Below are 288,358 nucleotides of genomic sequence, written 5' to 3'. Positions count from 1 at the left end.
CATTATTGAAAAAATGCAACAAATCTATGTTTTACCTCTCTTATAAGAAGTTTCAGTATTGAAAATATGGAACAAATGCCAGGCGCCACCCCCCTTAGGGGAGTGGCGGCGTTAGAGGCATCCAAAGGGCCGACCACGGCAGGGAATCACTTCCGGGTCACCGGACCCGGAAGTGAAAATAGGCAAGGGTGGACAAAAAGGCCAATGGGAGAGGGGCTTGTTAGCGCCCCGGAAGTAGACTAAGGGCGCCAGGCTTAAAAGCCTGCGTCCATCTTGGGGACCCCCTCTTTGTCTACCGACCACCAAGGAGCTCGGACGTCTCGTGAAAGAAGATCCGTGGGACCGGACATCGCGGGACAGTCGCGTCGAGAGGCGCCGGCGAGGTCAAGTCGGCGCTTTATTGGAGGTCGGTGGGCCATTGCAGTGTGTGCGGAGCGTGGTTATCGGCGGTTATCGAGAGTGAATGTGAGGAGGGGGCGCGGAAAGTGTGAATGGTGGGCGCCCCTCCCCCTTCGTTAGACGCGGCTCCGTGTGCGTGTAAGGTCGGGTGATCGGGGAAGTAGTGTGTGGCTGCTCCGATCGGAGAACGCTCCCCCCCGTAGCCCGCTAGCATGAAGGGCGGCCCCAGATGGCAGCGGGCCGCCCCACCGCAGTATGGAGCATGGAGGGCGGCCCCAGATGGCAGCGGGCCACCCCACCGCAGTATGGAGCATGGAGGGCGGCCCCAGATGGCAGCGGGCCGCCCCACTGCAGTATGGTTGGTGCGGAGCCCTGGGAGAGGCTCGTAGGGGCATTTTTGGTATGTGTGGAGCCCGAGGGGCCCTCAGCGCATTTAATTTGATCGATTCCCCGCGTGGGATGCCATCATCCTTGCCCCACTTAGTAGCCAATCACATCTGGGCATTTTTTAGTCTGTTTGGAGCCAGAGGGGCTCCCTGCCACATTTCTTTAGCTCGAGTCCCCGTGAGGGACTTCAACGACCCCGCAGTTCGAGAGAGCCTATGTGGCTCAGAAGGGCCTTATTTTTGTTGAGAGCCTGAGAGCTCCACCGTTTGGGGACATGTGGTCTCCGGAGCCTGTGTGGCTCCAGCGTGGGCCAGTATGTATGGATATATCTATGTCTCCATGAAAGTGACGGAGGTGTGCTGTGAACATGCTGTTTAATGTGCTATTTTGCGGGCCGTTTTTTAATCAATAAGGGGGTCCTTCAGACCACTTGGTGTGTGCACTCGACCATTCAGAACAGTAAGGTGTAGCATGTCATTGGAGACGGCTGACAGCCGGGGTTCTTTGTTATAGCACCTGGGCACAACCCGGTTCAATTTGGGCAATACATGTACTGTCATTTAAAGATTACTAACGCTTGTTTCCTTCAAGTGCAGGATGCCGCCAAAAAGGGCTCGGAAAGGCAAAGAGCCCCCAGCCTCAAACGATGAGCAGCTCGCTTTTTCGGAGCTTCTGGAGCTCACGAAAGAAAAAGGCGCGGACTGGGCTCTAAAGATGATGCGAGAAGGGACGAGAGCACACGCGAAGTCACAGGAAGAAAGAGGGAGAGGCAAGAGAACGAGACGTACACCGGAAAGGTTCAAAGAGGCGGCTAAAGACAAGAGGCCCAGGGCGGCTAAGCCACGGTCAACAGCGCAAGGTGAGGAGGAGGTTCTAGAGACAATTGATGTGAGTTCAGTGGCTGATAAAGACAAGGACACTGTGGAGGGGCAGCACGGTAATGCCAAGGCTACACACATAGGAGGGTACCCTGTCGCTCATGCGGGGGTGCCTTGTTCGCAGGTAGCGTTACCGCCAGTAGTGGCGCAACCGGGTAGCGGGGTGTCACAAGTTTGGGTTCAACCCGGGGGGGTGGTACAGCTACCAGGCATGCAGTTATATGGTTCACATGGGCAAACGATTGGTAATGGTCCTATAGGTCCGATGATCCCCACCACGACTTACCCGGCAAATGGGGGGCCTGTAATGATTAATGCTTACCCAAATTTGGGGTGTCCACCACAGGCTCCAATAGCTAACACCGCGGTGGACTTGGCGGTGGCTAGTAATAGCCAGACACAATGGGGGTATGGGGGGCAGGCGGCCGGTCAACCGATGTTGGCGTTCAGCCCGTTAATGTTTGGATCACCCTCAATGACCCTATCACCATCTACGGGGATCACCTGGCACGTTCCAGCAGATATAAAGGAAAAGATACTTAGGGGTGAATACATCGAGGTGTTTGACCTCATTAATGCAGGTGTGGCCTCAGGGAAGTCCAAGGGAGTGAAGGAGGGCGAACACAATCAAAAGAGGAATTGGGTGGATTGGTCCATGAAGAACTGGATCACGGGTTTTGCCATTTATGCAGCAGTTATGCTGGAAAAATATCCCGTGTTGGGTCCTCAAATGATGAGTTACATATCCCTAATACATGGCGCGGCAGCTGAGTTCCCAGGCTTGAATTGGTTAAAATATGATAGACTGTTCAGGCAGATGAAAGCAGTCCACCCGGGGATAGCATGGGATCAACGGGAGATCAATCTTTGGCACACTGTGTTTTATTCTTCACCTTCAACGTCCAGGGCTAGTTCCCCGGCTCAGAGTCAGTCCTTTCGGAGTGACAAAGGAAGCGGTGATAAAAAACAGGCCTGCTGGCAGTTCAACAGAAATGAGTGTGCTAGGGGGATCTCGTGCAGGTTCAAACACTGCTGTTCGTTCTGTGGAGGGACATCCCACCCAGAAGTCAAATGTTTCAAGAAAGCAGGAAATCCCAAAGATCAGTCCACCCATACCACCCCAAAAGGAAAGCCACCTAAAACATCCGACAAAGCTACCAACTCCCATTAAACGTCATGTGGTGACACACCTCCTTAGTAAATATGACAAACTTGAGGAGGCGCAGTTTCTGCTTCACGGCTTTACATTTGGTTTCCGTATCCCGTCTTCCGCCTCCCCCACTAATGTCCCTCCTCGCAATCAGAGTTCGGTGCTTCGGAATATGGAAGCAGCACGAAACAAGATATTGAAAGAAGTTTCCTTGGGCCGGGTCGCGGGTCCTTTCAAAAATCTGCCTACCCCAGATCTGATCTGCTCACCGCTGGGTTTAGTTCCAAAGAAAGAAGAGGGCAAATTCCGGCTTATACATAATCTATCAAGCCCACCAGGGTTTTCTGTTAACGAGAAGTTAGACCCGGAACTGTGTACGGTTCGCTATACGACATTTGACACAGCAATTGAGAAATTGCAGGCTCTGGGCGAGGGAGCCTTAATGGCCAAGGCCGATATTGAGTCGGCGTTTAGGTTACTTCCTGTTCACCCAGAGGATACCAGGTTATTGGGTTTCACATTTGATGACAATTATTTCATAGACTTGTGTATGCCCATGGGATGCTCCATTGCGTGTGCAGTTTTTGAGACTTTTGCTAGGTTCCTAGAGTGGGCGGTGGAGCAATTCCTGACCTCAGACAAATCCCATGCAGTAGTACACTACTTGGATGATTTTTTATCATGGGCCCGAAGTGTTCCCAGTCATGCAGGAAGGCCCTGCTGGGCTTCCAGCACCTGGCTGAAGCACTGGGGGTACCATTGGCAGCGGAAAAGACCGAAGGCCCAACTACATGTCTGACATTTTTGGGCATTGAAATTGATACCAGATTAGAGGTGTGTAGGTTGCCAAGGGTCAAAGTGGATGCTTTCAAGGCCGCTATTGATAAGTGCTTAGGAGCAAAGAAAGTAACTTTACACCAGTTGCAAGTCCTCTTAGGGCAATTGAACTTTGCCCTGCGGGTCATACCAATGGGTAGGGCATTCTCCAGGGGTATAGCACGGGCGATGTCTGGACTGCGTGCAAAACATCACAGAGTGAGACTCTCAGCTGAGGTGAGAAAGGACTTATTAATTTGGAAGCATTTCCTGCAGGAATTCAATGGCACGGTGTTGTGGCGGTCAGCCAGCACCCCAAATGCCGACCTCGAGCTGTTCACCGATGCTGCAGGAAGTATTGGTTTTGGAGCAATTTTGGGTCCTAAATGGTGTATGCAGCATTGGCCAGATGAATGGTTACAACGAGGTCTGACCCGTAACGTTACTTTTCTAGAATTGTTCCCCATAGTGGTGGCGTTGCACTTGTGGGGGGATACGCTGGCAAACAGGCACATCGTTTTTTGGTCAGACAGCATGTCAGTAGTGATGGTGATTAATAACCAGAGAGCAACCTGCACATGGGTGCTTCGTCTTTTAAAAGAGTTAATATTGCAATGTTTGCGCCACAATGTTCATTTCACTGCTAGGCATGTTCCGGGGGTGGAGAACCAAGCAGCTGATGCTTTGTCTCGTTTTAAGTTGACAGACTTCCGTGCACGTTGGCCGCAAGCAGAGAAGACAATGACAGCTTTCCCAGCGGATCTATGGAAGTTTGGTGCCCCACGGCCTCCGAGTTGATAGCGGCATCCTTGGCCCCCAAGACTAAGTGTATGTATCAGAAGTCTTGGGAATGTTATGAGGCATATTTAAGGGGAATGGGCCTAGTGGATGCGTTTGTCCCGCAGAGCGTTTTGGGATTCATAGTACAGCAGAAAGAGAAGGGGAAGTCAGTGGCATTTATGAAGAGGCAATTATCAGCGTTGGCATTCTATGCGGGGTTAAAGGGAGTCACTGATCCGACGAAGGACCAGAGGGTGAGAAGAGCTGTGAGGGGTTGGGAGCGCTTGACGCCCGGGGTGAAGGACTCCAGAAGGCCAATAGATGTAGGAAAATTGGTTAAGATCTTGGAAACATTGCCGCTCGTTTGTTTTTCCCCATACGAGACACAATTATTTAGGGTAGCGTACGTGTTAGCCTTCTGCGGAGCTCTGCGGGTCTCTGAATTACTCCCGGCATCAAAAACAGATAGGGAAGGAGGCTTAAGGTGTTCAGATATAATAGAGTCGGACGATGTACTCAGGCTCAGAGTTCGAAGGTCAAAAACGGACCCGTTAGGAAAAGGGGTTTGGTTACAATTGGGTAGGGTAGAAGGGGAATCTTACTGTCCAGTTACCTTGATGAGAGGGTTCATGCAAATCAGGCCCCATGGGGCTGATGATAGAGTACTAGTGAACATGGATGGTTTACCCCTTACCAGGTTCCAGTTTACAAGGGTGGTAAAAATGACCTTGGCAAAGATAGGGGTTGACCCGGCCGACTTTACATCCCATTCTTTTCGCATCGGTGCAGCAACGACAGCGGCTGGCCTAGGGCTGCCCGAACAAGCGATTGAGAGATTAGGTCGTTGGAAATCAGCTTGCTATGAACGTTATGTACGCCCGCAATTAGTCTAACAGTCTGTATCATTACTTTCCCCGTCTTTCTGCCTAGGTCTGTTCTTACCGTGTTTTCTTAACGTTTACTACAGGTACTTCTCCTCAGAGAATCCAAATATGTTGGTGCGGCCACTCCTTCATTCGCAGGGCGGGGGTGCTCTTCAAAGAGACACTTGACACAAGGTTGCACATCGCGCATAGATGGGACCATCATTGGGTGGGGATAGGCGGGCAGCGCCTAGCTGACGTCCCGAACGATTTAAAGGCGGCTTTGGCCAGAGGCATGCCTTTGCCAGATGTATTCGTGTTGCACGGTGGGGGCAATGACATGATCCCGGCCGGGAGGAGAGGTGTGAAGGAGTTCTTGTTCACTACACTAGCGTCTATCAAAAATATTTTGCCTAAGGCCCTATTACTATGGTCTGAAGTCATCCCGAGGCAAGTATGGCCGCAGGGCGCACCCGCTAAGGCAGTAAATAAATCGGTAAAAAGGTTAAACCAGTCAGTGGCGGAGATCCTACAGAAATCCAGCATTAAAACTATTCGGCACAAATTAATACAAACATCCAGATTAGAATTATATGCGAAGGATGGAGTGCACCTTTCTGAGGCGGGCACCGAGATATTTCTTCAGACAGTCTTAGGGGCCATCTCCGAAGCCCTCGAGTGCGGGGGGGGGAGGTCGAGTCCGCCAGTAAGCGCCTCGCCCTGTGGCGGGGTTCCGGACAAGAATACCACGGGAACTTCTTGTCCAGTGACAGTTTTATCTCGGAACACGTTTTCGAAATCATCATGGACTCCGGGCTGGCGGGAGAGTTGGGGCTGACCTGCTGGTGGCCTCGGCTTCTCCAGCCCTACCCCGGAAGCCGTTGGTCGCCACAAGTGGTGGCACATTATTCACCTGTGGCTCTGTTGACCGGAAAGGGGGTTAACTTAAAGAGAGCCGGCTATCTTGGTTGTGGCCTGCTGGCGCAACCCAAAGGTAAACCAAATGCCCGTTGGAGAAGGGGCGGTAAAAGAGTATATATGGATATAAGTGTAATTTTGTCCTAATACTGTGGTGTAAATAATTTGGATTTAATAAAGAACTTGAGGTCAATGAAGTAATTGACCTGAGAACTTGTTTTTAATAAACATACACACTGCAGAAAATCAAGGCAAGACTCCTGAGTTTTGATTGGTGGAGGGGGCCCTTGTTAATGCATGCATTGGGGGGAGAGTGCGCTTTGTATGCCATCTATGCCAGGCGCCACCCCCCTTAGGGGAGTGGCGGCGTTAGAGGCATCCAAAGGGCCGACCACGGCAGGGAATCACTTCCGGGTCACCGGACCCGGAAGTGAAAATAGGCAAGGGTGGACAAAAAGGCCAATGGGAGAGGGGCTTGTTAGCGCCCCGGAAGTAGACTAAGGGCGCCAGGCTTAAAAGCCTGCGTCCATCTTGGGGACCCCCTCTTTGTCTACCGACCACCAAGGAGCTCGGACGTCTCGTGAAAGAAGATACCCACCCTCCCATCCCTAGAATGTTAGGGCTTCAGGCAAGCTTTAGCGGGGTTCCGGACAAGAATACCACGGGAACTTCTTGTCCAGTGACAGTTTTATCTCGGAACACGTTTTCGAAATCATCATGGACTCCGGGCTGGCGGGAGAGTTGGGGCTGACCTGCTGGTGGCCTCGGCTTCTCCAGCCCTACCCCGGAAGCCGTTGGTCGCCACAAGTGGTGGCACATTATTCACCTGTGGCTCTGTTGACCGGAAAGGGGGTTAACTTAAAGAGAGCCGGCTATCTTGGTTGTGGCCTGCTGGCGCAACCCAAAGGTAAACCAAATGCCCGTTGGAGAAGGGGCGGTAAAAGAGTATATATGGATATAAGTGTAATTTTGTCCTAATACTGTGGTGTAAATAATTTGGATTTAATAAAGAACTGGAGGTCAATGAAGTAATTGACCTGAGAACTTGTTTTTAATAAACATACACACTGCAGAAAATCAAGGCAAGACTCCTGAGTTTTGATTGGTGGAGGGGGCCCTTGTTAATGCATGCATTGGGGGGAGAGTGCGCTTTGTATGCCATCTATACGTTTGGTGGAGCAAAGAAATAACAGCCAGAGCAACATGACTGACTTCACTGTGAGACAAAACAGCATCTGATGGGGAACACAATGAGTGGATCATAGCTACATCTAAAACATGTAGCAACAATGAAAACAACAGACACCGCCTTAAAAAAAGTTCTATAGTAAAACTACACATTCCTTAAAGCCATCACTGACAAAGCTTAATAAGCATTAGCACAGCCAAAAGGCCTGTCGTTGGCTGACATCCTTTTGGCTTTGACATTGGTTATTTTGATTTGTTATAATTTTTGCAAATATTTATTGTTGAGGAATCTGCAAAAAACGATGGATTTAGGCCCAGATCTCTGTACTGTGGTGAATGTATGACATTGTTCTGCATTCTGTCCATCAATTGTTCTTTTTGCATTTGTCACTGCAAGTGGGACGGGTATGCCCAGACGTGTGTCCCGTGCTCTCCACGCTACTGGAGTCAAGCTATCCTGGCTGATGAGGGGTGAAACCCCGAAACCGGTCCTAGGGTGCTTGTTTTCAGTCCAGGGAGGACCTGGCCTGCCAGTTCGGGCTTTACTGTTCCCATTGGGCACAGTGTCAAGGCTGGTTTGCATATGGCTGGGTTCAAACTGGAATATCATGGGGAGCAAAAAAACAATGGCTTTATGCCCAGATTTCTGTACTCGGTGAAAGTATGACATTGTTCCGCATTCTGTTAATCAATTTGTTTTTTTTGCATTTGTCACTGTCATATTAGAGGAGGTAATTTGTGGCATAAGGGAAGGCACCCATCCCAAAATGCAGGCACTGACGTTCTGGGAGTAACTCTTGGCCTATGGGGGCAGCAATGGCAAAATGCTGGTGCTGACATATCAGTGGTAACTTTTGGGGAACCATATTATATAAGGGTGTTAAGTGAGGTTGAGAGATGCAAACCATGGAAAAAGCTGTCTATGGGCCATATGTATCAAAGCAAAATGGGTTCGCAAACGCCGAAATTCGCAGAATTCCGGTGTTTGCAAAACCATTTCCGCTAAATGGTATGTATGAAACATTTTTGGTGCAAAATAGGGAATCGCTAAATTTGCCATTCCTTATTTTGCGATTGCATTTAAGGAATTGCAAATTTAGCAATTCCTTAAATGCAATGTATCAAGGAAAAAAACATTCCAAAATGCCATTAAGGAATCGCAAATTACCACCAACTTCTAGTTGGTTGTAAGTTGCGAATTCTTTTAAAAAAGCATTTTTTTAAACATCAAAAGGTGCCATGTGCCGCTCATACATGCCCTTAGGGCATGTATGTGCGCCATATGCGCACACATGTCATTTTCAGGGGTGCAGCAGGGTGTTCTTGAGACACCCCTGCACCCTTGAAAATATTCACAATTTGCGATTCGCAAATTGCGAATCGCAAATTTCCCCTTCATTCCTATGGGCCTGGCCCCTAGAAATGAATGGGAAATTATTCCTTAATTGCGATTAGCAATTTGCTAATCGCAATTAAGGAATTTTAAGGAATCGCTAAAAAGAAGCGATTTCCTACATACATACCATTTTGTAATTTCTAAATAGCGATTCCTTAAAAATCGCTATTTAGGAATCGCAAAACGGAATGTTGATACATATGGCCCTATGTCACACTGGAGGTAAATATTGACATGTGTGTAATCCACAGTATGTGTGCAGTATCAACAACAACATTCTGGTTCTGACATATTGTTTGTGATTCTTGGCATAAGGGAGTACCCCAGGCAACACGTTGCCGTAGGTGATAGCTCTTAACACATATGAAGCACAGGGCAATTTGAAAAAATATAGTGAGCCTGTGACTACTAATATGACCTCCACTTTCTGAGATCATCAGTCGTTACTGCCATGCATATTTCTCAGAATTAGGGGTGATATGAACCGATTTATTATTCCCCTTGGACTCACAGTCACCCTCTAAACAAGTGAAATGCCTCACATACACTTCAAAGGGATCACCAGTCCTAAAGATGTGTCTTCTCCATTGATTAGAAAGTGATCACCCTCCAGTAGCTCTCAATTTCAATCTTCCTGGTGGCTTGAAAAGTTCAGATGGCTGGTAAGGGGCCTTGGAGGAAAACCACCATTAATAATTGTGGGAAAGAGTGTGGTCATTGGAAGTATGGAGTACACTGACAAGTAGTTGTAGTTGAGTAGCCAGGATAATGGAGGAGATTGAAAGAAATAATAGGGACACATGAGGTCATTTTCAGGGCCCAATCGCCTCTTGAATGGTCCATCCGGGTAATGAGGTCACAGTAGGCCTCAAAGCCCAAGAAGATGTCCTCAAACAAAGCCACGTTCTAGAATGCTTATTGCTGGTGATTGTTAGTGATGCAGGAGTGGGTAAAGAGAATTTGTTTTTTTAAACTTTTCCCAGGATGGCCCTTTAAAAACTGCTAATGTAACGAAGTAATGTGACTCTGCCCAGTGTTCTCATTGTTCACCCACACTGTTCTCTTTCTTCTCTGCATGCAGTTTGGCACTGGTCCTCCATGAATGAGCCACTGGAAACAGTGGCCCGACCCAGGAAACAAAGATCAACAAACAACTTGTGTGTGGAGCTGCAAACAAGCAGATATGTAGAACATTGTCGTAGGTTACGAACAAAAAGCTCAGCACAAAAGGCCGGACCAGAGATTCAAAAGGCAGCTCTGTTTTGCAGGCATCAGATTTTGGCTGCTCTCACTGACTTGAAGTTTGTTGTGTCAGAGCAGACCTCCCACATCTGGCCTTATTGCACTGCAGATCTTGCCACTCAGCCCGAGCCCCTGCATTCCGTTCGCTGTCCTCCTCGCCCTGTCGTTATTATGTTGGCGTGTTTTTCCTCTGTTGCAGGTCGTTTGTTGTTGGGAAGCACCAGGCAACGCATCCGACGTCTTAGACACTGTAATGTGTTTGTGTTTCGTGTTGCATTTGCAGTTAGTATCCTACAAAGGAAAGGGGAGGCTACTGCCCCCTGTGAGGGAGACAGGGGTCCTGAGATGTCTCCCTTGTACGTAACCCACTCGACAGAATGACGTTTGACGGGCAGCAGCTTGCTTAGCTTCTGGAGAATGTACCTGCTGAAAGGCAGGTAGGATTTAACAAATGTCGTTCACGTCCGTCATTCATGTTTACACTTGTCACAGCCGTCTCGCACAGCACATCCACATAGCACACTGTAATGCTGTTTTCTTAAATAAAATGGACAAATATGGATTTGTGACCCGAGGCGTTTGTTTCCTATCCTCAAACCACCTGAATATGAGGGCTGCTTTCTATCAATCTCATAGTGTCAGCCAAATGCAATAATGGCCAAATATTAGTGCACCCACAACGTATATGTAGCTGCCCCCCAATGAAATGTCTCCCAAGGAGAGGGACAACTGCGATGATAGTGGTTCAACCAAGACGTAGCCTTTTATTTACATAGGCCCAGATTCATCAAACAAAAATCCGCTCGCAAAGGGGGAGATTCTCAGAATCTCAATTTGAGATTCCTTAAATGCAATGCATGAAAGTTTTTAAAATAGCGAAATCGCTAATAGGGCACGCAAATTACCATGAAGTACAACTTCATGGTAATTTGCAAAAACTCTGAAAAATGCACTAAAGTGCATTTTTCGAAGTTTCATGTTGCGCACACACATGCCCTAAGGGCATGTGTGTGCACAACCTATGTGCACATATCAATTTCAGGGGTGCAACAGGGTGTCCTTTGGACACCCCTGCACCCTTGAAATCGCAATCTCAATTTGCGAATCGCTAATTGTGATTCGCAAATTGAGATTGTCTTCCCATTCATTCCTATGGGCCTCTAGGCCCATAGGAATGAATGGGGAGGCATTCCTTAATTGCGACTCGCAATCTGCGAGTCGCAATTAAGGAATTCTAAGAAATCGCTATTTTTTAAGTGATTTCTGGATGCATTCCATTTTGCAATTCCTTAATAGTGAATCGGCATTTTTCGCTATTAAGGAATCGCAAATTGGGTTGTTGATGCATCTGGGGATAGTCACATAGTGAGAAATGATAACCTTAGTTAAGCAGACATTATTATAAAAATTCAGGAGGTAAGATCAGCAAAACAGCTCAAAGAGTGTACAAGCAATAAAACAGGTGTCTCCACTTTTCATTACAGCGCAACACTCCAGAATGCAAAAGTACCAGAAGGCCCCTTTTCCTTATCCTTCGCCCATGCCCTCAAACAAGGGCATCTAAGAGATTATTAGCCAGCATATCTTAGTGGCAACTTCCTCTCCATCCCACAGAGGGATAGGCAATACCTGCAGTTCCATACCAACACCTACACCAGAGCACTGCATAGCGCTTCGCCCCTACCAGGGTACCTGCCGAGAGGCAAATCCCCCAAAATGATCATCTCTAGGCATCCTGAGGTAGGACAGAAAGGTCCAGGGCCACCAGCAGGTGAATCCCACACTCCTGCCTGCCCAGTGCCCATACAAATCAACATCCCTCCAAGGGGTCAATTCAGTAAACCTGTCCAAAATTGTGGGTAGCCCCCTTTTTTTGCTACTAGAAATGCTGCCACAGGGCGAAGAGGTCACTGCCGATCTCACCCTCAACCCTGCCACCGCTGGAGGGTTTCAATAATGGTCCCTAAGACTGTGCGACTGCCGAATGAAGAGCTTGCAGCACCCAGATGATGAATACACCCCATCGCTATGGGACAACTCACTATCCCCAAGACACCACTCTATGGGTGTTTGAAGGTATACCTCTGTCCCAGCTTTCCCCATTGGGTACATGTTCACTGGCTGACTACACCAGCACCTTAAAAGTGTAGGCATACCCCAACCTTAATGTGTACCAATGGATGACCCTAGATGCACGGATCAATTCAATCTGGCACTGTAGGTATTCCGCCAAATCTCAGTTTCCTCCCAACTAGGAGGTTAACCTGCCCTTGCTTGATCACCTTCGCCCATTGATGGATATTCTCTTCCGTGCCCCTTTGGCATCTTCATAGCATAACTAGGACTCCATATACAACGGATGGATCCTGTCACTGGCAGATTGCTCTGCCTTCTTGAACCCAGAGTCAATTCTCTGCCTGATGGTACCAATAGCTGAGCCCACAAGTAGACAAATAGTATGAAGAAATGGTCTCTGGATCGCAGAATTCACCTTTTTTCTGAGTGATGCTGCACCTTGTGGCATGAACCACTTGGCCAAACTGACCCAGGTATGATCTCCAACCGATCTGAGTTTTCATTCCAAGAGCTGGCTCACCACTTTCCTGTAGTGCCTGAGAAAATGTCTATCCCCACCCCCATATATAAGCTGACAGCCATAAATGTTTGTGCCTCATCCGTTAATGGCTTCCAGTGCTAAACCAGATGCTCCAATTAATAGATAACAGACTGCAGTTTTGTTGCTGTACATCCCTTGACCTCCATACATGAGGATCACTACTGAGTCCCCGTAAGGTCATTCAATGGACGTTTGGACCCCAAAGCAAAGCAACTGATCCTAGATGGAAAACTTGATTCTACCCATTATCCCAGAGACACTCTGTTGGGAAATGCCTACCTTGAAGTTGCTGCTGCATACTCACTCCCTTCCCCTTAACTAGGTCCACTTCCTTCTAGTGGACAGTTGTGGGCTAGTATGCTTAAAGGATGATGAAACATCCAACTCCTTGTTCCTAGGCCAACGTGGCTCTGGCTTAATATTACCGTAACATCATTAGGTGGAGTTAATGCATGAGAGCATGGCAGCCTCATGAAGTGCTGCACAAAAATGCTATATTGCAACAGAGCTTATTAAAGTGCCCAATAGGAATAATTGTACGCCTGTACAAAGTGAGTAATCTGGAGCCCGGATACCCATTGCTACCCTCTGGTATTGCTTGGCAGCCCCTGCTCCAACCTTTCTGTCCAGCAGGCACCAACCTTAGCTGCTGTGAGATGTAATCCCTGTTGTATCACCTAACTGGACCCATTATGTGAACTGAGTGACCTGCCCTGTGTTACAGGCTACCCCCTGAGAAGACATTGGATGCATGAGACACCGATGTATTATAAGGTCAAAAAGATGCCAGTCTCTTTAATATGAAACATATGTAGTACCAGTGGTGGCCTCGGGTCGTAAGTGACCTAATAAGGTACCCATAAGAAAGGTCTCTCGATCATTCACATGAACAGTTTCTCTGCTAGGTGTACCTCACTATGAAATCAATCCAGTTCTAGCAAAGGCCAAGGATCTGCTAAACAAAGAAATTAACTCCAGGACACATCAATACAATATTGAAAATAAGCAGAACATGAATTAGAGGCAAGGAGGTGAACCGAGTTGACCCAGAATGAGACCGACCTGACCATCCAGAGGTGCCATGCATGTGAACCTCAACAATTAACTCCTATGGCCATCAAAGGTATATACCTCCTGTGTTGGTAATTAATGCACTCAGTGACTGTGCCGCCTCCCCCGCTATGTCCTCCTAAAATACTGGCCAATTCCAAAGCAGGTGAAAGCCAAAGGGGGCGGGTTCAAACTGGCCTAAACTTTAGGCTGCAGGACCGACCAGCACATACACCAATGTATAACTACAGCAGGTGTACCGTGAAATTACTCTGCACGGCACCAGGAGAGACCATAATTGTGGCGGCGCACCACCTTTGACGACTGTGTGACTACAGGGGGTCGCCCTCTTCTCTCGTGCCAGTTTTGGAGAAGGATACAGTAAACTCGATCTCAAATAAGAGTATGTGTTACTGGACCACACCACATAATACAGGTGGAGTAACCTTAAGTATATTGATATACTAGGGACTATCTGTTCTACAAGGTAATAGATAGCATTGTGTCAGGCTCCCCCTTGGACCCACTGCCTTGTAAAATCTGGAAGGAGTTCGGGGAAGAACTCTTCCCACTATTGTGTAAGATCTGTTATCAGTTTCTTGCAGAAGGGGTGGTTCCAAGCCAATGGAAGCAGGCGTTGGTAACGCCATTGCTTAAAAAATCCTCCCTTGATCCAGAATGTCTAAAGAACTTCAGACCAATATCCCTTCTCCATTTCCCGGCCAAGGTAGTGGAACGGGTAGTGAGTGGCACACTGTCCGCGCATTTAGAACAGGGTAAACACCTGGAGGAGGAGCAGTTCGGGTTTCAACCGGCTCATGGTACTGAGACGGCACTGGTGACCGTAATGGATGAGCTTCGGGGGCCGGCAGACAGGGGCCAGGCAGCAGTGTTGATTCTGCTGGACCTGTCTGCCGCCTTCGATACGGTCAACCACAACATCCTTCTGAACCGGTTGAGTGAGGTGGGAGTCACGGGAGTGGCCCTTAGATGGTTTCACTCCTTTCTCTCAGGGAGGCAGCAAGCGGTGTCTCTTCCTCCTTACCAATCAGCCTCTACTCATGTCTCACATGGGGTGCCTCAGGGCTCGGCCATCAGCCCTATTCTTTTTAATGTCTATTTGAGACCCTTGTTGACGATCATCAAGCGTTATAACATCAAGGTCATCAACTACGCTGATGATACGCAACTCATTCTCTCCCTGGAGGGAGAGCAGTCCATCTCAGTAAAGGGGTTTCATAGATGTTTAGAAGATATGTCACAGTGGCTGAAGGAGAATTCTTTACAGTTTAATATAGCTAAAACTGAGCTGCTGCAATTTGAGACGCGTAGGAACACGGTATGGCCACCCATGAATCTGTGGCCCCCAGAGTTTCCCAACCCTGGCCAGCCGGTCAAAACAGTTCGTAACTTGGGGGTAACATTTGATTGTAACCTCTCCCTGGAGGCGCACGTGGGGAAGGTGGTGAGCTGCTGCCTGGCGATTATTCGCTCTTTGAGGAAGATTTTTCCTCTTTTACCCCATCAAGCCCGCGTCCTGATAGCATGGAGTACGATACTTAGTCGGGCGGATTATTGTAATGTCCTGCTCCTTGAATCCCCTAAATTCCTACTAGACAGGCTACAGCGGATGCAATCTGCCGCTGCTAAACTGGTACTAGGATGGTCAAGGAGGTCCTCCGCCTCTGGAGCATTGGCGGAGTTGCACTGGCTCCCTGTGACACAAAGAATCAAAATCAAATCCTTGTGTCTAGTATTTAAAGCCCCACATGGAAAAGGACCCGTCTCTTTCCAGCAAAATTTTTAATGGTACGTTCCGGGCAGAACGCTCCGCTCCTCTGGAGGCAAGTTAATAAAAGTCCCACGTTTAAAAAAGTTAGAGCTGGTGATAGATCATTTGGGGTGGCTGCGGCCAGGCTGTGGAACACTCTACCTACTGAACTGAGACAACACAAGGATCTTCTTGCGTTCAGAAAGAACCTTAACACTTGGTTATTCCCTAAGAACTAGGCCTGTGCTTTAGCCCCCTTCTGTTTTGACATGGTCTTTGAGTTACTAGCGCCAAGATGCCTGTCAGGTGATAGTTCGCTTTAGAAATTGTATAAATAAATAATAAATAATAATAAATTGGGGCAGGAAGGGAATTTAGCATAGGGATCCGACAGTCCCGATGAAAGCCGGTAGAGACAGCAGAAACATGTTGACCGTCATGCAGAACGGAAGGGTGTAGGGTGCATAAAACACTCATTTCACCACCATCCTAGGCTATGAATGACCTTTTTAACCTTGACAAGGGAATCCAGGAATAAAATTGTTATTAGGATATCCCTTAGTTTTAAGATTTACTATTGGCTCTTTTTTGTTGGATCCTTTTTCTACCTTACTTAACTTGTTTGCATTTTCTCCCCCACCGCATTGCTCCACCTCAAGCATTGGTTTGCTCTAAGGCATCGCAGCAGCCCTTTGATGAAGCATGCCACAATACATTTTGGGTGAGGGCAGTTTTTACAAAGTAAATGTGCTTTTGGTACACTTTATTGTAAACTGACACTAATACTTGAAAAAAATGCGATTTCATAAAACCTTACTTCTTTGCTGTGTGTTGGTACCGTGAAATTACCTTTGAGAGTGGCCAGAAAAAAATGCATATGCATGCTGATAAGGCTGTGGTACAATGTACTAGGACTTGGGACCCCCCCCCACCAAAACTACTGTCCCATAAAAGATACAAAGAACAGCTTACTCTGTGGGACCGCATGGGTAAATAGGAAAACTCCTATAATTGACACAAATAACCATTGAATTAACTTTCAATGCTGCTGATGTGGGGGCAACATTAACTGGAGAACCAAAGACACAGGTACTATGAAAGGGAATTAGAATGCCTTACTGTGGTAACGGGCTGCGGCAACAAATGATGGACGGAATGCTGAATGAATCAAACATTCACTCCCAGTCAAGAGATGTGGGTTAAATCAATTGTTCTTTTGCTCACTGCGCCACCCCAGTTTGGACCCAGCCATATGCAAATCAGCCTTCACCCTGTTCCTCATGGGACTGCCAATCCGGGTATTCCCTGGACCGGAAACAAGCCTCCTGGGACCTGTTTCAGGCTATTACCCCTCACCAGCCAGATCAGCTTGAATCCAGTGGCACAGTATGCAAGGGACCTACATCTTGGCATACCCATTCCACTTAGGGCGAAAAGAGCTGCAGCAACAAATGATTGACGGAATGCTGACTGAATCAAACATTTACTCCCACTTACTGTAATGAGCAGAAAGAAACCTTAACCTGCAATGAGAACAGCCAGCTGAAGTTGTGAATAAAATGAATGTGAAATTACACAGCAAAGAATGCAGAAAGAATAATAGTTTCATATAGGAACGTAGAACGGACATTACATTGATAGCCTGTATAAATAGAATAGCAGGAGATTGCCTGACATGTCCTGACCACAGTACTCAAGTTCAAAATATAGGGGGTCATTACGATGTCGGTCTGACAAGTGTTTGACCAACACCATAGAGGTAATGGAACCACCAACTATTATTCGGCGGTTCCACCTGCAGTATTTGGATGCTGCCGGCCTATGATCCATTGGAAACATTAATTTTTCTATTCCAGTTTGTGCGGCGGTCAGAAAAGGGCCGCAGCACAAGCTGCAATAAAAATGTTCTGTTTTCAAACATCCCTGCATGCCTGCTACACATTGCAGGGATAATTAGGGGGCACCATAGGTGCCTCCCATGCCCCATAGCAGAGGGCCGAGGGCATGGGGGCCCTGCTAGGGGCCCTCAAAGTCACTTTCCGCTTGCTTTTTCATGGCGGATGGACCGCCGTGAAAAAACAGGTGGGAAAGTTGATCGTAATCCTTGTGGCATTGTGGGGAATGTGATCTGACCGACTGCCCGATGGGTTCTTGAGCCCGTCGGAAGATGTCGGTCAGTCCCTGCACCTATGCGGTCCAACTGACTGCAATGTAATGCAGCGATCTGACCGCGATTTCAGATTATTAAAATATTATTAAATTAGTTTTGTAATATGCGCAGCTACCCAAAAGGGTTTTCCGGTGCCTAGCACACAAATTGCTAGAAAAGGAGCAGTCAAGAACCATTTGCTACTAAAAGAGCCAAGTTTTAAAATGTCAGTGGGACCAACACTGACGTGCCATCGGTGTCTGTCCCACCGACATCATAATGACCCCCATGATGTCAAAGTATGTGAATTGAACCAATCGCAAAATAAATAAATTGAAAATTAAATTATTGTTTTAAACCCTGAAGCCATGTGGCGTCATATGGAAGCCGAACTAGCATCGAATTTACACCAGTCAAATACAACAAGGTCGCTTTCAGGTGATATTCCGATGATCCTTATGAAGGAAATGCATTAATGAACTATTTTTGTATCAGCGAGAACATGAAAAAGTAATGTTCGGAGAAGAAGGGAAAGAAGGCATACACATAAAGGTGGATAGGATTTGTGTATGAGAAATCTAGTGCACATTTTTGGTGATTTGAACAGTACTTGGGGAATATAAATGGTATGCCATATACATTTCTGTATCCTCGGGTGGATCTCTATGAAAACAAAAATTAAACCCATATTCTTGATATAAAAGAGAAGTTATTAGAATTGAACATTTTCCTGAGTTGGACAACACAAACCAGACATCCACCTGAGAAGTAGAATAAAAGTGATTGCAGGATTCACACAGGCTTGTAAAACAATACATTTCCTGGACATCACGGCAGGAAAATAGATAATATCCCCCAACATGATGCCAAGACCTGCAAACAAAATAAAGACTGAGAGCCCAGGAGTACCAGAAAGGACATGTTACAACAGTTAACACAACAAGGCACCCTGTTAGCAGTTTAAGAGTACCCGCAAAGGACACTGTGAGGTACTCGGCAGCCGCAGCCCCTTGGCGACAGTCAGTGCATCTGAGAATAAACGCTAGGATGAACCGGTGATAGGAAAATCTAGAACTTCCTATGCATCAGCCTTGAACCGGAAGTCACCCTGTTGGAATTACCCAGGAAAATATGTCTGTGATGGACGAAAGTCCAAACTTCTGAAATGAGAAAACAAGGCCAAAAGCACCAATACTCCAACCTCCATGAAGAAATGGACAAGGATAAAAGATAATATAATATTTATCAGCTTAATCATAATCAGGGAATATGCTGTGAAGTCATCAACGTTCCGACCAGACCGGAAGTTTATCAACGTGACTAATAATGATATGGACAGGCTGCCTAACACCGCAATCCCGTATTACTTTTACCATTTGAATGACAATGATAAAGCAAGAACTACAAGAAGGTGCCATTCAAAGAGTACTTCAGAGCTGCTTAAAGTACTGCAAAGTATGCACTTAAGCTAGAACAGCTCGAATTAGCATGTTAAATTCGAATATTAGGGACTTTTTAACCAATTTTTATTCAAGTATGGTGCGCTTCCTTGACCAGAAAATGAGCAAAAACAATCAAAAAAATTGTCTTATGAAGAAGGCAAAATGCAACCTCATGACATTCCACTATGAAACCAAGATAAAAGGCCAACTTCCTGTTTGGTAAGCGGGAATGAGGTGAATTCAAGGGGCCGGTCCATCCCAGGTGAACGGTATCAAGCTAAAGGGCGCTGCTGCGATGGACAAAGCATGTATGATCCCTTCCGATCATTGCTTGGCTTAAAAGGCGCTCATGAGTACATGAAGTAATACTTCTGTGGTACTACTCCTGCAGTACTACACCTGCGGTACTACTGCGGTACTACCCATGAGGCCATAACACTTCTTATACAAGATTAAAAAGGCCAAAGGATTTAAACCAGTGTGCTTTCCGTCTAGAGATCATACAGGGATTTTTCAAATGGATCCATATATTAATTAATAAAGCCAGGTTTAGATGCCAGATAAAATATCATATAGCGTTCCTGGTGACAGTTGTGGGGAAACGAAAAGGTTTACTCACAGTAGCGTGAAGAGATAGGAGTGGGATTCGAACCTGCGAAATGCTACACTACCAGCTTGAGCATAAATAAGGTGGGCCTACATACTCAACAAGGCCACCCGCAGGTACTGCGTTTCACAAAGTTGTTAAGTTAAAGCTATCAATCCTCGCTGCTTGGGAGAGGTGTGGCGCCGTGGCCAGGGCGACTAACGCTGGAATCTGGGGATCATGGTTCAATCCCCTGCGCTGGTGGCAGATTAGTCCAGCACCATGTGACTCTGGGCAATAACTTGCTTAATCTTCCCGACAGCGCCTGGAGACACTTACGGGTGATTGTTCACGCTTTACAAATGTGGATTATTATTCTTATTGGAGAAATACACTAATGGAATGATGGTGTTGAGCCCACTCCACTCGGATCAAAGGTGACCCCCTAACAAACAGAGGGCCTGATTTACAGCTGCCCAGAAGCAATCCACCGTGACTCTGCTTAACAGACATTAAGAGACTGCATAGAATATGCTGCCATGTGGCCGGAGAGCAAAGATAAGCCCAACTGCTGTGGAGGTGGGTGGATCACAAAATAGATTATTTTAAATAATCTCAGAAACTGTTCAGCTACCAATTACATGTATGTAAATGTATTGCGACTTATATAGCGCACGTATCACCCAAAGGTATCAAGGCGCTTGCTTAGGGAACCCGTCCTGGTATTCCCCTGTGAGATACCCCGGCAGGGTATCCACATGGTGAAAGCCAGGCATCCCGCCACGAGGGGCCGTAGTGGAGATTAAGCAAGCTATTGCCCAGAGCCGCAGAGTGTGACCCCGTGAGTCGAGTAGGCACCGGAGCGAGAATTGTCGAGTCCGTGGAATTTTTGAGCCCGAGACCCGCCGAGACGGGGAATCGAACACTGGTCCACGGCCGATCTCAGCTTCCGGGTCTGCCGCCTCTAACCACTGAGCCACGCTTCTCCACTACACTACTACACACATTAAATGCTCCTGTCCCGGACACCACCTGATGAAGTCACGGCCCCCCTTCGTAGAAAAACAGGCAAGGGACGCCCCACCATGGCTCCTGCCAATGGAATGACTAATGGTGCCACTCTGCTATTACACATATGCTCAGTAGGCATAGTTCCAACATTGCACACATATCAAGAGATTAAGAAGCAAATGTTTTATTAGTGTGCGCTTAGTACCGACTTTCATTTAGCTCTGCTATTTTTGACATTTTGACTTTTTTGAATGTTGCCCTGCCCGCCATTTTGATGCTGGCTACCATTGATTCCCAGTACCCGGACCCACCATCTTGTTTACCTCTGTCCTTTCCCCCTTTCGTCTGTTCTTCCCCTGACTATCCTCGAACGCTTTTCTCCCTCTTTCTGGTCTGCCTTAACTCCATCCACCAGCGGCTCCCCCCTCTCCCCGCACCCTTTCTCAGTACACTACTCTTGTCCCCCTCTACCACCCACCCCCTTTGATTTATCCACCCTCCCTGTTAAATCAGTGCAACTCTGTCTTTAAACTGCTGTCCCTTGACCTTATGTTAATACCTTGACTCTTGAGTCGAACGTTTTCTCTTTTCACCTGACAGACTTTACTCCCTCCCCTCTCTGATTCCCTCCCCCAACTATTCTGTTACTCATATACTTGTCCCCCCTTTCCTCATCTGCCTCTTATGATTTGTCATTTACGTTGAAATATCTGTGAAAAATGTTTAAATTATTACTCTTGTAACTCGCTAGTGTTCCTTATGTAAAGCGCTCTGATACCTCCGGGTCTAGCCAGTGCTATATAAAACTCAATAAATACAAATAAATACCTGGCCAATATTTTAACAGTCTCTTGTTGACATGAATTTTAGAACAATTCCAAATTTATCCCTGGTAACCACGACTTCTGAGTCCTCTTGCCTCGTATCTTTAGGTAGCTTTCTCCAGTGAAGTCTCTGAAAGTGAATTTTAGATTGGGCACAAAATGGGCTATTTCTCCGCCATACAGCAGATGTAAGTTCCCATTCCCTGCTAGTTAACAACAGTACCATGTTTTCCACCGACACTAATTTCTGGGTGATAAGGGAACTCTCAAAGCTTATCAGCCCTTCAATTAATGTATGTACCCTTACAGCTCATGTAACTGAGACTGACAAGGTATTATCTGTGAGTTTGGCAGTTCATGCCACTTTCACCTAGCACTGATTGGTTCACATTTTGGAAGTTTGCTTCTTGGGGGATAAAACTATTTACCAAGATTACACAACAAACATGGCACATGCTTGTTAAATGTCAATGCAATCTTCTGGACTCTCCACACTAGCAAAGGCTGATGGCACAGAGATGCCCATCTGCCAGGTGGGGATCATTAAATATGATGGACGGTCCACCATCAGGGAAGTGGGGGTCCATGGCCTCCACTGCCCTGATGGGCTGCTGCGTTACCCTCCCAGTTTTAACTCACCTTTCTGATCTTTATGAGGTACATACAGTGTGAGTGGCCTTTCCAAAGCATACGGTAATGAGAGCAGCATTTGATTTGATATTTGACGCAGCCAAAAAGGAGCTATACTGCCTTCCGGTAGGCTCCAATAAAAAAAAAAACACTTGAAAAATTGTGGTTTCATTAAAATTTAGTGCTTAACCGCATTAAGCCTAAAACACAAAAATATATAGCCCCAGTCACGATCATCTCTAAATTGACTCCAAAAAACACTTTGGAGAAGGATTCATTATCACCCTGTAACACCTTAAAAAGAAAGTCACAAACCCATGCAGAATATTCAACAGGTGCATTATCCATAAGAGAATAAAATTTAAGTTTATCTTAATCACATTTGCTTTCTTCAAAGCTCAGCAGAAACTCCTTGTTAGCTTCTTGTACTTGAGTGTAATACAATCAGATTGCAATGGAATGTATTAGGTTGTGGCTTCAGTAGTAAAAATATTCACCACACATCTGCACTAAGCCTACTGCATGCGAAACATGTCTTAACTCTGTTTTCACAATTTTTAATAGCAAGTTTAGCCATGATGAAGTACAGATTTTAATTGGTGCTGAGATTAAAGTTAAAATGAGGAGTTATTGTCCTTGTTACATAAGGCTTCATGACAATGGTGATCGGACATCCCAGCGGGAATGGAATCGCCTGACATGTAGGTGGAGAAGTGTGGCTCACTGGTTAGAGGAGGCAGACCTGGAAGCAGAGGTCAGCCCGGGACCAGCGTTCAATTCCCGGCTCGGTGGGGACTTGAGTCCTAAAATGTCCATGGACTCGACAATTCTCGCTCCGGTGCCTACTCGATTCACGGGTTCACACTCTGCAACTCTGGGCAATAGCTTGCGTAATCTCCACAACGGCCCCTCGCGGCGGGATGCCTGGCTTTCACCTTGCGGATACCCTGCCGGGGTTATCTCACAGGGGAATACCAGGACGGGTTCCGTAAGCAAGCGCTTAGAAACCGCTTGGTGATTTGCGCTATATAAATTCCTGTACATTTACATATGTAGTCGGCCGGTCCACCTGCCAAATCACGATGCAACCACTGTGTCTTGGTCCCAGTACTTGGTGAACTACGGAGTAACAGCGGTGAGTGCGTCCGTCATTACGTAGATTTTTCCAATTAAAAGGCTCTTTCTGAGGCACAATCTCCATATAGACCCAGTATTTTTAATTACAGCATTGCGCTTTCTTTTCTACCGGTTAACTCGGTAAAAAATTACGGTCTAATGTCCGTAATGATACATTAAGGGATAACCACAATGTCCCCTCCCCTTGATTTATGTCTTATGCATTTCAAGGGATGCGCGTTCCCCATCATACCACGATGTCTATTCCTTGTGCATTTTTGTCGAACAATCCTAAAGTCCTCACTTCTATGCAGACATGGTCCTGTCCTCAGCATTGATTTTGTTCTTTTACTCCCTCATTTAGACTAACAGATTCAACCGTTTGAAGTAACCAGGGATCAGTTTTATACATTAATGATGGTTTTATGACCACTGACTCTTCCAACAGTACAGTTAATTAACACTGCAATGGATCAGATGTATGGGATTCATCTCATTTTTTGAGTACATTTTTGACATTATTGGGCTAATAATCTTTCAACTCTAAATTCATTTTAGGTTTACTGACAGGCACCTTATTTTTGCAGGTGTTCTTCACTCTCTCCTACGTTCATTCTCTTAGAGCCTTTGAGCCCACTCGGCCTTTACAACATTTGTTCTTGTGAGGCCTCTCCTTTTCCAGCTACGGTAAATATAGTGACCAATACATATATACGTCTTTGTTTCAATTAACAATGGACATGACAATCCACCCTTTTATTTTACTCCCAGGTGCCCCTTTTCCCTTTCACTACAGTCCTCAGGAAGACCCCCTTAGTAAGGCTTTGAAGAACCTACACATTCAGGGGTCGAAACGTCCACACGTTATTGCTGCCAGTATCGTCAACAGTACTTGCCTTTCTGTGATTATCTGTCTTACATGGCTTTGTAATTCATGGGAATTATTTGTTATATATTATGTCAGGAGTGTGTGGCATTGAATAACATGCGTAACAATTTGATTGTGATAATCACTACTATTTAACTTCACCTACCTCACTACCTCACTTGAGTCACCATCCTTCCCCTACCACTTATCCATTCGGGCACACCAATGATGGGTTTTAAATGTTTTCCTTAAAATTTCATTTTCCAAAATTGCAACATGTGTTTAGTGTGATTAAACAACACTGCAGCACCAGTACAGTTTTCTTTTGATTTACTGTTTTTATTTACACTGTGTTGATGTAACAATACTGAGACCACCATATTCTATACTACAACCACCCTGTTGGCGGTCGGAAAAAAGCCTTTTTCCATTGTGGCTTGGGCTGTGGCCCGGAAAAGGGCCGCAGTTCAAGCTGCAATGTAAAAAGGTATTTTACAAACATCCATCCACCATGTGCCAGGTACCATGTGGTGCCTGGCACACGGTCCATGGATGTTTTGGGCACAACCCATGTACCCCATTGTGGAGGCCCACGGGGTACGGGAGCCCTACTAGGGGCCCCCAAAGTCCCTTTCTACCTGCCTTTACATGGCGATCGGACCGCCATCTAAAGGCAGAAGGGAAAGGGACATCATAATCCTATGGTGGTGCCTCCACAGGCACCTCACCCATTGTAGGGATTACCGTCTGACTTATGCCCCAACGGGCTCCTTGAACCTGCCAGAAGTGTTGATCAGTCCCTCTGCCCACTGCTCTCCGACCAACTGCATCATAATGGGTTGGTCAGACCTCTACCCTGGCTGTCGGGGGGACCGACAGTCTGTCCTTGGTGGTCCACCCGACATCATAATCGGGCCCATAGTATTTTGAGGATTTCAGAAACCTTGAACATTCAGAAAGACAACTTAACCCAAGAAATCAGGGGTAGGAAGCTCTATATAAATGCAATTACAATTACATGCTACTGAAGTAATAAATATTAGATTCAAAATGAATACCATATATTGATAAAGAAGTACTGCCAGAACAACAAAAGGTAACAATTATTGTTAATCTTTATTCATTATTATAAAGAACATAATTGTGCTGCCAAAGTACTACATTTATTTTTGAAAAACAAGGGAAACCCAGCGGGTAGCCAAGAACCATGGGTATAAATGCGTTATGGAAACAAGGGTTCCTAGCTTATTTGGAATAGTCACAATACAGTATAGAACACAATGGACTACTATACGTTAAATTCTCCCTGCCCAGCCGGACAAGGAATTTATTTACCAACAAATGTCAAATTTAATCACAATATTTTTTCAGACAGGTAGTATGACACAAGCCTGTGCCGTACTTTGAAAAAGAGAAGATAGAGAAAAGTGAAAAGGGGTGTTTTCAGGCAAGAAAAAAGAGCAAGTCAGGGCACTTATAAATGAAAAGAAATAGTGACAGTGTCGCCTGGAGTGAAACAAACAATATCAAATTTAAAATGCTACATGTATGTACACTCATAGGTGTCGACGTTTCGATCCCTTCGCTCAATTAGTTAATTGGGATCATCATCAGGACTTTAAAATTAGAGTTGCCTGAATGTAACAAAGCCTCTGGATGCGAGGTATTGGGTAAAGGCGTCAAGCCTTCTTCGGGCACCCGAGGGTAACGTGGATGCCAGGAGTACAGCACTAGTCCTGCTTGTATGGTTTACATATATCCCATAGCCGCTTTCCGCCGAGCCATTCTGAGCTCGGTTTGACTCTTGTAAGATTCCAAATGGATATTTGGGGGAAATGGTTCTTGTACTTACGCGCCAACTGGTTTAGTGGGCTTAATTAGTGGTGAGTGGGTCACTGGGGGCTCGATGGCCGGGATAACTGGTGAACAGTTGTCCACTCTGTGTTCGATCAATGTCGCAATGTTGCGCGAGTCAGATAGGAGCTCGCGTCTGGCCGGGATACTCCGTCTCGATGCGGAACCGGCATCGAGACGGAGTATCCCGGCCAGACGCGAGCTCCTATCTGACTCGCGCAACATTGCGACATTGATCGAACACAGAGTGGACAACTGTTCACCAGTTATCCCGGCCATCGAGCCCCCAGTGAACCACTCACCACTAATTAAGCCCACTAAACCAGTCGGCGCTGTAAGTACAAGAACCATTTCCCCCAAATATCCATTTGGAATCTTACAAGAGTCAAACCGAGCTCAGAATGGCTCGGCGGAAAGCGGCTATGGGATATATGTAAACCATACAAGCAGGACTAGTGCTGTACTCCTGGCATCCACGTTACCCTCGGGTGCCCGAAGAAGGCTTGACGCCTTTACCCAATACCTCGCATCCAGAGGCTTTGTTACATTCAGGCAACTCTAATTTTAAAGTCCTGATGATGATCCCAATTAACTAATTGAGCGAAGGGATCGAAACGTCGACACCTATGAGTGTACATACATGTAGCATTTTAAATTTGATATTGTTTGTTTCACTCCAGGCGACACTGTCACTATTTCTTTTTATTTATAAGTGCCCTGACTTGCTCTTTTTTCTTGCCTGAAAACACCCCTTTTCACTTTTCTCTATCTTCTCTTTTTCAAAGTACGGCACAGGCTTGTGTCATACTACCTGTCTGAAAAAATATTGTGATTAAATTTGACATTTGTTGGTAAATAAATTCCTTGTCCGGCTGGGCAGGGAGAATTTAACGTATAGTAGTCCATTGTGTTCTATACTGTATTGTGACTATTCCAAATAAGCTAGGAACCCTTGTTTCCATAACGCCAAAGTACTACATAACTTAATTGGTTACACTAGCTCCATTGTAGCAGTGACAGGAATATGAAGCTTATCATCTAAGCTATTGCCTTGTCACCAATCTTTCTGTTTGTATTCTTGTGTGTTATCTCTAAATAATTGCACTCAAGATGTATAGTCGTGATGGAATGAGCTACTACTGTGAGACACATGCTGGCAGGTTGGAAAGCTCAAGAATTTTGGTTCCACTCAAGTACTATTGACTTATGAGAGATCTCATTGACTGATCTTGCCAGGTCCACTCAAATAAATATCTGATCTCGGCTCTTCAAGGGCTGATAATGCATTCTTAAGAAAAGGTGATGCTTCCAAGATCACTAAAGTTCATAGGTTGGACAGGCTGCAAACAATTCACTTCCAAGAAGAAATGCATCTCTTCCACCAGCAATGTCAATGACAAGGCCATGACTCCCACTGGGTTTTCTGCTTTACTCTGATCTCAGCATCAATATTTCCACTACCTGATGTTCAAGCAGTGCCCATTGCTATATAAAAGTATATTTTGTGGTGATCATAGGAGAGCTCAGACTTTCTAGGCATATAGAGGCATATTAGCAAGAACCTCGTTAAAATTATCGCTGTTTAAGCTGCAGGAAACTGCCGCTAAAATGGAGTTAATGGGCTTGCTAACATGCGTTATAGAATTCCAATAGAAGCCCAGGTTAGATGTGCAGGACATCTAACTTGGGCTTCTATTGGAATTCTATAACACATATTAGCAAGCCCATTATCGCCATTTTAGTGACAGTTTCCTGTCGCTAAAACAGCGATAATTTTAACGAGGTTCTTGCTAATATGCCCCATAGTCTTCTTGCATATGTCCTAGGCCGCAGGACGTTAAGTCTATACCCTTAGAGTTAACATTCTCAGGGACTATTTGATGCCTCTGTTTTACCTTAATTCGCAGTATAGTTACCCTTTCCTTTTGAGGCTTTTAGAACAAACAACCGGCTGTGTGCCTCTGCGACTGGGCTTCTACACTAAGGGCCAGATGTTTCAACATTGTATTGTGCGAGTCCTTAATAGCGAATTTCACCGATTCGCTATTATGGACTTACAAAATGCAATGTATGCAGGTTTCGCAAATAAAATTTGATTCCTCTGCATTCCTTAATTGCGAGTCACAAATAAGGAATGGCTTCCCATTCATTCCTATGGGCCTAGAGGCCCATAGGAATCAATGGGAATTACATGCGCAATTTGTGAGTACCAAATAGGTGTGCAACATATAGCTTTGATAAATACACATTTGTGCATTTTTCTAAGTTTTTGCAAATTACCAGCATTTTGAGTTGATGGTAATTTGAGTTTCCTGGATGCAAAATCAATTTTATTTTCTTGCAATGCATTTAAAGAATGGCAATTTGCGATTCCCTAAATGCAATCACAATTGAAGTAATCGCAAATTTTGCAATTACTTAAATTGCGATTTTTGCATTTGGGATGATAAATCCCAAATGCAAAAATTGCGGTCAAAAAGGGGCCCCGTTTGCGACCGCAGAAATCAATGATGCATGTGCCCCCTACTTCTTTACGAATGTTGATTTTCAGCTATTGTTTGGCTGAAACTTTGATTATGCCCCATCTACAGCTCTTCCGAATTAATACCCTTTAGAATCTTGCACCTAGGCATTTTTCCTTAGCATGTAGAACCAATGAAATGTTCATGACAGCTTATATTTTCTCTTGTTTGTGATCATGTCTAGGTAGATATATGACACGTTAGGGCTTGCCTTCTATTCGTGGTGCCAAGCTGAGGTGCCCCTCCCGACGGAGCTCGTATTTGAGGTTTTTGTTCTCCTTTCTTTCAACTTTGGTTGTTTGTCCAATGTGTAAGTCTGTAAAGGGGCCCTGGATTTGAACATGAATTCTATTTGTGACTGTCACCAAAATATTCATTAATTTCGACACTTGTCGAAATTTGGTACTGTTGAAGTGTGTTAGCGTTTTTATCTGAACTGCTTTTAACTATGTGTATCATTTTAAACTTTCCCTAACATTATTGTATTGCAATGTATTTTACTTCACTTTTATAGTTTATTTTTAATTAGACGGAGTAGGTTTTTAATTGAATTGAATTGACATACAGTCTCCTTGAACATGCTCTAGACTTCAGGGGCCTTATTTATGAAGGCCTTGTGCCGCCGATGCGCCACTTTTAAAATGGGAAAAAGTGACGCACCGGCGGCGCAAGGCCTTCATAAATAAGGCCCTAGGACGTTAAGCCAACCTCTTAGGGTTAACATTCTCAGGGCCATGAAATATCTCTATGGCCCACAGTTGGTGGGTATTCTGAGTGGAACACTGGTCTCTCAATGAGAAAAAGGGAACTACCAGGGGAATCATTAATTATGGGTCTGTTTCATCTGCTACTACTTTATTCCTTCCAGTAGTGTCACATAGAGATGTTTACTGCTTTGAAATCTTTAGGAAATAAGACAGGTCAGTGATGTTTCTTTGGACTTCATAATTCTGATGCGCTACCGGGATTAAAGGGCCAGTCACAACTAGGTCCTTAGTGATATCACTTGTCCAGAGTTCCATTACGTCACAATGACTGGCAGACTAGCATTTCTGAAGAAGGTACAACAGGAAATGAAATAGAGAAATTGACTGGAGGATCTTCAGTTGACTGTGTATATTGTATTTGTACTATAATCCAGGAAGGGGTAGGACTTTAATCGTGCTATCTGAGGTTCAAATTTCCTTGGAAAAAGTATTTTTGCCTTTACTAACACTGAGATTAACAAAGGTGCCAATTGCCCTTGTGTTATGTTTGGTGCCTTTCTGCAGGCATGCATCTTTAGCCAACAGCACCATAAACTCTGGAACTTTATACCATAATCGTGGTTTTGTATCATTCAAAAATGCCGGTAACTAAAAAGCTTTGACACTGCAAATGGTTCACAAATGTCTTTGGGCCATTTTTCCCCACGATGCCTTTCAGATACACAGGGTCACCATTGAACTCGCCCTGTTGCAACATTGCAAGCCATGGGACTCTTCTACATGCGTCACCTGGAAACTTTCATGATTAACCTTCTCCCCTCATATGTTAACCTGCACTTTCATAACATTGTTGGAAGCTGAACACCTATGCATTGTCCTGATCTGTTTATTTTCACGCCTGTTCATTTATCAACACCATTTGTGATGATTATCCGTGACCTATGCTCTTTATTTAATATAACCGTTCATGCTTTATGTTGTAATGCATTGTTTTTAACTTCTTTAACAGCATTTTTGGTTGGAAATATCATGTCTTTTACTATATGTCAAATATTAATACAATCAAATAAATGAATGCATTAAAATACTAATGTTGGCCGCTCCAGAATGATAAATTGATACATCATGTAAGCAAAACATCTGGCTAATACTGTCCAGTTCTAAAAATGTAAAGCGCTGTCATAAACTTTTGAGGTGAACCATTGATGAATTCCATGTGATGGGTGATGAGACAATCTGAGACAGCTATATCATCAATTTCAGCTGAGCAAGGGTGTCTTGCTTGATTCTTTTAAACTTGATTTTCTTCCCAGTTGGTGTTCTCGTCCCTGCACTTAGTTTTCAGAACCGTAGGCCTCCTACTTGGCTTTTAGTACTCAATTTGTTTGTTTACAATTCCATTGTCCATGTCTACTGTTGATCTTGGGCACCATATGGTCTTGCACTGGTGGTGGGTCACCATGATCAACGGGAAAAACAGGTCAACAGTCCTGTTTCAGGTGGCCATGTGCCAACCAGCCGACTGCTTTCAATTGAAATTTGCAGTGCACCAAAAGCAAACCCTTCTACTCTCAGTGAAGCTAAGAGAGTGTCAGAGGCCAAGCTAGTTACCTCATCAGTGCCATAGCAAGGGATGGGGGAGCGATCTGCCCCGGGCGGTGCATTTTGGGCTACATCTTAGCACCTCACTCATGGGGTACCCACCCCAGCATCTCCTGCAGCCGCCTAATTCATCATATTAATTAGATTCAGAAACATGCATGATACTTCAGTCACCAGCTAATGAAAGGTGATATACTAAGGCAGTTTCAGAAAACAGGCACTCCTCGTCCTAACCTCAATCATTGGTGTCTTATATCTCCTTTCATTAGGTCAGGAGTAGAAAGGAAATTTAGATATTCACACTCATTTCCTAAACATCAGTAGGAAATCTTTCAGCTAGCCCACGACCATGAGTAGAATTTATTATGACTCACAGAAACATAACAACATAATTCTGGGCATTTACCATGGAATCTCAAAGAGGAGGCAGGATTGCAATCATTTGTGAAGAAAATTAAGTATTTGCCACACTGAGCAAGTTAGGGCAACAGCTAAATAGTTATAAAAGAGCTATGGATGCTGCTAAGGCTGACGTTTTCAGTGGCTGCATCAGTGAAGTCCATATTCCAGCTCAAGCAGCTTGTTTGCAGTTATAAATATTGTCTTTAATTCTCAATGTCTTCCCAGGGCTAGTCACACCACCTGGGCCATCTGTGATGACTTAGCTAGTGTTTGCATTATGTTCCACATTGTTAAACTTGTACGTCCAACTCCTGTCCAGTCTAATCAGTTTTGTTTGGTTCTCAGGCACCATTGCCTGGGATGATACCCAAGTCCTCATCCAGCTCACAGTTCAGAAGTCAACTTGATAAATTGTTTGCTGACCAGCCAACACAGGATGGGCCACATCTTTCTTGAACTGAGCATTCATAAATCTGAGTTGTTAGACTACAATAAGATTTGCTGAAATAGTATTTAATGGCCACTGAGCATGCATGGCCTTCCAGCTCCTACAGCCAAAGATAAATCATTGGGTGTGATTCCAGGTCAGGGCATGTGTTTCATAAGCAAATAAAAGTAAGTTCATGCTCCTGCTTTGTGTTTGTTGTACTAGAGAAGGAAGAGCTTTCTTTTTACATATGGCAAAAGCCAAGACCTTTCATTGTTACGCAAACTATGTATACAGGGCCGCATTTATGAGGTTTTGACATAGGGCAGGGCCGCAACGAATCTTGCTGCGCTGCCCTACGTCAAAACAAAAGGGCAGGAATGCGCAGCATCTATGTGATACAGCACATTCCTGTCCCTTTCCCCAGCTCCGGTGCATAATGGGCTGCAGTGCACATACGCAGGCACCCTTGCACCATGGTGCAAGGCTGCCTGCGTTGCAGGGCTGATTGATTTTGTGCAGGAAGGGATACCTTCCTGCACCACATCAATCAATTTTGGCGATTTCCATTTTCTATGTGTGCTGCAGATTGTAGCGTACATAGAAAAGGGAAAGCACGAGGAGAAATTAAAACATTTCTCCTCATTGTGCCTCCCTAACGCCATCCTTGGGGTGGAATTAGGTTCTGACTCATTCCCAGGTTTACGATTTCTCCTAAATCTTGGAATGTGCCAGGTTCCATGGGCGTTGTTTGGGAACACCCACAGCAACACCCATGGAATGCCCCTTTCACACAGTTTTCTGCATGAAAGGGGCACATATTTATAAGGCCAAGAAACGCCACGTATAGTGGCTTTATGTGGCCTTATAAATATGCTGTGGCACATTGTGCCACTGGAACATAAAAAAAGTGACGTTCCGGCGGCTCTGTTTATCCATTGGTCCGTTCTCAATCAATCAATCAAGGACATTTATAGAGCGCACTACTTACCCGGAGGGTCTCAAGGCGCTTGGGGGGGGGGGGGGGGGTGCTGCTACTGCTCGAACAGCCAGGTCTTGAGCTTCTTCCTGAAGGAGAGGTGGTCTTGGGTCAGGCGCAGGTCGGTCGGGAGGGAGTTCCAGGTCTTGGCGGCCAGGTGGGAGAAGGACCTTCCTCCTGTTGTCGTTCTTCCGATGCGGGGGACGGCGGCGAGGGCGTGACTGGCTGATCGGAGGTGGCGTTTGGGAGCGTAGAAGTTGATGCGGTTGTTGAGGTAGCTCGGGCCTTGATCGTGTAGGGCTTTGTGTGCGTGGGTGAGGAGACGGAAGGTGATTCTCTTGTTGATGGGGAGCCAGTGCAGGTCTCTCAGATGTCCGGAGATGTGGCTGCGTCGGGGGATGTCGAGGATGAGTCTGGCTGAGGCATTCTGGATCCGCTGGAGTCTCTTCTGGAGCTTGGCGGTGGTTCCGGCGTAGAGGGCGTTGCCGTAGTCCAGTCGGCTGGTGACGAGGGCCTGGGTGACCGTCTTCCTGGTCTCGGTGGGGATCCACCGGAAGATCTTCCGTAGCATGCGCAGGATGTTGAAGCATGACGAGGAGACGGCGTTGACTTGTCTGGTCATGGAGAGGGAGGAGTCCAGGATGAAGCCCAGGTTGCGTGCGTGGTCTGTCGGTGTGGGTGCGGTGCCCAGGGCGGGGGGCCACCAGGAGTCGTCCCAGGCGGAGGGCGAGGAGCCCAGGATGAGGACTTCCGTCTTGTCTGAGTTCAGTTTCAGGCGGCTGGTCGTCATCCACTCGGCTACATCTTTCATCCCTTCGTGAAGGTTGGCTCTGGAAGCGGCGGGGTCGTTGGTCAGTGAGAGGATCAGCTGGGTGTCATCGGCGTAGGAGATGATGTTCAGGTTGTGTTGGCGTGCGATGGGCGCGAGGGGGCTCATGTAGACGTTGAAGAGGGTGGGGCTCAGCGAGGATCCTTGAGGGACGCCGCAGATGACTTCGGTGGCCTCTGACTTGTACGGTGGTAGACGGACTCTCTGTGTTCTTCCGTCGAGGAAGGAGACGATCCATTCCAGTGCCTTCTCCTGAATTCCGACGTTGCTGAGGCGCTGCACTAGGGTGCGGTGGCAGACAGTGTCGAATGCCGCGGAGAGGTCTAGGAGGATGAGGGCCGCTGTTTCTCCGTTGTCCATCAGCGCTCGGATGTCATCGGTGGCAGCGATGAGGGCGGTCTCGGTGCTGTGGTTGGCTCGGAAGCCAGACTGTGAGGGGTCGAGGGATCCATTTGTCTCGAGGAAGGCGGCCAGCTGTTTGTTGACGGTCTTCTCGATGACTTTGGCTGGAAACGGGAGGAGCGAGATGGGGCGGTAGTTCTTGAGTTCGGTGGGGTCCGCTGTTGGTTTCTTTAGTAGAGCGCTGAGTTCGGCGTGCTTCCAGCTCTCCGGGAAGGTGGCGGTGTCGAAGGAGGTGTTGACGATGTCCCGCAGGTGGGGTGCGATGACAGCGTCGGCCTTGTTGAAGACGTGGTGAGGGCAGGGGTCGGTCGGAGATCCGGAGTGGATGGAGTTCATCATGCGGACGGTGTCATCGGTGCTGATCGGAGTCCAGGCGCGGAGGGTGGTGGTGGGCGGCGTTGCTGCGGTCGTTGTGTGCGATGGTTGAATGCTGAAGCTGTTGTGTATGTCCGCGATCTTGTTGTGGAAGTAGGAGGCGAGGGAGTTGCATTCCCTTTTGTCTTCCAGAAGACTTGGGGCAATGGTCAGCCCACTTGAGCCATTGGATAACCTTAATGTGAGTGACAACATTCTGCAGCATCAGGAGTGAAATAGGACCCAAGGGTAAACAGCCTAATGAAAATATTAAGGGCCATATGTACCAACATTCCGTTTTGCGATTCCTAAATAGCGATTTTTAAGGAATCGCTATTTAGAAATCGCAAAATGGTATGTATGTAGAAATCAGCTTCTCTTTAGCGATTTCTTAATATCCCTTAATTGCGATTAGCAAATTGCTAATCGCAATTAAAGAATAATTTCCCATTCATTTCTATGGGCCAGGAGGCCCATAGGAATGAAGGGGAAATGTGCGATTAGCAACTAGCTAATCGCAAATTGAGAATATTTTCAAGGATGCAGGGGTGTCCAAAGGACACCCTGCTGCACCCCTGAAAATGACATGTGTGCGCATATGGCGCACATACATGCCCTAAGGGCATGTATGAGCGTCACATGGCACCTTTTGTTTTTAATAAAAATGTTTTTTTAAAGGAATTCGCAACTTACCACCAACTTGAAGTTAGTGGTAATTTACGAATCCTTAGGGACAATTAGTAATATTTTTTTGCATCATACATTGCATTTAAGGAATCGCAAATTTTGCAATTCCTTAAATGCAATCGCAAAATAAGGAATCGCAAATTGTGCGTTTCCTTATTTTGAACCACATTTGCTTAATACATACCATATTGGGCATTCGCAATTTGGGCCTTTGCGAATGCGAATTTCAATTATACATATGGCCCTAAATGTTAAACAGTTACAAATAGATCTCGGGAGTTATGCATTAACTGACTGAGATATCATAAAGCACATTGCTTGTAGTTAATAGATTTTATATTATGGATGTGCAGTGGGAATAATAATACACATTTCTATCATAATATTTTTTTAGTGCAGATTGTTACCTGTCTAAAGCTCGTATTTCTTAATGGTAAGAACTGCCCAAATAATTTTATAAACTGTCTTTTCTGGATAACATTCACTGATGCATCACATTCTTAACTCATGGACATCCCTCCCCTACCACCCTAGTTTACTCCACCCTTCATTTCCTCCTCACAGCTATCTATTGTTGTAGGCAATGCATGATCTGTAAAAGAATAAACGCCGGGCGCTATTGAATTTCGGTGTGCAGAATACCGAGGCTGCATAGTCTTGATTCCACTTCATGCCTCTTTCATCCACCAACAGACACTCCCTGCTCCTTCACCTCACTCTTGCAGGTTGTTTCTTACCCTTGCTTTCTCTTTGTCATTGTTTTTCTATCTTTCTCGTCCTCCTCTCTTCCCCCTTTTGTGTTTTTCTCTCCCTTGCTCTGGGTCAAAGTCTGATGAGGAAAAGTAAGAACCTGTCCCCAAAAATAAGTACCTATGGGCCCAAACTGCAACCACCGCCTCCAATTAAGCAATGGCTGAGGGCTTTCCCTTCCCACTTTTGGATTTAGTCACTTAAGAATAAGATTTATGTGCAGTGTACATATCTCATAAAGTGCATTTAACTAAAATTAAAACCAGCTCCTGAGAACAAACTTGCAGCCGCGGCCTGTGCAAGTAAGAGTGGTGGGGCCGGCTTGGGGTAGGGGGGATTCGACAGACGACCACGAGGGGAAATTAAATAAATAATACATTTTCCCTCGTGATCGTCTGTCGAAATCCCCCCCGCCCCCAGCCACCACTGGGCTCCACCACCCCACCGCTTTTACCTGCACGGGCCGCGGTTGCAAACTTGTAATAAGATTGTAGGTTCAAGAAATGTTATGGTCAAACTGTCAGGCATTTTGCGTAGCGTGAAATCTACACTATAAGGTTATTATTTCCTTTTGTTTTCTACCAATAAATCCCTAAATAAACATTAAAAAAGAAGAGGATTGAAGCTGACGTCAGCAGGACAACATTTGCAAATACCACAGCCACTGTTTACATGTTCACCCAAGACTAGTCACAAACCTCTGCAGAAGTACACAAACCAAGGTAAAATTATGCTACATTTGTTATTAAGCTTGATTTGCACAGCGTTTATATGGTTTTTTACGTGATCGTCTGCAAGTGACCTTTATTTCACATGTTGATCCTACAGATTATTTTTTTATTAGACTGCTGTTTGCAAAGTTCTTTCATATCCTCATATTTTCCAATTTGGCACATTCCGCTGCGTCTTCACCACAGCTGAACACTGAATGAATGAAGCCTGGTGGTTTCCATGGATCACAACCTCACAAGTGCTGCCTTGTTAAGTAAAACACCTCCTCACACCACTTACAGACTCCCTCTTTGCCTTTGTTATCTCTTGCCAAAAGATGCATTAGTGCATTCCATTTTTCTAATTGAGAAATGTCCTCATTTGGTAGAAAAATGCAATTTCGAGCAATACTCCTCTACCACTCACTATAGCATTGTGAGAATTAACATTCAGATCCTATTATTGTAGTCTTGAGTGAGAATAACTTTTAGGCTGAGTGAAACACACACATGCACACACACCTACACACACTACTACTGTCCCCTGTGACGCTTGCCCTTAGCCCCATTCAAGGAGACTGGATCAGATCTTTTCTGTTACATAGGACCTTCCAAATTACCTCGTCCATTGCTTGCTCGGACACCTTCAGTGCACCACACGGTGTCCCACAGGGTTCTATCCTGAGCCCCCTGTTCTTCAACATTTATCTTCGACCTCTGGCTGATCTAGCAGAAAGTTCTGGTCTCACCCTAATGACATATGCTGATGATTCCCAAATCATCTTTTCCCTGACAAAACCAAAATCCCCAGATCCCTCTCTCCTTAGACAGGGACTTCTGAACATTTTCAGTTGGATGTCTATCAACCAACTGAAACTAAATGGCGATAAAACGGAGGTCATACTCTTAGGTAAAGACAAACATCTGTGGAACCCCTCTCATTGGCCATCTGAACTAGGGACCATTCCAACGCCTGTTGACCATGCAAGAAATCTGGGCATCTGCCTCGATGACACTCTATCCATGAGGCCTCAGGCAAACAAAGTGGTCAGTCTTTGTTTCACCATAATGAAATGGCTGAGAAAGATCCTCTGGATGTTGCCCCTTGCAACTCAAAAGACCGTAGTCAATGCATTGATAACATCACGTCTTGACTACGGGAATATCCTGTACTTAGGAACAAATCAAGCAGTGATCAAAAGGCTGCAGCTCGCCCAGAATTCAGCAGCAAGATTGCTCTGTAACATCCCCAAATTCACCAGTGTATCGAAACATTTGAGGGACTTACACTGGCTCAGGATTGATCAACGCATTAAGTTCAAAGCCCTCACCTACATGTTCAGAATTAAAAATTCAACAGCCCCCAAATACCTGCAAACACTGGTCACCCCTTACATCCCTAGGAGGATGCTGCGCTCTCATTCTGGAGCATTCTTTGTGATTCCCAGATATAAACTGGCAAGAATTGGTGGTAGATCTTTCTCTGTCCTGGGACCCACTCTTTGGAACTCCCTCCCAGTTAACATTAGGACTGAGGTAAACTATGCCAGTTTCAGAAAGAGCATCAAGACCTGGCTCTTTAACAAATAACTCTCTGTAACCCTCAAGCGAAATTTTTTGTGATCAGCAAACTTTGTTGTCGGCGCCGGGAAACCCTTTTTGGGTAGCTGTGCGCCATACAAATGGAAAAAATAAATAAATAAATAAATAAGGAGACACTAGGGGGCATATTACCAAGCTATAGCGATAATTATCGCTAAGCTTGGTTAGCGGGTATTAAAATATCGCCGCCGCGCTCCGACGATTTTTACCGCTGAGATACCTTGATATTATCGAGGTTTATCTCAAAAGCGGTAAAAATCGTGGGAAATGCATGAATATCGCTGTAAAATCAGCGATATTCATGCATTATCGTGACAAAGCTCTTAGCCATGTTATCCACCTTTCATTGGATAACATGGCTAAGAACTGCTCTGGGCAGGCGTTAGCTTTTGGAGATAATCGCGCTTAGCGCGATTATTTCCAAAAGTTGGTAATAGGTGATAGCGATGTTAGCGACTGTTTCCAGTCGCTAACATTTTGGCACGCCCACTTTGCATGTCATTAGCGATAATTATCGCTGACATGCATAATGGGCCCCTAAATGCCCGCTATCGCCTATTAGCTGTCGCTAACTGGTGTTAGCGACAGCTAGGTAATAGGGCAATAAAATTATCGCCGCTTTAGCAGGAACAATTCCCGCTAAAGCGGCGATAAGGCCCTTGGTAATATGCCCCTAGGATTGGGAGGCTAAAACTGCTCTGCTCAATTACTCAGTACTTCTGGTGGTAAAGTTACTTCATTTGGTAAGTGTATTATCACTGAGTTGACCATTACCAGAAGTACATAAGATAATACCGCACGGGAATACGGTTATTTCCAGAATTGTCTTAAATAGTGTTAGAATAATGTGGCATGGGGATGGCTATTGCCACCGTGGTCCTTTCTCTGGTCTATCAATTTACACATTTTTGCAGTATAGTGGTAATTTTTAGCTGTGGGATAAAAATGTACCCAAGTGGTAACCAAGTGGTAAAAAATAATGTTGTGTTAGCTGCTGAGAAGGAGACTATTTCCTTCTACTGGTGGTGTTTTAACTACAGCAACTATTTAAGTGGTTAGCAATGGCAAAAATACCAAAGCACCTCGAATAATATAGGATATCAATTAAAATCTGGTAGCATACTAAGTTTACCAACTGCATTATCAATCAATCGGTAATCTTATAAAGCACAACTACTCACCTGTGAGGGTCTCAAGCTGCTGAGTGGGGGGCATCAGTGGTTCAGTCGAACAGCCAGGCCTTGAGGTCTTTCATGAATTGCAGCTGTGATGGTGATTGCCTGAGGTGCAGAGGCAGGGAGTTCCAGGTCTTCACAGCGAGGTAGGGAAGGATCTTCCTCCCGCCGTGGTCTTGTGTATCGTGGGATGGTGGACATGGCCATTTGGGCAGATCAGAGATTTCTGATGGGAGTGTAGAAGTAGAGGCGGTGGTTGAGATATGCAGGTCCGGCATTGTGGAGGGCTTTGTTGGCATGCCTGAGAAGCTTGAAGGTGATTCTTTTGTTGACAAGTAGCCAGTGAAAGTCTCTCAAGTGGCCAGTGATGTGGCTGCAGTATGGGATGTCCATGATGAGTTTGGCAGAGGGGTTCTGGACGGTATATAGTTTTTGGGGGATTTTCTGGGTGGTGCCGGTGTAGAGTGCATTTCCGTAGTTGAGCATTATGTCCTCTGGAATGACGCTCCAGTGACCTAAGAGAGAGGATTGGTTGGAGTTTGAAGGGACAATAAGCCACAATTTAAAAGCTATTGGAGGCAAGTGTGCTTTTTTCAAAACTCCTAGTCCCAGATTTACTTACACTTTTTGCAGGGTCTGTGTTACCATTCTAATACACTCTGCATACAGTGGTGTTGTGGTATTTACTTTCCAATGCAAATCAGGGTTTGAATTGAAACGTTGGTCAAAGTAACTCAAAGTAGCATATTTGCTACTTTGCACTACTATGCGTTAAGAGGGTGTTCCATGGGTGGCAAGTGGGTGTACCCATGCAACCAGTAATGCATTTTGACACAAATCCCTATCTACTAACAAATGTAGACAGGGATATGAGCAAAACCCTTATATCTACTCGAGGCACGCATAATGGAGAAGAAATGCTTCAATTTCACCATCATTTTCCAACTTGGCATGTCTGCGGTGTTGTCCAGCACACATACAAAGTGGGAAAAGTATTCAAACGTAGCTTTGCACTGGAAGACTCCCCTTCCAGTTCAAAACCTATGCTTTTAGTACATATAGTGCTGTTTTTCACTCTCCCTTTCACGCAATGCAGTACAATTGCTGTACTGCGTTGTGTCACATTTTAGCAAACTTCCCCCCAGGTGTCTTTGATGTTATCCACAAATGTTAAATCCATGTCACGCCTCTTCCAAGCTGCTCCTCCCCAATTGTTCATGTCATGTTTTCCTTCCTTTTCCTTCTGCTGCACTACACCACAATCTCCTATGGAATGTTAGTTTTTTTTTTCCGTCCTCCCTGCTACACCCCAACTCTTTCTTTTATTCACCTACCTTGCACTGCTTTCCAATTATCTGAGGCACTAGCATGGAGCAGGTCTCACCAGAGAATTAAGTGGCAGCATGCACCTGATATTCCTGAGGGATGGATTGGAATGCACTGGCAGCAGTAGTGTGCATGTACAGAGCACCCATGCAACCCTTTGCAGCGGCAGCAGGGTTGTGCACATACACAGCAACCATGCCACCTTATGCAAAGACAGCAAGAGTGTGCACATACACAGCAACCATGCATCCTTATGCACTGACAGCAGGAGTGTGCACATACACAGCTCTTGGGCAGTCTTAGGCAACGCTAGATGGAGTGTGCATACACAAAGAGCCCCTGCATCCTTACTTTTTGAAGAAGTGTGCATGTACACGGCACACAGGATTAATTTTGATCTGACAGCAGGAACATGCATATATACAGCACTCATACATCTGCATGCACTGGCAGCAGGAGTGTGCACATTCACAGCACCCATGCATCCTTATGCATTGACAGCAGGAGTGTGCACATATACAGCACTCTAGCGCTCTTTGGCTATGGTAAATGGAGTGTGCATACCCACAGAACTCCTGTATCCTTATGCCCTTTTAGAAGTGTGCATGTACACAGCACACCGGATTCATTTTGACCTGACAGCAGGAACATGCATATATACAGCACTCAGACATCTGCATGCACTGGTAGCAGGAGTGTGCACATACACAGCACCCATGCACCGTTATGCACTGGAAGCAGGAGTGGGCACATATACAGCTCTTGGGCACTCTTGAACTACAGTAGAGGGAGTGAGCATACACACAGAACCCCCGGATCCTTAAGCACTTTTTGAAGAAGGGTGCATGTACACAGCATACTGAATTCTTTTTGACCTGACAGCACGAATATGCATATACACAGCACTCAGACATCGGCATGCACTGGCAGCAGGAGTGTGCACATACACAGCCCTCGGGCACCCTTATGCACTAGAAGCGCCATACAACCAATCACCACAATCCCTACAGTTCTTAAGTGGCCCGGTATTTCAGTATAGTCATCTACATTGGGGTCACTTTGGGTTTAGAGCAGGTCATAGTGCCACTGGCAACGTATTTGCTCTGACCATGCTTGCATTATGGGATAGTCGGAAAAAATAGCTCCTGTTTAGAAGAGGTGTGGCGCAGCGGCCAGGGCAACTGACACCGGAACCCAGGGGCTCATCGTTCGATCCCCGGTGCCGGCGGCAGATCAGCACAGCACCATGTGACTCTGAGCCATAGCTCGCTTAATCTTCCCGAGGGATCCCAGCGCCTTGACACCTTTGGGTAATTGTTTGCGCTTTACAAATACTGGACATTTACATTTTACATTTAGTGCAGGGCATGCATTACAGATCCACATTTGATAAGGTAGACAGAAGTAGATAGATTATGGATTTTTTTTTTTAAATGGGGATTCGGCCAAACCTGGTACGAACATTTATAAATGTTCACAAACATGGGTCAAAGAATATCCACCGACAATACCAATACCTATAAATATGGCTGTCCATTGGCTCCCCGTCTTTTGAAGTTACTTTTGTCTGATTCGCTAGCGCATCTGAAACTGTCCAATTGATTGTCTCCAAAGAGAGGTGGAGAAGATGGCTCTCTACTTGTGTATGTAGATGACTTAGAGCCTTGTTTAAAGTTTGGAGTAGGGATTCTCCAAATGTGGCTGCTATCCCATTCATTATGTTACAAGTGCATTTTTTCCGATAGCATCATTAATATGGAGGACGGGAGACCAGCCTCATTTTGACGGAGTATCCTGTCCATCAAACTCTAAATAAGCCCTTAGTGTTAGTGAGCCATCCCCCAGCTAGATTACAAGGGAAACAACCATTACAAAGCAGTCATTACAACGCACTACCTTTACAATGCAGTCATAACAGCGCAACATCCTTTACATCGCATGCCATTACAACGCAGCCATTACAACACATGTCACTACAACACATGCAATTACAACGCATGCCACTACAATGCATGCCATTACAATGCATTATAAGGTAAGTAATGGGAAATAGTAATTTTTACCCCTACACTATCCAACACTTACCCTACTGTTGCACTCACTGGAGTGGGAATAGTAATTTTTACCCCTACACTATCCAACACTTACCCTACTGTTGCACTCACTGGAGTGGGAATATTACCCCTATACTATCCAACACTTACACTACTGTTGCCCTAAAAGTATTATGCGCTGTAATGGTGTGTGTTGTAATGGTATGCATTGTAATGGAATGCGTTGTAAGTGTAGTTTCTAAAAATGCGTGCTGATGGCATGCATTGTAAAATCATGCGTTGTAATGGAAGTTGCGATATAAAAAACGCGTTGTAAAGGCATGCGCTGTAAACGTTTGCGTTGTAACGTGTCCTATTCGATTACAATGAGGTTTAAGTATCAGCAAAAACAGAAATTGCTCAGTGATGAATTTGGAAAAGACATGGTCACTTGTAAAGGCCATAAAAATATTCACTTACAGTAAATGGGACAAGAATTGACAAGTTCACTAAAGACTACCACCATTTTAAGTTTAATTCAAAATTGTCAGGGGAACTAGATTATTCAGTTTTTTAAACCTCTCAAGCCCCCTCAGCTCTCAAGAAGCTTTCCAGGACTTCTCACCAACTGCTAACCTGAGAGTTTTCTGTGCACAACTAGATGTCATCCTTCCTTACAGATGGAGAAAGAGCTACAGAATGTGAGAAAGAGATTGAGTTAATTCATAATTTCCTGCTGATCTAGATGTGTTGTTGAAAAAGGTACAATGTGTTGTCAATCTAGGTAAATGTTACATTTCAAAAAATATTTAAAAAGCAGGTCAATTAACTCAGTAAAGTCCTTAGTCATAATGCTAAATTTGTAGGTGCTCATAATGATAAAGATAATTCCAGATTTGTAAAGCACGACCTATCACCCCTAAGGGTATCTAGGCACTGGGGACCGTCAGGGAGATTAAGTGACCTATTCCACAGAGGCACATGATGCTGTGCTGAGCTGCCTCTTGCGATCGAACCATGAGCCCTGCACTCCGGAGTCAGCCGCTCTGGCCGCTGCACCATACCTCTTCCTAAAGTTCAATGTAAATGTTTATATTTGTGAGCCCTGCCCCATAATTGCACTTTAAGTGTCTTTGATACACAACATGTAAGTAAACATTTGTTAGACAAAGTCTGAGTGATATTTTGGGAAATGTCTAAGAGTAGTACCCCGAGTAGGTTGTGTGGCCTTGACAATGGAATTTGCAGTTTTATGATTGTATCTGTAATACCTTAGATCGTGTAAGGATTACACATTTCAAAAAGTACAAACTGTTAACACTGCAATGAAGTTGTGTTTGGGAGGCACTACACATGAAAATTGAACTCAAATGGTAATGATTAGATTGAGACTACTCTACTCTCTCTATGTGTTGTTTCAGTTGATTAAATGTATAAACATAGATTTTAGTAATGTGACAGTTAACTTGCTATTAGATTCTATAATTGCAAGCATGCAGTCTTGTATTTTAATTTCTTTTAATTTAAATCCTCAATTAAATATCCTTTATCAGAATGTTGAAACAAACTTCGTAAATGCACTTTATCTCAAAAATAAATTCTTCAAAGTGGTTATTACACCAAGATTACACTACTTCTATTTCCCATCCTTGTTACTGATACCCCTCTTAGTAAAGTTTCTCTAGAGCAATGGTAGGTGGAGATTCCCAAACTCCTCCTCCAATTCTCTCAAATTCTTATGCATTTACCAGCCCTCCATATTTCTTGACTGTTACTGCTGAACCTCTTCTTCCACCCTCCGTACTCATCCCTTTGTCTCGCAATGTTATGTCAGACGCCTCTTTGGTTTAATCAGCACCCATATGCTCCTCAGAACACAATTTCCTCTCTTATGATTATTTTAAATCATCAAGAGGAGAGATCCCTAAATCCCTTCTCTTCTTCCCCTAGATAACATCACCTCGGCCCCTTTTCCATACCCTATTGCGTCTCTCTCTATCGTCTCATCCTCCTCTTGCACCTCTTTGTTCCTCCCATCCTCTTTCCTCATGATGTATTTTTAGATCTGGTTGGACAGTGGAGCTGCCTTTAAGACCTAATGGTATCTCTTACCTCATGCTATTAGCTCTTTGGTGGATCGTTACAGCTCCTATTGATTGCTCAGACTGAGGGAATATTTTACATCTGAAAAGTACACTGAATCATCACACATTACATTGTTTATATAAAAGTTACATTTACACGTAATTTCTTTTGGCTGAGTATTTTCATTGGAGTAGGCTTTTTAGTGTTTTAGTCTGGACTCAAAGTGCATACCAGAGCTAATGGCTTTGACAATGCTTGTTTACAAGAGCCTTGGGGAGTTGTCTCACTTTTCTATCTGTCCCACCGTTTTGTGTCAAAGTTAAAATAGACAAAGTATTGCCGGGACGCTAAACTATTTAAAAAACTTTTTTATGTTTCCTTTTTTTAATCCCAGGTTTTTCACAAATTTCCATTTCGTTCTATATAGGTCTCGTATGCAGACTGCTCTTAGCTGTCTACTTCTGAAAGAAGCCTTGTAGACCATACCAAAAACTTACAATAGGGTTTGTGCCAGATCAGTGCTTACTGTTGCTTGGCTTACTATCCCTCTTATTTACAACCTTCCCAATCAGCAGCTTTCCTTTCTCATTTTCTGTTTGTCCCAGACATTGAGCATAGCTCCGTTAACATTCTTTTGATTTGATGACATTCATCCCTTAATTGCTCATATTCAGGTAAGCACTTTTTAGGTCGAGCATTGAAGACCTCTTGTAAATGCTTTAGTATATACTTATACGTGTATGTACTTTGTGGGCTCTGGAGATCAACACTAGGATTTGTCAGCTTCTGTTTAGGAACTTTTTTCGGTTTAACTGGCTCTATTTAACTGTCTTGAAAGAAAACGGCCAGTAGAGGGCAGTAAAATATAGTAATTGTCTTCCACGAGCACCCGTAGACAATTACATTTTTTCAAATCTTGTATTTTCAGTGATATGACCACGGAAGGCCCGGATTTTATGTTTAAAAACAGAGCTTTGGACTATACCATTTCCAGCTGAAAGGCAATATTTCTCTCCATGTGTTTCCATACCTGGTGTGTCACGGAGTTTGGTGCTTACTTTTCCTCCATGTTAAAGAACAGTATATAAAATCCCAAAGGCGAGACCGATTGCATTGCAAATGCTTGTTTCTTTTGCTATATGTGAGTGCATGTGCTTTGTCCCCCTCTGCACTGTGAATTGTTGTGTGCATTTCATAGCTCCTGTCAAATACCCATTACTTCCCTAGCCAGCTTTTATTTTTTTATTTGTTCTCAATTTAGCATCAAGCACACTCCCTATCGCTTTCCCAGCCTGCTGCCCTCACCTTCTCCTTAATTGCTACAACGCCCCCTAGCTGTCTATAAAAAAAATATGTACAGGGTCTGGCAGAGCCTATTACTAGGGCGCTGCATTTTCTTAATAAAAGTGCTTTTGCAAAGATATAACATATTTTTGTACTTATTGCTCCACATAGCATCTTCCATCTTGGAAACCTAAATGAAAATGAAAAACAAAAATGTCAACCCTGTAATTCCATATGCACTTGAATGCAACGGTCGAAGTGCATTAAAAAAAAGTAAGGGAACTGTGATGCTGTGCAAAATGGGGGCGGGCAAGTTACCGTGATTACCAGCTCAGCTGATAACTCTTTCCCAACCCACTCAAAAATAATAAATACAAGCATTCAAGCTCCCTTTACATGTGCAGATTGACTCGTTACAAATTTACATTTATTTCAGGTAAGAAGGCACCATGGCAAGAAGGCTTGTTTAGCTGTCTGCCCACCTTCGGTTTCACAGCAAAGAAGACTCCCAGTATTACACTGCAGCAGAACCATTTCAGCTCTCAGAATTAACCTTCCCGGGACAGTTATCTTTTCATAGAAAGTAGGGGAACTGTTATCCTCAAATTAAAACAGTATGGCCACGTTGTGTCAATCCGATCCCGCCCACTGTGACCACTGCTTATATGTGTGGTGACGCCCATAAAGACAAAACCATTAGCAATCCTGTGATGCATATGTGCACAACTGCTCATTTAGCCCATCGCGTCTTTTCTCCTTTCTCTCTGCTTATTCTTTGCGGATTTTACACAGCAGTGGCAAAAAACTTTGGCAAAACTTCTATGGACTCTGCAAATGCATGTGTAGCAATTGTGTTAAACTCCAGAATGGCAATTTCAAATCCACTCAGTGATGATGTGATCGCCATTTTCCATATTTATGGCAGTCTACCAAAAATTTCACATCACATCCAAAGCTTCTTTTACTGGATTCATCAATCTGGTATTCACAAAATAGTTATATTTAGAAGTACACATTGTACACACCTGAAAGACCATGATCAGCCCCTCCTTTGGGGGGACAGCAAAACCCATATATACTATGTAACTATATCCCTGTAAAGACACAGCCATGGCGAGCTGTCATCCTATTACTCAGGAAAAGTGTCATGTTTTTTGTATGTATGTATGCATAAAATATAAAAAATTAAAAATATTGGAAATAAAAAATAAAAAAATCTTTGAATATTATTACAGAATGAAGACTTATTGAATGCGCACTCACAGATTTGGCGAAAGGTTGCATGACTCACCCCATTCAGAGCACCTTCATTTGGAACTACCCATTGACCGTCTGGTCACACTAATACGGGTTCCACAAATAGCCACAAGATCCAACAAAGCATCAGTCGTGTCAGTAGCCAAAGGCCCCGCAACCCCCACGGTGCAGACGGCCCCCAAGCTCCAGGTGTCCCCCTCAGCACAGTACCCTGAAGAGAGCTCCTGATTGAGTCTGGAGGGGGGCCCTCGATGTACCTTACAGGGTCCCCCCCTGACATTTTGTTGCACTGAGTCGTGTACCGTAAAATGATGGAGCCTCCTGCAGAATGTAATGAGGGGCCCCTGAGCTTCCCATATCCCACAGATAACCTTTGACCTTGGCCTGAATTGGGCCCTTCTGAAGGGTGTGGGGGCCTCTGAGGGGTGTGGGGGCCCAACTGCCCAGCAGGGGCTCCAGGGGCTTGTCTTATGTCCTTGCAAAGCATAGGAATCACCTTCCTTCAGGAACTCTTACCATTATCCAACAAGAGCCTGCATCCAATGAGCTCTAGCAACGCCAAAAGGCCAAGGAATTGACAAGTCCTGTGCTGTACAAAACAGTGTAACATGAGATCACATTGCACAGTGGGTCTCCAATAGCTTCATTTTAAGTTAATATTGTCTTTTGTCTTAACTGCAACATTTTCGAGTTTCCTTCTTGCTATCACCTTACAAGTATGTCATTTTGGACGAGCTCACTGTTGCTCTTGGTTCATGTCTTGCTCTGTCTAGTAAAGAGAACATAATGCCCCACACCCACCATAAAAACTGCAAAGCAGCTGTAGAACCATGGCCTTGCTTGAACTATGTGCATGTTAATAAATGCTATTTCCTTCTGTGCTGAATGACAGCAGAGGAGTTTGAAATGGATGGCTTATGTTCAGTGGACTTTGCTGCTGGAGACACCCCCATAAGTTTAAATCTGGTCTAAGTGCACGAATTACAGATTCCACTACCTCACCCTCTACTTAGCCTTTATTTAGCATCCTTTTTCATCTGTCTCTTCAGGTTGCCATAAATTAGCAGTGTTTTCCTGATGAAAGTTCTTTCTCTGAACCATAATCTTTTAATCCCCTTTCAAACAAAAAAGGAATTTCGGAATTTCAGTACTTTGTGCTAACATTGGCATCTGCCCTTGGCTTTCAAGCTGATGTGCCCTGCATTTGTTACTCTGCCTGGCACATGGGTCCTTCACTGTGTTTTACATGCATAAAGGAGACAAAGCAGGTGGCTCAGCTGCCAGAAAGCAAGTGCTAACCATCTCTCAAAGCAGAATTGTGCATGGCTTCTGGGCATTGGCAACGTTTTTGGTACACCAGCAGTCTTGCATAATTTTGTGAATTTCGTGTTATGCTTGTAGCACAAAATGTTATCACGGGAACAATGCGAGCAACAAGAATGCAAGCAGCTGTTGTGGACAGCACTTGTGCTTTTTGCGCTATATTTTAGCAAGAAAGGTGTTCATACATCATAAATGAGCACGAGAGCATATTTTGAGCTACAATATTGCGCTAAATGCTGGATTTGCATTATGCATAATTTTGCGTAAATTCACATAATTGCATAAGTTTGCATAATTTTTGCATAATTTCACCTGTTTATGCAATAGCAAATTACGCACTTTGCACACACACCTAAGCTATATGATTGCTGTATGGCAATATTACAGCTTTTGCTTTATATGTATGTATGCATGTAAATGTATGTTTGTATGTCTGTGATAAGTATATAGCTTAAACCCAGTCGAAGCCAGTGGAAGCGGGTTCAAAGCGGAGATACTATGGGAGTATGGCACTATGCGTAGAGAACTGGGTTCAAAGAAAGGAAGTGGACTATTTTCTGCAACACACTGCAGTGTTTTTGGAAGAGGAGAGTCTCTGACTGCCTATATAACCCTGAGGTCTACACTCGCCTATGCAGACAGGTAGCTATTTTGTACTGACGTATGTTTCCATGCCAAGCCTTCAAGCAAACACCTTAGTTTGCCATTAGCAGCCAACTTTGAAATGAGACTGTAATGGGACATAAGCATAACATGGACACCAACGTAACTAATTACGTGGAAGATTAACTTAAGCTGTCGTAGTAGTTTATCCAGTTAAGAGAAAAAGGGAGAAAGCCCCCATTCATCATTTCTGTGTGTCATAATTTCTAATTCTAAAATAAATACAGTGAATATGATTGCACGTTCCTATATTTCTCTGTGAGCTGGGGCATATGTCACACACTGTGTGGTTTCTCTACTTTTCAGTTCAGTTCTCTAAGTGTAAAAACAGTGGCATGTTTTCCTCTTCGTGTAAGAAGTGGATAACGAGTCAACGTGGAAAGGTGTCTGTAAGCGTTTTTCCCCTCCAAGATGGAGGTGGAAAAACAGTAAGTTTTGGTGTGAAATTGATTTTCCATTACATTTCATAGGCAATTGGAGTAAATGGACCGTAGACTGTAATGGAAGCTGTCTGTTCTCAGGTGCTCATTTATTTAACCGAAGATGACGAGAGAAGGTATTTATTTATGGCAGTGAAAATAAATGTGGCCCAATAACATGTTAATTAGTTCAGCTGTACCTATAAACACACATGAATTACTACAATGAAAAGGTTTAATTCAAGTTTATTAGGACACTACGGCAAGATTAACTCGAGAAAACCACTGCTCCCCTGCTCCCTCACAGATACCGTAGACCAATTACTTTATACAGGAAAACAACTCTCCTAAAAAGTCACAAGCCCACTTCTATGCGATTTTAACTTACTGAACAAAATGTAAACATTTGCATCCTGGTTTTTGTTTCTGGAGTACAAATATACATGAAAAAATGCAACATAAACCATGTACTTACTACCAGTATTGAGGCAGGGGAGGGACGTCATGACCCACTTGAGGCTTCACCATTTGTGAATCGAGGCACCTTCCCACATTCAACACTGGCAAAAATAGCTTATCATACTTTCTCTCTCTCTCTCTCTCTCTCTTTCCTCTCTCTATATATATAGTAATATATATACACCAGTGCTTGAAATTGAAAAATTGAAGTGCAGGTACTCTGTACCAGAGTACCTGCTTGTTTCTGAGAAGTGCTGGTACTCTACAATTAAAAGTATTAAGTCACAGACACACACACACACACGTGATTTTCACACATACACACACATAAATTATTTAGAATAATACACATGCCAGGTTTCATCTCTTCCACAGCTACTGTAACTCTTGCTGCTTATATGCTTATTAATACTGCTATGTGATAAATAACCCAGTCAGATAAAAAGACAATAAGATGTAAGTACACATGTGTGACTCACCTGTGCTTGTGTTCATTTAAAAAATAAAGGTTAGTGTCATGGGCTGCCTACCCTCTAATATGGGTTGAATAGCTAATTTGGGAGCAGTGAAACGCTCATTCAAGCAAATTACTTTACTCTTGTAGTTTTGGCTATAAGCTGCTATAGTGGTCTTGCAGGGCTTTTATGATCCATACATAGAAAGCAAGACAGCAGGTCAGTCCCACTCTGTCACTGAATGTTGTACATGTCATTCACATAATGGCCAGCCCACACTGAGCCACTGGTTGATTGTGACTGTCTTTTTGACTCATGGCGTTTTGTAGCCATTGGCACGGTATATGCCTTTGTGGTGGATGTCTCTTCCAGGTTGCCGCATCGGACTAGGTTCCTTGGTGTAGACATCTTCAGCTCTAGCACTCCTCTGGTGGTTTGGCCAATTGATAATAATTGTAAGGCTTCCCCAACTTACAACCCAACACCCCGTCAATAATGTTGCGGCGGCAGGGTCTTTCATACAGCAACTGTTACTCAAGGTCCATGGGTCTAATCCGACTGATAGGTGGGTGTTAACGCGGGATTTCTGGTCTATCGTTATCTTACCAGATCCCAGTTCAGGTCGACTGAATCGTTGGTACCTGTCATTGAGTAAAAGGCAATCCACTTCTAGGTTAATCAAGAAAGAACTTACACCACTCTAAAGAACCACTTACCACTAAAAAGGTTTAAAGGTTTATTATAAAGCCAAAGCTATTTGGAGATACAAGCATCTCAGAATGAGATTCAAAAGATATACAGGAATCAATACAAACAAGAATTCCCTAAATGCTCTTAGTCGGCAAAAGGATATAACTAAAACAAATTCAAAAAGCATTAAAGTTGCCAATATGGACACAAGCTGTAACTTATGCGTCATTTACAGAAAGGAAAAGTTCAGGTTATACTGTCCCTACACTAGACTAAATGACATCCCTACTTGACAATATCTTTACCTAAAAAGGTGTCAGCAGTGGTGACTTCCAAAGAAGATCACGCACTTCTCTTAGTCTTCTTGGTGAATCGTTCTCTTAAGTGCAGTCTATCTGCCTACCCATCCGCTTTCTTAGGCTCCCCAGATCATCTGCTCTAACTCCACCCCGGGGTGCTGTCCCTAATACAAAATCACATTTCCAATAGGAACGCCCCTGAAGACGCCTCTCACGTGGTGCAGTTTTGAGCGGCAAATTCCGTGCTGGTGCTCCTCGGGACTCTTCATTAAAGTTGACCTTGCTTCCAAGGCTTCTCTCCGTCCAGGCGGTACCCCCTAAAATTCCTGAAGACTCCTACAGGCCTGTGCCTGGCGCCTCTGAACAAAAGTCTATTCATTAATTCTGATCTAAGTCCCCCTCGCACCTGCAAACAGACACTTTCTCGGTAGGCCCCAAATTCCTGCCTCCACCATATCTAGGAGTCATAAAACATCTTGAACAGACCTTTCGTTCGTGCTCTGTGCGACCTCTCCTTAACGAGCCCATACAGATCAAAGAAGCGACTTTATCTATTCAGGCCTACCAGAATTACATGAAACGGGCCTCTGCAATATGCACATTAAATTTCTTTGTTTAAACAGTATTCTAACTAACACACATCACTATAATATAACACATCTATTTAAAACATATTTCAATTCTATGGTTAATAATACTTTGCAGTAAAATGACATTAGAATCTAAGTTACTTAAGTGTAGCAGCATCTTTCGTTTCTTGTGAAATGCCATGTGGCCTACACATTTTCATGGTTTGCAGAATTACATTTTTTCTTTCACTTAGCCATCTAATGTGTGACTCCAACATCATTTTAACATTACTACAACCTCTACATTAGTTTTTCACACTTATATATGCATCTCTATTCTAATTAAACACTCATGTATATTTTTCTCTATATAAGTTGACACTCTTGTATGTTCCACACTAAACTAATACTACGTGCTTGTAAATATGGTGCACTTCTACATTTTTCAGATTTGTGCTCTCTCAATCCCCCCTTTGATGACTTACAGTAGTCATCATCATCACAACACCCTCTCTAAGGTACAAAGTATCAAACCGAAGTCGTTGCAATCTTCCCTCGTTTCATCTCCTCTAGAGCCCTCAGACTCCGGTACTGATTCTCCTGCATCGCAGCTAATCTCCTTCCCTGCTCTTGCATAGATCTCTGCAACCTGTTTGCTCTATACCATTTGTACAGTTTCACCAATCCCCACAAAGTGATTATACAAATCACTATTATGATAATCGGTTTCAATATGTACCAAATGATATTCTTTCCCAGGTTGGCAAACCAACCTCCAACTTTACCCATTCCTTGACCTACTTTTTCCCACACTGTTACCTTTGTCAAATCCTCTATCTCATGGTGTATTTCAGTAATGTTTCGAATGTACTTTTCTAGAGGTTTTGAATTGTCTGGAATGTAAGTGCAACATTCCTGGACCTTCAAAGCCTTACAGACTCCGCCCTCTTTGGCCAACAGAACGTCTAGAGCAAGTCGGTTCTGAAGAACCATTGCCCTTATCGATTGCATCTCTCCCTCCACCAACATTAAAGATCTAGCAGTACTGGCAGACAACCTATCTACGACTGTTGCCAATCTTCTTATTTTAACATCATTTAGTGCTATCCCTAAAATAGGAAACATAGCACCAAACACATCTCCAACTACCTCCTCAGCGCTTACATCCCTTCTTCCTCTAGCTGATGTTCCTCTCTTTTTGGTTTCTAAATCCTCAGCATGGTATATTTTGGGGAAGACAATTGCTAAGTAACATGATCCATACCAATTATCTGGTAGTTTCACATATGCATTTCTCCCACAGACAAAATATACATTTGGGATCACCTGCATTCCCTTTAGAAAGTCTTTGGAGTAATACTCCAATTGGAAAGCATGTTCACAACTGACTGCTCCCACAAACACATTCTCATAATATGTTTGACTTCTGTGTATACACAGCTTTCCCTTTTTCTCTCGGTCTAAAGCTATTGGACCACTGCTACCCTTTCTTTGGTGTTCCCTTTCTTCCTGGGTCCAATCTGTTTTCCATTGTCCTGAAGCTTTTAGGATCTTTTGTCTTCTATATCGATCATCCACCTGCCCTATAAACTTTTTCTCAATTTCTGACACTTTACAAGTCAAATTATTTCTTCGGGCATGTGAAGTATCTAAGGTTCTCCATGGAAGGAAAAATTTCTGTAACCTGTCTTCACTCTTGTAATAGTCCCACTTATTAAGATGTTTATAATTTGGCACCTCTGGCAATACCGAATCAAAGTTCGAGAAGTAATATTCAAACCCCTCACGTTCATAAAATATGCTCAACAATAAACTACATGAGATTCCATAGGTCAATGGAAGATGGTGATATCTGATGCCTTCATCTACAGAAGCTGGCAACTGCATACAGACGTAGCAGTTCTTCGCCTCCATGACATCAATATATTCATAAAGCAATTTGGCATAAGCATTCGTTTTAAAATTCCCCTGTGACTCATCTGCATGTAATCTTTTTATTTCAGCATCTAATAAAGCTTTCTCTTTCGCTGCATTTTCCCCCTGTTTACCAATCGTAAGAGGCTTCTGTGTTGGTACACTTTTTATTTCTTTTTCTACTTTCACATCATTTTCATGTCCCACTATATAAGATACAGTAACTACTAAAACTATAAGAGAAATCACTACCCCTAAAAGTGTGCCTATTATGCATTTTGCCCTGCGGTTCGGGTTGCCAGCCTCCATGATCTCAAGACAGTGTAGTTCTAATTTTTTTTTTTTCACAGCACAAAGTCTCTCTTCTTTGCTTTTCAGTACAAGTCTCCTTTCTTTGCTTCTCCAATCTTTGAACCACACCTGGAAGCTGAAAAATCCCCTCCGCAAAACAGTCTCTGAGTTCTGTAGCAATAGGCAGCCCTAGCCCTTCTCAGCCACTAAAATGAAAGTCCCTAGTTCTTCTTCTTCCACTCGGCGCTAGGTTATCTTCCAATCTGTATTTACAAAGTTCTTTGCAAAGTCTTTAATAGTCCGAGACTATGCGTGTTCCCAGAACTTCCACCACTTGCTCGAATATCTCCATACGGAGAAGGATTCCCTCAAGTATTGGACACCTTGAACAGCAACACGGAAATTCAACTGTCTCAAAGATCAATTTTCTTATTCTGCTCAGGAGAGGAGGATAGACGATGTTGAGTGTCAGCAGTCTTTCGACCTCCAATCCTGGTAACAGGAACCTTACTTCCACTGTGATGATTGGGTCAGTTCTGGTCAGGGTCACTTCCCTCACCCTCCCAGTTCTGCGTCCCGCTGAGGACATCTGTAGCAAGGTAGGTCCACTCAGGAGTAGCGTATCTTCTGCAAGGCACTCGCACCCTCCTTGATCTTCTCAGACCTTCCAGCTCTTGTCCTTGTGCACTTTCTTCTTGATCTATAGAGACTTCGGATATAGGAGCAAGAGTTTCCTCTCGAGCTGGTTTCAAGCTTTGCCTCCTTTTTCTTTCAGGCCAGGTAGCCGCTCCACGCCTTGTTCTCCTATTTCTCGTCCGTTCACTCAGTTCTCGATCACTCTGGATTTGTTCTGTCTCTGAGTTGGTTTCATAACAGCTTTCTCCTTCTGTAGCAACTTCAGTTTCACTGCCGTCCTGTCTTCCTTCTTCCTCTGGATCTGTTACGCTCCCGACTTCTTCAGACACCCCCACAGCTTGACTGATCCCCTCTTGTGATTCTTCTTCCACAACTGGGTTTTCGTTTGGGAGAGGAGCTGTTTCTTCCAGGGGTGCTGGAACTCTTCGAGTATGGGAAGCGTGGATCCAATTTGGCCAAGCAGTTCTTCCGGACGTGCTTCTTCACCAGCACCCAGTCTCCTGGGCACAGGTTGTGGCACTGATTTCTTGAAGCTGGAACTTCTGCGGCCTGTACCTGAAGGGACACAGAATGAATGGCGTCAGATAACCCCTTGCAGTAATCCAGGATCAGGTCATCTGTAATATTCAGTAATGCAGTTGTGGGGACAGTTGGAAGTCTCATTGCCCTCCCCATCAGCACCTCATGTGGAGAGAGACCTGTCCTCCTGTCGGGTGTGCTACGCATGCTCATAAGGACCAAAGGAAGAGCATCAGGCCAACTTAGGGAAGTTGATGAACACACTTTATCAATTCAACATTTCAATGTCCCATTTATCTGCTCCACGATACCTGAAGCCTCTGGTCGATAGCTACAATGCAATTTCTGATCAATGTTCAATGCAGAGCAAAGCATCTTCACAACTTCGCTGTTAAAATGTGTCCCTCCATCCGATTCCAGAGAGGCAGGCACCCCGAAGCGCGGTATCAATTCTCTAAGCAACAACTTTGCTACTGTGAGTGTATCGCACCTGCGTGTAGGGTACGCTTCAACCCATCTGGAAAATATGCATACTACCACCAGAACATACCTAAGGCGGTTGACCCTTGGCATTTCAATAAAATCCAATTGCATTCTGTTGAAAGGCCCCCCATACCTCCCAATGTGACTCAGTGTAACTGGTGTTCTTTTCCCTATGTTCAATTGTTGACAAGTAACACATCGCTTACACACTGCTTCTGCTGCAATCCTAAACTTTGGGCAATACCAAGTCTGCCTGAACACCCTCAGCATGGCATCCCTTCCCAAATGCACTGGACCATGTATCTGTCGTGCCATTGGGCTCGCTAACTCCTCAGGTAACACTGCCCTTCCATCTGCTGAAACCCAAAAGTCCATTTCGCTTCTCACACACCCTGCTATTTCCCATGCCTGCTTCTCAGATTCAGGTGCATTGTCTTGCATTTGTTTCAAATCTTCCCAAGTATCGACTGTTTCTAACATCATGCTCAATTCTGTCCTTTCCTGAGCCCCACTTACTTCCACCTCCGTGAAAGAGTAGCCATGCTCCGCACAATAGCGGGCAACTTCATCTGCATATCGGTTTCCCTGTGACACAAAATCTGTATTTTTCGTGTGAGCTACACATTTTACAACTGCGATTTCAGCTGGACCCTGTAATGCTTCTAACAAAAGCCGCACAAATTCTCCATTTCTGATTGGCGAACCAGAGGAGGTCATGTAACCCCTTTGAGACCACAATTGCCCGAAATCATGAACTACACCGAAACCATATTGGCTATCAGTATATATGGTGACTCTAATTTTGCTACCTGCTATACAGGCACGTGTCAATGCAATGATTTCTGCTACCTGAGCGGAGTGTACTCCTTCCAGGCAAGCGGCTTCCACAACTCCAGTAATGGTGCAAACAGCATAAGCTGCTCTCAACCGACCAGTATCGTCCCTTAAACATGAGCCATCAACAAAAAAATCTGATCAGGGTCAATCAATGGCTCATCCACAATATCTGGTCTGGGCTTCGTGCATAGTTCAGTCACATCAAGGCAATCGTGATCTTCACAGTCTTCGCCTTCTATGTCATTAGGAAGTGGCATTAGTGTAGCAGGATTCAAGACAGAGCACCTCTTGAGGGTCACGTCCTCGGCAGCAAGAATAACTTGCTCATAGCGCGTGAGCCTACTGTTAGTCAAGTGCTGGGTCTTGGTCCTGGTCATTAACAGTTCCACAGAATGAGGTACATACACCACTAACTGGTGTCCCATCACTATGCTTTCACAACGCTCAATGCTGACACCTGTTGCAGCAATGGATTTGAGACATTCGGGCAACGCTGCGGCTACTGGATCTAAGGTAGCCGAGAAGTATGCAACTGGTCTACGGGCATTCCCATGTACTTGCACTACGACTGACAAAGCACAACCCTCCCTTTCGCAGCAATAGAGGGAAAATGGTTTTTCATAATCCGGCATCCCCAGAGCCGGAGCACGACACAAGTCATCTCTCAGCTGTAGGAACGCCATCAAGCACTCGTTGTCCCATGGTACCGGATCACTCACCTCCTTGTGTGTCAGTTTCTGTAAGGGTTTTGCTTTCAGTGAAAAGTTAGCTATCCACTGTCGGCAATAACCAACCATTCCTAGAAACATCCTGACTTCTCTCTGTGTTGTAGGCGAGTTCATCTTCATTATTGCCTCTATTCTATCTGGTGACACTTTGCGCTTTTTCTTTTCTATCCGATGACCCAAGTATTGTACTTCGGTCAGACAGTACTGCAATTTACTCGGGGATACCTTGTGTCCATTTTCAGCTAAATGGTTCAGCAAGGCGATGGTGTCTTCCTTACAAGCCTCTTCTGTTTCTGACGCAACAAGTAGGTCGTCTATGTACTGGACCAGAACCGAGTTCTGGGGCAGTACCAGACTTTCAAGGTTCTTTTTCAACAGCTGGTTAAAGATTGATGGGCTATCTGTGAACCCCTGTGGGATTCTACACCATGTTAAGACGCGATCTTCCATTTTAAAAGCGAAGAGATACTGGCTCTCTTCGTCTAATGGGATTGAAAAGAAAGCCTGACACAGATCTATCACTGTGAACCACTCAGCTTGGAATGGTATCTGAAACAGTATCACTGATGGATTCGGTACCACTGGACAACATGAAACAACAATGTTGTTAATTTTTCGAAGATCCTGTACTATTCTAAATTTCCCACTAGGTTTCTGCAAACCCATAATCGGGGAGTTGCATGGACTTCCCACGATTTCCTTCAGAATTCCCTGTTTAATCATAGAGTCGATCACGGGTTTTATTCCTGCAATCGTCTCTTGGGACAGTTTATATTGAGGCATTCTGGGATAATCGACATTTGGTTTCACCATGATCTTCACTGGCTCCACCCCTTTGACCAATCCTATCTCTTCTCCTGTAAAATCCCATACTTCTGATGATACTGCCTCCCGTAAGTCCCAAGGAAGATCTTCCACAGTTAGAGTAGGATACAGTTCTATGCATGTTCTCGAATTTACAATTTTGAAAGTAGCGTCATCATCTGTCGTCTCTACCTCTACTCCCTGTGGTGTGCAGTATATGGTACAGTTCAGCTTGCACAATAAGTCCCTTCCTAACAGACACACAGGACTTGAATCCCATACTACAAACTGATGTTCATTCATGTAGTTTCCGATTTTCACTGACACTGGTTCCGTCAAAGGGCTAGTCATTCTCTTGTTTGCGACTCCTACCACCTGAATTGTTTCCCCCGACATTGGTAGATCCGGAACCACTGCTGACCTCAAAGTTGATCGAGTAGCTCCAGTATCCACCAAGAATGTCGTAGGACACCCTGCCACTTCAGCCTCAACAAATGGTCCTCTTTGATCCACTTCCAGAACTGCCCCGAGGGTACAGTCCTCTTCTTTGCTTACACGTTGGCCAGTCAATGGATCAATGTAATAACCTTTTTCTTCATCTATGAAAAGAGGCATTTGTCTAAAGACCTTTCCTCCAGTCGAAATCTTGGGTGGCTGCGGAAACTGAGCTCGTGGAGCCGAAGTCCCCCCTTTGGCCACCCTGATTCTCGGCACTGGTACCCCTTGAATTGGAACCTCTGGAACCTCCTCCTCTACCTCAAATTCTCCGTTCTCAGGGTTATAGGGACACTCGCGTCTCCAATGTCCCACCTGGTGACACTGGTGGCACTTTGTCGTTTTCTTTAACGTAGCAATGTCAATTCTAGGTCCCACTTTTTCCTCACTGTCCTTATTCTGATTGCTTGATTTCTGTCTCATTGTCCCTGTACCCTGCTGCTGCTGTCCACCCTTTCCAGCTGATTGCATCTGTACTACCATCAGCTTCTCTTTCAGCTTCTATGCTTTGGAATCTATTTCATCACTGCAGTACCTGGCATACCTCAAAATCTCATCTAATGGTCTGTTTTGCCAACAAATCAAATGTTGCTGAATCATCAAACAAATATCAGGTCTCAACCCCAAAACGAACTTTGACACAAACTGTCCTATATCCTTGGGGTCCATTACATCGAGTCCACTGTATTGTTTGAATGTTTTCAGCAACCTCTCATAAAACTCATGAACGGTCTCCTTGGGTTCCTGTCTTGTTCGGTCTATTTTTACCCAATCTATATCTTGCGGTGGCACCTTATCCTTCAGCCAAGTTATTACCCTGTCATATTTCAGCATTACCGTTTCAGACGGTCCATTTGTGGCAGCATCCCTTTCTGGTTCTACCGTTGGCCACTCGACACTAGTCTTGCATGCTGTCCACAAATCCCCTGGGACCACAATGTCAAACAGGGTATTTAAATCAATCCACAATACCTTCGATATTTTCACAAACCTTTCTACCTGCTTATACCACTCAACTGGATTGTCCCTTAACTTAGGAAATGAGTTGGTAAATGCAGCCAAATCTCCTCTACTCCAGGGCACATGTACATAGTTCCCATTCGATATTTCCCTCAAAGGAAATGCCTCCATCTGCATTACCCTTCCTTCCGGAGACATCACACTCGTGCTTCTCCTGACAGTACCCCTTTTGGACCACCTCTCTTCCCACTCGTCCAGATCTCTCCACACTCTTATTCCTGTTATCAACTCCCTTATGTGCGTTTTTAATCCTGTAGTTCTCTTCTCATCTAAGTCTTGGTCTGAATACTGCAACCTATGGTTACTCTGTAATGTCCTCGTTCTGGACAAGTCTACCATATATTTGTCTGCCAGTCCAGACAGTTTCTCATGAATTGCTCTTGCCTTTCGGGTAATATCCTTTGCTATAAACAGTAACTCATCTTGTTCATACAGATCAATCCTTCCCAAGGGCAACGTCCCATCTATTATCTCATCCAGATCAGATTTTAAGCTAGTTACATCGAGTCTTTTGGCCTTTACTGCAGCTCTCAGTATGCTAGTTCTAGGGGGTCCATTCACATCTCTCCCATCCCAGCTCCGAGTCCTACGTCTAGGCTCAGGCGAGTTATGGGGAGTCCTCCCTTGTTCCCATCTCTCCAGGTCCCATGCAGTTCCATCCTCTCTGGGTGTATGGTGAAACACTTTCCCATTTCTCCTAATCCCACCATTCCCATCTTGCATGATTTCCCTAGATGCATGGTAAGACATTCCGTTGTTCCCCCTTTCCTCGTCATTTGCCGGGGGTCCCTGATCTCTCGACCTATGGCAAGATCCTTCACTGTTCCCCATGCTCCCACGACTCCAGTGCTGTACATTCTCATTAGGGGCATGGTGAGTACATCTAAACCTCTCTCTGTATTCTTGGGTCCGCTGATCTCCCTCGCTTTGAATGAGACGAGACGTCTCCCCACATCCTGTACTTCTCTCACATCTCTCCTGCTGATCCCTACCATCCATAGGACGTATAACTCCCCTATTCTCATGACTTTGCCCTTCACGTTCCTGACTGCTTTCGCTAGCCCCACAGTGAGATACTGTCCCGTTGCCTCGACTTCCCCACTCAGCGCTTGCTCTTGACCTGTTGGTTGGTGCTTCTGTGGACCCATCCCATTCTCTCAAGTCAGCTCTCAGCTCCCTAAAGTATTTTGGCCGTGGTCCCCTCAGGTCCATCGGTCCTCTCTGACCCCCCTGTTCTGCTGCAGGACCCACTGCTGGATCAAATGGGGTGCTCCACGTCACTGGTCCTGGCAATTGCCTCCAGGCATTTGTCGTGTTATTTCTCCTTTCCATTTCAGCTCTCTCTCTGTCTAACCGTATCTGTTCTTCCTCTCTGTCTCTCTCGGGGTTGTAAATCGATACTATAGGACCTATGGTAACAGGTTCTTGTAGAGCGTCTGGCAACCCATAGGACTCAACCCTCTCTGTTTCCGGTACCTTCTGCACCACAAACCTTCCGACTACTCTCGGTACTGTACTAGGTTGAGGTGCCTCCTCACCTTTGACAGGTGTCCACTCTGATATAGGGAGTGGTACATACCCCTCTATGGTAGCCCCATCATCCCTTGCGAGTCCCCTATCTTCCATTCTCCCAACGTTCGGAGGCGGTCTATCTATCAACAATCTGTTTATCAAGTTGTCTTCCGACTCGCTCTCCTCATCCTCTTCCATGAGCCTCTGTTCTCCTGTCACCTCTCTCACTGGGTACAACTTATCCACCTCAATAGCCTGTACTCTCCATCTCTTGGCGTCCGCATCCCATTGGGCATCTCGCACTGCCCTTACTGATCGCTTCAACCTTTCCTGGCGCCTGTTCAGATTTCTGTCGTGTGCCGCCCTAATCCACGCATTAAGGGCCTCAAACTGTGTTGGTCTAGGCGGAGGATTTAATGAGGACATAATTGATTTCAGCCGATGTAACGCCTCTAACCTGAACGTTCCATACTTAGGAAACGTCAGTTCCTCATTCCCTTCCGAGATCTTACTCCATTCACCAATCCATAGTATCGTATGCAAGCCAACATTCGTTGCCATATAGTAAGCTGGTGTACCCTCTGGCGGTGCCTCTTGCCCATAATAAGAGTCCCTTCTTTTTCTCTTAAAAATCCCTCTCAAACATTTGAAACACTTCATGTTCAAAACCTACAGAATTTCTATTTTTCCTCCGCGTTTGTTTACTTCCCGATGACAATCCACCAATCTCAGCTCGGTTCTCGCTAACTGGCCTATCAGAACGCGACTTCTCACTGACGTCACACCAGCCGCCCAATCTCAGCGCGGCTCTTGCCGACGTCACACCAACCGCCCTATCACGTCGCGGCTCCTCACTAACCGCCCTATCTCAGCGCGGCTCTTGCCGACGTCACTCGTCCCCCTTCGCAGCAGTTCCCCTCCTTTCTCAACTCGTCTCCGCGTTTATGCATGCGTCCCATTCATACTCTGAAAAATAATTACTACCGACCAAGCGATCACTTTTTCTCTGACTGTACGTCCACAGCCTAACTGTAATTGTCGCCTTAACTGACGAAATGTCTTTCCGTTTACGTCCAGACAGTCGCCCTCTCTGATAGGTTACTTACACACAGTAACTTTCGACCTGCGTCCGTTACTCACACACACACACTTGCGTTCCCCCTATCTCGGTTCTGCGGGCGATCAATGGTACCTCATGATCCCCTTAATCTGGTCGACAATTACTCTGGGTGTTCGATACACCCGAACCACTTAAGCTCTACCCCGAACTTAAGATTTTACCAGGTTGCGCGCGCTCACAACCTTCTCACAATCACACTACAGGCATTCAACTCCGCATGACATTACAATACAGATACAACACAAAACACCGCAATCTGTCCACGCATGACACTTGTTATACTCACTCTCGTCCGATACTGCTGCCTTTCTCTCTCCGTCAGCGCCTTCTTCGGCAGGCCACCTCTCGAACTCTAGGGACCTCGGGGTAAACTAACCTAGTCTAGATTACCTTCCTCAAGAAGATAACCATCCTAATCTGCTACCAACTGTTAACGCGGGATTTCTGGTCTATCGTTATCTTACCAGATCCCAGTTCAGGTCGACTGAATCGTTGGTACCTGTCATTGAGTAAAAGGCAATCCACTTCTAGGTTAATCAAGAAAGAACTTACACCACTCTAAAGAACCACTTACCACTAAAAAGGTTTAAAGGTTTATTATAAAGCCAAAGCTATTTGGAGATACAAGCATCTCAGAATGAGATTCAAAAGATATACAGGAATCAATACAAACAAGAATTCCCTAAATGCTCTTAGTCGGCAAAAGGATATAACTAAAACAAATTCAAAAAGCATTAAAGTTGCCAATATGGACACAAGCTGTAACTTATGCGTCATTTACAGAAAGGAAAAGTTCAGGTTAGACTGTCCCTACACTAGACTAAATGACATCCCTACTTGACAAGATCTTTACCTAAAAAGGTGTCAGCAGTGGTGACTTCCAAAGAAGATCACGCACTTCTCTTAGTCTTCTTGGTGAATCGTTCTCTTAAGTTCAGTCTATCTGCCTACCCATCCGCTTTCTTAGGCTCCCCAGATCATCTGCTCTAACTCCACCCCGGGGTGCTGTCCCTAATACAAAATCACATTTCCAATAGGAACGCCCCTGAAGACGCCTCTCACGTGGTGCAGTTTTGAGCGGCAAATTCCGTGCTGGTGCTCCTCGGGACTCTTCATTAAAGTTGACCTTGCTTCCCAGGCTTCTCTCCGTCCAGGCGGTACCCCCTAAAATTCCTGAAGACTCCTACAGGCCTGTGCCTGGCGCCTCTGAACAAAAGTCTATTCATTAATTCTGATCTAAGTCCACCTCGCACCTGCAAACAGACACTTTCTCGGTAGGCCCCAAATTCCTGCCTCCACCATATCTAGGAGTCATAAAACATCTTGAACAGACCTTTCGTTCGTGCTCTGTGCGACCTCTCCTTAACGAGTCCATACAGATCAAAGAAGCGACTTTATCTATTCAGGCCTACCAGAATTACATGAAACGGGCCTCTGCAATATGCACATTAAATTTCTTTGTTTAAACAGTATTCTAACTAACACACATCACTATAATATAACACATCTATTTAAAACATATTTCAATTCTATGGTTAATAATACTTTGCAGTAAAATGACATTAGAATCTAAGTTACTTAAGTGTAGCCGCATCTTTCGTTTCTTGTGAAATGCCATGTGGCCTACACGTTTTCATGGTTTGCAGAATTACATTTCTTCTTTCACTTAGCCATCTAACGTGTGACTCCAACATCATTTTAACATTACCACAACCTCTACATTCGTTTTTCACACTTATATATGCATCTCTATTCTAATTAAACACTCATGTATATTTTTCTCTATATAAGTTGACACTCTTGTATGTTCCACACTAAACTAATACTACGTGCTTGTAAATATGGTGCACTTCTACATTTTTCAGATTTGTGCTCTCTCATGGGCATAGCATTCCCCTATCCTCATTCCACTTTCCCTAGATCTTTGTCTCACATACCGCCCTCTCCACCTGCATACACCAGTCCATGTCTGTCTTCCACTCCACTAGTGTCGGGGCTGACGTGGCTCTCCAGTTTTTAGCAATATTACGTTTGGGCACCATAAAGCCCATCTCGCCCGGAGCTGGTCCATGGTGGTCAGGTCTGTCTCCTCCCATATATTAAGTAGACACCATTTTGCAGTGGGCGTCATGTTCCCATTAGGTGCTGATAGATTGTTGGACAGTAGTCCCCTAATTTAGGGGGTTCTAGCAGCTGTAGCGCTTGAAGGCTATTTCAGCAAGACAGTTCCTTAAAGTCTCTAAAGAAGCAGTCTAATAGTTGGCCCCATTGTTTAGTAGAAGCTTTTTACTCACCTCGTGGCAATTTCAACAATTCCACAATGCTTAGTCTTTCGAGCCATTAATATTCAGAGGACAAAAGTTGCTATTCCCAAAAGCCTAAGATGGTTTATGGGGCTAGTGTTAAGTCTAAAAAATCTATATGTGAAGAGGCCCATCCCAGGAAAGTGAGCAATTGCTCTTGTGTACCACTGTGTACCACATTTTGCGGGACCAACACATTTACTATTTCGGATTTAGTGATGTTAATCTTGAACCTCAAAACATTGTTTTTTTTACAAATAAACATGAAGCTCCTTGAGCACATCTTGGAGGGAGACAATGGGGTTAGAGATAGGAGGGCATCATCGTAAAACATGGTCACCTAAAACGTTTTTGGATTGCCCAAATACGCTGTGCTAGTGATTCTAAAGATAGGGAAAACAGGAGGGGGGAGGAGGGCATCTCTTTTGTGTGCCTTGGTCAATATCCACCCAATCAGAAAATAGGTATCTAGTCTGGAATTTAGCGAGAGGGAATTGCTGGTCTGCGAGCAGCGAGGAAATAAAGTTGTCCCTAAAATCTCCTCTCGTACGACGAATCTATGACATAATATCGAAAGACACAATATCGTTGTACAAAATTATCGACACAAATATTTCGACATCAAAAATATCGACATCCTATACTTATTTAAAAACATACACAAATATCGGAGAATAAATATCGCACTGCATAAACATCAATATCAATAATATCGACAACATATATATCGCAATATTTATTTATCGATTATTAAAAAATATAAACACCACGTTAAAAATATCGAGTGTAAAAATATCCGCAACAATAATATCGTATTTTGAGAAATATTGAACATATTTATTAATATTCTATAACACTTTTTAACATTAAAAAAATACTATAAACACTAAAATAAACATTTCACAACAAACTAAATATCTATTTATTTTCACAATTAAAATAAAATGATTTAGAAATGTATAATATAATTATTTAACATATTATATAAAATTATGTATGCATACATTAATTAGCATTAACCTTATATGGTAAATAATTACACAAACAGTTTTTCAAAAATACAAACTAACCAATAAAAACACTCCTAACATAAATTAACCAATAGCTAACTAATTACTAACTCCAAAACACTATATAAACAATTAAATCCGAGAAACAAACTACCTGACAAAAATAGAAGACAGGAGAGAATACTGTGGATACATTCGACAAGACCTACAAGAGCATCAAGATTCAACCTACAAATCAGAGGATTAAAAGTAAGTAACTAAAATTAACTTAAGTGAAGTAACTGCTAAAATAAAAAAATAACTAAAAAGGACAATTAACTTATACATATGTATTGTATATTATCTCCTACCACTACAGAAAACTTCACTACTAAAGAACAGAAAAAACAAAGAAGAAAACTAAAAAACAACTAACAAAGTAAGCATGTTCATATATTTCTCGAACTACATTAAATAAGTCAAGCATAAAACCTAAGGCATAAAACATAACTGCAACCTAAAATATTTTTCTAAACATTGAACATAAATAATATTGTTTTTTTTTACACAGAAAGAAACCAAAGAAATTACAGGTCACAACTGAAAATTGGACAAATTGGACTACACCTACAAGAACATTAAAACTCAACATAAAAAGCAACTAATAAAAAGTAAGTCAATAAAATGATGTGACTAAAACTAACTGCTACAAACATAAAAATTACAAACATATTTTAATAATTAATGCATATGTCCTTTTTATTTTGTAGCACCACTCCAACATACTCTACCAACAAATATGAAAGAACTGAATTCAACAAATGAAGATACAACTAACAAAGTAAGTATATCCAAAGACTTTTCAAAAAGCTAAAATAAGTAAAACCTAAAACCTACAGCAAAACCTGTAAAAGCAAGCCAAAAAAATATAGCTGAACAATTAACACAAATAAATGTTTTTTTTCCAGATAAAGAAAACCCAGAAAATACAGACCACAACTAAAAGAGTAAAGAACATCAAAATCACAGACTAAACTTCTACCAAAGGTAAGCATGCACAATATAAATGTTTATAATTCCAACTTAAAATACATATAACTATAATTAAAATAACTATAACATATATTTCTTATAGATTAAAAAAGAACAAAATGACAGAAGGAGCAGAATTTGTTACCAGCCAAAAAGGGAAACTATTACTCTGCTACATGGGTTACACTTATACCCAAGAGAAACAATTTGGGATTAAAGTACATTGGAAATGTTGCAAATATTACTCCAACAAATGTTATGGAAGAGCAACAACTAGAGAAGCAACTGTCCTTTACACCAGGGAACACAACCACCCATCAAATGTAACAGAAATAGAAGTCAGAACAGCATTAGAAAACATTAAAGAAGCAAGTACAGGTTCCCAAAAACCAACAAGCCTAATCTTAAAAGAACAAATTCCACAAATCCCTAAAACAGCCACTACCAAATGCCTAATATAATTTCTCTCAAAAGAACAATATCACGTACCAAAAAAACAACTACTACTACCACTCCACCTCCTAAAATATATAGCGATATAAATTTAACTCCTGACCAAACTATAACTTTAAACAAAATACCTTTTATAATTTACGACAATGAAAACAACGAGAAAAGACTAATAATCTTTGGTACAGCTATAAACCTAATAAAACTCCAACAATGCCAATATAGGATGATGGACGGTACTTTTAACATCTGTCCCAGACCTTTCTACCAACTTTACACAATACATGGCCTATATCAAAACTGTAATATACCTCTACTGTATGCACTGCTTCCAAATAAAACTAATTCAACATATATGGAATTATTAAACATTATCAAACAAAAAAACAAATGACTATTCCCCTGAAAAAATAATACTGGATTTTGAACAAGCAATGCTCTCTGCTATTTTAAAAATACACCCCCATACCTGTATCCAAGGCTGCTATTATCATTTTAATCAGTGTCTTTGGAGGCATTTACAAAACACAACCCTAAGCATAGAATATGCAACAAGCTCATCTTTTGCGTATCAAATAAAAAAACTGATAGCTTACGTTCCTGAAACAGATGTGGCCGAACACTACAACCTTTTAATAGACAGCCCATTTTACAAACAAAATGAAGCAAAATTAAGTCCTCTCTTAGACTACTTTGAGGACACTTGGATAGGTAGACTCCATAGATCTGGCCACAGGAGAAATCCAAAAATCTTAATACCCTGGTGGAATGTTTACAGAAGCACCTTAAATGGAGAATCTAAAACCAACAACGCAGTTGAAGGTTGGCACAATGCCTTCCTCCAATCAACAGGCAGAACTAAAGCATCATTAGAAACATTTATTAAATGCCTCCAGAAAGAGCAAAGTTATCAGGAATTCAGAATGGAGCTATCCATTACTGAACTAACTCCAAAAACATCCAAACAAACAAAGCAAATGCACAAATACCTAGAGCAACAAGTAAAGCTGTACCCTAGCACAACAGGCATAGAATACCTCAATATAATAGCCAAAACACTACTCTAAACTACTCTAAGCCACAAACTATTACTTTAGAAAAATGTAAAAATACAATATAATGACAATCATACATTTTATCTCGAAAATAATTAATGTATATTATATTATAAAATATATATACACACATTAATAATCTTTGAAATAAATAAAACAAAACAATATTCATTAAAACATTACCCACCCACAATTAGTAACATTTAAAACACTTACCAAAGATATTCCGAATGCTGTAGAATCAATTTCCAGCAAAACAATCCAGTTTCGAAAAACAGTTAACCAAAAAAAAATTAACAAATATAACTGTCCCAAAACAGATAAATCCATTCCACGAAGGTCGTTCGAAATACCATACAAAACCCGAAAAATGTAAAAATATAGAAAAAACGCTCCAGGAAAACCGAAAAATTTGAAGAAGTGTCTAAAAATGATTAGCTAATAAAACTAACAAACACTTCTAAAAAAAAAAAAAACGCTTCCTTCCGACATCACGAACTCCTGCAACAGAAATACAGAAACAAATATTCCCACCCACATAAAATAACACATAAAGTCCTACTAAAAGTAAAACTAACATATTATTTCTATTATTAAACTTTAAACATCGAAACACTAACTCTACACACAAGCCAATACAACACTACAAAGTACGTCAAATCAACATCCGCAAATACAACATATCATAATGGCTAATACAACAAAGTTACTTATAACAACACTAAATACTACCAAACTACTCTCAAAATTAATTTAAAACACACATAAAACATATAAAATAAACGTTACCTTCAGAGACGTGAAGTGTTTCCCAACCGCGAGCTGAACTTCTTCCAAATGACACAAAACGACCTAAAGCGGTTCCAAAATAAACGACCCAAAACTAAATAAAAAGATAGAAATGACAAACTTATTATTTAATGTAAACAAATTATTAGTTAAGTAAATAAACCAATGAATACTATTAAAAAATATTTGGTTTTTTTATTTGTATTAAATTACTTACCAAAATGTACACATTTTGTAAAATTATAAAAATAAATATTATAAAATAAATAATATTTATTATTATAATTGTAAAAATCTTGAAATTTTGTTTAAAAATGTTTTAAAAATGTTTTAGAAAATGTATATAAATAAAGCTGTAATACAATATTTTCTTCATTTAAAATGTTTGTTTAAAATATTATATTTTTTATATTAATATTAATAGAAAACTATTATGTACAAACATGTATTTCAATATATACATTGTATATTTATTTTTCAAACAGTATTTTTTATTTACTTCTAACAATACTTTTGTCTATTAAATATGTTTTCTCAGAAAAAAGGAATATTTCAAAAGTAATTTGAAATGTATAATGAAAAATAACATAATTATACAAATATATAAATAAATATATTTGTAAAAAATAAAAATGTAATTCTAATGTTTAATGTTATTATTTGTGATGTTAATAAAAACACACAAACTGTATGGAATCTTTTAATTGACAAATAATTTCATAATGACTTTTCAATCTACATTAATTTAATATTCCCACTCAAATCTACATTAATTTGTGGTAGGTGCTGTACACTAATTAAATATATTTTACTATTCCCACTCCAATCTACATCAATTTGGGGTAGGTGCTGGACACTAATTACATATAATTTACTATTCCCACTCCAGTCTACATCAATTTGGGGTAGGTGCTGGACACTAATTGCTTATAAATTACTATTCCCACTCCAGTCTACATTAATTTGGGGTAGTTGCTGGACACTAATTACATATAATTTACTAGTCACACTCCAGTCTACATTAATTTTGGGTAGGTGCTGGACACTAATTACATATAATTTACTATTCCCACTCCAGTCTACATCAATTTGTGGTAGGTGCTGGACACTAATAACATAAAAATGACTATTCCCACTCCAATCCACATTAATTTGGAGTAGGTGCTGGACACTATTTACATATAATTTACTTTTCCCACTCCAGTCTACATTAATTTGTGGTAGGAGCTGTACACTAATTACATATAATTTACTATTCCCACTCCAATCTACATCAATTTGGGGTAGGTGCTGGACACTAATTACATATAAATCACTAATCCCACTCCAATCTACATTAATTTGGAGTAGGTGCTGGACACTAATTCCATATAATTTACTATTCCCACTCCAGTCTACATTATTTATAGGTAGGTGCTGGACACTAATTATATGTAATTTACTTTTCCCACTCCAGTCTACATTAATTTGTGGTAGGTGCTGTACACTAATTACATATAATTGACTATTCCCACTCCAATCTACATCAATTTGGGGTAGGTGCTGGACACTAATTACATATAATTTACTATTCCCACTCCAATCTACATTAATTTGGGGTAGGTGCTGGACACTAATTCCATCTAATTTTCTATTTCCTCTCCAGTTTACATCAATTTGGGGTAGGTGCTGGACACTAATAACAAATACAATTACTATTCCCACTCCAATCCACATTAATTTGGAGTAGGTGCTGGACACTAATTACATATAATTTACTATTCCCACTCCAGTCTACATTAATTTGGGGTAGTTGCTGGACACTATTTACATATAATTTACTATTCCCACTCCAGTCTACATTAATTTGGGGTAGGTGCTGGACACTAATTACATATAATTTACTATTCCCACTCCAGTATACATCAATTTGGGATAGGTGCTGGACACTAATTACATATAATTTACTATTCCCACTCCAATCTACATTGATTTGGAGTATGTGCTGGACAATAATTACATATAATTTACTATTCCCACTCCAGTGTACATTAATTTGGGGTAGGTGCTGGACACTAATTACATATAAAATACTATTCCCACTCCAATCTACATCAATTTGAGGTAGATAGTGGACATTAATAACATATAAATTACTATTCCCACTCCAGTCTACATTAATTCGGGATAGGTGCTGGTCACTAATTACATATAATTTACTATTCCCACTCCAGTCTACATTAATTATGGGTAAGTGCTGGACACTAATAAAATATAATTTACTATTTCCATTCAAATCTACATTAAGTATGGGTAGTTGCTGGACACTAATTACATATAATTTTCTAATCCCAATCCAATGTACATTAATTTGATGTAGGTGCCTATAATATATGTTTTGATAAAATATACAAAAACCCTTAAACACTATATACAATACTACTGTATCCAATAGCAATTTTTTAATTAATAATTTTTAAAGTTACATTTTAAATTTAGTATAATGTACAAAATTTACATCATTATAGATTTTTATCAAAATAACTCACTCCTTACACTCTATAAAACATTCTACTAAATCATAATATTTGTTAAATATCAAATACATGTTATAAATATCATTTTTAATCTTTTACAATTTTATAAATTTTGCAACATAATTATAATTTTAACTTTAATTTGAATATTTTTTGTAAATTATTTGAATTTTTTTAAAAAGATTTTTATAATTTTACATTTTTTGCACATTTTTTATTTAAATTTAGAAATTATAAATTTATTTAAAGATTCGATTAAATGTTTTACAATATTTTATTATATTTTCAATTTTAAATTAAATTTCAAATTTTTTATAATTTAATTTTTTTTAATTTTGTAAACCAAAATATACTTAATAATTAGAAATAATTATTTATTCTAATTTACTTAAAAAAATTTTTTATCTAAAATTTAAATTTTTAATTAAATATATTCAACATATTTTTTAACATTATTTTAAAATATTTTTAAATTTTAAATAAAATTGTACATTTTAAAAAAAAAAATAATTTTTAAATTCTGTATATATTTAAAAATTGGAAAAAGTTTACTTTTTTTTATTTGTAAAAATTCTAATCTAAAGTTTTTTTTAAATTTAATTTAAATTAAATATATTTTTTTAAACACTCCCCACCCTTATCCCCTATAAACCCAACATCCCGCTCCTAAAATTATCTATGAATTTTTTAAATAATATTTAAAAATTAATTAATATAAATTAAATTTTTATAAAATATATTTTTTTTATTAATTTTCCAATATTTTATAATTATAATATATACATTTTTAAAACACTCCCCACCCTTATCCCCTATAAACCCAACATCCCGCTCCTAAAAATATATATGATTTAAAAAAAATATATAAATACATTTTATTATAGATACACATTACTATTACCACATTAGAAAAAATATAAAAACTATAAAATAAAAATTACACATATTACAATAATTAATGTATCGATATTTTAACACATAATTGATATTTAACCACAACGATATTTTTACTTCGATATTTTTAATTCCGATATTTAAACACACATACTAATTACGATATTTTTGTTGTCGATATATGTACTTCCGATATTTTTTACCATCGATATTTAAACATCGATATTATGTCACATCGATATTAAAATTTCGATATTATGTCTACGTACCTCGTACGACATGTGTCATAAAGTCCCAGTCAACCCTGTCAAATGCTTTCTAGGTGTTTAGGGTGGCCATGATAGATTGTTTAGTTTCCAAAGCTCCAATATTGAGAAGGTGAAGGGCCCTTGACGTGTTGTCACTCGCTTGTTGCACTTGTATTAAGCCCGACTGATCAGGGTGTTTCAGATTTTTCATTAGGGGCTGGAGCATCAGGGTGGCAATTTTGGTAAGTATTTTGGCATTGTGCTGAGAAGAGAGATGAGATGGTACAACTCACATTTTTTTTTTTTTTAGGTTTAAGTTTCAGGGCTATGTTGGATTCATTCATGGTGGGGTGAATCTACCGTCGATTATCTCCGGAAACACCTTGAGAAGTACAGGCAATACTAGAGGTCCAAAGCATCTGTAAAAGACTGCTGTAAGCCCTTCAGAGCCTGGCGCTTTGGAGGGTCATATCTAACCTATGACAAATATCTAACCTAGGATTTCCTCCTTCTCCAGTGGTCTATAGAGGATCGCCCTATCTGAGCGGCTCAGTTTTGACAAACGGGCTCCTGTGAGAGGATGCAACTGTGGAGGTCTGTGTGTTCATTCTCATATGGCTGTGAGTAGAAAGTGTGAATGCATGTTGTTTTCTCTCTGTCTCCTGTCTATAGAGGCCCTTGTGAGGGACTGATCTCTGATATGGTGGCCTTAGCACTGCAAGCTTATAGAAGGTTCAATAGCATTTTGCCAGATTTGCTACTGAGTTCATATTATTTATTATCAAGTTGAGTCAGTAGGTATGCCGACTTATCGGTCTCGAGGGTCCATAGCTGGCCCAGAACTGCGAGTATTTTCCTTCACACTTTAGTGGATTGGGTGTTCTTGAATTCTAATTCTAGTACCCCTAGTTCCGCACATTATTCAAGCCACAGATCCCATCATAATTTCTGGGTGCAGGCAACCTCAGCTATAAAAGAACTCTCGAGGATGCATTCACGTCATCCCAAAGGGTAGCCACAATCACTTCCCCCATATCATTATGAAGGAGGTAGTGCTCAATTTCCTTCTTCACATTATTGACTGTCACCGGGTCTTTCAATAGAGGTCTTGAAGTTGCCAAGCCCCTGCAACTCTGGGCCCCCAGGATCCTATGATAGTCAAAGTATGGGAGACCAGGCCGTGGTCAGAGAGTGTGAAAGTGTGTTAGGCAGAATCTGTTAAGTTGGGAAGGAGGAGTTTAGCTAAGACTATGTAGTCAAGCTTAAAGTATGTTTTTTGAGCCCCCATAAAATAAGAATAATTCTGAGTAAGAGGGTAGTGGGTCGTCCTAGCATCAACCAGTCCCAGTTCTTCCAGCAGAGTCCTACCGGTGGGCTATATGGCTGTTGGACAGTGTCAACTATGGGGTCAAGGACCAGATTGAGATCACCCCCATCAATCAGAGCCATGTTTGACCAGGCTGGTGGAGTATGTTTAACATCTGTACGGAAAGACTCTTCGTGCAGTTTGGCGCAGAAGACAGAGGATTGGGGAAGGCCTCTCAGGGAGCTATTTATAGCTACCCATCTCCCACTTGCATCTAGGATGGTTCCCTCCACCATGCAGTGGGCAATGTCTATGGACAAGGATGCCCACACCAGTATTCCCTGGATTTAAAGCAGGAGTTGTCTATGGTGGTAATCAATGTGGCACTCAAAGGATAAACACATATTTTGCCGTCTTGCAGGCTGATCTTGGGATGTGTTAGTGACCAGCATGATCTAATGAGAAAATAAAGTTATACCTGGAAGCTTTCAACGTCAGCGCACAAATGTAACAAACGGAGCACCAAAAACGTAAGATTCAAGACGTCAGTTTATTCTTAACCCAAGAATTAGATTGACAAGAAATGTGAATTGTGGAAGTTTGAGTATATTGGGAACAACCCTGAACTCCTCGATATTATGTATGATGCATGTGGAAATCGGTAGGAAGAAAAGGGGTATGGACTTTTGGACTTTTGAGGAACTGAGATTATCAATGATTTTAAATATGATTTTATTGTTGCTAAATCAGTTTGGTTTATTTAAGCAAGACTCGTAGTTTCTTTAAGTACTGAGAAGAGCTCTTGGCAAGGAGCTTCATTTAGGTCAGAGAATCCTAGCAGATTTTGTTTTTATGTGCAAGCTATTAAGTGCATGGCATTAATGGTAAAGGAGGGTGAAGTAGTCTGACTTTCTGTACCATGATAAGCCTCATTTGAGGCAGCCGGATCACTCGCTATGTCTTCCAGGTGGATGGAGACCTTGCGTTCACCGCCCACAGAAAAATAACCTGCTCTGTATAGTGATCCTTGCCTATCTAACAGTGAAGACCTATTTGCTGAAAGGGCATTCACCATGTTGGCAGATGCACCTTTTGCAAAGCTGGGTGATGAGTGGGCTGCCAGTAATCAACATTTGCTTTTCATTCAAGTCTGTTCTGATCACCAAATGAAGATAAGAATGAAAACTTTCAATGACTGTATGCAGATTTAACATCCAGTGCACCACATAAGTAGTTGTTTCTGAGAATGGAAAAACAATGGCAGACCCACAGGGAAGTAGCTTCCTGAGCATGGGGGCCTTGTTTAAGTCTACTGCCTCTGCTATGGTTCCCCAGGCAGGGAAAATATGCAACTGGAGGACTAGCCTAAAAAGGGTCTTCCTGCCAGTGCATAAAAGGTCATAGAGCTTATGGCTAACGGTCCACTTCCTTTGATTTACCACCTGCAGAGCCATTTTTTACCTATTGTCAATCAGATTCCCAACACATCAACAATGAGGTGAGGAAACATTTTGGCTGGGCAGTCGCCCTTGGCTACTTTGGGTAGGGCTCCCACAATGCCAAACCCTAAATGAAGGCCACAATCTCCTACATTTAAAAGAACCACCATTACAGTAGTTCCTTTTAATTTATAAAAAAATTGGAGGACTGCTGCCATCAGTTTTGATGGCCAATCACCAACATTTTAACATGTTTTTGACATTTAGAAACAAACTCCAAAAGGAAAAAAAACTATTTTAGTTTTCTGTGTTGCATGACCAGGTTTTATTGGGGCCAATAGACAGGGAAAAAAGACATTACACGCCCACCTTTAATAGGGCAGGCAACACCCTTCCTCCGACTGATCGGGCACCCTTGCTGGCTCTGCTGATGGAAAATGTCAAGTCTGCCTGCATCGGCGAGCGCAAGGTAAGTGGTTTTCTTTTTTTTATTTACGTTTCCCTCATCGTCGTCTGTTGCTCCCCCCCCCACCGATCTTACCTGCACGGGCCCCGCCTGGCAGTAGTAAGCTTGATTCCAACATTTTACAATGATCATAAGAGCAAACAATAAAATAAGCGCATCATTTAAATTACAAACACAATAAAAGATCAAGATCATATACATTCCCAAAAGCATAAAAGTATTGAATCATCATCCAAACACAGTTGTATGATAATACAATCTTTCATTTAAAAAAATCAAAACGTTAATCCCCAAAAATATGAAAATTATGAATATATACACAATTAAAAGGCTAATTCATTCCCAACATGTAGAGCATTTTTAAGAAACATACAAACGTGACCTCAAATCACAGGGGTGCTCAACCTCTGCAGATATAATAGGGCCAACGAACACTTATTAAAACCTGACCCTTGTAGGACAGGAATTAAAATACGCCTGGTAAAACAAAAATAAAACCCACAAAAAAGTTAAAGTGAAGCAAGCTTTCATCACATGGGCAAAGAAGCATAGATGCACGATCATATAGACGAATCCGAAAACATAGCTGCCATCTTATAAATTTTAAACGAAATCTGGTTAGAAGGGACATGTCCCAAGTGCTCGTTATAAAATCTAGATAGGGATCCAGCCTCATGGTGGTTTGAATCAGGACATATTCCTTATTCTGGGTTTTTGTAAGTTCCACTGACTCCCGCTTACTGCCAACAATCTTTCATCTTTGGGCATACCCAAGGGGTCAAAATTGTAGATGGTCTGCCCAAGGTAACACGTCTTCCTGACATATTTTAGCCAAGGGATACGATGTCCCTTGGAACAGAATAAGCAGTCCTCTGTGATATCTCTGTAAAGCACAGCCAGAGCATTGCTCCAGACTGAGCACCACAACATCAAAGGGGCGAGATTAATGAGGTCTTCTACATACTCAAGCCCCAGTTCCTCATGCAAAACAAAAAGATTGGCACTGGGCGGAAGGCCAAGTAGTCTTCTACAGACTCTATTCTCTTTGGCCTGGAGCCCCAAAACTTTTTTTAAATACTCATAGACCTGACCCATATGTTAAGACAGGGATTAATTTCCTTCTCTAAACCTCTAGAGAGGGAGCAATCGACTTCTTATCGATAATCGAGGGAAAGTTGGCAAGAAACCCAAGACTACTCTCAAAGCATTTAATAGCCATGGTAACACATGGGGACCAACATCCTCACATATAAAAGGTAACCCACTGTTGGACTTGGCCTGTCCCCTGAAATTTTTCGCTTTTGCCCCCCTAATTTGAAATGTCTCCCCCATGGGATTAAACCTGTATAGGCCATGAGTGGTGTGAGACACCTTGTTAAATTGTAATGCTATGTAATGGTGTGAGCACTTGTAAATACCCCCCATTGTAAAATGCACCTGACTGAAATGTCCTATGTTTAAAATGGATGCCATGGCCAAGGGTTTTGCCACTGGACTGCCATAGGTCAGCGGTCTAGATGATATTACCCAGCTACCCCTAGCTTTTGGAGGGAAAGCCTGGCACCCAGGGTGCTCAACCCCTCCCCTTGAACCACTTTAGGCCAGCTTTGCCAACATTCTAGAAGGTTCTGGCACTGCCTGGGAGGAGGGTATAAGTAAGGGGGATGTGCCACCAGAGAGTCAGTCAGCGCTGGGACAAGAAAGAGAGGGGACCTGCTGCGAGGAGCTACCGCCACATGGGCCTGTGAGCTGGGCCCTGCACCCCTAAAAACCCCTACTCTACTGTCCCCTGGGCCCCTGACAAGGGTGGGCCCCTACCCAGGTCCCTGACACTGTGGGGACCGGGAATTACACCAGCGCTGCGAGGAAGAAGCGCCCAGGAGGTGAGGAGTGGGACTGTCTACACCCCTTGAAAAGCTGTGGCCCCTTTGTAGCACAATGGGGAAGATTGTGCCCCCAAAAGAACTGTTGCTGGCTGAGGTGCTGTGAGGCCCTGTGAAAGCGCTGAGCCCTGGGACTGTTGTGGCCCCCTAGTGCTGTAAAGCCTGCCTGTCAAGCGCTATAATTGCGAAGCGCTGAAGAAGAGGTAATTTCCTGCCCCCTCTGCGTGGCCTGAGGAAGGAGCTGAGGTTGTGGGCAGAGGGAGGAGCAGTGCGCTGTGAATAGCGCCATCCTGCTGAGGAGAATCGCGCTGGAGGAGCCTACCCTCGTTTTGGTGCGCTGTCCGCCATATAAGTAATTAATTAAAAAGGGAGCCTACCCCTTAATGCCGCCGATATCACCGCCGCAGCCCGAGGAGTGTTGGCGCTGGTCGGGAATTGGTGAAAATCACTGCCACGGCCCGGCGCCGCCTTGAGGGACCCCCCCACTGCTGTGGGCATCGTCGCGGCGGCCCCCGGTACCAGGAGAGGGCCGCCGAAGTGAAGGAAGGGCCGCGCTAGGCCCTGAGGCCGCCGACTCCTGCATCACGTGACGGGGGTGCGGCCGCGTCATCGGCTCGCCCCTGCCAACGCCACGCACGGATTGGCCTGCGCGGCCGTGACCCTTGAAGGCAGCGCAGGGATTGGCTGTCCGCCGGGAAGGCCGGGAGAAGCCGAATCGAAGCCCCGGGTCCCCGTGAGGTAGGAGGGGGACCCGGGTGAAGCGCTGGTGCCGGGCCCTCGTGGTCGAGGCGGAGCCCCGAAGCAAGAGCGACTGGAGCGGGTGCCCACCCCGCCAGTAAGTGCCCCCGCGCTGGAGGGAGTAGCCGACGCGAAGCCATGGGTCCCCGTGAAGGAGGGGGACCCAGGTGAAGGGTCGGTGCGGGGCCCCCGTGACTGAGGGGGAGCCCCGATTACTAATGACCGGAGCGGGAGGCCACCCCGCCGGTCTGTGCCCCGGAGTGAGGGGTCGGTGAGAAAGACGGGGCCGGGGCACACTGTCGGTGCCAGCCACGCCTCCCCCAACGAAGCCGGCAAGCAGAGCAGAGTGCCTGCGGGGCTCCCGTGAGGACAAGGGAGCCCCGATTGTGCCGCCCGGAGGCCGCATTGATCCCCCCTGGGCCCCCTCGAGGAGGAGGGGTCCGGGTGACGCCGCAGGAAGGGGGGGCCTCGAGGCACATTGCCGGTGCCTGCCCCCTCCATGGAAAGGAGCCCTGCGGCCGATCAAAGAGTCCCTGAGAGCCGCAGCCGGGGGCCTCGAGGCACATTGTCGGTGCCTGGCCCCTCCGCAGGGAAGATCCGGCTCCTGGAGAGGGAGAGAGTGCCCCTCGTGTTCCCTGCGCCAGCCTTGAGGAAAAGAGGAAAAGGAGTGCCAGGAGGCGAAAGAGGAGCCCCGGAGTAGCCCGGTGAGTTGGGCCCTATTCAGACTGTGTGAGGGGGTGGAGAGGGCAACGGGGCACAGGGTCGGTGTCCGCCCCCCCCCCCCCATGACTTGGGATATTAGAGACCTTGGATGGTAAACTTACCCTCAACTGGACAACAGCCTGAAAAGTGCCAACTGGTGTAGGCTGGAGGTCAATGCTGTGCCCATGGGTCCCCCAAGGAAATATTAAAGTGATTATACCACTGTTATGCATTTTTGCTTTGCAGGTTGGAGATACTAAACTTCTTAATTTTCCAACTCAAACTGGTGTCCTGCCTCTTTTGTGGTGTGCCTGGTGTGTCGTCTGTAGGTACTGCGTGAGTGCTTCACATGTCCTCGAAGTTTGGCCTGCCCGCTTGGTTCCATGCTACCCCCTTGGAGATTTGGGTAACCCCATTTCTTACATTGGTGTCAAGCGGTGGGATAGGACTTGTGTTTGCGCAGTACCACAGCGGCCACGGGTTACACCACAAGTAGAGCTTTGAGGGAATTCACAGCCTTGTTGTGGGGATTATTGTTGGCTGAAGATTGTTTGCTATATTGCTTCCTCCTGAAAGTGTTTTGTGGAATTGTGTCCCCTTGTTCCACTGTGCGTGTGTCCCGAGAATCCTCACCACGATGGGGTTGGTTTATGAGGATGTGGAACTGATGGAGTACACCGACCAGGAGGTGATAGACTTCCTCCTGGAGAGAGGGATACCCCCAGTAGGAAACATTAGGAGAAAGCTGTTTCTTTATGAGGCCCTCAAGAGGGGAGAGCCCTTAAAGATCGGGGGGGACCTGTCTGATTACCCCCCCCCCCGAGTATTTGCAGGGTGGATTCGTTAGAAGCCAGTGGCAGGGCTCCCAATCCATATCCCTGGAGGGTAATTACCTGGATGGAGAGGAGGAAGAGTTCGGCAGGGCAGAGACGCCAGTAGCTGTTGAGGACACCGTAGATAGGGAGTCTCGCACTGGGTCCTGTCCCGGGGGCACTGCCCCATCCCTTTCCCTGTCCCCAGAAGAGTGGGTAGATAGGAGGGAAGAAAGGAAGCATCAGCTAGCGCTGGAGAAGCTCAGATTTGAGCAGGCCACGGAGTTAGCGCAGCAGAGGATTCAAGAGCAGAGGCTAGAGACAGAAATGGTCCTAGCCCAGGAGAGGATGGCAGAGGCGGAGAGGGCCTTTGCCAGGGAGAGAGTAGCTCAGGTGGGTAGGTTGTCCCCTGAGAGCGGTTTTAAGAGCCTGGATACACCGGAGAGGGTGGGATCCAGTGGTGGCAGCGAGTGTAGGTCCAGTGCAATGAGTCCCATTCCAGAAGCCCAGGAGACCATGCCTGATTCCCAGGAAGAGGGGGACGGGTTAGTGTTCAGGGGCAGGGGAAGACTGTCCCACCAGTCCTGGGGAGAGTTTGAGGAGGAGTGTTGGACTGCATTGGAGGATTGGGTGGTGAGGAGAGCAGTGGAGGATTGGGAAGAGCTGTGCCATGCCGTTATCCGGGAGCACATGCTGAGGAGTTGTTTCCCAAGTCTGCGTCACCATCTGTTGCAGCATGGGTTCTCAGACCCCAGGGAACTTGCACGGGACGCAGACCTCTGGGTAAGTGCCAGAGCGTCTGAGAGGACATTGCGGAGTGATCCTGAAAGGAGTGGTGCAGGGATCTTCCGACCCAGCGTGGCGGGAGAGGTGAGGAATGGCACAGCTAGGTCCCAGGATAGTGAGAGGGTTGTAGGGCCTCACATCCCATCTACAGGACTGAGTGAGACGGGGAGGTGTCCTGAGGTGCCCCAACCGCATTCACAGGGCCTGGAGAGTTCTTTTAGGGAACTCCAGGTTGGGAGCCTAGGCTGTCCTGATGTGCCTTCTCACGAAGGGGATCCCCTAGTGTCAGGAGAACCCGGAGCATCAGTAACCAGAGATCCAGTGGTTCGGGGGTCTGACCAGTCACAGGGTTTAGATCCTGGACTGGGGTTCCAGGTTCAGGGGTTGCCTGACCTGGAGGGCGGGGTACCTGTAATTAAGGTCTCTACCAGTTTGACTTCCAGGGGTACTTCTCCCGGTGGGAGGGTGCGGAACCCTGGGAGGGGGTGCAGAGGGAGCAAGGTCTCTCCTCTGTCACCGGCTCAGCCAAAGGGCGCAGATCCCGGGTTGGGTGGCCAGGTTGAGGGTTTGCCGGACCTGGCGGGTGGGACATCTGTGTTCAGAGTCCCCCAAAATTTGACTCTCAGGGGTACTACTCCAGTTAGGAGGGTACGGAACTCTGGGAGGGGGTGCAGGGGCGGGAGGACTCGCCCCTGTCACCGGTGCAACCTGAGGGTTTCGTCTCCGGGTTGGGGAGAGAGTGGTTGTCTGAGGGTGTTCCCAGGAGAAGGAGATGGCGGAACCCTAAGAGGAGAGGTAGGGGGAGGAGAGCCTCGCCCCTGAGTGCTGGTCAGCTTGAGGGTGTAGACCCCAGGTGGGTGGACCAGTGGCAATATGGAAAGAGGAGAGTGGTCCAAGAGTACTACGAGCCTGAGGCTAGAGCCTCCCACTCTAGGAAGAAACAAGGGCCAGAGACTTCTGGATGGCCTAGAGGCCAGACCTGGCCACATCCCACTAGGGAACACCAGTGGGGTGGGTTTTTTGGTGAAAGGAGGGTTGCGAGAGAGAACCATTGGGTTCCAGAGTGGAGGAGAGACTGCAGGTGCTCCTGTAGTTGCAGGCCTGCGTCCACCTTTTTCCGCCCCAAGCAGGGAAGCCCATCAAGGTATTGTTCGGTCTACCCTTGCTTTTGGCTGGGGGGGAGTTGTGTTGGACTTGGCCTGTCCCCTGAAATTTTTCGCTTTTGTCCCCCTAATTTGAAATGTCTCCCCCATGGGATTAAACCTGTATAGGCCATGAGTGGTGTGGGACACCTTGTTAAATTGTAATGCTATGTAATGGTGTGAGCACTTGTAAATACCCCCCATTGTAAAATGCACCTGACTGAAATGTCCTATGTTTAAAATGGATGCCATGGCCAAGGGTTTTGCCACTGGACTGCCATAGGTCAGCGGTCTAGATGATATTACCCAGCTACCCCTAGCTTTTGGAGGGAAAGCCTGGCACCCAGGGTGCTCAACCCCTCCCCTTGAACCAGTTTAGGCCAGCTTTGCCAACATTCTAGAAGGTTCTGGCACTGCCTGAGAGAAGGGTATAAGTAAGGGGGATGTGCCACCAGAGAGCCAGTCAGCGATGGGACAAGAAAGAGAGGGGACCTGCTGCGAGGAGCTACCGCCACATGGGCCTGTGAGCTGGGCCCTGCACCCCTAAAAACCCCTACTCTACTGTCCCCTGGGCCCCTGACAAGGGAGGGCCCCTACCCAGGTCCCTGGCACTGTGGGGACCGGGAATTACGCCAGCGCTGCGAGGAAGAAGCGCCCAGGAGGTGAGGAGTGGGACTGTCCACCCCCCTTGAGAAGCTGTGGCCCCTTTGAAGCACCATGGGGAAGATTGTGCCCCCAAAAGAACTGTTGCTGGCTGAGGTGCTGTGAGGCCCTGTGAAAGCGCTGGGCCCTGGGACTGTTGTGGCCCCCTAGTGCTGTAAAGCCTGCCTGTCAAGCGCTATAATTGCGAAGCGCTGAGGAAGAGTTAATTTCCTGCCCCCTCTGCGTGGCCTGAGGAAGGAGCTGAGGTTGTGGGCAGAGGGAGGAGCAGTGCGCTGTGAATAGCGCCATCCTGCTGAGGAGAATCGTGCTGGAGGAGCCTACCCTCGTTTTGGCGCGCTGTCCGCCATATAAGTAATTAATTAAAAAGGTAGCCTACCCCTTAATGCCGCTGATATCACCGCCGCAGCCCGAGGAGTGTTGGCGCTGCCTTGCGCTGGTCGGGAATTGGTGAAAATCACCGCCGCGGCCTGGCGCCGCCTTGAGGGACCCCCCCACTGCTGTGGGCATCGTCGCGGCGGCCCCCGGTACCAGGAGAGGGCCGCCGAAGTGAAGGAAGGGCCGCGCTAGGCCCTGAGGCCGCCGACTCCCGCATCACGTGACGGGGGACCGGCCGCGTCATCGGCCCGCCCCCGCCAACGCCGCGCACGGATTGGCCTGCGCGGCCGTGACCCTTGAAGGCCGCGCAGGGATTGGCTGTCGGCCGGAAAGGCCGGGAGAAGCCGAATCGAAGCCCCGGGTCCCCGTGAGGTAGGAGGGGGACCCGGGTGAAGCGCCGGTGCGGGGCCCCCGTGGTCGAGGGGGAGCCCCGAAGCAAGAGCGACCGGAGCGGGTGCCCACCCCGCTGGTGAGTGCCCCCGCGCTGGAGGGAGGAGCCGATGCGTAGCCCTGGGTCCCCGTGAAGGAGGGGGACCCAGGTGAAGGGTCGGTGCGGGGCCCCCGTGACTGAGGGGGAGCCCCGATTACTAACGACCGGAGCGGGAGGCCACCCCGCCGGTATGTGCCCCGGAGTGAGGGGCCGGTGAGAAAGGCGGGGCCGGGGCACACTGTCGGTGCCAGCCCCGCCTCCCCCAACGAAGCCGGCAAGCAGAGCAGAGTGCCTGCGGGGCTCCCGTGAGGACGAGGGAGCCCCGATTGTGCCGCCCGGAGGCCGCATTGATCCCCCCCGGGCCCCCTCGAGGAGGAGGGGCCCGGGTGACGCCGCGGCAAGAGGGGGGCCTCGAGGCACATTGCCGGTGCCTGCCCCCTCCATGGAAAGGAGCCCTGCGGCCGATCAAAGAGTCCCTGAGAGCCGCAGCCGGGGGCCTCGAGGCACATTGTCGGTGCCTGGCCCCTCCGCAGGGAAGATCCGGCTCCTGGAGAGGAAGAGAGTGCCCCGCGTGTTCCCTGCGCCAGCCTTGAGGAAAAGGAGTGCCAGGAGGCGAAAGAGGAGCCCCGGAGTAGCCCGGTGATTGGGGCCCTATTCAGACTGTGTGAGGGGGTGGAGAGGGCAACGGGGCACAGGGTCGGTGTCCGCCCCCCCCCCCCCTGACATGGGATATTAGAGACCTTGGATGGTAAACTTACCCTGAACTGGACAACAGCCTGAAAAGTGCCAACTGGTGTAGGCTGGAGGTCAATGCTGTGCCCCTGGGTCCCCCAAGAAATTATTAAAGCCCCCAGAGTTAGGGCCAGGATTTATGCTAATGCTGGGTTGATGTTCAGGCTGATGGTTTCGCGCCCAGTGTGCTTATGGCCTAGTGTTAATGCCCCTGTTAGTGGTGGGCATCCCCAGGCGTTATGCTGATGAGGCTGACTGCCCCTCTAGGGAAGTGGTAGACGCCTAAGGAGGTATTTAGGGTGGCCCGAGTGACATGTTTATTCCTGCACAGTGACCAGGTGATAGGAAATGTTTAAGGATACCCCCTGTTGTAATGTTACTGATGCCAATGCATATTAATGTTTCCCGCCTGATGTTTGACATCCCTATGCTGATTTATTGCAGGTGTTCCTGTATGTTGGGATTTACGGTGATGCCCTGAAGTTTTCCTTTACAGGGGTCGGGCTGGAGTTATAGTGCACGGTGTGTACTCATGCTGATGGTATTTTGCAATTTCAGCCTACCTCTAAGGATGAGAGCCGGAGTGGGCCCCACCAAATTGGCCCCAGGTTGAATGTTAATTTAATCATCATTTTTATTTTCAGGTATGGACTTACAGACTCAGCCCTTACTTCCCATGTAAATAATCCCCCCCTTGATACACTTGGCTCTGGTGCCAGTTGGCGCCATGTGATGATACCACTGTTATGCATTTTTGCTTTGCAGGTTGGAGATACTAAACTTCTTAATTTTCCAACTCAAACTGGTGTCCTGCCACTTTTGTGGTGTGCCTGGTGTGTCGTCTGTAGGTACTGCGTGAGTGCTTCACATGTCCTCGAAGTTTGGCCTGCCCGCTTGGTTCCATGCAACCCCCTTGGAGATTTGGGTAACCCCATTTCTTACACCCACCAAATAAGAAAACTCATAAACTCTTGATATGGGGTTCTCACTGTTAGACCTGTTATCCTTAGGGTGGTCTTTCCCCAGACTTTTTGCATTTTACCAACTGTTTTTGCTGATTCTTTTTGTTGGCCTTAGGGCTGTGAGCACTTTACCACTGATAACCAGTGCTAAAGTGCACATGCTTCTCCTCTGCCCATGATGACATCGGTGTATACTTGATTGGCATATTTGATGTTTGGTAAGTCCCATGTGAAGTGGTATATCATATTCCCAAGGCCTGAACTTCAAATGCTACGATTGAGCCTGCAGCACCAACTATGCCACCCAGATAAGTAGCATTTCAAATCTGTCTCTGGCCTGCCACTGCAGTGCTTGCGTGTGCAGTCTACTGCCACTTCCACTTGGCATCTTAAACTACTTGTCAAGCCTTAAATTCCCCTTGTATTACATATAAGTTGCCCCTGAGATAAGTCCTAAGTTATCCTAATGGTGCTACTGTAAACAAAAGGTAGGACAAGTACCTTTATGTATTGCATGTCCTGGTAGTGTCAAACAGCCTATATCATGCTTTACTACCGCAAGGCCTACTCCTCTCACAGGCTAATATTGGGAATTCCTTAATACACTTTTAACCCCTTGCATGCGGCGCATATTTTTGCGCTGTGCAGTTAATTTGAATAGCGGGTGGGATTCGGATGGCCCCCGGCCGTCCTCCGCACACGCCCACTGTGACATTGGACGGCCAGGGGCAATCCTGAGCATGCAAGGGGTTAAACTGTAATTGCTGATCAGAGAGGAGTATCTTTTCATCTTTCATATTTTTAGAATGGTTATGATAAATCCTTTGTTCTGGTGAAGTTGGATTTAACATTACGGTTTTATGAATGCCACTTTTAGAAAGTGGACATTTCCCTGCACTTTCTGCTCTGTGTGCCTGACAGCCTGTCTCCAATACATGTCCGGGGGGGTGACAGCTACACTTTGTGCATCCCCTCTAGACACCCACAGCACAGGAAGAGTTGGTTTGTCTGAGTACCCCTCTACATGCATCTGCTTTCTAATGGTTTTGACTGTATAGGATGGAAGGGAGGGGCTAACACTTCACTTGTATAGGCAGTGTCCTGTCTCTACACAAAGGACCGATAACCACTCAGAGATAGCCTAGCAGACAGGTCTGGGTTGAAAGGAGTACATGTGCACTTCAGAGAGCTGCTTTGAAGTTATACCCCACATCAAACACACTTTTGGGTATAAGTACTGGGTCGCTGACCCCCTAAAACCAGACTCTTCTGGATCTTGAACTGAACCTCTGCATAAGGACTGCTGAGTTGCTTAAATGACTCATCTTTGGCCTGCAGACTTGGTAGGCCTGCTTTTCTCTTGTGTTGCCCTGCTGCTTGCTGCTCTCTGACTCTGCTGAAGGAGAGCTGAACTCCGCCTTCTTTCAAGTGATTACCAAGTGCTTGTTGGTTTGCCTTCACTTGCTTGAGACTCAGGGATATCAAGGTCTCTACCCCTGCTCCTGTGCCTGACGCACTGGAAGTGTCCAGATACATGCAACACAGATTTCGATGCATCTCCTGTCAAGTGTAACAGAATCGACGCATCAACCCGGTTTTGGGAGAAAAATCGGTGTATCTCATCGGAACCAGGGCTTTGCCTCCAGAGACCGCACATCACACAGCGTATCACCGCCGCTGCAGCTTGGTGAGATCAGTGCATCCCCTCAACTGTGTGGCGGAATCTGGCGCATTCCTTAACGCCCCTTGACTCTGGCACCTATCTTCTGGACTTAGGCATTGCCTTCACTGCATAGAGAAGATCCACGCATCTTGTTGTTAACGACCAGTAAAGGTATTTTGTTCACCGGGGCCTACGTAGGACCTGTAGCCGGCCAGTGTTCCACCGCAATAGGCTCTAAGTTTGACTTTACCCCAGTCCAATGTGACCGAAAGTAACATTTTTAGCGCTACTAGTGTCTTAGCACTTTACTGCATTTATTCCTTTAAAATTCAATATCTCAACTTCTATACATTAGATTTTTGTCATTTTGGTCTTCTTTTGTTAACCCTGACTGCTCTGTGCGAAGCCACCAGAGGGTGAGCACATGTTATCTTTTAGATTGTATCTAGCTTACCCTGACTAGAGATGTGGATCCTGTCTGGCCTGTGTCCATACCTCAGTCAACCAGGAATCCCATTTCTACCACTCATCCATATTATAATTGACTCATTTTAACAACACCCCTTGGTCCACATGCCACTACATACGTTTTACTAACATTAACATTAATGTCTCATATTATTCACAACATTAACATAGATCTCTATTAGGGTCTTGAGCCATCGAGGCTTCCTTGATAACAAGACTGTACCACCTGCATATGTTGGTAATGGGATAGGAATCTTTTTTATAAGTGGGGCATCCACAGCCTTAGCCAACAGATCATCCGCCCAACCCAGTGACATATAGTAAAAACAAGATTGGGGCAAGCACGCACCCTTGTCATACCCCCTGCCCTGAGCAGAATGCTCTAGAGCACTCCCTTTCGCAAACAGTGTAAATCATACTGAGGTTCATAGTTGTTTGCGATTATCTAATAGTGAATCATAAAAATGAGCTATAAGGTAATCACAAATGGAATCCTATGTACATCTGGTACATAGATCTTATTAAAATGACTGACCCACTAATCTGAACTAATATTGGCTTCTAGCATTCTGTGGCTATCTTTCACCCATCTCGAGTTACTTGCACTATGCCAGAAATGTTTAGCATCTTTCCAGCGACAGACATAAACTAAATTGTTCCAGGCATCACAATGATGCTCTAATTTTCTCTTCTTCCGGGTGGATGTATACACCTTCCTCCACCTAGAGATGACAACATGATCCCTGGGGTCAGACTGCAGAGCTTGATGGAGAAGGACATAGGCTTTATCTCAAAATTACCCCTAGCCCCCTTCAAGGTAGCCTGGTTCTCACCAGGGGTTGCCACCACAAGAATAAGTTCATTGTGATCACTAAACTCAGGGGCTTATTTACAAACCTCTTGCGCCGCCGGTACGTGATTTCTTCCCATATTAAAAGTGACACATCAGCGGCGCAAGGGGCTTGTAAAAAGACCCTCACTGTGCTCGATGCCTCAACCAATGATCCGAGGCACAATATTTTGTTCTATTTTTTTTTCTTTATTCCATATTTTTTCTGTAGTGTTGCTGATGTTCATTTTATGATTCTATGCCTTCACATCTGTTGCAACATGCTCAATTGAGCTTAAAGACTTTCAAATTAAAATGCACTAATTATTTTCCTACAGATGGTCTATTACTAATCTGCACTTAATTTGTTTTAAACGTTGGATAATAATACAATTCTCAGATCTACACAGCAATTGATTAAATCCCAAATAAAGAGTGCTTAGAATAAAATAAGTTTATTCTAGAAATATAATTTTAGTCAACCCCGTAGAAACCCTGAATGGATGCAACACGTTAGAAATCCTAAATTTACTTCCATGCTACAAAGATATTCCTTAAAGAGCGACTTTTACAGAAGCCATGAATACCTAGGTTGGATACATTATAATATGCTAGGGGTACTTAAGGAGATGTTTGCCATCTTCTGCACAACAAGAAGAGTAGAGAGTCAAAAAGTTAATTATGTACCAAGTGCACCTGACAGACAGGTACCACACATTGGAAGAGAGGTGTTACCTTAATTCTTCTGGTAAAGGAAGTCACATCACATCACTCTCTTTTATCATTAATGCATTACACTTAATAGCTTGCACATAACAATTAAATTAGCTAGGAGTCTCTGACTTAGTGAAACTCCTTGCCAAGATCTCTTCTCAGTACTTATAGAAATTTCAAGTCTTGCTTAATTAAACCAAACCAGTTATGCAAACAAAACATAATATTTTAAATCCTTGCGATTTGATTTATTGATTTACTTAGCAGTATTTATAAAATGCGAACAATCATCCCCAGGGGGATATCCTAGCGGCCACATGTGGTATTACTGATTCACTGGGGAGCGAGAACAAAGGGGTAAGAACAGTTATTCAGGTTTTCATCTGTGTGGCAGAGGTCTAGGGGTATCAGATTCAAATAGGCTGCAGCAAGAAGGGTAAAGGATTGGCCTCCGGTTCTAACTTTTTTGATCTGTACGGATTTGGCTAAGGCTAAGTTAATGGAGCTCAGACTTCTTGAGGGTGTGTAGAACTCCATTTTGGCATGAAGAATCACAGGGCCAGAGCTATGTAGAACCCTGTACTTGTGGCAAAGAAGTTTGAACTTTGCCCTTTTCCAGATGAGTAGTCAGGGAAGGCCGAGGCGGAACTTTACCTGTCTTTATTGCATATGAGCTTTGGAGCCATATTTTGACCTGCAAGCAAGTGAAGAGGTAGTCAGCCATCCCCATGTATAGGGTGTTATTGTAGTCCAATCTACTGAGCACAAGGGCTTGGACTATGATCCTGTACCAGTTTACTGGGATCTAGTAGAAGAGTTTGAGCAAGCCATAGCATTTGCCACATGTGACAATGACTTGCTCCTGCATAGTCAACTTCTCATCAATAAGGACACACAGACTTTTTGCAGCTTCTTTGGCTTAGGTGCGGGTCTCAGAGACACCGGCCACCATGATAAGTCCCAAATCGGGTTGTCCCTTCCGAGTAATAAAATGTATGATTTTTCCATGTTTCGTTTTAGACAATGCGCTCTTATCCAACTGCTGACCTCAGCGAGGCATCTTGAATGATTTGGTCAAGTATCTTCATGTTCCTCCCTTATAGAGATGACTAATTGAGTGTCATCAGCACATGAGCATATGTGGAATCCCTACTTACAGACCAGCTTGGCAAGGGGTGTGACATACACATTAAAAAGAGTTGGGCTCAAAGAAGAACCTTGTGGTTCCCCACATTTGGAGTTGTGCTGAGACGATCTGAGTGTATTCAGCTACAAAGGTCTTTTTATTCAGAAATGACTCAAACTAGCACAGGGCAGACGAATGAAGACCTGCATTGTAGAGGTATTTATCAGGTAACAATGTGAGACAGTGTCAAATGCAGTGGAAAGATCAAGTAGAATCAGGATGACAGCTTTGCTCTGATCTACTTCTAATCTTGTGTTTTACGGGACAGCCAGAAGAGTAGATTCAGTACTTCTCATGGCTCTGAACCCTGTCTGAGAGGTGTCCAAAAGATTGTAGTTTTCTAGGAAGACTGTCAACTGACTGTTGACAAGTCTTTTCAGGACCTTGGAAATAAATTGAAGCAGGGAAATAGGGTGGTAGGTTGATGAAACTGAGGCATCTAATCCTGCTTGTTTAGCTAGGGGGAGATTCAAATTGGTACACTCCTGTTGTTCTCACCGATTGACCCCAACATCACACTTAATATAAAGGAATCATGGAACCTTCACAAGGGAAAATATTAACTCAGAACTATGCAATATGTAAATAGTCTTCGATATAGTGTAGAGTGTGTGTCTCCCCCTGGGATACATGTAGAGGAGGAATTTAGAGTTTCACAGATTACACTCTCTTGCCCCATTGGACTACACTCTTATCCCTCAAAAGTCAAACCAAGTATGCATACCTGTATGTTGGGGGTATTTTCATAGCGTGAACCTACCCAAAAGGCAATGTAGCACTGTATAAGGTCAAAGACAAAAATAAAGTAATATGAAAGGTAGCTGTGTTTTGGACTGTTAATGCATTGTGAATTAATGTTCTTTAAAGGGGTGTGTTTTCAGTTCTTTCCTAAAATGGAGTAGCATTGGTTCAAGTGCTGATGTATACTGGGATGATGTTCCAGATGCTGGGTGCATAGATGGAAAAGTCCTACTGGTTTGAATATGTCACTTTTACATTTCTTAGTCTGCAATATGATGGTGTTCTTGCTGCAGGTGTGCTGAGATTCATGAGAGTTGGTGAGCTTGTCTGAAAGATAAGGTGATGGGGCAGGTTGTGATGGCTTTGAGTATGAGAACTTGAAAAGTTGCTTTCTGTAAGAAATAGTTTCACCTTCTTTAGAAGAGAGAGTTGGTATCAGGCTATCTTTGTTTTTTTGTCAATGTGTTGTTCCAGGGTAAGATTAGTGGCCAGGGGGAATCCAAGTGTCTTGGCATCGGGTCAAGGTGTCAAGGTAATTGTCATTGAGTTTTTTACGATTTCTTATTTGTTCTTGGCAAATAACAGAAATGCTTTCTTGGTGGGTTGAGCTTCAGGTAGGCACTGAATATCCATGTCTTGATGATGTGGAGACAGTTTTTGAGGCATCGGATGTCTGAAACAGAGGAGACTTTTGTGTGGAGTTATGTATAAAATTGTATATTGGTGAATCCTGATGTTTTTATCTGTGAGTAGTGCACCACATGCCTTCATGTACAGGATGAACATGACAAGGGACAGAATGGAACATTGGATAACTTCGCAGTTAAGAGGGACCTGGAGGTGACTATGTGAACAAAGAAGTGTTGACTGGACAGGTAGGGGAAGAACGAGGGCTTGCACATTGCCATAGATTCCCATTTGAGACTCCAGGGGGCGTATGATGGTTGGATGGTCAACTGTGCCAATGGTAGGTAAGAGGTCCAGCAATGGCAGGAGGCAGGGGTTATATGCATCTGTGGTTACGGGAGCATTGTCTACGACGGGTAAGGTAGCCTATGGTTAGCTTTAATGTGACCTTGATGTTGAGCACACTGCTTTTTCAATTATCTTCCTAATGTGTGACAGGTGCGTGGTGGAGCTATAGTTGCTGAGGTTATCCAGGATAGTGTAGGTTTGTTTAGGATCTGGCTGGCCTTGAGAGTTTCTGGGAAGAAGCCGTGACAGAGAAAGCCATTGACAATGGTGTGTAGGGGTGACCGAGTGGCCTCAGCGAGAGCACTGATGAAGGACGAGGGAATGGCATCATCATCAGAAGAAGTAGATTTGAGGGGACCACCCAAGATGGCCTACAGGACGCACTTCTGAGAGGCTCCTCGCAGCCCCAGTGATATCCTGCATAATCCTACAGCACCTATCTCTTCTGCCTTTGTAACTACACATCTGTTCCCCCCGTGCTCACTCAGGAATCTGGGAGAGCGCTTAACAAGACTCATTTAACATAACATAACAAAGCCAGAGGCAGCTGGATTGGAGCAGTGGGGAATCGTCTACACCGCCTTGCAGACTGTGGCCTATGGAGAGATTTGGAGTCACGTACTCGAGTGGCTCAGGCTGGGAGGTGGAGCTTGGAACATCACCTGCCTGATGCAGCTCCTCTGGGTAGGCCACCGGCAGTGAGGGACATCGGGGTCAGGGGCGCGAGGAAGACCCCTGCGATGGATTGAAGTCTCGCAGGGGAAGCCCCCCTCGTGCCTGCAATTGTGAGTGTCACTCTGAGCCCTGAACACCGGCTGTGGCTTGGATCCAGCAGGTGGCCTCATAGGAGTCTTGGGTCCCAAGACTGCTTTGCTCCTTGTGGATCGCAGAGGGGGTGAACGCCGGAGGGAGGCGGCTGTTCCTGGAGCCACTCCCTCTTCATCCTGAGGCCTCACTTCCCTGGACTTGAGTGGGCATCTGCCACGGGAGGTGCCCAGATCGTGGTGGATGGCTGGGCCCTGGAATCTCTCAGAGAAGCCGGCCCCTGTGACTGTGCACTGCCGGCAGGGCTGGAGTTGCTGTAGCGCTGGGGCCCCCGCTGTGACATGGCGAGATTGTGCAGGAGGGATCCTGCGCCTAGAGTCATGCTAGCCTTTGTGGCCCTGGGGAAGCATAAAACCTGTGGGCCCATGGAGATCTTGGCCTAGACACTGTCCTCATAGCTCGACCTTGTACCCACGTTGGAACCTATTTGTGGAGTAGGCCTTGCTACTGGATTGGGCCTCAGGGCCATGGACCGGAGTGATCACATTTTCGGCCCCTCTTCACAAGACAACTCCTGGGACAGTGAGAATCAGGGAGGTCCTGGCTGAGGTTGTTTGTGAGACTGTGGGAGCTACCTCAGGGGGCTTGCATGTTTTGGCCCCCCTATATACTATATCTCCTGCGACTGGGGAGCGAGTGACAGCCGGGCAGTGTGTCTCTGTTGGGGGCTACTGTGTCCTCCCAGGTTGTGTCTCTGCCGCTCTTTGACTTGGTGTGGTGAGCATAGAGGTCCCCCCCTGGTCCCCTCTCATGGGGAGGAAGAAACAGCCAGCACCTTTGCAGGGGAACAACATGGAACAGTATACCACACTGGTCTCCCCTTGGCAGCCGCAGACTCGACAGGCTAGTCTCAGGGAGGATTCAATACCTGTTCCATCCTCTGAGGAGCCCTCCAGGGCAGAGCTGCTTGCAGCGCTACATGAATCCCGGGGTCCCTCAAGGGGAAGATTGAGACAGTGATGATTGAGGTCAATCTCCTCCGGGTGGACCACAGAATGGTGTCTGATAAGGTGCTGGTCGCCATCTGTGAACTCCAGTGCGAAGTGGCCACACTTCGGAAACAGATAGCCGAGGTCGCTTCTAGAGCTGGGACCCTGGAGGCACGGGTGGAGGATGCAGAGGGCATGTCCCACTGCAATAATGTCCATTTTCTTGGGTTCCTGGAGCGTGCTGAAGGAAGTGAGACAGAAGCATTTGTGGAGCACTGCATCCAAGATGTACTGAAGCTGACTGGATTGTCCCCACTCTTTGCTAATGAAAGGATGCACCAAGCATTGGTGACTCTGCCTACGCCCAGGGTGCCGCAGCAGGCTATCATAGCCCGGATCCTGGACGATAAAGACCGGGACTGTATCCTTCGTGCCGCCCGGGAGACCGACACTGCCCACTTTGACAATCACATGACCTCCATTTACCTGGATTACAACAGCAATGTTTATGGGTCTCGGAAGGGTTTCCTGGCGGTCAAGGCTAAGTTGCACTCAACGGGCCTCCGTTACATGCTATTGTACCTGGCTTATTTGAGGGTCCTGTCTGGGGGCATGTCCCACTTCTCTTGATACTCCAAAAATGTGTGGAGATGGCTTGAGGTGTGGGATAAGGTACCCCGGGAGAGAGACAGAACCTGGCAGGTTGGATCCGGGAGTGCCCTTGGGGCCCACATCCCTAATTGAAAAACCCAGGGGTGGATGTTGTGTTAGGAGGATCATTGCCACACAGAGATGGGAACACTACAAGAATTAAAATCCACGGAGAAGGCACCATGTGCTGGTGCTCCAGGACGCTGAGCCTGTCTCAATGCAGACTGTGCCCGCCATGGGGTAGGGCCCAGAAATTGGTGACTCTGCCACTTAATTGCATATCCTTTCCATGTGCTGTTTTGTAGTATTTTTTCCATATGTTCACCCTCTTATCCTTTCTCTATACTTTCCTGAGCTGTGTAGCACTGGTACTGGGAGTCTGCATGGATTGTACATTTGCTATGGGGTATTGTATGTGTCGTGCTGGTGACTCTACTTGGTAACTGGTATGGGTTTTACATTATCTACGGGCTAGGAGAGCCTCTTTTCAACTTTAAGTGGTAGGCCATGTTTTTGGGCCTTGGGGCTGGTTGTGGGTCTTGACAGCATGGTACTTGATGGATGTGCAGTATGAGTTATTAACGTTATGCTGCCTGTCTTAGGTGGGGGTGTTGAGGGAGTTGTTTTGTTCGGTGCTCCTACTCCTTCTGGAGTGCCAATTGTTGCTTGCAGTGCATGTGGGAATTTGAGTTACACCTTTCATATGGACGAGATGGTCGATGCAGGCAGCAGGTTGGAAGGGGGCAGAGTCTGGTCTGGTTGAAAAGGCATTGTGATCTGTCATGGCTGAATCTACGAATATCTTGAGATGGAATTTGTCCGGCTTGAAGGGTTACTCTAAAATGTATATGGTTCTCTTGTTCCTCTGATGTCATAAGGTACAGATATGGGGGTTGCCAGTTGGATTGCACCTGGGGTACCCTTCCAACATTCTGACATATAGGGGCACTATCTTCTTGTCCGGGGCACGCTAGATGGTAAGGCCATTACACTTCTCAATATTTATGTGCCTAATGTTGAAGCTAAACAGTTTTATGACTGCATTCAGGATCTCCTGGAAGATAGTGTTGTGACTCCGGTAATTTGACCTGGGGATTACAACTGTCTCCTGGATGGAGATGTGGATCGTTACCTGCCCAAGTGAGATAATAAACCTCTGATGGTGTCCTCCCTTACAGCAGTTATGCGCAACTTGGGGTTCCACGATAGCTTGCGGAATCTGTACCCTGATGGCCTCAAGCATACCTGTTACTCCTTGACCCACAACACCCATAGCCTCTTGGTTCACATACTGATTGGCAGAATAGATGTAGAGAATCTTTTGGCGGTGACGCATCTATGGCAGTTTCTCCATGATCATGCACCAGTGCTGCTCAAATTACAATGGGGCACAGATGTGCACTATGTACGCAGTTGGCGTATTCCTTCCTCAGACGCTGTGTGTTGTGACACACTGGCAACATCCCTTACTGACTACTTAGATGTTAACTGGGAGTCTGCCACCTCTAGATCAATGGATTGGAAGGTTCTCAAGGCAGTCATGCACGGGGCTTGCATAGGACCCACCTTTGGTGTACGACAACAGCTGGAGGCTGCTCTGGGGGTGAAGGAGTATCATTTGGCAGATATCCTGGGTTCTGAGGTGTCCTCGCTGGGGGTGCGGGACAGGGTGCTCTGGGCTCAGCCTGCTGTGTAATTGGCCTGGGAACCCTTGGACAAGTGCATGACCATCAACTACTACATAGGGAGGGGTACAAATCTGGTACTTTTGGCATGGATATTGCGGCAGGGGCAGGAGGGTCTTCCCGTCCTTCATGTTCGCTCTCTCACTGGAGAATTGGTGTCTAGTTGCTGTGATTCCCAGCGGTTAAAACACCTCAAGGAAGTATATCGCGTGGGAGAGATGGGTCCCCCAGGTCTCATAGAAAATGTCTTGATAGACATGAGATTACCTAACTTGGCTCTGGATCTTGTACAGGACTTGGAAAGTGAGATTTCCTTGGAGGAATTGGGCACGTCCATTCGGACTCTCAATAGATCCAAGGCTCTAGGTGGGGATGGATTCACTCTGGAATTTAATCAGACTTACTCCATCACACTTAGGGAAAATTGCTAGAGGTCGTCCAGGAGGCACTGGCGAATGGGATACTTCCGCACACTATGAGGGAGGATATTATCTGTCTCCTACCTAAGCCTGCGAAAGCCCTTGTTCTGGTGCGGAGGCCTGCAGATGAGATGGAAGGTGGTGGTATGAGTTGCAGAGAGTGAAAAATGGCATGTCAGCAGCTTCATGGAGTTGAAAGTTGCTTGCTTGGCTAGGGTACAGGACCAGGAGGACTTATGGATTACACTGAGGCCTCCTCCTTTCTTATGTGTGTGCTTCACACAATGAATGCTGTAATATGTGCAAAAAAGGACATTTAGGATGTTCAAGGATGTTGGGGTGCATCAGGTTTTGGTGAGGAAGAGAGTTGAAAACCTAATAGATTATGAGGTCTGAAATATCTAGTGCTTGAAGAATTGCATAGCGAGTTTGGAATGTGTGTTCTGCAGTTTGAGGGTGTATGATAGTTAGTTGGATGTGTTGGAGCTTGGTTCCATGTGCTGTGCCAATGGTATATGATTCTTGTCTTGGTCTGAGTGTGACTGTGGGGATTGGCAGTATGTGGCGCATGATTATATCTTACTGTTTACATTTCAGTAGAACTGGGGTTCTGGCACAAAGCTCTTGCCAGCCAGAAACCGATGATACCCTTAACTGTGTCTGCCCTTTGCTGGGGTGCCCGGGTGATGTGGAACATTCGGAAGAATACATTTAAGTAGGGAGAATGGGTGATGGGAAATTAAGTCCTCTTGCTTGGCTTCTTTGTTTATAGATGGCTTTGACAGGAAACCAGTGATGCATCATACTGTGCAGATGGATGATGAGAAATGTATTGATGTCCCTTCCTGTGCAGATGGATGATGGGAAATGACTTGGTGATCAGAACTTACATGGTGAAGACCTGGTGCAAAGAAACCACTGTGGCTACCCTCTCGTTTTCTCTCTCCCCTCCCCTTCAAAGGACAGTGGTTGCAAACATAGTCTAACAGCACTGTGAGTACTGCTGTTGCTTTGAAAGTGTGCTCAGGGCACTCGAATGCAATGACACACATTGTGATGTATACAATCTATCACGGTACGAGTACTGTAATGCAATAACTTGTTCAGATTTTCAGTAAATGCGTGGGAATTTTCATGGGCCCCTCTCACAAAAGCATGACTCTATGGTTGCATGGCACTGCACCAGCAAATCAAGTACCTTATGCTAAATCTTAGAAGTGGGTAAGTGAATTCAAATGGACTTTAACAAGGTGGGTCTATTTTCCACCTTGGCTTAAATTGTTAAATGGATGAAGAGGGTATAAATGACAAGTAAAACTCTTTCCACATTCTAAACAGAATTGTTGTCTAATTAATTATACTATAGTCCTGCATTTGTCAAACTGTCTTATATGAAAGCTCAGTTAGTTCATTGTTCAGGAAGTTTGCAGTCTAAAGGTAAGCAAGCATATGTCCCGGCACTGTACTTTAATTATCAAATGATGATGCGTTATCCAGTATACGAGGTGAGTTTATTAAAAGTTAATATACACTTCACACAATGTATACCGCACAGTAATATATTCCGAACGCACAAAACACCTATCTAGGTTAGATCCGAAGGGATATATTGGGAATAGATTATTAGTTCACTGTACCACGTTTACTATGTTTATTGTTCAGAAACCAGAATAATAACAGTGCAGTGTCGAGGAGGAGTACTGTTATTAGATAATCCAAGAATGCAATTTCTCTTTCTTACCAAGCCTCCGGTTAGCACACTTGGTACTATTATGTCCAGTGTCCTCCGAGAAATAACAACACAGACGTTCTTGAAAGGATACATGATTATAAAACTGCATATTTGTCATCAGATAGCAGCTATGACGAGAAATTTGTAATTCCAAGCATGTTTACCACAGAACAAACAAGATACAGGGGAGAGGCGATATCAGTGATTTTGATACTAGTCAAAGAAGAAAAGCTTTCCTTCTTAATTATTTGCGAAAGGAACTTGTCAGAACAATATCCAAATATTTTATTATTTTTATACAGAGACACAATTACCTTTAACTTTAGGCGGATCTCAATTTACTAATAATAAAAGCGGAACTTGAACACTAAGGGGCAGATTTACCATCCCCTTGCGACACATCTATGCCGCCGTTGCGTCACTTCTATGATGCAGGGGTGGCGTAAACCATGCGCCACATTGCGCCTTATTTACAACGTGACGCATCTAGGGAGATGCGTCACGTTGTTAAGCACTGCACCACATGAAACCTAAGTCAGGTCTCATGTGGGCATTCCATCGCAGTGTGTGCGTTCCGTCGGAGGAACGCCTCGTACAAGTGATGCAGTGAAATCTATAAGACTTCACTCAGTCACTTTTTCGACGCCGCTGCCTCAAAACCTTGCGCCTGCTTGAAGCAGGCGTTAAGCGTGATGCAGCCTGTTGGAGATAGGCCAGGTTGGAACAGTGCTGGAATTGCTTCGCACCCGTGACACAGCTTTTGCACTGTGCCAACTTTACCCCGGCAGATACATCACGCATCTGCTTATACGTACGCCACGGCGCGGCAAATTGTAAATGCAGCGCATCCATGGTGGCGCACGGGTAGTTTTGCGTGACGCATCTTTCTTGGCACATCCCTGCTGATTTGCAGGGATGCGCTAGAAGTTGTAAATCTGCCACTAATTTATTAACTAATCATTAACTAATCATAATCACTTGCTAAAAAGCATTAGAAAAACTGTTTCACATTAGGGGATTTACAAGCCTCACCCATTGCCTTGTGGGTAGGTGCAGGAAGCTGTAAGGGCTGTCAGGGCTCTTATCTGCAACATCAGCAGCCCTGCATCACAGGAGAGGAGCAAGGGTGTGCTCATGGTGTCAGCACTGCATGGAAATGTGCACTGCTACTTTGTATCATTGAGGAAACATTTTGCATCTTGCTAAAAAGCATTGGAAAAACGGTTTCACATTGTGGGATTTACAAGCCACACCCATTGCCTTGTGGGTAGGTGAAGGAAGCTGTCAGGGCTGTCAGGGCTCTTATCTGCAACATCAGCAGCCCTGCATCACAGGAGAGGAGCAAGGGTGTGCTCATGGTGTCAGCACTGCATGAAAATGTGCACTGCTACTTTGTATCATTGAGGAAACATTTTGCATCTTGCTAAAAAGCATTGGAAAAACGGTTTCACATTGTGGGATTTACAAGCCACACCCATTGCCTTGTGGGTAGGTGCAGGAAGCTGTAAGGGCTGTCAGGGCTCTTATCTGCAACATCAGCAGCCCTGCATCACAGGAGAGGAGCAAGGGTGTGCTCATGGTGTCAGCACTGCATGAAAATGTGCACTGCTACTTTGTATCATTGAGGAAACATTTTGCATCTTGCTAAAAAGCATTGGAAAAACGGTTTCACATTGTGGGATTTACAAGCCACACCCATTGCCTTGTGGGTAGGTGGAGGAAGCTGTTAGGGCTGTCAGGGCTCTTATCTGCAACATCAGCAGCCCTGCATCACAGGAGAGGAGCAAGGGTGTGCTCATGGTGTCAGCACTACATGAAAATGTGCACTGCTACTTTGTATCATTGAGGAAACATTTTGCAGCTGTGACTCTACAAAGAGTCGCACACCATCGATAATATTAGCAACAAAAAGGAAAAAAGTCCTGGTGGTACAGGATAAGAGCCACATGGCACACTCTTGGTGGGAGATTTATAAAACATTTGTGTTGGGTTATTGTCAAGGAAGTGATGCCGCTGGAAAGCACCCTTAAAGTAGCGCAAAGCACTGCTTTGCATAACTTAGCGCTGAGGGGGCTTTACATGATTGAAACGTTACCATGCAACCACCCACGCCTTTTGATGCAAAATCATATTTACAAAGATTTGTGTACATAGTTTTGCGCCAAAGGTTAACGCCACTTCAAAGGAGGCGCTAACAGGAGAAATGCTTTTATGTGTCCGTGCTTTTCCAGACTTTGCATGCGTTCTGCACTGTGCAGCACGCATACATTGTGACAAAAGATTTCCATTGTGTCTAGGCATAGTATTTTGTACAAGAAGGGTACCCTTTCTGCACAAAACCTATGCTAGACTGATGCACACACCCTAGCGCTATGGCGCTAAGGTGTGTGCCTGGTGCACGGCCACTGAAATCAGCGCTGGCGCAAGGGAAAGGGGAGGAGAGAGCCTTATCTCTGAAGATTTGGCACCTTCCTGCTCCCACACTGTTGCGCAGTGCAGCCTCGCGGGAAGCTGTGCTGCGTTGCGTGACTTTTTGATAACTCTCCCCCTCAGTTTGTGAACAGCGTCCCCATGAGTAAGAGGAGAGAAGCAGTGGGCAGAATTTAAAGCAGAGCCACTGGAAGCCTAAAAAAGAAGAAGCGGCCCAGCAGTGGAGGGGAAGGGCATTACAATATTCAATGTGTGATGAGTGACTGTACTTTTCAGAGACAAACATTGAATGTATATGCTCTGACGGATTAGGCTCTGATCCTGGGTCAGATGGGCCCAAAGGATGCGGGAGTGAGGGTTGCGGCATAGGATATCCCCCTTTAACATCTGACAACTACTGGGGCCGAGTTTGGCTGCTCCTGGTGGCTGTGAAGCTTCGGGGGATAAGATTGCTCTTGGCAACTGCCACTCGATCTGAATTGCCCCTGATTGCACTGGGAAGCTGTGACTAAGGGGGGGGGGGGGTGTCATATAATGCTGCCTTGGACCTGACCATCCTGCCTGCAGATCACTTGAGGCCTGAACACTGGGCCCGATGTGAAGGCGTGCTGGTGCTGACATGCAGTCCTCGGACTGGAGATCTTACCTGTGCAGCTGCCATGTTGGGCTGTCAGTAAGAACTTTGCTGGGCTGCGGTGGTGGTATGCCATGCTTTCTCATCCCTGCTGGCTGCTGATGCATGTCCTGGGTGCCTGGTGGGGTGGTGCTCCTGCTGTAGGTTAGTTTTCTGACTGAGATGCTCTTGGCATTGCTTTTGAGGCCGAGGGGTGGTCACCCTGTGAACCTCCTCTCCCCGGAGAGAATACAATGGATGGCATTGTGCTTACTCAGCACCCCGCCAGAAATATCATCCCTGCAATTGGAATTGACACCTGATTCGGCCATAGGGACCGCACCTGGGCCCTGAGATTGGGAGTTGTCCTTGATTTTGGCTATATTAGTGGGCCTTGCTGAACCGTTTCTGCTCACTACATCACAAGAAACGGCACAGGGGCTGGAGTGCACGGTGATGCAGGAGGGGTGATGCTTGTACCTGGTTGCAGGTTCCCCTCTCCCATTTGGTCCTGCGATCTGGGATCCGCGTGCAATGGTGGGGACCCACCTTCTGCATACTCTTACCGCCATTGCTGCTACCAGAACTCATCCTCACTCCCATCGTTGGTGGCACAGGGTGAGGTGTAGTTGCGCCCGCTAATACCATGTTGCGGAGCAACCCTAAACAGAGAAAAGTGCTCTTCGAGTGATCAAAAGTTACTGAGGGAGCACATACTTTGACTGACATTAAGGGCAGTGCGGCAGGAAGCCCTGCGGCTGATTCGCTGACATGCATGGAAGCTACTCAAGGTGTGATTCCGCACAATAGACTTTTGCTTCAACACCATTGCCAATCAACTGGACTGTATGGGTGAATGCCTAGACAGACAGGACGCCTGAATGGTGGAATCCGAGGTGCACATACCTGGCTTTGAAGATAGTTCCACTACAGTGCTGAAGTGACTATAGAGGTTGGAGTCACGGTTGAAATCAGCAACCATAAAGAATGAAGATTAAGAGGCCAAGAGATAGCGCAATAACATCCCCATCTTGGGTGTTGTGGAGACAACGAATACCGGACGTCTTAAACATTTTGTTGAGCGGCTCTTCTCTGACCTACTGGGCAGACAGAACTTTATCCCTACATTCGTAGTCGAGCATATGCACAGGTCCCTTTGGATCCCGCCCAGTGCCTGTGGCCCCGCCGCGACTGATTGTCACTCGACCCTTCAGGGATCGAGATGTAGTATTCCTGAGGGTGCAAGAGTTGGTCCTTCTCCAGTTTCAAGGGTCTAGTATCTTCCTCTTCCCAGACTTTACCGTTTTGGTTCAGGACACCTGGAGAACGTTCAGCGAGGCAAGCCAGCGCTGCATAAATTGGGACTCAGATATGGAATGCTGTATCCTGTCCGCCTCCGTGTAAATGTTGATGGCAGAGCCCAGTTTTTCGACACCCCAGCAGATGCAATGGTGTTTTGCAAGCAACGAGCCAAGAAGTGCACTCCCCTGGAGCGCGAGAATACTGATTGAGGCCTCCCAGACTCTCAGGTCGCTACCAACATGGAACTTTTTCTTCGGAGTAGGCCCGTCGGTCGCATTATGCAGGGACGGAGCAGTAAGATGACATCTGATGTCCCCTTTGTCCCCTTTGGCCCACTGCTACTATTGACCTGCCAGTGATGGTCCGGTATGACTGTCCCCGTGGGCCCATCCATGTTCCTAATGATGTATATCCCATATAGAACATCAGAGCCACCCACTGTAGCACTGCTACCTGGTTTATACCACAGCTATGTTGTGGGAAATATTTTGTTATGGTTTGCTGATATGAGAAACCACTTGGCAATTTGGCGGATGTATTACGTTACAACGCAGGCTATTGCAACGCCTGCCTTTACAACGCGGTTTTTACATTGCAATCCATTACAACGCATAGCGCTTTGGGGTGCTGGATAGTGAAAAGTTTAATTTACTATTCCAACACCAGTCCCTGTGGACACTAGGGAAGGTGTTGGATAATAAATTAAACTTATTCCCTATCCTAGAGCGCCCCCCAGCGCAATGCGTTGTAATGGTTTGCGTTGTAATGACCGCGTTGTAATGGTAGTGCGTTGTAAACGTTTCATTGTAAAGGTTGTTCACCCAATTTGGCACCAGGTGTGGGTGGGGGGAGGGAAACTACTGTTGTTTGTTTGCTTATGTTACTTTGTTTTTTACGATGCTCATATACTATTCCTGAACTTTCATGATCTAATGTCTCCCATGACAAATGCCTACCCATACTAACACACACCAATTCACTGACATCACTTTCATGTCTTGGAATATCTCGGGCTTCAACAACCAGCGTAAAGGCAAACAAGAACTGCCGTTTTCACAACGTCAAGGTGGCGTCATAGCCTTACTTCAGGAGACTCATTCACCACCCACAACTTCACACACATTTGCCAGCACATGGGGTCCACATCGTTTCTTCTCCAGTTGCAGTACATACTCATGTGAGATGGTTACAATGATACATAAACTCCTACCTTGCCAGCCTTATGCAACCCAGTCTGATGAGGAGGGCAGGCATCTCCTAGTGGCAGGTCACTTAGCTGGATACCGAATATTGTTTGCCAATATTTATCCCCCAAATATTGGCAACCCCAACTTTTTTTCAGACATTCAGAGAAGTGATTGATAGCACTGACGCTGATCACATCATGCTAGGGGGTTTTAACATGCTCCTTGACACAACTTTGGACACGAAGGCGCAGAACCTGGCGGTTAAGCCCTGCTCGCTACATATTTTACGCAATATATGTGACACCAACATGCTCCGTGACCCGTGGAGCCTACTACACTCCACTTCCCCTGCATACACATTCTATTCTGCGCCCCACGACACCTGGATGCGAATAGACTATTGGGTTCTCTCAGCCACGCTAACACGATGGCTCAGCTCGGTCACGCATCTTCCATGAACACTTTCTGATCACTCCCCTTTTGCGATGACACTGCGCATAGCTATTGCAGGCAGCCTTGAACATTACTGGAGGTTCCCCAATGTGGCACTTCATGATGACTTCTTTCGCACAGAGCTCTGTTCAGCCGTCATTGAATATTTCGAACTCCAAAAAGACTCGGTTCAATTACAGGCTACCCAATGGGAAGCATTCAAGCAATACTCCAGGGGCATATGTATATCTAAACATGCCAGAATACTGCACGATCTGTGTAGGACACTGTCTCAAATTGAGACGGATCTGGCTGAGCTTGATTGCGCTAGTGATTGGCATAAAGCTGAAGCCCAAGTACCCCGGCGTGCTACATTAATGCCCGAGTTTAGAGATTCTGTGGAGAGTGAAGCCCTCTGCTTGGGAAAATATGCCCGGACCCATCACTGTGAAATGAAATGAAATGAACTGAAATACCAGTATTTGTAAAGCGCACAGCTACCTCCGAAGGGGTGTCCCGGCGCTGGGGGCCCTCGGGAAGATTAAGCAAGCTATTGCCCAGAGTCACATGGTGCTGGGCTATCCTGCCGCTAGAGAGGGAGAGAGGCCGGGATGTACACTAGCCAGGCTCCTACAACCCCCTCGGAGCACATCATATCTCTTGGAGTTAAACTGAGCTGATAGCATCCACCTCATAGACACAGATACAGCCTGAGATCGATAGCTATTACACTGATCTTAACACTACGCGCCTGGGTGCTGACGACACTGAAAGGATGGCCTACCTGAGAGAGATTGCCTTAGTCTGGCTGACTACTGCACACCAACAGTTTCTGAGCCTTCCACAATTGAAGACATCGTTCAGGCGATTGACTCAATGGATGGCTCTAAAGCACCTGGCCTTATGGCTACATATTGGCACCTTTTTCAAGATGTACAAACATCTCTTAGCCCCACATCTCCTTGCTCTGTACTCAGAAGCTCTGGGGAGGAGTGTCTTACCACCTACGTTATTGGAGGCGGTGATCACACTACTTCTAAAACTGGGCAAAGACCCACAACACTGCAGTTCCTATCAGTCACTATCCTTACTGAATTTTGATAAAAACATTTTAACTAAGCTTGTGTTGACCCACCTTGCCCACTTAATTGCCCAAATTATTCGGGCTTTGTTCCGCATCATTTAAAGTCCCTGAATCTCTGTATAGGGTTTGCTGTCCTTAATTGAATTCCTCCTACGGTGCCCACTGTGGTCGCCCTTATGGACTCGGAGAAAGCCTTTGATTCATTTGAATGGCAGTTCCTGAATGCCACACTTAATAAAATGAGCTTTCCATGTAACTTTTCATCCCTGATAGCACTCCTTTAATCACTACCAACAGCTTGGATATTAGGTCAATTTTACACTGTTGGCCTCATTCACAATAACACTGGGGACATAACAGTTTCACTCTAGACAACAATATATTTCACTTTGTACGTCATACCGCTGACAAATTGAGCCACGATACTAGGGGCATTGTCTGGCCTCCATTTTAATTGGAATAAGTTTGACTTATTCCCATAGACAGATGCAACTACTTGGTTGCATTAAGACTTCCCTTTGAAGTGGTAGGAAAGCTCAGTTTGGTATCTAGACATTCATGTACATCGAGACTAGGATCAAGTCATACTTTTAAATCATGGTCTGGCAGTGGATAGGCTAACTTCTCAGGTGGCGCGCTGGATCTGCCTCCCCTATCCATAGTGGAACGCATAGCCATTTTCAAAATGGTGATGCTCCCCCGTTTTTTTCCCTTTTTTCAGAACATCATTATTCCACTCACCAATTCATTTTTTGAGACTGCAGAGCATACTGACACGACTTGTCTTAGTGAGTAAAGAGCCTCAAATTGCTGGGACACCCTTATGCGCCCCTATGAACACGGATGCTTCGGAGTACCTCATTTACATCTATACTATTTGGTTGCACAGGGCCAATATGCCAAACATTGGTTTCATGCAGATGCCCGTATACCATACTCTAAACCCGAAGCAGACCTCGCCACCCGACATCATTGAGAGTACTACTGCCAGCATGCCTCCCACTAGATCCCGAAAACATACAAAGACTGTCCACAACTTGCTGGGCTTGGAGACGGCGGACTGGGATGCTGGGTGTCCAGGCACTCTACTGCCCTCGATTCCACTGGGAGACAACCCCTGGCTCCCCATAAATCAGGAACGGTTAGTCCAACGCACACTGACGACACATGCTCTGCGCACATTTGAAGACGTTGTCCCGTACGGGCATGCTTTCTCCTGTATGGAAGACCCACGCTTTACAGACGCTACCCAAATGGACCATTTTGTGCTATGATGGCTTTAGAATGCACTAAGAACAGATCCAATCCTACCCATCAGCTCCTGCTGAATTCATGCCACTGATGTTAGTGATCACTGACTCGGATGGAGGCAGCCTTATTTCACAACTATACCACCTAGAAATGCATAGGAGACAGACTTGTTAACGGACAAGGTGCAGGCTGCCTTTTGTGAGCAAACATGCCTCGTGTCTACCAGCCATCGTCATAAGCTGCTACATTATACATTTTTACTTAGAGCTTATATCACACCTGCTGCGCAGTGGTTAATTTGTCAAATAAATGAGGGGCATATTAGCAAGAAGCTCGTTAAAATGATCGCAGTTTTAGATATTTAGATATTATCGCCCAGGTTAGATATTCAGGACATCTAACCTGGGCTTCTATTGGAATTCTATAACGCATATTAGCAAGCCCATTATCGCCACTTGAGCAGCAGTTTCCTGCCGCTAAAACGACGATAATTTTAACGAGCTTCTTGCTAATATGCCCCTAAGTGCCGGGGCTCTCATCAGGAGGCAGATTGCACCAGCTCATTTCTCCTGTTAGCGCCGCCTAACACAGAACCAACTACTAATCATTAAAGCAGGGAGAGAATGTGACGTAATGGCCAGAGCTGCCAATTTTGGAGCTGTGGCACCAGGTTCAAGTCTCAGCATCTGCTCAAAGTCCTGTGATTCTGGGCAAATCACTTAATCTTCCCGTAAATAAATGTTTCCTTAACAGGTGCTCATGAAAAGCACCAATGTTGGTGATTAAGCACTGCACCCGCAGCATTGGCCAGTATTGACTCCACTCAGACTTCGGATTGTCCGAAATGCTGCATGGAAGTCGCAGACTTAGCACATGCGGCGTGGACATGTCTTCATGTAGCAACATACTGGAGGGAGGAATTCACCAGACTTGCTTTGATGACCCAGATTACACTTGAATCTTCCCCTCTACTAGCCTTATTGGGTTTTGTCCACGGCGTCCTCAAGCCTGTGCGCAGATATGCTGCCATTGCCTTACTTCTGACCAAACGAGAGTTTGCCATACATTGGTGAAACAAACACCCGCCTACAGTGGCGGCATGGCTAAATAGCTTAATGTATTGTGATCCAAATAGTGAATTGTATGCAACCCTACAACCACTCACCTCTCATCCAAAAGATATCTGGCAGCCACTGAGGGATTATCTTCTGACACTGTCCACACGACTCCACCCAATAAATGTCCTCCCTGAGGAATGCAGACTCTACACATCTCTTTTTCAGTAGTGCTGTATCTGTGTTGATTTTGAAATATTCTTACTGTGTCATTGAGATATGAAATGTGATGCTAACATTGTGTGCATTGTTGTGTTTCAATATTGTTTGTTACATGCAACGCGCAATTGCAAAATATGCCATCTCTTTTCTTTGGCTAACACATCTCTGTATGCCTATGGTATGATTTAAAAATTGAAAACTAAAGTTACAAAAAAATATCTAAACTGCAAATTGGAAGAAGGTTGAGACTAAAATACTTCTGTGGGCTGATCGTAGATTTGATTGACCAGGGGGCATATTTACTAGAGAAGTGGCAAGTGAGGCCTTAGCCTCCTTGGCTTCACACCACGCCCGCCACGTCTGAAATGCAGGGCTGTACCATATTTACAAGAACAGGGTTCAGCCCTGCATTTCCCTCTGCCCTGGTGCTAAATTTAGCTGCTAAATTTAGCTGCCTAGCACCAACATTGGCACTCTTGCACCATAGTGTCCCTTCCTGTACATAAGCAATCTTTAAATGGTGTTTTGAAACTTCTATGTGTGCTGCAGCACACATAGAAGTTGCAAACAGTCATTTTTGTATTGATTGTTTATGTGCAGAAAGGCACACCTTCCTGCACATAACATTCAAAGGCCTTCTGCTGTTTCTATGCGTGCTGGACAACGCAGCACACATGGAAACAGCAAAAACTAGGAGAGATTAAACATTTCTCCTCGTTGTGCCTGTTTAAGACCAGGTTTTCCTTAATCTTAATTTTGGCACTGCCCCATATTTACACCACCCTTCTTAATATGGGGCAGCGTAAAAATCAATGTGTTTTGCGGTGGAAAGCCCACCGTAACACACATATCCCGCCCAACGCTTTAGCGTTTTAGCAATCTTAAACAATTCAATATGATGACTTACCTCTATGCTATTGACACACAAATCATTAACTTAAACAATGACCCAGAAAACACAAATTTGACCTTCTTCCTACCTTGGATGTGATTTCTGACTGGATGAGTCAAATTTACCTTAACTTAAATCTTTTTAAATCAGAGATGAAATATGTAAAAATATCTGCATTTTTTCATGGATAAATTAATGTCATCTGATGGCCGATTGCTGCTATGCCTCCAGATACAATGACAAAAGTTCACAGTAGGCATACATTGTACAAGACAACCAAAGTGTGTAGAAGTGATACATTAACCCAATTACTTACTTACTTACTTATGCCAACTGCTTCTCCTGAGGTATAGGCCATGAACCAGTATTCTATGTCAGGAGGGAGGTGAGTACTATGCATTTCTTTCTTTACTTTATTTTCATAGCAGTATTAAAAGAACTTTACACAAAAACAGTAAAATATTATAGACTACACATCCCATCAACTATAGTCCAATCACAGATTAGTCCATTGCATATAATCACATGACGTCCCTTCCACTTCTTCTTTCTTCACTGCTCATCACTTAAGTGCATAGAGGCGCAACTAGATCCAAATTTCGGGGGGGGGGGGGGGGATAATGAAAACTTTGGGGGAGGGGCTAAATCTTCCAGCAATATGCAGAGTGGAGATGCAGGGGCTCTAAGAAGGGGTGAAAAGACAACAAAGCCTTGTTAAAAAGTAAATGGTCTTTTAAAGACCTGTGAAGTACTCGGGCAGCTGCAGTAAGAAGGACGCCAGATCACAGCAGCTCAAAACCTGTTTGTGTGTGTGCCCGGGAAGCTGTCTCAGCCCGGGCTGACACACAAAATGAGAGGGGCTGAAGCCCTTTGGGCACTATGGGCGTTGTGCGCCTCATACCTATCATTCCTGTCTTATATGAAATATTAATAGTATTCTTTTGTATGGTGCTTTCACTGTTCATATAATACTATATTTTATCCTTGTACAGCACAGTAGGCTTTCGCCCAAGCTCTTTTTCAATTCCGCCATTGTGGACCTCTTGGTTGCACGCCCGCACACTCTGTGGTTTGTGAGGCACGCAGAGACCGAACAAGGTACCGAACAAGGTAGCTCAGTCGAAAGCTCTCGCCGGTACTCTGCACGCGATTGGGGATTAGGAATTCTGAGACTGAAACCCGGTCCTCTCCCAGACCAACCCTTGCCACACTGCCACCATAACGGGGGAGCTTCTCCTTACAGTTGGATGACACAGCGCTACCTGCTGGCAGTTCTTAGTATTGCCATATTTTACACCGAACAGCTTTCAGTTGTTCGAGCACCGGCGAGGGGGCTGCCCATATTAAAATCTAAAGGGCGATTTTTTTTGTAGCTAGGTCTCCAAACTAGGAGACCTAGCTACCTATGAGTAGGGGCCCATAGCGCAGGATAAGCTCTTTGGTGAGTCTTTTGTTAAAGAACTTAACAAGTTCGTCACCACCTTTTTAGCACTGGATAAGACCCACGCCTCCATCAAGAAGATCTTCCCAGTTTTGGGTTTTTGCTGGGGCCGGAAGAGGCAGGGGCCAGTCCTCTGCCTGCATTTACCAGCAAGGTCCCTCCGGAGGCTGGCAATGATGGAACAATGTCTGGAATGATGGCGGTCAAGGGACCTTCTACCCCAGCAGTGGTTATGAGGGGGGAAGGAAAGGCAACCAAACCAACAGAGGAGGTGCCAACATTCCAGTGGGACCCTCTGATAAGGCTTACCCTTTCTTACCCGCACGATCTCTCGGGAAGGCATCTGCACTTTATGCACAGCTGGAGAAGGGTCACATCAGGCCCTTGGATGCTTCAGACTGTTAGGGGCTTCCACATAGAGTTTTATGGCGCCTCTTTTCAAGAGTTGCTCTCCAGTCCCTTGTTTTTTTTCGGCAGAAGAGGAATGTCTCATGGATTCTGAGGTCTCGGAACTTCTGCACAAAGGAGCCATTTACAGGTCAGAACTCCACCATACAGGTTTCTGGGCATTATTTTTCTGGTTGAGAAAAAGGACAATGGCTTCTGACCCATCATCAATCTAAAAGAAATCAACGAGTGGCTGGTCTATCACCTTTTCAAGATGGAGGGGACACATCTGCTCTGAGACATCCTCCTGTCAGGGGATTGGATAGTTAGGTTAGACTTAAAGGATGCTTACCTAGCAGTCCCCATCTTCCCTCTGCATCAGAGATTTCTCTGATTCACATGGAAAGGCCCGATCTTTAAGTTTTGAGCACTTCCTTTTGGCCTCTCTTCAGCTCCATGGTGCTTCACCAAGCTGCTTTGCCCAGTGATGGAAATGCTTCATGAGAGGGGAATGAGACTATTTATCTACCTGGGCGACATCCTGATTATGGATCAATCTTTGGTTAAGCTCTCTCACAACATGAACATGACTACTGTGTTGCTCCAAGACCTGTGGATCATGACAGAGGCTGGTGTGGATCTGCGTAGATTTCGTGCACATTCCATAACAGGAGCTATGGCATCAAAGCCATTCAGGTAGATGGTAGGCTGGAAGATATTATGAATGAGGGTGATTGGTCTTCTAAGTCTACCTTTAAGAAGTTCTATTTCAAGCCCATCTCTGAGGTGCCATCTCTGGTCATAATTAAGCTTTAAACATAATCCTTGCTTCCATCCTGACACAGAATGAAAAATGTCCTAGCTAACGAGAAGGAAAGTTTCAATTCTGTTAAGGACAAGGAGGCGTGGATTATCCCACCCTGAGAATCCCTTCAACTAAGTCCGTCCCAGGATAATGTGTTAGCAGTAAGTATTATGCTACCACGTTAATGGCTATTTGTTGAAATATTATTTGCACTAAATTTTATACAGTTGGAATATTGCACTCTGAGTGGATTTATTTACTAGTGCTGACATATTGATGTTCTGAAGAATATGGTTGATAGGATGTGTAGTCTGTAATGTTTTACTGTTTTTATTAAAGTTCTTTTAATACTGCTATTAAAATAAAGTGAAGAAAGACATGCATAATCCTCGCCTTTTTGTCCTTAATAGTATTGAAACTTTCCTTCTGGTGAGCTAGGACATTTTTCACTCTCCAGCCAGCTCTATCATGGATTTTTCTTTCAAACTGACTGCAGGTGTAACCCATCTCCATGGAGTCAGCCTTGAGGCCTCGGCTGCACGTGTTTCTTGGCCTTCCTCTTTTTTATTTCCCTTGAGGGTTCCAGTCCGGGGTTTGCCTTATGGTGTTTAATGTGGGCTTGCTGAGGGTGTGTCTTTTACAGCCCCAGTGTCTTTTCTTTGTTTCTTCATGAGCAGAGAGTTGGAAAGTCTGCTCTTATAGGTCATTGTTGCTGATGGGATTAGGCCAGCGGATTTGGAGAATTTAAATCGGACAAGTGTAGGTGAACTTTGTTGGTGGTGGTCACTGTTGACGTCCAAGTTTCTGCTCCATACAGAAGGACCAATTTTACATTGGTTTTATAAAGCTGGATCTTGGTTTGCAGCAATATGTCCTCAGAGCTCCAGCTCTTCTTCAGCTGATTGAAGGCAGCCCTTACTTTGTTGATTCTTGCCCTGACTTCAGCATCGGTACCACCCTGCTTGTTTGTGACACTGCCCAGGTAAGTGAAGGCCTCAACCTCTTCCAGTGCATCACATGCAAAAGTGACTGCAATTGTGACCGCTGAGCCTGTTCAGGCGAGGTCACCCCCACTCCGCTGCTCCTGCACCCTGCTCTGCTGCCTCGCCTCGCTGCCGCCTCGTGGGACTTCCCCCCGGCCGCCTCGCTACTGACCCCAGTGCCGCCTCTGTGTGCCCCCCGTGTCAGCCTTTGACACCTGTGCTGCCCTACCTCTGTGTTGCCTGTCGCTTGCCTTCCTGCCTTGCCGCCACTACCCCCTGCTCCCCCCCTCTGCTCACCTACCTTGGGTGCCGCTCCCTGCCACCGAGACGCCCCAGCCCCCCTTCCCGCCACAGACCTCCTTCTACCCCGCCCCCCTCCTGTCCATTGGCCCCCCCAGCTCCCGCCACCCAGCTGACCCGCCCTCCCGGCTCCTTCTTAAGGGGACCGAGCGTAGGGACTAGGAGTGACCGCTGAGCCTGTTCAGGTGAGGTCACCCCCACTCCGCTGCTCCTGCACCCTGCTCTGCTGCCTCGCCTCGCTGCCGCCTCGTGGGACTTCCCCCCGGCCGCCTCGCTGCTGACCCCAGTGCTGCCTCTGTGTGCCCCCCGTGTCAGCCTTTGACACCTGTGCTGCCCTACCTCTGTGTTGCCTGTCGCTTGTCTTCCTGCCTTGCCGCCACTACCCCCTGCTCCCCCCCCTCTGCTCACCTACCTTGGGTGCCGCTCCCTGCCACCGAGCCGCCCCAGCCCCCCTTCCCGCCACAGACCTCCTTCTACCCCGCCCCCCTCCTGTCCATTGGCCCCCCCGCTCCCGCCACCCAGCTGACCCGCCCTCCCGGCTCCTTCTTAAGGAGACCGAGCGTAGGGACTAGGAGTGACCGCTGAGCCTGTTCAGGCGAGGTCACCCCCACTCCGCTGCTCCTGCACCCTGCTCTGCTGCCTCGCCTCGCTGCCACCTCGTGGGACTTCCCCCCGGCCGCCTCGCTGCTGACCCCAGTGCCGCCTCTGTGTGCCCCCCGTGTCAGCCTTCCTGTCCATTGGCCCCCCCCGCTCCCGCCACACAGCTGACCCGCCCTCCAGGCTCCTTCTTATGACGCCCCAAGAGCGACCGCGCAGCGGGAGCACCGATTGAGCGCCGAAGATGCGCCAAAGGTAAGCCCGTCTGCGCCCGTCCGCGTCTGGACCGCGCCCAGTGCCAGGACCCCTGGCCCCCACCGACGGAAGCCGACCCGACGGACTTACAACGCCACCGAACTCAACGCACTCAACACCGGCCGAACTCCGGGCTGCTACCCAGCCACACCGAGACGTACCCACGGACCCTTCAGCTGCCACTCCTGCAAGTTCGCCTGCAACCGGACCCACGCCACACCAGCACCCACCAAGCCGAACTCCAGCAGCACCCACCTGAAGTGCATCCTGCTCAACACCCGCTCCGTCCACAGACACGCCGTCGAGCTCTGGAACCTGCTCGACAACACAGCCCCAGACGTCGCCTTCCTCACGGAAACCTGGATGAACGCCTCCTCAGCGCCCGACATCGCCATTGCCATCCCGGACGGCTACAAGATCATCCGGAGGGACCGCGCCAACCAGACAGGAGGAGGCATCGCCATCATCCACAGGAACACCATCCGCATCACAACCGACACCGACGATACCCTCGCCCCCGCCGAACACCTGCACTTCCAGATTCACGCCAACCCCAAGACCACCCTCAAAGGCACCCTCATCTACAGACCCCCGGGACCACGCACACAATTCAGCGAAGACCTCGCCAACTTCATCAGCCCGCACGCCCTCCCCTCCGCCGACTACATCCTCCTCGGGGACCTCAACTTCCACCTGGAGAATAACAACGACCGCAACACCACCACCCTGCTGGACAACCTCGCCAACCTCGGTCTCAAGCAGCTGGTGACCACTCCCACCCACTACGCCGGACACACACTCGACCCCATCTTCTCATCCAGCAAGGACATCGCCTTCAGCCATGCCACCGGACTCCACTGGACGGACCACAGCTGCGTCCACTTCAGTTTCAGAAGGACCACATTCCACCATCACCAGCAACAGGTTCCCCGCAGAAGCTGGAACAAGATCACTGCAGACCAGCTCGCTACTTCCTTGAACATGAACCCTCCCACCAGCAAAACGAACCCCAGCCAAGCGGCCATCAACCTCACGAAATGGATCAGCGACTGCGCAGACGACCTCGCCCCTCTGAAGACCCCGCCGAGCCGACCCGGCAGCAAGAAAGCACCATGGTTTAACGACGAACTCAAGAGCTCCAAGAAGAACTGCAGAGCACTCGAGAAAACCTGGCGCAGAGACCCAACACCAGACAACATGACTGCCCTCAAGCTCGCCACCCGAAAACACCACCAACTGATCCACACCACCAAGAAAACCGCATTCAAGGAACGACTGGACAACAACGCACACAACAGCAAGGAACTCTTCAACATCGTGAAAGAGCTCTCCAACCCCAACGCCGGAAACAACGACATCACCCCCTCGCAAGACCTCTGCAACTCCCTCGCCTCCTACTTCCACAACAAGATCGCGGACATACACAACAGCTTCAGCACTCAACCGACGCACGCCACGACCGAACCACCGCCCCCCACAACCACCCTCCGTGCCTGGACCCCGATCAGCACCGAAGACACCGTCCACACGATGAACTCCATCCACTCCGGATCTCCGACAGACCCATGCCCTCACCACGTCTTCAACAAGGCCGACGCTGTCATCGCACCCCACCTGCGGGACATCATCAACACCTCCTTCGACACCGCGACCTTCCCGGAGAGCTGGAAGCACGCCAAACTCAGCGCCCTACTTAAGAAGCCATCAGCCGACCCCACCAACCTCAAGAACTACCGCCCCATCTCGCTGCTCCCATTTCAGGCGAAAGTCATCGAGAAGACCGTCAACAAGCAACTGGCCGCCTTCCTCGAGACAAACGGCTCCCTCGACCTCTCGCAGTCTGGCTTCCGGGCCAACCACAGCACCGAGACCGCCCTGCTCGCAGCTACCGATGACATCCGAGCCCTGCTCGACAACGGGGAAAAAGCGGCCCTCATCCTCCTGGACCTATCCGCGGCTTTCGACACTGTCTGCCACCGTACCCTAGTACAGCGCCTCAGCAACGTCGGAATCCAGGAGAAGGCACTGGAGTGGATCATCTCCTTCCTTGCCGGAAGGACACAGAGAGTCCGCCTTCCCCCGTTCAGATCGGAGGCCACCGAAGTCATCTGCGGCGTCCCTCAGGGCTCCTCGCTTAGCCCAACACTCTTCAACGTCTACATGAGCCCCCTCGCAACCATCGCACGCCAGCACAACCTCAACATCATCTCCTACGCCGACGACACCCAGCTGATCCTCTTCCTCACCAACGACCCCGCCACCGCCAGAGCCAACCTACACGAAGGGATGACAGACGTTGCCAAGTGGATGATGAACAGCCGCCTGAAACTGAACTCGGACAAGACGGAAGTCCTCATCCTGGGATCTTCACCCTCCACCTGGGACGACTCCTGGTGGCCCCCCGCCCTGGGCAGCGCACCCAAACCCACAGACCACGCACGCAACCTGGGCTTCATCCTGGACTCCTCCCTCTCCATGACCAGACAAGTCAACGCCGTCTCCTCGTCGTGCTTCAACATCCTGCGCATGCTACGTAAGATCTTCCGATGGATCCCCACCAAGACCAGGAAGACGGTCACCCAGGCCCTCGTCACCAGCCGTCTGGACTACGGCAACTCCCTCTACGCCGGAACCACCGCCAAACTCCAGAAGAGACTCCAGCGGATCCAGAACACCTCAGCACGACTCATCCTGGACATCCCCCGCCGCAGCCACATCTCTGGGCACCTGAGAGACCTGCACTGGCTCCCGGTCAACAAGAGAATTACCTTCCGGGTCCTCACCCACGCACACAAAGCCCTACACAACCAAGACCCAGAATACCTCAACAGCCGCCTCAACTTCTACGTTCCCAAACGCCAGCTTCGATCGACCAACCGCGCCCTCGCCGCCGTCCCCCGCATCCGAAGAGCCACCACGGGAGGAAGGTCTTTCTCCCACCTGGCCGCCAAGACGTGGAACTCCCTTCCGACCCACCTCCGCCTGACCCAGGACCACCTCGCCTTCAGGAAGCAGCTCAAGACCTGGCTGTTCGAGCAGTAGCAGACCCCCCCCCCCCCCAGCGCCTTGAGACCCGCCGGGTGAGTAGTGCGCTATATAAATGCTGTGATTGATTGATTGATTGATTGATTGATTGATTAATTGATTGTGCTGTCTGTATTAGCCTTCAGGATCTTGTTTTATCCCCTGTGGATGCTGAGGCTAAGTTGTACTAATGTGGCTGCTACATTATTGGTCTTCTCTTGATTCTGCAGATGAGTCAGGGAGAGTAGGGCCAGGCAGTCTGCAAAATCCTGGTTGTTGAAATGCATTCAAAGTGTCAACTGAATACCATTTCTTCTCCTTGCTGTGGATGTCTTATTGGTTCAGCCTATGGCCCACAGAAAGAGAAAAGATGTCAGCAAACAACGTTGGTGGACTGCAGTCCTCACTTGGAAGGCTACTGTGAGTTGTCCTCCATGGGCTACTTTGCAGATCATTTCCTCCTAAGAGTTCCTTATGATTCATACAAGCTTATTTGGCACACCTTAGTGACAGAGGAGTTTCCACAGGGTCTCTCCATCTATGCTGCTGAATGCCTTCTCTTAGTCATTGAAGTTGACATAGTGGGAAAGGTTCCATTCCATCGACTGCACAATGCTGATGTGCAGTGTTGCAATCTGGTCTGTGCAGGATCTATCTTTGTGGAAGACAGCTTGTTGGTCTCACAACTGAACGTTGACTTATTCCTTCATTCTGTTCAGGATGACTCGGTTGAACACTTTGTCTGGGGGTGATAGAAGAGTTTTCCCAAATATTGCCTATCAAGTTTGTTAATCTAATTAGTTCAATGGAAGCAGATCAGAACTAGACAATCCAGAATGTGTTAGGTTTTCACAAAGGAGTTCAGGATCGAAACCAGTGTCCCTGAACAAATGGAGTGAGGTAGTCACTAATTGGTAGAACTCAGCTACTATACACCTTACTGTTTTACAAAGATGTAGACAGCTTGTGCTGGTGGCAAGCCAGTTAAGCATTTCATAGGTACAGAGATTTATACCTAGCATTCCAGCGTGGGACTAATTTGTGGCCATGCTTTTCATGTTTTACTCTGGTTGACTATGGTATGGGAGTCACCATTGAGCTGGGTTCAGATGAGGATTATGCATCTCTACTAATTGTAACCAGGGGAGCATCGGTGAAAGTAAACACCATATTATCACTCAAGCTACAAACTGCATCCCCTTGAAAGCTAAAATAATATATAAATCTTGCATATTTATTGTGACTATGTGCTAGAGTTATGTGTGGTGCAGATCCGGGGACGCCACACAGGTGAGGCACTGCAGCTGCCATCTGAGGTGCCTAGGACACTGTATGTGGAAAATTGTGGAGGTGTCTATCAAAAATGTTGAAATGCTTCAAGTGTGAATGTCCACTTTATTTTGGTCACCTGAAGATCAGACTAGTGTTTACATCACCAAAGTGTTAGTATAAAATGGATGTCATCTAAGATGGCTGAGCATAATGGTTGAGTTTTCTCTACTGCAATGTATACCTACTGTCAAAGGACTAGGTGTGGCATATTTAGTTATTTCCTGTGCCCACGGAGCACTGAAAGTAATTTGCTTAATTGTATTCAGTAAAAGACACAGTCCTTACAGTTGCCTTCACTTTCTTTATTGTTGGGGCAGAAAAAGTCACCAGCATGGCCCTGCAGTGCATGTGCCTATGTCTTGAGCTCCCCCAAGCAAGTGCTGTAGGTTTATTAGTTCTTTTCCTCTGCACACATATCTACATATTGGGCTTCCTGAGTAATGGAATGCCACCTGGAGATGGGCTCTTTGGTATGGAAGATCACACCATGTTCATACTCCTATTTCTTGGCCTGACTACCGTCAGCTTATCGACCTGTAGAAGACTCACAGGGGTGGCACCATCAGATTTTATTGGCAGGACAGGCCTTTTTACATTTCACCTCAAAGGAATAGTTTTCTACTGACATCTTCCGTACCTTTAAATTTGTATGTTTGGTACCTGGAACCTGGTTCTTCACTCCATTCTTGTAAGACATATATGTTATGTTATGTTTTGGGTGGTTTTGTAGTGCGCTCAATTACTCTGGAGTATCCTGGTGCAAAGAAAGACGCGGAGAGGCAGAAACTACAGATAGCAGACAGAAATTTAAAGTGTCATTTTAAAGAGATGGGTCTTGAGTGCTTTTTTGAAGAGATTAAGGTTCTGATTAGCGCGAAGCGCCAGGGGTAAGGTATTCCAGGCTACTGCTGCTTTCACGGCAATGGAGTGTCCACCAAGACGAGTTCATTTAAAACGTGGAACAATCAGCCGATATTGAGTGGCAGATTGGAGGGAACGGTTGGGCAGATACAAAGAAAAGTGTTTCCTCTGGTAAAGTGGGCCCTGATCATAAATGGCTCTGTGGGCAAAAGTGAGGGTCTTAAACATAATCCGTTGTGTAACTGGAAGCCAGTGCAGACTGCGCAGATGATGGCGGACGCTAGACTTCCTTGAGATATTAAAAAGAAGTCTGCTGCATGTGCATATCTAACTCCTGTGTGTGCTAAAGAATGTGTGAGGAGAGTGACTGTTACAAGAGCCAGAAACAACACAGAAATCCTTCTTGGTTTCCTGAACTAAACTGGTATAAGTTGGATGTTGGATGTTGGATAAAGATCCAGACAGAAAGGTGAATTGCAGCCCATCTCCAGCAGGCCACTTCCTGATGTCTGTTGCATTGGATCAAAATCTATGGTACAGAACATAGGAGATAAAGGGTACTTTTGAAGTGTGGGGAAATTCCATGCACTTTTCTGCTAAATTGTTTCCTGGAGGAGCTACCTCCTACTGGTTGACGAGTCATTGAGTGGGGAAGCTTCTCTCTGTTTCTGGGTTTCTCTTGAGAGGAGACCACCAACCCCTTTCCACCTTCCTGCTGGCACCTGAACACAAAGGCTATGATTGGGCCAGACTGGCAGGAATAAGCAAAGGCCAGGAAATTGCCAACATTGGTCACTGAGCTGGACCCTTTGGGATACTCAAACTTTGCCTGCAACCTTAGGATAAAGGTGAGACAGGAACTACCATTTAGGGTGCCAAGATTTGTTTTCAAACGTTCTGGGGTCCTATGCCAATTCAGAACCAAATGCTCTTTTAGAGCTGACCACCAACTGAGATCCTGAGACCACTGTGGTGTGCCAAGAAACAAAGTGTCAGTAAAAAAATGGGCACTTACGGAGATTGCATTGCATCTCGCGGGAAACAACCTTTACAACGCAACTTTTACAACGCACTACCATTACAACGAAACTTTTACAACGCAAAAACTTTTACAACGCATACCATTACAACGCATGTTTTTACAACGCAAGTACTTTTACAACGCATGCCATTACAACGTAAGTATTGGTAAGTATATAATTATATTTAATATTTTATATGTTTTTTTTTTAAGTTTTCAGTTTTTGGGTAAAGGGGTATTTTTAGGGTTCAGGGTCAGTTTTCAGTTTTTGGGTAAAAGGGTATTTTTAGGGTTCAGGGTCAGTTTTCAGTTTTTGGGTAAAGGGGTATTTTTAGGGTTCAGGGTCAGTTTTCAGTTTTTGGGTAAAGGGGTATTTTTAGGGTTCAGGGTCAGTTTTCAGTTTTTGGGTAAAGGGGTATTTTTAGGGTTCAGAGTCAGTTTTCAGTTTTTGGGTAAAGGGGTATTTTTAGGGTTCAGGGTCAGTTTTCAGTTTTTGGGTAAAGGGGTATTTTTAGGGTTCAGGGTCAGTTTTCAGTTTTTGGGTAAAGGGGTATTTTTAAGGTTCAGGGTCAGTTTTCAGTTTTTGGGTAAAGGGGTATTTTTAGTGTTCAGGGTCAGTTTTCAGTTTTTGGGTAAAGGGGTATTTTTAGGGTTCAGGGTCAGTTTTCTGTTTTTGGGTAAAGGGGTATTTTTAGGGTTCAGGGTCAGTTTTCAGTTTTTGGGTAAAGGGGTATTTTTAGGGTTCAGGGTCAGTTTGGGGTTTTTGGGGTACAGGGGTATTTTTAGGGTTCAGGGACAGTTTGGGGTTTTTGGGGTACAGGGGTATTTTTAGGGTTCAGGGACAGTTTTGGGTTTTTGGGGTACAGGGGTATTTTTAGGGTTCTGGGTTAATTTGGTTTTTTTTGGGTTACAGGGGTACAGGGTAAAAAAAAATTACATAAATTAAATTACATTAAATTAAATTATATTAATTACAATTAATTTAAAATAAAAAAATATTATATACTTACCAATACTTACGTTGTAATGGTATGCGTTGTAAAGGTATTTGCGTTGTGAAAACATGCGTTGTAATGGTATGCGTTGTAAAAGTTTTTGCGTTGTAAAAAATTCGTTGTAACGGTATGCGTAGTAAAAGTATGCGTTGTAACGTCATACATCCCATCTCGCAGTTCCCCATACAGAACTCAAGCCCGTTTGACTACAGGGGGAGCTGAGGAATTGAGATCACACAACTGCAGTCATCTCAGCCAAGCCCAAAGCACCTCGAGAGAGTGGGCACTATTGCATGATCATACTATACAATTGGTGGTTTTCATATGACTTCTGATGGAGTATTATTATGACAGGGTTGGAGGCAGGGAGTCGGCAGTATAGGGTTTTTCTTTGCATTCTAGTACTAATAGTTTTTCATTTACTGTGTAGGAAAAAAGTGCGAGTATCAGAATACAAAAAAACAATACGGGAGGAGCTACTTGTAAGAGAGGTTGTGAAATACTTCAAAGAACAATAACATGAACTCATCATGGTACATCCCAAAATTCACTAAATTAATCTGACCACAGCCCCTGGTAGCTATGGCACAGAGCAGACAGGCATAACGTAGGGTAAAGTATTTTTACAGTTCTAAAACAGCAATATTATTAAAGTTAAAACTGCAAATAATAAAAAATCCCATGCTGAATCAGAACAATAGAGTACATTTTAAATAAAATAGTGACTCTCAAACAAGAAAAATCCAATAGTGGGAACAGGAGATATGTTTTCTAAAAGATTTAAGTGAAAAAAGCACCATAAACCACTCAGCACTAATGATAGTCTATGGACGAGTGGACAAGGACCTAGGCGCATGTTCTAGGTCAACCACAAGTCAAGGTGGGATGCACCAAGCAAGTTCATCCAGGTCAGATTATACCTTCTGCTTCACACCCATCACACCATAACACCATGCTTAACCACTGCTCTGCTCTGAAACTGTTTTCACACCTTATTAAGGTCAAGCTACCACAACTTGTTTTGACACACATCTACCAACGATTATAGGGGCCCACCTGGTTACTGGGGGTCAAATATCAACTGCTTATAGGTTCTATATTATATATGCCACACACTAGCTTGGATGCAATGATCTGTATTTGAGAAAGAGTACTTAAACCTCTTCTTAAAATGGGCATATCACTGCCTGCTGGACCATGTGGAGTGTTTAATCACAGGATTCGGATACAGATGTAGAACTAGCTGCCCTTGTTAATATATTAATATGCTGTTGAGAAGTTTTCTAATAGACTTTCTGTGAAATAATTACACACGTTTAGCCTGACAGTCCATAGTGGCTCTTGCGATGTAAAATTGTTTTATTTGGTTACTGATACATTCACGTTGCTAGGCAGCGCTGGTTTAAAGAGAAACAAGTCAGGCACAGGATCCACAGATTCCTAAAACCATTACAGTAAGAGAGAGTCGGGAGGAGTTACTTGTAACCTGAAGGTGTTCAGAGCCTGGAAAATTGAAATGATTGGTGATAAGTGGGTTCCTACTCACCACACAACTCAGGTGTAATAATGTTTGAGGTGAGGGGTTAGATGGGTAGTGAGTCACTCGGTGATAATTTTAGAACAGTTAGCTAAATTGTTTGGAAAAACATCAACAGACACCTTTAACACACAAAAACAGTACGTGTTCCACATGCATAACATCCTCACCCTCACTTATCCCTCTCCCTAGTCTACAGTGTCTTCTTCTTTTTGTCTTTCTGTCTTTCTTTTCTGTCCCTCTCTTTGTAGCTCACTCCTTCCTCCTCACTTTTTCTTGCTCCACCTCTCTGTCACACTCTTGCACACCTAGGGGCATAATTCCATTAAAATGTTGGCACGCAGAGATACACCAAATTTGACAGCGCCGCGCTCCAACATTTTCAAAATGCAGGGATGCGCTCTATTTACATGAATACAGTGCACCCTGTGATTCCCCTAGAACTGGTGCAAAAAAAGCTGCCTAGCACCAGCGCAGGCACCCTGCCTCCATGTGGCAAGGGTGCCTGCCCTGCAGAGATGATTGTTTGTGTGCAGGAAGGGACACCTTCCTGCACATAAACAATAAATAATGGTGATTTTCACTTTCTGTGTGGGCTGCAGAATGCAGCATACATGGAAAGTGCAGAACTGAAGAGAAATTATTACGTTTTACCTTTTCTTGCCATTCTAACGCCTGGTATTCCATGGCATTCGTTTTTGGCGCTGCCTCAGCCTTGTAAATCTGGGGCAGTATCAAAAATCAATGGGTGTTGCAGTGGAATGCCCACTGCAACACCTATTGCACTTCCCTTTGCTGCAGAGAACTACGGCGGAAAGGGGCATATTTACAAGGTGGCATTAAGCCACGCACAGTGGCTTAGCACATTCTTGTAAATATGGAAAATGTTGCTGTGCCACCGGAGCATAAAAAAAAATGACGCTCCAGTGGCAGTGAGGGCTTGTAAATATGCCCCCTAAAAACAAGCACACATACACACAATTGCGCTTACCCATATACATCCTCAAATTGTTTGATGAAACATTTACGTCACCCCTTTCCAGAGATGCAGAACCTCACACATCACAAACACATACAAACAATATTGCCACAAAATCTAATGGAAAACTTATGTCATATACTATCTTTTTCTCAATTACAGATAGTTAATGCAAACAAATTAAGATTAACCATGATCACACAGACACACAGAAATATACACACATTGCACCCACTCACATACGCACACACCCACCCACACACAGTTTGAGTGTATGTATGTGGTATGTAACCACACACACTAAGGGGCCGATTATGATTGCGGATATTCCGCATCCTCCGGGCCGGCGGAAGCCACCGCCGGGCCGGAGGATGCGGAGTATCCGCTGCGGGCTGAAGAAATACCCGCCGTCCGATTATGATGGCAGGGGGATATTTTTTATGTCCGCTGCTTTTCCGCCGCGGTCGCCTTCCGACCGCGGCGGAAAAGCTCTAACATGGCTGGCGGTGTCAATCAGGCACCGCCAGGCATATTAGGATGTCTGCGTTTCTATGCCTTTCCACAGCGGCATTTCCGCCGTGGAAAGGCATACGGTCTTTTGTTTGGGGGCCCGTTGCGGGCCCCCAGGGGTGAAGCGGGGCTGGGGGTTGCACATGGGGGGTACCTATGGTACCCCCCTGCCTTTGCCTGCACGAAGCGGCAGGCACCACGCGGTGCCTGCCGCTTCGTGCATGCAAAGGTCAACATGCAATTTTTAACATTGCGGCGGGTGCTGCTTGAAGCAGCTTCCGCCGCAATGTTAAAGGTAAGGGAGGCGACCTCCAGGGTGGCGGTCACATCCTAATTGCCATGGAGGGACCGCCGCTGCCCATGCGGACGGTCCCTCTTCCTCGGGGATGGCGGATGGACGCAGGTCCGTCCGCCATCCTAATAGGGCCCATAGTTAGGAATCTACACCCATCAAGTCATCACAATAAAATAAAACGGTAAACATTTTTTAACTTGTGGAAAAAATATGAACATCTTTTTGAAAACAGTTAATTTGTGACAAAACAGTTGAGTAATTGACAAACCGGTGTGCTCAAAAGGTCAATCAAAACGTAGGAAACTGAAAATGATTTGTTTATCTGCGTCCCTTCCCAGTGTGGAAGGTCAGATTCACAAATAAAGTGAAATAAATACTGGGGATAATCCCCAACTGTGGTGTAAAGTAAATTGATGACTTCCCCCTGCAGAAAGTGATGAGGGGCCCTGGCATCTCCCGGATCACACAGACTTGTCTTTGCCTCAATGGGGGCCCCCTGATGTGCTGGGGCCTTCCTTCCCCTGCCATGGACATTGGGGCATTGGGTACCTTTGATGGGCCACTGTCTGTCAGTAATATTAAATAAATATTGTTGCTTTTCAGTTTCTTTCTGCTTGGGGAAGCAGAGTGGCTTTCCCGAGCATTAAAATGTTTCTTATTCCATGCCATTGGACGCATTCTGCCAGCCATATACTGGCATGGCTTAATGGATGAGGGGGGCCCCTCCAAAACAAGGAACACTGGCCCTCTCCCCGCACCTCAGAGGCTGAGGGGCCCTCCTTTTAAGCCCAGCTCAGACACATGAACAAGAGCGCAGACAAATTACAACTCGTACCTGAGCCCAGAATGGGGAATATTTAAAACAGTAATGCATGTAACTTACAATTGAAAGTGGATTATTTCAATATTCCACTACCGCTTGCATTTACCCCATGCCATGAGAGTGATGGGCAGGGCCGGAATGGAATGCCAAAGCAGCCCTGGCAATTTACTTGGACCAGCCCCAGGGTAAGCACATGGGCGTCCGCAGAAATTTTTCCAGGGGGGGGGCAAAATGTTAATGTCATCACCATCCTCCGACATGATGTGTGCCAGGTGGGGCACAAGAAACACTGGGGCGCAGGAGGAGCCATGGGGGGCAGGAAGCAGGCCGCATATGATCTCATACAGCATAGGGTTGTTGTGCCACAGCCATCTTTCTTTTGTGGCATCCATACCTGCCCTGGTCTCTTAAATTACCCATCAGCACCCCAAAACCCATATCCATCCTGAACCCTAAAATTATCCCACCCCCCCAAAACTCATACCCTCCCTGAACCCTAAAATTACGCCCCTGGCACCCCAAAACCCATACCCAACCTGAACCCTAAAATTACCCTCTAGCACCCCAAAACCCATACCCACCCTGAACCCTAAAATTACCCCTGCCCCCCCAAAACCCATACCCGCCCTGAACCCTAAATTACCCCCCTGGCACCCATAACCCATACCCAACCTGACCCCTACAATTGTCCCCCTAGCACCCCAAAACCCATACCCACCCTGAACCCTAAAATTACCCCCCTGGCACCCCAAATCCAATACCCGCTCTGAACCCTAAAATTTCCCCCTTGCACTCCAAAACCCGTACCCGCACTGAACCCTAATATTACCCCCTGGTACCCTAAAACCCATACCCACCCTGAACCCTAAAATTATCCCTCTGGCACCCAGACCCCTAACCCACCGTGAACCTTAAAATGACTCCCTGGCACATTAAAACCCACACCCACCCTGATCCCTAAAGTTACCCCCTGGAACCCCAAAGCTGAACACTACATTCTGATTGTGTATCGTGCTGCCTCCCTGTTCAGGGTGGATCTGCTGGTCTGGATCGGCTCGCCCTGGTCCGGTTCTGCTCACCCTTCTCTGGAGCTGTTCTGCCTTCCCTATCCCTCTTCCGGACCCACCGAGCCTGCCTCCGTGCACACTACCTGGACCTACTCTGTCTGGCCTGGTTCTTTCTCCTTTGGACCCGCTGTCTTCACTGGCGGAGTTAGGACACAGGTCTCACTTCTCTGAAGTTGCTCTTACACTCAATGAGAAAGACTCGGAAGGGCTGTATGATCATTTCTAGTCATGGATAAATCTTACATTTGCCTGCTCGTTGTGCCTCCTCCCTGCTCTGGACTACAGTGGTGACTACACATGGACTCAGCCCCTCTACTCTTAGCATCCACGCTTCCTAGCCCATCTGGATATCCCCCTCTGTACTGACTTATGTCTAAGACTTCATTTACTTCGTTTTCTGTTTGTGTTATCTTCCTTGATAAATGCAACTTATTAAATCAAAAATCATCCATTGATGTCCACCATTTTATGTCAGAGCGGTGTCTCCCTTAAAATATACTCTTTTATTCAAATGTGACTTTTCTTTCTGCTTAGTAATTTACTTAACAGCAACTGTTCTGGGCAATCAATCACTATAATCCAATAATTATTTGAAAAGACTTTGCCTCAATCTAGTTATTGTGTCAGAGCGCGCTATAAAGTCTAGGGTCTCCTGGTGCTTCTGACTAAATTATAAGATGGAGGGGGAGGGGGCAGAGGGTACTCAGAAGGATCTAGAAAAGAGCAGAGTCTCCAGGTGTTGTCTAGATGTGACGTGCGATGAGATGCACAGGAGTTCACCTAGAAGAGAGTGCCAAAGGGACGGTGCAGGAAAAGGAAGCCCACGTCTTGTCCTACTGAGCTCTGAAACGCAGAGGAGCTTCAGAATAGAACAGAGAGTGCAAGCTGGAGTGAACCGTGGCTGGAGCACCATGTGTAATGCATAGTGGCATGGGCGCCTCAGGGGGCAGGGCCGGCTTTAGCGCTAGTGGCACCCAGTGCGACAATGTTAGTTGGTGCCCCCAATGACCACCTCCACGACGGATTCTCTCACTAGCACCCTTTAACCCCTTCACTGCTCGCGGTATTTTCCCGCTGTGCTGGGGGGCGGGGGGGCACTACAGCGCCCCCATGCTCATGACGAGGTCAGCTCGTCATGAGCCACGGCGCTCCGGTGCTCATGACGAGCTGAGCTCGTCATGACCGCGCCCGTTCCAATGGAACGTTCAGCACAGCGGGGGAATTAGCCCAGCGTGCGAGCGTTCCACGGGACGGGCGCGGTCATGACGAGCTCAGCTCGTCATGAGCACCGGAGCGCCGTCGCTCATGACGAGCGGAGCTCGTCATGAGCATCCAAGGAGTTAACAGTGACCAAGTCTCCATAACCACTCTCTCTCAGATGCATTGAATTCGTTATACAGCGCTACTCATACCATTAAAGTATGTCAGAGCACTTTGCATCACAAACACATTACACAGACAATCAATCATACATGTGTAAATCAGTGTGTAGGAAATGTTACATAAGCCACAGGACTAAAAGTGTAGGAGTCATATGTCATCCATACTGGTAGGCAGTATAGTTTAGGAGTGCTTGGTGTGGAGAAGCACAAACTCAGAGTCGAAAAAAAAGCAGCATAGTTGGGAGTTTTCATTAATAATAAGAATCAATTTCTACCCAAATTAAAAAAAATTGCAACATTAATCAATGTTCTGTACTTAGCAGAGTGTATGCACTTCTATGATGAAAGTTAATACCTCACTATTCTATATTAGGACTTTACGTTATAAATTGCAAGTAACAAAAGGATGGCTCTTTTAAAAGCAGTAACCTGCTGATCTATTTACATTAAATGCACTCTAATCTACTTGGTACACCTTCTTTGCAGTAGGCATATTAACCCTCTGAGCTACCTTAACATAAGTCGAAATTAAACCTCAACTACACAAAACTCTGATCTCTGGCCAGGAAGAACATCAATCACAGGAGTTATCTTGACATTTTTGTGAGGCCCCGCAATTGTAGGAGGAAAGGAACGCTCAGTAGGTGCTTTAAAATCATTATTAATTTGTAAACACGGCGCCCCCAGGAAGCCAGCATCGCACGCCCTAGAGCCAGCCCTGGCAGGGGGCAAGGAGGGGTGCTCCAGGGGGGGGGGGGCAAGCGCCCCTCCTTGCCCCCCCCTGCGGACGCCCATGGGTAAGCACTGCTTGGCCTCTGGAGGCTAGAAATGCTTGCTTGCTGCTTTTGTTAATGGGGGTTGATATTCCAGCACTGCTGCAAAACTGTCCCTAACCCTTCCAGCCTCCCAGGTGAAATGCCCAATGCCTGCTATGGCCAGTCTGGCCCTGGTGATGGGTCTGCCCATACATGGGTCCTGTGCGCACTGTGCGACTGGACTCAGGCTCCCCCCTTCTGATGAGGCCCAATTAAAGCAAACATGGTCTGGGGTTCATGGGGTTCTCTTCTAGGGCAAGTGAGAGCCTTGCCTGGCAATCCAGGAGGCCCTGTTTCCATGGGGAAAGGGGTCAGCATGGACTGGCATAAGACGAACCTCTGTCTAGAGAGGCATGGTGGGTGAAGAACCATGAACTGACGTGCGGCCCTACGTCACCGTCAGAGGCTGAAATGAATTCAAGCATTCCATACATCACTGTGTTCTTTGTTGTGGCTTTTATCCGAAGCACACTGTAACAATTATGATCGAAATCGGGCCTTGCTGTGGTGTGGCTTGCTCTGCTTCAGGTTTCAACCTGCTGATCCCTAGCTCAGACATTGGCATTGCACCACCCTCTGTTCCCTACTCTCTAGCAGCAGCGTGTATAGTTGCAATTGACTGCAAACACCACACACGGCACAGTATTCCATCATGGCGGCCAGCCCCAGTCCAGCAAACATATGTGCCTATTTGTCAGCTCGCTGTGAGATGAGGCTGCACATGTTTTTGTGGCTAATATGCAGTCTTGCAAGGCACTGGTATCCAGGTAGGGAGCTGAAAAATGAAAGTGGAGCATGACAGGAGCAACAGAGCTGAAAGGAAAATGAATATTTAGCAAGTGTTTTCTCGCTGCCTGTGATTGGCTTGGGAAATGTGGAAAGGTGGCAGGAAGCTGTCCTAACCTGCTGCCTAGGTTCCCTGGTTCTGTAATATCCTTCAATGCTGAAGGAAATTGTAAGATGAGTACTATACCAGCAGAAGTGATTTTTAATATGAAGGCATTTTGTAGAGATATGTCCCCTATCTAAGCAGCATTTATGAAGTGTAAGGCCCCTCTATGTCGATTTGCATGCATCTAAGAGGGGGAAACATCCTTTACCCCACAGTCTTTACAATGACCAGCCTTTACAACAAAGTCAGTACCCCGCATGCGACGTTACCACAAGTTACTTTAACACGCAAGTGGTTACAACAACTTGCTGTTGGGGGCACATTGTTGGACCGCTGTTGGATTTTTAAGTCCAACACCTTCCCTACTGTTGTGTAGAATGGGGTTGGACTAGTAATATCATACTAGTCCCAAATCCAGCACCTCCTAAAGCAAGTCAATGTAATGACTTGCGTACTAAAGTAATACGTGGCAACATCGCACATGGGGTACTGACTGCGTTGTAAATGCGTGCATGGTAAATGCCTGGGGGTTTCCATCATACAACCATCTATGAGTATTGTTGTAATACCAGCCTAATCCTCAGGGGACTCAGATACATGTTTAGGACTATCCTGGACCTTCTTGTGATTAACTCTGGTTACATAAATCTGGCCTTTGCTGCTCCATTCCTAGTGGAACTGTAGTCGCAGTAGATGTTCATTTCGTCAAAGCAAACACTTCATAATAAGTATTATGGGTTGTAATAAATACAGGTAAACTGGATTAGGACCCAGGTCATCAGTAATAACATGGAGCTAGGTCACAGGTCATGTATGTGGCAATCATGCAGCTGTTCCAACATTGCCAGCCCCCTCACGAGAAGCACACATTTGCATGTTAAACATGTTCCTGAATGGAGCCCAGCAGGGGAGAGAAGTAAAACATAGATCCCAGAGAATACCTCTCTTAGATGCTGTAATATACATGTCACGGAGCATCACAAGGGATTTCCTAAATTGGTTCACCAAGGAACAATTGGCCAGATGTAGTGTGCAATATCAGAAGTTTCAGGAGTAGACATAAGGAGTAACCAGATCCATTCATGGGAATCCTGTACAGATGATGCTGGACACTATTTTAAGAGAAACCGGAAATAGACACATAGTGGAACAACCAAGAAAATCCACAACTGAAAACATATAGCCATGTAAGCCACCTATGCCTTGGAGCTAGATAAAGCCAACACAGTTGCCTGGAGGAACATATTGAAGTGCTTATCCCATGACAATCTCATGACAATCTCATCATGCCCCAACAGGCATGAAGCTGAAGCAACAGAAAAATCTAGGCATCCACTGTCAAACTCATCTGACTCGACAGATACTGCTTCGAGGTGATAGACAATTGCCAGATATCCCTGAATTGTTCCCAGCTTCAGGATATTCAACGGCATGGGTGCTCAAGTAGCGATGAGCATCCCTTGGGAAAGAGTAGGTAAGAGTGAAGACTAATATCTTTGAGGAATTGAACCACTTTGCAGATGCACAGGATTTATTAACTTCGATTAAAACTGAGTGTCAGTAGTGGGACTGACACTTTCACCTCAGCAGCAGAACAATGATGGACCTAACTACAATGATGGGATATTCAAGCCAACTGAGAGAAATGTCTTCAGTAAGAAAAATTAAGCCTTTAACTTCAATGAGAGTCCTGCAATGTAAGGCTAAGCAGTCCCTAAAAACAATAATTCATACAAAATACACAAAAGAGGCTTGATCTGTTGCCATTAGGGAAAGTCAAGAGTCCAGTTGTTGAGAAGTGAAAATTGACATTTCGGAGGTTTAAATTCTATATGCCCAGGCCGAAGCAACCTAACACACAGAGAGAGAGAGAGAGAGAGAGAGAGAGAGAGAGAGAGAGAGAAGTTATTCAGGGTTCGAGAAACATCATTATCACCAGAAGATCCAAACACATCAACCACATCTTGGCCACATTTAATTAGTTCCCCATTGATGCAAGGAGCTTTTTAACTTGGTCAGCATATTTCACATGCCTATGCTTAAGGGCATCTGCCAACACACAAACTAATTATCTCTGGAAGCTTCCACTCTCGCCGAAGGACAGACTCCCTACAACTAGAAACATGCATTAAAAAAACTAGAAACCTGGACGACGCATTCACAGGGAACACTCACAATTTATGGAACGCCATTCCTCTTGCCATTCGGACAAAACCAGCTCATTAGCACTTTAAAAAAGGACTAAAATGCTACTCTTTCAACATCATCATTATAATGGGGGCGTTCCTACATCAAAAAAAGACTCTTGATCCAGATGCACACTGTTAGACCTGTCATCCTGGGTGTGGTTTTCCCGCTAACTTTTAGCCTTCAGAAGTCCCGTTTCCTGACTTAATTTTTGCTGGCCTTAGGACTCTGCACACTTTACTGCGGCTAACCAATGCTAAAGTGCTTGTGCTATCGCCTTAAAACATTCAGAAAAGGGGGTGGTGATGAACAGAGTGTCTGAATTAAGCAGACCACTCTTACCCAGTCCAAAGATCAGGGCTTGATCCATCACCGTTATTTATCTCACTGCCCCATCCCAGCTCAGAACCTGGCTATATGCAAATTAGTCTGTCCCTGGCCCAGTGCATCATGGGAACAGAGCAGACCAAACTACCAAGCCATTTCTTCACCAGAAAGGAGACAAGCTACCGGGGACCGGTTTCTGGCATTTCAGCCTCTTCGGCCCGGCTTGCTTGAATCCTGATGGAGCAGTGAGAAAGGGACTCATGTCTGAGTATACCCTGCCACACCTATAGTGGCCAAAAACGATTCAGAAAAGGGGGTGGTGATGAACAGAGTGTCTGAATTAAGCAGACCACTCTTACCCAGTCCAAAGATCAGGGCTTGATCCATCACCGTTATTTATCTCACTGCCCCATCCCAGCTCAGAACCTGGCTATATGCAAATTAGTCTGTCCCTGGCCCAGTGCATCATGGGAACAGAGCAGACCAAACTACCAAGCCAATTCTTCACCAGAAAGGAGACAAGCTACCGGGGACCGGTTTCTGGCATTTCAGCCTCTTCGGCCCGGCTTGCTTGAATCCTGATGGAGCAGTGAGAAAGGGACTCATGTCTGAGTATACCCTGCCACACCTATAGTGGCCAAAAACGATTCAGAAAAGGGGGTTGTTGTAAATAATTTTGTCCACCCTAAGCGTGGAAGGGTATACTCAGATGTGAGTCCCTTGCTCATTGCACCATCAGGATTCAAGCAAGCCGGGCCGAAGACGCCTGAAATGGCAGAAACCGGTCCCCGGAAGCTTGTTTCCTTCCCAGTGTAAGAATTGGCTGTTGTAGTCTGGTCTGCCCTGTTCCCATGATGCACTGGGCCAGGGACAGACTAATTTGCATACAGCCAGGTTCTGAAACTGGGATGGTGCAATGAGCTAAAAAACGGTGTTGGATCTAGCCCTGATCTCTTGACTGGGTGAGAGTACTCTGCTTAATTCAGAGACTCTGTCCATCACCACCCCTTGTTGTAAATAATTTTGTCCACCCTAAGCGTGGAAGGGTATACTCAGATGTGAGTCCCTTGCTCATTGCACCATCAGGATTCAAGCAAGCTGGGCCGAAGACGCCTGAAATGGCAGAAACCGGTCCCCGGAAGCTTGTTTCCTTCCCAGTGTAAGAATTGGCTGTTGTAGTCTGGTCTGCCCTGTTCCCATGATGCACTGGGCCAGGGACAGACTAATTTGCATACAGCCAGGTTCTGAAACTGGGATGGTGCAATGAGCTAAAAAACGGTGTTGGATCTAGCCCTGATCTCTTGACTGGGTGAGAGTACTCTGCTTAATTCAGAGACTCTGTCCATCACCACCCCTTGTTGTAAATAATTTTGTCCACCCTAAGCGTGGAAGGGTATACTCAGATGTGAGTCCCTTGCTCATTGCACCATCAGGATTCAAGCAAGCCGGGCCGAAGACGCCTGAAATGGCAGAAACCGGTCCCCGGAAGCTTGTTTCCTTCCCAGTGTAAGAATTGGCTGTTGTAGTCTGGTCTGCCCTGTTCCCATGATGCACTGGGCCAGGGACAGACTAATTTGCATACAGCCAGGTTCTGAAACTGGGATGGTGCAATGAGCTAAAAAACGGTGTTGGATCTAGCCCTGATCTCTTGACTGGGTGAGAGTACTCTGCTTAATTCAGAGACTCTGTCCATCACCACCCCTTGTTGTAAATAATTTTGTCCACCCTAAGCGTGGAAGGGTATACTCAGATGTGAGTCCCTTGCTCATTGCACCATCAGGATTCAAGCAAGCCGGGCCGAAGACGCCTGAAATGGCAGAAACCGGTCCCCGGAAGCTTGTTTCCTTCCCAGTGTAAGAATTGGCTGTTGTAGTCTGGTCTGCCCTGTTCCCATGATGCACTGGGCCAGGGACAGACTAATTTGCATACAGCCAGGTTCTGAAACTGGGATGGTGCAATGAGCTAAAAAACGGTGTTGGATCTAGCCCTGATCTCTTGACTGGGTGAGAGTACTCTGCTTAATTCAGAGACTCTGTCCATCACCACCCCTTGTTGTAAATAATTTTGTCCACCCTAAGCGTGGAAGGGTATACTCAGATGTGAGTCCCTTGCTCATTGCACCATCAGGATTCAAGCAAGCCGGGCCGAAGACGCCTGAAATGGCAGAAACCGGTCCCCGGAAGCTTGTTTCCTTCCCAGTGTAAGAATTGGCTGTTGTAGTCTGGTCTGCCCTGTTCCCATGATGCACTGGGCCAGGGACAGACTAATTTGCATACAGCCAGGTTCTGAAACTGGGATGGTGCAATGAGCTAAAAAACGGTGTTGGATCTAGCCCTGATCTCTTGACTGGGTGAGAGTACTCTGCTTAATTCAGAGACTCTGTCCATCACCACCCCTTGTTGTAAATAATTTTGTCCACCCTAAGCGTGGAAGGGTATACTCAGATGTGAGTCCCTTGCTCATTGCACCATCAGGATTCAAGCAAGCCGGGCCGAAGACGCCTGAAATGGCAGAAACCGGTCCCCGGAAGCTTGTTTCCTTCCCAGTGTAAGAATTGGCTGTTGTAGTCTGGTCTGCCCTGTTCCCATGATGCACTGGGCCAGGGACAGACTAATTTGCATACAGCCAGGTTCTGAAACTGGGATGGTGCAATGAGCTAAAAAACGGTGTTGGATCTAGCCCTGATCTCTTGACTGGGTGAGAGTACTCTGCTTAATTCAGAGACTCTGTCCATCACCACCCCTTGTTGTAAATAATTTTGTCCACCCTAAGCGTGGAAGGGTATACTCAGATGTGAGTCCCTTGCTCATTGCACCATCAGGATTCAAGCAAGCCGGGCCGAAGACGCCTGAAATGGCAGAAACCGGTCCCCGGAAGCTTGTTTCCTTCCCAGTGTAAGAATTGGCTGTTGTAGTCTGGTCTGCCCTGTTCCCATGATGCACTGGGCCAGGGACAGACTAATTTGCATACAGCCAGGTTCTGAAACTGGGATGGTGCAATGAGCTAAAAAACGGTGTTGGATCTAGCCCTGATCTCTTGACTGGGTGAGAGTACTCTGCTTAATTCAGAGACTCTGTCCATCACCACCCCTTGTTGTAAATAATTTTGTCCACCCTAAGCGTGGAAGGGTATACTCAGATGTGAGTCCCTTGCTCATTGCACCATCAGGATTCAAGCAAGCCGGGCCGAAGACGCCTGAAATGGCAGAAACCGGTCCCCGGAAGCTTGTTTCCTTCCCAGTGTAAGAATTGGCTGTTGTAGTCTGGTCTGCCCTGTTCCCATGATGCACTGGGCCAGGGACAGACTAATTTGCATACAGCCAGGTTCTGAAACTGGGATGGTGCAATGAGCTAAAAAACGGTGTTGGATCTAGCCCTGATCTCTTGACTGGGTGAGAGTACTCTGCTTAATTCAGAGACTCTGTCCATCACCACCCCTTGTTGTAAATAATTTTGTCCACCCTAAGCGTGGAAGGGTATACTCAGATGTGAGTCCCTTGCTCATTGCACCATCAGGATTCAAGCAAGCCGGGCCGAAGACGCCTGAAATGGCAGAAACCGGTCCCCGGAAGCTTGTTTCCTTCCCAGTGTAAGAATTGGCTGTTGTAGTCTGGTCTGCCCTGTTCCCATGATGCACTGGGCCAGGGACAGACTAATTTGCATACAGCCAGGTTCTGAAACTGGGATGGTGCAATGAGCTAAAAAACGGTGTTGGATCTAGCCCTGATCTCTTGACTGGGTGAGAGTACTCTGCTTAATTCAGAGACTCTGTCCATCACCACCCCTTGTTGTAAATAATTTTGTCCACCCTAAGCGTGGAAGGGTATACTCAGATGTGAGTCCCTTGCTCATTGCACCATCAGGATTCAAGCAAGCCGGGCCGAAGACGCCTGAAATGGCAGAAACCGGTCCCCGGAAGCTTGTTTCCTTCCCAGTGTAAGAATTGGCTGTTGTAGTCTGGTCTGCCCTGTTCCCATGATGCACTGGGCCAGGGACAGACTAATTTGCATACAGCCAGGTTCTGAAACTGGGATGGTGCAATGAGCTAAAAAACGGTGTTGGATCTAGCCCTGATCTCTTGACTGGGTGAGAGTACTCTGCTTAATTCAGAGACTCTGTCCATCACCACCCCTTGTTGTAAATAATTTTGTCCACCCTAAGCGTGGAAGGGTATACTCAGATGTGAGTCCCTTGCTCATTGCACCATCAGGATTCAAGCAAGCCGGGCCGAAGACGCCTGAAATGGCAGAAACCGGTCCCCGGAAGCTTGTTTCCTTCCCAGTGTAAGAATTGGCTGTTGTAGTCTGGTCTGCCCTGTTCCCATGATGCACTGGGCCAGGGACAGACTAATTTGCATACAGCCAGGTTCTGAAACTGGGATGGTGCAATGAGCTAAAAAACGGTGTTGGATCTAGCCCTGATCTCTTGACTGGGTGAGAGTACTCTGCTTAATTCAGAGACTCTGTCCATCACCACCCCTTGTTGTAAATAATTTTGTCCACCCTAAGCGTGGAAGGGTATACTCAGATGTGAGTCCCTTGCTCATTGCACCATCAGGATTCAAGCAAGCCGGGCCGAAGACGCCTGAAATGGCAGAAACCGGTCCCCGGAAGCTTGTTTCCTTCCCAGTGTAAGAATTGGCTGTTGTAGTCTGGTCTGCCCTGTTCCCATGATGCACTGGGCCAGGGACAGACTAATTTGCATACAGCCAGGTTCTGAAACTGGGATGGTGCAATGAGCTAAAAAACGGTGTTGGATCTAGCCCTGATCTCTTGACTGGGTGAGAGTACTCTGCTTAATTCAGAGACTCTGTCCATCACCACCCCTTGTTGTAAATAATCGCCTTAAAACATGTTAGAATTGGTTCATAATAATAATAGTAGCATTTGTAAAGTGCAACAGCTACCTTATGCAGAGGCTCCCTGGCGCTTAGCAGTATATGCAGGTGAGGATCAGGCCCAACAATGGCGCTAGCCTTGCCAAAAAGCCAGGTCTTCATGGTCTTCCTGAACTCAAGTTCTGATTCAGTCAAGCGCATATGGGAGGGTAAAGAATTCCACAGCCTGGCTCTCCTAACTGTGAAGGACCTGGCTCCTATTCTTGACTAAGCATAGTGAGGTACACAAAGCAGATGCTGGGAGTTGGATCTCAGTGTGTGTTTTTGTTGATATGGGCAAAGCCTACGTCTGTGATACCCAGGGCCTCTGTCATTCATAGCTCAGAAGGCCAGGGTCAGGGACATGTACTCTATCCTTTTTTCTACCGGGAGCCAGGTAAGTTGTCTGATGTGGGGGGAGATATAATGACTGAATGGAACCTGTTGTATTAATCTCCCTGCCACATTCTGTACCATATGTAGTCTATTGATCAGGTAAGAAGGCAGCCCCAGGTACAGACTGTTTGCGTAGTCCAGCTGAGAGGTCACGGTAGCATGAACTATGAGCCTGCGACTTTCCTCCGGCAATAGGTGCAGGAATTTCCTCAAGCTTCTCAACTTCCTAAAGCAGGAAGATGATATATGGCGAACTTGGGCCGGAAAAGATAGGTCGATATCCCATTTGATGTCAAAATTCCTTGCTGACTTTGGCAGTGTTGGTGGTGAGCCCAATTCTGCCGGCCACCAATACCCTGCAGTGGGAGGGGAAGCCTGACCAAAGAACAGGACCTCCATCTTGTCCGCATTTAGTTTTAAGCTGTTATTGTTCATCCAGCCCGAGATGTCTTTCAAACACCACCTTAAATCTGGAAAACTAATCAACGGAGTGATATACCCAATTGGAATATTTAATTTACTTGTAAGACCTTAGTAAAGTGGCACTACCCATGCCTAGGGCCTGTAAAATAAATTCTACTAGTGGGCCTGCAGCACTGTACTTCCCACTTATATAGCACTTTAAATTTGTCTCAGTCCTACAATTGCAGTCTGTGTATGCAGTTTTAGACTACCATTTCAACCTAGCAAAATAAACCTTTGGCCATGACCAACCCTTTCTTTCTAATACATATAAGTCACCCCTGAAGTAGGGTCAGGACAGCCCCAATGGCAGGGTGCATTGTATTTAAAAATAGGACGTGTACTTTTGAGGTTTACATGTCCTGGTACTGAAAAACGTTTAAATCAATTTTTCCACCACTGCAAGGCCTACCTCTCCCATAGTTTAACATCGGAGTTACCTTATTACAATTTATAAGTGTATTTTCCAAATGGGACCAGTTAACATATTTGTTGTCTCTGGAATTGTAATGAAAACTCCTGATTTATGGTGAAGTAAGCTTTTAAATTGCAATTATTAAAATACTACTTTTAGAAAATTGCCATTTTCCTGTGTTAGCCATTTGGTGCCTGCAGCCTGTCTCTGGGTCACATGACTGTGTGTAGGTGACAGTTGGGCTTTTTGTATTCCTCCTTGACAGCCACACACAATGAGCAGCTTAGGTGTGACTGGATGGGCCATCCCTGACAGGCTGAGAGAGAGGAGCTGGGCCCAACCTCACTTACACTTAGACCTGCATCTCTTGAATCTAGAACCCAGATTGACTCCAAGAGCTAGTTGACTGGCCTCCTAATCTGAAGTTTCAGGGACATAACAGGCTTCCAAACACAGTGCATCTGCACCTGGAATTTGCCATCTGTGAATCTACCCTGCCAAGTGATGCCACTTCCATCTTGGACTCTGGGAAGTGGGCCTAAGGTGCATGCCAGCATCCGTGGATGCAGTGAAACAGACACATCTTATCTGCTGCACCTTCACAACTCAAGCAGAACTGATGCATCTCCGCTGCTTCATGGATTGGACCTGTCGCAAAGATCCGCATCACCTCCGCAGCCCGCAATGCCTTCTGAACAACCGCTGCACGACGCATCTTTAGCGCAGGCTCTTGCATCCTTCGTTGACGGTTGCCTCGACGATGGACTCCACATCGCAGCTATACGGAACCAACGCATCGACCCGACTACGCACGGAATCCTCGACACCAGACATCGCATTGCAAGCCCTGTCGACGGGAACCTCGATGATGATGCAGGCCCCTGCATCACAGCCTCGCTCCATCTAAGAATCAACATTGTTTCTGCTGCTTGACTCATTTTCGATGCTGATCCTTGCAATGCTCTTCAAACCAGGAATAAAAGAACTGTGTTCAGTGGGCCTGACTGGATGCCTTTAGCCAGCCCGTGCTCAATTGTAGTTGGCCTGAACTTGCAACGTTGTCCCAGTCTGGTGTGACCAGATATCCACAGTTGGCACTATTTTCTCTAAAATCTTTAAAATTACATATCTCTGGTTCTACTAATTGGATTCTTGTTGTTTTGGTCTTGTTTTAAATATTAAAGACAAATCTAATTTTCTAAATTAGTGTGAGATGCTTTTTGTGTGGTGTTTTCACTTTATTACCGTTTGAAGTGCTGCACAAATACTTTATAGGTTGCATCTAAATGAAGTCAAACTACCAGGGCTCACATCCTGTTACTGTGACATCTATGCGGTGCACTCTGCTGCCCTGTGGTGCTTGGTTCATGTAATATAAATCTGCAAAAATAAAATAGATGAAAACAAACATATTTTAATGAGGAAAACAAGAGATATCTTTAGAAATAAAGCCTTGGATTTGTGGTGATCAATCAAGGGACCTGAAAGGATTTAGTGTGACCACCTCACCCAAGTTTAATAAGGACACAGTCTCCAGTCCAGCACTTTCAACCTACAAATCATTGAACTCAGGTGTGTTTGTCAAATTAGTTTGATGGAAGCAAAACAGAACTACAACAAACAGAACACATTAGGCTATCACTCAGGGAATAGAAACAGTGTCCACAATGACCTGGAGGGAGATGGTCACTCTAGGAGTAGACACTCAGAAATTACGACTGTGCAATTAACACAAATTATGGGGTAACATTTATCTTTAAATTTAAACTACAATAGTATGTGATGTGGCAATAATAATCTCCCAGCCTACCTTGTGGTTCATAAAGACATGACTCAGATCAAATACAATTTTAAGATCTTGAGTAATTAGGTCATATTCATATTTGGTTGCATAAACCTTCACTGATTGTTCCATTTTATTGCAGTTTGTGCCCATGGACTCACACAATTATTTTTTACCTTGGGAACTTTGCAAAGTGTGAAACTCCAAAAGCTGTGATAGAATGCATACAGCACTCTAATTGTAGGGGTGCACTATACTCATGATTTAAACGCACCAACATATGTTTTCAGTGTCACAATGTATTATGTTTATTAAATGCATTTATTCCAAGAAATGTAATGCGTCTTTTACATAGACTTCGCATATATTAGTAGACACCATTATTTTGTATATACAGGTGCAAGGAGACATTATATTCATACTCATGTAATCATGTGCGTTAAATTTGCCTGCAGTCTAAGCCCCGAGCTGCAGGTTGTTTACGGTTTCGCTTCCTCAGCTACTGTAGAATTATCTTTGTTTGTGCTAGAACATTATACGTTCATTCCATTGTAGGTAGAAGGAATGTATCCTCATTATTGTAGTTTAAGGAGATAACTGGAATGTATTTGAAGTCTGAGAAGCGAGAAGGGAGGATATCGTCTGTGCCTGGCCTATCTACACTCCAACGTCAAAAGAAGCAAAGAAGATTTAATTGAAGAAGTTATGGAAAACTACTTGTGTATTGGAGAAGTGAAATGATTTGTCACATGATACATTTAGAAGGAGGCTGAATTTATCCTTTTTGTATTGTGCACAGGGACAGAAAATTGAGACTTCTAGATTTTCTGAGAAGAAGGAGCATCTTAAGAACGCGCTCTATAGCCTTAAGCTACTTTGACCCATTTGACTTGCTTACTTCTAAGGAAGTCTACACATGCTGAAACCTTTGAGAACTAAGATAGGGGAACCCACTAGAATCATCATTCATGAGAGCAGTGTAGGGACAGAGATTTCATGCTTTCATTCCTAATGAAAAGAAATTTGGACTCCGCCTCCATCTTGGGTTGTGTACTAATCTTGGAGTTCATAGCTGTGTCTCTTTTGCCGAATCAATTATATGCGCAGATTTGGCTCTGTATTGATTTTCCTGTACCTTTATTCATTGATTATGCAGTGTGTTTATATTCAATTATTTTTGGCCTAATAATAAAAATCTATAAATGGAATTCGGAGTCTGTGGTCTTTACAGCATGACTACATTGTAAATATAATTTTGATGTGTTTCTTCCCCTCGACAACTTTCAGTAGGCAAATAAAAGACCATCATAGCTGAACTTGGGTAGTAAGGCAAGGCCCAATTTCGGCTCAATCAGCTGATATAAGTAGGGGTTGCTTTGATGCAGTGAGAAACTGTTCTGCTGCCACAATCTGTCAGAGCAATGGAGGAGCTGATGCTGTTAAACAGCTGTACTCTATCCCTGTTCTAAGTGGGACAGGTAGGCCCAGACATGGGTCCCGAGCGCTCCATGCCACAGGAGTCAAGCTATCCTGGCTGATGAGGGGTAAAACCCCAAAAATGGTCCTAGGATGCTTGTTTCCAGTCCAGGGAGGACCAGGCCTGGCAGTTCAGGCTGGACTGTTCCCATAGGGAGCAAGGTCAAGACTGATTTGCATATGGCTGGGTTCAAACTGGAATGGCATGGTGAGCAATAAAAATATGAATTGAGGCCCAGTTCTCTGTACTGTGGTGAAAGTATGATATTGTTCTGCATCCTGTCCATTAATTATTCTTTTCGCATTTGTTACCCCGAGGGGGATGGGTATGCCCAGACGTGGGTCCTGTGCTCTCTATGCCACTGGAGTCAAGCTAACCTGGCTGATGAGGGCTGAAAGCCAGAAACTGGTCCTAGGATGTTTGTTTCCAATCCAGAGAGGACCTGGCTTGGTAGTTCAGGCTGGACTTCTCCCATAGGGATCAGGGTCAATACTGATATGCATATGGCTGGGTTCAAGCTGGAATGGCACGGTGAGCAGAAAAATATGGATTTAGGTCCAGATCTCTGTACCGGGGTCAATGCATGACATTGTTCTGCATTCTGTCTATCAATTATTCTTTTTACATAAGCTCCATGCCCTAACATAATTGTTTTCTGGTTGTCTCTCCCTGGCTTACAGTATGTTGTCCTCTCAGTTGTCCTACCTGCCTGTGCCATGCATTAATCTTTTTTACATTGAATGAAAATGACCAGAGAAGCGTGCAGCCGACAGCAGACGTTGAGGGAACCAATACTCACGTCTCTGGGGCAAGACTTAGGCGCCTCTGGTCAGATACAATGCGTTTGAATACAAAGCGCTGTACATCAATAAAGTCTGGCATTATATTGCCACTTTACCTAACAGGTAGACTCAACAGCAATACTAGAATAGAAGTCACTTCAACAGAGGCAGAAGGATCGTTATTTGATACCAAATTCGACCCACCCTGTCATAAACTCCAAACAAACCAAAGACAAGGGATATTAACAAAAGTTAAAGCTCGAAAAACCTCCACGAATAACCTCGGTCTGAGCAATAACGTCTTTACAGAGGACGACCGCACTAACATTCTACATCGGTCCTCAAATTGCAGAGGAACATTTGTAAAATACGACAGAAGTAGAATCTTTGTCTTGATAAAGGTGGATAGAATTTCAACAAACCACCGAAACGCGTCGACGCCCTAGTACAGTGTGATTCATGGTTCATACATCGCTGTTGAGAGAATAATATTCTATCTGCACAACACCGCTGTTCCAAAAAGAACATTAGAACACATGCCGTGTATTGCATAATTTGTATGTCTTACTGTTTTTTCTGTCTTTTTTTCAGCAATATTGCTGGTCAATATTGAATATGGATTGACATTTTTAACTTATTTTAACTTGTTTTAAGCAGTCAACCTTGTTTTCTGCTTTTTTTAACCTCATTGTATACAATAAAATTTGAGAGTTTTTTTTAACCTTTATTCAGTTGTTATAGTCACTGTTTTTTCCTTATTCATGGTGTTTATGTGAAGGACCTTGTTCAAGGGAATTGTTCTTTTATATTGACCATGCATTAACCCACCTGTTACTTTTGTTTGCTTGTCGCCAGCCGTTTTCTCTGTTTTGCCCTCCTGAGACTTTTTACTGGTGATTGTATGAGGATTATGCCTTTTATATAATTCGTGCTTCATCAAATGTCACCCATGGCTCACCTCGACATGAATCAGGAGGGGGCAGTTCAATCGTTTTTTTCTATACCTTATGTAGTTTGTGAAATTGTGAAACTTAAACCGACTTCATGAGGGCCAAATCGGTGCACCCTCTTTCACTGCATTTCTATCTTTTCACTATCAAGGATTATTTGTGTTATATTTTTGGAATTGAACGTGAAAGGCCAAAAATATTAATTAATTACCGCTTTTTCAATCATCAGTTTGTCCCATTTTCTAATGGCATGTGGCAGGAATTATGATGACCACACAATAAGCTGTACACTCGCTTTTGTGTTTTAGGCCCTGTTCATAAACCATATAATATTGGTACGATAATTCAAAGTTTTCAAATGTGATTCCACTGACTGTTATTACGCTTATGTAAATAATGTATGCCAGCTATACCACACAATCGTGCCCCTATGAACACATTCCCCTCCCTGAGGTTGATGACAAGTTAAAACTCTCATGATGTTTACTGGATCAGGAAGACTTTGGGCTTGATTCAAAAAGCCATAAACTTAAATGTGCGTCTTAAAATGTTCTGCAAGAGATTCACACAAAAAAGTCCTGGCAGATGTTAATGGTTTTACTACTGCAGATTCCGCTGCCACAGGTGTGGAGAAGTCCACTCAAGCAAATCCCACACAGTGGTGGGAAGTGGGGTGTAAAAGGTATGTTTAAACCTTGTTTTTTTTTATTAAATTGAAATCCAGCCAGCAGCTGGAGTTACTGCCCTTTCAGGACTGAAAGACAAACAAGTAACCCATCTATTTGGTGTGGGATGTAGTGCTCTGACCTTCTCAACAATAAAAATATTTTTCCTGCAGATAAAAAACGAAAAATAATTATGCTTTTGCGCATATATTTAGCAAACCTTCGCATTGTACATTTTTTTACTACCTGCAGTACCGCACAATGGGAATAGGAAGCCTAAAGGAGGTTGCATGACATTTTCAATACCCCCCTGGGAATGCAAGAAAGTAAATCCTTCTTCAGTACGTCCTGCAATCCTCTGTACAGAGCCTGATTTCTTAACTGAACAGTAGGCCAGAGATGTGGAATCATACCTAGGAAGGTCACCTTTTTTTGCCGTCCTTCAACGAAACATACTGGCCAGATTGGTAAAAAGAAGCCGAGGTGACAACCATTAATTCCTCAATCAAGCAAGCACCTGTAATGAAAAATTGATTTCACCGTCTTCCTGGATGATCTTTCAACTCAACTGCAATTTAGCCATCCCAAATATCCGAGAAGAGCAAAGTCCTTCTTCCATTGCAATGGACATGCACCTGATGTTAGGGTAGGTGTGCTGATTTAGAAAGGGATATGTATTAAGGGCCTCCTGCTGCTATTCCTCAGCCTGACATTCTGCCTTTACAGGTGTGATGGAAACATGCTGGTAGAAAAGACTTGTGAGCCAGTTGCCCAGGTAGAAAGATCTAGAGCAAAATCATTTCCCATTTTTTAAGGTCCGACTCCATGCTTTTCTCTAATTTCAGTGTTTGATGGATCAGGTCACTTAATTGTTCAAAAACGTTTGTATATCTGGAGCTAGATGTTATACTTTCCTCTACCCTCTACTCCATACTTGAGTATGTGCTGTCAATGATTCATCTTCCTCCAGTTCTGTTGCATTAATATTCTCAAAGAAACCATGAGGTGGGGCGGAGTGGTGAATGAAGTATCTCATCTCACTATTTATGGACATTTCTAACATCATAATGATTGCTGTTGTGCTCTAGTGGACCTTACCTCAAAGCTCAGTAGGGCAACCCCCCAGGATGTGCTTCGAAGAAAAAGAAACTGAAACCAAACACAATGTAGATGGAAATAGAGGCTTGAGAGGACATTTAAGGACCTCTCTAGACCAGGGTAGCTCTAGGCACCAGGATAAGGATGTGATAAGGTAAAATAATTGGTCGAAGAGGAGAAGGGAACTAACAAGTCAGAGGGGAATAATTGACATATGTTGCATATGGAATCCGTTGAAGATGGAGATGAGATGCAGTGGTGTAGGTGAGTACCGCTGGTAATAGAAAAAATAAAAGAATTCAAAGGAAAAAATTATGCAAAGGAAAAGATACAGATGAGCGAGAGGTAGGGATTCAATGACTACAGCGGAAAAGAGACAGGAAATCAGGAAAAGATAGAGGTGAAGAAGACTGGCTCAGAAACGCTGGAGATAGAATGAGAAAGGTGCAATGCTGGTGATAGAAAGTGATACCTGTGAAAGCAGAGGTTTTCATGTGGTTGAAATGATTGGGAAGTTTGTAATATCATATGTGATATCATGCGTGAGGTCATGAGCAGTCCATGTCAGGCGAGGGAGTTGTTGTTGCTTTGATGACCGCGACAGGTGAATGTCAGTATTTTTTAAGTGGTATTGAGGGATATTAACTAAAGCTTTCGATGGGAAATGTCTATTTTGTATTATTGCCTAATACATGGCTTCCCCCGCTTGGAGGAAGACTCCCCGGTGCACAGCGCAAAATTGACTAACAAGTCTAACGTTTTGTAAATAGATCATCCAAAAGTCATATCCACAAGATAGTGAGGTTCCTCAATTTTTTTTAATCCATGCTCATTAGTTCCATGAGCAGTTCATCAATGCTCAAAGATGCATACATTAAACATAATCCAAATGAGATGTCATCCAATCATTAATAATCCCAATGCATTTCGGGCTGATGTTAAGCCCTTCCTCAGGGGACAGCTGGGGATGATTACATCCGTGATACACATAGTTACAGCGATAAATGAAGTCCGTAGACTCCCTCGGTCTGCATCCAGCAGGGAACCTCAACTTCGACGAGTTGAGGTTCCATGTTGGATGCAGACCGAGGGAGTCTACGGACTTCATTTATCGCTGTAACTACTGTGTATCACGGATGTAATCATCCCCAGCTGTCCCCTGAGGAAGGGCTTAACATCAGCCCGAAATGCTTTGGGATTATTAATGATTGGATGACATCTCATTTGGATTATGTTTAACTTATGCATCTTTGAGCATTGATGAACTGCTCATGAAACTAATGAGCATGGATTAAAAAAAATTGAGGAACCTCACTATCTTGTGGATATGACTTTTGGATGAACTATTTACAAAACGTTAGACTTGTTAGTCAATTTTGCGCTGTGCACCGGGGAGTCTTCCTCCAAGCGGGGGAAGCCATGTATTAGGCTCTCATGGTTCACGCTGACAGGCACAGACAGCGTCATCTCTGGCAGCACGCCACAGACCTTTAACTTTGGTGATTCTTGGATTTACTTAAGCTGTGCAAGTCTACTCTCAATTCTTTGTCAGTTCACTATTTTGTATTATTAACATATGTTTTTTTTCTTTTGCGATCTTAACCATAACTCCCATTCAATAAAGTTTTTTCAGTGAATTTCCTTGGCTTGTCATGGTATAAGTGAGGACAAACTAAGTTCAGAACTGCATCACAATGTTTCTTTATGATGTATTCTCACCATAATCTCTGAAGGAGTGGGTACTGCCTGCTTACAAATTTTGGCCTGACTTGGTCGTGTTGATAGTGAATAATGTTAGGGTTGTCAGCATCATGACAGAATCTATCTCAAGTTTCTCAGGTTTTGTTAAGTGTATCCTTCAGTAGGCAGTCTCAAATTTTCTGCTTTAATGCTGTGATCGATAAGTGCCAGTTGCAATGGCATCCCTGATTACGAAGGTTTTTATTTTTATTTTATAGGCCTTTGCAAAACCCCTCCTTGACTAGAGTCAGACCCCCACATGCATCAAGCATTTTTGTAGTCGCAAACGGTGCGATTCCTTAAAATCGGCCGTTTTGCGAATGCAAAAGTGCTTTTTGGGATGCATGAAGCAATTTTAGAATTCGTAACATTTTTGCGAGTTCTAAAATTGTGGGTGCTTTTAAGAAGTCGCAGATGTGCGATTTCTTAAAAGCAATGCATCATTACTTTTCAAAGTGTAAATTCGCAATTAGGGTGCCAAATTTACCGAGTGGTTGAACCACTCGGTAAATTTGGAAAAAGTGTTTCAAATGCTGAAAATGTTTTTTTTCAACATTCATGTTTCACACACACATGTCCTTAGGACATGTGTGTGTGAAACATGATGCGAAAAATACATTTATGGGGTGCATGGGGGGGTCCTTTGGACCCCCCCTGCACCCATGAAATTTTCAAAGTGCCACTCGCAATTTGCTAATGCCTTCCCATTGACTCCTATGGGCCTTTTGGCCCATAGGAATCAATGGGAATTGCGAAAATTAACTTAAGAATTCGGTATTTATTTGGGATTCGGTAAAAATTGCGATTTTTACCGAATCACAAATGAATACCGAAAATAATGATGCATACCATTTGGCACTTCTTAATTTGCGATTCCTTATTTTTCGCAAATTAAGAAGTGCAAAATGTCTCAATGATGCATGTGGGGGAGTATGTTTTTCTTTTCTTTACGGTCTTGTATGTGGAACAATACACATGTAGTGAATTGCTTCAAGTTGATATCAACGACTGATCACGTGGTCTGAGTTCAAGGAAGAGAATATACTTTTATTTCAAAAACTAAATGTTACATTCTTGTACCAATATGCTATAATTTTGGACTAAGTAAAAAAGAGTTTGAATATTTGTTTCAGAATCTGAAGTCACCAGTTCATTGATAGTTGAAAGCATCCAAGAGGCACTATCTTTGGAACAGGCAATGGACCAGAGGATTGAACCACTCTACTCTTATCCGCCTTCATTCCCAGGTCTCGAGGATTCTGTCACAGAGTAGAGTAAGGCTTTCAGTTGTTGTGGGCAGAAGGCTGCTTTATGTGTGTGTGTGTTGGACTTGGCACTCTTTGCAGGGTCACCTTCAAACCTTTTACCTCCCATTTCTGTTTTCTGAACCTGTTTTTGTTGGCTTTTAGGACTCTCTGCACTTTACCTCTTCTAACCAGCGCTAAAGTGATTATGCTGTATCCATTACACCTGGTAAAATTGGCTTAAAATAAATTGCTGCATTTAATTAAATTATAAGTCCCTAGTAAAGTGGTACTACATGTACCCAGGGCCTGTAAATTTAATGCTTTTGGCGGGTGACTGGCAGCACTTATTGTCTCACCCGCTAAAGTAGTAAAAAATGTTCTCATGCCTGACATTGTAGAATGTATCCAGTTTTAAACTGCCATTTCGATGTGTCAAAATAACCTTTTGCCATCCCTAAAACTTCCTTTTTAATACATATAAGTCAACCGTAGGGTAGGCCGCAAACTGGCCATAGGGCAGGGTGCAGTGTATTAAAAAAGGTGAAAAGGCCCATTCATGCAAAGACCTCGCTGTCAGCGCCGACTGCCAATGAGAAGCTCCGGTAAACCTGACTCTTTCAGTGTTCCCAGATAGGGCACAAGCAGCAGGACTCTGTCTGTCCCAAGAACCCACCTACTGGTGAGAACTCTACAGGGGTGGCCAAAGTGGCTTCAGAGGGAAGCAGTCCTCTGGGGCAGGTGATAGTCTCGCTTAGTTAGGAGACCGACTCAGAGGGTGAGATTTGGAACCCTGAGGGACAAAGTCATCATTCCCACCAAGTCACAGTGAAAGGGATCCATGTCACTGCTCTGAGAGACACTGGGGCCAGCCAGACCATGACAGTGGAAAGGCTGGTTTCCCTAGAATTGTACACTGACCAGGTGTGTAGGGTAACTCAGGCTCAGGGGCAGGATTTCGTCTGCCCCATGGCTCTGGTACCCCTGGACTGGGGTGCAGATGTGACCTAAAGGATGGTCATAGTTAGTCTTCAGATGCCCATAGACTATGTTATGGTAAATGTGTTGCCATCAGTGTTAGAAGAGCAGGGAGGGGCAGCTTCTCTGAAAGCTTAGTTTTCTGGGGTCCACAGACAAGGAGAAGGGTTCCACATGAGTCAGGCCAGTGGATCAGGAGAGTGAAGACATAGGGATTCAACTGAGAGGCAAAGAACAGACAAGTGCCCCTGCATAACAGGGCCTTCGTCCATGTTCTATCACCTAAGCAGGGAAGCCCAATAAGGTATTGATTAGTCTAACCTGGCTTTTGGCGGGAAGAGGGAGAGGGTCGTGTTGGACTTGGCCCTATCTTCAGGGTCACACCCAAACCTTTTGCCTTCATACCTGCTGTTTTTTTAAAAACCATTTTCGTTGGCTTTTAGTACGCTACACTCTTTGCCTCTGCTAACCAATCCAAAGGTGGTTACACCTGATTGGTACATTTAATTTACTTATAAGTCCCTAATAAAGTAGTACTACCTGTACCCTGGTCCTATAAATGATATGTTCCTAGTGGGGTTGAAGCACTCATTGTGCCACCCACTAAAGTAGCATTTAAAAACATTTCTCAAGCCTGCCATTGCAGCCTGTGTGCAGTTTTAAACTGCTACTTTGACCAGGCAAAATAAACCTTTTTCGAGGCCTAATCCTTCATTTTTAATATAGATAAGTCACCCCAAGGGTAGGCTTTGATCTGCGCATAGGGCAGGGTGCAGTGAATTAAAAAAGGGGACATGTACATTTAGGTTTTATATGTACTGGTAGTGAAAAACTCTAGAAAAACTCTGGAATTAATTTTTCAGGACTGTAAGTCCTACTTGTCCCTTTGGATAATATTGGGTTACCTTATTGAGCGGCACACAGTCAGAAACTTCTGTTTATCAGACGGCATGTTCTTGCTTGCCACTTGTTGACAAGTTAAGCACGTTACCTTCTGTTTTAGAATCTCTAACTAAAGCGATCAGCACAAACCTCAGCATCCCATGACAGTCTTGCAATACAAATCACCTAATATTATTAACCCTTATCTAGCGCATAGCTATCCAAAAGGGTTTCCCAGTGCTAGACAGAGGTAAGTACCTAGCCAAGGAGGCAGGTAAAGTCAGAACAGCCAGGTTTAGAGGATTGTTGTGCAAGATGGTCAAATATTGGCAGCTGCTCAGTGAATCAGGCATCGTGTTCCTGAGGATAGGGCCCAGGTAGGAAAATGAGCGACCACCCTGGATGGCTTTTATAACTCTGAGGACCTTGCAGAGGTTGTGGTCGTTCAACCGAAGTGAGTAGTTGTGGAGGTAGGATTCCATTAGCTGTTGCAAATAGAGTGGACCGACATTCAGCCTAGCTTTATGCATATAGCAAAGGGCTTTAATTTGTATGCTTTTGTCCACAGGAAGCCAGTGGAGGTTGCGAAGAATGCTAGACACTGAGGAGCACTTGGGGAGATAAAATAGAAGCCTGGTTGCAGAATTCTGAATCACTTGTAGGCATTTCATTGAGAATTTGCCAGCACTCAAGTAAAGAATGTTCCCATAGTCTAACCTCTATAAAGTCAGGGCCTGGATAATCATCCTCTGTGCCGAAAAGGGGAGCATCCAAAAGAATTTCTTTAGCCATTTTAAGACACGACTAAATCTTGCACAATCCTAGTCACAAAACCAGTAATCACAACTCACACCTTATGACAACTCCTGATAGCCCGGTTCTTGCAAAGCAAGGGAAAGGTTTTCCTGTGTAACATCCAAGGAGCACACTATAACATCCTCTCACAAGGTTCTGCAGGACATTCATCCCATGATGCCTGTACTCATTAACATCCAATCCTCAGAAATAAAACCCAAAGTAGAAGAACCTCTGCTGCTAACATGTCAATCAATACAGACACCTTTTAAAAATATCCTTCTGTGGATGACATAATACAGAAATAAGTCTTTGCCACATTAACAACAAAACAACAGAGGAAAAGACAATGGAAGTCTAGGAACAAAAGTATCAATTCAACGTTTCACATACTGTCAAATCAACAAACGAACACATAAGGCACTCTGGAAACCACCAAGAACAAAAATCAAGACAGTGAAAACAACAGATCACAGCAGCTACATCAACTCTAAGTATAAGCCTAGAACACATTAACAGACCTTGTGCTAGCATCCAACCATCTCATACCACAGCAGGAGCTTCGACCCGTAGGGAAGATAGGGGGCTAGTACGAAAAAGTAACAAGGTGAAACCACTTTATCAATGCACTGCTGCCATTGCAAAACCAATCTAACTACAATTTATTGCTTTTCAGATAAAACTAACAGGAAACAGGAAGTGGTGCAGAATAAGGTTATCCTGCCTGGCATCCAAAAGATTACTTAGCCAAATAGGCCTGATTCTTTCCTGTGACAGTCCGGCATCAAATCAACCTGGGTCTTAGTGACACTAAACACAAGTATGGCAAAAGAGTTTCTTCTTAGTGATTACAGCACTCAGCTCGTGGAAGTGCCTAACGCCCCCAAACCACAGTGAAACAGCACCAGACATTCCACAAACAACAATGGCATGGACAGCTGGATAAGGGGGACACGGTCCATGACAAACCTAAAATCGCAACACTCCTCCAGTGTACCTACCATTGTACAACAAACAGAAGTTGAACAGGGAGGGAAGAAAACGCTGTTCTCAGTCAACTCAATATCACTTGAGGATTTGTGTTGATGTACTAAACAGGGGCTACATCCTGAGACTGCTTCACTCTGTCCCACCTCTTGTGGGACTAAATTTGTCAGACATCAAATCTGTCAAATTCCTCCCATCCTAGGCGAATCATTATTATTGGGCCACTGTGGTCACCTGGGGATCACTGTTAGTAGCAGGTCATGAATGAAAAAAGCACATTTAGTAACTGGGGCATAGACATGTTAGCACACATTGATCCCAGCTACCCCTATGGGCTGGTTCCCCAGGATCAAAAGGCTGCAATCTGCCTAGGAAACAAAACTTCCTTGTCTACTCAGCTCTAAAAATTGCTCAGGGGGTGAAACCAATGCTGGAAATGGTGATTTGTCACCCACTCAGGATCAGATAAAGAACAGTGATTGGCCACTTGAGGTCGAATGGGGGTGTCTTACATCGGCATTACACAATAAATACCTACAATGATCAGTAACCCCTTTTTCTACTCCAACCTCCACTGTCCAGAATAAACCCAGAATTTGTTCTTGGAATACAAGTGGTTTGCATGGAAACAATGTTTGAAAATTATCGAATAAGGTACTGGAGAAACTTCAACATAATAATTTTACTTGAAACTGGGGCCCTGTATACCAGGATTCATTGAATGTCAGAATCCAGCTGGTAAGTCTCTAAAGCACAGACGCCCAGAGGGCAGTCAAACAGTTTACCTCTCTGAGGCACTGAAATGCCACTGCGAAGCCCTGTCACAGGACAACCCATGCATACTTTGTGTCCGAATCATGGACTTGCTCGCAAGAATGCGTAAACCACTCCTGCTGGTCAATGTGTACATTATCCCGAAAGCCAGTGCAAAATGAGTACTAACTGAAAAGCTAATTTCAATCATACTGAACCCAAGTTCACACTCTGATTCACCGGAAATTCTAATAATTGGGGACTTTAATATAAATGTAATTTATACACCTGGTCCCAATGATATATCAGTGCACCAGAACCAGCAATTTAGCATTCCCTTTTAAGGGCTTGCATCTCAAACGCCGTGATAAAACAGGGGAACATATTGTTTCTGAAATGGAACAACTCAGACTTAAAGTGCTAAACTGCAGATTCCCAGCTGACATACCCCCAGCTCCTACATATCACACTTCAAATTCATCCTTCATCATTGATTACACTATAACCACCCTACCACAATTTAGTCAGGTTGCAACTTACAAAATTTAGAGATGGCTGGAGAGTGATCACTTCCCACAGATAATGGAACCGGATGCTGACAGATCACTTCACCCCATCAGTAAACTAGTTACAGGGCACGGTGAACTTTTCAAAACAATCAAATGGACAGATGATTCAATAACTGCAATAGAGATCACAGCGGAAGAGGACCTTGAATCTTGTCTGAGACATGTCATCAACCCCCTTGAGAACAGAAGGCACTTCAAGGAACAGCTTCTCTACAAATACACCAACCTCATGCAGTCTTGGAGTTGTAACACCCACTTATGAGAAGCAGGGCCAACATGTAAACTCAAGAAGCTGTTGCCATTCTGTAAACTGGCAAAAAAGAAACTCAATCAGGCTCTGAAAACATTGGGAACATCCCTTAACAACACCAATTCACACACAAGTATACTCACTTTATAGAACTCATACAAAAACTCACTCTGGAAAGAAAGGACGTTCATGGAGGAAGACTTCTGGGCAAAAGCCTTATAATTAATCAAGAAACCAATATTTCTGAAATAATTGTACCCTAATGAATCCATTATTCAAATATCCCACATCAGCATGGACAGTCTATCTTTCTGATCACTTCAACTCTCCTATGGAAAACCCTAAAGGCAGCACAACTTGGGCCTCCGACTTGTTCCTGATATAACTCTCCTGAACAGGAACGAATGATGATGCAGGCAGCAAATACGAAGAGAGTAACAACAAAGAACGGACACCTTCACGCTCCACCTCAAAAGACACTGCAGATTTCATTACCAAAAACAGTACACCTATTTTATACCCATTCCAAATTGAAACAAGCATTGGAAATGCTTTAGGTCTAGGATTTATTTGATTTAGAGCTAATGGCATTGTCAATGGCAATGTCTTATAGCCATGTGTTATGGAGTGTATGCATGTGGTGTGTAGTGGAATTATGTGGGTTGGATTGGAATTGTAGCACTGGTGGCATGCTGTGCTTTAGATGAATATGTTTGAATGAATGAATAAAGTTTTGTATTGCGCAACTTTGCCCGAGGGCATCAAGGCGCATAAGATGGAACAGCTGAAAGCAGGGCGAAGCACAAGGAGGAAACTAGAGGTATGCTTTGGTGAAGATCCAGGTCTTTAAGGTTTTGCGGAATTGATCAGGAGGCGCTAGGCCCTTGAGATTGTCAGGGAGGAGATTCCAGAGCTTCGGGGCAAGAGCAAAGAAGGCCTTACCTCCCCATCTAGCCTTCCTCGTACGGGGAGTGGACAGAAGGCTCTTGTTGGCAGAGCGCAGGGCTCTGCCAGGGGTATAGAAATATACAAGAGACCTAATGTCCTCTGCAACGGATTCGTGGAGGGCCGAATGGGTAATACAGAGAATCTTAAAGTCAATCCTGGATAGCAGCGGGAGCCAGTGGAGATGTTTTCTTATGGCGGTACCTGAAGATCTTCTAGGAGCGTTGACGACGAACCTAGCTGCAGCGTTCTGCACAACTTGCAGGCGCTGTGCCAGTCTCTTGTTTATGCCTAGATAAAGCGTGTTGCAGTAATCTAGGCGTGAAGAGATAAGGGCCACTGCGAGTTGTTTTCTAGAGTCCAGGGAAAGATAATTTGACAGCTTGCGTAGGATCCTTAGGACCCCGCAGCAGGTGGAGACGGTTCTGCTTACTTGCTTATCGAGGGAGAGTGTGGTGTCAAGTATAACTCCTAAGTTGCGAGCTGCAAGGGAGGGCATGGGGCACACACCAAGGGCAGATGGCCACCAGTCGGCCGACCAGATCTCATGCTTGCCTCCGAAGATGAGAACCTCCGTCTTTTCCCCATTTGACTTGAGGTAATTGTTGGTCATCCATCCTGCTACAGCTTCCATGCAATTCCTGAAGTTGGATGCCTCAGTCTCCACTGGTTGGTTGAGGGAGACCATGATCTGGGTATCGTCGGTGTACGATAATACTTCCAGTCCATAGGATCTAACAAGCCTGGCAAGGGGGGCCACGTAAATGTTAAAAAGAGTGGGGCTCAAGGATGAGCCCTGCGGGACCCCACATTGCACAGGCTTGGCGGGGGAGAGGAAGTCACCCAGTTTGACCGTCTGCATGCGATGGCTAAGGAACGAGGCCAGGAGACTCAGGGCAGGCCCCTCCACTCCCATCTCACTAAGGTGGGCAATCAGAATAGGGGGGGACAGGGTGTCGAATGCGGCTGTAAGGTCGAGCAGGATCAGAAGAGTGGTCTGACCACTGTCGACCTTAGCGCGAATGTTGTTTACCACCACTGTCAAGGCTGTCTCCGTGCTGTGCACCTTCCGGAAACCATGGTGACATGGATCTAGCAGGCAGAACCTATCCAGGAAGGCGCTGAGATGGGAGTTTAGATGGGCCTCGAGTAACTTAGCAGGGGCTGGGAGCAGGGATATCGGGCGGAGGTTTTTTAAGATGGTGGGATCTAAGGAGGGTTTTTTTCAAGAGTGGTTTGACAGTAGCCATTTTCCAAGATGCTGGGAAAACGCCCTTGGAGATTGCTTGATTCATGATGCCAAGAAAAGGGGGCAGCAGAACCTCCTTACACTCCTTCAGGGTTTTTAAGGGACAAGGGTCAAGGGGGGAACCAGATTTAAGTTTGTCAAGAAGTTGACAGAGGAGCTCAAAAGTCAAAGGGGGAAAATTTGTCAGCCTGTCGCGGGGCAGGGGCGTTAGTTCCTGAGGGAGGGGAATTGCCAGAGGAAGGGAATCATTAGAGTTGTGGTTAGACTCTTCTAGAGCTGTGTATATATCTCTGATTTTGGTGTGAAAAAAGCGGAAATCTGGTTGCACAGCTCTTGAGATGGGATAATGGAGTCATGGAGGAGAGTTATGGATAGGTTATCCACGATTTTAAATAGCTCTCTGGGTGATCTGAGAGTAGCCGTGAGGTTAGTGTAGTATGACATTTTTTCTGCTAGAACTGCAGCCTTATATCTTTTGAGCATGTCCTTATGTTTGGTTCTTTCGTTAGGGTCAAGATGAGACCTCCAGAGCCTTTCTTGCCTCCTACAGTCTTGTCTAAGCAGTCTGAGGGAGTCGATAAACCAGGGGGCAGAGGGACGCTTTCTGGCCGAATAGTGAAGTCTAGCTGGGGCCAGAGTATCGATGGCTTTGGAAATGGAGCTAGAGAGTTCAAGGGAGGCCATGTCTATGTCTGATATAGATGAAAGATTCAGATTGGCGATGAATGGGCCTAGCGCTTCATTATTCAGGCCTTTATAGTTCCTTTTGGAAACCTGGTGACTGGTGGGCTCATGGGGAAAAGTTGAGGGACAGAAGGTGAGCTCGATGGGGACTGCCATGTTGTCCGTCCAGGAGAGGGGAGGGGGGAGCCAGTACAGAGCCTGGGGTCATTAGTAAAAACTCCGTCCAGGGTATGCCCTGCGGAGTGGGTGGAACCTGTGACTTTTTGCGAGAGGCCATAGGATGCAAGGGAGTCAAGCAAAAAAGTAGAGTCAGCCGAATTGGGGTTTTCTAGGTGAAAATTAAAATCCCCTAGAATGGTGAGGGTATCTTTGTCGATGTAGGGCTCCATTTTATCAAGGAGGGCGGACGCAAAAGTGGCTCTGGGGCCGGGCGGTCTATAGAGTAGAATGCCCGCAAAGGAGGCTGTAGGTGTGAATTTGAGCATAAAATGTAGAGCTTGAAAGGAGTCCTGCGGGGAGGAGAGGGGCTCAACCCGGCAGTTTATGGAGGATTTATGCAGGATGGCAATCCCACCCCCTTTCCGCCTTTCTCTATCAAGTCTCACGAGGGCGTAGCCCTCTGGAATGGCGTTTACTAGTTCGGGCCCAGAGGAATCAGTGGCCCAAGTCTCAGTGATAAAGACCCATGATGGTCTCATTTCCACAGCTCTTGAGATGGGATAATGGAGTCATGGAGGAGAGTCATAGATAGGTTATCCACGATTTTAAATAGCTCTCTGGGTGATCTGAGAGTAGCCGTGAGGTTAGTGTAGTATGACATTTTTTCTGCTAGAACTGCAGCCTTATATCTTTTGAGCATGTCCTTATGTTTGGTTCTTTCGTTAGGGTCAAGATGAGACCTCCAGAGCCTTTCTTGCCTCCTACAGTCTTGTCTAAGCAGTCTGAGGGAGTCGATAAACCAGGGGGCAGAGGGACGCTTTCTGGCCGAATAGTGAAGTCTAGCTGGGGCCAGAGTATCGATGGCTTTGGAAATGGAGCTAGAGAGTTCAAGGGAGGCCATGTCTATGTCTGATATAGATGAAAGATTCAGATTGGCGATGAATGGGCCTAGCGCTTCGTTATTTAGGCCTTTATAGTTCCTTTTGGAAACCTGGTGACTGGTGGGCTCATGGGGAAAAGTTGAGGGACAGAAGGTGAGCTCGATGGGGACTGCCATGTTGTCCGTCCAGGAGAGGGGAGGGGGGAGCCAGTACAGAGCCTGGGGTCGTTAGTAAAAACTCCGTCCAGGGTATGCCCTGTGGAGTGGGTGGAACCTGTAACTTTTTGCGAGAGGCCATAGGATGCAAGGGAGTCAAGCAAAAAAGTAGAGTCAGCCGAATTGGGGTTTTCTAGGTGAAAATTAAAATCCCCTAGAATGGTGAGGGTATCTTTGTCGAAGTAGGGCTCCATTTTATCAAGGAGGGCGGAAGCAAAAGTGGCTCTGGGGCCGGGCGGTCTATAGAGTAGAATGCCCGCAAAGGAGGCTGTAGGTGTGAATTTGAGCATAAAATGTAGAGCTTGAAAGGAGTCCTGCGGGGAGGAGAGGGGCTCAACCCGGCAGTTTATGGAGGATTTATGCAGGATGGCAATCCCACCCCCTTTCCGCCTTCTCTATCAAGTCTCACGAGGGCGTAGCCCTCTGGAATGGCGTGTACTAGTTCGGGCCCAGAGGAATCAGTGGCCCAAGTCTCAGTGATAAAGACCCATGATGGTCTCATTTCCAAGACAAAGTCGCTGAAGGTGAGGTTGTTCTTAACCAGCGATCGGGTGTTAATAAGAAAGCCAGATTCCTTGTGAGGGGGTGGGGATGTACAACAGTTAAGAAATTTACATAGTCCTTGGGGGGTAGACCTGTGATGACAGGGCTTCCAGGGGGGTTTTAGGGCTAGGAGGGTGTCCTGGGAGTATAAGTGGGTACCAGTGTCAGGAGTAATTTTTCCAGTAATCTCACCAGCCCCCGGCACCTCCTTGGCACTGACGGGCGCAGACGGGCTGGACTCTGGCGTAACTCCGGCGCTGATACGGCGCGTCCGCTTAGCGCGTCTGCTGCATGGAGACATCACCGTCTCCTCAAGTAAGGAGGACTAGAGCGCTCAAGATCCTGGTGCCTCCCACCCAAGATGTCCGCTGTGGGTGCACTCCGCCCTGGTCTCGGTAATCAGCCCAAAAATTGGCTGGAACCGTCCAGGGAGCAGGGCAGGGGAACGAAAACGGCTAAGAGGAGCACAAGCAGAATAGTAGGTGAAGGGGAAGTGGAAAGAAGGGAACTTTAGAATCGGTAAATGCATGGAGCGAGTCGCGCTAGCAGTCAGCACAACACACAATAAAATTATGCAGAGGCTTGCAAGTAGTCAGCGCGATGCACAAAGTTTAAAACACAATAGCCTACCTCCCGGCTTCCGCCTCAGGAGGGGTTCAACCTAACAAATGCTAAGCAGCAGAGATGTTCAATATACTGAGATTGCTACCATAGTTAATTGCGGATGCGTTAACAATTGATGTGTACACTGATGGCTTGTGGTGTGTGTGTGTGCTTGTAAAAATTGTGCACTGATGGCTGGTGGTGTGTGTCCCTGGTGGAAGCGTGCACTGCCGGCTGGTGGTGTGTGTGCCTGGTGGAAGCGTGCACTGACAGCTGGTGGTGTGTGTGCCTGATGTAAGCGTGCACTGACGGCTGGTGTTGTGTGTCTGGTGGAAGCCTGCACTGACGGCTGGTGGTGTTTGTGCCCCGGTGAAAGCGTGTACTGATGGTGTGGTTGTGTGTGTGTGTGTGTGGTTGTGTGTGTGGAGTTGGAGGATGGAGTTGGAGTTGGAGGGTGGAGTTGGAGGGTGGAGTTGGAGGGTGGAGTTGGAGGGTGGAATTGGAGGGTGGAGGGTGGAGTTGGAGGGTGGAGTTGGAGTTGGAGGGTGGAGTTAGAGGGTGGAGTTGGAGTTGGAGGGTGGAGTTGGAGGGTGGAGTTAGAGGTGGAGTTGGAGTTGGAGGGTGGAGTTGGAGGGTGGAGGTGGAGGGTGGAGTTGGAGTTGGAGGGTGGAGGTGGAGGATGGAGGGTGGAGGTGGAGGTGGAGGGTGGAGGTGGAGGTGGAGGGTGGAGGTGGAGGGTGGAGTTGGAGTTGGAGGGTGGGGGTGGAGTTGGAGGGTGGAGTTGGAGGGTGGAGTTGGATTTGGAGGGTGGAGTTGGAGGGTGGAGTTGGAGTTGGAGGGTGGAGTTGGAGGTGGAGTTGGAGTTGGAGGGTGAGTTGGAGGGTGGAGTTGGAGTTGGAGGGTGGAGTTGGAGGGTGGAGTTGGAGTTGGAGGGTGGAGTTGGAGGGTGGAGGTGGAGGTGGAGGTGGAGGGTGGAGGGTGGAGTTGGAGTTGGAGGGTGGAGGTGCAGTTGGAGGGTGTAGTTGGAGTTGGAGGGTGGAGTTGGAGTTGGAGGGTGGAGTTGGAGGTTGGAGTTGGAGGGTGGAGTTGGAGTTGGAGGGTGGAGTTGGAGTTGGAGGGTGGAGTTGGAGTTTAAGTTGGAGGGTGGAGTTGGAGTTGGAGGGTGGAGGTGGAGGGCAGAGGTGGAGGGTGGAGGTGGAGGTGGAGGGAGGAGGTGGAGGTGGAGGGTGGAGTTGGAGTTGGAGGGCGGAGTTGGAGGTTGGAGTTGGAGTTGGAGTTGGAGGGTGGAGTTAGAGTTGGAGGGTGGAGTTGGAGTTGGAGGGTAGAGTTGGAGGGTGGAGTTGGAGTTTGGAGTTGGAGGGTGGAGTTGGAGTTGGAGGGTGGAGGGTGGAGGGTGGAGGGTGGAGTTGGAGGGTGGAGTTGGAGGGTAGAGTTGGAGGGTGGAGTTGGTGGGTGGAGTTGGAGTTGGAGGGTGGAGTTGGAGTGGGAGGGTGGAGTTGGAGGGTGGAGTTGGAGGGTGGAGGTGGAGTGTGGAGTCTCAGCCAAGGTGCCAAGTCTTCCCTATGAAAGTAATGCCACCCCCAAGGGCAAATCCGGAGCGCTGTAGGGCACCTCCGTCACCACTTCACGAGACAGAGAATGCAAGCGTTCAGCTGTCCCGCTGCCTTGTGCATGAATGGAACATCGTATCACGAAGATGAAAAGAAACACAGAGGAGAGAATAATAGAGGAAACCAATGGAAAAAAGAAACAAATTATTTGAGATCTGAAGGAACAGTGAGAAAGAAGAGAAGGGAAATACTGTCAAATAAAAAAAGGAAAGAAAACCGAGGAAAGAAAAGAGTCGCTTAGTGATGCCCGGACTCCCTGCGCTTTTCGGTTGTTATTTTCTCCTTTTCCCACGGTCCCCGCCAACTTATTAATCATGGGCTTCAGCTCGCAAAGCACCCCGTGTGCAGGGGGGAGGGTACCCCACTTACCGGCTGAGAGGTAGCAGAGGAGGCAGAGTCCGACCAGGGGCCCCCTGTCCATCCTCAGCTCCGGGTTCGGATGTCCCCCAGGGGCGAGACCGAGAGGCCAAGAGCACCGGAGGGGTCACGCGGCTTGGGGTGCAGGCAATGACCGCCGGGGCGCACTCTCGAAATCAGAGGGCAGTATCAAAATCAGGGGTGCAGAACGCAGGGGCACTTTTTAAATCAGGGGGGTCTTGTTGAAATCAGTGGGGTAGCTGTGGACTGGGGTTCTCAATACCCCCTTGGGAGCAAACAGAATTAATGGGTTCAGTCTTTCGAGTTGGGGGGGGGGGGGGCAGTATCGATGTCAACAAGGATTTCGGGGCCCAGTCAGGGCAGCAGTGGAGCCCAGAGTGCTTCTGTCTCGGGAAGCAGCGGGGATACAGAGTTATACCCACGCCCCCGTAGAGGAGCGACCCCCCGCTTCACACCAGTCACCAGGGCAGGGGGCGGCACGCACGAGGAGCCGCCTCGGCTGAGGTTTCGTTTCTGCTCTCGGTTTAGGTTTCGTTTCCTGAATTTCAGCAGAAAATCTGGGAAATCGTCCAAAATACATAAGAGGCTCTTCAGAGAGGAAGACCCACCCGTCACCATCCACAATACAATGAGGGGGGGGGGGGCACTGAGCAAGCACTGGAGTGGGATAAAACTCAGTTTAACCTCAATGTTACCCTTCACAACCCACATGTAAACCACAACACTCACCCATTGAAACCCCTGCTCCGGCCAGAACTCATTTGCACCCCGCTAATATCCCTGACCACAGCCACAGCGCTACCACCAGGGCTTTAAGTAAGATAAACAAGCGGCACTTCATCCGTATTGTAAAAAAAAAATGCCCGCCAGTGGTGCCCGCGCGCCACTGCGACCATGTTTTGAATTATCGTGGCTGTCAAGCGGCGATAATTCAAAACATATGGCCTCTGGTGCGCGTAACAGACACCAATAGGCCATAGGCGGAGCTACGCGACCGCCTATGGCCTATTGCGTGTTCTGTTTAAAAGCAGCACGCACCCGAAGGCCAATGAAATTGGACCTTGGATTCCACAGCAGCACGAGTGTTGTGGAATGCAATGTCCCTTTTCTAAACCCCGGGAAGAGGACTCTGGGCTACACCCACACTGCTTACGCAGTGTAGGCTAGGCCCGAGACCTAAAAATAATCCATCTGGGCCATCAAGATGTTGCACCAGGCCCGAACGGGATAACTCATGGAATTTACAAGACCAACCTAGCACACTGAAGAGAGAATCTGACTCTAGTCTTCAACTATATTCTTGAGTCTGAAACAATCTCAGACTCCCGGAGAGGATCAATAGTGAACCCAATTTTCAAAGGAGGAGACAGGACAAAACCAGGTAATTACTGCCTAATTGCATTGTTTTGACAACAAAAGTCAAGTATTTTGCCTGACTCCATCTTAAGGAGTTAGCAAACTGGGCTATTTACCATGGCATCATTCCACTTAACCAAACCGGATTTACCAGTGGAACTAGGACCACCACCAACATCATGGTATTGGCATCAATCACTGATCAAATGTTAGCATAGCGCCACCATTATATGTGTGTTTTATTGACTTTAAAGTAGCATTTGACTGTGTACCGTGCAAACACCTCTAAACTAAACCATCTAATCTAGGGATTCCACAGAATCTTCTGTGCACTGTACAACTGCTATACACAAAAACCTGGCTCTGTGTTAAGAAAGACAATGGCACTCGTATTTGAAGAAGGATAGCCTCTCACCAGGATTTAAAACAGGGATGTGTCTTGGCACCCTAGTTTTTTAATCTATGTCTGGCCAATATGACTGCAGCCCTTGATCTGGTCAACTTTCATCCGTCCAAACTGGGTGAACCTCGCCTCTCTAACCTCCTATTTGCTGACAATGTAATCCTATCAAGTCAAACTTAAATTGGCCTCCTACTTGATGCACTACATCTTTACTCCAGTACTAATGCAATGGTCATCACCTGTAAAAAATGTAAGGTTATGGTGGTCAGCAAGAACAATACATGGTACCTGCAGGGCCAACCTCTTGAGGTGGTTGACGAGTATAAATACCTTGGAGTCCTGTTTGATGCAAAATGCTCTTTCCAGCCTCTTAAATCACAAATTTCTCGAAAAGGTAACACTCACCAATTTCTCAGTAATTCCTTATTTCTAAGATGACCTGCGGCGTCCCATTTTAAAGCATGTAAACTCTGCCACTCTGGAGTTACCAGTATTAGGTCTCATAATATGGATTTCATAATGAAATCCCATTGGTTAATTTTACAGCTTGACACAAGTATCACACAAAATGCTGCCTGGTGAGCTATTTTTGCACTGCAGATATTTTTTCTAGCAGTCAAAACATTTTGCAGTTCCTAGGGGCAATTTTTAGATATTATTTAGCTGCACACTTTGGTAGGATATTGATTATTACTATAACAGAGCCAGTGACTCAAGTGACTTTCCACTTACAGTACAACATTGGTGGTGTTCTGGGTAACTTAAATTCAGTGGTGCTGTTTCCCCTTATGTAGTGAGGCCACAATGTTTTAAACTTATCCTGGTTACCAGGGAAAATGAAGTTCACATGAAACCACATTTACATGATGTCCTTTTTTATTAAAATAAAATCAATAGTAATCCAAGCCAAGTTTAATGTTTTGTCTTTCCTGAAGTCATCTTTTTTTTAATAACGTCATTTTGAAATCTCTTACTCAGAAAATCCAGATGTATATCAAGCCATAAACATTAATCAGTGATAGACAATGTAGTAGAGATGTGTTCCTTATTCATACTGGATTCACCCACCCTTTAAGGTGTTGTATTTCTTTAATACCCCACCTCAATACACTGTTCTTTACTCTATACCGTATTGTATTGAGAATTTGTTCTATATTTACATTGTGAGTGCTTGCACCTGATTAGTATTTGCGGCTTCACCAGAGCGGCAAGAGATATGTTATTTCTCTATGTCTGAATGTAGAATTTCTGAGATGATGAAGAAAATTTGGTGGTCTAGCACCCAAAATTCTGAATTCTAGAAACATTGTTTGCCGAGGTCATCATTCTTTGGTGATTTGATTTCTATATCAAACCTTGAATTCTCATCTGAAAACTGGACAGATCGCTAAAGAATATGAAGTTAGCTTCCTTCTACTTCCAATAATATCTGTTTTTAAAGCCCGTGTCACTGAGGACTTCATTACTGCCTACTTCCATCCCTCGAAGTCATCAGTAACTTTAAAAGGCCTGTGTTACCTAGGAGTACCTGAGGGACCAAGAGCCCCACCTGAGAAATGAGAAATTACCAGGGAAATTGGGACATCTGTTTCAACTTCCCTTGGTTATTCACACATTTCTACCTGGTATTTTAACTTAATCTGTAGGTGACAAACATCAGATACATGGAGTTATCACTGATTTTGCAATACTGATGGTCCAAGTAGCTCTATTTACATACCCCATCAACATGTCTCAGAATCTCATATTGAGGAACCAATGGGATTCTCCTTAGTTACTTGAACAGTGCTTCTCACTATTGGTAATTGTATTAACTTGTTGGGAGGTAAACCAGTATTCAAAAGACTATGGTCACCAGAGCTAACCTACCAGCTCAAATGTGACCTTCCTATAAGCATCTGCTCTCTTTTGCATTGTTTGTGGGCAAGGGTCCAAAGGTTATCTCATTTGTCAATTTACAGACATTGAAATACAAGTCACAATCATTTGGGAACTGGTTTTGAAGCTCTTCAAAATAATTATAAAACATGGCTCATGTTTTGGCAGAAGTCCACGGAAATATAAATGTATTAAATTGTAGGGAAAGCCATCCTGCCAATTAAGCTTGTTTTTGAATTTACAAGGACATGTAAAAGTATACCCAAGCGTAATGTAATACCTGAATAATTCTTATTCTGAGAGAAGCTTTGGTTTTTGTGGTAGTGCTGCTGCTAACACAATGAAATTCTGAAATAGGATAGGTAAAGAGAAATAAGGAAGACAGAGAAACGTGCAGGTGATGGAAAAGAGTCAAAGAGAATCCCTGGAGCCTGCCAAGAAAGAATAGGATCTGGACTGGGGACTGTGGTCTGAACATAGAGAAACTTTATTACACATAAAGGAAATATAGTAAAGCACTATGAAAAGATGTCTGGAAAAGACTCTTATAATCATGTATGTAGAAAATGAAGTCAGAATACACCAGCCTGAATTCTGCATCCGTCATAAGGGATGAACGTTTACGCAATTCTCCGTATCCACACCCAACCATATACAGTAGTGTTCCCGGGGAGAGGGGAATGGGGTATAACGTAAGAGAGAAAACAGTGACACTGAATATCTGACTCGTTACTCTGCTGGGCACTGAATCTACTAGAGCATAGTGTATATCTAAAGATAAGATTAATATTTGAAATACCTTATTGCTGTATTGAGGCCTCTAACACACATTAAAAATGATATACCTTTAGTCTATATCTATGTATCAGACTCTCTCTGTTTTTTTGTGAAAGTCTGACATTCCTGGAGCAGGCTATAAATAATATTTATGTAATCAATGTTATTCCAGTTTTGGCACTGTGAGTACATACTCTCTCATTTTGATATATATTCAAGATTGTTTTCCTGAACTGTAACATAACAATCATACATTAGAGTGATACAATCCGCGCTAACACCAAATCACTTTCTTAAGCAGATACCAATTACTGAACTACAATGTGTGTCACGAAAATGTCAACAGTCTTTAAATAAGGTGAGGATTCTTCCCATTCCTCACATGGCTTAGTATTCAAATATACAAAAGAAAATATGACTTCATACACCTTCAAGAATATCTATGAAACAGTACACTTAACTTATTGAGATTCCCTCCCAAAATATGACTGAATTTCTAACAAATTCCAAATTGAAAACAGTTTCTATTATTTTCACAAGGCTGCATTCTTTTATGAGATCTCCCCAGTGCATGTGATGTAGGAAATGTATCTTTTTCATATGGGCCCTGGGTTTTCTGACTAGTTGAACAGCTTTTCACTGCATGCGCCTTTCCCTAAACTATAATAGCTATTTAGGATATTTATGTAGCACATTTGATACATGGTTAAGTCAGCCATACGTGCACAAAATGTGCAAACTGTGAAATAGTCAAATAGCACATGTGAGACACAGTGAGGTTCTTCACCACTCACATGTAGAGCAAAACCTAGATAGGAGCTAGGATTTGGTTATGGCCTAGTGCCTGAAAAGACTCTGTGTTAAAATACAAAAAGAACCAATTTGGGGATTTTAAGTATTACATTTGACACTTGGGCCCTAATTAAGATGTCAGGCAGAGTTTCCTCTGCCCGACATCATCTCAGTCATGGGATTGACTGACACCCGGTCATCGGTACTGACCAACTAATTAGAATGCGACCGAACATTGTTCGGTCGCATTCCTATACTTTACAACAGGAGCATGTAGTCTGGCTGGAATGCGTGCTCCCATTGTAAAATAGGAGGTGCAGTTTATCCCTGCACCTTGTGGCAGTCACCTCAAGGTGCCTGCCACAGGGTACAGGGATCAACAGGGCGGGCACCATAGGTGCCACCTCAGCCTCCAAGCGGAGGCTGTGCTCTCAAGGGGCCCTGCTAGGGGCCACCAAAGTCGAGTTGTGACAGCCTTTCTGTGTCAGAAAGGCTGGCACATAAAGGCTGCTGAAACCCAACATCGTAATCCCAAAGGCAGAAAGAGCCCCCCTTGGGATTACTGGCCGCATTCAGACTGGCGGACGGGCTCTCCGAGCCCATCAGTAGCCAGTCGGAATGACCGTTCAGATTTCTTTCCGACCGCCTCCATCGTAATGAGGCGGTCGCAAAGGAATCCGACTGGTATATTCCGATGCGGTCGGAAGGCTCCGATCTACGGTCGGAGCCTTTTTCGACTGCATTGTAATCTGCCAATAGATAAGTCAGCTATCTCAGAGTCTTTTAAAGATAATACCTAACTTCAGAGTGCTCCAATTGAAAACATGTAATGACCTTCACAAAGCCAGACTTGAAGATTTATAAATTTATTATAGTCAGAAACCAGCCTGAGCAGCTGGGCTTGCAGGCATTTCTCACCTCGGTACTTCAACTCTCTCAAAACCTTCCAACGAACATTCTAAGAACTTGCACTCCACACCAGCATTCCACATGGTGTCACAAGCCAGTGAGGAGTCTAGAATACGATATAGATTATTTTCTTTAAAACAAAACTTTTTTCTAAATGACCCATCTAAGTAATAACCAAATGTCAACAGGAATAAACACAAATTTAAAGCACCACAAAAATTAAAGTATATACATAATATAATTGGTCTCAATAAGGCAAGCGTAGTCCATACACAGAAATACCTGAAATGAAGAACTATGAAAGAACAAATATAGGAATCACAGTGTTGCAGGATGTATATATATATAAAGATTAGAGTTTGTGCTCTCAACCAACAAGTGCCCAGAGAATCATCTGTACCTCACTGGTAGTCGTTTTCATGAACACTCCTCTGCACCAGCTGAGGGCACTCTTGCGCACTGCATTTCTGTTCAGAAGTCTTTTTAACAGTGTTACCATGTTCACAGTTACCATATGAATTATTCTGAGTGGTTGAGACTTTTGCCAACTTTGAAAGATTCCACCAATGGACACTCTTGACACAAACAGCACTGCCACATACGTTGTCAACAACCAGAGGTTTCAAAAACTTTGCTTCACCTTTCCTGACATAGGAGCATTTCTTTATGTGCACATAATCCCCAACCACAACAGATTTGTCACAAACACTTTTTTTCATATCATAATAAAACCTTCTACTTAATTTAGTATGAGTCACATTCTTTCTCACAAGCCCGCTCATACTTTCAGCAGACACCTACTGTTTCAACCATCTTTACATCCATGCAGGTCTATACTGAGTTGTCGGTTTTCTACCTCTGAGTAGTTCAAATGGGGATACATTTGTAGATGACTAAGGCATGGTCCTGTAGAACCACAACATGGTTTACACTACGTGTTCACAACACATCTATTATGCAGAGCCCACCTCACACAGTCTGCCAAAACCCAATTGAAGCATTCATTGAGACCATTTGACTGGGGGTGATATAGTGAGCACCTAAGATGCCTTATACTGTTCATTTAGAAAAATCCTTCTACATCAGATAATACAAATTGTACCCTGTTATCTGAAATAAAGTTCTCTGGGACCCCTTCCCACATACAAACATATTTTAAGAACTTAAGGACTGATTTAGAGTCCAGTTCCCCCACAAATCTTACCTCTGGCTACTTGGAGTAATAGCCAATGAGAACCAGAGCATAAATGGAATGATTGGGAAGCTTGTTGAATGGACTCACTAAATTGATCCCAATTTTCAACCACAGTCCAGCAGGACATTCAATGGGAGATAACGGGGGTTAGACGTTTTCAAAGCTTTGTCACTACTTGAACACACAACACAATCTTTAAACAGTTGATACAATTCCCTGTCCACTTGTGGCGACCTAAATGCAGAGCGTACTCTAAACTTAGTGAAAGTGCCTCCTAGATGCCCTTCATTGGCACTACTTACAATCGACATCCTGAGTCTTTTTGGAGGAACCAATTTGTCAAGTCCTATATTCAACCTATCCTCCAAAGATAACTCTTCAGCCACCTTAGTAAACTGTTGTATACTCAGATCAAGCATTTTTTTCTCTTTGAACCAACACTCCTTGATGTATTTGGAGACTAAACCTCGCACTACATCCTCACTAGCGGAAGTCTTCCATTCTGCCTATGAAAAACGACAAACCTTCCCTAATTCTACTGCTGAAATAATACAAATTTCATCCTCAATGTCATTAGCAACAGTTTCAAGTTCACACCCTTTCCGTTCATACACATTAACCTTGGCAGGAAAACAAGACAGATAGTCTGCCCTGATGTTTTCTCCCCAGGTAGAGGTTCAACATCGAATTGAAATTGTAAAAGCCTAGCAGCAAACATGGCTATTCTGGGTGTGGTATTTCTTGCATTGTTTCCCCCAAGAATGAACACCAATGGCTTCTGATCAGTTTAGAGTACAAACCGGCTTCCCCACAGATAGCTACAAAACCTTTCAAAGGCTCACCACCAGCCCAACAGCAACTCTTTTCAATAACAGAATAATGCTACTCCACACCATGGAGTACCCTGGAGACAAAGCCAATGGTGTGTTCTTCCTTCCCCAATCTTTGTGACAATACTGCCCCTAGTTCTAGGTTGCTAGCATCAACCATGAATACAAATCTGAGCAAGGGATATATAGTTGAGGTGTCCTGACACTCAACACCTGAGATTTGAACCACACAAATACTGCTACGCATTCTTATTTGCAATAAAACTCAACTTTCTTTTTAGTAGATTAGAAAAAGGTATAACCTTAGACACAAAGGCTGGAATTAAAAGTGAGTAAAATTCACTCAATCCAAGGAAGGACTTAACTCTTGTCAGTGGGAGGTGGTGCTTCTAAAATAGCGCTGACAAACCCAGGTGTAGGTCTTATACCTGAGTTTGAGATCACAAGACAGAGATACTTGACCACTTCCTTTAGGAATTCACATTTATTTCTTTTCAGAACAACACCCTGTTGATGAAAAACAGTGAGGACTTGGTTTAATGTAGCATGATGCGTCAGATGATGAGGATCATATATCAAATCCTGTAAGATGGCTACATTCTTAATTCCCCTGAGTAGTGTAACCATCACCCTCTGGAAAACCGAAGCAGCTAATACCAGGCCAATTGGCATGTGACAATGCTGATATGTTTGACAAAAGCTGTGTTTTGTGATGAGATTCTGGATTTAATGCAATCTGGTGGTATGCGGGAGCTAAGTCAACTTTGGTAAAAAAACGTTGCTCCCGCAATTAAAGCCAGCATTTTGTTTATCTTAGGAAGGGGATGAGAGTTGAGCCATATCTCCTTGCTGATTAGACGGAGGTCAACATACTCTCCCCTTTCCTCTTACATGCCACAACCTATGGGGAAAGCCAGAGTGGTGACTACTATGTTTCTATGATGCCTTTCCTTGTCAAAGTCTCTAATTCGTTTTCTTTGACATCTCTGATACTAAAAGGCACCCCTCTTATGTTGTGCCCTCCTTGATTAAAATTAAAATTCCCCTGAAAAGACCCTTGGGAATAGATTCAGCATTTCTTCAACTATACCGGTGTTGCTAAAGACCAAAAGACCAAAACCTGTTCCTTAGCACCAGTCCTCCTCAAACCTTGATGAAATCACAGAAGGATGTTTAGACCCTTGACACCCACATAGATATTACCAAATATGCATCTTCCTTTGAAAATAAGAGTGTCCTTAAAACCCCAACCAAATCAATTCTACTTCCTTTAGATGACACCGGTGTTCTGTCGGGTGGCAGCAAGGTCTTGTCTTCCCACATGGAATGGAACAATTCTTGAGTAAACATGGTGATCCTCAAACCTGAATCACCCAGCAAACATAACACATTCAGATGCATCACTGCTTTTAACTTCACTATCAACCACTACAAGAACCCTTTCTTACATGTTAGTCACCAGGTCTTCACGATCACTCCCCTTCTTGTCACGCACTGCTGTTACCCTGACATTTCCTCGGTTTGTGCCTTGGCACACTTTAGCAAAGTGCCCAACCTTGTTACACATTCTGCAAGAAACATATTTACCTTGGAGTGGCTTTACCTCTTTTTTATGAAATTGATTCTCACACCTGAAGCATGTGTTAGTTTGATTAAAAACAGAAAAAGACTGATTGAAGGAATTCATTTGTTGACTTTGTTTTCTTTTCCCACTTTCCTCCTTACAGCGAACTGGATTCACCTGCTCAGATTTTCTATCATCTAGTTCTTCAGCCAATTTAAATGATGTTTCTATATTCTTAGCTATTCTAATGCTCTCAATTAGCAATGGGTTGCCTAATGGTAGAACTTGCCTAATGATAGACGTTTCTGATGTATAGTTCTATCAGTGCAGTGGCTGATATATTGATCCTGTATCAGCTGGTCACTGAAATTCACAAATTGACATTCTGTGATAAGTTTGCGTAAAGCAGAAATGTAGGTATTCACAGCCTCAATGGGTTTTTATGTTCTGCTAAAGAACTTGTGCCAAAGAAACAACTAAGCTAGGCGGTACATCAAATCTGTTGACTAGATTTTTGACAGTATCTTGAAATTCATCAAGGTCTTCATCTTCCAATAATTCCACTTCTGGAAGATGCTTAAAAGTTGACCTACTCTCAAAACCTAAAGAATGGAGTCACACTTTTTTTTCTGTTCGGGTCTAAATCTCGATACACCAATGGCCCACAAGTATGTTTTGAAGGCATCAAACCACTGCCTCCAGGGAATTGATGGCTCACCCAGAGTGTCCAGAAATGGTTGTGGAGGATTCACTGACTGCATGATGAAAACACCCACCAATTAAAACTAAACAACGCAGAGCAAACATCAGTGAACTAGTTATTATGTCCACAAGTAGCTTGTGTCTTAATAAGTGCATAAGGGTGTGCACATCACTTGGTCATTTGGTTAATACTTAAAGCTTCTTAAGGGTGTGCATTAACCCTGGGCAAAGACCTCCGCTCTGCTTGCAGAGTTGGTTGAGTTTTTCGCACTCAACGTTACGCGGAGCTCGTGGAGTTCTGTAAAGCTTTTTCAACGTCAAGTTGTAGAGCGAGAGCATGGAAAATCAACATCCTGGCGATATTTCTCAACGCGGGTGGTCAGATTTCTAATTGGGAGTGGTCATGTATGCTCGCTACCAATCGGGTTGAGAAACCATCTGCGAGCATTGAAAAAGCCGCCGCTCGAGTAAACAATCTACTCTGGCAGGAACAAAGGAAGCTGAGCCTGCTTGCGCTCTGTGCATAGTGCCGTTTGCGATGATTACACAGTGCGGACAAACATCCAGCGCTAAAAAAGCACTCTGAAAATCACTGCGAAAAGCCTTTATCTAATGCACTCTGCCATTTGCGGAGCTCCATGTAGCGCGGCATAGTTTTTTTTGCACTTCCCGAACTCTGCCCAGGCTTAGTGTGCATGTCACCGAATACCTCACCGTTTATGATGCATAAGGGTGTAAATATGGCTGCATGCAACCACTGGTTGTTTGGTAAATACTAATAAATAGGGTGAGCAAATCACCATGTGCAGCACATCATGAGCAAAATTAATTCCTGGTTGCCTGTTAAATATTTGTGTGTGTGCACATCACCGTGTACATCGCAACATGAGCACGATTATTCCTGGCTCAAAGGGTAATTTTTTTTTTTAAACAAGAGTCTTGATATAAATTGTTGGATAAATGAGGAAAAACAATCATATATTATTATAATAATATTATTAAAATAATACAAATGCACTTAAAATGGCTTAAAATCCACTGGATGGAATGTATTTTAATTATGTTCAAATATTTTAAAATGCTGGTTGGACCCCTAAAATGGCTGCAAATATTACCTTAGCAGCATGTTAGGATTCAGTCTTTCTTCGTGTTGAAATATGCCTGGACATACAAAAAGGCTGCAGTAGATACCGTTATAGCACTACCCTTTGTAATGCTTGCACAATGCAGCCTCCTCAATTACTGCCTGGGCTGTTACAATGGACGTTGCTGCAGAGTGTAATTAGTTATTGACCTGTGAATATGAAGAATGACTCCACAGAAAATGCCTGGTCTCTTAAGATGGCCGCCGCTAATGCTCATTAAGAGCCAACAGCCTGCATTACCGCCCCCCCCAAACCCCCCCCCCCGGGGTTCCACAGATTAATGCCCCCTTAAAATCTCCAAACCTTACAAGGTGTTGGGTACAATGGTCCTGGGAGCACCCTTGGAGCCAAAGGTGCAGATAGGGTCCTCTCCTTCTCTCTACCACTACGGTATTGTCAGCAGCCCTCGACGGTGCAGTTGATAAAACAGGTACATGTAGGTTCTGTCTTATGGGGTGGTGTTCTGACTCCTGGTCACCACAAATATGATGTAGTAATGGCCTTCATGGAGCCAGTCTTGAAGGTTTATATTTAATTGTAGTCAGAAACCATCCCATGCAGCTGGGCACGCAGGCACAGCCCACCTCGGTCCTTCAACTCTCTCAAAACGCTCCAACGAACATTCTCAGAACTTTGACTACACACCAGCATTCTGCATGATGTCATTAGCCAGGGTGGAGTCTAGAATACTACAGATATGTTTTCTAGATTTCTTTGGCAATGCAGAGGTCAGTTTTCTAGATTTCTGACATTAAGGGCTTAGTCATCCCAAATCAATAAATTAGTTGTATTGCAACCATTACACACCCCACTGAGCAATATCTGAGCAAGATGTGTTTAAGATTACAATGAATCACAAGATGTTACAGGGACAATCAGTGGAATTCCAAAACTTGGGGCTCATTACGATGGCGGATGAATTGAAGTCAGTCTGCTATTGTTTCGGTTTCGGGACTGGCTGCCTAGGAGGTAGCCTCCCCACAATCCGAATTACGATGCAACCGCCACGATGGCGGTCGCATCACCTATATTTTACATTGTGGCAGGGATGCGGTTAGCAGCCGCTGCCGCAATGTAAAAGAAAGCCCTTACATATCCCTGCACTACGTGGCAGGCATCAGGCCCAGGGATGAAGGGGGGCCTGCTACGGGCCCCCAAATCCGTTTCCGCCTGAATTTTCGTGGTGGCTTGACCGCTGCGAAATGACTGGCAGAAAGGGATATCATAATCCTTGGCACCGCCGCAATGCTGGGTACTGTTGCTGCCACGACAGGTGGTAGGAAAAAGACCAGCTGTCGGAACCGTGGCGGACTGTCTTTCCGACCGCCGCGCTTCCCCCACGTTTCCCCCGCCATCATACTATGGCGGTGGGAAATTCACATTGTGATGGCGGGCCTTCCACCATCGTAATCATGCCCCTGGTTTTGATGAGGAATGACACACCAATAAACACTAGAAAACGAAGGATACATTAATAAATTATTTATTTTAAAACTAATATACTATTCTAGTGTACACAATGTGAATTGTAACCAAAATGAAGACAATGAATAAGGCACCAGCAAAGGTCACAGGAAGAGTAAACAATAGATTCTTATCTATGATTGGCAAGCTCTCATGATTACTGTTAATAATACATAATAGCAAGCCTACTAACTTTTAGGAGCTCATCTAATTCTAAAATTTTGGCAAAGCGGAAAACAAAACCTATTACGAGCTTCAGAGATGGTGCACACCCTGATACCTGTGTCAACAATAAAATTCTGCATTCAAGAAAATAGCAAGGCCTGCTATTGTTGTCTCACAAGGCCATCTCCCGCAAATTCTAAGTGCCACAAGTTCTGGTAGCCAGCAACAAGAAATGGAGATATGATGTACTACTTGCCTCAGTATCTCCTGGCATAAAGACTTACATCTGCCGTTCATTTTCTGTGCTCAAATTTTATAACATAATAACATTGTTATTACCAATTCTCAGTGAAAACGACAGGCAGAAAGGGGCCTGATGCCCTTTCAATTATTTTCATTCTATGAGACTGTGTTCTTTGCATAGCAACAAAAATGAGACACACACTTATCAACCAGTTAGATAAAACCTTGCAAATATATTCACGTAGGCTTGAGTGTCACACTGCAGAACATAATCACATAAATCAAATGTGTGTGATATAAATCATATATGTTCAGCATTTTTATGAATTGTTTACCACACGTAACGCAATCAGCGAAATGGTTATGAAGGTAAACACTCAATATTCATGACACTAGACATCTTTAAATGCAATATGCATCTCAATTCATTTTTGCCAGCCTCAAATAGATTTAAAAAAAATTATACATATATAGAATGGCCTTGTGTCAGCTCTCTTCATCAACTGGTATGTTCAACTGTCAATCACATTTTGTTTACACCCATTATAGGATAAAACATGTGCCACCTTAGCCTCTAACTCTCTTGCACTGTGAGGGAGAGCATTTTTCTCTTGTACATGTTTACATCCACCTAAAAAGAAATGCTTCTGGGTCAGTACCTTACTTTGTCAATGCTTTTTTTCCATTCATATCCTTTTTTGTCATTATTGTATATTTAAAAGATATCTTCTGGTTACAGTAATTCAAAACAAACGTAATCTTTGCTCCAATAATAATCACATTTCCTGTGAATTACATAAAAACTGTAAGTAACTGTTGTAAGTACATCTTTCTGCTACAAACCTTCCCAGACAAGTTCTATTAAAATTGAATAGATTTTTTTATATTTATTGTAAATATGTGGTTGCCATGTTTAGGATTCAATAACTTTTTTTTATTTTTTTATTATTATGGCATATTTCTGCAATGAAAAATAAAATATTGAATGTTGATCATCAAACAAGCTTAACAAGACCAGGCCTTTTGTTTTTGCAAATGCTTACTTGTAAATAGTTATCATCACTACATCAGATTTGCTTCATTTTTGTGTCAAGACTGCATACTCCAAAAGTCTAACAATCTGGTTTTTTTTCTCTATAGTGTAGGCTTGATTTTTGATTTGTTCATTTTTAAAGACGCTGCTTATTTCTTACCAGATCAGTTTGTCTTGATTTTTTAAACTGGAGACATCTTTCCTAATTTGTACATCAACATAGTTGGAGCAAGTAAATTTCCTCTGTAAACTTAGTGTAAACTGAGAAAAATGCACTGCTTGCTAAAGAAGCAGCACTGGGCTTCCCCAAATTGATACTGATGAAGCAAAGCTTCGCATATTTTGCGACTTGCTGTACTCATGAACCTCGTTTATGTATAACAAGGTAATAAGTGTACGTCTTACTAATGTTCATTTTATGTTTAAACGAGGTTTCCAGACGCTTGCCTATGTGTTTTACTAAAATAATTTACTCGAGTCCTTTAAAATGTCTGCCGCTTGTATTTAGTTACTGCGCATGCGTCAGCCACACTCACGTGTCCTGACGCGTCTGCAGAGTTGGAGGGAAAATCATGCGCATGCGTAATACATAGCTTGGCCAATCATGTGGTACTGCTCGTGCCACTGCTCTTGTCATTGTTGAAATGTAGCTAACATTTAGACTGCATAAGTATATTTTATGATGATAAGTTGAAAGTACAACCCTGTGATGTGATTTCATAACGTTATTTCTATGTATTAATTTGTTCTCGCTTACTTTTCATGTACCGCGGGGAATGGGGGTCGGTCTGTACCGAGAGCCATCTTGGAGGTCCCTTCTGCGCATGATCGCCTTTCCAGGGACCTGACAACTTTGGCTGATGGAACTTAGCCAGCTGGCAGTGATGGGCAAGATGCTCCTGAGAACTGACCTGAAAAACCCAGGAAAACGGAGCCAATTGTCCTAGCTTGGCAACAATGTTAATTGTCACTCGTATTTCTGCACCGTTTCTCATGGGAACCCCAATCTTGCTAGGCGGTACCCAAATATGTAAAGTAGGCATATAAATCGTGTATTCTGATTGGTGTGTTAACCAAATCCTACCTTAGGACCAATCCAAATTGAGGGATTCTGACACTGTGCAACATTTGGGGGGTGGTACACCGTCCCAAAAGAGTATATCTACCCTGGGTTCACCTAGGGAAATTGTCCGACTTGTCTGGTTTAGCTGACCTGTCACTGACCCATCGTACTCAATAGGTGACTGAAGATACAGAGAGCTGCGGAGCACTCTGTCCGAATTTGACCATAGACTAAGGTTTTACTGAACCTTAAAGTGCTGGCGAAGCACTTTGCTGGGAGTTCGCTGACCTAATCGGGGTCTTGATCGATAGCTGCAGAGAGGGTGGAGCGCAGGCGTTGCTTACAAACTGCGGGTGCGGTCCTGCCCTGAGCGGTCCTGTCCTGAGGGTTTGCTGTCCTGTCCTGAGGTCCTGTCCTGATTCCTAATCTGAGGGTATCCTGTCCTGTCCGGGTGTCCATTCTGCATCTGCTGTCCTTTGAGGGGTATCCTTCTTGAGGGTTTCCTGTCCTTAACTGACCCGTGGCCAGGGTTTGGTTTCCACACCAGTCTAGGTAAATACTGCTCTAAGTTCTTTAAACTTGCACCTTTCTATTTTTCTGTCTTTTGCTTAAATAAAGACACATCTTGCATATGTTGATTTTCCATGCTTTTGCCGCAAACTATTGAAACGTAAAGTCATTTGCATATTTTCTTGATATGGTCCCATGTTACCCTACCTTTTAGAAATCATATTTTGCATTGCGCTTTGTCATTTTCTGATTTGGTCTAGAACGGCCTTACTTAAGTTTGCTAAAGATTTCTTGCCTTGAATGCATAGCATATTTCCTTTGCATCTCATATTTGCATTTAATGATTACCCTGACTTTATTTCTCTATAGTTATGTACTTTTCATTATCTTGGTTATTGATTGCCTTATTCTTGTAAGTCTCATGTTAGAAGATAAACGAACTTTAGATAAACATATTAAAACTTCCAGTTGTCCGTGGTCATTTTAAACAGTATTGAATGTCATTTGAAATTGCATTTTGCTGCCTTTCCTTTTACAGCTAGGCCCCTGATCCATTGAAGTCATAGGTACCCGTGTCGGTGGATGGTAAGTCGGGTACACTGAGTAATAACAGTAGGGAACACACACAATTGGTAGCAGCCCGTGAAGTCGCCCTGTCAATGAATAGTGTGAATTGAAAGTATATGGGCCCTGAAGCCGGAAAAGGCGGAATCATTGGCTGGGTGACCTCGCGCGCTCTATCAGTTTTCTGGTAGATCAGAGGATGGTTAGGGACTAGCTAAAAGTTAGGTAGGACTAGTTAGACTAGTTAAGTCGGTAGCTGCTAGTACATTAATGCTGCTATAAAAGCGGCTGTTCTGAGGGAACTGATCACTCTCTTGTGAATACGCTGCTGAAATTCATGAATTGTTGTATTGTTATTATTCTTGTTCTTATACTGTTATATGTACTAATCCATGCATTCGTAAACCGTATTGTTTCTTGTTGTCCGAACTCCCCGGGGAATTGAAAGGGCAAGTGGTGAATAGAATCCATTGTCCTGAGGTCACAGGCTTAAGGAAAGTTAGGTGCAGGTTAGGATAACCGGGAAGCACTAACTAGGGTTTTTTCTGAATACATGTGTGAATAAATGTCAGTAACGAGGTTCATTGGCAAAATTCCCATAGTGGCGTAACCTAGTAAGGGTCACATCGGAAGAGTAGCAGGTTCATCGGAGCTTGTGTGAAAGCAGAGGGGTCCGCTGGGAAACCTTAGACTCGGATATATCCCGGAAAGAAGTGGATGAGTTTAGGGGAATAACAGGTTCACCGATGCTAGAGTGAAGGGTAGGCGGAAGAGATCTACCCGCAGCGCGTGAAAAGTAAATGGAAGTAGTTTACTTGCAGTAAATCAAAGCTATCCTGTCTAGACACTTGAGCACTGTGGCGAATGTGTATTTGTTGTAAAATAACCAAGCACTGAGCACTTTAGAAAGAAAGAAAGTTTCCGTTACCTTGTGAAGGGAGGGAGTCAGCCGCGAAGCGTCTCTGACGTCACTCCGTGCCGCGCTGGGATTGGTAGAAACAGCGGGCGGGTAGCGGGGCTGGAATTATAAAGGAGGGGTGAAGCGCCGAGGAGTGAGAACAGTCTCACGAAGGGCCCGCGCACCCATTGGCCGAAATTATTTGAACGCGCGCACCTCATTGGCTGCACGAAATTGCAAGACGCGTTCTGATTGGAGGTGATTTGTAAACAGAGTTAAGCGTAGAAATCGTATGTGGCACTCGTACTGTCCAGAGACTAGACCCGATCCGAGAAACCAAGGGTTTGAAAGGGATCAGTGGAAAGCCAATAGATACGATATTATGTACGGAGGAAAGAGAAAGATGTCCCTTGTAAATAGGGTAAAGAATTATTTCAAAACAGACAAACCGATTAAATCTAGAGAGGGCGTTATTGTCCCGCCACCGAATACTCCTGCCTCATTCATGATGTTTGACCGAGGGTACAATACCTGTGTGTGGTTGGAGAATTGGGTGAAGTACACAAAAGATGACGGAGTATTGGCTTTTCCGTTAGACGGTACTTTTAATGGCAGAATTTTATTTAATTTGAGAACCCGAATGAATGAATTACATCCCAGACCGAGATTAACGCAGTATGAGGCATTAGAGGAATGGGAGATCGAGGCTTTCGAAAGAGAGAAACCCCGAATGGATAAAGGTCTGACCAAGTGGTACCCCAGGCTGAAACAAGAGACCAGGGATAAAAGGATGAAACAGTGGAGACAGAGTATGATTGTTGAGGGTCTGTTCCCCATGATGCCAGCAGGTAACCCTTCTGGGGGAGAGAAAAGGACAGAAAAGAGTAAGCATTGGGGGGCCATGGGGGAGTCAGACGATGAATTGTTAGATGACATATTTACGAGAAGTCCGCCCCCTTATAATGAGGGAGCCCGACCTTCCAGTATAGGAGAGAATCCCCAGCGTCCAGCTATTAAGGAGGAGGAAAGATCCCTATGTAGGGGGGGAGGTGGCCAGGTATTGCCCTATTTTGAGAAGCCAGAACCTCCAGAAGTGAGGACTATATATCCTAGAATGCCCGTGAACACGGAAGAAAAATATTCCCGTGAAAAGCTCTTTTACCCCAGACCTCTTTATGAAAACGAAGAGAAGCCATTAAGTTCAGGAGTGCCCTTTTTGCAGCCTCCATATGGGGAGGAGCGCAGGTCATTTGGGACAGGAACTTTGTTCCCGAAACCAAATTATGGTGGGGGACCAAGTGAAACGCATCCTACTGCCCCGAGTTTTACGCCTCAACTGACCCCACAGATGATACCTGACCGAACCTTAGGAAGAGTATTAGATGAAAGGGAGCAAGAGGCCATAGCTAGACAGAGGTCAGAAATAATTCAGAAGATCTCCCAGTTAAATACCAGTCCTGAAGCTTTGACTATTCCGGTAACAATCGGACCCGTGGTTCCATTGTACGGGAATAGTCAAGGAGGTCCGAACCCTCCAGTTATGAACCCGATAATGGCCCCGCCGAGGCAAGAACCCTTACTGATAGACGATCAGTCCAGTGAGTGTGAGTCTGATGTTGTGTTCCTGGACCTGCCAAACAAACAAACAGGGAAGGGAGTGCAGAAGAGGCATAATCCTTTCGATACGAAAGAAATTAAATTAGAATCAGCAACGGGTACCAGGAGTGTCTCTTTGGTAACGCCGGAAGAAATTGAAAATTGGAGTCGTGAGTTAGAAAAACAGGCTCCGCAAACGAAACCTTTAGACCTCTACAAACTGAGAGTAGAAATAGAAGAATTAATGGCAGGAAATGTGGGATTGGACAGATTAAATACCTATTCCGAAGAAGAATTGCTGTTTATGTGTAAAAGCCTTACTCGGAGTACTAGGGTACTCCATGAAAAACTGACCGACACTGCAGCTAGTATGGGGATAGATATATCTAGATCGAAGCCCTTGCAGAAACCATACCGAGCTGAGTTCTCCGACAAGGATTTAGAGAACTTGAATGTGACAGGGAGGAAGTTGCAGATTAAAGAGTTGCTTGCAGTTTTGCAAAAATGGGGAGACGTGGAAAGGTGGAAAACGAGGTGGGCACATAAGAAAGAGGAGGCCCGATCGAGACAAGCTACCCCTGAGTTCCCTCTGAGAGAAGTAGACAAGCCCGAAACATTATGCCCCATGCGTGAAGTACCAGGTGGGAGGTATGTGCACGTTCCATGGTCCAGACAGGATATTGTGTCCTTTACTAACGATTTCCCGAAACTGCGCGAGAAGCCAGTTGAATGGTACCGGCAAGTGGAAAGGTTCGTAAAGGTGCAAAAATGCCTGTGGAAAGACCTGGATGGGTTTTTCAACATTGTGGTCCCGGTCGATCTATGGACCGAGTGTAAAATAGCGATAGCCTGGCCTAGTGAGGAATACCCGAGAGATGAGAAAACAGGGGAACCATCGAAAGAAGTAATGAGAAAATATGAGCAGGTAATTCAGCATCTGAAACTAAAAGTGCCAGCAAAGGAAACTGATTGGACCAGGATAGATAGAACAACGCAGGAAAGAGAGGAGACAGTGCACTCCTATTATGAAAGGCTGTTGCAGGTGTTTAAAACATACAGTGGTATAGATAACATCGAGATGAAGGATATGACGCACTTTATTTACAGGTTTGTAAACGGTTTAAGACCTGAAATTTGTCAGTGGATAAAAGATAACAAAATGTGTTGGCACTCCAAAAAGGTAGACGAGGTCCTGCGGTACGCAAAGTACTGCGAGGACGAGATGGCGGAAAAGAAAAAAGCTCTGAAGGAGAAAGTGATGTGGGCTCAGGTGAAGCTCGCAGAACAGCAGGAAAAGCAGTTGAGTAACATGGTCAAAAATGCTAAGAACGAAGGTCCTGGGGGAGGGGGAGGAGGCAAGCCCCGGCCCAAAATGAGTAGGGAAGAGGCTATGAAGAAATTTCCTTGCCATCAGTGCGGCGAAATTGGACACTGGCGTAACGAGTGTCCATATTTGCCCGAAGATAACCCCAAAACTCCTGATTTAACTCCACAGACGCAGAAAGAGAGACCAAGAAAGACTCAACCACAGGTAAAAACAGTTCAGGTGCCCCGAGCACCAAAGCAAGTATACAGGGGAAAACAGGCAGAGGGAGATGAGATAGAAGTCTGGGAAAGCAATGAGAACAGAAATGCAGCAACTTCGCAGTATCTTTTAAATGATACCTTCCTTTGTGATGACCAGTACTGACGGGGCCTGAGAGGGGAGGACGAGGAGTGCGTACTTGGCGCCTCCTTGCCGGTAGACCAGTCCGGACCATACATTGAAGGAAAGGTTGACGGAAATGATGTCACCTTCCTGTTGGACACTGGCGCTACCCGTTCTACTGTGAGAACAGTGGACGTTCCAAACCTACCCCTCTCGGGAGAAGCCATCCAAGTAGTGGGTGTATCTAATCAATTGATTAGTACTCCTGTTACCAAGCCCATGGAGATCTCAATTGGAAACTTTAAGGAAATGCATAGATTTGTCGTTTGCGACACCAGTCCAGTGAACTTGTTGGGACGTGATTTGCTGTGCAAAATGAACTGTACCATCTTTTGCACACCAAAGGGTGTTGAAATTCAGACCCCAGATGAAGACGGGATTTACAAATTAATGTTAGTCCGCTCTGACTCAGAAATTAAACGAATGACCATGCAGGACTTACCCAAAGAACTCCAAGAAGCAGTGAAGCCAGAGGTGTGGGACTTTACTGGGAAAGATGTGGGGTTAATGAAAAATGTGGACCCCATACAGATAGCAATCAAGGACAATGCAGTATACCCCAATACTAAGCCCTACAGAATGAATGCAGAAGTGAAAGCTGGTGTTACTGTGGAAATACAGAAATTGCTAGAAGGGAACATCATACAGGAGGTGATGAGTAGCCCATGTAACTCTCCGATTATGGGCATCAAGAAGCCTAGTGGCAAGTACAGAGTAGTACAGGATTTGGGAAAAGTCAACAAAATAGTAGTTCCCTGTTGCCCTATTGTCCCGAACTCAGCAGTGATACTGTATCAGATTCCCTGGGATGCTGAGTGGTTCACTGTGATAGACCTGTGTCATGCATTCTTTTCCATTCCCTTGCATCCGGATAGCAAATTTCTTTTCTCATTTGCCTTCGAAGGTCACGTGTATTGCTGGAACCGGGTCCCTCAAGGGTATACAGAGAGCCCCTCTATCTTTAATCAGATCTTGAAAAAATGTTTGGAAACTTTGGTCTTACCTGGGAACTCTGTCCTAGTGCAATACATAGACGACCTCTTGGTGGCGTCTAAAAGTCATAAGGACTGTGTAATTGACACCATTGCCCTACTGAATCATTTGTGCGAGATGGGACACAAAGTGGCCCCTGACAAATTACAGTTCTGTGCAAAATCGGTAAAATATCTGGGACACCAGATAGAGAAAGGTGTCAGGAAAGTGACATCTGAAAGAGTGAGAATAATTCAAAAGATGCAGTTGCCCCGTACTCAGAAAGAGATCAGAATGTTCCTGGGTGTGATAGGATACTGCAGGCAGTGGATTCTGGGATTTGCGGTCCAAGCTAGGCCCTTGATAAAAATGACCAAAAGAGGAACACCAGAGATTGTAGAATGGGATGATGAAAGCTTAACAGCCTTCACCAAACTGCGAGATTGTCTGTGTACAGCCCCTGCATTGGGAATGCCAGACTATTCCAAAGAATTTGCCCTATTCTGTGACACTCGCGATAATTGCGCGTTGTCTGTCCTAACTCAAGAACATGGCACAACCAGAAGGCCTGTGGCATATTTCTCTGCCACCCTGGATCCGGTGGCTGCTGGATTACCAGGTTGTCTGAAAGCAGTAGCTGCTACCTGTGCCAGTTTAGAACAGAGTAAGTCAATTGTCATGGGACATCCGGTAACTGTGTATGTTCCACATGGAGTGGTAATTTTATTGACCAGAACAAAAACTCAGTATCTCACCCCTAGTCGGCTGACTAAATATGAGAGGATTCTTGTGGGTGCTGCAAATGTAAACATTGTTAGGTGCAGTATTCTGAACCCAGCCACCCTACTCCCCGACCCAAAGGATATGGAGGGGGGGGTGGATGATGAACATGATTGTATTGATCTAACAGAATTCAATACCAAGCCACGCCCAGACATAAAAGAAGCGCCGTTGCCTGTGCATGATAAAGAATTATTTGTAGATGGTTCATGTCTAAGGCATGAACAAGGAGGCCTGAGTGCTGCCTATGCGGTAGTCTCCTTAGAGAAAATTGAAGAAGCAGGTTACCTGTATCACATAAAGTCTGCACAAGTAGCCGAATTAATTGCTATGATAAAAGCTTGCCAAATTGGGAAGAACTTACGCATAACAGTGTATACTGACAGTCAGTACTGTTATGGGGTCGTGCATGACTTTGGCCAATTGTGGCTACAGAGGGAGTTCCTGACTTCATCAGGTACCCCTATTCGAAATGGAAAAGTTGTCCAGGACCTTTTAGAGGCAATCCAGTTACCAAAGGAACTGGCAGTGGTAAAATGTGCTGCTCATACGAAGAGCATGGACAAGGTATCAGTGGGAAACGATTATGCTGATCGAGTGGCCCAATGGTGCGCAAGAGATCGGTATATCGTAAATCCAAAACGAGGGGGGTCAGGAACCAGCTGCCAACTTCAGGTGTTTGAAGAAGTGCCTACATGGGATGAAGTGAAAGAGTGGCAGCAGGCGGCACCTTGGCAAGAAAGAGAGAAGTGGAAGGAATGGATGTAGACCAAGACGTGTGGATGGTGTCATTATAGGTCCAACTGGTATGCCTGTGTTGCCTAGACACCTACTTAGCACAATGGCAAGGTTGATACATGAAGGATCACACATTGGTAGGGACGCCATGATTCTAGTGTTCCAACAGACTTGGTACAGTAAAAAGTTCAGGAAAGTAGCAGAGTCCCTCTGCCAGAGGTGCCTGTCATGTCAAAAGATGAACCCAGGGAAGAAGACTGTAGTGGAACTGGGAAAAATTGGGAGGTCCGGGGGTCCCTTTGTAAGGATACAGGTTGATTTCATCACCATGCCCCATTGTGAAGGGAAGAGATATGTCCTTGTCATGGTCTGTTTATTTTCAAAGTGGGTGGAAGCTTTCCCTACTCCCAAAAATGACGCAAAAACAGTAGCTAAGTGTTTGTTGAAAGAACTGATACCTAGATTCGGGGTGCCAGTCACTATTGAATCAGATCAAGGCTCACATTTTCATAATGAAGTGATCGATGAACTCTGTAAGGCCTTTGGAATTTCACAAAAGCTTCACTGTGCCTACCGCCCAGAGGCTTCTGGAGTAGTGGAACAAATAAATGGAACTATCAAAAACAGACTAGCAAAACTGTGTGATGCAACTAAATTGAACTGGGTGAAGGCCCTGCCCTTGGTCCTGATGGGACTCAGAAGTATTCCTGATCGCAAAACAGGCCTAAGTCCCCATGAAATCATTATGGGAAGAGTGATGAGACAAGCATGGGTACCAGGAAGCAAACTGTTGCGTATTACTGATGATTTGGTGCTTGAATACTGCAAGAGATTGGGTGACCAAGTGCGTTCTATCTCTCGCCAGATCGGAGAAGACGCCATCCTCAATCCAACGACTCCTCTCCACAAACTGGTCCCGGGGGACTGGGTGAAGATAAAGAAGCATACTCGGAAGAGCTGCCTGGAGCCAAGGTGGGGAGAAAAACGTCAGGTGATCTTGGTAACTACCACAGCAGTAAAGTGTGCAGGAGTTCCACGCTGGGTACACGCCAGCCACACCCAGAAGGTATTACCAGACGAGGAGCCTGAAACAGAAGGGCGTCCAGCAGAGGATTCTGCAGGAGCCAGACCGGAAGTAGCTGACGACGTACAGCCCAGTACCAGTCGAGCTGCAGAATCAGCAGATGTTGGCCCAAGAATAGTTGATAACGAACTGCCAAGAGTCCAGCCTGCTGAAGGGGTCCAAGAAGCTGAGCCAGAAGTAGCTGAAGACGAGCTGCCAAGTATATGGCCAGAGGAGTGGATTCCATTGATTGATCTCACTGAAGATCCAATTCGAACAAGGGAGCGACTACAGGAAGGTAGAGAGTGGACTAGTGAGGAAAAGCAAGGCACAGGCGAAGAACCTCAGAATCTTGAGATTCACATCAAAACTGAGGAAGGAGAAGGTCAGACAGGGACAGAGCACGTGATTGATATAGAACAAGTGAATAAGACTGAACAAGTGCCCGATACTGAACAAGTGCAGAATACAGAGCAAGTGTTTGATACTCCTCCACTGACTCCTGATATCGGGAAGGGACAGACTAGACATAGTGTAATAGTTCGAGCAGAAGAAAGTCCAGAGATCGAAGTGCTTGAACAGGATCAGATAGGATTAGAAGAACGTGTTCAGGAAACAGAATCAGAGACACTTGAAGAGCAAACACCTAATTTACCTGAACAAGATCAGATTAGTAACCAGGCAGAAGAAATAGATGCGAGCCCTGGTATTAGTCAGATAGAAGAAGAAGAAACTGAAACAGAATTACCCACAGTAAATGAAAACAAAAGGGCAAGAGAAGAAAACGAAGTCCAGGTACCAACTAAAAGACTTAAGAAAAGAAAGCATCTTGAACCAAGATTCGTAAAGAAGCTAAGACTAAGGATAAAGACGGTAGAAGAAAAACGTGCAGAAGAAAGGAGAAGTGCACGCATAGCTAAACAACAAGAGGAGACTTCCAACAGAAGGAGTGATCGAATAAAAAGACAAAACAAAAAGTACAAGTCACCTGAATGGACACTTGTGTTGGAAGAACTTGAAGATCTTGATATAACTGACATAAGCGACGGAGAGCCCGTCCCTGAGTACTCTGATGAAGAAGAAGACGAGCCACCGTGAATTTGCACAAAGTAAGCTACTCGTGTAAAGTCACAAAGAGGGGTCGAGAAACTTCTTCTGAAGCCAAAAATGTCTGATTCAAACGTGAATGGTAGACCTAGTCGCAGCTGTTGCAAAACATGCTGCAAGGTATGTGTTTGTAGTGTAGTTGTCCTGATATTACTTTGGATAGGACTAACAATCTTTATGCCCTTTGCTGTAAGTAATGATACTAACATTGTCCCTACTGAAATTGTAAATACTGACAGTGAGGAGCTGACAACACAGAGTGTAGCAAGACATGAGAGAGCACTGAGACAAACGAATCAAGACTTAGAAGCATCAGATGAGGGAGGACTACATTATCACGGAGTTAAGAATAAGACACACTTAAATGTTTTCGCAAACTTGTTAATACACTATGTAGAGTCTATGGAAATTGAAGATTGCTATGTCTGCATGAAGCTACCTACCTCTGTAGCTGAAGGCGTGACATACCATCACTTGCCGTTGACATATGGAATCTCCTGTAGTATTTTAGCTAGTTTATTCTACAAAAGAGGACCGTTACAGTACTATTACTCTAACAATGACGTGATCTTTTCTGAGCTTCCTATACGTGGGAACTTGAATCCTGTACATACCAAAAGTGACGTAATACGATACATGGGGGACTACTTCCTGACTATAGGTAACATTGACATAGCTGATGCACACAGAGATAACTTGACTTGCTCTTTGCGTGAACAGGAAAAGATGTTCCTGAACATGGCAGAGAAAAGAAGAATTAAAATACAAAAGAAGGCTAATGACGAAAGTCAGAAAAGGCCAAGATGGGCAGAGAACATGGAAGGCACCTCATCTGGTGGGGCGGGTCCTGCTCTGTTGCTGGATTTTGAAAAGAAAGGCAAGCTATGTCTTCATCGCGAGAAGACTAGCTATTATAATAACATTTTCATTGGTTCCAGTGAATGCGAACATAATTACAAGGTAATTGGAGGTTGGGGTTTCAAAAATGGGTCAGAGCCTGTGTTTCCTGGAATTTATTATATTTGTGGGGACAAGGCTTATTTCAAATTGCCGGATCACTGGTATGGAAGCTGCTATTTTGGCATTGTCTTCCCGAAAATATACCATGTGAATGGAAATGCTGGAAGCAGTGAAAATACTAATGGCTTAGTGCGTAGTAAAAGAGAAAGTATAGGTGAAATTATGGGTAGTATTTTCAGTGCACTGATACCTGGAGTGGGAGTGGTTCTGAACACTCACAGAATTTGCAAATTGTCTACTATAGTGGATGTATTGTCTACTGAGACAGCTCATGGATTTCTGCTGGTCAATACCGAAATGGTTGCGATCAGATCAATGGTTTTGCAGAATCGACTTGCTCTTGACACCTTATTAGCGAAAGAGGGCGGAGTCTGCCGGATGTTGAAGGCGCAACATTGTTGCACTTATATTCCGGATAAAAGTGTACAGATCAAAAGATATGTGAAAAACATTACTAATTTGGCAAAGGAACTCAAACCACTCGAAGTTGATAGTGCCTGGAAGAGACTGGTAGATGGTCTCTCAAATGTAGGTCATTGGTTTGCTAGCTTAGGTAAAGGCTTATTGCTTAAGGTACTGATGCCAATTGGAATTATAGGTCTCATCCTATTTTTCATATTTGTCTGCTGCAAATGCCGCAAGCGCACCGGAAAGCATGAGGTGAATGCAAGAGGGGTGAAACGAAGTGTGGATGAGATCGAATTGGAGGAAGTGAATGATCAGATATACAAAAAGGTGAAGACTTCTCACCCTACCAAAACTGAAAGAGAAAAGTTGGAACGCTTGCTGGAAGAGATAGAATTGTATAAAGTGTGAAAGAAAGTTGGCATCTGGTTCCATTATATTTTGTGATGATAGTAAATATCATCAAAGAGGGGATTGATGAAGCAAAGCTTCGCATATTTTGCGACTTGCTGTACTCATGAACCTCGTTTATGTATAACAAGGTAATAAGTGTACGTCTTACTAATGTTCATTTTATGTTTAAACGAGGTTTCCAGACGCTTGCCTATGTGTTTTACTAAAATAATTTACTCGAGTCCTTTAAAATGTCTGCCGCTTGTATTTAGTTACTGCGCATGCGTCAGCCACACTCACGTGTCCTGACGCGTCTGCAGAGTTGGAGGGAAAATCATGCGCATGCGTAATACATAGCTTGGCCAATCATGTGGTACTGCTCGTGCCACTGCTCTTGTCATTGTTGAAATGTAGCTAACATTTAGACTGCATAAGTATATTTTATGATGATAAGTTGAAAGTACAACCCTGTGATGTGATTTCATAACGTTATTTCTATGTATTAATTTGTTCTCGCTTACTTTTCATGTACCGCGGGGAATGGGGGTCGGTCTGTACCGAGAGCCATCTTGGAGGTCCCTTCTGCGCATGATCGCCTTTCCAGGGACCTGACAACTTTGGCTGATGGAACTTAGCCAGCTGGCAGTGATGGGCAAGATGCTCCTGAGAACTGACCTGAAAAACCCAGGAAAACGGAGCCAATTGTCCTAGCTTGGCAACAATGTTAATTGTCACTCGTATTTCTGCACCGTTTCTCATGGGAACCCCAATCTTGCTAGGCGGTACCCAAATATGTAAAGTAGGCATATAAATCGTGTATTCTGATTGGTGTGTTAACCAAATCCTACCTTAGGACCAATCCAAATTGAGGGATTCTGACACTTTGCAACATTTGGGGGGTGGTACACCGTCCCAAAAGAGTATATCTACCCTGGGTTCACCTAGGGAAATTGTCCGACTTGTCTGGTTTAGCTGACCTGTCACTGACCCATCGTACTCAATAGGTGACTGAAGATACAGAGAGCTGCGGAGCACTCTGTCCGAATTTGACCATAGACTAAGGTTTTACTGAACCTTAAAGTGCTGGCGAAGCACTTTGCTGGGAGTTCGCTGACCTAATCGGGGTCTTGATCGATAGCTGCAGAGAGGGTGGAGCGCAGGCGTTGCTTCCAAACTGCGGGTGCGGTCCTGTCCTGAGCGGTCCTGTCCTGAGGGTTTTCTGTCCTGTCCTGAGGTCCTGTCCTGATTCCTAATCTGAGGGTATCCTGTCCTGTCCGGGTGTCCATTCTGCATCTGCTGTCCTTTGAGGGGTATCCTTCTTGAGGGTTTCCTGTCCTTAACTGACCCGTGGCCAGGGTTTGGTTTCCACACCAGTCTAGGTAAATACTGCTCTAAGTTCTTTAAACTTGCACCTTTCTATTTTTCTGTCTTTTGCTTAAATAAAGACACATCTTGCATATGTTGATTTTCCATGCTTTTGCCGCAAACTATTGAAACGTAAAGTCATTTGCATATTTTCTTGATATGGTCCCATGTTACCCTACCTTTTAGAAATCATATTTTGCATTGCGCTTTGTCATTTTCTGATTTGGTCTAGAACGGCCTTACTTAAGTTTGCTAAAGATTTCTTGCCTTGAATGCATAGCATATTTCCTTTGCATCTCATATTTGCATTTAATGATTACCCTGACTTTATTTCTCTATAGTTATGTACTTTTCATTATCTTGGTTATTGATTGCCTTATTCTTGTAAGTCTCATGTTAGAAGATAAACGAACTTTAGATAAACATATTAAAACTTCCAGTTGTCCGTGGTCATTTTAAACAGTATTGAATGTCATTTGAAATTGCATTTTGCTGCCTTTCCTTTTACAGCTAGGCCCCTGATCCATTGAAGTCATAGGTACCCGTGTCGGTGGATGGTAAGTCGGGTACACTGAGTAATAACAGTAGGGAACACACACAATTGGTAGCAGCCCGTGAAGTCGCCCTGTCAATGAATAGTGTGAATTGAAAGTATATGGGCCCTGAAGCCGGAAAAGGCGGAATCATTGGCTGGGTGACCTCGCGCGCTCTATCAATACCGGTGGTGTCAATAATTCTAGGATTGTGGAATTACCCGCGGCTAGGTTTGCCAACTTTTTTTGCTGGCCTCCATAGAAAAACAAGTCAAGGTGGCAGCCCCACATGTGGCCCACAAGTTGCCCTCTCTAAACCTCCTAAGAAATACAGAAAATAATGCAGAAATTGGTGTTACCATGCCACTTCTGCATGGCGTTCTAAAAGTCCAGGCATTTTTCCTGAGGCTTAACTTGAGCATACTTCCCTGGAAACCAGCATGGTAATATCACATGCAGTATTACTCCAAGTCTCATTCTACAGATTTTGATGGAAACTCTTGTTTCTGCCCAAAGTGCCTAAGAGTCCACTCATAATATGGGCCAGATAATTAACCACTGTGAGAATTAAAAATACTTCTACCAGATTGCAGGTGAGTTGTGCACTTACACATAGTGACAGTAGCGGCCCGTGGTGGGAGTGCTGCTGGGCGCTGCCGTGGGGAGGGGGAGGGGCAGGGTTGGGGTAGTAAACTATGGATTATGGCGGATTAGAGGTAATTAAACATATAAATAAATAAAACTTATTTTGTTGCGCACGCTGCATCGCCAAATGTGAGGCAGCGCGCGCAACGAAATTCGTTTATACAAATAAAATATTAACCACGCTGTTAAAATTAAAAAAGTCCAGTAGCCGAGATGTATGGATGAAGCTTTATTGATCTTAGTTGCTGGTAAGTATATAGCTTAGTTCTTATGGTAAACAACCTCCCTGCTGCTAAACCAATACTCCAACTGACACGCCACACCTCACAGGCAAGCTAGCATTTCATTCCATCACCATGAACGCCAACATTCCACACAGCACATCCCCACTGGCAGAGCAGCAAGGACCAGAGCACCAGGGAAGACGCTTATTACAATACACCATATATTATACATGCTCTTCAACCTGCAACACAAACCCACATACAATGGCAGAAACACATACCTATATGCACACTCAAGTGCATACGTCCTCACTTACCCCACCGTTTAAACCTTTATCTGCACATACCAAATTGCATCTTACAAACATGCCTGCAAAAAAAGAGCCTTGAAATGCTACACTCCCTGCATAAACAAAACAAGTAAAATATCTGAAACTACAATTTGAAAATGCATGCACAGATCATTTAAGAATAACAATGTTTAATTCCTTTCCGCATGCTTCCAAAGTGTGATCTTTTGAAGGAAAACAACAGTAATTAGAGGAATGAATCACAGATGTTAATTGTTTGTATAATGATGTTTATTCTGGTGCCCCATCTTTAACTGCTTTTAATAAGCAGTTAGAGATTATTCCTTGCACTTAAATTACTCAGAGAGAAAATGGGAATTCCCCGCAAAGAGCCACGTTTCTTTACACATTCCATCATTCTGAACATTTGCTAAAGTGTACATTTTAGTTAAATAATTATTTCACGGCAACATGAAAAGGTCGAAAGGAATTTGTGCTTGCTGATGACACACTGTTTTTCTCCTGAACGATTTAAATGAGGCAATGAATGTGGTGATTGAAAGATTTATGTTCAGCTTTTAGTGACTGATGGTTTAGTTTTCAAAATAAGAGTAAAGCACATCCATATGAATCAATTGAAGATATATTCAGACAATTTAAATAGTTGTATATAAAAATACAATATAGAATTTCTTTTTTGAAGTAAACTATATTCCTTAAACTACCAATATACTTTTTTCAGTAACATACAAGATTGACAAAAATAAAAATATGCATGGAAAATAAAAAGCTTAGCCATGTAGAAAGCTGCATTTTAATTAAAGGGTACTACTTTGATCCTGAACCTTCGCGCATTATCAAATACCTAAACACTTTAAAAACATTCCTCAGGTTACTTTGTAGTCCTTCCAACTGCCTGTCATTTGTTTACTTGCTTTCTATGCAGAGTGACTTTCAATCAAAGTAAAAATTGCATCTTGACTTTTTTATTGCTGGCATAACAGCTGGTGTCTGGGATTTGTACTGTGCAGCTCAAAGAAAACAGATTCATCCTACCGTCTCACCTCGGCATGATTCACAACAGTTGTGAAAGTTAAGTTTAAGACAAAAAACAAGTACACGAACCCTGACTGCACAGTATTGCTTAATACTAGGATACTGCTATGTTGCCTCATCAATGTCTTATGCTGAGAGAATATCTACAGCACTGAGAATCTGTAAGTGAATCTTTTCAGTTGCCCAAGGCATTTCCATACCATGAAAAGGAAGAAATGCTGGTGAAATATTTTAATGAATTCTTCCGATGTGGCTAGCCATAGCCATTATCAGAGAAAGCTAACTCTTTGCTAAACAAAGTGAGTTAATTGTCCACTGCCCTGTTACACAAATAGTCTCCTACTAGTCCAGTAGGGGACAATCTAATGAGGATCACATATCCTAAACATTGAAACCAGCTAGCCCCCTTTGAAACACCCAAATTCTTCCTTACAGCACATATAAAACTCCTTTACTGCAAATCAACCTTGCTTAAAGGATTACCCAAGAATGCATGAAAGAATCACTATTTCAATTGACCTAAATTGTATTCACAACATCCTTATTGCAAGACAATTATGTCCTTTAGAATCCTTAGAAACTTGGGGACCAACTATGACTTCAGCGGACTTACCGCCGTACGCCCGTGGTGGCGGTCACCCGCCCGCCATATTACGATGTCACCGCTGGGCCAGCAGCGGTGTTTCTGGCGGCGGGGATATGTGTTGATGCAGGAGTGTATATTTTGACTGCAAGGTACACATATGCATGACACATGAAAAAGTACCTATTACCAGTACTTCCCCATTTCTGGAGTTTAGACCATATGTGCCTAGTTCACTCAAAGGGTAAATAGTACAAACAGACTTACCTGGACTTCGGTGCCAACAGGATCTTTTTCTTCAGGGTCAAGATGCTGCAGCTAAGGGGGACCTGGAGGAAGGGATCCACGTGGGAGACTGAAGGGAAGAAAAGGAAATGGGTGAGTATGCACCCCGATTCCTTAGATTCCGCCAACTCGAAGCAGGCGGTCTTCCCGTTCGGGTCGTTGGAAAGCCAACTTGTAATTTTGAATGTTATGACCTTCTCTGTACTTCCCACTGACAGCTGCCTTTCCGCCCTTAACCCCATCGAGGCGTCTGCGAATGACTGTCGGTGGCAGCGGTGCACCAGGGGTCTTTCGTTCTGCAAACCGCCAATATTGCAGTGGTCCCAAGACTGCCAAACTTGTAATTAGGCCCTTAGTAATTTGAATCAACCCCAATTACAGCAAAAAATTTAAACTAAAAACTGATAGTTGGTTAGAAAGAAGCTCTCAGGAATTTTAACTAAAGTTGGTTGTGTCCATGTTGTGCCCATGACATTTGTTCTTTATTTTAGTTTCATAGGAGACACAAGAAACAGCCAAATTGTAAGAAGCCTTCTGTTTTAGCACCCAATACAAAAAAGATTATAAGAAAAGTTGTGGAAAATGACTTATTTTTTTCTAAAATTACCAAAATGTCAGTAACACTATCCAGTGATGCATAAATTACACAAAATTTACTTTGAGTGAAATCTGAATGTGAGGCATACCTCACATACAAAAGTCCCTCCAGATACGAGCAAGGGAGCTGCTTTAAGGATACAATGTCTCTTGTAACACATTTTATGCTCAATACGGTCTTTTGAGAGACATCTTCTGCTAAACAAAGTCCTCCGCACACAAGCAATTTGTGAAATTTCACGCTGATATCATTTCTCTCATTTTGCATAATTTCCACATTGTGAAACTGTGATTTACACAAATTACACAAGCGTAATGGAACATTTTACATTGGTCTATGGCTGACTGACAGGCCCATCAAACATCTCTCTTTATCTGCTAATGCGAGTATGTAGTGTAAAGATGTATATTTTGACCTTGTATTATTAAATTGTGTGCTTACACTACTATTTCTCCCTTCCTCCTTGGGTAACTGTCAATATGTTGTCTACATACATACAAGGGAAGAGGCAGAAGTGCAAAACTGTTCATTTCTCTCTAAGAAATTCATGAAAGATAGGGAAGGCTTAGAGAAATTAAATTAAATGAAAACAGAATTTATAAAGCACAACAATCACCCGGGGGTATCTAGGCGCTAAGCAGAACCTGACAAGCTGGGAAGATCCAGAAAATGACATTATTTGGAAAAAAGCCAGGTTTTTAGATTTTTCCTGAACTTTAGCAAGTTTGTCTGAGTTTTAGTTCTGACGGAAGTGAATTTCATAATCTTCATGTGCATAAGACAAAGCCTCTCCCACCCCAGTTGGCTTTCTTAAGTCTGGGGATGAGCAGGTTTCCACTTGCGGATGAGCGCAGTGGGCGTGCTGGGATATATCGTTGTAAATGCTGTATAAAGTAGTCTGGGCTAACAGCATGTTGTGCCCCCGAGGCAATGCAGATGCAGCTCTTGGATGACTACCAGGATATCTTCGGGAATATTATATCTTTTTAGCATCTCCCATAGGCATTCTCTATCAAGGGATGGTGACCAGGATCTGGAATACACTCCCTCCAGAAACCAGACTTATCTCATCCACGGCATCCTTCAAAAAAGAAGTAAAATCGATTCTCTTGGCAAAATTCACATGAATATAAGCTAAGGAAATCTCGAGAACACTCGCATCTTCACCTGTATTCCTTTTATGGCAAGGGTCAGCTAGACCACCTAGGCACTTCTGCTGCCTTTGCCTTGACTTAATGGGCCCTCATTGTCTTACACCGTTTTGCTCAACGTTGCACAAAATGTTACGTTACATGATTTATGTTGTATGTATAACCTCTATGTGTGTAAAGCGCTCTGATATCTGCAAGGATCTTGTTTGCGCTCTATAAAACTTTCAAAATAAATAAATAAATAAATAAATGGGGAGCCAGTGTAGTTGAATGAGTGCTTGAGAGACAGATGTATGTTTGAAATGCCCAGCATTAGCCTAGCTGAGGCATTCTGTAGTGCTTTTTAACTTATGTAAAAAAAGTTTTTGAATGTTGATAAACAATGCATTGCATTAGTCTACTTTGGACGAGATCAGAGTCATGACTACGTTCCTTAAGGTTTTCAGAGTGAAGAAACACGAAGAAGTGATGTGATTTATTTGTCTTTCAAAAGATAACTTAATATCAATAATCACCCCAAGATTTTTTGCTTTTTCCCTGGGGGTGGGCAGAATCTACAGTTCCTGGGGCCACCACTTTTTTTTACCAGAATAAAGGGTTGTTGCCAAACAGCAGGACCTCAGTTTTTGAGGAGTTTTATTTCAAGCAATTGCTGCTCATCCAGTTACTAATATGGAGCATACAGTTGTGAAACTGAGCTACCGTGGATCCAGGATTATTGATAAAGGAGATAACAATCTGCGTGTCATCCGCATATGAATAGAACCAGGGGTTAATATGAAATCAGGGTACACAAAGAACCAGATTAATAGTCTTAGCACCAAGATGTTGCTTGTGTGAAGATTGCTCATTCAATAAAACCACCTACCAGTCCAGTAAAAGCAAGGCCACTGATGCAGTTCAGGGTTTTTAGGTCCTTCCTCAAAATGAAAACAATTTATGATGTTCTTAGGATATGATGAACTCAATAAAGTGTAGGAGGCCATAGAGGACTGGGTTTTGCCAGCTACTTTAAACACACTGGGTCAAGAACAGACATTTGCGGGTCATGGCCAATAGAGGAATCGGGCAACTATTCAATTGTTGAGTGGCTCCCACTCCCACTCTGACTTAGTTTCTATTGCTTTCCTTCCACATTTGTTGTTTTGATCCCTTTCCCGTTTTGTGGCTACACTGCTCCCTTGTTGCCTTACTTCCTCTCCTGTTAGATCAATGTTCTCCGTGACCCATTGTGGATTTGGTTCCATCGCTCTTGCTGCTTTGCCGGAGTATCTTCTGGTTGTTTCCCGGTACCTACAGGGTACGTGACTGCCATCTACTCTGAAGTATGTATACTATCATGTGTGATACCTATATACGTTTATTGATTGTCATTGTATCACTTGTATTTATGGGGATTTCAGCCCCAATTATGAGATCACTAATTATAACTCCATCTGCTTCAGGCATGCCTAGGGATTTTCCTGTTAGGCGTTCTCACTAGCAAGGTGTGATGATTCTCTCTTGCCTTCCCTTAGCCCCATAACTCCCTTTCCCCTGTCCAGACTAATCCGAAAGATTATGTTGCCAACCACCTTTCTGGGAGTGCTTGCAGGAAGACTTGTAGCTTATCATCTGAGTTCACAGCCTGACTCTCTCACGTAGGAATGGGCACATTCCTGACATTCCAGGGGTTGTGTGAAAATCAGGGTAAACAAAGAACCTGATTAATAGTCTTGGTGCCAAGATGTTGCTTGTGTGAAAATCGCTCATTCAATAAAACCACATAACAGTCTAGTAAAAGCAAGGCCACTGATACAGTTCAAGGTTTTTAAGTCCTTCCTCAGAATGAAACCAGTTATGATGTTCTTAGTATATGATGAACTCAATAAAGTGTAGGACATTAGATTGTTTTATAGGCTAGTAGGACCAACATTAATTAATGTGAAAAATATGCGTTAGTGACAGGTAGTAGTTACCCATTTTTGTTATATATAAATTGGTTGGTACTGATGGATACAGGGATGTTGTTCCTGGATCCTGGATGCATAGATGGAAAAGGAGTGTTGTCATGTTGCTTTTCTTCTCTATACTTCTTAGTCTCCAGTTGGAAGGTTTGCTGGTTGCGGGTGAGACAAGAACCACCAAAGATGCTGAGCTTATTGCAAGTGCTTGTGATAGCTTTGTAAAGGATGCAGCTGGTTCTGAAGATGGTGCAGGCTGGCAAAGGGAGTCAATGGAGTTCCATTAGGATGTGGGTGATGTGATCATATTTCTTAAGGCCCTGGATAAGGCGAGATGCAGCAGGTAGGATACCCCTAAAGTGTGGAATATAGAATTTGGGAAGGCATGAGTAGGGCATTACCACCCCCCAGATGCGATTGTGGAAGGGCTTGAGGAGCAATTTTTGAATTGCTTTCTGGAAGAAATGGTTTAACTTTCTTTAGAAGAGAGAGCAGCTACGAGGCAATCTTTGTTAAAAGGAGTTGAATACTACATTGTGAAACAGCATTATAAGTTTTAAAGAAGTACGCATGCTCATTTTAGTGAACTCGGGAGAGCATGTAGCCTTACAGCTAGAGCGGTCAACCTCGAAGCTGGGGAGTTTGGTGAGAGGTGTATGCCCACCCACAAAAAGTAGGCCCATTGCTGTTCACAAATTGCACTTCTAAAGATAGCAAAACAAAAAGGACCTAAAATAGACTCCACGCCAGAACACAGCTAAAAAGGACACAAAATGTATTTCAGCTCAGATCTGGAGTAAGTCCATCCCACAAGTGACCAACCACTGGCATTGCTGGTATAGAAATCAATGGAGCTAGGGAGTTAAAATAAAGTCTAATTTTAAATAATGATAAACTAAAATAAATAATTTAAACAATTTAAAAAATATTTATATAAGTTTCATTTGATGCCAAAAATCTAAAAATAAAGTATATTTAATATTTAAATTTACTTTTAATTAGTTCAATGCATCACTTTTAATAATTATAAACAGATAATGAAAATTATTTTTTCCCTACACTTTTCTGCTACTAGGGCATAAATGCCCTTATGGTAAATTATAGGGAAAATGTCAAATGTTTATCAAACTTGAAACAAATTTTTCATATATTTTAATGTTAAATATTAATGTTAAGGAATGTAATATATTTATTTTAAATGAAGAACGAAATTTAAAATGTGACAGCACTGATAAGTTAAGTTTTTTATTAAGTATTTAATTGGTACGAATATACTAAATAAAATAAAAAATCATTTTGAAAGTGTTGTTTTTTAAACAAAATCCCACAGAAAGTGAAATGTTTATATTTAATTATGTGTAAACTTACAAATTATGTGTAGAATCAATTGAAATTAATTTATATATTTTTTTATTACATTTATTTTTGAAGATAAAAGGTTTTTAAAATATGTTATAATTAAATAATATTTATGTTTAAAATGTATAAAATGTTTAATATTCAATGTAATTTTATATATATATATATATATATATATATATATATATATATATATATATATATATATATATATATATATATATATATTCTCACTGTTTCCCCACTGGGGGAAGTGGAGCTGCACACGACAACCCGGTTTGTCAGTTTCTTTTATTTTCAATTGCATTCTTTAGCGCAGCATTGTTGCAAGACGCGTTTCGTTCTTCATAGAACTTCCTCAATTGCAGAACACCGCTTTTCCGGGAACGCCAGCTTGTTACTACAGGCACCTCGTGATTTCATTGTTTTAAAGCCTCCAATGGTAACATTTGGCAGGTCACTTCCTGTTGTAAGTCTTATGGTACATGTAGTGCAAGCGGCTCCCCGGGTCTTTTTAATGTTTTTCTACCCTCCAGTGGGCACGGTGTTGCTTCAATGCCGACAATGTTGTTTGTTCCTTGGACTTCTGTCCGACAACAGGTTTCCCCAAATCAGCTCCTTTGAAAGCCTGTTTGAGTCCAATACCGGGTATCAGTACCCGGGAGCACCACAACCTCCCAAGCCGTTTTACCGGATCAACAAAAGAGGTTCAATTGGAGGATGTATGGCGCTCTGGATGGCAGCGCAGTCTCCTTTGGCGGAACCAAGCCAATAATTTATTCTCACTGTTTCCCCACTGGGGGAAGTGGAGCTGCACACGACAACCCGGTTTGTCAGTTTCTTTTATTTTCAATTGCATTCTTTAGCGCAGCATTGTTGCAAGACGCGTTTCGTTCTTCATAGAACTTCCTCAATTGCAGAACACCGCTTTTCCGGGAACGCCAGCTTGTTACTACAGGCACCTCGTGATTTCATTGTTTTAAAGCCTCCAATGGTAACATTTGGCAGGTCACTTCCTGTTGTAAGTCTTATGGTACATGTAGTGCAAGCGGCTCCCCGGGTCTTTTTAATGTTTTTCTACCCTCCAGTGGGCACGGTGTTGCTTCAATGCCGACAATGTTGTTTGTTCCTTGGACTTATGTCCGACAACAGGTTTCCCCAAATCAGCTCCTTTGAAAGCCTGTTTGAGTCCAATACCGGGTATCAGTACCCGGGAGCACCACAACCTCCAAAGCCGTTTTACCGGATCAACAAAAGAGGTTCAATTGGAGGATGTATGGCGCTCTGGATGGCAGCGCAGTCTCCTTTGGCGGAACCAAGCCAATAATTTATTCTCACTGTTTCCCCACTGGGGGAAGTGGAGCTGCACACGACAACCCGGTTTGTCAGTTTCTTTTATTTTCAATTGCATTCTTTAGCGCAGCATTGTTGCAAGACGCGTTTCGTTCTTCATAGAACTTCCTCAATTGCAGAACACCGCTTTTCCGGGAACGCCAGCTTGTTACTACAGGCACCTCGTGATTTCATTGTTTTAAAGCCTCCAATGGTAACATTTGGCAGGTCACTTCCTGTTGTAAGTCTTATGGTACATGTAGTGCAAGCGGCTCCCCGGGTCTTTTTAATGTTTTTCTACCCTCCAGTGGGCACGGTGTTGCTTCAATGCCGACAATGTTGTTTGTTCCTTGGACTTCTGTCCGACAACAGGTTTCCCCAAATCAGCTCCTTTGAAAGCCTGTTTGAGTCCAATACCGGGTATCAGTACCCGGGAGCACCACAACCTCCCAAGCCGTTTTACCGGATCAACAAAAGAGGTTCAATTGGAGGATGTATGGCGCTCTGGATGGCAGCGCAGTCTCCTTTGGCGGAACCAAGCCAATAATTTATTCTCACTGTTTCCCCACTGGGGGAAGTGGAGCTGCACACGACAACCCGGTTTGTCAGTTTCTTTTATTTTCAATTGCATTCTTTAGCGCAGCATTGTTGCAAGACGCGTTTCGTTCTTCATAGAACTTCCTCAATTGCAAAACACCGCTTTTCCGGGAACGCCAGCTTGTTACTACAGGCACCTCGTGATTTCATTGTTTTAAAGCCTCCAATGGTAACATTTGGCAGGTCACTTCCTGTTGTAAGTCTTATGGTACATGTAGTGCAAGCGGCTCCCCGGGTCTTTTTAATGTTTTTCTACCCTCCAGTGGGCACGGTGTTGCTTCAATGCCGACAATGTTGTTTGTTCCTTGGACTTCTGTCCGACAACAGGTTTCCCCAAATCAGCTCCTTTGAAAGCCTGTTTGAGTCCAATACCGGGTATCAGTACCCGGGAGCACCACAACCTCCCAAGCCGTTTTACCGGATCAACAAAAGAGGTTCAATTGGAGGATGTATGGCGCTCTGGATGGCAGCGCAGTCTCCTTTGGCAGAACCAAGCCAATAATTTATTCTCACTGTTTCCCCACTGGGGGAAGTGGAGCTGCACACGACAACCCGGTTTGTCAGTTTCTTTTATTTTCAATTGCATTCTTTAGCGCAGAATTGTTGCAAGACGCGTTTCGTTCTTCATAGAACTTCCTCAATTGCTGAACACCGCTTTTCCGGGAACGCCAGCTTGTTACTACAGGCACCTCGTGATTTCATTGTTTTAAAGCCTCCAATGGTAACATTTGGCAGGTCACTTCCTGTTGTAAGTCTTATGGTACATGTAGTGCAAGCGGCTCCCCGGGTCTTTTTAATGTTTTTCTACCCTCCAGTGGGCACGGTGTTGCTTCAATGCCGACAATGTTGTTTGTTCCTTGGACTTCTGTCCGACAACAGGTTTCCCCAAATCAGCTCCTTTGAAAGCCTGTTTGAGTCCAATACCGGGTATCAGTACCCGGGAGCACCACAACCTCCCAAGCCGTTTTACCGGATCAACAAAAGAGGTTCAATTGGAGGATGTATGGCGCTCTGGATGGCAGCGCAGTCTCCTTTGGCGGAACCAAGCCAATAATTTATTCTCACTGTTTCCCCACTGGGGGAAGTGGAGCTGCACACGACAACCCGGTTTGTCAGTTTCTTTTATTTTCAATTGCATTCTTTAGCGCAGCATTGTTGCAAGACGCGTTTCGTTCTTCATAGAACTTCCTCAATTGCAGAACACCGCTTTTCCGGGAACGCCAGCTTGTTACTACAGGCACCTCGTGATTTCATTGTTTTAAAGCCTCCAATGGTAACATTTGGCAGGTCACTTCCTGTTGTAAGTCTTATGGTACATGTAGTGCAAGCGGCTCCCCGGGTCTTTTTAATGTTTTTCTACCCTCCAGTGGGCACGGTGTTGCTTCAATGCCGACAATGTTGTTTGTTCCTTGGACTTCTGTCCGACAACAGGTTTCCCCAAATCAGCTCCTTTGAAAGCCTGTTTGATTCCAATACCGGGTATCAGTACCCGGGAGCACCACAACCTCCCAAGCCGTTTTACCGGATCAACAAAAGAGGTTCAATTGGAGGATGTATGGCGCTCTGGATGGCAGCGCAGTCTCCTTTGGCGGAACCAAGCCAATAATTTATTCTCACTGTTTCCCCACTGGGGGAAGTGGAGCTGCACACGACAACCCGGTTTGTCAATTTCTTTAATTTTCAATTGCATTCTTTAGCGCAGCATTGTTGCAAGACGCGTTTCGTTCTTCATAGAACTTCCTCAATTGCAGAACACCGCTTTTCCGGGAACGCCAGCTTGTTACTACAGGCACCTCGTGATTTCATTGTTTTAAAGCCTCCAATGGTAACATTTGGCAGGTCACTTCCTTTTGTAAGTCTTATATATATATCAAGCTCACTGGGGTAACCACAAATTGAGAGGCACGCAAGCACAAACCAGCCTTTCCCCATTAAAAGCTTTATTCGGGACACGCAGCTTTGCATCTTAGTCCGCGCTGCCACAGGATTCCGCCTGACGCGTTTCGTGATAAAATCACTTCCTCAGAGGCTCACGGAGCGGTACTGGCCACACCCATTTAATCCCTTATACGCCTATTTCCGCATTTCTGGGAGATGTAGTCCACATTTACAGTCCTGAATCGTTGCGCCTGCCGTGGCACAATCGAAAGCCCTGGATGGGCACCAGGATGTTCAGCAGCGTGCAATTCCAGGGTAAGTGCTCCGGACAGAGCTCCTAAGATGTAGCCCCTCGGCCTCCTTCCCTTTACAAGGAGTGGTGCTCTCTCGGCGGCTGGTCTGCCGCTTTTAACATCAAGCTCACTGGGGTAACCACAAATTGAGAGGCACGCAAGCACAAACCAGCCTTTCGCCATTAAAAGCTTTATTCGGGACACGCAGCTTTGCATCTTAGTCCGCGTTGCCACAGCATTCCGGCTGACGCGTTTCGTGATGAAATCACTTCCTCAGAGGCTCACGGAGCGGTACTGGCCACACCCATTTAATCCCTTATACACCTATTTCCGCATTTCTGGGAGATGTAGTCCACCTTTACAGTCCTGAATCGTTGCTCCTGCCGTGGCACAATCGAAAGCCCTGGATGGGCACCAGGATGTTCAGCAGCGTGCAATTCCAGGGTAAGTGCTCCGGACAGAGCTCCTAAGATGTAGCCCCTCGGCCTCCTTCCCTTTACAAGGAGTGGTGCTCTCTCGGTGGCTGGTCTGCCGCTTTTAACATCAAGCTCACTGGGGTAACCACAAATTGAGAGGCACGCCAGCACAAACCAGCCTTTCGCCATTAAAAGCTTTATTCGGGACACGCAGCTTTGCATCTTAGTCCGCGCTGCCACAGCATTCCGCCTGACGCGTTTCATGATGAAATCACTTCCTCAGAGGCTCACGGAGCGGTACTGGCCACACCCATTTAATTCCTTATACGCCTATTTCCGCATTTCTGGGAGATGTAGTCCACCTTTACAGTCCTGAATCGTTGCTCCTGCCGTGGCACAATCGAAAGCCCTGGATGGGCACCAGGATGTTCAGCAGCGTGCAATTCCAGGGTAAGTGCTCCGGACAGAGCTCCTAAGATGTAGCCCCTCGGCCTCCTTCCCTTTACAAGGAATAGTGCTCTCTCGGCGGCTTGTCTGCCCCTTTTAACATCAAGCTCACTGGGGTAACCACAAATTGAGAGGCACGCAAGCACAAACCAGCCTTTCCCCATTAAAAGCTTTATTCGGGACAAGCAGCTTTGCATCTTAGTCCGCGCTGCCACAGCATTCCGCCTGACGCGTTTCGTGATGAAATCACTTCCTCAGAGGCTCACGGAGCGGTACTGGCCACACGCTGGTTGGATGAAGTATTGTCATATGGAGTGATCAAATTGATAATTTAGACTTTACTAAAGGTGAATGTATTGATACGTATGATTTTGTGACATTCAAATATGGCAGCCACGTTTACAAGCATTCACGTGTGTTGGGACAGGTAGTCCTACTTCACTTTTTATATTTTGAACACTTTAAATGTATTGACAAACAAAACTGATTTACCCGTGACCAAGGTGCGGCTGCACCGAAACGCGTCGGGTGTTTTGACAATTTTGTTGTGAATAAAACCTTCACGCACCATGAAGCTGGGCTCGAGTCTGCTCCTTTTTTGGATTTGAAAGGATTTGAAGTACCAGATTTCAAGACATACTTTTGGTCAGCATTCTTAGGGCGTATCCGCAGCCTGATTCATCCGGATAAGGAACCTTTTTTCTACTATGTATTTATGTTGGGTGCTGAGTCCAAAATGTTTTTACACCGAATCAACGACCCGAATTACTTTAAGGGGGTTAGTATACATCTGGAAGGCTATTACTAATACATTTCAAATATCAGTGTATCACCCTAAACTACCTCTATGGGACAATCCAGCCCTCCCGGGAATATTTCATGATGGGGGAGGGAGGCAATGGGCACATCTGGGTATCAAAGATCTGGGGGACCTATATGATAATACTGGATTTTCAATGTTTCTCAGACTCCAACTACTGTATAATGTTACAGAGAAGATGCGCTTTAAATACTATCAAATCAGAGAATATTTCTTACACAACCTTAAACTTAATGAACTGACTGACTCTAATGTTTGGGAATGTATTTACTTAGCAAAGGATAGATCATTGATTAGTTTTGCATATAAAAGAATTAACTCTCAAAAGGAAGGCGACTGTGGAAAACTAGCCACACGGTGGAGTCAGAAATTGGGGACTACTATCACGGCTAACTCAATATCTCTCGCATTGGATATTATTCGCAAATCAGTATACTCCTCCAATCTAAGATTGCAATCATATAGAACTATTTGCTTTCTTTATTATACCCCCTCACGCATCTCGAAGTGGGCAATAAATAACTCAAATAGTTTAATTAGTGACAGGACTAGATGTCCGAAATGTGATGTATACGCAGCTGATCTAATGCATATGTTTTATATATGTCCATCGTTATCATTATTTTGGGAAGGACTGGAAAGGATTATGTCTCAAAAACTAAAAAGACCTATTTCATTAACGGCTATAGATATCTTACTGGGTCCTCAATCATGCGATCAGAGTTTTAGAGAACTTATCAACATTTTAGTGGCATGTGCCAGGCTAACTATAGCTCGAGTATGGATCGCACAAGATCCTCCAGTGATTGCAGATTAGTGGGCTATAGTTAAGGACACATATAACTTGGAATATTCATTAACAAAAATTCGGGGTGAAAGGGCACTATGCAAATTTGGAAAAATTTGGGGAGAATTTGTATAGGTATTTATATCAAAATGGGGGCACGGCCATCTAGATAAAGCTACATTTACTATTGGAATGTTTTCCTTTTCCTTTTCTACACTCTTATAATATGTAATAATCAATTGAAACACTTGCCAATAGTTTATTTATAAAAATTGTTCATCACACTGAATAATTTGTGATTTTTATTTTTGCGATAGAAAATACCACTTCCCTGTATTTGATTATCGTTGGTGGTGTTTTGCTTAGGTTTGTCCTTGTTATGGCCGTCTTTATTTTTAGGAATGTGTACAGCTCTATATCTGGGAGACTGTGGAGCTGTTGGAGGTTTTGAAAGGTGAGAGGGGTGTTCTTCGTTTCTAGCTGGTTTGGGGTTGTTATTCCACTCTTTATCCATAGTTCGTTTTCGAGGACTTTGGTCTGGTAGAGTATCTTCGAGTTGTGCCAGATTGACTCCCAGTTTGTTCCTCTGATGTGTTGACTCATAAGTTTGTCTACCTTCACGAGGGCCTCTTTGGTGTGTCTGATGATAGGGTTTAGTCTAAGGGGGTCTTTGTTTGCAGTGAGTAGTGCTATCGGGTTTAGTCCTCCCAAGATGTTCCTCTCTACCTTCAGCCACTCTGGTTCGTAGTCTTGAGTGTTTGTGATCCAGAAGAGACCTTGTTTGGCCAGGCAGGCCGTTTGGAAGTGTTTGAAGTTCGTTAAGTTTAGTCCACCAAGGTTTTTTGTCAGTCTCAGTTTCTGTAGGCTTATTCTTGGTCTTTTGTCTCTCCATAGGAATTTGTTCAATAATTTGTCGAGCTTCTTGTGGAAGTTTTCCGTCATGGCTAGGGGGAGCAGTCAGGAACTTCTGGAAGAAGGTAAACAACTTCATCAACGACGTGTTGGGCAAAGACATACCAATCACCTTCGCTGATCTGGCCACAGTGTTCATGACACACAGCCTGGAAAACAAAGAGGAAAGGGATCTAGTTGACAGCCTACTAACAGCGGCAGTTAAAATCATATTAACAAACTGGAAAAACACTGCCAAAGCCACCTTCAAAAACTGGATTAACTGGGACACCTTCCTCAGAGGCGCGGACAACATCACAGGCAAATACTCGAAAGAACATAACGCCAAAAACGGCATGTGGGAAGCCCTTGATGCACATCTCGAACAAGCCGGACCCCCCCTCTCTCCTTTCTTCTTTCGGTCGGGGGGACACCGCGCACAAGGAATGCTAAACCCGTACATACCCCCCTCTTTGTCTTTCTCTTTTTGTGCATACTCTGTACTGTCTGTATCCGCTGATATGCATATCTATATTTTAATTTAAAAAATTGGAAGAAAAAAAAAAGAAAATACCACTTCCCTAATTGAGATTACCAAATTGTCAGTTGGTATATTGATGTACTAATCATTCTCAAATAGGAAATTCATTAAAACACTAAATTTTGCCCATGCAAAATGCAATATTCATATAAATTAGGTATAGTTATTGATGTATTATTTAATTTTTTCAACTGTAGTTACCAAATGTTTAAAACAATGACACTCTCAAACGTTTATTAAAATGTTAAAAAGTATTTAAATAATTTGAATACATAACTTTTAACCAAGTGTAGTAAAAATTAATTTAAAAAAGAAACGTGAGGATGTGTAATAGTTTTAAATTATTCTTTAAAAAATAATATTCAGTAGCGGAGAAAGAGGTCTTCATAGCACGGGGGTGCCCCAATAAATGGGGCAGGAAATGGTCCAAATGGATTGTTTATCGTGGAGACATTTGCATATCACCAATGGTGGAGTTGGAAATGCGCAGAACTACAGACAGAGATCAATTAATGTATATGCTTTGCTGACCCGTGTATAATGTGCAAAGATATGAGTAACTAGTCAATTTATTAATCGGTACTGTATATATGATTGTCATCAAATTCAATAAAAACAAATTAAAAATAATGGTAATAATAATAATACATGATTTCATTATTTCATGCACATTTAAATTGCTAGACTAATATGCTATATTACTTTACAGTATTAGCTCCAGGTTAATAATAAATACTCAAAGCATTTGAATTGTATTGTATGTGTTGTCTGACCTGGGGTGGTGTGGAGTGCAAAAAAACGATGGATTTAGGCCCAGATCTCTGTACTGGGGTGAATGTATGACATTGTTCTGCATTCTGTCCATCAATATTTGTTTTTGCATTTACACTTATGTTAGCCATTGAGATAAATTTCAATAAATAAATAAGTAAACATAATTAAATTTCTGTGTACGTTCGCAAGGGGAGATCTGAAACCAGGTGGTGGAGAGCTCCACCAAAATGTGAAAGGTTACTAGTATTAACTTTACACTACTAAATTATGTTGGAGGAGAATGGAAAAGAAGTGGACCATTACACCTAGGTGAAGGAATAGATCAACATGTGACTAAATATAAACAAGTATGTTTACCACTGTTAATTGGGCCCAGATTGTTTTTCGACTCCCATCTCAATTAGTGCCACAGGCCTTTACTTCTTGTTTGCCTACAGTATTCAGACAGCTATCTTATTCTGGGGAAAAGGGGGGGAGGCATTGTATCTGCATTCAGCGGCGAATAGTGACCCTCAACACTGGAGGGGTGTTGAGGGGACCCAATGGAAGCCAAAAAGATTTAAAAGAAATGTAAAAATGCACTTACCCATGATCCTCTCTCCTCCGGCTTTTTCTTCTTTCTTCTTCTCTCTCAGCAAGATGGACACTCATGGAGCCTCAGGCAACCCCCTTCTGCAAATCCAGACCTGCCCTCATGCTGCAGACGAGCAGCATGAGAGTAATCCAGGATTGGCTAGAGGGGGCTTCCTCGACGTTCCAGCAGGCACAGGGAGCCTGTGCCTCCTCTCCATCTAGCTGCCTGAGACAGCAAGGTGGAGAGGTTTACACTGCGCATGTCAGACTGGCCGTCGCAAGAGGGCCAGCCAAAGTGACTTGTGCAATGTAAACTGGTGGAGTGAGCACCCCTCCCTTGCTGCCAGTCAGCAGCAACCCGCCCCAAACACTGCTCGAGCTGGGAGCAGTAAAAAATTAAATGGTAATTCATTTTATTACTGTTATATTTTTCCCTTTTGCCCTAATAGGAGAGGGGGTCGCCGTCGTCTGCATTGTTCTTAATTGTGGTTATTATGTAAAAATTTGCAGACTCCTACCCATTATGGAGTAGGGCCTTCATTTTACTAACAAAATGCTCCTCTGATATTGTACTTTTTCAAACCTACCTCAGTGTCTTTATTCAATATTAAACTTACTTTGGTAAATGTCCCTGATATTATATAAAATGATGTGGGCACTAAATCAAATAGTTGGTATGGGTGATCAAATATTTATGATTTCACACAGTTGAAGCCCACAATAAAGTCTGGGGTTCACTGGCATCTGTTCACCTTAATACATGCAGACTGATGTGAGGGCGAGCATGCATGCCAGAGTTCATGTATGTAACCATGTGCACAAGTGTGCTCATTCATGTATATGCTTTGAGAGAGAACAAAATTGTCAATCAAATGTCCAAACAAAGAAGTAGTTCCATCACAATGCAAGAACACAGTAGCAGCACAATATCCTTAAGGAATCATGTCAGAGTGAGAAGTAAAAGAAAGAAAAACATCCAATTGTAGACACCATATTCAACTCAAAAGTTTCAACTATGAGTAAAACCATGGACCAAACATTGCAGAAAATGCGGAAGAGAAAGACAAGAAAACAGTAACATAGGTTAAAAATGGAAGAGAAGGAACCTGCAATGAGCGAGATAAATAAACAGGTAGTGTAGAGGGTTGGAGTAAAGAGGCTGAGGTGATAAGCCAGTCTTGTCGTTTCGCAATACTGGAATTCTTCTGCCGCAACTGCGGCGGGCTCCTAAGAAAAAGGATCCCCTACACTTTTTATTTTATAAATTATACACTGCAGTCACACTTGATATTCCATTAGTATGCTCACATTACGCCCTACATGTCAATCAACTCACCTTCCTGCAAACTAACCTTAGGATCTATGGCTTCCAATGTAGGCTTTGTTCAAAGATCTTGCTCGACAATAAAATCCACTACTTCAACGCATCTCAACTTGAAAACAACACTTTTTCTGCCAAAATTGTGTTGTACAGGGACTTTGTCTCTTTCTCTTAACTATGCATTTCCTTGTTGCTCTGTTGATGTCAATGTAATAATTCCTAATGACATCATAGAATGTTATAGTGAATGCCTAAGCCTACTGACAGTTGCAGGCAGGCTGAGTGACAAGGAGGTCACTCCTGGTGGGGTCTCTTATTAATTACCTTAAGAACTGGACCTGTAACTATCTATGAATAAAATTACATGAAATATATCCTGACTCAAGAACATCAATTATATACAACATTTTTGGCGACGAGGGTCGCCCAGGGACATCCCTGGGTGAGTTATCCTTCAGTGCAAACCTTTTCCTGTATATTGTGCATCTAAATTTATTTTGACAACACATATAGTTATGATATATTCATTTTCACGGGTTTAGATGTCCTTGTAATCCCCGTTACATTCAAGTTGCAACCCTGGGTGAGCGTATCCCTGCAACTTGTTTTCATTTTGAGTGAAATTATTCCTTGATGATATTGGAATTCACGAATTAAGGTTTTAATGTAAAACCAGTTAAATTATAGTTGCATCTCTGAAAAGCATATTTTTGCAACTTGTTTTAAAATTGGGTATATCCCATTATTATTCTTGAAATACGATAAGGGTGAGTGTACCCCTTGACGTGATAGTTATGAAGGGTAAATGTATCCCTAGTTATACTGTATGATACTTATGCACGATGAATACATTCTTTTCATATAATTTATACACGTGTAATTCCTGCAGGTCGTTTACGTGTTACATTATTAGCATTTAGTGTTAAATAGTATTGAATGAATTTATACCTTTTTACTGATATTAAGTGTGACTAAATGTTTTCTACTGATTGTTTCTGGGTTAAGTGATTGTTGGGTGAGTGTATCCCTTCATTCATATTTTCAATTTCTTCTTGAACTTTCTAATTTTCTGAATTTTGGTGTTTAGACTCTTGCCGTTACTCTTCGTGCTAGTTCACATGTGTTTTGGCAGACTCTTTCTCACTATACTTAAGGTGCCGGAGACGTCTGGTATTCTTTCTCTCTTGTGTAATTTTCATAACTTCCTGTATGTTTCTTGCTTTCGACCATTATTAGGAAGAGGGTGGTGGTGTGCGTTTGTGTCTTCCTTGTTCTTCCGCTTCTCTTCCTTTCTTATAGCTTCTTACATGTTAGTATCTTCTTGTTTGGCGCCATAGTTTATTTGCAAATTTAACAAAGTTATTAGTATATATAGTTTTTTGTTCTTTTCCCTAAAGAAAGGAGATATGTTGTACAGGGACTTTGTCTCTTTCTCTTAACTATGCATTTCCTTGTTGCTCTGTTGATGTCAATGTAATAATTCCTAATGACATCATAGAATGTTATAGTGAATGCCTAAGCCTACTGACAGTTGCAGGCAGGCTGAGTGACAAGGAGGTCACTCCTGGTGGGGTCTCTTATTAATTACCTTAAGAACTGGACCTGTAACTATCTATGAATAAAACTACATGAAATATATCCTGACTCAAGAACATCAATTATATACAACAAATTGCTAAAAACATGGAACCCAATTCGGGCCCACATCAGAGTTATTCATGATCAACTTGTCTTCTGCTGGGTCATCAAGACTTGGTTGCTCTCAAACACGTAACTATCACAATCAGTACAAGTTGCTCAGATCAAGGACCACTGGCAGCTGTGCCCTACCGTAGCGCCATGAAGCATTCGGGCGTACGTGCGCTTTACAAATAAAAATTTAACATAACATAACCGTAGGCAGATATCATGATGCCATCTTTTCACCTCTGCTCATCTGGGCACCATCTCTTTGTTCTGTGATCAGAGCATATGTGAGTGATCGCTGACACTCACACACGACTACCACCCCTACACCTATTTCTCACCTATGCAATCTCTAACACATGTGGCGCCAGCGTCGCAAATTAATCCCCTTGCTGTTTCTGTCTGCTCAGCTGACACTTATACCTGTGGCCTAGTGCTACATTCAGTAACACTTTCCCATCATTCTCAACATGACACGCTGCATCTAGCCTGCTGCAACGCCATTAAAAACACTCACTTCTTTACACAATGATGTAAATTCTGAAGGACTGCTGCTTTCCTGAGACAGGATATTGTGGTGCCGACAACGCAACTCAATGAGGTGAAAGAACCAATCAAATCCATAGAACCAGTAAATACCACGGGCCTCATTTACAATATTTTGACGCACACTAGCGCAGCAAGCCTTCCTGCTCTGCTGCCATCTGTAAAAATAAAAGGGCAGGAATATGCCATATCTGCAAGATACGAACACAACAATGATGGACAGAATGTGGATCAATGTCACACATTCACCCCAGTCCAAAGATCTGGGCCCAAATCCATCGTTTTTCCACTCCACACCACCCTGGGTTAGACAATGGCGATATGCAAATCAGCGCTGACCCTGTGCCCCATGGGAACAGTCCAGTCCGAACTACAAAAGCCATGTCCTTCCCAGAACGGAAACAAGCATCCGAGGACCGGCCCGGTTTCGAGGTAACACCTCTCATCAGCCCGGCTAGCTTGATTCCAGTGGTGTGGAGTGCCTGGGACTCACGTCTGAGCATCCCCAGTACACTTAGAGCGGTAATTGCAAACATATCGCCATTGTCTAACCCAGGGTGGTGTGGAGTGGAAAAACGATGGATTTGGGCCCAGATCTTTGGACGGGGGTGAATGTGTGACATTGATCCACATTCTGTCCATCATTGTTGTGTTTGCAATATCTGCAAGATACAGCGCATTCCAATCTTTCTCCTGTGCACGGCACACAAACAGCAGCCGTGTTCCAACGCAGACAACATTGATTAATTGTGCAAGGATGCCTGCATTGAGGAGATTATGATTTTTGTGCAGGAAAAAACACCTTCCAGCACAAAAACTAAAATTTATGGCATTTTCCTCTTTCTATGTGTGGTGTAGAATGCACAATGCTTAGAAATAGGAAAGAACGAGGAGAAATTAAAGTATTTCTCCCAGTTGCGCCTTCTTACGCCTCCCATTGGGAGGCGCTGTATTCTGACGCATTCCCAGGTTTACAGAACATTGTAAATCTGGGTATGTGTCAGGTTCCAAGGATGTTGCTTGGGAAGACCCACTGCAACACCCATGGAACGCCCCTTTTACGCAGAGTTATGCGTGAAAGGGAAACATATTTACAAGACCATGAAAAGTCACGCAGGGTGACTTTACGTGGCCTTGTAAATATGGGATAGTTCATTGCGCTGCCTGTGCATCAATAAAAGTGACGTACCGGCAGCGCAATGGGCTTGTAAATAAGTCCCCCACGTTTTTATGGAATAGATGACTGAAAGGGACCAATAGGAACAGAGGAAGTGAGTACCAGGTTTTAATGTGAGTACAGAGAAGGCTTGGCCTCTTAACCGGGGGTTTTCTGACAAGAGGATGCTTAGCAGAGGAAGGACAAGACCAGAGGAACATTATAATTTTTGTGTCTCTTAAAAGGGAACCCCTGTCCGTCATTGGGTCTGTCACCTACATAGGTCACATGAACCAAGACCTTTCCCCTTTTTAAAACATGTCCCTACAATTGTTCAAGGTAAGGCACAGCTCTTCGAGGCCACATCATCAGCATCTCAGCACTATTCAAACATCACTGACAAAGTGGAGTAGCAAGAGCGCCTTGGGCCCAATGCGAGCAAAAACAATGGCCGCCATCTGCTTCACAGTACAAACAGCTATAACCGGGGTGCAATTTGCCCCAATGCGCCTGCACTCTGGTGCCACTGCACCTGCTGTACTATTAATAGCTAAGCCCCTGAATGACAACAATCCAGTGGACTCTGCTAGTAGAATACTGCCAGGCCAGGATTACTTGTAATTTCTTCCCTCAAATTCATTTCATATTTCCCTATACTAATTCCCCACTAATCCTGTTTGGGTTCCGGAGTAGCGTGCTACCCCCTGAAAAGAATTTCAACACCTCATTTGGAGTAGGTATAAAAATGCAAACCCTTCCCTCTTCTATCCCTCCACTATCCTTTTTCAATCAAATAACAAACTGAGATGTCCTCCGTTCAAACAAATTTCATATCTACGCCTACTAATTCGCCACTAATCCTCTTTGCGTTCCGGAGTAGCGTGCTACTCGCTGAAAAAGCGCTTCGACGCCTTGTCATGGGTAGTAAGCGCTATATAAATGCAACTACGATGATTGCCCTCGGATCCAATCAGCCTGTGGTTTATGATTAACGTCGCTATGTCTGATAATTAATCTCTCTACCCATAGATGGAATGCCAAAGTTTGTGCCAGTTTGTCCAATTAATACAAGACCTTCCAGCATCGACTTGCCAATCCGTCTGCCAAGCTGGCTGCGGCTATAGCTGCTCATGGCCTGTACAAATTGAAAAGCTTCATTATTTTATCAGAACTGTCACGGTTTCTGAAAAGCGACCTCTGTTTGTTTACACGTACGCGGCATTTTCTCCAACGTCATGCCCCAAAGAAGGTGGACTGGCATTCAACCAGCCCTAGAAACCTGCCCCCCAGTGGCTGCAGTCATTATGAAATACGATGCGCCACAAACTTTGAAATATTTATGTTACCCGAGAAAATGTCTACCATCAATAAGACTGCGGACGCTAGAAGCAAAATGTTTGCTGCATAATTTATTTCGGTTACAACTGCATCCCAGCGGGGCTGCAGATTAAACAGCTTAACATGCATGCAAATCACTGGATGTGTCTCTTTTACAGAGAGGCGACCATCCGGCACTTGGGCTCAGAAAATATGAAGGCTACTTAAAGGTTGCATTCAGAAATGTAGTGCTGCTGCTTCTGCTTCCATGCGCTGTTTTTATTCAAGTTATCGAATTATGATTTCCAGGCATTTATTGATGTATGTTATCCTGGATGTGCGTGCCAATTCCTTAAAATTGAAGATCTGATGGACATGGTCTTATTACATAATGCAGCTCACGTTTCCTCCCAAAGAAAACAATGTGGGTAAAACACACACTGGTCACTTTTCTTGCAAGGAATGCGGACTGCAGCAGTGTGGATTGTGTATTCTGTCACCACAGGCTGCACTGGTGTGGCGATGGTGTCCAGGGTCCTAGTGCATGAAGGAACATGTCCCACTTCAGTGCAGTGGTCCACTCGCACCCCTAGGCACCGGTGCCACTGCGAATAACTACTTCCATACCTGCCAACAACTCACACGGTGCCACAGGGTGACACACGATATCGACTCCCATCACAGGGTCTCCCGGTGAGAAGCCAACATCACACAGTGGCAGGGAAAACGAGCTGAGCACCACTGTAAATAGTGGTTTTCCATCACGTTTGCAGAAAGCTTTGAACTGCCTGGACACTGATGCTCTTGTTGCTGTGGCTGAACGAGATTTCAGGGGTAAGAAGCTCCTTGTGAGCAGATGCCCAGTAGCAATCACAAAATTTACTGGGGTAGACGTCTTTCTAGAAGACTGTGCACAGAATATTTGATTAAACTAGTCGAGAGCTGTTTATCAATTATCGATTCAGACCTAAAGTGTGCTGGACTGTCCGCTCTGTCAATGAGAGGGCTAGTGCTTGGTTTGTTGCTCGTGGCTGTGGAACGAAGTGGCTAGCGCTGCTACACCCCCAATGGGTGATTAATCGTTGACTACCAGAAAGGGGCATGAGCGTGCATGCCTTGGTAAAATCGTAGGCTTATTTACCTGTACTGCGTCAGTACCTTAGAACCCAGGATCAACGGGCAAGTAGCTAGGCTGTAGGACCTCCAACGGGTCTGTTAGACCTGGCACTTCTTGGCGTGACTACATCTGACTTTTTGCCTTCACCTCTGCTATTTTTTTGGCTGACTTCGATGCTTTGGACACTTTGCCACTGCTGACCAGTGTCAAAGTGTAAGTGTTCCCTGTATAGAGTAATGCTAATTGGTTGTCCATGATTGGTATGTTTGCCTTACTAGTAAAGTCCCTAGTAAAGTGCACTATGTGTGCCAGGGCTGGTAATGCATATGCTACTAGTGGGCCTGCAGCACTATTTGTCGCACCCACACAAGTAGCCTTAAAAAGGGAACTCAGGCCTGCCATTGAAGGGCCTGCGCACCGTTTGTGAAACTGCCATGTTGTTCTGTCAAGTGCACTCACTTGCCAGACCATACCCTTCTCTTTCTGTGCACCTAAGACACCACTATGGTAGGCCTGATTCCTCCTGGTACTGGGTTGAGTGCATGTGAAAGGTAGGACATTTGCTAAGGTGTGTGTCATGGCCTGACAGTGAAATAATCTCCATTTCGTTTTTCACTGTGGAAAAGCCATCTTGTACATAGGATAGAATGGGAAGGCTGGGTAATGTTTTCCAACCTATCTTCCTAAAAGCTTATGATGGAAAGGTGAAGTTTAGTATGCCTGAACTCACAATGCAATAACACACCTTTTTATGTAGGTGGTTTTTGCATTGTGTGTTCAGAAGCCACTCTTTTTTAGAAGTGGCTGAGTTGTGTGCTCTAACATTTCAGTGTGTCTCTGCCTGGCTGTGGATTTGAAAGTGATATGATCTAGGGAATGTTTTGACCCAGGGGAGGAAGTGAGACAGCAACAGGCTGACCTGCATCTGGAGTGTAAGGGGAGGAGAAGCCTTAGAGGTGAAGAGGCCTGGGCTGCTGCTATAAAACAATTGTCCCATCTCCTGCTGAGTGATTGAGAATCCAGACCCCCACTAATCAAAGGAAGAGAGGCACCCAGAACTGGTTTGAACGGGGTTCAGTGTCCCCTGAAGCACAAAGACTTCAAAGCCTTTGAGGGGTATAACTATGAGAGCTGAAGCACCTGTACTTTGGAGAATGGCTTGATCAAGTGTGACCAAGACTGGAGCTACTTCGTGGTCAAGAGGACCTTTGCCAAGAAAGAAACAACTGAAGTGACTGATGGATAGGACTGCTGTGATCTGGGGCTGGCCTGCAGTTTACTGTTTCAACCAATGAAAGGCTAAAGGGACTTTGCTGTGTGCTGTGTCCCCCTCCTTGAAAGACTTTGTGGTGTGCTGTGTGTCCTGAAGTAACTATCCCCAAGCGCCTGAGGTGTGCTGGCTCCCTGTTTGGAAACCCAGGAATATAAAAGTTTCCAGGAGAGTCTCAGCAGCGCTGTGTGAGTGCGCCTGTTGCAGTCTGAGACCCTCGTAAGGACTACCTGTGATAGTAGGCGCTTGGCATCCAAATGAGTCTCAGTGGCACTGTGTGTACGTGCTTTGTGCAGCCTGAGATCTTCAGGAGGGTCAGTCTGTGATTGGGGGTACTTGAAGTCCAAGGAAGGATCATCGACACGGTGTGTGTGTGCTTTGTGCAGCCTGAACCCCTTTGTGAGGATTGTCCAGTGATAGTGTGCCCCGGAATCCAAGTGAGTCTCAACGCCATTATGTGCGGGTGCGTTGGGCACCATAAGACCTTCGTGAGAATTTGCTGTGTTATCGTGTGCACCGGAAGCAAAGTGAGTCTCAATGCCGTCGTGTGCGGGTGCCCTGTGCACTACGAGACTTTCGCGAGGATTGGCCTTGTCATTGTGTGCACCAGAATCCAACCGAGTCTCAACGTTGTTGCGTGTGGGTGGGTTGGGCACCGTGAGGCCTTCATGAGGATTTGCCATGTTATTGTGTGCACTGGAGTAAAGTGAGTATCAGCGACGCTGTGCGTGTGATCTTTGTACAGCCAGAGATTCGTGTGTGGAGAGCCCAGTGATTGTGCACCCAGAGTAAAAGAAGATTCAGCGACGCTGTGTGCGTGTGCTTTGTGGCAGCCTGAGATCTTCGTAAGTGAAGCGGCCCGGATCGGCAGTCCCGGAGGAGCTGAGTTGCCGGTGCATGCTGCCGTTGCCATTTCGGAAAGCTGCATTGGAGGCCCAGCCGCTGACCGAGGAGAGGAGAATGAGTTTGCGCCCCCCAGGTAACATGTGTCAACTCCTGGGGCAGGGCGCGGGCTTGAAGGGAGACGCTCTTGGCCTCTCTCTCATGTTGGAAGCGCGAGCCTCTGCTTCGGCACGTGTCGCAGCCCGTATCGCCAAAGAAGTGGTGGTGCAGGGGCCGGAGTGTGAAGCTGCACTTTGGGATTACATCGTACTGTGTGAGTGCAACTGTGAGAGGCCGAGAGACCACCTACGGCCCGGTGATCGGGACCTGAGTGTATTACCCATTATTCCATTTCTGAAGAATGGAGTACCTGACTGTCATATTACACATTGCATCTTTTCTGTCTAACGGAGTATCTGATTAGAGTATTACGCATTGCATTATTCCTGCATACCGAACTAACTGATTAGTGTATGACGCATGACATTTTCATCTGTATAACAAACTACCTGATTGTCATATGATGCATTGCATTGTTTCTGAATAACGATCTACCTGATTAGCGTATTGCGCATTGCATTTTTCCTGCATAACAAATAACCTGATTAGTGTATATGCATTGCCCTATTTTTGCAGAACGACATATATGGTGGTGGTATCATGCATTGCATTATTTGATCATGCAAAGTGCCTGATGATTGTTACATTACAAATGACAGTATTATTACATTGCAAAAGTATCTGATTCTAGCATTAAGACTGTATGATATGATTTTCAGAGTACAGGAGAATGTTTAGATGTGCTCATTGATATCACCAGAACTTACAAGGGCTGGCTGGCCAGCCAGAAGAAATATTACACAACCTCATATGATGGTTTTATATCTTGTGGCCTTATCATATACCTTTTTACATAAAGTTTATACTTGTTTTAACAAAACTTGTGTGTAGTCTATTTGTGGTTTCCTCATTGGGTTATTGTGAGCGTGGTTGCGAGTATTTTACACATTTGCCTTGAAGATAAGCCTTACTGCTCGTGCCAAGCTACTGAGGGGGTGAGTGGGGCTATCTAAAAAGGTGACCTTCCTTTCCCTGATGTTGGAACGTGGGTCCCTACTTGTCCTAAGGTACCTACCTCAGCCAACCAGGGATCCCGGAACTAACAGGGTCACTAAGGGAGGAAGCACTGGACTCCTCTTCTGTAGAAGCACAGCCACTGGAGAAGTCACTGGTTGGTCCGCCGGAGGAAAAAAGGAGGAAAATAATACCCTGCCAAGCACTGAGCTTGGGGCTGTGATGGAGCAACCCCTGGATACAAGCCCCACCCAGCTGTCGACTTTGCTGGGTGCTTCTGCGAACACAGGGCACTCAGACTGTGTCAATGGTTCATTGGGACATATGCAAGGGACAGTGCCTCTCACTGCATCCCCAATGCCAAAGTAGACCACTGCATTGTTGTTCAGTTCAGTGAGTGGGATGCCACAGCAGGGTAGTTGGGTGGACCGGGCGGAGCATCTGTGAGAGGGTGCCGGGTGAAATCCAGGAGGGATCTGGCCAGCCAAGTAGCAGGGAGCAGAATACTGGTGAAAGCTGCAGGGAGTACTGTAGACAGTGGTGAAAATGGGTAGATAATTGGGCGAGTGGGAGGAGCGGCTAAGCGGGACATTGAGGTTAAGCCCTTCCGAGTATGCCTCCTTTGCCAGCATGTAGTGTGCAAGGGCCTTGAGCCAGGAACTGGTACAAGCAGGGCCGCAATTTGGAGCCACATCTCCACTGGTCTGTAAGGCTGGCAGACCCCCCATGGGGGGTCCTCCTCTGCTGCTCGGCTGTATTTTTGGGCTGCCTCTGGCCTTCTCACCTTACACCTCTTCTCAGCCGTCCAGCCCCACAAACCTCATTCTAGAGAGCTCCTCTTACCAGGGATCCACTTCAGCTTCCTGAATTTGTCTCATCTCATACAAGCGTATCCAATTTGTGGAAGGCATTGGACAATAAAGGGGTGACATTTACTATTCCCACTCCAATCCAACATATTGGAGGAAGTGTTGGAAACTAAAGGGGTGACATTTACTATATCAAGTCCAGTCCAACCATATTGCGGTTAATGTGTTGGACACTTAGGGGCCGATTTTGTTGCGGTCAGATGTGGCTCTAACTGTCGGTCGGAGCTGTTCCGACCGCATCGAAATGTCCTGTTTGGATTCCTTTCTGACCGACCACATTATGATGTGGTCGGTCAGAAAGGAATCCAAACAGGCTTTCCGAATGGCTGCCGACTGGCTCAGAGAGCCCACTTGCCATTCGTAAAGCCTCCAGAAATCCCCCAGGGTGCTTTTTTCGCCTGTGAGGTTATGATGGCAGATTCTCAGAGCCTTTCGGTGCCGGCCTTTCAGACACTGAAAGGCTGTAGGAATCTGACTTTGGTGGCCCCCAGCAGGGCATCCATGAATGCAAGGCCTCTCAATGGTGACCTAGGGGGCACCTATGGTGCTCCCCTGTTGATCCCTGCATCCTGTGGCAGGCACTTTGAGGTGCCTGCCACGGGGTGCAGGAATGAATTGCACCTCAGCTCTTTACAATGAGAGCATGCATTCCGGTCGGAATGCATGCTCCCTTTGTAAAGAATAGGAATGCGACCAAACAGTGTTCAGTCACATCCTAAATGCTGGGTTGGGACCGACGACAGGAGGTTGTTCGGTCCCAGTTCCCAAACGATGTCGGGCAGGCTCAGGTCTATCCGACATCGTAATAAGGGCCTAAAGCGGTGGATATTTACTATTCTTACTCCAATCTAAACTAATCTGGAGAAGGCTCTGGCCACTAAAAGGGTGACATTTACTATTCCCACTCCAATCTAAGCCTATTTAAAAAGGTGTTGAACGCTAACTACTTCAATACAAAACATTTTAAACATGGTAATACATATTAAACAACTTAAATACACAATTAATACTGCATATTCATGCACATTTTTAACTCTAAAATTAAAAAAATGATCTAAAAACAAACTAGAAAAAATTGCAAACCTGCTTATATAAATTTAAATATTAAATTATAAAAAAACAATATATTTTTTATTACTATGAATAGTTGAAATAGTTATGAAACTTTTTTTCTAACATTCCTAAACTTTAAAACATAAAACAACAAATAGACTATCATTTCAAAATTAACAATCTTGAAATTCAAAAAGATGTATGTACATTTTTTATTTTTATAAATGTAAAATATATTTTTTAATCAAATTATAATTGTATAACAAACAAATTGAAAACATTACTGCAATTTGAAATAAATGTTTCCATAAAATATAAAAATAAAACATCTAAATATTTTATTTTATTAAAAATTTATGTTTTAAATTCTAATTTTTTTTTAAACTTTCTTTTATACCATTAATAAATATATTAATTAAAATAAAAATGTATTATAAAATATTAATATAACAAAACAGATTTTTTAAACATCAAATTATTAATTAGTATATCTTTACAATTATTAAAATCCATTTTAATTTAAAATATAAATTTTTTTTATTTTACCCCCCCTTTCCCCTAAAAATCCTATATATCCTGCTACAAAAAACGTACACAACAATTATTTGTACACATTACTACAACTAACGACCAAAATCCGGTACCAATATAGAGAAACCAGAATCCAGCACTCCAGGATCTTTTTAACAGAGCCATATGCTTATTTCACTTTACTGCCTCCATAATGCGTTTCAGCCGAACTCAGCTTTGTTCATATATGGAGGAAGAACTTCACACACATTTATAACGATATGTCAGTTCCCATGTAATGTGTGTAATGAACTGAATAATTTCCCATCTCTTTAGTACTGTTAAAGGGGAGTCCTAAAATTGTGCATAAAGTGTTAGACTGCTTTAAATGTAATGAGTTATGAGCAAAAAACATGTGCATGATTTATGGGATGTGATGAATTTATGGTTTCTGTGAAAGCATTGAGGTTTGCCCACTTTTGCTAGATTGAATCTACCTGGAAATGCTCATACATGAAAATCTTTTCTTGCTATTCATTATGACGGAGAAAATATGTGTTCACGAATAAGCTCACTTGGGCTAGTTGTTTCTATAAAACAAGCAAAAAGAGTGCTTTTATCAGTTCGATTTTTGATGAATTATGAAATCTATTTATTTTGAAAATAAAATCAGCAGGAAAAGCACTCTCGCTTAAGTATTTCTTTGATGTTCATTATGTCGCACAACATGTGAGCACTTAAACATGTTAAGTAAAATGGCGGACTCTCTAATGCGAATGATGCCGAGTTTGGCCGAATTAAGCTTCTGTCTTTTTTTAAAAGATCCTGGAGTGCTGGCTTCTGGTTTCTCTGTATTACGACCTCATTTTGGTGGTGTTTTACGGGTGGATGATTCTGAAGTGCTAGAACCCCCCTTACAAAGGAGCACTGCAGCAAACAGTGATTGCCGGAGTTCTTATTAATACAACTAAATATATAAAGTTCAACTATTCCATAACTAAAAAATAATATTACTAAAAACACAAATTTAAAAAAATTATTGCGATAGAACATAGGACAATAAACTCATACCAATTAACACTTGGAAACGATATTACATTCAACGATATTTCCAAATCAATATTTTTTACAATGATATTAAAAACAACATTAAAAGCAATATTTTTACCTTCAATATTTCTGTGGATGATATTTTTGATGTCCCAATATTCCTGACTCAATATTTTTGTATCACAATAATTTTTTTACGATATTCTGTCCAAACACAAGTGAATGGGAAACAACCTTTACAACGCAACTTTTACAACGCACTACCATTACAACTAATTTTTTACAACGCAAAAACCATTACAACGCATGTATTTACAACGCAGGTTTTTACAACGCAGGTACCTTTACAACGCATACCATTACAACGTAAGTATTGGTAAGTATATAATTATATTTAAAATGTTATATGTTTGGGGTTTTTTTAGGGGTATTTTTATAATTATATTTAAAATGTTATATGTTTGGGGTTTTTTTTAGGGGTATTTTTAGGGTTCAGGGTCAGTTTTCAGTTTTTGGGTAAAAGGGTATTTTTAGGGTTCAGGGTCAGTTTTCATTTTTTGGGTAAAAGGGTATTTTTAGGGTTCAGGTTCAGTTTTCAGTTTTTGGGTAAAGGGGTATTTTAGGGTTCAGGGTCAGTTTTGGGTTTTTGGGTAAAGGGGTATTTTTAAGGGTTCAGGGTCAGTTTTCAGTTTTTAGGTAAAGGGGTATTTTTAGGGTTCAGGGTCAGTTTTCAGTTTTTGGGTAAAGGGGTATTTTTAGGGTTCAGGGTCAGTTTTGGGTTTTTGGGTAAAGGGGTATTTTTAAGGGTTTAGGGTCAGTTTTCAGTTTTTGGGTAAAGGGGTATTTTTAGGGTTCAGGGACAGTTTTGGGTTTTTGGGTAAAGGGGTATTTTTAGGGTTCAGGGTCAGTTTTGGGTTTTGGGTTAAGGGGTATTTTTAGGGTTCAGGGTCAGTTTTCAGTTTTTGGGTAAAAGGGTATTTTTAGGGTTCAGGGTCAGTTTTCATTTTTTGGGTAAAAGGGTATTTTTAGGGTTCAGGTTCAGTTTTCAGTTTTTGGGTAAAGGGGTATTTTTAGGGCTCAGGGTCAGTTTTGGGTTTTTGGGTAAAGGGGTATTTTTAAGGGTTCAGGGTCAGTTTTCAGTTTTTAGGTAAAGGGGTATTTTTAGGGTTCAGGGTCAGTTTTCAGTTTTTGGGTAAAGGGGTATTTTTAGGGTTCAGGGTCAGTTTTGGGTTTTTGGGTAAAGGGGTATTTTTAAGGGTTTAGGGTCAGTTTTCAGTTTTTGGGTAAAGGGGTATTTTTAGGGTTCAGGGACAGTTTGGGGTTTTTGGGTAAAGGGGTATTTTAGGGTTCAGGGTCAGTTTTGGGTTTTGGGTTAAGGGGTATTTTTAGGGTTCAGGGTCAGTTTTCAGTTTTTGGGTAAAGGGGTATTTTTAGGGTTCAGGGTCAGTTTTGGGTTTTTGGGTAAAGGGGTATTTTTAGGGTTCAGGGTAAGTTTTGGGTTTTTGGGGTACAGGGGTATTTTTAGGGTTCAGGGTCAATTTTGGGTTTTTGGGGTACAGGGATACAGGGTAAAAATAAAATAAAATTAAATTATATTTAAATTAAATAATTAAATAAATTAAATTTAAATTAAATCAATTAAATGAAATGAAAGTAAATTAAATTAAATTAAATTAAATTAAATTAAATTAAATAATATTAAATTTAATTAATTTAAATTAAAAAAATTAATATATATTAAATTAAATTAAATAATATATTTAATTAATATAATTTAATATAATTAATTTAAATTAAATGAAATGAAATGAAATGAAATTAAATTACATTAAATTAAAATAAATAATATTAATTTTAATTAATTTAAATTAAAAAAAATAATATATACTAAATTAAATTAAATAATATATTTAATTAATACAATTTAATATAAGTAATTTAAATTAAATGAAATGAAATTAAATTAAATTAAATTAAATTAAATAATATTAAATTTAATTAATTTAAATTAAAAAAATATATATATACTTAGCAATACTTACGTTGTAATGGTATGCGATGTAGAGGTACCTGCGTTGTAAAAACATGCGTTGTAAATACATGCGTTGTAATGGTTTTTGCGTTGTAAAAAATTTGTTGTAATGGTATGCGTTGTAAAAGTATGCGTTGTAACGTCATACATCCAAGTGAATACATGGCTGAGACTGAGTGTGCATGTGTGCGTGTGCATGAGTGCCTGTGTGGACCACCCACCCCCTTTTCTAAAACTAGTGCCCACCACTGGCGCCAGTCACTCCCTTGGCATGTGTTGTGGGTCACTCAGAATTGAAATCCCTCTTGCTTTGGCATAAATGTCCCTTTGACAAAGGGTAGTGCAGAGGAGAGAACACTCCAAAGGAGTTGACACCCTCAACACAAATTTCAAAGACCAAACACTAAAACACATATGTGTCTGGATTTGTATAAAGGTGGGAGCAGTTGCCCTAAAGTTTGTTAAACAGCACAATCTCCGGAGGCTAAAGAAGATCACACAGACTTATTTGGTGCTGGAACCAGGACTATGTACTAGGGTCTGCCAGTCTTCCTGCTGGGTTAGGGGATATTATCCAGAGAGTCAAGACCTCTTGCCCTGAGCCTGAAGCACCAGCCCTCTGCCTTCCTGATAAGACAAGAGCACCAATGAAGTGCCTAGAATCTGTCTGTCTGCCAGGACTAATGAGCCCTGTGGGGAGTAGAGTGCCTAGAGGTTGCCTGCCTGGCAACATCAGTGCTTCCTGTGAGGAGGGGAGCAACTAGAGACTGTCTGCCTGCCAAAACCAGCCAGGCCCTGGTAAGAGGAGGGGAGCACCTGGAGAGGTTCTCTCAGGTTCAGACAAGATCCTGGCAATTGGATCCCGGTGAGTTAAGCGTGAGACTGTTGGGTCCAAGCAGGACCACAGCAGGAGTGCGGGCCACCCACACTGATTCTGCAAAATTAATGGTCTGCCATGTTGCCAGGAAGGAGACCACAGTAAAATTGAGGCTATCGCCCATGTGTGCCACTGTGTCAGCAAAATCCGTGTGAGCAGGAAGAAGGCTGCTGTGAAGTGAGAGCCGTCACCCATGTAGGGGCCAAAGCTAGTGAACCACAGTTGACCATGAATAGAGTGACTGTGACGTGGCAATTGCCGTCCGTGTGTGCGCTGGAGTTGGTAAACCATGTTTTTTTTTGTTGAAATATTTTTATCAACATTTTTGTAATAGAAAGTCATTGCTTTGCAATACATATAAAAAATGGCTTCATTTCCGGTGCTATTCGACATTGGGCATTACATAATTTCTCTGGGTTGACATCTATCTTGCACTCAATACAATCGCTTCAGTAACCAATGTCAACATTGAACTGGAGGGTGAAACTGTTATTGCCAAGAAGGAGGCCATTGTGAGGATTTGGCTATTGTCCATGTGCGGGCCAAGCTTAGAGATCCTGAAGGAGGCAACTATGGAATCAGGGCCAATGCCATGGTTCATCATGCCTAGGAATCAGGACGGAACATGTAACAATCACCATTGGAGTCAAGTGCGGATGGCCAATATCAACGCAGGCCATCCATAGACTGAGGAGGCCACTGCATCAGCAGGGCAAGACCATGAAAGTTCACCGACTCTCAGTAACAGAAGACCGGAATTCACAGAGGAGTGTCACCGGTCTCACCGGATTGGCGGCTGCCATTGAGTCAGATAGGACTGTTCCAGGCTGTATGGCCTGCTTGGGCCTTACATGAGCTTAGCACCTAGATGCTGCCAAACCTGAACTCTTAAGGCAAAGCATAAGGCTTTGTGGAACATGGGACTAGCATGAGCCGCATTAAGTAGTCACTTTGGGGCAGATTCACAGAACTAATCTGAGATAAAATCCTAAACTTACTACTTTTTGTTTTCACAGAAGGCATTTAGTAGTAGTAAAATCAGTACGCCTATCTTTACTACTACTAAACTGAGAATAAATCCTAAACTTACTACTTTTGGTAGTAGTAAAGTTAGGACTCCTAACTTTACTACTACTAAATGCCTTTTGTGAATACCGAAAGTTAGGATTTTGTCTCAGTTTTGTGTGTTGAGTTGTGAACCTGTGTTGCCTTGCTTTAACTTTACCCCAAGAAGTCTTTGACAGCTCGACTGGTGCTACCACTGAGAGTCAAGTTCTGGGTGGCGTAGTACTTAGCACAGTTATTCAGGACCCATGGTTGGTTGCATCGTGTACAAAACGAAAATAATTAATAGGAGAGGCACACCGTAATCATCAAAATCTCAATGAGAATGTATATATACTTCTTAAAGCGTGCTACGGAGGATGGCACAGTGTCCAAACTGCACCTATCTACTACAAATAATATATCCAAGCGAAACCGCTTGCCCTCTGTGCACAATTGCAAATCCTAGTTGGACACACCAACATTCATCAAATATGTACTATGAAAGTATTGAGAAAAACTCGAAAAAAAGCTTAAGCACAAAAAGTTTCGGTCAAATGCATTTTTACTGAAAATTCTTAATTCGTCAGAATATTATTCTCTGTCATAACATTCCATAAAAATCAATGATATTCATATCATGACATTCATTGTTGTTAAGAGTAATTTCCTAAATTCCATTCTTTTCACAGGATACCTATGCCCAATGCATTTCGGGCCAAGCGGCCCTTCATCAGGGGCTATACCTGAAAAACATAAACAAATTCATACAATCACCACATTGACAAGACCTCCAATGTCATAGGTTACAGTTCGTCACAGCACAACTGATTTAAAGACTTATACATGATAACAACATCTGCATGTCACACAAATCATGTCAGAAAAAATGTTGCCAGGAAAAAATGATGAATTACAAATGACTCATGGTCATGGACCAACAACTATGGATTTAAGTTGAATAGAAATGAAAAATAACATTGTGTCAGTTGGTGTTACTAACACAATTATTTAACTGTCACATCGTACACAAATTTTTGGAGGACATGAACACCAGAATGGATAAATACACCAAAGAGATACAGGAAGGGAAACTCAGAAAATATAAACGTGACACATTGGACTACAAACTTAATGAAGTGTACACGTGGGCGGAGGTATATGCCCAAAGAAGAACATTTATAAGGCGAACCCCAAATACATCTTCGCAGGAAAGTGTAGCTTCCGATGGAGACACCAATGTTAATAGGGCACCACCACAAATAGAGAAAACTACTGGTGCGAGTAAAGTTGCGCAAACAGAGAGTGCATCTTCTAGTAAGGCGTCTTTTTCCGCACAGGACGCGGATACAACCCAACCACCAGGGAAACCAAAAGGAAAACCAGGAGAAGCAAAAGACGTAGTCAAACCAAATCTGAGGAGCACGAAGCAAACCTAGTGATCAACATATCCTCAAAGGAATTAACTGTTCAGCAAATTAAGGTGCTTAACAAAGGAATGAATTTTGTACCGACTTATCACACTAATTTGTTGGAGACTGAAATTGATTTCTTTAAGTTCATGAGGATTTTGCGCTTGAAGTATTTTTTTTCAAACCTTCCTGATCAAACCGTTGGTATCCTGTGAAAAGAATGGAATTTAGAAAATTACTCTTAACAACAATGAATGTCATGATATGAATGAATATCATTGATTTTTATGGAATGTTATGACAGAGAATAATATTCTGATGAATTAAGAATTTTCAGTAAAAATGCATTTGACCGAAACTTTTTGTGCTTAAGCTTTTTTTCGAGTTTTTCTCAATACTTTCATAGTACATATTTGATGAATGTTGGTGTATCCAACTAGGATTTGCAATTGTGCACAGAGGGCAAGCGGTTTCGCTTGGATATATTATTGGTTGCATCGTGTGCCATCAAGCATAAAAGCGGTACAAAAGGGGGTGGTGATGGACGGAGCATCTGAACCAATCAAACACTCACACCCAGTCAAAAGATCTGGGTTTAATCCATCACCGTTCTTTAGCCCACTCTGCCACCCCAGTTCAGACATGGCTATATGCAAATCAGTCTGACCCTGTGACTCATGGGAACAGTCCAGCCCGAACTGCCAAGCCATGCCTTCCCTGGACCGGAAACAAGCTTCCGAGAACCGGTTTCTGGCATTACACCCGTCTACAGCCCGGCTTGCTTGAATCCAGTGGCAAAGTGAGCAAGGGACTCACGTCTGAGCATACCCTGCCACACTTATGGCGGCCAAAAGCGGTACAAAAGGGGGTGGTGATGGACGGAGCATCTGAACCAATCAAACACTCACACCCAGTCAAAAGATCTGGGTTTAATCCATCACCGTTCTTTAGCCCACTCTGCCACCCCAGATCAGACATGGCTATATGCAAATCAGTCTGACCCTGCGCCTCATGGGAACAGTCCAGCCCGAACTGCCAAGTCATGCCTTCCCTGGACCGGAAACAAGCCTCCGAGGACCGGTTTCTGGCATTACAGCCGTCTTCAGCCCGGCTTGCTTGAATCCAGTGGCAAAGTGAGCAAGGGGCTCACGGCTGAGCTTACCCTGCCACACTTATGGCGGCCAAAAGCGGTACAAAAGGGGGTGGTGATGGACTGGGTGTGAGTGTTTGATTGGCTCAGATGCTCCGTCCATTACCACCCCCTTTTGTACCACATCAAGCATAAAAGGGCACAACCCTCACGGTTGGGCCCAGTGGCTGCTGCTTACACCGTTGTGCTCTGTAAGGGGTTTTGACAGTGTATGATAAGTGAGTCCAAAATAACAATCTTGTTTGGACACTACAGAGTCCCCCCACTAATATTGCATACCTCTTAGATTGTATGCTGTATTGAAATCTTTCCATAGTGGGCATGGTTGAATTCACAAAGAACGTCAAAGTAAAATTGCCCACAGCATAGCTGTGAAGACTAGTGAGATTACAAACAAAACTAAAGGAAAGTAGTCAAAGAATTATATAACATCAGTGCCAGTTGCATCCTGCATAGATTGTGATAAAAAAACATAGATCAGAGGCGAGGCTCTAACAGCTACAAAGTTCTGATCCGAGGTATTTTGAGGTCAGTGAGGTAAAATAATTGCTACAGACCTGGAGATCAGCTAAGCTGTATTTGGTTTGAATGCGAAGACAGCTCGATGCTGATTTGTAGCTTTGGCACTGCATCTGCGAACATAATTTACTTTTCCTACTTTTCATAAAGCATTTATCATCAATAGTGAAATGCCAGGCCTTCACGGTCAACATTGCCAAATAATTGACGTCCCGTGGCCCTGCCCTTTCCCTCTCATCCCACATGGGTATCCCCACCCACAGTTTGGCACAGTCTCTGGAGCCTGCTAACAATGGAAATTTTGAATACTTAAAGTAATATATTGTCCTCTTTTTCATACTCACACATGCCCAAAGTGGGCATACATGGAAACATTAGAGTACAACTTGTACAGATTGAAATGACTGTGTCCTCTTTGCACTTTTATTAGGAGTAAGTTGGACGTTTTGGGCCGATTCACAAAGGCATGTAATAGTGCGTAAAAGAGTACTACTATATTACTGCTTCCCATTCTCATGAATGCTTTTGTGGACCAGGGGCCTAATTTATGAGGCCTTGCGTCAGTTTTGCGCTTCCGATGCGTCACTTTTTGTGACGTATCGGCGGCGTAAAACATGCCTCCTGTTGCGCACTATAAGTGACGCATCTAAGTAGATGCGTCACTTTGTAAACCCCTGCTCTACATTATACCTGCCATTGAATCAATGGGGTTAACCCAATTAGTCACAGGACCTGGGTAGCAATTTGTATATCGAAAATGGTCCCGGATTTCAATCAAGACACAATGAATGTACAACCTGCAGTTATTTGTAGCAGATTCAATCTTAGGCAAAGTCAATTTGCCCCATAGGAGATGTATAATTTACAACCAACAATATTCAATGCATTAAACCCAACATATAAATTTTCAAAAACAAAATTGTTATATATCACAAATTTATTTACATACTAAAAAGAATTTTTTGACGATCCAGAGCAATTATTAATGACAATGAATAAGTGATAGATTCAGAAAAAGGGGGTGCTCAAGTGAAGTGAAAAGAAGCAATTGAAAGAATAAATGCAAAATAGATTGATACAATCAAAGGGCAAATTTTGCCATTTAGAACACAAGAAAGCCTACCCATACATTATTATATACATAATTTACAATTGGAATAAGAAAGTAGGTGTAGGCTGGGATGGGGGGGTAGTTGTCTACCCCCCCATCCCAGCCTACACCTACTTTCTTATTCCAATTGTAAATTATGTATATAATAATGTATGGGTAGGCTTTCTTGTGTTCTAAATGGCAAAATTTGCCCTTTGATTGTATCAATCTATTTTGCATTTATTCTTTCAATTGCTTCTTTTCACTTCACTTGAGCACCCCCTTTTTCTGAATCTATCACTTATTCATTGTCATTAATAATTGCTCTGGATCGTCAAAAAATTCTTTTTAGTATGTAAATAAATTTGTGATATATAACAATTTTGTTTTTGAAAATTTATATGTTGGGTTTAATGCATTGAATATTGTTGGTTGTAAATTATACATCTCCTATGGGGCAAATTGACTTTGCCTAAGATTGAATCTGCTACAAATAACTGCAGGTTGTACATTCATTGTGTCTTGATTGAAATCCGGGACCATTTTCGATATACTACATTATACCTGCGTCAGGTATAATGTATGCAGAGGGGGCCTTCCCCCGCAAAAAGCCTCGTAATAGTGACGCAGTGAAATCTATGAGATTTCACTGCGTCACTTTTAGGACGCAGTTGCGTCAAAATCTTGCGCCTGCCTCACAGCAGGCGTAACAATGACGCAAGCCCTTTCACATGGGGCTTTCCCCATGTGAAAGGACGCATTGCTGACCTATCTGTAACTCCTTGCGACATGATGCGTCATACTGTAAATATGACGCATCAATCATGTCGCAAGGAGTGCACACTGAGAAGTGACGCATCGCTGCTTTCACGCAGCGATGCGTCACTCCTCATAAATGAGGCCCCCGGCGCCCAGGTGTTTCTTAGGGATGCTACCAAAGGAAATACGCTATAATACCCCCAAAATATACTGTAAATGATAATATGAATTAAATTGAAGGCTTAAAACGAAGATCGATGGGGCCAATGGCAGTATTATCAGCTGTTACATTTATTTATTTACTTGTATAGCACAAAGTCCACCCAACTGGGCTTCAAAGCGCTGTACAATGCATATTTTAAAATGGAACATCACCTACATGCTGACAGTGGTATAGATTTGGATTTTTTTTTTTGTAATTTGAAGGCCAAATGTGAATGAGCCCCTCTGTTTATATTTGTCTGTCTGTCTGTGTTTCCACTGGAGCCTGCGCCCTGCATGTTACTTCTAACACCTGGACACCTTATCCTTCTTCCAAATATAGGACGCCATTTTTAACACATTGTTATCAGAACAACGGCAACACATTGGATATTGCTAATATTTCCCCAGGCACAACTCGCCAAGACCTGTCAAATGATGTATGATGTGTCTGGCCTGTGTGCCAGGAACAGTGAAATGAATGTGGGATGAACAGACATGGAGGGTGCCTCCACCCTGGAACGTCTCACTTCTTATCTAGAGGTTGAGCCCGCACTGACAGGCTCTCTTGCTTTATCACACAGGAGGGGGAAAGCCCCGCTAGGCTCGGTTACATATAGGCTGTTTAATTGCTTTGGGATTTTATCACCTAATACTATTCTTAGTGCATAGGATGAGGGCTATGTATGGGATGAGACTGCACCTGGTATAAAAAGGATGCTACATTCCTCTCAGTGCCATACAGATGCTGTTGCTGCCACGCCAGCTTGCTTAATGGTTAAAAAAGAATCTAGAATCATACAAGCGCATCGCTAAATGTCACTGACCTGCCCACGAGCTCTCTTTTAACCAATCACGATTCTGTAGCCTTAGCAAGCGTTCTAAAGGAAGTTCACAAAGCGTATTGTTGTGCAGGGTTTCATTGTGGTTAGCCTGGCACAGGAAAATGGCGCTCCCCTCTCACTATGGGCCTATTCATGTAAGCAGGCTGCAGCATAATGGAGTGGTTTGCTTGAGACATTAAAAAGAGGCTGCTGGGGCATGTTCGGAAAAAAATATGCTCGAATAGCTATTGAGCCGAACAATTGTACTTTTTGTCTTGGCAACCTGGCTAGTCATTAACACTCTAGGCAGTCAGTGTAATGAGTGGAAAGAATGTCACTTGAGAACATGTTGGGAAGTTTAGATTCGCAGGTATCCTAATGCATTCGATCCTAGGCAGGCTGCCAGTGGCGGGAAAACACCTGGGTGCAGGGAAGGGGGGGCTGGCAGCTTGTGACGAAGAGTTCAGAGTACAAACCTGGCGGTTGGGTGCAGGGAGAAGACCCTCCGTGCTTCACACGAAAGAGGCCTTTTCAGCAATAAATGCAGTCAGTGGCATTTACACGCAAATATAGAAGGCTACACGACGAATTGAATTCGCTAGATGTCAGCGAACAGCACAATAAAGTGACAGGTTATCACACCGAGGGCCGCAGTCAGCCTGATGGGGATGGGGAGTTAAATGGCAAAAGTGCTAGTGACATTCAGTGATATCCCATAATGAATTCCATCTGGGAGAATACAAATGTCAAGTGCTGCGGCTCTTTGTCGCTTTGCTTTTGCAGTAATTGGATGTCACAGGTTGCATAGCAATATCAAGTCAATGTTTCCTCTCCCTGATGCTTGGCAGCAGTGTTGTTGTTTTATAATGCTTCATAACCATGATGGGGATCTGAGGCGCATTTGCGAACCAGGGGCATGGTACGTCGTCAGGTGTGCTGTGTGTGGAAGGCTATTGCAGTGTGGTCAGAATTTTTGTGTTGTGTAGAGTGGTGGTCTTATCCCGTCATCGGTGGCTGCACTAAACACAACATGTGTATTTGTAAAGCGCACTTTCACCACAACGGGTATCTTGGCGCTGAATAACAGATGTTTATTGTTACCCAACTCAATGGTACTCATTTTATAGACCTCAGAAGGATCAAAGCCGGGATTTGAACCTGTGACCATGAGGTCAAACACAAGCCCCTTTGGCGGACACATTAGTCCACGAAGCCACCAGACCCGGCATGCCTTTGAGTTGAGAGAAGAGGAGTAAGGGAATAGAGCACCTTATGGTAGTTTATTGTTGCATCTGTTTGGAGCGGTGTGGGTAATGATTGTGGCCTATGAGGGAAGTGTTTTGCTGTTGTGCATGATGGCTAGGGTGGATCTCTTATCTTGCCTTCGGTGGTTGCTGTTCAGCATGCAGTGGGGTGATAAGGAGTGAGGTAAGAATGCATTATGCATATTGTTGCATCATGTTGGAAGAGTGTAGGTTGTGAATGTGGACAGTGAGGGAAGTGTTTAGTAACTAGATGTAGGAGCCCAAATACCGGTCGGTAACGGCCGATTTCGGCCGTTACCGACCGGTATTTAAGATTTGGCATGTAGGGGGCATCTTATTTACAGAATCGGTAAATTGACCTATTCGGTAAATATACAGAATCGGTAAAATACCGAATCAGTAAATTTACCGATTCTGTAACTGAGATGTAGGTGGCACTTCACAGAGTGCCACAGGCCCTTAAGAGTCGGTATTTTACCACCCATTCCTATCGGGTGGTAAAATACCGAATACAGGTGTGCATTCACATCTGTGCATGCACACCTGTGCAATGTGACACACAGACATGCCCTTAGGGCATGTATGTGTGCCACATGTTACACGTGCCTGTATTAGGGGTGCTAGAGGGTGTCAAAGTGACACCCCCTGCACCCTTGCAGGATTCGGTATTTACCGAATCGGTAAATACCGAATCGGTATTGCCCATTGATTCCTATGGGCTTCAAGGCCCATAGGAATCAATGGGCAATACCGAATCTGTATTTACCGATTCGGTAAATACCGATTTTTACAGAATCGGTAATTAAAAAAAAGAATTTACCTACATCTCCCTCCTTCTAATTTACCGATTCATAAATACCGAATCGGTAAAATTCGGTATTTATGAGTCGGTAAATTGAAGTTACCTACATCTAGCCCTAGGTGTTTTGCATGATGACCAGGGAGGATCTCTTATCCTGTCATGCAGTGGGGTGATGAGCAGTGTGGTATAGAATACATTATGCTTATTATTGCATCAGGTTGGAACGGTGTGGGTTTTGATTGTGGACTATGAGGAAAGTGTTTTGGTGTTGTGCATAATGACCAGGATGGATCTCTTGTCCTGTCTTTGATGGTTGCTCTTAAGCATGGAGTGGGGTGATGAGGAGTGAGGTATAGGATACATTATGGGGCATATTCACAAGGAGCTATTGCCGAATTAACAGCACTTTAGCGCACAATATCTGGTGTTAACAGCCCACAGCACCACATTAACTGGGTTAGCATCCGCAACTAACATCGCAACGGATGACTCCGGCAACTATCGCTAATGAGATGCAGAGTAGGCGTTCCCAAGCAAAAAGCAACGACAATACAACAACTCAACATTCTCAACGACCAGCCAGATCGGCGATAAGAACACAAAACACGCAATAAGGTGCGTTAGCAGCAGTACATTAACACCTGCTCTGACCTGGTGTAACGTCGGAACACAGCCTGCACCACAAAAGGGAGCACAGCCCAGAGCCAAACCTGAAGACAAACAGATGCCATGGAGCAACTCAACATGCAGCACGGACACCCAAGAGGGCCACAACACCCACCAACACCACACCCAGACCCACCCCTCCGTGGCACACACCGACCAAAGACATGCCACATCAGCTACACCCAAACATGTACGAAATAATCCGCCTGATGTCGCACAATCACAACTGGTGACATGCATGTGTCATCACAGAAATGAGCATCACGCAATCACTTTTGAAGCAACAAATTAGACTTTATTGAAATGAACACTGAAATGAAATGAAGACACACAGCGGCTCTCCTCGGTACAATCCGTAGGTCACAGCCTGCAAGACAAAAAACATAATGAGAAAGTGTGTCCTGCACACATCAAAGGACAGAGAGAGAGCGAAGGAGAGAGAGAGAAGAAGGGAGGGGGAGAGAGAGAGAGAGAGAGAGAGAAGAAGAGAGGGGTAGAAAGAGAGAGAGAAGAAGATAGGGGAGAGAGAGAAGAAGAGAGTGCAAGAGAGAGAGAGAGAGAGAGTGAGCCGCCCCTGCGCACCCAGGCAGAGTCGTCATCTGAAACAGAGTCCAGATATATGACTGGCACAGTGCACCCACTTGCACGAGACAACATCGCCTGCCCACCCATGCACACCCAGGCAGAGGCACCCCAACTCCTCCCGCCGCCCATCGGAGCATGCTTGCCCATGCACACCCGGGCCTCACTGCTCACCTTCCACCACCGGCGTGTAGACAGGAGGTCCCACCACGTGCCGCTGCAAGCAACAAGCCCAGTCCCCGTGGACATGGCACCCTCCACACCATACAGTCATGCTGCGCAGGCCACCAGGTCTCACGTCTGGTGCTGTGTCTTGATCACTCCATGGCATAGGACATACCATGTCACTCGGCACCATCGCAGGCTGAACACCTGCTCAGCCCAATGGGTGCCACTAAGTCTGTGATCCCGGAAGCAAGGCCACATGGCAGTAGGCCCGCGCTGCCTGCTGGCTGGGCCTACACTGCGGTCCAGCAGGGCACACAAATCCTAAGCAGTCCGGACCGCCGGGACGGGGCATCATCGCAGGCTGCACACCCGCTCAGCAGCTTAAGGTGCCAATGACTCAGAGCACCCAAAGTTACCGTCCCGTGGCAGGGTGCCTGTGCCGGCCGCAATGCACTGTGTGCCGCAAACCCTGTTCAACCCCAGTCAGCGCCATGTGGTGGTAGGCCCGTGCCGGCCTCAGGTTTGTCAACCAGTCACCACCAGCAGAGGGGTATGTGACGTCGTCGGCCCCTTATATTTGCGGGATCACATGGCCTGTGATGCCTGTGCCGGAAGGGTGTGGTGTGAATGCAAACCTGCCCTCAGGGAGTGGCTGTGACATGCTGACAACTAGACCAGTGACCAGTGACCTGCACACCACCAGTGAGTACACCTACGACGGGTAGCAACAAGACCCCCCTCAGAGTGTTAGCGGAGTGGTCTGGCCTGCCGAATGCCGGAACAGCGCAGGGCTTGCAAAAATGACTTGTGGGCACTTGGCGTGGTTCAGTCCATTTCCGGACAAGGAAGTGGCTGATGCGTGTGTCTCTGTTGTGGTGTCCACGGGACCCATTGCACAAATTGCTATGTAGGTCCATCTGACTGGCATCTCACAGGATAAGCATCATTGACGCAAGGGAAATCACTGTCCCTACATTCATCCACACATACATACATGAATGAAGAAAGGCATGACACAGCAGTGCATCACTGGATGTTTATTGCACATCCAGTGCAGTTCTGCAGCTGGAGTGGTACAGGGCAATGCCGAGCACACTACACAAAATGAGCCCGTAGAGGGCCAGCCAGAGTCCATCTGGGGATAACAAGTACTGCGGAAGAGGAAGGGTACAGTCCGCAGTCTGTTCGTTGTGTCATTGGTCATCCAACAGGATGTGGCAGTCCATGTCGTTGTTAAAGGTGGGGGCATCTGAGTGAATCGGGAGTCAGTGGAAGGTCATGAGGCCATGTGCAGAACCAAGCAGAAAAAGGCCAGGTGGCGGAAATGAATGCTACTGAGTCCTTCTGATCACAGGCACATCCACGTCCTTGTCCGGATGAGTGCTCTGCCCCACCTGTGGGTGTCGCTGTACCAGCTGAGGCACTGTGTGCCACTGACACATCAGGGGCCTGAGGTGGATTGGTGGCCGTACTCTGTCCCCCTTACACATCAGGTGCCGGAGTGGTTAGACCTGCTGCACTGAGAGGCAGAGACACACCAGGGGGCGGAGATGTGGATGGTGTGGGGGCAGCAGCATTCATCATCGCCACGCCTTGTGGCAGCAAAACCATGATGAGGTTTTGCAGGGCATGGTTGTTCCCAGCTACATTCCGCTGATGTGCAACGGTGGCTGCCATCCTTTCCGCCTCCATCCGTACCATGTCCTCCATGAGCCTCCGCATGTGTGCCAGCTCACGGCTGTTATCACTGGAGCCACTCTGAGTGGACAGATGTTCTTCTCTCTGCATCATGACTCCAGCGATGTCAGTCAGAGCTCGTTGAAGACCATGGAGTGGGCTTACACACCCAAGAATGGCGTCAAGTTTGGTAGCCATGAAATGAAATGAAATGAAATGAAAAAGGGATTTATAAAGCGCTCTGTGGCCAAGCGGCTTCCTGGCGCTGGGGAACACATCATCATCTGCCTAACAGGTACGGAGGGAAATTAGTCCGGGAAAGCCTGAAGGAAAAGAAAAGTTTTGAGGGCTTTCCGAAAGTGAGAAAAGATGGGGATGGAACGGATGGAGAGGGGGAGGGAGTTCCAGATCTGCGCCGCGCGCACAGAGAAGCGGGTGCCCCCTGTGCGAGACTTTCGGAAGCGGGGAACGTGAAGGAGAGAGAGGAAGGAAGAACGGAGGGAGCGAGGAGGGGCATGAGAGAAGATGAGGGAGTTGATGAAGAAAGGAGCGGAACGGGCTTGCGCCCGAAAGGCCAGGCAAGCAAGTTTAAACTGGGACCTGTACTGAACAGGGAGCCAGTGAAGGGTTTTAAGGGCGGGAGTGATATGGGAGAACTTGGGAAGACGAAGGACAAGACGGGCCGCCTGGTTCTGGATGGCCTGGAGACGACGAGTCTCGTAGGCAGGAATGCCTACATACAGGCCATTGCCATAATCCAGGCGAGATGTAATGAGGGCGGTGATGATAACTTTAAGTGCATCAACAGAAAAAAACCGGGAGATCTTGCGGATGAGACGAAGGGAAAGAAAACAAGAGGATACAACAGAACTAATGTGCGCATGCATCGAAAGATCATTGCTGACCTTGATGCCCAGAGTGCGAACAGAGGAAACCGGGGAAGGAGGAGGACCAAAAGAAAGGGGCCAATGAGCAGAGGACCAGGGATTAGAGGGGCCACCAGTGAGGACGAGCTCTGTCTTGTCAGGGTTGAGCTTCAAATGGTTGAGGCTCATCCACTGGGAAATAAAGACAAGAGTCGACCTGAGCTTGGGAAGAGAGTGAGTAGGGGAAGACAGATCGAAAACGAGCTGGAGGTCGTCGGCGTAGTTATACACCGAGACCCCCAGCTCTAGAAGCGAAGAAATGAGAGGGCGGATATAAAGGTTGAAGAGAAGGGGAGAGAGAGAGGAACCCTGGGGTACCCCACACGTGACCGGGAGGGGGGGGGCAGAGAAAGTGGAGAGGTGGACTGCCTGTGAGCGTCCCTGCAAGAAAGAGGTGATCCAGGAGAGGGCAACGCCCTGGATGCCCGCTGCGCTGACACGGTCAAGAAGAATGGCATGGTCGACCGTGTCAAACGCAGCGGACAGGTCCAAAAGGACCAAGGCCTGAGGGAGATTACCATCGGCCCTGCCCTTCAATTCATCAAGGACCGCGAGGACCACACCCTCAGTGGAGTGGCCCGGTCGAAAGCCAGCCTGGTGAGAGGCCAAGATGTTATTCTCCTCGATGTAGGAGGAGAGACAGGATGTTACGTGGCTCTCAGGAATCTTCCCAAGATAGGGAAGGAGGGAGATTGGCCTAAAATTAGATGGAAGAGAGGGGTCCAGGCCGGCTTTCTTCAAAATGGGAAGCACAATGGCAGACTTAAAGAAGGAAGGAACAGAACCCAGAGCCAGGCAGGAATTAAGGAAGGAAAGGGGAGGGGTGGGATAACTGGTAAATAGAGTTCTGAGGATGCGAGCAGGTGCGCAATCCGCCGGGGAGCCGGACTTGACCTTGGCGAGGAGGTCAAGGAAAAGCTCGGGGGAGATGGGTGCGAAGTGATCAAAAACAGAAGATGAGGAAGGGGGGTGAGCCGGGGGGTCAGGGTAAGGCACAGTCGGAATGTTGGCCTTAATGATGATGATTTTGTTAATAAAAAAGGTGTTCAACGAAAGACAAAGAGATTGCGAGGGAGCAGGGGAAAGTCCAGTACGGTCAGAGGTGGCAAGGCTACGGACCAGAGAAAAGATCTCGCGAGTTTTATTAGCCGAAAGGGCAACGCGGTCCGAAAAATATTTAGATTTGGCCGCTAGAATGGCCGATTTGTAGTTATTAAGAAGGGCCCTGTACTTCAGGCGGAGAGTGGGACAATAGGTACGACGCCAGCGACGTTCCGACCGTCTGAGCTCAAGCTTCAGGGATCTGAGGTCGTTGGAGAACCACCTGTGGGCATCGTGATGACGGGCCAATCTAATCTTTTTAAAAGGGGCGGCTTGATCACAAGCCGAGGAGAGCCAAGTGCGAATAGCATCCGCCTGGTCTTCCACAGGGAGATCAGTCAGGCCGGGAGCCGATAGAGAAAGAGAGGAGGAAAGGTCGTTAAGATCAACATTATTCCAGCATCGAGCCCAGATGTTCTTGGGCAAGGTGACTTTCTCGGGCTGACCCAGGGGAATGGAGAAAGAGACCAGAAAATGATCCGACCAGCCACAAGGAGAAATAGAAGACACCATGGGTTCGCAGCGGAGGGACCAGATCTGGTCAAGAATGTGACCGTGGGTATGAGTGGGGGTCAAGACGTGAGATGAAAAGTTGAGGCAGCGGAGAGTAGCGGAAAAGTCTTTCGAAAGGGGGCCTTCCTGCGGATCGCCCGGCCAAAAATTAAAATCCCCGAGTAGAATTAGAGAGGAATTATCTACAGCCAGGGTGGCCAAGAGATCCTGCAGAGAGGACACAAAAGAAGACATATACTGGGGGGGACGGTACAAAAGAATCACCGTGAGGGGAACCGGAAGGTTGAGAGAACGGGCCACCAGGAAGTCAACATTGGTAATACCAGGATGCGAAAGGAGCTGGAACTGCAAGGATCGATGAGCTATCATCGCCACGCCACCGCCAGATCTACCATCTGGGCGGTCAGCACGGAGAGCGTAATGGGTTGCCGGAAGAATAGCAAGAAGATCAGGAAGAGAGTGGGAGGAAAACCAAGTTTCAGTGAGAAAAAGGAAGTCCGGGGGGTCAGTGTCCAGTAGATTAAAGAGAGCAGTTTGATTCTTCACAGCCGAACGTGTGTTCAAGAGAATGGCAGAGGCGTAAAGCGGCCCGGAGGACGCACAAAGGGGAAGGGGGAGAGAAGAAAGAGGAGAAGAAGGGAGAAGTGAGGCAGCACCGGGAGGGGAAGGGGCATTAATACCAAGCGAGGATAAGTGGGGAACTGCAGAAGGTGATAGAGGGGTCGAGGCAGACAAGGATAAGAGTTGGGCCGAAGAGTACGCCAGACGAGGAGCAGGGTCTAAGGCCCCTGGTCCCGGTCGGTCGCGGACGGGCGCAGACGGGCTTGCCTTAGGCGCGCCTTCGGCGCGCAAACGGCGTGCCCGCTGCGCCCGTCCGCTGCGCGAACGGTAGAAGCACATGATAAATAGTGCAGGAAGGGGGCGTAGTCAGGAGTGGGCGTGGCCGGGGGGAGCGTCCGCTGGAGGCGGCAGGCGATGGACTAGGCGGCCTCAGCAGCGACCAGCTCGGCTGCGCAGGCGGCGAAGTGAAGGGCAGAGCCCCAAGGCAAGGTAGGCAGCGTGGGGATGAGAGCGCAGATAGGCGCTAACAAAAGTAAATGCAAATCTTTAAAAACACAAGAAGTCTAAAAGCTCCCGCTGAAGGCAGGGGAGTGTTCCAGTGAGGGAAGAGCTCTCAATCAGCCCCTAAATACCGGCCCAAAGGGGCGTGGTCAGGAGTGGGCGTGGCCGGGGGGAGCGTCCGCTGGAGGCGGCAGGCGATGGACTAGGCGGCCTCAGCAGCGACCAGCTCGGCTGCGCAGGCGGCGAAGTGAAGGGCAGAGCCCCAAGGCAAGGTAGGCAGCGTGGGGATGAGAGCGCAGATAGGCGCTAACAAAAGTAAATGCAAATCTTTAAAAACACAAGAAGTCTAAAAGCTCCCGCTGAAGGCAGGGGAGTGTTCCAGTGAGGGAAGAGCTCTCAATCAGCCCCTAAATACCGGCCCAAAGGGGCGTGGTCAGGAGTGGGCGTGGCCGGGGGGAGCGTCCGCTGGAGGCGGCAGGCGATGGACTAGGCGGCCTCAGCAGCGACCAGCTCGGCTGCGCAGGCGGCGAAGTGAAGGGCAGAGCCCCAAGGCAAGGTAGGCAGCGTGGGGATGAGAGCGCAGATAGGCGCTAACAAAAGTAAATGCAAATCTTTAAAAACACAAGAAGTCTAAAAGCTCCCGCTGAAGGCAGGGGAATGTTCCAGTGAGGGAAGAGCTCTCAATCAGCCCCTAAATACCGGCCCAAAGGGGCGTGGTCAGGAGTGGGCGTGGCCGGGGGAGCGTCCGCTGGAGGCGGCAGGCGATGGACTAGGCGGCCTCAGCAGCGACCAGCTCGGCTGCGCAGGCGGCGAAGTGAAGGGCAGAGCCCCAAGGCAAGGTAGGCAGCGTGGGGATGAGAGCGCAGATAGGCGCTAACAAAAGTAAATGCAAATCTTTAAAAACACAAGAAGTCTAAAAGCTCCCGCTGAAGGCAGGGGAGTGTTCCAGTGAGGGAAGAGCTCTCAATCAGCCCCTAAATACCGGCCCAAAGGGGCGTGGTCAGGAGTGGGCGTGGCCGGGGGGAGCGTCCGCTGGAGGCGGCAGGCGATGGACTAGGCGGCCTCAGCAGCGACCAGCTCGGCTGCGCAGGCGGCGAAGTGAAGGGCAGAGCCCCAAGGCAAGGTAGGCAGCGTGGGGATGAGAGCGCAGATAGGCGCTAACAAAAGTAAATGCAAATCTTTAAAAACACAAGAAGTCTAAAAGCTCCCGCTGAAGGCAGGGGAGTGTTCCAGTGAGGGAAGAGCTCTCAATCAGCCCCTAAATACCGGCCCAAAGGCAGAACCCCACCCGCACCTGCTCAGCCTTCTCCCTCTGGCACTCCAGCACAATGCGTTGGAAGGCCATGTGTTGTTCCTGGGGGTCTTGGGGGAGTGCTGGGGCTGTGGGTTCATCCTGCTGGGTGGTTTGGGTAGTGAGTGGTGTGTCCTCGATGCAGCTAAGCTGCCCCGATCCTGGAGGTGAGTGGCGGAAGAGGTCAATGATGTCTTGGATGGTTTGGGTGTCGATGCTGGTGTTGTCCTCCTCGTAATCAGTGAAGAGTGGCTGGGACTGCTCTGCAGGAGATGTTGACGGTGCCCCTGCAATGTGAAGGGGAGATGGTGTACTGCAATGTGTCCACATGTATGTTGCCGCATGGTACATGTTGACATTCAGACAGCATGGCATTGTACATTGTTACAGTCTGTAGATCTGGGCGAGGACCCAGAGTCTTTGTGGGTGTGCACTGTGCTCTGCTTGATTGTGCATGTGTGCCATTGTGCCCATCTCCACCCATCCCCCCAGTACCTGGTGGTCAGTCACCATGTTGTGGTTGTGTTGTGTCCTGTCGAACAGTGTCCGATCCCCCGACTCCGGCCACAGTCTCCACACTGATGACTGTCGACACCAGCACCTCAATGTCATCCAGCTCGAGCTGTGGCGCTGGGCCCCCACCTCCAGTCTGCGTTGCTGCCTTCTGGTTGGCGGAGAGTTTGTCCTTGGTCTTCCGCTTGATGCCATTCCATCGCCTCTTGACCTCGTCCATTGTCATCTTGTGCTCTCCGACACCATTCACCTTGTCCACGATGTCCCAACATATTCCATTTTTGGTGCCCAATGACACGTTGGAGGTGACAAACAGTTATTGATGGTGTTCCATCACCTCCGTGACTATGATCCTGTTAGCCTGCGGACTGAACTTCACCTTCCTCTTCTTCTTCTCCTTGCCCTTCCCTGTCCCCAAGTTCCCAGGCCGGTCGTCCGGGGTGCTTGTGAGGTTGCACTCATCCTCTGTGCCTGCTCCGGCTGCCTCCATCTTGCTTGGGTATTGGTCAGTTTATGTTTGGGTGTTTTTTCTACTTTTATGGTGATTTTTACCGCCAGCCAGGTGTGTGTTGCAGGCCTGGTGCTGCTTATCACTGATTTCTTCATCGTGCTTTGGCCCATCGCAGGTTTTTTGGTGTTGTGGTTTGTGTTTTTGTCTCCATCGAGGTGGTTGTATCGCAGACATTGTCTGCGGTTTCGGCAGACTATTGCATGCTACCGCCTTGTTGCGAATTCCACGTTGTCATGGGGTTATTTTCCTGCGATAGGCTGCGATGTGGAAAGTTGCGTTACGCTATTCTTGCTCTAGTTATCACACATTCTTGTGAATATAGCCCTATTTGTCTTGTTGCATCAGGTTGGAAGGGGGTGGGTTGTGATTGTGGCCTACCTGGGACGTGTTTTGGTGTAATGCGTGATGACCAGAGTGATGCTCTTTTTGTGATGCCACTGGCTGCACTAAAGCATGTAGCAGGACAAGAGGAGAGTCACACACAACACACTATGTTTATTGTTGCATCTAGTTGAAGGGTGTTGGTTGTGAGTGTGGCTTTTGTGGGAAGTGTTGAAGTGCGTGATGACTAGAGTGGAACATAGTGCGGAGTGAAGGATAGAACACATTATGTTAGTTTATTATAATGTCTGGTTGGAAGGGTGTGGATTATGAGTGTAGCTAACTTCAGAGGTGTTTTGGTAGTGTGTGTGATGACCAAAGTGGTGCTTTTATTCTGACAACAGTGGATGAAGTTACAAATGGAGCTGTGTGAGGAATGAAGAGTAGAACACATTAAAAGCTAGCTTCAGCCCTGCTGGCACCTAGTGCGACAATCTTTTTTGGCGTCCCCACTACCCATGACGTCCTCCTTGTATTCCCTCACTACCACACCGCCCAGAAAAAGTGCTACTCATTTCTCCATAGTACCTCTCTCACATACAGTTAATTTGTTTTAAAGAACTGGTAATGTCTGACTATACTAATCCACTCAGCTATTCACATAAAATACAGCTCTGTTCTTTGCAGCAGACATATTAACCCTCTGCATTACTTTATGGTGAGACAAAACTGCCACGAGACAAAACTCATATCTCTCTCTTTAGCAGGAGAATTAATCACAAGAGTTATCTTGACATTTTTATTGCTGCATAAGGAACTCTGCAACAGGTGCTTTTAAATCGTAAGTTTTTGCTAAACACAGGGGCCCTCCTGAGGTCAGTTCCCCCCTCCCCAGATCAGCACCCGGTGCATTTGTCCAATTGGTTCAACAAAGTGAGCCAAAACTGCACCAATTTGTGAAATGGAACTTTATGACTTTATACATGTCACTCTGCAACGTGGACCATCCAATCTGACCTATATTAGTTACAGTAGTACTTATGACCAGCAAATCCACAAGTGACTCCATTTAATGTAAACTGTTGCAGCACCAATATAATAATTAAGGAAACGTGAAATTTGTGTCAGCATAATATGGGCATACTACCTAACCAGTGAATCTTTTCGAAGTATAATGTTGCCATAGGAAAATACATTTTAATGTCATTATATGTGACCATATATACTTGGGTTTAAAGATGTTCAGACCCATGAATGGAGTTTCGACTAAATATTGAATAAAATATTGTGATATATAAAAATCAGGTCAAGAATATGTATACGACAAAATATCATTGACAGGGTTATCGAAGGTAAGAATATCATTGTTAGTGTTGTTTTAAGTCTTGTTATAAAAAATATAATTTGTGAACTTTTCGTTTTTGTGGTTTAATTCTAAGTATTTTTCTGTAATTTGTTTTTTTTATTTGTATGTTAATGTTTATCTTAGTATATTTTGTAATTATTTTTGATATGTGTACAAATTTACAACATTATTTTATTGTAAATGGTATTAATGTTTACAGTGAATGTATATATAACTGTGTTATAGGAGCGGGATGTTGGATTTTCAGAGGAAAATGTGGGTAGATTATTAAAATTAAAATTCTGAAAACGGTAAGGAATCCAGCGTAGGAGACCAAAGTCGACAGCCCTGGTTTTTCTCTGCTGTATTTATTCCCGTCTAAAGAAGATCGCGGTATTCTCGACTGCTCCATGGCAGTCTGATTCATTAGCCCGCATATGGTAAGTTGTAAGCCACGGTCTCCTCCACTGGATTCTTTCCCGTTTTCAGAGGACCGCGGTACTCTTGAACGCTTTGTGGCAGCCCAAAATTGTTTTTTTTTACCGTAGCCCGATTGTCACACGCTGAAGCTTGGCCAACACCCATTCCCGTCCTGATGAAGACCCTTTTGTAAGGGACTACTTACCCTATGCCGTTCTGGGTCAAAACGTAGACTACTATCCCCCGTGCCAGCTTCTACCCCTAGCAAGAATTGTACTGCTGTCTCCAGAAGTTTGGTTGCTCAAAATCATACGAACATGGGGGGCGTGGCTTAGCGCCTGACGGGAATGGCGGCGCCCGAGTGAGGCTCCTCAGCGATATCGGGCGGCTGCATCCCTATCGTGCTGCTTCTGCGCTGACTTCAACATGTGAGGGTGTTGGAACATCTACTCCTCCTTTCCTGACCTTTCCGGTCCCATTTGGCAGCGAATTACCGATTTCATGGACTATGTGAGCTTTCTATCATCGTTGCTGTTTCACGACCGCCATTTTGTTTTTTCCATCTCGCGCTGAAGCGCCGATTTTTTTATGTTTATCACGGATGGCTGTGGCTTTCTTTCACCTGCCACTATTATTTTTCTGATGTTTCATCTTTCATTGAATACTATTGTGTTTTCCTCGCATGTTTCCAGCGCTACTGGTGTTGCTTATTCTAACTGACTAGTGTTGGCGGCCATTTTGTGCTTTCCTCTTCCTCAGCACTTTTTTGTTGATTCTTGGCCACGCTTTTGTCGTTCTTCTATATGGGCAGGTCCAAAGGCACTCTTTCTACAGCAACTCCAGCAAAACACATCTTTATTAAAAATTTAAAGATTTTTACTAAGTTCTCTTGCTTGCAAGACTCTCTTCCCCCGCCGGACAACATGGCGGCTTCTGACCCTGCGCTAAGGGCTCCTGGAAAATCCATCTCTAAGCGCCTCAGACAACATCCTCCGTCACCGCCTAAATCAACCTCACCTGTCTCAATGGAGATATTATTAGAGGTGATTAGAGCACTGCGCCCCTTTATGGAAGATACCAATACTAAACATCAAGTCCTCACTGACACTTGGACACAACTCGATAACAGAGTTACTGCACTTGAACAATCTATCTCTTCCATTACTGATACCTGCGCAAAAATTTCTCCTCTTCAATCTCAAGTCTCTCTTCTTCAGCGGCAAGTTGAGGAGATTGAAAACCGCAACAGGCGTAATAATCTCCGTATTTACGGACTTGAAGAGGGACAGGGGGGGTCCGATCTGCTCACTTTCTTTAAATCTTTTATCCCCAAAGTCCTTCATATGCCAGATGGCACCGTTCTCAACATTCAGAGAGCGCACAGACTGGGCCGTCCTTCATTATCTGCTTCTCCCTCGCAGAAGCCTAGAGGGGTGATCCTGTATTTTCTGGAATACACGGATTTATTAAAAGTTCTTTCTGCAGCCAAATCTTCTCAACGTGTTACTTAGTCCGGATCCACTTTATTTTTTGCCCAGGATTACGCCAAGGCTACTGCGAACAGGCGGAAGGCCTTCCTGAATATGAGGCCTGCTCTTCGTGCAATGGGCGCTCAATATGGACTCTTTCACCCGTGCCTCTTTAAGGTCACCTTCAACAACAGGACAACGACTTATGAGGACCCACTTCGTCTCCAGAGTTTCATAAATGCCCATCATACCGACGCTATGGATGCTTCTTCCTCCAATGCTGGCTGATTCTTTTATGTCTCCCATTTGGTTGTTGTTTTGCCTTCTTTGTTCATTGGTTGGATTACCGATTGTATTAAATTTTCTCTTCCCGTATTTGTTCAGTTATTGTCTTCATCCTGTGCTTGTTTTTCTTCCCACAGTTCTTTCCTTCCTTTGATGTGATGCCTCCCGGTCCTCCGTTTTGCATGATCCCGGTTATGCCGTTCATCCCGTCTGGTTCTTACCCTCCCCCTGTATCCTTGAACCCTTCCTTTGTAGGTATGTTCTTGGTTCTTGTATTCATCTGGTTGTTCTTATGTAGTTTTTTCTCATTGCTTTCTTTTCTTCTCCCTACTCTCACTCTGTCCTTTTTCCTTCTTTCTTTCTTAATTGCTTTTTCTCTTACTTTCTCTCTTTCTCTTCTTACTTCTTCTTTTTCTCTTATTTTTTCATTGTCTTTTCCTTTCCCCTTCTTTTGCGTCCTCTTTTTTCTTGCTCTTTCTGTACCCTTTTAATTTCAGAAATTTTTTATTGAATATTTCAGTATAGCAGCTTGAATACATTGCATGTGCGGATGAGAGTACATCTGAACAGGGGTAGGGTCAGAAGGACAATTATGGCAGACACACCTTAGAAGGATTGATCACGGTAGTTTCTGTTACATTCAGATGTGACCATGGATCTTGCAGATAACACAGCATATTCAAGAAGCTTCATTGAGTTGGAGATCAAAGAGGAAGAGAGGAGAGAAAGAATAGAGTTGTAGAAGATGATGAGAGGGAAGGAACAAGAGAAAGAGAAGAAGAAGAGCGCCACAATGGAGCACCACGGTTCTGGTCATTTCAGTATATCTAGAGGTGTGTATGTTCTGTTCTATTGCTATGGACTCCGTGGTGATCTGGAAGTCAGGAGTGGTGGCAGATCATGGGGGTTTATGGGTTTCAAAGTAGCTATCTAGTACGTCCCACATTTTTCTTTGTGCGGGTCGCCATGGTGTGGTTTGGAGAGTGATGTAGTCTGCTCCTCTGAGGTTAATCACCCAGTTTAACCAGCAAGAATAACTTGCCTTTTTGGTGTCCTTCCAATTATTTAGGACAACCTTAACAGCCGCCATGAGTAGGAGATCTAGTAGGGCTCTGTCTGGTTCATGGAGTTGGGGTTCCTTAACGAAGCCAAAAACAAGGTAGGGGAGTTCTTTGAGGGGCTTGATGTTGAACGGGTTGTGGATGAAGTTAAATACTCTGTCCCAATAGAATGAGACGCAGTCGCATTGAAGGACAAGATGGTCTAGATCTCCTTCAGCCCGTTTGCAATTCCAGCAGAATGCGTCGGGGCTGATTTTGTGGGCATAGAGGCGAGCGGGCGTCCAGAAGACCTTGTGCATGAGCCAGAACTTGGTTTGTGACAACGTAGGGCTTATTTTATGGCTCATACAGGATTTCCACGTCGCTGACCACTCCGACTCAGAGATGGGGAAAGAGGCGAGAGAGGACCAAAATTGTGTAGATTTTTCATTTAATCTGGAGGATTGGGGGTTTAACAATTTGTATAGTCTGGAGACCTGGTGGCCTAGCTTATTTAGATTGGATAAGAACGGTGGAAGGGCTGGAGGCGTGGGGGATAATCCCGCTTTCGTAATGGCTGTTTTAATGTTTAGGAATGTATAAAATTCGGTAGCATCAATACCAAATGTTGCTTGGAGTGCTGTAAAGGGTAACGGGTAGGTGCCCTCGTAGAATTGGTGGGGGAAGAAGATGCCATATTTAATCCAAGTGTGGTTGTTCAGCTGTATGCCTTTATATGTGATGTTAGGGTTCTTCCAGATCGATTCCCATCTAGATCTTCTTATCGATGTGTCTAGTAATTTGTCAATTTTAAGTAGGGCTAGTTTAGTGTTAATGAATATGGATTTTGAGCAAGGGATCTGATTTGTTCTCATTGACATGATCGAGATGGGGTGGATGTTCCCCAGTAGGGCAGTTTCTATGTCTAACCACACAGGTGAATAATCTGCGGGAGGGGACAGCCAGTAGGTGCCTTGTTTAGCCAAGAAAGCAATTTGGTATCTCTTAAAGTCAGGAAGATTGACTCCACCTATGGACTTATCCAGTCTAAGTTTCTGAAGGCTGATGGGAGCTTTTTTTCCTTTCCAGAGAAAGTTGGTAAGGGTCTTGTCTAATTTGTTGAGGAATTCTTGGGACAGTAACAGAGGGAGCATGGTGACTAGGTAATTTACCAGTGGTGTAATCATCATTTTGATGGTCTCAATCCTGCCCCACCAAGTGATGAATCGGGGAGACCATCCTTCTAGTTGTTTTTTTATTTTTTCAAGTGTCCGGTTCTCATTGTGTTGGAGGGTCTCTATAGTGGAGCTGCCAAACTGTATACCCAAATATTTGATGTAATTATTTTGCCAAACTAATCCTGAGTCGCCTAACACCTCTTTGTTGGTGAAGATGTTAAGAGGTTTGACCTCCGATTTATCGCGATTTAATTTATAGCCCGAATGTGCTGAGTAGGATACAATTGATTCCATTAGGGCCGCTATTGATACTTCTGGCTGCTCAGTAACCACCAGGATGTCGTCAGCATAGGCAGCAAGCTTAACTCTCCTGTCCCCAAACGTAATACCGCTAATTCTGTTGTTTTGCTGTATGTCGCGAAGGAGTGGTTCTAACGCTAGGAGGAAAAGGGCAGGTGACAAGGGACACCCCTGTCTGGTTTTCTGTACCCTTTTAGATATTCTATTTTCCGTCTTTCTTTTTTCAGCTTCATTTTCTCTCATTTGCAACTTAGTTTGGTTTTATACTTGTTTATTGCATTGTATGCTTTTTCTTTCAACATGGTTACTTCCTTTGAATTACATTCAGAGTTACCTCGTGGAATGTTAAAGGATTGAATAGTCCCATTAAAAGACAACGAGTACTATCTCATTTGGCTAGACTAAAATCTGATATTGCCATGCTACAAGAGACCCATCTTTCTGATGTTGAAGCTTCTAAATTGAAACAGCTTTGGGTTGGTCATGTTTTCTCCTCCCCAGCCTTAGGGAAAAAGAATGGTGTTGTTATTTTAGTTCACAAAAAGTTTAAGGTTTCTGTTACTCATCAAGAAATTGATTCTGATGGTCGTTGGGTGATTACAAAACTAACAGTTGACAATGTACCTATTGTTATTTTTAATGTGTATGCTCCGGTCTCTGTTGATAACAATTTTTGGCCACTTATTTCGGACAAACTACTTTCTTTTGATGATAACTATATTATTTTTGGTGGTGATTGCAATCAAGTTCATGACTCCATTCTCGATAGGCATTCCCCAATTAAATTTATCACATCCAAAATGCACACTCAATGCACACTCACCTCTACCATTCGACGTAAATCCTTGATGGATATTTGGAGACTCTGTCATCCTGATCTCCAAGAATACAGTTACTTCTCTCCTCCTCATAAAACACAATCCCGTATTGATTATCTTTTTCTTAGTAAGTCCCTTGCCCAGTGCGTTCTTGCCTCGGACATAGGTTCCATCCTAATCTCTGATCATGCCCCTGTTATTGTTGATTTTGACCTCATCCCATTCTCTCCTCCCTCCGGCAGATGGCGTTTCAATAATTCCCTTCTCACAGACCCTAAATTCTTTGGCAAATTCCGTTCTTTTGCTGAAAACTTTTTCACTACAAATTCAACCCCTGACTCTACTACAACCATGATATGGGATTCCTTCAAATCAACCGCTAGAGGCTTGATAATTAATTACGTTTCTCAAAAAAAAAGGGTTTCGAGCAGCAATCATCTCTTCTTCTTGCTAAGATTAAAACGTTAGAATATTCCTATTTCCATTCACTTACGGACTCTTCTTTAAAGGATCTCATTACAGCCAAGGTCGCTTTCAATAGAGTATCTACTGATGCTGCGTCTTCTTATCTTTTAAAGAGTAGTGCCCGTTACTACGGTGGTCAAAACAAAATGGGGAAACTTTTGGCTAACTATCTGAAAACTAAACAAGATAGAACCCGGATTGCTTCTATAACTGATTCTACCGGTACATCTCATTTCAAAGACACTGATATCTTACAGGAATTTGTCACCTTTTACAAACAACTTTACACTCCTGAATCCACTCCTCTTCCTTCTGACCTATCCTCTTACTTTCAATCACTCGCTCCTCCTTCTTCTTCTCATATTGATTTTCGTCCACTTGAGACAGACATAACCTTGGCAGAAATCTCTCATGCAGTTTCGGTCCTAAGGCGTGGTAAAGCTCCTGGCCCAGATGGTTTCACTATCGAATTCTATAACCATTTTTCAAAACTTCTCCTTCCACGCATGCTCCTCCTTTTCAATTCCTTTATTATTAATGGATCTTCCCATGGTACTTTTCAAGAAGCTATGATTTGTCTGATCCCTAAAGATAATAAAGATCCCGCGTTTTGTAAGAATTATCGTCCTATTTCCCTTGTAAATACGGATGATAAAATATTTGCCAAATTGCTCGCTTTACGTATTGACCCCATTTTACCTGAACTCATCGGCCCCGAACAATCTGGCTTCGTCAAGGGACGTTTGTCCTCTGACAATTCCAGAGTTTTCTTTAACGTTCTTAGCAAAGCTTCTTCCATTAGCTCTCCTCTCGCGGCCATAACCTTGGATGCCGAAAAGGCGTTTCACAGGATTAGTTGGGATTTTATGTTTCGCGCTCTCACCTGGATTGGTTTCCCCCCTAAATTTATTTCCCTAATTTCTCTCTTGTATTCCGGTCGTAAAGCTTCTATCTTTGCTAACGGGAACATTTCTGATTACTTCTCCCTTTCTAGAGGAGTTCGGCAAGGCTGTCCCTTATCCCCCTTATTGTTTATCGTGGCTCTGGAACCTTTTCTCAGTAGGATACGACAAGACACCCAAATCACTGGCTATAATCCAGGCCCTAACGAAGTCAAACTATCTGTCTATGCGGATGACACTCTTCTGTATTGTTCCAATCCTGAGTCCTCTATTCCTTCTTTTCTTCATCAGGTTGATGCTTTTTCATTGGTTTCGGGTTATCGCCTCAATCGTGATAAGTGTGAGGTTTTACCCCTTTATATCTTGTGTCTCTGTCATTATTTTGACCAAACTGGTTTCTCCTGGCAACCGAACAAAGTTAAATATTTGGGACTATGGTTTTCCTCTTCTATCTCAGATACTTTGAAAGCCAATTTTGATTATATCACAAAAAAACAATCTGACTCCATCACCAAGTGGCACCCTCTCTTCCTCTCTTGGTGGGGTAGATTAGACCCAATTACAATGATGTTAGCCCCTATTATCTTATATTCTCTCTCTATGATCCCTGTAGGAATACCTGGATACTATTTCAAAAGATTGGATTCAATCCTGTCCAAATTTCTCTGGAAGAATAAACCTTCACGGATTGCTTTATCTTCCCGCAAAAAAGATAAGTCTAATGAAGGCCTTAAGTTTCCAGACTTTAAATCCTATCATTATTCCTTTATCCTTAAGCAAGCCTCCAGTTGGTTGTCTACTGATCTCCCAACTTATCCTCCGGTTTGGTTATCTATGGAAAAATCTCTCATCTCACCGTTTGATTTTCCTGAGATTTTGGCTTTTTCTGCTAATGCTTCCTTTTTGCATTTACCTATCATTGCTCACTCTCGTCACCTTTTGACTCCCTTATTACCCTCCTCGTATCCCTCTCTTACTTCTCTTTCTCAACAACCCATTTGGCACAATAAATTACTCCGAATTAAAAATCGCTCTTTTTTCTGGAAATCCTGGAAATCCAGAGGCTTAATGTGGATTTCCCAACTCCTTCTCGATGGTGTTCCCCTAACTTTTGCTGACCTTCAGTCTCAATTTCGTCTTCCTACTACTACTAGGAAACAATATGATCTTTTACTTCCTGCTCTTCTCCAATACCTTCATTCTCTTCCTCCCTATTCTGACTTACCTCCCCTTTGTTCTACTCTTTCCCCGCTCTTGGACTCTTCTACTTCGGCTTCTCGCATTTACAACTGTTTGTTAACCCCTTCTCCGTGACTTACAGCAAGGACTGAATTGGCTTGGGAACAAGATTTATCAGTATCTTGGCCAGTCTCTTTATGGGATAAGTTGTGGTTAAAGATTCATAAAACTTCAAGGGCTGTCAATACTACTCAAACCCTCTATTTCATTTACCAACGATTATTACTTTCACCGGCTAAATTGGCGTCCTTTTCTCCCGACCTTTCACCTGCCTGCTGGTCCTGCTCTTGCCCGTCTGCTGACTTGCTTCATATGATATTTCATTGTCCCAATATCAACAACTTTTGGCATTCAGTCTGGTCCCGTACGAACATTATTTTCAATATAAAGCTCCCTTTATCCCCCTCTAATGTCCTATTGGGTTCCTTATCGCCAGATCTGCCCCAATCCCCCTCTCACTTTAAACTACTGGACTTATTTTTATCGGTAGCCTTCCACTTGATTACCTAGAATTGGAAAGATTCCTCAAAAGTCACTTACTCTGCTTGGTGGAATGCTATTTGTTTTAATCACAGACTCGATACCAATTATGTTACCCCTATTTCCCTTGCTATTAAGAGGGATTTATTGTGGATTCCTCTTACCACTTACCTATCCACACGCCCTTCCCCAAACTCCACCACCATTACTACTCATACCACCTCACCTGATGAAGTCCGTAAACCTCCATGAGCATCCTTTGGTTGTCTTTTACATAGCTTTCCGTTTATCTTTTTCCTAATTGATATTTATTGTCATTACTTTATCTTTATTATTGTTTTACTTATTGCATACAGTGTTGTACTTGCATGTGCTGCATTCCTTAAGTATTTTTATGAGATTTTTGTTCTCTCCTTTTTTCCCTTTTTCTTACTTTAAAAGTAAGTGTTTATTGATTCCGTTTTACTGTACATCTGCAATATACTTTTCTCGTTTTTCATGTAATTTTTTATCCTATTGCCGTGTTATATTCTATTTATTATACTTGGTTTCAGTAAACTTGAACTTAAAAAAAATCTTACGAACATTTGATGTATCAATGTCTGGCTCCCATTTGAAGCCATTTGAAAAATTCTGTTTTCCTTTGCCTCTAAATAAGTATGTTTGACCTGCATCACGTTCCCTACCTTTCACCACTTCCTACCACTTCACTTTTTTCCCCCCGCCCCATTCCTTGTCATTGGGCACTATTATTTGTCAATTGATACACTCATGCAATGTACCTAAAGATGTGTTTGAGTACTCTGTGATTAAATAAGTCTGTACTCTAAAGCTAACGTATTTCTGCTGATTTGTGTGCTTTATCTGTCCTCCCGTTCTGGGACCGCTCTTTCTGACCTATTGGCTTTGGGCAATGCACTGGCAATCCCATACCCTTTATTTTTAATCTTTCAAGATTGTTTATGTGCAGGAAGGTGTCCCTTCCTGCACATAAACAATCGCACTTGAAGTGCAGGCACCCTTTCAATATGGCCAAGGGTGTCTGGGATGATGCTAGGCAGCTTTTTAAGCGCTAGGGGAAATATAGGGGTGTGCTGTATTTTTGTAAATACGGATACACCATAATTATGGAGTAACACCACACTTCGACATTTTATTGTAAATATGCCCCATATGTGCTTTCATGGAGTTCTCAACGAAAAATAAAGAAAAGCATCCCGACAAGTCAGTAGTGCACGAATACATCACATCCAATTAGAAGCATGAATCCAAATGGTGTCTCCCAATGAGACCTTGTTGTGATGTCATTCTAGAAAAGCATGCTCTATATACGATGCAATCGACATAACAAACTCTTGCAACTTTCATTAGGAGACCAATAACTGATAAATAATCAAACTATCGGCTTGCTTAATTTTGCAATGTTAGGTTATTATTGTGCACTACGGCAGACACAAATTTTACTGTGAGTCCATTGGCAAGGATCAGTAGGTGTCTGGGAAAAATATTTTTCCCTGTGCCCCCCAAAAAGCTTGTGTGCATATAAGAGCACAAACTGTTTCTGTCTCGGTCTAGCAGATCCACACCATATATATTGGAGATATTCTTGGATACTCTTCAGCTTCTATGCTAATATATATTTGCTGAGAGTAGCTTTGCTGTCTTCAGTGTACATATATAAAAACCTGTGATAATACTGACTACACTTAGGCTGAGAATATCAAGACAGAATATTGATTGGTCATAATATCATGACCATAATTTCAAGGGCCAAAATATTGAAAGGTAAGTTTATATAGATTTCCTATATCTAACTCCATATACACGTACCTAGGTAAGATATACATATGTTCAAGATACCTATACATTGAGTTAATTATAGTGTAAGACAGGATAAAGATGGAAATAGAGTGCCTAATACAAGATACTAAGTGGCAAACTTAAGGGCGAATAGTTTTGATCTTGATTTGATATAAGAATGTTTGTGAATAAACATAAAAATAGCATGTTGCTTTAGGTGACTACTAGTATAAAGACTGTAGAGAAAGGTGCTTAGGTAATATATCTGGAGATTTATTAAGATGGATTACAGTTCTTGTTTCATTTGTACTTTTTTTATATCTTTGGATTAATAGTAGAGGGCACTTTAACATGAACAGAATATGTGATAGAATGAGTGATACGTAATATGTCCCTCACCTCAATTAAAAGTGCATATTTTTAGAAAACCATGAGTGGTCTACCAGTGAATAATAAGTAAGGAGGGTTTTATGAGATATATCAAGATGGCCGCTGTAGTTCTATTATGCTTGACCTGTCTATTTCTTTTGTGGTGTGACAATAAGGCGCCCGTTTTGGTATATTATATAGTGATTACTAATGTGTAGCTTGTAGGCAAAGGTGTTAAGATACAATACCTTGAGATGTATTATGATCGGTTGCATTTCTTGTTTCATTTGTACTGCTTTCTAGATGTTCTTGGATTAACAAGAGTGTGCTTTTGAACAGAATATCTAACAGAATGCGTGATACGTGATATGCCCCTCAACTCTTCTCCTCAACTAAAAGTACAAACATTCTTAGGCTTACAGGAGCCATCTACTGATGGCTAATAAGTAACGATGATTTATTGAGATATGTCAAGATAGCCGCCATAGTTCTATTATGCTTGACCTGTCCATTTTTTGGGCGTGACAATATGGCACCTGTTTAGTACGTCATAATTTTATAAACTTTCTATTCAGGATATTTGGGAATATTCTCCTTTTCGTAAATTGGAAATTGTCAAGATGGAATGTTATTTTATAAATCTGTAACTATAATGTGGTTATAGTTCCAGCTTGAAGAATAAATTTTTTACTATATGTTAATAAGTGATGTCTAGACGAATAACGATTGACAGTTGCCATATGTGGTAGTGGCTGAGATGTCTTTTCTCTTTGTCTACATAACTATTTATACTGGGGCAATATGGCACACGGAGAATGCCAAATCAAGTTTCATGTGGAGAACTCTGCGTACAGTAAGTGTATAAGTCTAATTTGATTGCAGTCTAGTGGGACATTTATTATGTTTTTTTCAATAAGTGGTCTCGTATTACAGTGAGGTGTGGGTCTGGTCTGCCCTTTTTCTTTATTGTGTTGAGTTGAATAAGAAGGGTTTGCTTACTTTGGAATGTGCACTCAGAGAACATTGTTACTGATTTGGAGGTATCACTTGCATGCATAGGTGTTACAAATGGGGGTCTCTAGTTGGCAGGTTGTTACCCTGTCTAAGTGGGGATCCTTCTTCCTCATCAGGATAAGGGATTTATACACCTAAAATAACCCTTACTACCCCCTTGGTAGTTTGACACGAGTAGTCAGGCTTATCTCAGAGGCAGCGTGTAAAGCATTTGCACATAACAAGCAGTAATACAGTGAAAACACTGCAAAAGGACACCACGCCAGTTTTAGAAAAATATCCAATATTTATCTCTGTAAAACAAGACCAAAATGTCGAAAATCCAACATACAGTTATTCAGGAATATCAATAAATGAAAATAGACTTGGGAAATAGTTCCTTGAAATTGATAGCTCTGTCCGGGGCTACCATGGTGGTGTGGATCATCAAATCCCACAGTAGCGCCCGACCGCTGTGGTGCAGCCCAGCTGTGGTATCGGAATACCCTTAAACAGTACCATTGTTCTGGCCGACCGCAGTGGTGCGTGCCGGTTCCGGTGGGCATCGAGTTTTCATTGTAAAGCAGAAAGTTTATTCCAGTCCTTTCACTGCCTAAGACAGAAGCAGCCAATGTAGAGCAACACGGAAAAACACACAGCAAAGTGGTAGTCTCTCCTCACAGCTTCTCAAGCTTTTCTTCTTGGCAGGTTCCATGATCCAAAAGAGTTCTGAAACCCTGGGGTCTGAGCCCAAATATTTATACCGCATTTCCCTTTGAAGTTCTGTGGTGTTGGCACAAACAAAGTTCTCGTGGCACACGTAGTTCAGTTCTGTCATACTCAGGCCAGGTTCACTACAGGAGGTGGAGACAGCATTGTGGAAGGCAGACACCGTCCATTCAGGTGCAGGTGGCAACTCCTCCCACCACTCTAGATGCAGGGCAGACCCATCGGCCAGGCTATAAGTAACTCATGAAAGGTAGGACACACCTCAGCCTCCTTTGTGTACCTGTCTGGTGTGAATACACAAACGAGCCCCTGTAAGTCTAAAACACACACAGCTGATATTTATTTTTTATTTTTATTTTATTTTAGCGATTTGTAAAGCGCCTGGTGACCCGAGGGCATCCCCGCGCTGTAATCTTGAAGGCGAACCTGAGGGCAGAGGGGGGGATTTTTTTATTTCTTTTTTTTTTATTTAGGGAACAACATCGTTTTCAATTTCTTCCTGAACATCAAGTGATTAGATTCCAGTCGAAGGGTACGGGGAAGAGCGTTCCATCTCGTGGATGCATTGATCGAGAAGCGGCGGCCTCCCGTACGTGTCTTCCTATATCTAGGGACAATGGCCAGGTTCTCCTTCTCCGACCGGAGCGACCTGGGGACTTTGTAAGGAGTAACCAGGTCTCTTAGGATATTTGGGCCGGAACCATTAAGCAGCTTGTGCGCAGTGCAGAGGGTCTTGAAATCGACCCTTTGGCGGATTGGAAGCCAGTGAAGAGCCTGGATTGCTGGCCTGGCTGATACTCTGGAGGGGAGATTCCAAAGTAGCCGGGCGGCTGCATTCTGCGTTCGCTGGAGTTTGGACAGGGTAGCTTCTGGAGCTCCGAGGTATATCATGTTGCAATAGTCCAGCCGTGCGAGCACCAGGCCCTGGACTAGGAGTTTCCTGGATAGGGGCGGGAGTAGTGGGAGGATCTTCCGGATGGAGCGCATTAGACCAAAGCAGGTCCCCGCTGTCTTGGTAGCTTGAGACTTCATCGACAGCTCAGGCTCTAGCCATACTCCTAGGGTTTTAATTTCCTGTTTCGGGGTGGGGATTTCCCCGAAGACGGCTGGCCAAACCGAAGGAGGGATGGTGGACCACTGCTTGCCCAGCAACATGACCTCGGTCTTTGACCCGTTTAATTTTAGTGCTGATTCACACATCCAGGTGTGAATATTTTTAAGGCAGTTTTGTAGATTGTCAGGGTGTTTGTCCAGTTGGGAAAGTGAGACGACTAGTTGGGTGTCGTCTGCGTAGCTTACTATTTTAATCCCGAAGGGGGTGACCACATCTTCAAGGGGAGCCATGTAAGCATTGAATAAAGTTGGGCTTAATGAGGACCCCTGGGGGACCCCGCTCGTGAGGGGGAGGGTGGCAGAGTGGAAGTTGCCATCCCACACCTGGAACGAGCGCCCTGAGAGGAAAGACTCTATCCAATTGAGCGCCGAACTTGCAATCCCTGCCGCGGCTAGCCGATGAAGAAGGACACGATGGTTAACTGTGTCGAAGGCTGCGCTTAAATCCAGGAGGATCACTGCCACTGATCCTCCTGAATCCAGGATGCATCTCGCCTCCTCGATGACGGCGAGGAGAGCGGAGTCCGTGCCATGACCTGGGCGGAAACCCGTCTGGGACTGCCGTAGGATGTTATTGGCTTCTAAGTACCGTGACAGTTGGCCATTGACCAATTTCTCGGCCACCTTGCTGATACAGGGGAGGAGTGAAATGGGTCGGTAGTTCGCCATGTCTGTGGGGTCAAGTTGGGGTTTCTTTAGAAGTGCTTTAATGATTGCACTTTTCCAGCTGGGGGGGACCGAGCCTTGGGAGAGTGATATGTTTATGAGCTCCGTAATTGTGGGCACTACGACTGGGGCTACAGTTTTGAGAAATCTGATCGGAGCGGGATCTAAAGGGGATCCGCTTTTCATTTTGATCAAAGTGGATTCTACCTCGTCTCTTGTTACTGCTTTAAAGGAGGTGAGCTGGGGAGACAGACTGTTTTCTGAGTAATTAGTGGAATCCTCAGTGTTCATGTTGTTCGGTAGGCTAAGAGGGGGCAAAGATGTTAGGATGCGGTCGATTTTAGCATTGAAGTAGTTGGCCAGCTCATTACTTCTGTCCACCGGGGGTGTGTTAGACGAGGGTGGAACAGGTTTTTTCAGTAACTCTTTAACGATGAGATAGGATTCCCTAGCCGAGTTAGTAGCATTTTTAATCCTGGTGTCATAATGAGAGGCTTTGGCGAGTTTCAGAGAAACTTTGTATGTTCTCACCGATTGCTGATACGCAACTTTGCTTGCGTGCTGCCAGTCTTTCCTCCATATCCGTTCTGCTTTTTTACAGTGTTTACGGAGGGTCCGGAGTTCCGGAGTGTACCACGGGGCAGATCCTAGTTTATCATTCTTATTCTCGCGGGATTTTATTGGGAGGATGGAGTCTAGAGAAGTGGTAATCCATGCTCTGAATTTACTGTCCGCAGTGGTCAGGTCTTCCGAGGGGGTCGGGATAGATGAGTTCAGTATTCTGGCACAATCCTTTGTGGATATTCTAGCCCATGCTCTATCCTTAATATAGGTGGTGGGTTTGTGGAGTTTCTTGGGGACTCCTGGGAGGCAGAAAGGAACCATGAAATGGTCCGTCCATGGGAGAGGAAGGGACTCCGTGACTTGAAGAGTGATGTCATTCGTGAACACTGGATCAAGCAGATGGCCTTTGGAGTGCGTAGCACCGGAGTTAGTTAGGTGGAGGCCAAAAGCCGCCAGTTCTCCAATCAAGTCGACCGCTCCTATGTCTAGGGGGTCATCGAAATGGATGTTAAGGTCCCCTAGTATGGAGAAGTTGGGGGTGGAGTGTGCTTGAGATGCGATAGTCTCAAGGAGTGCTCTAGCAAAAGTGCTCGTATGGCCGGGGGGACGGTAGATTAGGAGTCCAGCTAGTGTGTGGGTCGGACCTACGTAGATGGTAAATTGGAGGCTTTCGGAGTCCGTGATATGGGCGTCGTTGATTCTGCAGGTGAGGTGGTCACGGTGAATAATCGCCAAGCCTCCTCCTCTACCCAAAGGGCGGGGCTGGGATTGCACCAGGAAGCCTGGGGGAGTAGCTAGAATGACGTCTGAGTCCGAGTGGTCTGTATGCCATGTTTCAGAGAGAAACAGGATATCAAGCTCATGATCCTCTATAAGATGGTTAATTAGCAGTGCGTGTCTGGGGAGAGAACGACAGTTCAAAGTGGCTAGTTTAAGAGCTGTGGGCAAAGCAGGTCGGCTGGGGAGTATGAGCTGGGCAGGGCGGCAGCGAGTGCAGGTAGTGTATGGTCCTTCAAGATCATGTATATAATTGCATGCTGTGTCAGTGGGGGGTCTAAGGCTAAGGAGGTCCCGGCGTGAATAGTTTACCACAGAGGCAGCCAGTTCCGGCAGGGGTTCCGGCCCTAGGCAGGCACATGGCTAGTTAGACAAGGAAATATCTACTTTTCTATCAGCTTCCCCTGGCAGCTACATTTGCAAAAGTGTTACAAAGCAGCTCACATGCTAACCTATGGGAGAGAGCCTTTCAACAGTGAAAGCAAAATCCACAGCATGTCACTATCAGGACATTTAACAAACACCAGTACATGTCCTACCTTTCCCTCACACTGCCTACAGGTGTCCCTTGGGCCTCCTTAGGGATGTCTTATTTGTGTGAAAAGGCAAGGTTAGGGTCTGGCAAGTGGGTGCACTTGCCAGGTCGACATGACAGTGAAAACTGTGCGCAGAACAATTTGAAAGGCTTCTGTCTTGAGTGGCACAATCAATGGTGAAGGCCCAAAATACAGCATTTGGTTTACATGCCCTGGGCACACACAGTACTGTACTAGGGACTTGGGAGTAAATCAAATAAGCCAATCAGGGAAACACCAATCCATAAACACAATTTTCAGTAGGGGCATTTGCACTTTAGTACTGATCAGCAGGATTAAAGTGCACAGAAACACTAAACCAACAAAAACAAGATCCAGAGTACCACAAAAATCAGGAGGTCAGAAGCGAAAAAGACAGGGCAAATACGCCAAAATATTCCAGGTCTAACAGTAGGTGTAAGGCATGTTGCACCTTACAGGTGATGCAATACTTTGATTAAATAGGTTGTATTTGTTATTATTGGTAAGCTTTTTTTTGTAGCATGAATCAAAATGAAGAGATATACTTCTGAAGAGATATACTTCTTAAGACAAATTTTTCTTTGGGGATATAACTTTGACATGGTGATTGTGTGTCTTTCACTTTTTTACCTTTTAGACTTTATCTTTTAAGCTTCTAAGCTTCTAGCACATACCAATTGATTCAACCTGATTGTATTTAGGTTGATTCAGGATATGTATGGCAAATTATATATTTTGAGGTATGTGCTATGTTATTTTGTTTTAAGATTGAACACCTATCTAGGCGAGGGCCTGTGTGGAGGGGTTTTCTTTCACATGGTGATGGAGTGGCAATTTGTAATGTATTACAAATGGGTGTATTATTGAACCTTGTTATGTAATTGTGGTCACTGGATTAATTCTTAAGTGTTTTGATTTATTAAGTTGATATACTTTATTGCGAATAAAGTTTTCATAAGTCTATTATGAGGCTCCCACATGGGATGATTGTTTGTAACTTGGCACATGTGAGGAATTTGGTGAAGGTTATCATCACAAATATTTTAGGGAATGTATTTATTGGGTTTGACAAGATAACTCAAATTAGTTGTGGTTTGTTTACCTTTAGCCCTGATGAAGCTGAAGGCATAACAGGAGTACAACGAAACGTGTTGGCTAGAGGCTTGAAGAATATAAGTAAAAAATAACAAGTATGGATACGTTTGTTGTTGATTATTAATTACAGTGTGCTCATAGGTCTTTTCAATAACAGAGCTATTATTAGCTATTGAAGACTGTGTGGTGGCCACCTTTTCTTGTGGAGCACCACAGGTTGGATAGGATGCATAGAGGTTGACGTTTAATGTAAAGGAGGGTGTGTGCCTGACAACAAGACTCAAACACCTAGTGATGTATGATGAGGAGTAGATAAGGTTCAGGCATTGAACACGTTAAGGGATAATTAGGGGCTTTTATAGTTGACGGAAGGATAACATTATGGGATATTTTGTATGGTTTAGGGAAGGGCCGCATTAAGTGGTAATTAAGGGTTTTAATGGCTTTAGGCATGGAAAGCGTTAATAGGTACGGTTAGACAGAGTAAATAATGCATGCAATAAAAATGACTTTTACAATTCGACAATTTTGGAATTGGCATAGGTAACAATGGCGGCGTGACATTATTACCTCAACATTCTCAATTTAACTTTAATCCAGTTGACTTTTTAAAAGTTAACTTTATTACATGCAGCTGTTTCTTTTGGCCATCCTTGCATTGCTAGTGCATAGAGAAAAGTGAACTACTGACAAACTTGAACACGCTTTTATGGGGAATTTTCTTATTTTCTGCAAGGAATGCTGCAGGAATAAACTTTCTCCAACTATTCATAGTAAACAATTCTCGACACATATCCACATACAGAAAAACACAAACAAACACGCACAAAGACACACACACATATATAAATACATCTTGTACATACTTACCTAGAAAAACTTGAAAACCTAGAAACATCAAGTGATGATTTGAGGTAAAATGTGGACAAAACAAAACACTCGTTCAACTGAGATGAAAACTGAGAGCATATTGGAAATTAGGTGTTTTGTGATCAATAAAGAGTTACAATGTGTGGGTATACTATATTATCCATTGGAGTAATTTCTTTATTCAGTATACTTTAATACTTTCTGCTAACTAAACACTGACAGTTGTAAAGGTTTAGATCATCTTCTGTCTGCAGAGAACCCATGTTGAATTTTTTTGTTTAAAAAACATGGGGCCTCATTTATGAGGCCGTGCGTGCCTTTTACGCCGCCGGTGCGTCACTTTTTGTGACGCACCAGTGGCGTAAACAATGCGCCTTGTTGCGCCATATTTACAAAGTGATGCATCTAGGTAGATGCGTCACTTTGTAAACCCCTGCGCTACATTATACCTGCGTCAGGTATAATGTATGCAAAGGGGGCGTTCACACGCAAAAAGCCTCGTAATAGTGACGCAGTGAAATCTATGAGATTTCACTGCGTCACTTTTAGGACGCTGTTGCGTCACAATCTTGTGGCTGCCTCACAGCAGACGTAAGACTGACGCAAGCCCTTTCCATGGGGCTTTCCCCATGTGAAAGGACGCATTCCTGGAGTTGCGTTACTTTTGTGACACACCCCAGCAATGCGTGACTTTTGCGCTTACAGATATGTCAGAAATACTGACGTATCTGTAACTCCTTGCGACATGATGCGTCATATTATAAATTTGACGCATCAATCATGTCGCAGGGAGAGCACAGTGAAAAGTGACGCATCGCTGTTTTCACGCAGCGATGCGTCACTTTTCATAAATAAGGCCCCTGGGGCCTCATTTATGAGGCTGTGCGTGCCTTTTACGCCGCCGGTGCGTCACTTTTCGTGACGCACCAGTGGCGTGAACAATGCGCCTTGTTGCGCCATATTTACAAAGTGACGCATCTAGGTAGATGCGTCGCTTTGTAAACCCCTGCGCTACATTATACCTGCTTCAGGTATAATGTATGCAAAGGGGGCGTTCACAGGCAAAAAGCCTCGTAATAGTGACGCAGTGAAATCTATGAGATTTCACTGCGTCACTTTTAGGACGCTGTTGCGTCAAAATCTTGCGCCTGCCTCACAGCAGGCGTAAGACTGACGCAAGCACTTTCACATGGGGCTTTCCCCATGTGAAAGGACGCATTGCTGGAGTTGCGTCACTTTTGTGACACACCCCAGCAATGCGTGACTTTTGCGCTTACAGATACGTCAGAAATACTGACGTATCTGTAACTCCTTGCGACATGATGCGTCATATTATAAATATGATGCATCAATCATGTCGCAGGGAGAGCGCAGTGAAAAGTGACGCATCGCTGTTTTCACGCAGCGATGCGTCACTTTTCATAAATAAGGCCCCTGACCTCTAAAACCGAAATCGAAAAGTCTGTGATGTGTCATGGAATGGTCTCAAACGTAGGATGTGCTATATATTTCCCTATCATATACTGTTTCCCTCCTCTGCTAGCCTATGCTCTCTTTCTCATACAACGTATACATTGTTTGGAAGAATGTGCGAAAGTTATGACGTTGTAAGGTGAAAAGTGAGTATTGGCATCATGTTACTTAATGGATTCTAGGGGCCTTTTGCCAGGATTTCAACTGAGAGTTCTGTAGTTAAAGCTCTAAATATTCGCTGGTCAAATTCTGAATCCAGACTGAGTTGGACGTATAGGTGCTGTGGACGTTCAGTGAATTGTAGTCAGAGAAAAAATCCTCTGCCCTCAAAGTCATCGCCAAGCACCTTGGAGCAAACTGAAATACTTGGAGGCCACAAATGGACCAGGGTTGGTCACCAATACAGAACCATTTTAAATATTTACCAATTACAGAGTTCAAACTACATTCAACATTTACACAATGTGAAACCAAAGCCTTTTAGGAAAATAGTATGTGTCCAAAAACGGATAAAAAAGGCAAGAGCACAGAAACAGTGCTTTAAAATATCCGGAGCAATACCCCCTTTGGTATCGCTTTGTTCACCCTAAGTTGTCAGGGTATGCCCAGATGTGGGTCCCTTGCTCACTCTACCACTGGATTCAAGATAGCTTGGCTGATAAGGATTATGAATCCGAAACCGGTCCCAGGATGCTTGTTTCCGGTCCAGGGAAGACATGGCTTGGCAGTTCGGACTGGACTGTTCCCATGATTTGCATATGGCCATGTCTGAACTGGGGTGGTGGAGTGAGCTAAAGAATGGTGATGGATTAACCCCAGATCAGTTGACTGGGGGTGAGTGTTTGGTTTGCTCAAACGCTCAATCCATCATCCCCTTTGGTATCGCTTTAAAATATCCGGAAGCATGCATGCACTGCTGGGCGTAAAAAAGATGGCTGTCATGGAAATGAAAAAATGGCAATACAGTTGGATTAACACCGCCGCTGGACTGGGATCCGAAGCTTGGCCGGTTGGAAGCACCACTCCCATCTCACCACTGCCGCTTTTGTTACATGGGTTCGATATTGCTGCAAAACTGGCACCAGGTAACAAAAATGGCTCCCCAGGGGTCCGCACTGTTGGCTCACCCGGGGAAATGCCCGGTGCCCACTACGTCTAGTCCAGCCCTGATTAACCAAATGGTAAGGAAAACCCACTGCTTAAAAATAAATGACTAAAGTGGGTGTCTACCATCAAAAGGTTTGGGCTGACTCCCCTCTAGAGAAAATGAATTGCTCATAATTGTATGTGATTCGCAGAGCATGAAGTTTCTCCTGGTCTCACAGCTTGCAAGCTCTACAAAAGCCATTACGTTAAACCCTCAAGCTTGGTCTAAAAATATTTCGTTTTTTTGAGTTTTTAAATACATTTTTGGACCATGCTTTTATAGGCTATGTAGACATTACATGACTCTGCTCCAGACACAAGCACAAGGCACTTGCTTGTCAATATGTGAACACAAGTTCCATTCAGGTATACATGCACTATATCAGTGAGTGCTTTCAATGCTGAGAACAGGTAAATCCTCAGAGACTGGCTGCCTTAACCACCAATCTCTGAGTCTGTTCCTGCAGAGGGCAGGAGGTGGGGAGGGGCTTGAATGCCCTCACACAAAGCTTAAGTGGATACATGGCCCGGCAGTTTCATTAATCTGTCTGTTCAGGGGTGACTGCTCATTCCATAAGGCAATGGTCTTCAAAAATGTTAATGCGGCTTCCTCCCAGTGGGGAAAAAAAATCATAGGCCCCCCCCTCAGAATTTTTCACAATTAATTTATTAAATTGCCAATTTTGAAATGTCTATACATATTTAAACATTACAGTTACTTTTTGTTACCATTTTAAAAATGCAATCAAATACATCTTTGCCAAACATACTATTCTGGCCAGGCAGGCGCCTTACTAACATGTACTAGATTCCACAGTGTGACTATTAGAAGTGGGGGTGGAGGGTTTGAAGAATATTTGGATTCCCTTCCATTCTGACACCTTCTACCAGCTAGGATAGAAATGACAAAATTTTAGTGATGGCCCATTACAGAGCGGAGTGATGGCCCATTACAGAGCGGAGTGATGGCCCATTACAGAGCAGCTTGGTGCCACTCAGTTTTCTTCAGCCTAAAACAAAGGACAGTTATCATCAGAATGCTTCTATTTGCCAGTGCCTTGCTCCCCCCTCCCTCCTGCATCACTTGAGGTTGATGAGGCTCTCCTAGCCCCTTCCCGTAGCCTATTATTGGGGGGTGCAAAATGCATTTCACCCAGTCTGTGGTCTAAATTCTGTCAACCCCCCTACCCGAACTAAATTGCCCTGGTGCATTTTCTATGATGGGGTGTTTATGGCGACAACAGAGAATCACCGCAGCTTCCTGGCGAACACAACTATGAGCAAGAGATAATTTAACATACCGGTGGAGAAACTTGGCAGATACAATATCATATTAAAGGTAGCATAGCCCTTACTGCACTAACAAGCAGTGTGGAGATGGCAGAAACTGACTGAATCCTGTTGCAAATCCAAGATCTTAAACATGTCTTATTTGTATGTCCAAAACTGCAAAGTGCCAGGCGAGTGTTTTTAAAACCAGTATTTATCAAATTTAATATTCACTCCGCTCAGGATGCACGTTCTCTGGTTTTGTCACCCCCGAATGAAATGGTTTGTTTTAAGATATACCAATTTTTTAGAACGTTTTTGCTTATTTATTAGAATTTTGTCTAACAGTAGCACTCTGGTTTCGACTTAATATCAACTGGTTGGCTATTTAATTGTCTCTGTATTCATTGCATCATTTGCACATTACTTAGTATGTATATAAGACATTTTATTGGCCGGTTATGTGATTGTTTTACGTAGTATAGCATTATTTGCACACTTCACATTACTTTTGATATCATGTTATAGTAATGTATAAGGAATTTTGTACTGTATGCAATGTTTGTCTTTTTAAATTGTTATTGTGTTTTTGTGGACCTCCGTAGGAGTTCCAAAACAAAAAAATAAATTGAATTGAATTGACTGAATCCTGATATTCCTAAGTTTTATTCCAGTCATCTCCCATCTCTCCCTCCCCTTCATAAAGGTCATCTAAAAGATCTGTTCTGGTTGTTTGTAAACTGGTCCCATCTCAAAAGATAACCAATTCACTGCTGGATATATCTTTGTTCTACAGATGCATGGTCAATTGGGCGTGCATTTGTCAAATCCTTATGCCTCCCTTCCCAAAAGTTGGCAAACCCACTGTCTATTGAAGACAAGGAACTGGAATCCTCGGTGCCTGCCAAGCAGTGATGCTGCCAGGGTTTGAATAGGTTACTATTATGGTTGGTATGCAGACTGGGCAATGAGCCCTTCCATCTTTCTTCGTTGCTTTTTTTTCTCAAGTTGTGATTACTGTCAGCATGATAGAACATGGTTTATGTTCGAACCCTGGGGCTGCAGTAACATTAAAGAAAGCCAAGACATGATGAGACTTCTAATGAAAGCAGAGATGTGCTCGTGGAGAATATTGTACAATCGTTGCCCACGGCCTCTGGATTGCCAAACGAGAATTTAACACGGTAAATGTAGTACAACTTTTTTTTTAAAGGCATAATAGTGTTTTGTTTTAGATACGACACGTGCCACGACAGATATGCAAGAATAGAATTATGCATACAAACGAGGCAGATGTCTCCACCGTGATTCAGGAATTCCTGAGATGTCAGTTTGTTTCTTTCTGTAGATCCCACGGTTTCTGCGTGGATGTCCTGCAGCCATATGTATGCTTATAGGTGTTAACGGGGGGAACGTAAACTGAGAATCGTGATGCAAAGGGCGGTGACCCCAAAAAGATTAGCAAATAAAAGTGTATTCTTTAAGATCAACCGATCCAAAAAAGATTAGTAAATAAAAGTGTATTCTTTCAGGCCACCTGGGTGTTACCAGCAGGGCGTAGACGATTGGCTGCATTGCACCGAAGACACAGTGGGTGCAAGGGCGGTGGTCCCAAGTATCGGGGGGGGGGGGTTATTACCACACACCCATACTCGGGATGCTGAGGGCCGGTAACACCCCATGAGCTTTGGTGCCACTGCACCTGCTGCACTATTCATAGCCAGGGGCGGCTGGTGACATTTGAAAGTGGTGGGCGTAAACTAATTTGCATATTGCACCGCAGCGAGCGCAGCGAGCGAGCCAGCCCGAACCACCTTGCATCCATCCATACATCATTCATGCATCCACCCATCCATCCATCCATCCACCCACCCACCCATCCTGCATCCATACATCTTTCATTCATGCATCCACCCATCCATCCATCCACCCACCCATCCTGCATCCATCCATCATTCATTCATGCATCCACCCATCCATCCATCCACCCATCCATCCTGCATCCATCATTCATTCATCCACCCACCCATCCATCCACCCATCCATCATCCATCCTGCATCCATTCCTGCATCCATTCATCCATTCACCCATCCATTCATCCATCCATCCTGCATCCATCATTCATTCATGCACCCATCCATCCATCCACCCACCCATCCTGCATCCATACATCATTCATTCATGCATCCACCCATCCACCCATCCATCCTGCATCCATCATTCATTCATCCACCCATCCATCCATCCACCCATCCATCATCCATCCTGCATCCATTCCTGCATCCATTCATCCATTCACCCATCCATCCATCCACCATCATTCATTCATCCACCCATCCATCCATCCACCCATCCATCATCCATCCTGCATCCATTCATCCATTCACCCATCCATCCATTCATCCATCCATCCTGCATCCATCATTCATTCATGCACCCATCCATCCATCCACCCACCCATCCTGCATCCATACATCATTCATTCATGCATCCCCCCATCCATCCACCCATCCATCCTGCATCCATCATTCATTCATCCACCCATCCATCCTCCATCCTGCATCCATTCCTGCATCCATTCATCCATTCACCCATCCATCCATCCACCCATCCATCCTGCATCCATCATTCATTCATCCACCCATCCACCATCCATCCTGCATCCATTCATCCATTCACCCATCCATTCATCCATCCATCCTGCATCCATCATTCATTCATGCATCCACCCATCCATCCACCCATCCATCCTGCATCCATCATTGGAACACTCATACCGTGTAGATTTTTCTGCGTGCTGAGCCAGAGCCAATGATAGTGAACCAGACACAAAATATAATTGTTGATCCGTGTTTTTTAAAAATTAGTTTGTATACCCATCTTAATTGAATGTAAAGCGCTCTGATATCGGCAAGATCTTGTTTACGACTTTTAGTATGCACCTGAACCTCTGCTCTGCGTGGTGCAGCATTAGCCCATTCAACCACCTTGGCCTCGAGCTTGCTTTGTCGCCCCACCTGCTTACCCCCACTCAGATGTACGATCTCGTTCAGTGTGGAATCGTCTGGCGACAGATGCCTCTCCTTGCGGCCTGCATGACTCGTGGATACTGGGTTCGCGGGGGGGGGGGGGGGGGGGGGAGGCGTAGTGGGGATTAATGTAATGAATACAACAAAAAAATAAACTTACCAGGCATCTCCATTCTCCTCCAGTCCCGCGTCGCACTAACTTCTGCCCGCTCTTTTCTTTTGCAATGCTAACTGCCAAATCAGGAGACTGGATGCGCAGGGTGTCGGCTAACCCTTGTTTACTTACTCTATATCCTGCCCCTTGATAGGGCACGGGGCGACTTTGCAAAAAACGCGCCACCGCCCGAGCAGGATCCTATCTCCAGACGCTTGCACCACATTAGCGCATGCCTAATGGTTTGTGAATGTGAGTGAGGGGCGACGCTCCTCACTCACATGCGCAGACTGGCAGACGGACCATCTTCTGGACTACTTGCCTGCGTGTGCTGTGCCTTGACACACGCGCAATTTCACCCGTGACTCACAGGCCGGTCGGAAATGTAAACAGACAAATTCGTCTGCTTACATTCCTGTTGCCCAAACTGCAGTGAGCCATTTCTTTTGTAGGGCGCTGCCCCGTTGCCCCTATGGACCAGCCGCCACTAGCCATGCCCATGTAAGGATATAACCTCATAAAATGCGAGCAGCCTTCTTCCTAACAACATCTACTAAGAGCAGACAAAATCATTTTATTGATCAGAATGTTATTGCTTCTGGTAACTGATGTGACAAGAACAGTATAATACATTGACAAAGATACTCTTTAAATGGTGTGGCCCACGCTCAATGATGCATCAAAGTTTTAAAATAAATAGAACTTATTTTCTGGGGGTGAAGTCAATATTAGATCTCTGTTTTCAATCAATAAAATTATCCATAAAGAGACTGCTATTCCTGAGCAGCAGCAGTTTTGTTATTATTGTTCTCATTATCTCAGTAAATCGAGGCTGTGTGGCAGGCAGGGTGCAACTGAGGACACTTCCATAGCTTACATGATGAACACACCAAATATAGTTTCTTTGTAGAGGGCAAGAAACAGTGTATGTGTGACCGTTAACTAACAGGGGTCTTTGGGGAGATGAGAGCCAAGTGCGAGATATTCAGTGGATGGCACAAATGCCTCAAAACAACAGGGGTTTAATCTTTCCTGGACAACTTCTGAGAGTGGGGCTTGCAGAGATTAGGTATCAATTATGTCACACAAATGTTTAATTTATTCTAGAATGTATCTAAAAAGCTTAACACCTAATGGCAAGATGTTCGAAGCCATTTAGCAGTTGCAAACCTTGCATATCTCTAAATCACAGTTTGCAACCACTAAGGGCCAGATGTATGACCATTTTTAGCGGTTGCAAAAGGATATTCAACCCTTTTGCGACTGCAAAAAACAGTGGTGGTATGTACCAACGCTATTTTGCAAGTCATAGATTCTCAAAATATTGTTTGTGGCTCTCTACAAGGAAGGGACGTGCCAAGGGCATCCCTACCTAATAGCGAGTCCAAATGGTATGTACCATTATTTTGCAACCGCATTTGCAGTCGGAAAACACTTGCAGTTTACCACCTACTTCAAGTATGTGGTAAAAACCATTCGCAAACGGGCAGTGGTCCCCAGGGGACCCCTTCCTTCCCCTTTGTGAATGGGTGTGAATATATTATTTAAGAGCAGGCAGTGGTCCCAGGGACTACTGTTTGCTCTTAAAAACATGCATTGGCATAGCTAAAAGGTCTCGCCTTTTGGGACCTTTTACCAATTAATCATGCAGCACATTATCCTGGGTGCTACAACATCCAAAGTTACTTCATATGCCACTGGTGAATGACCACACACAAGGATAGGGTTTAGAGCTATTTAATGAAAATATGAGGAAGTCTGTTCAGAATTCAAAAAAGTGAATTTATTTCTAAGTTACAATGTCAGCAAGTGTACAGGTAGCTTCAGGAGTAGAAAGAGGTAATTAGGGAACAGTAGGCCTGTATTAAGCAGGGCTAGACAGTTTACAGTAGATGAGCGCAGCAAAGCAGTACAATGGTCATAATCTGTCACAGCTGCAGAGCATCAGTAATGCGTAAATTATAAATCAGAACAAAAGTGCACAGATGTAGGTTGAAAAAGTGGCAACATAAAAATGATGTCTGGTCAAAGTTAGCTTGGGACGTAGCAGGGTTACGAGGCACTGAAAAGCCAACCATGAGGCAATACGATCCACAGAATTGCTTTTACATATATGTTCATTAATTTTGTCTATTTGGTTGCGTCACTTTTTAGAATACATCCAATCATCTTCTGGCCTCGTTGCAGCATGGAGTGTGTTCTGTGTTGTTGAGCAAATGACAGGCTTTAAGAAAATGGGGAAAATAATCTGAATGCTGGGGATAGAGAGGGGGCGTCCCAGATCTGTACTAAAATATGCTTTAAAGCCAACAGTCTTGAATTAAGCTGGTTTTAATATTGGGAGTCAGCGAATAAGCTCCAGGGCCGGTGTGACATAATATGATGATGGTATGCACAAAGCAACATACACCACACTGTCAGAGAGGGCAGATGTCACGCACATGATCTCTGATGGGCTGCTAGCGAGGGCAGGAGTCATACAAAGTGTCTCATGCAGCAGGGAGGGCAGGTGTCACGCGCATGGTCTCTGGTAGGCTGCTAGCAAAGGTAGGACTCATACAAATTGTCTCAAGCAGCAGGGAGGGCAGATGTCACACACAGAGTCTCTGATGGGCTGCTAGCGAAGGTAGGAGTCATACAAAGTGTCTCATGCAGCAGGGAGGCCAGGTATCACCCACAGGGTCTCCACTAGGCAGCTAGCAAGGGCGGAAGTCATGCGAAAGGGTATCATTCAGTCGGCAGGGAATGTGTCACGCACAGGGTCTCTGCTGGGCTGATAGCGACGGCGGGAGTCATACAAAGTGTCTCATGCAGCAGGGAGTGCGCGAGCTATGCGCAGGGCCACACGTTGGCCTGGCAGGGATACTCGCCCTTTTCCCAGGAAGTGGAGGCCGGTGCAGGAAGCAGAGGGAGCGCGATTAGGCACCCTCCCAGATACAGTGCATCGCCGTGATCTCCGGTGCCGGAAAGGGGAAGCGCGTGCATGATGTCACCAGAGCACTAATAGTGCAGGACGGCTGTGAAAAATGTTACTTCACGCTGTCAGCTTTCATATCAGCCAATGTTCAGAAGTGCAGGGTGCCCGAGGGAAGAAAACTTATAGAGAATAGAGTAGAGAAAGTTCAAGAAAAGAAGAGGAAAGACAACGAGCGAGGGAAGCGGGAGGGAAGAGGAAATAGCACGCGCCTCATGCTGCAAGTAAAAAAAAAACAAGCACGAGAGGGGGGCTTGCGTGCGCGCGCCTACCGCTAAAAAAAAAAAAAAAAAAAGGAGTCACCGGGAGAGTGGACAAAAAGAAAACAAGCACGCCAGTGGTGCGTGCTGTGTTGGGGCATTTGTACCATCTGGCACTTTCCATCACAGGGGCTCTCCTCACAACAGCATTAGGTTACCTCGTGGGTGACAGGCCAGGAATGGAATTCAGAGAGCATGAACAACAAGGAATTTAAGGAATGCAGCGTCCCACAAGTGATGCGCGCGAGAGCGAGCACCAAGCCATATGTTTTGAATTATCGCGCCCGTGTCTGGACACGATAATTCAAAACATATGGTGCCGTGTGGGTAACCGCAAGCAATAGGCCACAAACGCATAAGCGTGTGTGTGGTGAGCTTTTTTAAGCCCTTAAAATAAGTCTTGCCTAGCAGCGCATGTGCGTTGCTAGGCGAGACCTAAAAATGAAACTGAAAAGGAAACCGAGCTGCATTTTAGAAAAAAAACTGCTTTGTGTAAAAAGCAGTCCATGACATGGTGGTCTGCTGACCCCAGATGTGTAGTGTGCAACCACTTTTTGCCAATGGAATAATTGCATACAAGGCCCTATTTTATGTATGTTGGGACATGGGAGAAGGCTTATTTCTGTGTGTGTGTTCCTTCTGGGTCTATTAGATTTCAAGTGTTGTGAAGGATGAGATGATGGTTTTTCAGCACCAAATAAAATAGTTCACCTTCACGTATCAGTGTATTAAAGATTTGAAGTCTGATAGACCAGAAATCTATGAAACACCAGGGGAAAATGCAATAAACTGACTTAACAGCAGACTTGGATGCAGTTTTTTTTAAAGATCCGAGAGAAACAAACATTGACAAAACCAATACATCTTGGTATGAAGTGCTAACATATGCAGTGGGTGCACATTAGAGCAAGACTCATGGGATGGAGCCAACAAGGTCAGCTAGAGAGGGGTATTGTTGTAAAGTAGTCATGCGGATCAATAAATGAACTGGAATGGAGGCAAAGGAGGCTCCGATCAGCAAATAGCATCAGGTGAGAGATGAATTTTCCACTGGGGTAAGCCAAGAAGTTATTGACAATGCCTCGAACCAATGGCTGAAAGAGGGTGGTGGAAGAATGCTAATGGTCGAAAGGGGTGAGGCCAAAGCATCCTTTATTCATATTGTAAGGAATAGGTCTGTTCAACATCTGTGCTCTCAAAACTTGGACCTAAAAAACATATGTGCAACTCCCTTATTTTTTGGTACTATTCGAATGAAAACCTGTAGGAATCAGGGAAGGCTCCTCGGCTAAGGCAGAGGAGCAACGCCCCACTGCTCTAAGAGCAAAACAATAAAAAAACATAATAGCCTCGTTATTATCAATTTATTTTCCGTTGCTGCGGGGCTGGCTTAGGGCGGGGCGGGGCTGGTGGTGCAGGGAGGAGGAGTGGTTCATACACACTAAGGCCACTATTTCGATATCTGGCGGAGTTTCCTCTGCCTGACATCATTTTGGTCATGGGACTGACCGACACCCAGTCGGCGGTCTGGACTGACTAATTAGGATGCGAACGAACACTGTTCAGTCTCATTCCTATACTTTACAACGGGAGCATGTATTCCTGCCATAAACTGGCCGGAATGCATTCTCCCATTGTAAAATAGGAGGTGCAGTTCATCCCTGCACCCTGTGGCAGGCACCTCAGAGTGCCTGCAACGGGATGCAGGGATCAACAGGGGGGCACCATAGGTGCACCCTGGACTCCAACCGGAGGCCGAGCACCCAAGGGGGCCCTGCTGGAGGCCCCCAAAGTCGAGTCCTGGCAGCCTTTCTGTGTCAGAAAGGCCGGCACAAAAAGGCTGCCGAAACCCGACATCATAATCCCTTGGGCAGAAAGAGCCACCCTTGGGATTTATTTATTATTATTTATTTATTCATTTGTTAGGTTTGTAAAGCGCGACAGCTACCCAAAAAGGGTTTCCCGGCGCTAAAGAAGAAGATAGCAGATGAGAAGATAATAAAACTCGAATACGAGGCCAGATCAGAAATTATTGATTGAACAGCCAGGTCTTTATGGCTCTGCGGAACTGTACATAGCTTGTTTCTGTACGTAAATTAAGAGGGAGGGAGTTCCACAACTTTGGTCCCAAAAGCGAAAAGGATCTACCACCCATCCTGGCTAAACGAACCCTAGGCACGCTGAAAAGGCCCTGCGATGAGGATCTCAAACAGCGGGCAGGAAGGTAGGTATGTACCAGAGATTGAAGATATTTGGGGGCAGAGCCGAATTAGATTTTGTGCATGAAACTCTTGAACTTGACTCTGTTTTCGACTCTGAGTCAATGCAATGCCTTAAGATGACCTGACATGCGCTCTCTCCTATTGCACTTGCACAACAGTCTAGCAGCGGCATTTTGTACAAGCTGAAGACGTCTCAAAACAGCCTGCGAGGACCCTAGATAAAGGACGTTTCCGTAGTCCAGCCGCGAGGTGATGAGGGCATTGACTACAGACTTTTGCGTGTCCTCGGGCAGCATCCAGATGATTTTTCTGAGCCACCTCAAGATGGTAAAACACGTGGCTGTTAACTTCTTAACTTGAGGCAGCATAGTCAAGCCTTTATCAAGGATAATGCCCAAATTACGCACTTGGTCCGACGGAATGGGAAGAGATCCCATTTCAGGAGGCCAATGTCTTGTGTTCCAAAGATCCGGATTAGGGCCTAGAATTAAAACCTCCATTTTGTCACCATTGAGCTTCAACAGGTTTTCCCTCATCCAAGTTGCGATTTTGCTTAGACCCGCCTGCAGCGGAGATCCAGAATCACATTCTACGTTCGAAAGTGAAAAAATTATTTGCGAATCATCCGCATAAGTAAACATGGTCAAGCCTTCAGATTCGGCAATCTGCGCAAGTGGGGAGACATACAAATTAAAAAACAAAGGGTTAAGCACCGAGCCCTGGGGAACTCCATAAGGGGATCTATGGATATTGGAGGACCCGGTGTTCGAGGTAATTTGAAAAGTTCTTTTGGTCAGAAAAGAGGCAATCCAATCCAAGGCCTTGCTTCTGATGCCCATGTTAAAGAGGGATTTTAACAGAATTTTATGGGAGATGGTGTCAAACGCTGCGCTGTGGTCAAGTAGAATCAGCGCAGCAGAGTCCCCTTTATCTATTAGGTGTCGCAGATATTCAGACACTCCCAATAGAGTTGTCTCTGTTGAGAAACCCGACCGGAAACCTGACTGCGTAGGATGGAATATGTCATTACAGACGCATTCCTACTAGCAGATGGGCTCTCCAAACCTGTCGGAATCCCGTCGGAATGACCAATCGGATTCCTTTCCGACCGCCTCCATCGTAATGAGGAGGTCGGAAAGGAATCCTACTGACATATTACGATGCGGTTGGAAAGGCTCCGACCGACAGTCGGAGCCTATACTGACTGCATCGTAATTGGCCCTTTAGTGTGCATGACTACTTGGCCAGCTGTCTTGGGCTGGACAAGCAGTCATGTGCACTCTGAATGTTCCTCACCAGGCTGTAATGCACAGACTGATGAGAAACATACACAGGCTTCCTGTCCCCGTCTGAGGGCTAATTCTCGGCATTCAGCCCAATTACAACACTGCATTGCAGCATTGTGATTGGCTTAGGGGAGCCTGGATGCTTCCTGTGTCCGGGACTCGCCAGAAGAGAAGCAAAGATAGCTGAAGTGAAAATGTAAGTGTCTTTTTTTAATTTAGCTGGTTTTTTTTCATCCCTCCTCCCCGGCCCCCTTGTTCCCTGCCAGTCGCCACTGGTAAGAATTGCAATGTGTGTGGTCTGCATTATTCAGTTCCATGCCCCGTCTTCTAACCTGCCATGACTTGTTTGGTGGCTTAGCTTTCTATTATTCTGAGTCTATCACTTATTGCAAGCACTCAATACTCCCCTTGCCCCTGCATACTGATAGAATTTCTGCCCTAAACCAAGCTCTTTGAAAGTCATCAGCAACCCAACGCACACATCTATGCCTCAGTCATTACTGCTTACCAAACAACCAGATTCCTTCAGACTTTGTGTGCCTCTGGGCAGCAGGAATTGTCCTAATGCTCCCTCTTAACACAAATAGAGCCACATTTTATACACAAGCGAGCAGTCTCTTTCGGGTCATTGATAGTGGTTGTCTCATGTGATCCATTTATGAAGTAAGCTTGGAATATTTTTTCTTTCTAAAGTAAAACAAATGTTCTTTTTACCCAGATAGTGATTCTGTCTCTTTCAACTTCCAAGCAAGATTATAAATCATTGCCTTTCGAACTTTTATTGCAGCTTCGAGTCTTTATAGGCCATCGCACATGCTTTCTGAACTTTAATATTCAGTAAAAGCGCGGAGGATCCCTAAACCACTATATGTCACTTGTTTAGAAACTGGGCTATCATGGCTACTTCACACTGCTGCACATTGGCATTACTCCCCTAAGCCATTCTCCCTTGTTTACAGATTACATAATAGAAGCGGAGAGTCTTTCACATGCCATAAAACAGGCCAACACTGTTGACTATTTTGTACAGTGAATGTAATGGTTACCGGATAGTGTTGACCTGGGAATCCACTGGCAATTGATGGGTTTTCTGGATTGGTCTATATTAAAGTATATTGATGTCCCGGCCAAGGTCTTTGAGAAAATCATCAAAAGATACCACACCGAAGACCTCAACGACCATCAACTACTTGAGACCACTCAGACTGGATTCAGACCTAACCAAAGTATGGAAACTTCTCTCATTGTTGCCACGAATGACATCTGCATGCCTCCGGACAGAAGAGGCACGGCAGCCTCAATATTAATGGGCTTACCTGCAGCATTTCAAACAGTTTTCCATCTCATCCTCATCCAATGCCTCCAATGACATTGGATTCCAAGGATAAGCATTCTGATGGATCTGCTCACTCACAATTGCAGGTCAGCCTGGCAGCACCTTGGATGCCCTCATCAGCAGGATTCTGCAAGAATTTTTCCTGAGCATGACCCTCTTCAAAGCCCTTATGATCCCTTTAGCCAACATCATCTGCTCTAACAATATCAGTGCCCTCTCCTGTGTCAATGACGCCCAACTCATTCTCTCCCTCACCGACAAAACGCACAGTATCCGGTTAAAGTTCAATGCCTGCATGAGCGAAATCACCCACTGGATGAAGACCAGCTGCCTAAAGCTGAACATTGATAAGACCGAAATCGTTTTCTTTGGAAAGAGCACATCACTGTGGGATTGCACACGGTGGCCAACAGAGCTAAGAAAGGAACCCACCTCCACCACTCACACCAAGAATTTGGGTGTCATCATCGACAGCAATCTCGAAATGACCACCCATGTCAACGCTGTCAATGCCTCTTGCTTCCATATCTTGAAGACACTGAGGAAGATTTTCAAATGGCTTCCAATCAGCACCCGGAAAACAGTCAAGCATGCCATTGTCACATGCAGGCTGGACTATGGAAACACCCTCTATGCCGGTATCAACAAAAAACTCACCAGAAGGCTGCAGACCATTCAGAACTCAGTGCCAGAATCACTCTCAACCTCATATGCCAAACTCATTTCACACCATACTTGAAGGAGCTCCTCTGGCTCCTGTTACACAAACAAGCACAATTCAAACTCTTCACCCACACTTTCAAGGCACTACATAACACTGGCCCAGCATACCCAACAATCACATCTGCTTTCAAAATCCTCCGAGACACCTTTGGTGGGCTTGACTCCTACTTGCACAAATCCCATGCATATGGAAAACCAGATCTGGCATTTGTCATATAGTGCTCCATTGCTTTGTAGCTAGGTTTTTTGTTTTTGAATTACACTCTTGCATACATATATTTTATCAATGCTAGTAGGGAATGGTAGAAATCTTCTAGGAGGAGACCAAGTGCCTGCAGGAGTCTCCTTGTTTTTGGGACATTGTTTCCTATTGACATCATGCCTGCTTTGAACTTTTTTGTTGTATAATATTTTTTCTTAAATCACTATAGATTCATTTTATATTCTAAAAGCATCAGAATATCCACAATCAGGAAGGCCACTGCCAGGTGATTTATAATAACCCCTGACATGACTGTCCCTGAAGTTATTGGCAACAGTAACTAAAGCACTATCTGCTGGTACTACCAAAAACACAGCCTACCCTCATCAATATTTGAATTTAGAAAAGTTGGAACGAACATGATCTGAACTTTCACTAGAAAGGGTTCAAATACAGAAACCTTTTCCCGAATCTGGCCACCAATGGACCAGATTGCGGAAAACTGAATTACGCCTTCTGCCATTGGAACTAATGTCAAGCCTGTTGGAACTACAAAGAATGCTTTTGAATCTGTGTCATATTCGAAAGAAAGCAGTTCATCTACAGTCATTGGTGTCTAACTATTTTAAATGCTTTAATCCCATATACTTCAATTTTATTTGCATGATCATGCCTTTAGTGACCCATCTGAAGTGTCCATTATCCAGGCCGGGGTTTATATTGAAAATGAGTTCAGGGGCCCAGAGTTTTTATTCCTGATTTCCCCTTTTCTCACTGTTTTCCACTCTTTCTTTTTCTCCTCCTGCTTTCTGTCTTTGTTTCTCCTGCCCTGGCTTAAGGCCTGATGGTGAGGTGAGAGATAAGTGTTGGTGCCCAACAATGAGTGGTGATGCACAACAACTGCACAAATTATGCATTAGGGGCCAGATGTGCAAAGATTTTCAAGTTCTCAAAGCCCAATTTGAATAATCGGGGTGTTTGCGGCTCGAAAAATTCCATATTCTATTCCCCCACCGTTTTTTTGTGATTCGGCAACCTATTACCAAAGCACAAAATGGATTAGCAATTTGGTATTAGGAAGGGGCGTGTTAAGTGTGTCCCTTCTTAATAGTGACATGCAAGTGTCTATAAGAATATTTTGTGACCGGAATGCAGACGTAAAACATGCACATTTTACCCATTTGCAAATGAGAAGGGATCCCCTGGGGACCTCTACCCCTTGTGAATGCATGCCTTTAAGGAAAATGGGCTGCATTTTTTTTTTAAACGTTGCTTTATTTAAAAGCAAACACAGACATGGTCATCTGCTGTCCCCAGCAGGCCACCATCTCTGTGTTTTAGCGATTCCCAATGGGTCACAAATTGCAATCTACCTCATGAATATTCATGAGGTAGGTCAATTGCGACGCCATTAGGAATTGCTAAATGTCACAGACAAAGGTGCTCAGCACATACCAGTTATTTGAAATGTCAAGAAGATGTTGTAGTACAATCTATTAAAGTGCAATCTAGTATCAGTCACAATCACAGTAAATCCGCTCCCAAAGCCCAAAAAATTTGCTGAAAACTTGATCATAGCCGACGCCGGGCGTTTCGACTCCATGAGTCTTCTTCAAGGCTTTATTTATACTCCTATATTCATGTTTTCCAACGAGTCTTGCTAAGAAAACGCCCAGTGGTTTAATTTGCGTATTTCTGTTCGCAATGCAATCGTGTCTGCCATAGAGCACTGGTAAGTATTCTCCAAAGTGACGCAGCTTGGCCTCAATATATTCAACAGTAGTGGCTCACTGTCTCAATTATTTATCAATGAAACAGAGCGTACGGTCCGGTATCCGAATTCGTGAAGTTTTAGGCCTAAAACTTCACGAATTCGGATACCGGACATTGATAAATAATTGAGACAGTGAGTGAAATAATAGCAATCAGAAAAGTAAAACACTTAAAAAGGAATTTACATTATTGGCAGGAGATAGGGTCTGATAAACATGGGATATGCGCCAGAAGTGTCCTGCTATCACATCAGGCTCTAACACAAAGGCAACACTAAAATAATGATAAAGTAAAAACAAAAACACTGGCACCAATGGGAGCTAGCTTGTTTGTGGATGTGCTCCACGTAAGAGAGTAAAATGCAGTCACTCAAAGTGAAGCTAACCAGAAGCTTAAGTAGGTTGACCCCTGGTCCCATGCTATATATGACGTAGTGGGTGGAAGCATGAATGACACAGCAACAGATCAATGGATAGAGAGAGGTACCTGAAAGCCCCTGTAGTCCGACCACCCTATTATAAGTAGAGCAGTCGTACAGATATGGGACCGTTGCAGTGGTCTTGGTGGTCTTGCAGTAGTCTGAGGCCCCTAATATGCTGGTGGTGCCGCTGTGGCACCGCCAAGCATATTAGGAGAGGAAACAAAACGGGCCTACAGGATCCCCTGTTGCCTCTGCGCCAGGGGATACATGCAGGGGGGCACACTGTGCATGCACCCCCAGTTCCTGCAGGGCATGGACGTGACAGTTCATGCCTTGTAGGAATGTGCAATGGCATTCCCATTGCGGTGCCTTGCTAAGGCTCACATATGAGCCTTAGCACTGCACTGCCGTGGGCCAGCCACTGCCCTGTCTGATTCCATCAGACGGTCTCAATATGGCTTTGGTGGTGTGGCAGCGGGGCATTGGCATGGCGGCCCACTGCCACACCTCCAAAATCATAATAAGACCCTTTGTACATACTGTCCCTAACATTTTGCCACAACACTTAGAGTTGCATTTTCACTGTATAAAGAAAAATGAAGAGCAAGTCTCACTGAAAGGTGCGTTTAGCACTGTCCTTGTTGAGTTCTTGAGAATAAACTGATGGCTCTAGCAGTGAGTGAGCTGACTGAGAATACTTTTTATCCAAGTGGGTGATATTTTCTGTTTTGTTATGGTAACATCTGAGCATATTTAGCTCCTGGGTGTTTTGGTAGCTTTATACTGACCTTGTGACAATGTATTGAAGAATTCCTACCTGGGAAGGATGGAGTCTATACGGTCTAGACCACACGCTGGTTCTTCTAGAAATTCCCAGTAAGCATGAAGCTGGTAGAAATAATGCTTTATCTTGTGTTATGTGCTGACTGTCTGAACTAGAACAGTAGTATCTAACAGAGTATAATTCTGGTGGAAAAAGTGGGAAGACCCAATTTGTCATGCCCATGCTGATGGAAACCAGGGACTGTACTCCGTATGGGCTTTTTCCCATGGTTCTTGCACTGCCAGACACCACTCACCATTGTAATTTCCAATATGGCCTCAAAGCCTGTTGTAGCAGGCTATACTGACCATTAAAGGCCCTCTCCAGCTTTAAAGGCTCGAGGGGAAGGCGAGGGACTTTAACAAGGGAGCAGAACTTTAATGCCGGTTTTGAGAGCATTCTGCCACTGGCTTTGTGAGGTCTTTGTTCACAGTAAAAGCTGTGAACAAACATTGGAATGCTGGAGCTCCGGGCTTCTACCAGCCATTAGAAGCCCAGAGCACTCCATTGCTTTCAATGGAGGTCCCAACATTCCAGTTTTCTAATATAGTCTTATAGCCCACTGTAGCGGGCTATTCCAGCTATTAAAGGCTCGCTCCAGCAAGGGAGCTGGACTTTAATAGCTGTTATAGCCCATCTACGAAGGGCTATAAGGCTTTTAGGACATTCTGCCACTATAGGGCAGAATGTTCTAACAAATAAAACAAAGGCTTCAGGGAGCACAAAAGGATTGAAATCCCCTCCGGCTCCCTGAAGCCTTTGTTCACAGCCACAGCGGTGAACAAACAAACAATGGAATGTTGGAGCTTTGGGCTTGTACCAGCCATTGTAAGCCTAGAGCTACTCCATTGTTTTCAATGGAGCTCCCAACATTCCAATGTTCTAATACAGCCTTATAGCCCACCGTAGCGGGCTATACCGGCTATTAACGGCCCGCTCTAGCATTAAAGGCCCGAGCAATAGGTGAGGGACTTTAACAAGGGAGCTGGACTTTAATAGCCGGTATAGCCCAGCTACAAAGGGCTATAAGGCTATTTGAACATTCTGTCACTAGAGGGCAGAATGTTCCAACAAATAAAATAAAAGCCTCTTGAGGTTTGAGGGGTTTAAATTCCCTTGGGTGCCAAGAGGCCTTTGAAAACAACATTGGAATGTTGCTTTGCGGGCCTTTACCAGCCCGTAAAAGCAAGGAGCACTCCATTGTCTTCAATGGAGCTCCCTACATTTCAATGTTCTAATATGTCTTCACTGTTTGTCAAATTTTTGCTACCCTGGAAAAATGACTTCATAAAACAAATCAGGAGTGTTTTGATATAGTGCAAACTACGGTACAAATCAATTAGTTAAAAGAAAAGAAAACTTGAAAAAGGCATTCATATGCTGCACACATAGGGATGCTCTTTTCTATACATTCACAAATTTAATACAAGCTCACATATCATATATATTCATCATATAAAGTTTATGTAAGCGCTTACAGTAAATTGCTTTAAGTTCACATTATACAACCATGGCATACTTGCCCATAAATTGGCTGCATTGATTTTTCGACTGTTTCTTTTTCCAGTCCAATGCAACCCTCAGGTTCCTCGTTTCCTTGATGGACGATGACATTCGTTGCTCCGTCCTCTTATTGACTGCATTCTACTTTAGTTATGTCTTCATTGATTTTGTGCCAGCATCTTTATGCTTGTGGATGGTGCCTCATAGCTAGCTGGAAGGATGGCTAACTGTACGAAATGCATGGGCTGCAATATTTTTGCTTTCAGTGGTGCCAGTGGAATAGACAACATTATGTGCACTTGAGAGATGCACTTGATTGTGGGTCTAATGCACAAGAGGAGGTATGCACATTCCACATCACTAGCATCTTCATACACCGTGGCATATTTACAAGGAGATTGCGCCACCGGAATGTCACTTTTTTAGACGTTCCGGTGGCGCAATGCCCTGCACCATATTTACAAAGTGGCATTAAGCCACTTTTTGTGGCTTAAAGCCACTGCGTAAATATGGTACCCTTTCACTCAGGTTTCTGCATGAAAGGGGCATGCAATGGGTGTTGCTGTAGGTGTTCCACTACAACACCCATTGTTTTTGACACTCCCCCAGATTTACAAGGAGGCTGAAATCTGAGGCAACGCCACGCAATAGCAGGCATTAGAATGGTGCAACAATGCCTCACTTTTACCTTTTCTATGCATGCTGCATTCAGCAGCACACACAGAAAGAGCAAAAAGCCATTGATAATTGTGTATGTGCAGGAAGTTGTCCCTTCCTGCACATAAAAAATCATGAAATAATGGCGGGTTGCGACTTCAATGTGTGCTACAGAATGCAACACACATAGAAGTAACAAATCGCCAATATGGATTGTTTATGTGGGGGAAGGGACACCTTCCTGCACATAAACACTCATTCCCTGCAATGCAGGCACCTTTGCACAATGAGGCAAGGGTGTCTGCATTAGCGCTAGGCAGCTATTTTTAGTGCCAGTGCTAGGGAAAACACAGGGGTGTGCCGTATTGTTGTAAATACAGAGCATCCCTGAGTTTTGGAAATGGTGGAGCATGGTGCTGCAAAATTTGCCGCAACTCCATGCTCCCACATTTCCTTGTAAATATGCCCCACTGTCTCTTACAAATCTACCTTGATTTAGGTAATACCTCTAGGTCAAAGGTGCCTGAATTAGATCCGGATCCAAGCCAGATTTGTGGGGCAATTTAGCCCTGTATAAATAGTACCACTGAATTTAAATGACAGCAAATCTGTCTTTTCTGGATGTCCTAAATATCTTCCATGGATCAAACTCTTACAGACCTAGCCTAGATGCCCCTGCCTTATGACATAGTTTAAAGAGCCAGATACAGCAGGGCCATTTGTATTGTAGTATTAGTATTGATCTTTACGTCCAAACGGAGGGGCAGATTTATCAAATTTGCAAGCAGCGCAACATTGCAAGCCACCTTTCTGCACTGCATGAAAGGGCAGCAGTGCACTGTATTTAACAATAAACTGCACATTACTGTCCTTTCCTAGCGCTGGGGCTCTTTTGGCTGCCTAGCTCCAACACAGGCACCCTTGCACCATGTTTCAAGGGTGCCTGCATTGTTTTTGTACAAGATGTGAGACCTTCCTTCACGAAAACAATCCTCAGTGGCATGTTCCACTTTCTATGTGTGCTGCAGAATGCAGCATGCAAAGAAAAATGAGAAGATATGTGGGGATGCTAGAGTGGTAGAAGTTGCTGGTCACCCCCATATACCCTCCATGCGTGTCATACCTTAATCACATAGTCGTGTCAATGCACTGGCCTGTAGGACCCGCCAGGACCCACATTTTATCATCTCACCATAGGTAGAGTTTGTTTGTGTTTCCATTCAGAGAGGGTACTGCATGGTAGTTCAGGATTTTCTCTCCTTTTTGGGTAGGACTGAGAAGGATTTGCCTATGGTTAGGGTCCTTTTTCCATTATAAATTATTATAGATATTGCTACCCATGGGGTGTCCTAGGGACAGCTTTTTCATTGTATTGTGTTGCACTTAACGTAACACATGGTCTTGCAAAGGCAATGTAATACTTAAGTCAGATTTACTGAGCAATGCAAGGCCCCCTTGGTAAGTCTGGAGTAACAAAGTCTCAAACATTCTCTTACCTATCACATGCCATGCTGCAGCTGGCCATACAGCTCCATATCAATTACATTCCTTAATGCAGCGTTGTACAGGTGGACTTTAATTAGGAACCACTAGAGCTCATAATTATGGGACAAACCATGAGACATCTGTCAGTTCAGTATGTACCAACATCTCAAGACCTCAGACCCACTGTAGCTCAAAGGCTCCTCTTCTTACAACTTGTGGGGCATCTGCACCAAGTATCATGAATCAATCTTCGCTTTTGGATAACCAGGTTCTCCAACAGATTGCCTTGGTCCCATGTAAACCTTCCTGACTATACTTAATTTCCAATCAGTTACTCAACATCCCACCCACATCTGCAGATACAAACAAGTATCTCTCACACACAATCACTCACCAGCTTACATCATAATGGCACAACTTGCTGACCTCTCCCAGAATCACATGCACAAGACAGAAATTAAAAATGGCAAACATAGTCACATGTCCTGGAAGAGGGGAAAAGAAAAGGGTAACAGCATGGCATTTTAACTGTTTTGCATGGATGCTTATGTCATAAGACTAAAGAGTGCCATGCCTAGTTTTTTGTTAGTAGACCAATGAGTGCAGAGCAGTGCGGTGTGCTGGTGTGGCTAGAGCACAATGTTGTTGGTTTATGGTTAAAGAGTCAGCACACTGTGTTGAACATTTGTCTCTTGAATGCAGTACATTGTGGTGTGCTAGTTTTGAGAATGCATTATAATGAGTGCAATTAGCGCACAAGAGATGCGGTGACAGCCATTAGCATAATAATATGCAGGACTGTATAGTGCCTTGGTGTACCTCAGAGCCATGCATTGGGATGAGAGAGCAAACCCAGGGTGCAGTATTTGTTTATTTTATGTATTTAAGGATTTTATAATGTGCTTCATGTTGTTGCGGTTTCATTGCCCTGCAGTTTAACAATGAGAGCCTAAATGGATTATTCATCATTAATGGGTATATTATACCAGGGTAAGAAGTGGATGAGTCAGTGTTAAGAGATTTGCAAGATGTTATTGCCACATTAGTTCATCGCAATCCAGCAAATGGTCTCTTTATATCAAAGGACATTAATGCTCTGCATCAGTTATATAAATAAGGGAATGGTGAGCAGAAGCAGCTGGATGTTCTGTTGGGAATACTCTTCGATCCTTTTCTATTCTAAAACTACCTTTGTTAGAACTGATATTTGTTTGAATTTTGCTGATGTGATGATTTTCCATCTAATATACTGACTACTGGGTACACACCCTAAATTCAAGGTTGCCTCCTAGACAGGGGCGGTCCCTCTTGCTATGGCAGAGGAGTGTCGCTACACTGCTTCCACAGCAGAGAAAAAAGTAAAAAGTAAAATAATAACATTGTCATTATCACTTAATTTTTTGTCACTATGGGGCTAGGTTAGGGTGGGGCGGGGCTGGGGTCACAGGGGGAGCACAGCCTGGTAGGAAACATGCACAAGCTCATAGCACTGAAAAAAGTGCTCAGACCAATCACAACGCTGCACTGCCGTGTTGTGATTGGCGTAGAGTAGCCTGTGTGCTACTGCTTCCTACTTCTGTTTCGGGACTCATCGGAAGGGAAGCGGAGGAGAAATGCGGCCTGCCGAAGAGGTAAGAGGTTATTTTTTAATTCTGTTTCTTTCACCCCTCACCACTCTTGTTCCATGCCAGCCGCCACTGCTGCTAGATCTCATTAGATCTTTAAGTAGGTGGCGAAGCTCTCTTGGGCCTACTTTGGTTCTTCCTTTAGTTTTACATTTTCAGATTTTAGCAGACTTTGTCTTAGCCCTATTACCTCTAAGTGTAAAGCAACAACATCTTTCTCAGAGTCTTCATTTCTTAATGGGGAAGAATACCATTATTCCATAACTTGATGAAAGCATATGTAAAACCATAGAGTAACCCAACTGAATACCCTTCCAAACCATAGCAAGGATAATAATCTAAATATAGTAAAAAACCTGGAAAACAGTCTTAATCTTCAGAAAACTGGATTGAAGTACTTATTTGGTAAAGATATTCACCGTATCACAATTGAGAATATTGAATAGTAAGGTCCCTAGATAAATTTTGACCAGTTGCACAAGGATCACCCATAAAAGCACAATAATTTTTCACAGTACCTTTATTAATGTGTGCTCTATGGAAAGATAATTAGACTTGTGATTTCTCCATGTGTGGAAAGTGATTACCAACCACAAACTGTATTATTCTCCTTGCTCTTGATCATTTTGTAAAGAACGAATACAAACAAGGTAATGTACATATGAATTTTAGGGAATGTTTGACCATTACATTGTTCTTTCTTACTTCATGGAAAAAATTTCCTTGGGTTACAATGCTGGTCCAGGGACAATTTCAATTCAGGTCAGGATCTAAAATCGGTGCAAACACCATTTGCATCCATTTCTTTTTAAATAGGACTCAGGATTTGCCCACTTATGCTTTATTAGAGCAATCATATGTAGTCAGATGATGTAGATTTATGTGGACCTAAAAAGGGGATCAATGCAGCTAAGAAAATGATCAATTGATTGTTGAATCTTGCTGCGAAAATGAAATTCCGCACATATTAATCCTGCTATTTTTCTCAAGGCGCATGAGCAAAGGGATCAACTACCACAGTTCCCATAAAAGGGCAGCTGGGAAGTAGCTGTCTTTTAGGCCTGGGCGGTGATCTCCCATCCGTTCGCGGAGTTTTTCGCACTGCGCGCTCCACGGAGCTGGCAGATTTCTAAAATACTCCACTCTGCGGAGCAGAGATTTTTTCCTCGTTCGTGCTTGCCAACGGTGAGTTGGCGAGTGTGAGCATTGAAAATCGAACGCTAGATCACTACCCAGCAAGATTTCTCAATGCGGGCAGTCGTGGATGGTCGCTACAGCTTGCATTGAGAAAACGTCTGTTCACATAGGAAGCTGCTGTTCGAGTGGAACTTCTACTCGAGCGGCAGAAAGAAACAGTTCCCCCCTTGCGTAGTGCATGATGCGGATAGTGCTGATTTTACATCACAGGACAAACAGCCGGCACTAAGAATCAGTGCAAACGGCGCAAGGTAAAGCACTCTGCCACTCGGGGAACTCTGCCTTGCTTGGAGGAGTCTTTTAGTTGCTTTACGGAGTTTCAGGTAGCTAAACTCTTCGAACTCTGCCCAGGCCTACTCTCTTTATCAAGTCAATTACATGCAATAAAATTGTGTGTATCACACTTAATCAAAGATGTTGTATGAGTAATTATTAATCTCATAAATGATTGCTTTTATCCAAATAATTGCCAGTAGATAATGATTCATGTATGAATTTTACCATACACAAGAAAAACATTTATACAGTTGAGACAAGAAAAAGGTTTGTGCTTAGAGGTTTGTATAGTCAACTGGTTTCGTTTACTACAAAATCTTTGAAAATGTGCTACATCTCTTCATCTTCAAGTTGATCTTAAACCTATTGACGTTTTTGAAGGGTGCCCACAAATCTAAAGTCTTGAACTTTCCTCTGTAGCAAGTGGAGACAGAAAATAATAACAAATCATAGTGAGACAGATATATACCACAAGGGTAATTGGCTCGGTCTCATACATATTTTATAAATAGTATGCACACTAATTGTATTTTTCGTTTCAAGTCTGTTTTATTTTACAACAATACCCATAGCAGGGCGCTTAAACACAGCGGTAAGCCTACAACCTCTCGCCGAGGCCGGCCGCAAAATGACTGAAGGCCCAAACTAAATTGGTGAAGAAGGCAATACCCAGGGCTGCAGTTTTACTGCTGTGAGAACAATATTGTCACTCTTTTATAGTCATTTTGTGTTCATGTCTTAAAAGGTGCTATTCCTAAATGGAGGGCAGATACTGTTTCGTGATGTTACCACTAGCATATTGTAACCTCTGCTCGTGATTATGTAGCCAGAAATCGCGTTTTGATCCTTATTCTTAGGGCTATCATGAGTTATTATTTTAGCTCATGCTGAGTTATATGGTGGATGATTTTTCCAATATTGTTTTCTCAATGTCTCCTTCTATATTTCTCCACATTTTGTTGTAAACGTCTCTGAGAAATCTGTTAAAGCTGTAGTACGGGGAAACCCTGGAAGAAATATGCTATTGCAACCTCTCAAGGAATGTATGAACCTGGTAATCATGCCAAGGATGTATGAACAGCAAGAACCCCATAATATTTGAATTTGTACAAAAATATAGAGCATAGCTGTTGCAGTTTTGCCATTTACAAACAAATTGAATAATAGATGTTTTAATTACCTAATTTGTTTCCCATTTTTTTATCTACCTCAAAAGAATGTGGCCAGGCTGTATATCAAACTTTCAATCTGTAGCCGATATTGGGCTTGCTACTGTAGTATTGAAATTTGGTATCTTTTGTTACAGTCATGAATTAAAAAGAGGAAAAGGTGCTTACACTTTATTGAAATAGGAGTTAGACTTCATAAATTCAGCTACTATAGAATACTACATAGGTTGCTTTGGCCCCAATATAAAGCGGGTTTGACCAGAGACTCGCGAATGTTTGAGATATGCAGCTCTAAATAGTGACATCAGCCATATATTGCGGTAATTCCCCATCCTCCAAATTTACTGGAAAGAGGTCTGGTCCAGCAACATAGGAATAACATCGACACTTAACACGAAAGTAGTATTCTTGCACGACACGACAGAATACCCAGAAATTACAAAAAGTAGATGTAGATGGTTCCTAAAAGCCTTAATGACTGCTAAAATCTGTATACTGTGTCTTTGGATAAGGAATAAACCCCTAAAGTAGAGACATGGACTTGAGAGATGAACCAAGCTGCGAAATTTGAATTTGTACTATACA

Source organism: Lissotriton helveticus, chromosome 10, assembly GCF_964261635.1.
Source record: "Lissotriton helveticus chromosome 10, aLisHel1.1, whole genome shotgun sequence".
Lineage (NCBI taxonomy): Eukaryota > Metazoa > Chordata > Amphibia > Caudata > Salamandridae > Lissotriton > Lissotriton helveticus.
This window is presented reverse-complemented; position numbering follows the sequence as displayed.